At 35.5% G+C, this 288,358-nt stretch overlaps 1 protein-coding gene across 1 annotated transcript; it reads left to right on the plus strand.

The window, feature by feature from the left end:
* The first annotated feature begins 4,916 nt into the window (after positions 1–4,916).
* Positions 4,917–242,152, plus strand: LOC102113971 (protocadherin-9). Its single transcript, XM_088051287.1, has 3 exons — positions 4,917–5,138; positions 9,317–9,518; positions 241,449–242,152. The coding sequence occupies exons 1-3, from the start codon at positions 4,917–4,919 to the stop codon at positions 241,820–241,822; spliced, it is 798 nt and encodes a 265-aa protein (XP_087907413.1). The 3' UTR covers positions 241,823–242,152.
* The last annotated feature ends 46,206 nt before the right edge of the window (positions 242,153–288,358 follow it).

A 288,358-nucleotide genomic window follows, 5' to 3' on the forward strand; every position in this document is an offset into this window, starting at 1 on the left:
ATAAGTCCTTTCTCAGGCTTTTTTTCCCCAGATTTTCTGGTAAGAAATATACAAAAAGTACGTCAAGTTAACATGTTTTACTAACGTCTAGCCATTTGGGTGAATAATATTTCTGAACATGAGCTTAGTTTTCTGCTGGCAACACATATGGCTATATTCTTTCATGTTGTATTGCAAAAGTTTCCATTTTTCTTTCTATTTTCCTTTCCTGCGTGCATCTGAGATATTAATTTTCCTAATTTTAGGCTTAGAACTGATTTTCTGAGTCTCAGACAATTCAGGAGGATGGGGGCTAATATTTAAAATATTCAAAATTTATTAGTGTTTTACCAGTCTCCAAAGTTGAACAAGGTTGAATAATGCACTGATTTAGACTACATTAAACTATAACACTTAGCTTTCCTGTTATGTCAAATTTACATTGCAGTCAAGATGATTTTAGATAGGTAGCAATGCTCACTAAGAAAAGAACTATTTGCCTTTTAGATGGATATTAGGAAGGCAAAATTTAAATGTATGATAGTCCTATGTTTAGTATCTTTAGTTAAAGGTTGGTCAGTGTTTTGAATGTCCAATTAAAAACAAAACAAAACAAACAAAAACAAACCAGGAAGAATTTATGAAATAAAACTATAGTTTCATGAAATAAAATGAAGTCACATTACTACATAAATATGGGAAGAATGTGATATTGCCTCCAAAGATAATGGAAACTACAGGATTTGACTGCAGGGTTTTTTTCATTCATTGTCTCTGAAAAACTAACACAACTCTCCAGCCAGACAGGCTCTTTTTTCTCTGTTTAAATGTGCTTGGGACCATCATGCTGTCATTTCCAACCCAGTCATGCATCATTCTGTAATTAATAATTTTTTTCACCTTTATGAAAAGGCCAGTTCTTTGCAGCCTTGGTAGCAAGACAAATATAATAGGCAATTATATTTATGTTTCCTTTTAATACATTACTGTGTAATTTACAGATTTCTATGAAATTTTAGTACTGAGAAATTGAGCAGAAGAAATCTGGTGTCTATATTGTCTGGTATAGCAACAATTTACATTCTGAAATCAATACCAACATTGTTATCTTAAGGGGAAGAAAGAAGTATATACTGAGGCACTCTGGCTATTTAGATGGGTAGCATGGTATGAAGAAGTAGCATGAAGAGGCTGTATCAATTGCTTTTTCTTTTTTTCATTCTTAGTTTAGCTTGAAAGATTGGCCAAAACCCTATCTATCTCTATTATCTTGGTTCTGTGGCTAAGATTTCAAGATGAGCATGGAGAATGGATTATCCTATGAAGCAAACAGGATCCTTGAATAAGGACTGCCATGGGGACTGCACAAGGAAGTTTAGTTTAGAAGCAGACAAGAAAAAAATAACCCTAGTTCTCCTAGCAAATTGCAGGGATCTACTGCATGATTTGTACATAACACAGACTTGAGCCAAGTTTATCAGGGAAAACCAAGAGTGGCTTTTAGTAAGAAATTAGATTGATTTTATCTCAGATTTACATTTTTTTCATACAAATTTCAGTGAAACATGAAAGAAGAAGGTGTGTATCAGTGAGCTGAGTTATACAAAACCCTGTTTGAGGTGCTTTGTGGCCTTCTTATGAGATACACTACAACAGTCCTTGATTCATCTTTCCAAACTGGAAGAGAATGTAGACTGTATATTTTAGAGGCCTTTCACTAAGTCAATCAGAACTGCAAAACACAATAAATCATTGTTTATTTATAAAACAAAGTAATACAGCAACCATATGTTAATTCAAAGACCTTGCCAGTTCTTTCTGTGGAGCAAATACAAACATAGATATGTTTTGTTGAAACTGTTACTAATGTGTTTTTGTGACTTGGCCTTTACAGGCTTGATATCATAAAAAAAATAAATTCAAATCCATGTTATAGTACATGAACTAGGAATCTTTGTTTTGATCCTGGAAGGAACAAACTTTATGGAACAGACATCTTCCACAAAGACGTTACAAATTAAGCATAGATTTTTCTTGTGTCTTTACAACATCTTCATAAACTTGTGAACAAACAATATCTTCTCCATAATCATAATTTAATCATCAGTAGTCCACGGGCTTTTTAAAGTATTGTTTACACTTAATTTTACTTTAATATGATTCTCCTTTGACTTCTTTATTCATGAGTGAAGTTTCAGTAAGTTATGTCATATATAGATTATTCTTTTTCTTTTCCATAATAAAGGTCAATTGGTTTTTTCAAGTTTCCCTTTTAAGCCTTCATATCAACAATCCATAAGGAGAATATTCCCAGAATGTTTTGTTTTTCTTTGAAGTTGTTCTTTGTCATCTTAACACAAAGAATACCATAATAGTTCAGAAAAGGAAGGAAGTTTTTGTTGATGCAAAATCTCCATGTCTGAAATAAAATATTTCGATGGCAATTAAAAAAATCTCATGCTTGAGTACATATTCTGATATACAGACCTAAATCCCATTCTGTAAAGTTTAATTTGATTTGCTGTGAACTGGATTTTTTAGTGGCTTCTTCCTGTCTGGAAAATCAAGGAGAGAAATCAAGGCTTTTAATTCACAACTGTATTGAGTGAAGAAGTTTAAAGTACCTAATTTGTAAACTCGAAATGAGACTTGGCTGGTTAAAATTCAGCAGGTTCTTTTTCCAACTACCCAGTGTAGAAATGTTTTTTTAATTACAGCTTGGTTTATAACAATGGATAGGATCTGTAGCCAAATTTGTCCCTGTGAGACATTCAGCAATGGAACAATAGTATAATTATTTCTGGGATCCCTGATTAGCAAAAACAATACAATAGTTGTACAAAGCTTGAAGGTTTAGTTTTTGGAATGAAAAAGAAGCAAAATCTCCTCTTAATGCTGATTTCTGTAACTTGCTGTATGATTCAAGTACATAATTGGAAATAAAATGCATTTTAGAAACTAATGCACAATGGAATAAATAGAACAATTTTGAAACCTAGTGCTTATAATTCCTACATTAAAGTTCTGTTTCCAACACAGCTCATAACTCACCTGCCACAGGACATTTCAAGCACTCAATATCACATGGCATGATTTTTCCTGTACTTCAGGCTTTTAGCACTCAGGTCAACAAAGTACCTTACATTATTTGCAGCCCACTTTCTACCCATGTATGAGTGTGTCTGGGAAAATAGGGCAGCAGCAAAAAGGCTTAGGCTCATAAGTAGTGCCTTAAGCTCACTAATATTGGAGTACCTTTTCTAGAAATCTGTGCTGAGGTACAATTTCTACCAATTTATTTGGTTAAGTAAGGACTTCAGTACTGTAGATATATGCTCTATGCAACTTTTCCAAAGCCAGAGATTTTTGTGGAATGAAATTAGAAATTGTCATATCAGAGTACATTTTATACAGCTAAGATTGTCAAAAATTAAGTACTTCAGTACAAAATTATGTTTTCAGGGGAAATATGAATTTCTTCTAATACTTCCAGATTTTCTTTTATTTTCAGCTAGAGTTGACAGAATCACTGAATCACAGAATGGCTGAGGTTGGACAGGGCCTCTGGAGGGTGTCTAGTCAACCCCCTGATCAAGCAGGGATAATTACAGTGGCTTGTCCAGAGCTGTGTCCAGATGGCTTTTGAATTTCCCTAAGGAGGGAGACTACACAGCGTATCTACACCACTTGTGCCAGTGCTCAGTTACCTCCCAGTAAAAAAAAGTTTCTCGATGTTCAGAACCTCCAGTATTTCATGTAATCATGTGCCCATGATTACCTGCTCTGTCATTGGGCACCATTGAATTCCTCATATTAAGAAGCAATGAGAAAAATAGAACAGGAGAGTATGTGAAAGGAAAAATGACAAGCTGCAACACAAATATATTTTAAAGTGTTTTCAGTATCTCCAAACAAAGTATTGTAATGAAGAAAAATGCAATATGCTATGTCAAACACAAGTTCTACTTTTTTGCACTTGATCAGTAAGATTAGAATGTTCCCATCCTCTGTTATTCATTCCGCATCTCTACAGCAGAGTTTGTGTTGCTGTTTTTATTGGCATTTCCAAGCACCACAGCTATTATTTATATTCCTAATTTCACAAATTACAGTTGTTGGAAATTACTAGGCACCTATTTGCCTTTGTTGTAGCAAGAAAAAAGGAGCCAGACCAGTTCCATGTGTCTTTGATTTTATATAATTTGGTTGTTACTATGTTAAAAAAGTGTTGGCTGGCTGACCACCTGGTCCAAAAACAGGAAAAAATGTGTTGCTATTATGCTTGAAATGTCCTATTTTCAGCACAGGAGCTTGGTATCCATTATCACCATCTGAGATGGTGTTTCTCTTGTGGGTGTAAAGTCATGCTTCACCTAGATGAGCTTCATAGCATCTGCTGCAGTAGGTGATTAAAGGAGAATGATTCCTGATTGTTTTCCCGAATTTTAAACTCAGCCTGGGTTCAAAAACCCCTTTGAGTCAAATTGTTCTGAATTATATATTGAAATTACTTTGACACAGGTAAAATTGTATTGCTTTGACTGACTTCTCCTCTCAGTTTTGGGTTTCACATAACCATGAGGTGATATTTTCTGATTAAAAATAAGAATAATTTTTTTCAGGACCTGAAGAAGACCCCTATCCACCCCCCCCCCCCCCACCAAATGCTTGTTCATGATTGAATATGTCATGTATTTTAGATGTGAATTTTGGCCAGGCTTTGGGACCTGAACCATAACATTACCTCATGCTGTATATAATCCCACGTATGTTGTAGCATAATTAAAATTGTAATTACTTGTTATCGTTAGTCCTATTGTTGTACCAACTATAAACCTCATTACTCAAAATAACTTGATTCTGTCTTTAGGGAAAAAGAATTCAAAACTGGATTTTGTTACACAAGGGAGTAGATAAACACAAGCATAGTCTAAAACATGTTGGATTTTCTTCTGAAAGAAGAGTCCCTGTCTTTACTGTCGTGCAAGAAATTCACATTCAGTGAACAATCAGTGAGGGGCTCGGTGCTGGATCTGGACCATGTGTCACATCCTGCGATGCATGCTTCTGGGGGAGAGTCTGTGTACCTTGCCCAAGGCAGCTATGCATGGTGTGTTGGTGCAGAGTTATGGGCAAACTCCAAACTGGACCAGCCAGGAGTAGGAGATCCCAGGTCTGGGTGGGGGTATCTGACAGGCAGGGGGGCAGTGCTGGTATTTGGGGGGGACCCATGAGTGTGGCCTGCCAGTGGGACAAGTGTGTGAGTGCTGCATGTGGGCAGCAAGCACCCAGTGAAACCAGCCAGTGAACTGAGTACCTGTGGGGATGGTCAGGGGGGCTGGGATCTGGGCAGGGGTGCTGGGCAGGCAGAGGGGCTGTGCAGGAGCTAGGGAGGGCTGTAAAGGTATTTTTAAACCTGGAGAGTGCAGTGTGTGTGTGTGCGGCACTTGTGACTTTCTGCCTCTGACAGCCCAAGAGAAGGAGGGGACGTATCCCTGTGTGCCTGTGCCTGATGTGAGTCCTGAATGGAGGGGTTGAGGTGCTTGTCTGGGGCTGTCTGTGTAGCCACAGCTGAGGCCAAGCCAGTGTCTGTGTGTGTGTGTGTCTGTGTTACATGCTCAGTCTCAGTACTTGCAGCAGCGCTCCTCGTGTGGAGATTCCAGGCTGGACTCCTGCAGCCAGGCAGGAGCGTTCTGGACCAGGCAGTGGCCACATATCACATTATTTAAAACTTGTAAGCTCTCAGTACAGTGAAGACAGACTTTCTTCTCAATTACTGATATGCCTAAGCTTAAACATTTGCTTTGATTCTCTTTTTGCAGAAGGCTTGTTCCCCTCATTGTTTTGATGGCACAACATAATCTAAAGTTTCTTTATGGACTGCATGTCATCCATCCATCAGCTCTTGAGCTGGATCACTATTTACACAACCCTTCAATTTTTATAACCCTTTATAATGATTTCTGGATTCTTTAGTCAGTGGCTGTTGTGGGTAAGAATAGGAACATCAGAAAAAGTTTATTAGATAATCCCAGCTGTTGAGTCACAGGGTGCAGAAAGGCCCTCCTTGCTTTCTAAACTTCCCAGAGAAGAATTTACATGTCACTGGCCCCAGTCTAAACCCCAGACTTTGTCAATGGTTTAAGTAACTTTGTCTCAGAGGATTAATGATGGCAAATCAGATAAATTTATGTAAATATCAATTATTTAGATGACAAATGATTAGACAAAAGACCTCAATCAGATTTATTTACTACAGCATGTAAAAGCCAAAACTACTATCAGCATAAAGTATAGGTACAGTGCACTATATCAAAGCTATTACATAAAGCTAGCAAAAAAGAAGCCATTATTAAGCAGAGGTTGGTATAGCTCACCACACCAATGCTTATGGGCAGATCTCTTTCACTCAGCCTCAAAGAGTATCCTTGAAGGGGCTTCCCTACTTCAAGGGAGAAAAATTCATACACTCAAAGAAGGAATATGTGAGAGGAACCCAACTGTGTGGAAGTGGACTGGACTTCTACAGTATATAGTGATTGACTGCCAGTCTTCAAGTCTGTCTCCAAGTCACCTGAGCAGCTTATCTGTCAAATCTTTACCTCACTATCAGTATTTAATTTGGAGCTGGTGAGCCAGACTGCTTTTAGCATAATCCAGTGCCAAAATCAGCACATGACGACACCTCTCAGCCCACTACTGATAGCTTGCAAAATAGGACATATTTTGAGTTGATCACATTCCAAAGCAAATGACCCTGCTACAGTGGCTCAGAAGGGCAAGACAATCCATTTTTCTCTCATAATTTAAAGTATGGATTTAAAAATTAATAGTACTATCAGCTAAGAAGTTGCCAGTATAAGTGTTAGGCCTGTGTTATATTACTGGCCAACTGGTCCCTGTCACTGTCAGTATAGAGTCAGAGCAGATTTTGGCTAGTATGAGGAATTTTTGTTACTCAAGGTAAGTACTTTTATTATATAACTCACAAAACAGGTCATTTTTGTAATTATGAATTCTACTGTTTATTAAGGTGGTTAATTAGTTATAAGGGTTTTATTATTTTACAGATCCTAAAACTTAATTTGTCATCTCCTCCCCTAATTCAGGGCTTAATATTCTTATTCATTCATATCTTCTTATAGAATCTTTTAGGTTTAAAACTAATGAAAGCAATCTCCTTTCCTCAGATCATAGTGTGCCCTGGAGAGAGGGTGGGCGTAGGGGTAGGGGGATGCATCACCACAGTTTGCCACTTGCTGACTTTACTAGTGATGAAAATTCTTAGTTTGGAAAAACAGATCCCCAAATTTATCTTTCTGAAAGTAGTTGCAGAAAGATGATTTTGTCTAGTTAGCTACATTTCTATTGTGCTCATATTGAAGGGGAAGAATAGAATAGCAATTGAAAATTGTTCAGGGTGTACTTCGAGACCAAAAAAAGTTGTAAGAAAAAGTAACAAAGTGTGAGCTAAAGGTTTTCTTGCTGACATGTATAGAGTTAGGTTCTCTGTTGATGTAATGAATACATCCAATGACTCAGAGGATCTATTTGGTTTTCTACAGCTGGATTCTAATCCTAAAGCTAGAAAAGGAACTTAAAAGCAAAATACTAATTATAAAATTACAGCCAAGAGCAAATAGTATTACATTTATTTCTATATTGAATAACACAGTAATCTAAAGTTGACTTAATCAACTATATTCACCCAAGGGAGATGAATAAAAAGGAACCTGGTAGATTATATTGATCGCCATATAAAATGGTAGCAATTACCATTAACAAGTAGTCTTTAATAAGCAAACATACAGTTAGTACTATTAACTTGAGGTTTTTCTCATTAAAAGAAAAATTATAAAGGAGAGAGGGAAAAAAAGGAAAGTTGGGGCCTGATGTTTCAGGATGGATGCAGGACACCTGATGTTAACTATTTTAAAAAGTGTTAATACTTTTTAAGAATTTTAATAAAGTGAAAATACTTGTAGTATTTTCCTAATGTTTCTTTCTTTTCTGGCTCTGTAGAAATCTTGAATCATTAGTTTAGATATACCCCATAAATTTCAGGTGACTAATAATGAAAAGAAATAACTACAAAACTAAACAGTTACTATTAAGAGTTACTATAAACTAAGTTACTATTAGATTAAGGCAAACTTTGTGAATCTCTACTTTATCCTAAATTAATCTAGCACACCAGACTATTGAAGCTGCTGAAATATGTTTTTGGTGGGAAGATATGCTTAATTTGACCACTCTCTTGAGATACTCTTAAGTTAGTTGTTTCCAATCCTTCATAGAAGCAGTATTTTGATCCATGAAGACCTGTAATATTCCTTTTGTGAATCAACAGTCATGGTTGCTAAACAATTTGCAGCGGTGCTATCAGCTCTGAAACTCTTGGGGAATCACTGTATCATTCTGTGGCCACAATTCAAAAGTCAGATTATTTCTCCAGATGAGAGAGGTTCAAAATCAATAACAGTTAACTAATCTAAGATTACACTGAATGGTTTTTGTTTTGGTTTGTTTTTTTTTCCTTTTGAGATGGGTGCAGGTTTTTTTGTTAAAAAGTTCAGTAAGATGTGTAATTCTGCCTCTCAATCCCTGTGATTTTTTTTGTACAAACTCTGTGCTGTTTTATTTTTATTTCTCCTACCAAATTGATAATTATTTATTCTGTCATTGCATTTTGTGGTTCTTTGCTGACTACTGTGAATTTGCACATATATTATCAATCCTAATTATCCATTTAAGGTACATGACTGCTATCAGTTAAATATACTTGTAGATAGCTATTTATTCATGCTACATTTCCTGAAAGATAACAACCATTTTTATGGGTTTTTAGAGCTCGGGGGTTGTCTTTTTTTTTTTTTCCTTTCTTTTCAGTTTGAATAGTGATAATACAGATTTTAACCTCAGAAATATATAGTTATTAGATTTTCAGATATCACTTGCTTTTTATAATATAGTTTGCAATGGTTCCTGCTTCTCAGAGAGAGGTTTTTTAATAGATGATGTTTTGAAAATTTTGACAAATATATCTAATTTTCCACTGATCAATTTCTTATAAGAAGTTTACTTCACAGATGAGCACATATAGACTTTTGAAATTTGTCCCTCCCATCTGCCAATTTCCCATCCAAAAGCAAGCCAAAAAAAAGAAGACAAACCAAACCACAAACAACAGGCAAACATGGTAATAGCAATTGCTTCATAAGCATTGCCAGGGATCTATCTGTATGTCAAAAGTATAAAAAAACAAACAAACAAAAAAGTAGTCAAGAGAACTGAAAAGAAGAGCACTAATCAGTGTGTCCTGTGCTCTTCTTTGTAGTCCCAGCGCCGTGTTACATTTCACCTCCCCGATGGCTCCCAGGAAAGCTGCAGTGACAGTGGTCTGGGAGACCACGAGCCAGTGGGTGGTGGAACCCTGATCTCACACCCTCTTCCTCTGGTTCAGCCGCAGGACGAATTCTACGACCAGGCTTCACCGGACAAGAGGACTGAAGCTGACGGCAATTCTGACCCCAACTCGGGTGAGTCACCATCACTGCTCTGCTTATCTGAGTTGCTTTGCTAACTTGGTTACTTTCTTTTTCATCCCTTTGAGCTTTGCAGTGGTAGAGATGTTTTTAAGCATGTGCATGAATATTTGATCATATTAGCTCATAAGGATTTTTTGGAAATAATGAAGTTTGCCTGAAGTGCCTGATGTTGTAATAATTTGACTGTGGAAAGAAACGTATATCCAGTAGAATAAATGGCTTCATACTAATTGCACAGTAAGCAATAACAGCTGGGGAGAAGGATGTCCTACAAGATATCAAGTTTTTCTTGATGTTTTCAGTGCTGCAGCTATTTAGCTATAGACTTTGTTTTAGAAAAGTCATTCTAAATATCAGTTTAAAGTTCAAGGACATGGAGGCTGTACTGTCTTTTAGACTAACAAAGAAATCAGTAAATCAGTGAAGCACTGAAAAATGGAAAGAACCCAAATTTTTAAACACCCTTACAATTCCCCTTTCGAACATTAAGCATCACAAGGTTTCTTTGTTAGCTTGGAGTGGCATGATGTACTGGAAGTGTGAGATACAGGTTTTCAAACAAAATATTAAGGATGAACTATTTGATTCGGGAGTTTCTGCCTTTCTCTTCTTTCCTCCTCTATGATTCATTTACATTATTGTTGTGTTTTTGTGAGAGTACTAAAAATTGAAGCAAGATCTTCACTGATACTGTAACTAGTATTTTGGTGTTGGGGTTTGGAATGTGGAGGCTTAGACATCCTGAAAACAGGGAGGAAGAAGTAGCTCTTAAACTTCTTGTTTTTTTCGAGAATATGGAGACAAAGGTTAAAAGTCTTATTTGTGCTCTTGGAAGGTAATTGAACCTGAGTTCTCTTGCATCCCAGGAGTATAGAAATAAGAATTAGTTTCTGTCTTTGGCATTTCTCCCTTTTGTATAGATGATTAAGTTGTCACTGGGCCTGTACAAACCAGGAGAGAAGGTGGCTTTGGGATCTGATGAACAATGTTAAGGTCCATCTCCTCATTTGGACAGACTGGATCTGAATGATGACATTTACATCATGGCAGATGACAACATGAACTGTGGAATATTGACTTTGGAAATATTTTTCTCATATGTATATGGGAAGACCAAGAGGTTGTGTTGGATGAAACTCTACAAAGAAACAATATGAAATGTTTTACTGTCTGAGAGTTGCAGTCTGGTTTCTTTTCCTCTATTCAACTTTTTTTTTTTCCTGGATATGACACTTTCATTTTATTTTCTTTACCAAAACAGAAATATTTTTGGAACTATGGTGTTAAACCCTTAATCTGTAGAAATGCAAAGAATGATAAAAGAGTAGCAACTATGAATGGATTGATTCTGGAGCAAGAATGTATGTCTACTTAAGCAAGTGAGGAACTTAAGTGGAATTATCTGGTTAATTCTCTGACCACGTATGTGACTTGTGAAAGATTTAACAATATCAGAGAGGAGTTTTTAGTGCAGCATTGCAAGTTGGCATTGTTGCATTGGCTTCACAGACTCTGAATTGTACATCTTATTAAAATGCAGCATAGAAGTCCAGCAGGAAAGTTAGGAAAAAAGGTGTTAAATTAGATAGCAAGTTATTAAAGTGCAGTTTTGGAAATTTTGTGTTAAACACATTGTGAAAACATACTATTTAATCACGATCATCTATTCATGCCTACTATAGACACTAATAGAAGGTTAGTCAGAATAAGTTCTTAAAAGCTATATGAAAAGTTTTAATATGCTTGTGGTAGCACCTAATTTAGCCTTAGGGATGCTAAATTTGTGTCAAATTTATGAAAATCTAACCATCAAGCTGTACTAACAATTAGTGAATATTGAAGTACAGGTTTTTCTGCTTTTTACCAGACGTTGAAAAACACACTCCGTATCTCATCAAATCTCACAAACTAAGAAAGGAATTATAAGGTCAGTACTGTGACAGAAATTTTCCTAAAAAATCCAGGCCAGGATGGGAATCATGTCACTCATTAAATGGATTTAGCTTCTATATTGTATTCAATATCAAGCTATCGCCTAGGCACTGTATCAAAAATTATTTTGCTACTGTAGGCACAAGTTTTTTGAATGAGATGTGAAATAAGGTTTAAAACAGTTTATGGTTATTGCTTTTGCAATTTTCAGAAGAGAAAAATGCTGGTATTGAGCAGTTACTTTGTGGGTATTTACATGTGTTCATGGTTAAAATAACTGATGTAGTATCATTTGAACATTGTATTCCTTGACACTCCTAAGCTGAATTTCTAGTTCTATTGCAGTGAAATGTTCCCTAGTTGTATTTAACTGTAGAGGTAGTTTCATTTCAGCGGCTGTTTAAGGGGTTGCTGGTTATGAAAATACTTGGGACATGCTAAAGTAAAAGATACAACTATAAAGTAAGGAAGAAAGCCCTAGTGGAGAGTTGTAGTATTGCCATGTACATGTACTGCTACCAGTTTTGGATGATAATTGCATAACAATATTTTTATTCTAAATGCTTCAACTGAAGAGAAAGAACAGTAGTTTTGGGAATGTTTGCAAATGACCTCTACACCAAAAATACAGATTTGTTCCACTGTATTTTTATGAAAGTTCATTCTAAGTAAAAGTTTGCTTCAGCTCATGAGAATGTGATGTTAATCTTGATAGTAAAGTCCTTGCCTCATGCTGAGAGCAATTTTAGTTAATGACTTTAATGCTCAGTGAATTGTGTGGGTTATTACTGTACACTGTGAAGTTAAGTGAATAAAAATACAGCCATTGTTTCTCAATATAATGTTGCTATTTTAATTATATTTGAAGAGTGACCAAGGCTCAAGTCTTCAAAACCTGAAATGGGGGGTGGGGGGGAAATGTACTAGAAGTCTTGCTAACTTGTTACACAAAACTCTGAGAAACCTTACTGCCATATTTACTTGCAGTCATTAGCTTCTACAGAGACAGAAGAGCTACAATTACATGATTTAATGAAATAAACACACACAGTGAGAGTACATTCATCTAGCTAATCTGAAAACAGAAATCTCTCACACTGGGTGAAGCTGAAATGAAGAGAGAAGCCAAATATTAGCATTGTCAGCCACACGCTGTCACTGTGCCTATGAGAAAAAGGCAACAAGATAGAGATAGGAAGTCTTTTATGATGATATGTAAGTCCAAGTTTGGTTTGTATCACTGAAATCTGTCTTCTTTATTTAGGTCTTTTATTTTGAGGGTTGAATTCATTTTGCTAAGATATATTTTCCATTTCCCTATTGTTAATTGATCAATAATATTGATGGTCAGAGGAGCTTGATGCTAACCTATCAATTGCAACTTCTTTATAGTTCACTTTTGTCTCATTTGCAGCTTGATACACCTGATTCCTATAAAAAGGAATATATTCCAAAGATCAGTCATCTGATACAACTTCTTTAACTTTTAGCATATCAGATAAAAATGCAGAATACATTCCAGTTTGTTTACGATGTAAAAAAAAAAAAAAAGAAAAAAAGAAAAAAAGAAAAAAAAGGTCAATGTAAAATTGAATTTATATATCCTACTTTAAAACATCTTTCATCTCAAAAATTCCTGCTTTCTAATGGTTTTAAACGTGTATATCAGGAAGTGTACTTTTAACACAAAGATCTTTATCATCAGTTGCATTAAAACTGTACAACTCTGATGTATTTTATTGTGAATTATTTCTTCAGGTATTGCTCAAAAAACCCCATTCTTTTGTTCTCCAGCAGTCGGGTGCAGAGTGTTATTTTTCATTACTACAACTGTGGTTTTCATCAGTGTGAAAAAACAACCCACCTTATTAGTGAATTCTTTCACTGTGGTTTAGAAAAGGTTGTCAGGGACTTAAATTTAGACTGGAATTGTAAACGTATCTAAGAGTTGCATGCAGCAGAGCTGTGCAATAGAACTGTATGAAGTAAAAATGTGCCTCCTAGTGTAAAGAAGGGGAAAAGTGCATTTTCATGAAAATGCTTGATAAATCACATTTTGATAGCTGCAAGCAGTGGATGTGATTCATTTTTCTTCAAAGAGATAAAGAGGAATAGCATATATTTAGTGGAATGTTAGAACTGCTCTAGGGAGAAAGCCTACTACACACTGTGGATGAATCTATGCAATAATTCCAATGGTTTAAAAACAGAAATATAATATTTATGTCTTCTGATACGTGTTTACAAAGCTAAGTAAATGCTTGCCTAATTTCTACATCTCATTAATAAGTAGTATCAACAAAATAATAGCTTTATAAAAAAATGGAGCTGTACCAAAAATTGAAACACACCTACTGGTTTCAAGACCATATTTTATTTAGTAAAATTAAATAGAATACTCTTTTGTGTTCTGTGTTACTTCCAAAGCAATTCCATATTCTTGGAAGTAATATTATAATGCTGTTTTTCAATAATAATGTTTGTGGATAGCTTTTTATTTCCAGTACAATAAAAACTGTGTGGTTAAATTCGGATGATAAATACCTGAGTTCACACTTTTTAATAAACCTAAATACTGTGGTAGTTTATTCAAGTAATATCAGGGGTGTTAAATGGTTCTCTGATTCCAGTAATAACTAGGAATATCTCTGTGGCAGTGGCTTAATTATGATTAAAGTTCAGAGTAATGGCAAGACTGCCTTGTATTACACTTGGTCATATGATAGTGTCCCATGTGGAGAAGCTAAGCCTCTCCTGCAAAGAGCTTTGGTTTTACAGTGTCACTATCATTACACCCAGTGGGTGATGATGGTTTAACCTTGCAGGCATACCCTCTGCTTAATCCTGTCTTTCATTTTGCTGCCTCCAAAGTTTCTTATTTGGCAATACTGGAGCAGTCCATAGCTAAACAGCCTAACGTATAGAAAAAAATCCTACTGTATTAATACTTAAATTTACATAATTTGCTGTCCATAGTTATTCTTGTGTTTTCATAATATGAGACTATGAGGACTAAAATAGGAACATTTGCCTTTGAGTCATATCCTCCATTTCATTAAACACAAGTTCATACCTCACACAGAATCTAACACTGTCACATTTAGCTACAGGCAAGCAGGAGTAAGAAAAACTGGAGTCAGGTTGGTGAATTAGCCTACAGAAGAGCTGTAAAATAGACTGAATTCAATCTCAGCCCATGCACTTATTTCTTTAAAGAGATAAATAAAATCTGAAAGGCATAAGAAGATTGCTATCTTTTTACATCTCTTTGATGCCTCATTGCAGTGGAGATTTAAAAATGGTCTTGCTTTAGAAAAGTCACAGTGCTACATCTGTTCCTATTCTACTCTCTTTTTCTCAACACAGCAAAGCTAATTGGAGTGTAAATCAAGAGGCCATAACCATTGAAGGAGCGGTAGGAGGGGAACTTGTCCCATTGCTTCTCCAAGAGGAAAAGATAACTTACCAAAACTTCCTAGCTGCTGCTGCCTGAGAAGAGCACTTGCAGGTCCTCAGCAGTGAGATGAAAAGGCTGCATGGGATAAGGGGACTATGAAAAGGGTTAGAGGATTAAAGGAAGGGGAAGCTTGCACATGAGATGAAAGCTAGTGCCTTTGGCTGCTATCACTGATGATACCAAGGACAGTTTAAAACCACAAATGCTTTTGCCAGGTTAAAACAAATGACTTAAGGAATTAAGAGTTATTTTTCTCCTGTAAGTTTTTTCTGCTCACAAGGCCTTTCTTCATATCACAGCAAGCCCAGGTCTACTGCAGACATTCACAGACTTTTCTAAGTTTCAAAGTAATATCATTATCCAGTCAAACCTCTACCATGGCACAATGCTTAGTGCTTCACACAACTTAAATCAAACTGATGTTTTAAAATATTCCAGTGGTTTATTTCCACTGGTGTTTAATTTCATGTGTTATATGGGTTTACATGGCAAGGTAGTGGGGAGGGGGGCTGCAGAGGGTGCCTCTTTGAGAAGACACCAGAGGCTGCTCCCCATGTTTGACAGAGCCAATTCCCAGTAGCTCTAAAATAGATCCATTGCTGCCCAAAGCTGCACAGCAGGTGGGGGAAGGAGTGAGAAAAAAATGTGAGAGAAACAAACCTGCAGACACTAAGGTCCATGAAGAAGTAGGTAGAGAGCACTCTTCAGACACCAAATAGATTCTGTCTCAGCTTGTGGAGAAGGTGGTGCCCACAGCAGCCCATGGAGGACCCTGCCCTGAAACAGGTAGATATGCCCTGAAGGAATTTGCAGTCCATGAAGAGCACATGCGGGAGCAGTAACTGTGGCCCCTGGGGAGCCCACTCTGGAGCAGTCTGGACTTGAAGGCTCACATCCTGTGGAAGGGAGCCATGTATTGCTTGGAAAGGACCCTGTAGTGGCCAGGGTAAAAGGATGAGGAAGGAGCAGCAGATACAAAATTTTACTGACTGACTGCAAATCCCATTTCATATCCCTTACTGCCACTTCGTGGCAGGGGCAAGGTGGGGAGGAGTCAGAAGAGAAGGGTAAAATGAAATAAAAAAATTAATTTCAGCCTGGGAAGAAGGAAGGGCTGGATAATGGGAAAAGTGTTTTTAGTTTTGTTTTCCTGTTTCTCACAATCCTACTTGGGTTTTTATTGATGATAAATTAAACTAATTTCCCCAGGCTGAATCTGTTCTACCAGTGATAGTAACTGGTGAGTGATTTCCCTGTTCTTGTCTCAACCCATGATGAGCTTTTTCATCTCATTTTCTTCCCATCTTGCTGAGAAGGGGAAGTGATAGAGCAGCTTGGTGAGCACCTGGAAGCAGCCAAGGTTAACCCACCAGAATATTAAAGCTGGTGTTGTATTCTCAGTCTGAAAGCATTTATTTTCAGTTTATACCTCTTGTCTGTGTGACTCTACCACCCTTTGTCAAAGTAAAATCTGTGACTTCCAGAAGTGCAAGGATATTTTGAGGCCCAAGGGACTGTTTTGACTAGTATAGCATCCTGCATAATACAGATCAGAAGTCTTAGCCAATCACCTAAAAAAACATGTGTCTTCTGGTATCTACAGCATATGTTACAGAATGATTTTTTGATTTAATGATCTTCAGTGACAGAGGAAATAGTACTACATTGCTTACTGACTTCAACTGAATCAGCCTTTTATTTGATAAAAGAGGTGTTTGGTATCCTTAGTTTGGATTCAAGTCTTCTTGAATCTGTAATACACTGGTTAATTCATAAGACTATTTGGAATGTTGCTACATTTTTGTTCTTAAGCACTTTTTTCCTCTCTGTATTTTAATAATGGTCCACTGTCTGTCCTGTAAAAAGAAATCATATATATACATATATATATATATATATATTCATAATAAGAAAAATAAAACTTAAGTCTTCTAAATTGCAGAGGTTTTGAATCAGTTGTTCCCTTTATCAGTCATTGTTTTTAACTGAGTGTTTTTTGGTTTTTTTCATGCCTCGTGAACATGCTGTTTAACTGTACTTTTTAGCAATTGAACAGCAAAAGATTTTTCTATTATTTAAAGACTTTCTGTGGGAAATGAAAGTCAAAAGCACAACTGAACACATGTATCTTTAATCATCATGAAATATATTAGAAAAATTTTATTAGCATCCTAGGTGCTCTGTCACCTAACTGTATTTGACACAATTCACCTTTTAAAGATGTGATAATGTGATTACGACAAAAATATTTGTTTGATAATTTTGAGGTAGCTGTTTTTGAAATTCAGTGAAAGTTATTGTTGCCAGCTGTGACTTCTGGTTACCTTGATGCTACAACTAATTTCCCAATGTTGTATATTCTTTTACTAACGGAGTCTTAGCAGTGCAACTCCTATTTCCAATGGCAAATTGACAAAAAGAAAGATTATATTTGCGAGAATAAAGTGTTGAATTTAGCATGGAATTATTCATTTCAACATTTAGGGGGTTAAAAATTTTAAGTAGAATTAGAATTGTTGATGGCTGCAATGAGAGGAATAATTTAATGCAGTAAGAATAACCTCATTGCACCCACACAGACTTGGACCTGACAATGAGAAAACAGCTTTGCAGTGAAAGTACTGGTAATCCTGGTGGATAGCAAATTAGCTATGAGCCAGAAAGACACCCTTGAAGAAAAGATATCAGTCTCCTGAACTACAGTAGAAAGGGTGATGCCAATAAGCTGATGGGAAAGATCCTTTCTCTCTACTCAGCACTGGTGAGACACGTTTGAAGTGCCAAGTCCAGAGGTGGTTTTTCAAGTATGGAAAGGAAATGGAAATATGGACTGAGTCCAGAAAAGGTCCACAAAGATTATTATGTGTATTAGAGCATCTGTCACATGGGGAGATGCTGAGAGAGCTGTGACTGTTCATCTTGGAGAAGGGAAAGGCTTAGAAGAGATCTAATTAATGTGTACAAATACCTGATGTGGTGTGAAAAGGAGAGTAGAGAGAGAGCCAGACTTTTCTCAGTAGTATACCAAATTAAAGAAGGGACACTGGACACAAGCTTGCTTTAAAATTTTCTTTAAACATAAGAAAAAAAAAAAAAAACAAAAAAAAACCCAACCCATTTTCTTGCTATTGGAACAATAGAACTCCGCACAAAGTTTCCCAGAGAGATTGTGGAATCTTCATGGGTATTTTGGAAATCAAACAGGATGTGTCTCTGAGTCATGGTAATTCCCTGAGATGAGCAGGAGGGTACAACTAAGCCCTCTCTGGACTTCCCTTCCAAGCTCAACCATTCTATGATTCCAGAACCCTATAAAATAATTAGTCTTGAATAGGCTGTGCAATACAGATGTGAGGAAGAAAAGGAAAGAAAAATCTGTATTCTCTAAGGTAAATTAAGTATAAACTTGTAAATTTATGGTAGGATATCTGGTGTAGTGCTATACACAGTATAGAAATCAAAAACAAATAGGTACTATCCAGGTACTCATTTCTTCTTCAGTTCAGATATCTGAGGTAGATATCTGAAATGGGTCAAGTAAATCTTGTAAAGAAATGCCTTTATCCCACCATAGATTATGAATGAAGGCTGTAGAAAGGAATTAAGTAATACCCATGTTAGTTCCAGAAACTAATGATGAACTCAGCTTCATCATTGGATGCTTACATGTAGAAATTGAAAACTTCATCCTAAGTGTCTAAGCTCCCTTGTTAGTTTACTGAGCACAAAAGCTTTCATTTAAACTAGGCACCTAAACCAGGTTTGCTAAGTTTCACACTGGAGTTCATTCACAATATTTCTGATGAGTGTAATAGAAGCTCAAGCACCAAATTCACACAGACTTTTTGGATGAAATTTATCTCCAGAATTTTTATGTATAGGACACAGATAATTTGTTATACATCAGCACTTGGTTAAATGCCTACTTTTTGTTAATTGCACGCCCTTCTTTCCTGTTTGACATCCACATGCAACCATCTTGGAGCCCCAGAATATTTCTAAACTGGCACTGCTGATAGCTAGACAGAAGTGAAGTTTAGGTTGAGATTAATTCAAAAATGTATGAGTGCAGGTGCCATGTGTGTAACCTCCTGAGGTATCCATGACTCATTCAGATGTGAGTTTGAGTTAGATGTGAATTAGTCTGAGATCCAGGTGTAGTCAGTGGAGACCTCAATTATCACAATTGAGATTAGAGACCCAGTCAGTTTCTAAACTGAATGATGTGTAGTAGATATGTCTACTTTAATGTGAAAGACATTGTTTTCCAAACTATATTGACTGAATTGACACTGTGCATAGGGGAAGCTCAGACACCTAAATTTAGCTGATTCCCACAAATCCAACCTTTTGTGTGAGATGAATCTCAGCTGTTCTTGTTGCTAAGGGAATATTCATATCTTTTGGGAGATTTATTAGTTTTTCTTATCTATCTGCACATAAAATTTTTCAAAGGAGAAGAACATTTTTAAATTTCATGCCTCATTTTTTACAGTACTAATTAAATGAAAATAGTAATGCATACCTTCCTTTTCCTTTTTTTTTATTTTTTGTCTCCTTTATATAACTGAAATTAAAGCATACTACCTTTTTAAAGAATACTTCTAAGGAAGGATTTCTAAAAATAATTTTTGTTCTCTAATCAGTTTTTCTTTCTCCAAACAATCACCAGATATTGACTGTATTGACTATAAAACTCATGCCATTTTGAAAAGTAGGATGTCTTGAAGTGCAGATGATGCATTTTGACTGTTTCTTTAAGAATATCCATATGGTACTTTCGTGGCATCCAGGAGTTCCTTCCTTAAAGCAAATATCTTGGTAAACTTTGTTTTCTGGGGAGGAAATCTAGACTTTTGGAAGAAAAAGTGTGTTATCTTAAGAAAAACCTTCTGCATAAGTGTCTTCAGGTTTGACCTAGACTTGTCCAGAGACTAGGTATTCATTTTATTATGTTTATCTTTTGGCTTTATCTTTTGTTTTCTCAGATTTTATGTTTGCATTTTTTTTTTTCCTTAAGGAGAAATCCATGCATAAGATGTGAGGTTCTCTGAATAAAATCTGAAAATGATATAAGTAATGAATATTCTGTTTTCTTTCAAATATTTGCCTTCCCAAAGAATGTTTTATGTTTTTGTACATACACTTGCTCTGTTTGTCTTCAACAGGAGTAGAAGGGGGATGAAAGATGAATTAAGTAGATGAGAAAAAAAAAAAATAAGGAATTATGTTTGCAGTTTAAAACCTTTGGAAGTAAACCTTCTAGAAATAGGAATAAGAGTTAAATCATTTAGTGTAATGCTTTATCCCCTTTCATATTAATCCAGGTAAATACATGTTAAGTAGGGAGAAGGAAAATGATAGTAGAATACTTACCTTATTTCACTGTTCTTCACATGTTAAGAGTCTTTATTCTGTGGTTACAAGGTACCTGTGTGCTACAGAGAGTCCATCTAGACATGGTAGAAATATAAACAACTAAACTTAGGATGTGTTTACCTGTGGCAAGAAAAGGAAAATATATAAAAAATCTTTTCCAAAACATTCAAAAACTTTTTTCCCATCTTGAAACAGACAAATAGGTAAAGACTTAAATCAATCTTTAACTGTTCAGGACAGTTTGAAAATTTTGCTGCTTTGGCAAAAAGCTTTTCAGTATAAAGCCCATGCTACATCAGCACAAAACCCACACTCCAAAAAAGAAGAAAGCTAAAAAACCCAACAAAACAAACAAACAAACAAACAAACAGAAATCAACCAAAAAAACCCACAAAAACTGTTATATAGTAACATCTGGACACCTTTGTGAGAAAGTAGAAGAATATTTTCTTGGGTATACCTTTATATAATTTTTATACCTTTATCAGTGTTTTTAGCTCTACAATGAAGTATTACACAGCATAGTAGGAACAGATCTGGATGTGAAGAAACTGTTGCTGAGAACACAGAGTTTGCTGAGCATACTTCTGTGGCAGTTGCTCTCAGCTTTTGTTGTCCATGGGCTGAATGCCCATTAGTTACTGAAGAATAATTCTGTTTTCATTCCATTCCAAAGGAATCCCATCCTCCTGCTCCAAAAGATCTTCACAAGCATGTCAAGTGGAGGTGATTAGGAGATTCATGTCAGAAGTACACTCCTGCAAGTTAATGTAGCCTTGCAATGTAGTAAGATATATCTCTTTCTGCATGAAACAACTCACCTGTTATTTTAAACAAATCTGCATTACTGAACCTTCATTTAAGTACTTCATGCTCAAATATTCCCAGAATATTTATGATGATTTTTAAGTTCTTCACTCTGAAAACCACACAAAAAATGTCATTTTCAGTACAAATCTTAAAATTAAATTCTATATGCCTATCATTTAAGAGAAGGATTTTTTTGCTCACTTGGTGATATGCTCCATTACTCTTTTAAATTAGATCTGTGTTGTCTTCAAGATCTAAAGTGTTTAAGTTCATTGAATATTTTTCTTCAGCGGTAACACGTAACTACATTTGTTAAATAGTTTCATGGAGATAACTATTGAAGACATTGTTAAGTGAAAATATCAGTTACAAATGATTCATTCATCTAAAATAACTGTGAAAAAATAAAAACCTTCTTAACTTTATAATAACTGTGCATTTTATAATACAAAAGCCAAATGGTGAGATGTTTACCACTCTACACATCCTTAATTTTTTCTTATGTAAAAATATATATGAATGACAGGAGAGTGTGATAGAGTAATTGACCAGTCTTTATATTTTTTTAATGAATATTAAAAAAATCTGTTTTTGTTAAAGATCAGTGGTCAATTACTGAATTTAGGGAAAGCAATTTGTCAGCAAAAACACATTAAATTGTTTTTATTTAAAATGTACTTAAAATGTACAAGAACATATTTCAATATTGCTGAAGACTTACATTTGAACACAGCAAAGGCATGCAAAATTGATTTTCTTTTCAGTAGAGAAGCCAATACAATTTGAGTGTTTTGGGGTTTTCTTCTTTTTTAAATGTATTGGTTTTGCAAAAATGTAACAAAAATGGCTGGTATTAATTGGTGGTGTAATTCCAAGGCCCTTGAAACCCTGGCACTTAGAGTTGTTGTGAGTGTGAATGTGATCTGGCATGCACTGCATAGTCATTAACTAATGGATTGTAGCTACACTCCTTCAATAAAAACGTGTAGGTGGTTAGTAATACAGTAGTGTTACCAGCAATTTTAAAGTCATTTGTAGGTTAGTTTGTGAAATTAAAAGTGTAATCAAAAATTTCCCTGCACTGCTGCCTTTTTTCTGCTGATTTAAGTGCAGATTCCTTGGATCATTCAGAAGAGAAACTAAATGACTTAAAAATAATCACCCACACCACAATGGATTAGTTGTTTGAATTATAGTTTCACAGTTCATGTATTTCTTTTAATGAGAAATTAAAAGAATTGTATAAGGTAGTTGCTTTGTGCCATTACGCCACGTCTTAATATTTATTTATTTATTTTCCATATACTACACACACTTGTCCTTCATTATTTCTTCATTATGAATGGAAATCATATATTTCCAGTTGTAAATAGGCACTTAATAATATGAATCCCTCTTGCATGAGCAGCTATACTGTTTGGAGACATATTAATTATACATTTTGCAGAAGACTGAAAATATCTAACATATGTTATAGATGAATATAGGTCACCGTGACAGCTGTAATTGATAAATATATGCATATCTATGCATACAGACATGCATAGATATAACACTTTCCACTAGAGTACAGAGCTGTTCAGACAATCTAGATGTTAATGATACTGACCTTTGTCCACCCAACTTCCCTTCAGCATTTAAAGAGACAGCATGACTGATTTTAAAGCTGAACATCATTAAAAATAAGCTGATGCATCAGTGGTTATGTTCTGTTAATACCCTCTTCAGTCTTACCAGACCCTCATGGCCACATTCTCAAGAAATTCTAGCTATGCTCACATGTTCTATTCCTGCATATCTGGACTGCTGTTTTAGGCATAGGTTCCTTGACAAGTTCATCTTTGAGAAATCCAACTAAAATAGTCTCTTTAGGGACATGAAGATGGGGAAGTGTCTGCAGGGAAATTCCTCATATGAGGAGCGGTCTTTTCAGCCTGGAGAAGTGGAGGCTGAGGGGAGACCTCATTGCAGTTACCGCTTCATGAGCGGAAGCAGAGGGACAGGTACCAATCTTGTCACTCTCGTGACCAGTGACAGGACTCAAACAAATGGCATAAAGCTGGAAAAAGCTCCTCAGGGAAGTTTTCACAGCACCAAGCCTGTCTGAGTTCAAAAAACATCTGGACAATGATCTCAGCGACATGGTGTGACTCTTGAAGTTGTCATGTGCAAGGGCAGGAGTTGGATTTAAATGGTCCTTGTGGACCTTCCAACTCAGGATATTCTATTAGATGGTTCTATGAGTCTATGATTTTTTAACCTCAATGAACATTTAACATTGTGCACATTTCACTCCTTAGCCTATAATATGAGTTATGCCTTCCAATAAAACAAAATATTTTGCTGTTAATAAATGAATAAATAAATAAATAATACTTTCTATTCTGAATGTAAAACAGCATTTCTTAGCTACTCTGTGTAAGTGGCAGAAGATGTCATGGCAAAAGAGGGGGATGAGTTAATAAAAAAATAGTGAAGAGTACTGGAATTCAAACAGTAAGTTGCTTTACGTGCTTTATTCTCTTTTGGGCTGAACAGTGATCCACAAGAACATGCATGAATAAATTTTTAAAAAATCTTTATAAGAGCACAATACCATTTAAAGAACCATTTAAGAATAAGCAATTTAATCCTTTGGAAGACATTTTAGTACAAAAGAGACTTATAGTCCACAATCTTTAATTTTTGGAGGAGCATTTCCTGTGACCTTTTGTATATTTCTCTCTTGTTTGCTTGTTTGACAAACAGTATATTCTACTGTTTTGTCTAATCTAGTTCAACTGTTGTATGTATTTATTTGTTTATTTATTAACTTTGAAAGAATAAATCCTGGTAGCACTGTATGTTGATGTCTCTCCATAGATCATGTCCTCTGTTTAGAATGCCATATGTTTAAGTTGGTGACAAGATAAAATGCCTTTCTCAGTGGGTCACATCCAGAAGTGACTGCTGATATTGCCCACAAGTATAGAGAGAGAAAAGGAAAGAAATTAGACGAGTGTTATTGGGGCAGCAGAGAAAGGAATGACTTGGAATAAGTCAGTTAAAATGCCAGCAGGATAGATTATGCACGACAGCATAGGCATTGTGTGAAAAAATTGAGTGCTGTGGAACTGACATTGTTATAGGTAATGCTTCCATGTACATTGAAACATTTTAGAACAGCTCTGTACTGCTCAAAAGTTAGAAAGCTCTTTTATTTATGGCTCAAAAATGTCCATGAATCATTCTGTCAGCTGAACAAACTTGAACGAAAGAACGCCTGTCCTCAGAAGACTGTGAAGTTCCAGAACAATCTGGAAAACAACCCAAATTGAGAAAGAGAGTGCTTAACCGGGGGAAAAGATGAGTGCCATATTGCTTAATTCAGCCTCCTTCCTTTTTGCTCTTGTCAAATGTTTGCCTATTACAAGATGCCAGCCTACTCAGTGTTGTATTCTGCCACAAGATACATGGCATCTCACAAATCTGGCAGTACACTGACAGCAGTCTTCTACTTTTCTATCCTGGTTGCCCATTAAAATCTGTATAACTAGACTGAGACTATGAAATAGGTATAGCATGTCTAGACTAGCCAACGGTGTTAAACTGTTGTGGTGCCAGATGTAATGCTTGAGAGCACTTAACATTGATCTCCGAAAGGTATTGAGGAAGTATTTGCATATTGCACTTTTCTGCTAGCAACAGGGTTTTGGTGGGTTTTTTTAATTTTCTTTTTTATATCATATGCAGTATTACTTCCTCAAATGTGTATAAGTCCTATACAGTCTGTTCAGTGAATCTGAAATTAAAATATGTGATATGTAAATTAATCTCCTTAACACAACAGGCATAGAATAGTGTATTTAGTCTAAACAAGAAGATGACAAAATACTGTTTTGTTGTGTTTTTTATTTTTTCCAAGTAAATTTGGGAAATCTTGCACCTTAGCCAGATTAAGTGAGAAATTAGATCATTTCACAGAATCACAAAATCAATCAGGTTGGAAAAGATGTTCGAGGTTATTGAGTCCAACCTATGACTGAGCACCGCCTCATCAACTAAACCATGGCACTGAGTGCCATGTCCAGTCTTTTCTTAAATACCTCCAGGGATGGTGATTCCACCACTTCCCTGGCAGTCCATTCTGGTGCACAATCACTCTTTCTGTGAAGAACTCCTTCCTAATGTCCAGCCTAAACTCTCCACAAACCAAGATATAACCACCCCCCAAAAAAGTAATCGGAAATAAACTTTTTTCTGTAGTTGAGATTTTGCTGATAATCTGCCCTGTGAAAGGTTTGTCAAACTGGGCCATTCATCTGTGTATCAAAATTCCAAACTCCGAGCAATTTGAAAATAGCACTTTCTACTGTAATGGTTGTACCCCATCATAGATACTTTAGTATTTTTAAAGGAGGAAAAAAACCCAATGATTTTCATTGTTAGAGGTTTTTTTTGTTTGTTTATTTGTGTTCTTTTTAGACAAGACATTTGACAAAAGCTGTCCTTAATTATCATTGTAAGCACATTTGTTTGATGATCAGAAAACATAAAAAATTCCCAGAGAATAATTAGCACAGAGATCTGAACTTCCAGTCTGTGTGCACAGACATACACAGATTTTCCTCCTTAGCCAACAAAAGTGGGTTTAGGAAGAACCAGAATGATCGGCTACTTATGAAGCCCGTGGTTTTTTACATATTAGGTTCTTTGATAAACTGTACTAATCTAGTAATTTATATTCAGCCATTCAAACTGTAATACAGAGCAAGTACTTTATCTCTTGCTGTCTCTTGTTTGCTCAATCTTTTCATGTGCCTCTTACAAAACTTTGCCACTTGATGCCCTTTCAACTTTTCCCAAGTAACAATTTATAAGGGTAAAGAAGGCCCATCAGTTTTATCTTCATTAGCATGTTATGTGGTAAACAAATTTGGCATGCAAGAATTTCTCTGCATTAAGATTAATTCAATCATTAGACCAACATTTGCTGCTGTACAAATACCCATTTCAACCTATTGAATTTATTATTTAATATCTGTGGGCACTGATTAGCGGTCTTGCTCATTATCACTCTGAACCTGCTAAATAAATCATGGCCTTAAATTGTTTGTGTGATTGTTCCATGAACTTGTTTTAACCTTTCTGGCTCAAGTGTTTCAACTTGATTTTAAAAAGATAAATATTTCATTTTTCATATTTAATCTTGACAATTAGAACAATATATGAAAAATTCTCTTCAACTGTACAGAAAGAGGCTGCCCCGTTATGCAGACTGGCTCTATGCAAGTAAAGAAGAGTGCACACTTTCATTTTGCTAAACACTCATGCTTTTCAACCTTATTCACCTAATATTTTTTATTGCTCACCTTTTTTTCTTCATTTTATACCTATATATTGGATGTAGGTTTCCAGGATTATATAGGTAGGAATTGGGTGCAGGTGCCCTGGCACTGGCAGTGGGGGCTGCAGGGTGGCCTCTGTGAGGAGGAGTTGTTGCTGCCCTATGCTGGACACAGCTGGTTCTGTCTCACTCCAGCCCACCCACCTCAGCCACAGCTGAGCCCTGCCAACAAGGAGATAGCATCTTGCAGAAAATATGCTTAAGAAAGGGTGAAAAACAACACCTGCAGTAAAAAACACTGCCTGGCAGTAAGAAGTGAGGAAAAATAGGAGAAACATTGCTGCAAGCTCCCAGGTCAGTGAAGGAGGGAAACAAGATATTCCAGGAATTGGAGCTGAGATTACTCTGCAGCTCTGAAGAAGGAGTCACCAGAGCAGCTATATTCACAAGTCAGGAATGAGAAAGTGAAGTTGAACCTCAAAAGACAGAGGAGTGAGTGGAAGGTGTTCCTCTTGTTTCTTTTTTCTTTGTTTCTCACTACCCAGCTCTATTTTAATTGACAGCAAATTTAATTTTCTCAAAGTAACATCCATTTTGCCCATGGTGGTAATTGTTAATCAGTCTTCTCATCTCAATCTCAACCCAGAACTCTTTTATCTTACCTTCTCTCTAGTCCTGCTAAGGAGAAGCAGCAAGACAGGGCCTGGTTGGGCATTTAGTAGCCAGGCAAGGCCAACACACCAAAAGTGTTAGTTTAAACCAGTTGCCTAGGAAAATAGCCTTGGACTTTAGAGAAAAATATTATTCAATAGATACTCATTTTTACCAGTGAAGACCCCAGTTAAAATATTATGGCCAGGTTTTAATCAATCCTATTACTTTCTAGATTTCCAGTGTCTCAGCTTTTGTTTTATCTTCCTGAATCTTCTCTAATCTTATCTTCTCTAGTGTATTTAGGCCATCCTCTTACCTGTAAGAGAAATTTGTCAGATGCTAACTCTGTGACATTACCGTATAGATATATATGAGGAATTTTGGCAGAATATGTCATAACTCTTCTTGATTATACCTAATGAAGTTTTGAGAAACTAATGATGTTTTGAATGTATATATTTGCATTTCAGAGGATTCTGTCATGTCACTGAGGCAACTTTCATAAGTGTAAGATTTCAGAAGAGCACTTTTGCTGAAAGAAGTACTGTTCTCCCGTTGCTCTGTTCAACCCTTTACTTCTGAAGAAAATCTTCCTGAGCAGAACAGCAAGCTTTCTCCTAAAATAGCTGTACTGTTCTGAGTTTCCCACCCAGGAAGTCAAGCTTCCTTAGTGGCAAGATTATATTATTGTAGTCATAAAGCCAAAGATAATAAGCTGTGTCTCATCTATATTATGGTCAGCGGGGAGAGCAGCAAGAAACTAGAAACTATTACACATAGATTGTTTTCCTGTTTTCTTCCTTGAAAAAGCTGTAGAGTCTAAGTCAGTTTGCTATTTCAGCTCCTTACAGGGGTTGTAAACCTATTCAAACAAAAAACCTCCATAATATAAGGTTTTCCTTTCCATATAAGTAAAAGGGAGCCTTCAAAGAAAAAGCACAAAATTTGCCAGTCCACTTTGTGCAACAGAAGCTCTTACAGGTGGCAAATGGACCGTGCTGTGCTATCACTCACCTCATTTACACTGCTTCCCAGAGTTTTTCAAGACTGCTTTACACAATGATATAGCATAATAAGAATGTTTTGAAATATTAATATTATTTCTTTAAAGTATATTTTCCCTTTAGTTCTTACAAAACAGCAACTATAAATAAAGTCCTTCATTACTGTCATAAACCAATATTAAGAAGCCAAATGCTATCTGAAGCAGTACCACTCTTCAAATTGAATCTAGCTCTGTCTTAAACATAGTACTGTAAGAATTTAATTTCCTTGCTTTATCATAACAAAAAATGTTGGATTTTCATACTTTCAGATTTATTTATTTTTTTTTAAAGTGGAGCAGGAGACTTAGGTGCTTTGTATTATGTACTATTTCCCTCTATTCCTTCTCAATTATAATACATTGCCATTTTGAATGGCTTATCCAGAAACTATGAAAATGAATTCTGAGTTTTAAATAATGTATAACTAAACCTGAAAAATGCATTTTAGAAAATTCAGGGCTTAGAGTCTTTCAATTTGCAGTATACAAACCCTTTTTTTAGCCCAAAATTACCATTATCATTTATTTACAGGTGAATGTATTTTTACTGCATGCCTGTATCTGGAAAAGCATTCAGATCTCTATTTTTTTCCTAAAATTACTGCTCTGACATACAACTGTGAACAGCTTAAAAGGAAAACCTGTAAACAGCTGTCACAGAATACGCTGATGTTTCACAAGGCTTTGCTTGCAATCATTTTTTCAAAGTACTGTAACAATCTCTGCTTATGTTTCCATTATAGAAAGCCTCATTCTCTGCTAAATAGTGTGTGGATCTTTTGTCCCTGATGCTTTATTATTTCATCCTTTGGATCTATTTTTCACTTGGCTGAGTAGTCAACTATTTAACATGAGTACAGATAACCTTTGAAAATGGCTTTTCCTTGTGTTTGGTATGCAAGACCTGCTCCAAGTGGAAGCAACAACACTCTTGAGGTTTTTTGGTGTGCTTTATTTTAGTTTTCTTGGAGTATGTTTCACCTTTTTTTCTAATCTGACTACAAGGAATAAATAGGTGTCTAACCCCACAATTGCTTACATTGCTTCCACCTGCTTGTGCAATGGGAAACCCAGATACAGAGTACAGCAGTGAAAAAAACCCTAGTAGTGAGTAAGACATAAATGGAAGAAATTGGTCAACATGTCAGGTTCTGTAGTGTTAAAAGAGAGCCTTCACTGATTATAGTACATCCCATGGGTCAGTGTCTCAATGGTTGTGTGGAGTCTCTTGGGCCTGAGTTACACATTGATCATTGACAGTGTCCTTTTAGCATTCAGGTAGATAATACTGAACTCCAGTTGTTTTCATTACTACTGTAGTTTAGCTATACTGGAAGAAGCTTTCTCTTTCTTCAAAAAAATCTTCAGAGGTGGATTCCCAAATGTCCCACTTACATGAAGATTCTGCTCAATTTTTTTAGCTTTCTAGAAAAATTATGAACTCTAAAGATACCTCCCTTCCCATCAAATGAACCTGTTCTTGTTTTTGAATAATTGCTTACAATATTGATGTAACTAGAGGTAATATAACAGCAGTCACAAATGCAGATAAAATTTGAATAAGTATTATCAGGATTTGGAAAACATGTTGCCCGGTTCATATGGCAATTCTTATTTTGCAGGAAATGTTTCTGAAGCCTAGGAGAGTTCTGCCATAACAAGCTAACTTCTGATAGAAGATTAATTCCAGCTTTTGATTTTCATTGTGTTCCTCAAATGGGTTAAATTTTAAACCATAGATCAAAAATAACATCTGACTTCCAGCAAACAGTTAAAATGGGATTGTAGTTTATCTAGATTTGATACATGACCATAAACACATAATTCCCCAATTAGAATTGCTTAGTGTGTTGGGTTTTACATGAAGTTCAACAGTCATAACACCATTAAAATAAATCAGAATTTACAGTCAGTGATTTGAAAATAATGATTCTTGTAACTAAATTTTTTTTAACTATTCAGTTTATTGCTTCACCTGTTTGAAATTCAGCTCCAAATGAGTTGCACTGGACTTTTAGTTAGTTTAAGCAAGTAAAGCTTCTTCATGTGCTACTCCTTTACAGAATTTTCCAGGATACAGTGTTGTCATCATTGAGACCAAACACATGATAACTACTGTAGACAGATGATAGCATCAGTTAAATTGTGGTGCAAGAAAAGAAAAGTGTTTCTTGAACTGCTGAAAATTGTTACATAAAAACATATCTCATGACACTAAGAAACAGCATGCTCGCCTTTGTGGTGAGTGTTGATGATCAAAACAAGAGTCCTGAAAATGGAAGTTACTATATCTGTGGCTACAATTTTTTTCACATTTCTGTATACATAATGTGTTAAAGAGAAAGCCATATGTTTTATTTGGTTCTGATTGAGGTTTTTCCTCCTTTCCCCCTTATCCCAACATTGTGTGTGTATGTATGTATGCATTCCTGAGGCTCTCTCCTTTGAGTGTAAAATAAAATAAAATGTAATAACACTGAAAAGCCGATGGGCAAAAATTGATTCATAAATGAGAAGGTGGCATTCATCTTGGAGCTCTTATTGGAAACCTAAATCTCAGTAAATTTGTAGCCTAAGGATACAATGGGCTTAAAGGATTTCTGTCTCTGAAGAAAAATTAGAACGCCTTTGAGGTAAGGTAAATGGAAAAGGTTGTTTGGGCAAACGTGGAACTCTAGCACTATTAAATGTTAAGCACCATCAGGGGGTATCTCAGTCATTAACAAGAGTGGCATGTTGAAGATTGTTTCAAGCAGGAGAAGAATTATGGATGGTTGTGTGGAGGTGGCACAATGCCAGAGGGAAATTATGTCAAGCAAAAGAAAGAGTTTTTAAAATATATTGTGGGAAAAATCCTACTGAAATAACATCCTTTCTTACATACTTTGGAATCTTTTGCCCAAAATAACCCTAAGTTGTCATTTAAACAAAGCAAATCTGGGACACTAACTTTGAAGTCCAGTGTACAACCAGTCCCCCCTGATCTTTGGTGTATTTTGTCTACACTTGCAGTATAAACAGAAGTACCAACTTAATCAAAACACAAGCATGTTCACTTCAAATCCAAGTAGTTAGCAGTCTTGACTGACCTGGGAGTGTTTTATGGACCTTGTGTGTTAGTTTTGTATATAATTAAAAGGGCTCTCAGGGCTTCTGTAGGCAGCCAGCGAGTTAAGCTATCTGGTGTGAGAATAATGTGTTGCTATCTAGGGAAGGAAAGATTTAGGAGCCAAGCTGGGATCCCTGTTTTAAGCCAAGAGAGTTTGAAAAGTGAGCAGACATGAAGTGTTATATCTCTAGGCAGTAGTTACCAGATTTCTTATTATGTTAGCACATCCTCCTGGCTGTTCTGCAAAATGGCCCTGAGATTAGAAACTCTGCAGGAAGCTATCTGTGTTCTCACTGTTGGAAATATGTTGTTAGGATGACAGCAGCTACATGGAAAATGGGTATTAAGATAGTCTTCAGCATCAAGAAGTTGCTTTCCCAGTTTGCCTTAAGGTATTGCTTAGAGAGAATAGCAGGTAGTGTGGACTATGCTGTAATCCTATTTGAGAGTAAATAGTGAGAAATAGCATAAGTTCATCTTCTAATGTATAACATACAATAAATTGTACTACAAAGCAATGAATTGTACTGTGGGACAATAAATTGTGCTGTGGGAGGACCCTAATATTTTACTCAGAGTGATCTTTAGTACAGAAATATGCTTCCATATCTTCACCATTTCCTATATTATTTGTTATCATGTGATACCCTTGCAGCTACTTGCATTGGGTTTACGTGGAAAGGTTTGCTAGTGGAGGTGGCTTCTATGAGAAGATGCCAGAGGCTGCCCCATGTCAAGCAAAGCCAGTTTCACCTGGCTCCAAAAGAGATCTGCCGCTGGCTAAATCTGAGCCAGTCAGCAACATTAGGAGCGCCTCTATGAAAATATTTAAGAAAGGGTAACAAATGCAGAGAGAAGTGATGATATGTGAGAGAAGCACAGATCAGTGAATGAGGAGGGAGAGGAAGGACCTCAGGCACAAGAGCAGAGATTCCCGTCCAGCTTGTGGAAGTCCATGGTGAAGCAAGTATTCACACTGTAGTCCAGCCTGTGCCAGAGCAAGTGGAAGCTCTGTAAGAAGCTGCAGCCTGGGAAGAGCCCTTCCAGGAGCAAGTTCCAGGCAGGACCTGTGTCCTGTGGGGGACCCTTCAGTTAATTCCTGAAGGATTACACCACATGGTAAGGACTCGTAATGGAGCAGTTTTTGACGAACTGCAGCTTGAGGGAAGGATCCATGCTAGAGAAGTTCATATACTAGAGAAGCTTATGAAGGACTACATCCCATGGGAGGGACCCCACACTGGAGCAGGAAAAGAGTGTAAGTAGTTATTCTCCTGAGTAGAAAGGAGTGGCAGAGACAATGTGTGATAAACTGATCGCAGCCGCCATTCCCCATCCCCCATCCTACTGGAGGGAAGGAGCTAGAGAAAACAGAGAGTAAAGCTGAGCCTGAGAAGTAGAGAGGGGAGGAGGGAAGGCGATTTTAGATTTGTTCTTACTTGTAATTACCCTACTACAGTTAAATGTCAGTAAATTAAATTAATTTCCATAAGTTGAGTCTGCTTTGCCTGCGATGGTAATTGGTAAGTAATCTTCCTGTCCTTATCTTGACCAATGAGCTTTCCCTTGTACGCTTTGTCTCTGTTCTGTTGAGGAGAGGGAGTGATAGAGTGGCTTGGTGGGCACCTGGTGACCAGCCAAGGTCAACCCATTGCACTACTAAAATAAAAGGTTGATTATTTATAAGACAGTTGACAGCAAGGTGACCTTTTAGTTTCCTTTGAGCTGCCACTAACAGCTGTGCAGCCCGTATATTACAAGGTCTTATTTATCCTGCTGTTTCTGTACACTGGGATTTTATTTTATTTGGTTTTTGTTTTGTTTTGTTTTTAATATTTAACATCCTTACTTTGGACCCTATAAAAATGTCGTTTTGGTCCCCTTTATGGTGTTTTGGGGTATGTTTGATCCCTTTAAAATGATCCATGGGACAGAAGATTTCATCACCTAACTTTTTTCTCCCTTTCTCCATAATTTTTAATCTAAAGCAGAATATGAAGTTACACCAGTCTGGTTTTTTGTCTTTGTATGAATGACAGTGCTTTAGACCAGATTACAGACATAATTTTAGATACAGTTTCTGATATTGCTATTTACTTTGTGAAGTAAATGGGTGTACATATATATATGTACCAAGTATTGTGTCTCATTTTTTTCTCCAATGGTAACACCATTGACAAAAAGAGAGATATTAGTAGAAACAATATGACGCTGGTATGCCAGCTGAAGTATGAGCTATTGTGAAGCATTGATATAGTAGTTTCAGGTCTGTCAGATACTTGCTAATGTCAACAGGGAAAACATCAGGCCTGAAGAAGGTTTGAGTCAGGAAGGTAATGTGCTGGACTGTGACCCAGATTATCACAAATTGTCAGATTTCACAGATGAGGTGCAACTACACATACCTTGATACCTTCTCTGCTTAAATATTAACTACAATAAATAATAACAAACAATAACAAAAATAATAACTATTATTGATAACTGTGTTATTGTTATTATGTTATTGTATCGTTATTTATTGTTATTATAATTTTTGATGTTATTAAATAATATCAACTATTATTGATAGTTGTTTTTGAGAGGTTGAGTTCATACAATTTTGTTTGCCAACTAATGTAGTAGAAATGAATGTAAATTCATGTTGAGAAATGTGAATAGTTAAATTTTTTTAAAATTACTTAATTCATTCATATTAAATCTAACACTGTTCAGGAGAAATTCAGATTCAAGGAATGAGCACATCTTCAGAAACTGATAACATAGCAAATATATATAATCATTCATATAGAAAACATGGTACTATATAGAAAAATGTGGTACTTTACTGGCTTTACTAAGCTCTTTTTAGTGACAAAGTTGCTCTACAATTCTTAACCATCTTGTTCAGGGTATTTAACATCTTTAAAAATTAAAACTCATTAAAGCTATTTCATATTTAATACAAGCCTAAGACTCATGGACTAAAACACTGTGAAAGAAATCATCAGTTTCAGACTAAGATATTACTCCACTAATCTTGCAGAAACAGATTCAGGTGATGTGAACTTTTATACAGTTTGCAGTGAAACATACACTTGGAAAGAGGAATTAAAGATAAAGAAATGCATGTAAAGCCCTGAAGTGTTTGGTTCATTCCTTAACTAGAAGTTTTAGGCTACAGATTTAATGCATAGCTTCTGAAAATGTTAAATATACATATTAAGGCTACTTAATTCAGCTTTAACAGTAGGACTTTTGGAGGCCTGCCATGTACAAAGTAAAGAGAGAGAGGTAAGCACTCCCCTGGTATTAAGAGGAGCCATCACTCAAAATCATTTCTGCCTAATTTAAAACCATAGATCTGCATGCTGAAATCCTATGGAAGATTTGTGCTTCAGTAAAAGTTTACATTAAACCCAGAATGAATTGTTCTAATTGCAGTATTTATGTATCAAAACAAGAGATTTTCACCTTGTCTTTTCAGAGTTTGAATAAAAAGGCCTGCCAAAAACCAATTGAAGCTATTGGTTGATATGGGATTTTGTTAAACTGTGATGATTCAAGGTAAAGAATAGCAGCATCAACTCCTTGTTATTAATAATAACATAATATCTGTTTCTTCTGAGCAAGTGTGATATTGATTGACAAGGAGGAAGGAATATCTGTAGAGCAAACTTTAAATTACAGTATTTATTATGAATGTGAGTTAAAATGAATTATTTAAGGGATACATTTTATCCTCATTTACAGTATTGAAGTTCTCTGGAGATGGACATGCTCATTAACAGCAAAATTAAACTCTCAATTTAAAAGTTTCATAATTTATGTTTTGAATAAAGATGTTATACTTATAAATAGAGTTTAAAGCATAGAGTGCTTGTACTGAAATCAGACACTACATCTTTTTGAACAGTTACACTGAGATCAATTTCAGTTACTTGATTTATGAAGAAAGACAGAAAGACAGACAGCCAGCCAGGAAGGCAGGAAGGCAGGCAGGAAGGAAGGAAGGCAGGAAGGAAGGAAGGAAGGCAGGAATGAAGGCAGGAAGGCAGGAAGGCAGGAAGGCAGGAAGGCAGGAAGGCAGGAGGCAGGAAGGCAGGAAGGAAGGCAGGAAGGAAGGAAGGAAGGCAGGAAGGCAGGAAGGCAGGAAGGAAGGAAGGAAGGAAGGAAGGCAGGAATGAAGGAAGGCAGGAAGGAAGGCAGGAAGGCAGGAAGGCAGGAGGCAGGAAGGCAGGAAGGCAGGAAGGAAGGAAGGAAGGAAGGAAGGAAGGAAGGAATGTAGGCTGTATATTTGATGTGAGAATACATGATATTGCCATTTACAGTCCAGTTTTCCTAGGTTTTGATGTAGACACCCATTAGCGTTCCCCAGCTTTGTTACTGTCTCTTATCTTGTATATCATAATTTCCTTCATGTCCCTAACCATTAGCTGATACCCTGCTGAGGAATTAAGAGACAGGTGAGGCATGTACTTGATCCCAGGAAGCTCAAAGTTTACAAAATTAGTTTCTGCACTCTTTATGTAGTTTTCACTACAAAATAACAGCATTCAAGAAGCCATTATACTGAGGAAAAATTGTCAAAGATCAGGAGTTAGAAATGTTCAGAACAAAGATTTTGTGTGTCAGTAAACTTAATTGTTCATTTGTGATTCACATTACATTTTCTCATTGAGGCTGCAATTCACAATTAAAAATCCAGTTCTAAGACTTGATGTAAATAGCTTCTGTGGACCAGAATTTGTAGCTAAGGCATTAATAATCCTGGAGAAGGAAAATAAGACATGCTTGGTTTTACATAATAACCTATTAAATGGAGCATCACCCAAGAGTGTAGGAGATTGCACACAGGATTGCTTTGAGGAAGGAATGCAAAATTCATTGCAGAGGAATAGTGAAAGATTTCCCTGAAATATGTGGGATGCTAGAGTCTTGTCCTACCACAGAAAACTGCCTGTGCCTTTTTTGTTCTGACCACTGGACACATTATAGTCATAATGATATAATTATTAAGAAAAACTTTAGTAAAGAAGTGCCAGTCTATCCTATGCCTGCTTCTGGGGTATTTTCCTGGGTTACCATTTTTCACTATGTGTGGAAATCTGGAAAGCAAAGTAGAGAAGACGAATAATGGAGGAAACTGGCCATGTATAGTAGAGAACAAATGCTTTCAACAAAGTAATAAATGGGGACAACCAGTGCAATCTTTCCAGAGTACAGAAAAGATGCAGCAATACTGAAAGAAAAAGAAAAAAAAAATATTATAGCGCACCTTCATGGAACTTTGATGGGACAGCCCACTGGCAGCAGTCCCATAGTTTCATGACAGATGTATGGCAAGGCCTAGTTATTAGTCTTGGTCTAAAAACAACCTGTGGGCAGATTTTGTGCACCGGAGAGAGCCATAAAGGAATAAAGCTTTAAAGTATGCAGACAGAAGAGGAATGATTTTGAATCAAGAATAAGAACCAAGAACACAATAGGCTGAAAATTGCAAAGCACTCTTCAGCTTTCAAGATACGGCCATGTAGCACTTAGTTGGAGGCACCCAACTGCTTATGAGGCATAGCAGGCATGAGTGGATTAGAATTAGTGTCCTATGTTTATAGCATCTAGGGACTGCCTGGGGAATGACTGTCCCCTCTAGCCTTCCATCTGCAGGGAGGCAATGATTTTTTATGTAGTCACACATTAAATTGTTTGGGTAAACAGAATTGAAACATTTTTTTGGCTGTTTCAAGTATATCAGTTCTAAACACACCTAACTCCTCTGTGGGCTTCACTACAGTGAAAAGCAGCAGTGAAGATGAAAGAAACAGTGGATGTTCACAAATCCCTTTGTAAATATCTCTTTTAGGATAAAAGTGAGCTTTTCAGTGTAGAAACCTGTCAAGAAGGTCAGAAATAGAACTCAAAATCATCCAACACCCTGCTTTTGCTATTTACAGCTGGGGAGAGAAGAGGGTTTAGTCATCAAACTGCAGTCTAATTAAGGAATTATATAAAAATGCCATGTGGAAATTCTTAATGTTTTCATTGTTCCTCTTGATTTTGCATAGTTTCCCTTGGGAAAGGTCAGAATTATTATGCCATCACCTTATAGTTGTATAATTTTGTTTCTTTTTTGGTTGTTTTTCATTTTGAGGGAGTTTGTTTGGGGCTTTTGTTTTTTGATTGTTTCACTTTGTTTTTTTGTATGGTTTGGTACAGTTTGGTTTTTTGTTCCCCTTCTCTGATTTAGATTCATGCTCATTCTTCCAGTTTCACTTAAATTTAATCCCTAAAGCTTGTTAACTTAATATGTAATTATATGATCTTCTGATTATTGACTATGAATCAGATACCTGAGTGGGAATCAGCAAAGTTTGCTGAACTTCATAAATCCAAGTTTATAAAGAGGGAAAACTTTTGCTGTGTAAACATTTTTTATTTTTTTTCAAACCAGAAAGTCATCCACTACTACACAACTCAAGCGGAACACCCAATCTTAGTAAAATATGAAAGCAATCTCCTGTTGCTAGAACAGGTTGCTTCTATTTCGGTTGCTATGGAGCTCTACAAGCAATCAAAGTGCAGACATGAGCTATGACACACCGCACCTGACATGTTTCATTGATAGGTGCAGGGGGACCCAAGCCGGTGCAACATCTGTGCAGTAATGTTATATTCCCACACAGCCAAACCCCAACCTTCAAGCAAGAATTAAAGGTAACCTTAAAAAAGTGGTTGCATTGAATTTTCATACTACAGGCAATATACCTTTATGCTTGTAAAGTAAATTTAATAGGAGTTCAACAAAACCAATCCCAGCAGTGCTTGCAGTGTTTTCTCTTTAGTGAGATTTAGTTGCAGAAGATCAAATATTGCAGAAGAACAAATGATGCAAACATATGTAATAGTACACTTTTATGATTTTCCTATGATTAGATGCAAATTCACCAAGTTATTTCTCTACTTCAGCATGTCTTTATGTAACAGCAGGCTCCCACTGAAGTTTTCTCTTTTTCTCAGGAAATTAAATAGGTTTTTTGCATTTTGCCACTACTTAGCTATCTACATATTTTTTCTATTTTCTTTTCTTTTGATGAATCTGTTTTATTTGATAATTTTCTTTGGCTTTTTGCTTAGAAATTTAAGTAAAAATATTAAGAGCAGATTTTTTAAATCTTGTAGATAATATGTACAATATAGATGACATTTGTTTTTTATAGATATGTTCTTGAAATTAAACATAGATATGAGTAAAGAAGAAATGCAATATGAACACAGGGAGGATATGCATCATTTGAAATATAAAAAATAGCTCATAAAGGGTGGGTTCATAATGCCTCATGATGGAATAATTTAGTTATTCCTGAACATGTACACTTTATTTTTACCTCTAAAGAATACTTCAATTTTGTCATCTTATGAGCTCATTAAAAAAAAAAAACAAACAACAAAAAACAATTCTTCACTATATGTTATTCATAAACTCCATTTTATCAACTAGTGGGTAACTGGAAATGCTCTGACCAATAATTTTACAATGGCAATTGTTCAGTAAATAAGATCTTTCTCAAACGTTTTTGATAAGAATTTAGAAACAAAATCAAAGCTATTTAAGATGGGAAAAAAAAAACAAACTTAAACAAAGAAAAACAATTAGGAAGCAAAAGGAGATCTTTTGTAATAATAAAATGTTTTCCCTTGAACATTTTCCTTGTAAACCATAGCTTTTTTATTTTAATTGTATGTGGCAACTCTTTCTGACAACCATTTGCCTTGCATTTTTTATTTCAGTAGTTCCTTTTCACTGAGTATTTAATGCCACTCAGGATAGTAAAATTGAAAAGGAGTTAGGCTGTGGCAAAATAATTGATGTCCCTTAAGGTTTGCCCCATGAGAATGCTCACATAATAATCCAAATCCCCTTGATTTAGGTCTTGTAGTTTAACCTGTCAATATGTAATTATGGTTCCAAAACAAAACAGATTATTTCACAGTTTTAGTGTGGTTTCAACCATGCAGAATGGAGTGGAAATACCCAAGGCTGGTAAAAGGGATTGTCCCATTAATAGTTTTTTATATCATGACCTCAGGAGACTGGGACTGTACTTGTGTGTATCAGCTCAGCTATCTGAAAGAAGAATCCTTTTCTGTTCCCCCACTTAGTCTAAAAGGACTGGAACTTTAATTTTGATTGCCACTAATAATTTTTAAAAAGCAATGACACATTTTTTGCATGCTTATTGTTTATTTTTCTTTATCAATTGTCGGAAATATCTTCTCAGGCAGACTGGGTAAATAACTCTCTATAGATAATATTTTTTGTCACACCAATGCATTTTCTGTTACGGATTGTAATCGATTTTTTAAAAACAGTTTTATGATGGCTTAACATTAGTATGGATTAGCAGTGCAATTTCCCTCTAAAAAGAGAAGGGGATCAGTTAAGGTAACAGCTCTTCTATTAATATATTTTTAGCAACTCAGCAAACAATGTGGAAAATGTTCATGCTTTCTCAGTTCCTATATCTCTGTCAGCTGTTCATCCTCACCTTCAGTTTGGCAAGTGAAGCTCTTTAATCCCAGCAGAGAGGGATTGTTGAAATGTGTTATTAAAATAGTGAAGTTGTTAAGAGCTTGTGTTTACTGTAATTTGATAGATTACATGAGTCTGTGGGCCTTCTGTTAAATCAGTCTATTGTAAAAAAGGAGAATCACAACAGTGAAAGGCAATTACATATGCACTTTTTCCCTATGCAATATCTATCAATGCAATTACTATAGCTTCATTTTAATTCAGCTGGGAAGACTGGTGGCTCAATGCAACTGTATTCTCTCCTCCAGTCTCTCCCAACTGAACCACAGCTTTAAATCCTGAGGAGTTCATGAGCTTGTGATAGGAGGAAAATTCCTGCTATTATCCATTAACTTGAATACCAATGACAAGCGTCAGTCATACACTTCAGAAATCAAGAATGTATGTCATTAAAATTAAAATTATGTCATTGCCATTGCTGAGATTGACTTATGAGAGGTTGTCTTCAGGCATCTTGACAAGCAACAGATTCAGCTTACAAATGGCTGGTTAGAAGAATAAGCTCAAGGAGCATCTGTCAGAGCAGGAAGAGTGTAAGGGTGACTGTGCCAGGAATATCTACCCCTACTGTGACCAACTTTCATTAAAACCAACCAAACCATCATCTTCTAGGTCCAGAAATTCACATTAATAACTGCTCAAGTGCTTTTGGTTGTCATTTCCACATTCTGTTTTACCTGAAAGTTTTTACCTACCCTGCAAAGTTCTGTGATACTGAAATTGGTAGAGGACAATTTCAGACCTGCTGCCACTTATATTAAGCAGTAATAATGTATAATCAACAGAAGCATATATTAAATAAGAGAGATGGCAAGCATGTCCACTACTTTTTAATGGAACAAATCATCATGAAGGCCAAAAACATTATATGGTGAATACTATCTATTAAATAATTATTTTTATTTATGAACTAGATTGGCTTTATGTAAGAAAAAAACATTTGAATCAGGACCGAAGGGTTTTTTAGTGGCTTTCTACTAATTAAGAGAATTATGCAAGCAATTCAGTTTCACCAGATATTGCCATGTTCTTTATTTGAATGGAAAAGCTTTCTATTTATTGATATTCTGTAAGCACTTACTTTTTAAAAATCTCATACTGTGTTTAAGTTTTTGCATTTTTCCCTGAGCATACAACTCAATAGTTTTCATTTATGCAAACATAATTATATGTGCACTGAAGCCAGAATAATTTCAAGAGTCAAGGAAACAGGAAGGAAAATATCCTTTTAAAAATCCAAGTCTCATATTATGTTGGGAAATGTGATTTTTTTTTTTAAGCGAATGCTTAAGTTTACTAGGCAAAGTATAGCAAACACTGCATTGTGTTTTGTTGCCTTGGTAATAGGTTTATTCCTGCAGCATATCAAAACGTAGTTTGGTTACTTGGAAGCTATGAAACTTGCTAGGAAGTGCATAACAGTAAATCTCCAGATATAAATTATAAATTCACTTTTAATAAAATCTGCTCTACAGTTTTCTCAAAGTTTTTAAAAATATTGTGTTTCTATTTATTTCTTGTACATTTTCCCTATTTTTGCTACCTCCACTTTGCTGTGTTTTAGAAAGAGATGATGTGTACTAATATTTTTCTTTCTTTTATTAGGAAGAAAAAGCTACATTAGGGGGATTTGGAGAAAAATAGACATTTGGAATTAAGGTTTATTCCCTCAACTGTCATCAGCATTATTGTTTGTTTGTTATTATGGTCCTTAAGCAAACTGATTATGTCTTAACAATGACTTCAATGCAATGGTAATACTAATAAATTTTGAAATCTGATATTACAGTGAATAGAACCGTACTTGATGGAAATTAATATTATTTTTGGTAGAAGATACAAAGGAAATGTTCAGAATATGTGAAGAAAATATTACCTAAACAGGATTTTCATCTGCAATTATCAATCCTTTCAAAGAGGGAATAAGTATAGCTATTCAAATAACCATTTGATCCCAATATGGATATTTATTTTAAAAGTTATAGGACACTTTTTTTATGAAATAAACTCATAAAAAATTTATATTTTAATGGAATTCTATATATAAATATGTTTTCAGGAAATACACTTGAAAGCTTATGTTGCATTCCATTGGGTTAGGTTAGTTTAAAATTCTTAATTTTTTGACGAGAAGGCAATCCAATCTCTCTTGTATGACCACTGCTTTATAAACCATTTACTGCTTGTGCTTCCAGCCTCTGAGTACTTGCCATCTCAGGATTTTAATATTGGCTTGTTAGGCATCTCCATCGCTATAACTCCTTCAAAAATGATCGCTTTCTGGAATTTGTATCATACTTTGTGTTTTTATATCATTCTTCCTGCTGTCTTCTCTCTAAATTACAACACAAATACATTTTGATTAAGTCACTGGATTGTAAGTGTTCCATAATTGTCAGACTACTTGAATAGTAGTTTAGATCTTTGTGTCCTTGAGGTGTGGCAAACAATGCAAAAGATGTATGAATAGTTGATAAAATAAATCCTAATGGCCCCTGATTTGACCCCATCTTTTACTTTATTTTTTTTAACAGATTTTACTCTTCCTGTCTTGGGGCACCAGTAGATACTAAAAGCCTATTTTGTTTAAGAAATCTTGTAATGTGCACTGCAGTTAATTTATTAGGGAACAATTACTCACAGGGACTTAGAAGAGACCATTACTCCTCCTGTCCTATTGCTGGGGGACACACAAAAGGAATGTGAATGACAGGATGCTTAGTGGTGGTGAGAGGTTTCTTGGAAATGGTCCTCTTCAAAACTCAGAGGGTGCAGAACAGGCATAGAGATACAACTGCTAAGGAAGTGATTCTGTGAGTGTTTATATATTGGAAATGTCTTATGAGAGCTTCTTTGGTGAAGGTGATTTTATAATAATTCAAAAAGTATTATAAAATTAATATTGATTCCAAATGCTTCAGTTGACAAGGATACTTGGGGTTTTTGAGAAAAGACTTGTACTTTTGCAAACAAATGTCTGATCTTACGTAATTCTGTTTACCTGGAATTATCTTTTCTGTAAAATATCTAGAAGTTTGAAGTAGCCAGAGATTTGATGCCTCTCAGAGTATTAAAATCTAGTCTGTTTGCACAAAATATAAGTTTATTTTGCTTTCAATTTTATAATTTACATGGGAACATTTCCATTAGATACTTAGAGCTGCTATTCTACCGCCTTCAAGTGTTTTCTGTACCATTGTCTTATTGACAGATTTCTCTGTAATCCCTAACACAAAATTAAAATCAACCTGTAAACTGAAACAAGTGTTAAGTACTCAATTCACCCCTTACTATCAGCATTTTTTTTCTCCCTATCCTTTATTAGAATACAAATATGCCTTCCTAAATACTGTGGGGAAATTCTAAAATTCTTCAACGTTAGAAGTCAAAGACGGGTTATTTTATAACTGGATATCACCATAGGTAACCCCTATGCTAATACTGAACTCTGCAGTAGAGATTTGATCTGTTGATTTGCAGCACTACAATAAGCTTCTGTTCTATAATAGCTGCAATATATAAAATTCATAAATTGCAACAGCATCATCTCTGCTGCCAGATCATAACTTCTGTTAAGTACAGACTGAATTCTTTGGGAGATATTCTCCCCACATGAATATTGTAGCCCATGATCAAAGTGACATGTAATTTTCTCTGAGAACTTTTCTCATGTCTCCCATTTTACAAGCAGCTCTAAACTGATCCTTCCTTCCTTCCTCCCTCCCTCCCTCCCTCCCTCTTTCCTGCCTTCCTTCCTGCCTGCCTTCCTGCCTTCCTGCCTGCCTCCCTCCCTCCCATCCTCTTTTCATTTTGTCAGCACCACAGTGCTATATTCCATAGCTAGACGCATCTTTCCAGTACCACACTCATCGCTTATACATCTGATGGCCCTATTTAAGTTCTATATCCTTTCTGCTTCCCGATTAACCTCTCTATATCCATGCCTGTACTCTGTAAAAACCAAAGGAAGAGTGAGAGAATTATGCAAGGACTTAAAAAAAGTGTAATTCAATACTTGGTGCTGCTGTGCAAGCACTGAAAAATGAGACAAAACTAGGGTGCAGAGAGGCCCACAAATCTAAAATTGTGGCAGCAATTACTGTTTTGCAAAGAATACTCTCTCAAGAGAAGGTAAGTTTGTGGCATCCATTCTTCAGGAATTGGAAGGTGGTTGAGCAATTCAGTCATGACTGTCTTGCCATGTGGAGATGCTGACCTAACACAGAGGTCAGACATAGGTGTACAGATTATTTTAAATTATTTTATTTCTCTAAGAACTTTGATGTAATAGGATAATATTTTGGCTAACATTAAAAGATGCAATCCATTAATTTTTCTTTTAGTCTAAATTAAAAATAAAACAAAGTTAAAAGCTTCCTGCCTGTCACACTTTTAAATCAGATTAGAATTGTAATTTTAAAGTTCTAATGAATATTTGTGAAATTCAGTAATAATTATCATTTTAGGGACTTATTTTAGTTTATTTTTCTTAACTCCTTAAAAGAAAAAGGATTGTCTTTCATCACCCACCACATATTTTTTGGTGAGTGGATAACATATCCTATTTTTTATATACTCACTTACATTTTAGAGCATATTAGTTTTTAGGTCAATGGTTGGCTCAAACTATGGTGAAATTTCTGACAGATCCAAGGCAGAACACCATTGGAGAATAGCTTTTTCTTTTTTTTTTTTTTTTTTTTCTTGCTCAGAATATTAACTTAGGAAATATTAGCACATGCAACCAGAGAATATAATATATATATATATATATATATATAATCCCTGAGATTTTTCATTATGCAATAATATATCTAGTGACTTTCATGCCTTAAAATCATAGAGTAAATTATGAGAAAATGACTGTTTAATGAAATCCAGATGGAAGCTTTTTGTCTCATTGGAATTTTCTCCCATTCCCTCTGCTATGTTACCAAATGTTTCTAGCAATTTCAATTTGCAAACGATTTTGAGAATACATTGGGGACTTTAAATCAGTAAACTACCGAAAAAGAACTAATTTTTTCCAGAGGAAAAGATCTTTCAATATTTTATGCTTTGTCTTCAGAAAAAAAGGTTGAGCTTTTAAATCTCACATAAAATATTTTTATAACTTATCTACCAATTCCAAATATTCATGTTCCTAGTATAAAAACCTACCAGATTTTTATGTTTTGGTGTGGTTTCTATTTCCTCTCAGCATCTGGCTTGCTGATCCAGATAGATGTGTAATGATATGCTGAACAGAGAAAGGGCTTTCACTGAGTTGTCTGTAATTTGTATCCATTTATCCCTCACCCTCAAGTTTTCCTTGGAAAAGTTTGTTTCCTTTCCCCCCCCCTCTACTCAGCACTGCTCAATACCCTTTTAAATAAAATAAATAAATTATTCAGGTAAACAGAAAATTCCTCTTGTAAATATCCATGAGGATTTTGATATCAGTGGTGAAAAAAGGAAATATTGATACTTTAGTTAGGGGAAAGTAGTGCCGGCCTAAAAATTAAACTGCATGCCATGGTGGAAATAGTTGCAAGGATTAGTCCTCACATAAGCTTGAACACAGGAAAAATGTACAAAAAGGAAACCTCAGGTTCTGGCTGTCTTACCATTAGAGACAAGTAAGGATTTAAAGAGAATCTGGTTGTATTTGTTGATAGTTGCAAGTACTTTTGTATGCTCAAATATAGCAATGCATTTTTAAGTATGTAGAATCTTTTTTTCTTTTTTTTTTTTTTTTTTGGTATGGTGTCAGAATTGGTACGGTACTTTAGTACAGTGATGGACAATTATAGTGATGAAAGCAAAGACAAATGATGTGCAGTTTAGTTAGGCCTTTTTTGCTTTTTTTTCCTAAGGAATTATGTATTATGTTAAAATAGTCTGGTTGCAGTGGATTGAACAACTAATGAAAGGAAATTCCATCCTCCGTTAGCATTATTTTTTTCTGTATTTCAAAAGTCCATTAATATTCAAAAGCCTTTGTTCAATCTTCCTTCAAGTACAACCTGGAAAAAAACAGTGGATAAATTAAAGCATTAAGGAAGAAAAAAATCCTTAGCAAGTTTTATTAAAAACATCCAGCAAGATTCTCCTCATCTTGTCATCAGTCCCTAATTTTTTTTTTTGGCAAAGCATTTCTGTCAAGCAGGTACAGATTATATTCCTTCTACCATATAGAAAAATTGGTGCTCCTTAGGAAAACTTTCCTAGAATGCCTGGAACAAAGTTTCATAGGGTTTTGAAATATACATCTCTGTAACAGCTTATAGCCTTCAAGGAGTAAAAGGATATGACAAACAGTGGTAATAATGTGGGTATGTTTGTTGTGAAAGCCAACAAAGATTAATGAAGGAAGCAGTTTTTCAAACTTATGCAGAGAACAATGGCAGCTCCAGAGGGCAATGGCTTATTAGAACCTCTGTTCCTCTGCTTTTGGTTCAATTGGTTTGAAAAAAACATTTCAGATATGTCCACATGGTAGCTGAGAGTGATTGAATATTGTACTGTGTGCTGAAAAATTGAATAATTCTGCATGATTGTAGACAGCTTTGCTTTCTAAAATGACCATTTAAATGATGTATTAGCTTAGGTAGCTTAAACAAAGCAACATAAAGCCAATTATTTACCCTACTGATAGATCCATTGCAGGAGTGTATTGGCTATTTTTTCTCAAAGTCTTAGATCTATTAGAATTTTCCTCTTTGTGAACTGCTATGGGAGCAACTTCTTTGTCTTGAAGACTCACTGCTTTTTTCTTCAATCAAATTAGCTCTTTTGTCTTCTAATTTATTCCCATTTGATGGTGTATTTAGTGATTACATTCATGCAGGACTATCCACCTGTTTAAGAATTAAACACTTCATGCATACTTACAGAGAGATGGACAGACAAACATAAAACATAATTGGAATGTTAGCAGAAATTTGCATTTACTTTAGGAGAATCTAGATTTCCATTACCACAGGGATGCTGAGAATGCGTAGCACAATAAGGCTGCCAAATAACTGTTTCCCTAGTAATTTTATTTCCAATACTCTTATTTTTGTGTTGCCTTTATATGGAAATATCTTTAGCACTAATATTTAAGAGCTTTAATATATTTAAATAGTACACTAATTCTATTGTCTGCCTGCCTAACTGCAGGAAAAAAAAATCTTGACTGATCTACTTGGATGTTTGGTTAAAAAAATGGTATTAAGCTGAATAAAATACGCCAAAGAGGTATTTATTTACCTTGGCAGTTATTTGTCATAAAATATGTAGATGCATAAGGGAGTGCTGTACAAAGCATTGTTTTGGGATGTGAAGTTGGTTTTTTTTGTTATTTTGTTTTGGTGTTTTTTTGTTTGGGTTCTTTCCCCCCTGTTTTGGTGATGAAAAGTTTTTACAATGTAAATTCTCTTCTGACCTTCATGCAAAATTAGAATGTTTTTAATAACATAAATTAGCAGTAAAGTAGCTGTTCTTATACTGTTTTGACTCATGTTTCAGCTAAATGAAATTACAAAAAGTAATTATTAAAAAAAAGTAAACCACCAGATTTTTAAAATTAGTTTAATTAAGTTTTTTCCTCATTCAACAAAAATTTCATTGCAAAGGCACTTGTGGCTGAAACAGTGTTAGACACCAAATACTAGCAACCTTTTCCACTTTGCTCCTTGCAAGGATTGGTATGATAGCACAATACAATGTGGGGTTTATTTAATTAAGTTAATGCTTTGGGAATGTGGCCTTAAACTGATGGGCCAGAGTAATTTTTTGAATGACTGTATGTTCATCCAGCATTTGGATGCAGCAGCACTTTTGGTGCTGTAATAATTTCACTGCAGTGGATGTTTTCTTCGTCCATGTAAAAAATACATCCTCTGTTTATTTCAAGATAAGGCGCTCAAGGGGTTAAATAGGCCTCGTTTCTATGGTGAGAAAAATAATTGGTATCGATTAGCAGTTGGTGCAACATTGCTGGAAGGGCTATTAAAGCCCTAAAGTACAGTACAAAATGATACTGAAAGCATCATGTACTCCCTAGACTGTCCTACACTAGCCATTCCTGTGTTTGAGATGTCCTCCTGACTTTGCTTATATTTCTCAGGAGCTTTGTTATACTCAGTGATTTCAAATTCTAAAGAACATTTAATTAGTTAAATGGGGGCTAGGTGAAGGGGAATTACCCAGATGTAAAGGCGGCTGTCTTTCTCTTCAAACAAAATTTGAGGGCTATTTCATTAAGAGAAATAATTTTAAAATTGGATCTTATAGCTATATCTTTTATGCAGCTTCACTCTATGCAATACCAAAGTGACAGCAAGGGACTGGAAAGTGCATGTTTCTTTCCCTGTGCAGCTGTTTTATATTCTCAGTCCATGTATCCTCACAGAGAGCCAAGAATACAGTGGACTTTGCATAGGAGGTATTGCAGATGATCTACCCATATCTATCACTTATATTTTAAAAGCATTGCTCATCAAGAAATTACTTAAAAATTAAGCTAAATATAGAATAGCTCAAGGAAAACTTACGTTAAAATTAGAACAGAAGTTGCATACCATGAGCTTAAATCTCTTTTCACTTAGATTGATGTTAATCCAATTTTTTTGTGTATCAAACTGAAAATACTCATCCTGACATTTTCTGATTCTTTCAACAAAAAAAAATGTTGTTCAGTAAAAATGTTAAGCACAGTTAAGTGCTTTAGGGCATTATTTAGACACGAGGTAGTGTCTAAATGGTGTGTTTCGATTGTCTTTTGCCTGGGTCTGACTCAAGAGACCCTTCTGGGCTGCCAGGTGGTCAGGTGGTTGTGACAGGTCAAGAATCAATGAAGGAAGCAAGTGGCAGTAGTCTGAGGGTGACAGTGCATGGTCCATGCAGAGGTCCCAAAGCAAGGTTCTAATCCCTGTGGCTTCTACACTTGCATTACCTTTGTTTAGAATATTTGCAATTGCTAAGAAATAAACTGCATTTTCATTAAATGAAAGTTTATTTAATTCATTTAATTTCATTAAATTCAGATTTGACTTGATTTGGTTTTCATATTAATTCAAGTTCTGTGGTAGGAATGTATGATAATTCCCTAGAAATACATTTGGTCCAACCTCAATAAATTGTTTCCAGGACTTAATAGAGGCAACTGTTAAAATAGACTTTTCTAGCAGTAGTTAGGCAAGCAAAGAGATACTGTGTCAAAGCTCCACAATTTTCTTCTGCTATTTCTCTTTAACTTCAGTGTATTGTCACCCAGTCTGCATTGAGTAGTTGGGATTAGAAAAATATTGTCCAACACATAATTTTTTAAAAGTAGATAAAAATCTAAAAATAGAATGTGCACTCATACCTATTTATGTTCATATATGTACATTGTTGCCCTTAGTAAAAATAGTGTATTTTTTCTCATTAGGATGAAGCTGCGAATCTTACATTTGTTAGTAGTGCTAATATAAAAACTCTTAAATATCAATTTTGTTCAAAGAAATAAAGGAGCTTTATAATAACAGTATCTTTGCTTAACCTAAATAAACTTTCATTCAAATTAAAACCAGTATTATTTAGGAGATACAGGATAGAAAGCAAACTTATCTAGAGAAAGGAATGTTACCTCATAACACAGTAGCTCACAGAATAACTAAGTAATTTACTTCCTTCTTGCAAGATACCTTGAGAATCACCTGCTTGTGTATTTTAACACACTACCAATGTCGAAGATTAACTAGTTCACCTGCCCCAAAATTTTAATGAGATTAAATTTGAAAAAATCAATGTTCAATGAAAAGCTCTGTAATTTTGAATTAGCTTCTTCCAAGTTAGCCTTCCATAAATGAGAGGAAATGGAACATCAGCTGTCCATCGTGAAACAGACAGCACAGAAATCCAAGTGTATCTGTGGCTTTGGGGAGCTACCCTTGAGTTTTAAGTTGCTGTATAAGAGCAATAGTGATTTGCAAGAGCTTGTTCCAAAACTGTGCTGCCATTTCTGATTCAATTGGTGAAGCAATGCTTACTCTGTCTTTTGAAGCTATTACTACTGCCTGCTTGATGTCTGTTCTTGCAAACATACTTTTTGTAGTGACACACTGCGATATTTTCATTATCGCAATGGTATTGGCTTTCAGTTTTAGGATACAATACGACAAAACATATGCTATGGTTGCTGGGTGTTCATACTCCATTAGGACTAATTTATGAGTAATGCACATAGGGATCTTTTGAAAATATGGTGTGAGAGTTAATGGTTAATAGCTTAACCAAATGGCCATTTGCAGAAAAGGGAGAGCTTTACTGATGATGTGCAAGGTAACAGCCCAGGTGCAGAGGGTGTGAGCACCAGACGATGACCAGGAAAATTCAACCTTTGTTTAGCATGATCTGGGTTTTGAGCCAGGTGAGGAAAGGGACCAATAAACAGCTGATCCTGTGAGGTGGGATATTGCTTTTATATTGTGCAGTCTCCCTTTCAGAACTGGCTCAGTTGTAAAAATCCCCCCAGGGGAGGTATTGGGACATTCACTCACAGGCCTGAGGGTTTTCACCCGTTCTGATGGGGCATAACTGGCTTTATGTGAGAGGCTCAGGTGAGAGGCAGCTGTCATGTCTTAGAAGGTGTCTTAAACCACCAGAGACCCCTGAAGAGACTCACAATGTTGCATTAGACACTGTAAAAATTCTAGGGAAGTATCTGGGAATTCCCACCTGGATCTCAGTGTGTATTAACCCACTGAACTTTGTGTTTCACGGGCTTCCCCCACCTGTGGCAGATCAGGGTTGCAACCTTCACTTTAACTGATGGACATCAAAATTTCAACAATCAAGTCTTGTCACTGAATTCAGAGGTGGTGGTATTTTTCCTCTCCATTATTTACTCTTATGCTTTCTCTTTCTTTTTTCTTATATTGTTTCTTAAGTGATATTTTTACTTTTATATATTTTTGCAGAAAATAACCATACCTCCTTTCCATTGCAAACAAATTGTTCTAAAATAAACCCTACATATATACAAATATTTATAAACACCAATTATCCAGTGTCATTTCAGTCTAATCTTCCCAAGGTATCTAGTAACAAGAATCTGAGTTACCCTCTCCTTCAGAGACAGGTCATATCATACTGGTTTACTGCTATTTTCTCAGCCCCTTCTCTTCAACTCTATTACCTAATATTCATTTATTGCAACTTACTTTTCCAGATATTCCCAAAGTTCCCTCTATTTTAAAAATTGTACTTTACAGATGATTTAAACTTAAATTCAGTGATGAAATAAATTACTGGAAAATGTTGAAAGAACTTAGGAGTAACTTGAACAACAGAGTTTTACACTTCACATTATATGGTGACAAATCTCACTGAGTACTGAGGCAAAGTACTTCAAAAACATCTGCTAAACATAGACACAGGTAATGATAAACTAATCAAATGCTTTTGTGGATGACTGTCATCCAGCTTTACCTAAGAACAGACAAGCTGTCAAATCAAGGTAGTCATTGTTAGTATTCAGTCAAGAAAGACTCAAGAAAATAGTTCATTTGAATCTCTTTCACATAAATAATATCTTTTCTGCCAATTATTTGATCTGAATAACACATAAATAGAAATGCATCAATCCTAGATTCACTTCTTTCACTGCCATGCAAATTTTCCTGTTAAATTTCTCAAGAAAACTGAAGTCTCCCTTCCCAATGTTCAGCAATTTACACAGAAACTCTTATTGTTACTTCTGGAGAGAATACACTGCATTAGTGTATTTATAAAACTTCTTGCATGCCTTTTCCTTAGTGAATGATGATTTTCAGGTCTGTAGTTCCAGTAATCTGTTTGAAGTAGTGTGAAGAACAGTAGTTTGCTTTGCGCTACAGTAGGGAATTAAACAGAGTCTACAAATATATGCAAATAAATATCCCTGTTCTGGGCAAGATTTCAGGAAGTTATACTGCCTGAACTTACCTGATATCAAGGGTACACATAGTCTCTTTACAAAAGGATGTAAGGCACTGTTTTATCAGTGTGTATGTCCTGCAGGGAATGTCTTTGACTCTTTAAATGTGAGTGTGTAAGGCATATAATATAAAAGTAGGGGGGAAACACTAACACCAAGTTTACTGATTTGCATTCAATAGATGAATTTATTACATTTTCCTTTGGAGCTTTTATTACATTTTTTCTTCTTTTAAAGAGAAAGGTACAAATACAGCTCCTTAAAAGTAGTAAAAAATCCATATTGAAATGGAATTCCAATGAAATGTATTTATTGTAGCTGATCAGGTAATTTTACAAGACTTAATAAAATCAGGAGCCTTTTCTTACTTCATGGCCACCCAACACCTGATTTTACTAGAACCACAATGCTACAAATAGTTAAAATAATAAAAAATGCAAAAAAAATCTCATTGCAAATAGCTTTATCTTCTAGTCTCTAAGTTTGCTTTGGAAGAGAGATGATTATGCTTGTTGAAACACTACTTTTGCTCAGGAGCAATTTGGGTTACTGTGTGTGCCTTAGCTTGGTTGCTCAAATGACTAAGTCCACAACTATAATGGTGATATTCTTTATACGCAATGAAATTTCTCCATGGTGAATTCTTTTTCTTCTTTGTAACTTATGACTTCTGAAAGATGTGAAATGATTTAATCAAATAGATAGAAGGAAAGATAGGAGAAAAATCTGATAAGCATGAAATCTAATGTAAGATGTAATTTTCCACCAATTTAGTGTCCACCTTCAGAAGATATAGTTGGGTAGAGTTTGGGGTTGAAAATAATTAGTTTTTGTTTTCTGTTGTTTGCAGGGTGAATTGAGACACAGTCTGAACAAATGATGTTTCTTGTAAAACTGTATTAAAGCAATATCTAGAAGAAAATTGTGGAAAAAGCAAAACGTTTTGCCATTGGTACACAGGTCTCAGGAATTTACAGTTGAAAACATTAATGATTTTTGCATTAGTCTTAACTCCAGGAGATGAAGTCCTTCTTGACTGAGAAATGAAATGGAAAACTGTGACTTCTTAAATAATATATTAATAAGATTTTATAGCTTTCTTTTGAGAGAAACTTTTATTTGAGTTTGTTGTTTGTCTCCCTAAGATCTGATAGCCAGCTCTTGATCATTATAGGACATTTATGGAAAAAAATGTGCAAGTCATTTTCAGTTCTTTTTATTTTTCTGTTTAATGAAGAAACTGATCTTGTGTAGTCTTTGCCTAGTGTCACAGCAAACAGAATGAAATAAATAAGAACACAGTGGTATTTTCAGGACAGAGAAGAGGAAATTTATATCCTTTAAGTTATGCAAACAAAGTAAAAAAAATATATTTTTCTTTTCAGAAAAGAAAAGCATATTCCTCTCTGCTAATTTTCATAATTTCAGAAGCATATACAGAACCCTTTTCACCCTTGTCCTTTTTCTTCTATCTAAAAAGCAGTTTTAATTTTAAAGAGATGAGTCTTAAATTAAAGACAGCTTCAAAATATTGTTGGTCTGCCTCCTGCTGCTGACCAAGAAAGGTAGATGTGAGGCACCACATGTGGTAGAGAAAATTCGGCGTTATGGCTGGATTGGAGGAGCAGCAGTGACAGGGACAGTATCAGGACACTGAGTATTACTGTTGCTATTTTATTGCTTTGTGTTTGCCTCTTGATGTTTGTCCAGTGCTGAAAGAAGATAGGGACAATTGAAGTGACGTGACCTATCACCTCATATGTGCTGTGACAGTTCTCTCTGTGTGCTGTGGACCCAATCGCACCCTGGGTAGTATAACATCATTTCAATTGATTTTGGTGGGAGCTGAACTGCGGCAAGTAAGGGCAAAATTTTTTCTTTTGGCTGTCGTGATTCTGTGCTTGAACATTCCAAAGGCAAATAAGGGTCTGTGTGATTCCATTCCTTCTGAGTAAACTACTGTTTGAAAAAGATTAAAAAGCCAGAAACTTGCTGCAATGTCATTATCAGTTTGAAGCCCCAGCTTGTGTCACTGTAAAAAGAAGGGGAACATAAGCCAAGTTTTTGAAAATGTCAAGAATTATCTCTGCTTTGTCAGATTTGAGAGTGGCATCATGGGGCTTAATTAGACATCGTGTAATAGAAAATGCAGGGGTGTTAGTCAGTAGTGAGTGTCTTTCACAGAGATATAAACATTCATGCTGCTACATTATTCGACATCTTTCCAGTGAGCTTGTGAATGACCTAAAATATAAAGAAAGATTATTCTGCTATGAAATGTCAGGCTCATGCTCAGGTATAATTTCTTCCCTATTTGTTTCTAACAGCTCTCTCCAAATACACTTAAAAATCAACTACAATGATTAGGATTTTAAAATATTAAACCAGAAATTCTCTATTTTTTTTTTATTATGGGAAAACTTAAAAATACACTGTAATTTCAATTTTTTTTTTTTCTTTGTGAGGCTTTAAATTTGTAGGAGGTTGAAAGTATTGCATTCACAGAATTCAGCTGTGCTTTCCTAAAAGTGTAAGTGCATGAGATTCAAAAAAGTCCTGATACAATAAAATATAAAAGTTTTTCAGTCCCTTGAGTTTTGGGCATTTTTTGAAAAAACTTAGCTTTAGAGAAATGTTATCTCTGAAAATTGTATGAAATACTAGATTTTACAAAGTCAGTAAGTCCAAGATAAGCACTGGTACCAGTTTTTATGCATCATTTCTGATATTTTTTTCCTCATCATAACTATTAGAGCTTTGGATCATACCAGAAGACTGAAATTTAAACAGCTTCAAAGGAGACATGAATACCTAAACATATTGTATCATTTGGCAGTTAATTGAAGGTAACAAGAGATGTTTGCAAATTCCACCTATGATTTATGATTGTAATACACTTTCCTTCCTGTGATGCTTGAATGGATACTAAACTGTGATAGAATGGACAGATTACAATAAGATGCATAGTGAGTGAGCTGTTAATATTTTTGCAATTATCATAGAAATAATAATTAACAAGAGGTTTCCCCTCCAGAGGTGGGACTATATTGATGGAAAGCTATGATGAGAAATAAGCCTATCATATTACTTGAAAATCTCTATCCCTTTCACTTGCATTGGTTCACAGAATGATTTTTTTTCTTTTAGTGTGTATTAGCAGTTGCTATTTTCCCTCAGAAATTTCAAGTACTCTTTGTTCAGTTTATGAGATTTTTTTTTTCTTACTTATACTGCTCAAGTCTGATATCACACATTTTTATTTACCAGGTTGGTATAATAAAAATATCTTGTATCCTTACTGATACCAAGGGACTAGAACATTCTTAATAGAGTATTGTTGTCAGAGGAAAGGGTGGGTGGGTACCTTGACCCCTTTATGTTTGCTCAGTCTGCCAATGCCCCAGGAAAGCTGAGACCCTTGTGCCTCACCAGTCTGCTGTAATGGGGACTCCACCTGGCAGTCTGCTGGATCAGAAAGTTGTTTAAGGACATATAATAGCACATCAGAGTTGAACCCTTTCTTATAGTTTAGAAAGAGGGACCCCTGTCTTGGATCAAGTTTTCCTTCTGCTGGGTTATTATAGGGAGTATCTGCTCAGTGATTCTTTCTCTAATTGTTTACACCTTTTAAACATCTGGTGCATGTGGAGAAGCCCCTAGCTCTTATATTAGAGATAAACTATGCTTTGAAAAAAAAAAAATAAAGTTATCTTAGTGTTTTATTTTACTAGGGTTGAAAAAGACAAGAGCCAAACAAAACCAATGAAAAAAACACACAAAATAAAAGAAATGAAAACAAATTAAAAAACAAAACAAAAAAAAACCCTAAAAAAACAATGAAAGAAAGCCACCAGCCAAACCTGAATATTTTTAACAATGAATTTCATAACAACAGCCTTTTTTTCACCAATTTTCCAAGTAATGTGCTACATTGTAAGCTGTCACATTAAATTATATCCATTATATGTAGCACTATAGCACCTGACTTGGCATAAAGTGATGTGAAGGCAAGTGTTACACATGAAGAGAGGAAAAAGGTTTTATAAATGCGGAGGATGCATTTGTGTGTTTGTACACCCTTACTTATCTCATAAGTAACATGTATAAGCTACATCTTGCTCACATTATGTGTTTGACTTAAACCCCCTGTACCAAACACATTCTGAGTGCAGAAAAAGCTGTGTCCTTAGCTTACCTTGCCTCCCTAAAACACATTGCTGTGTCTGTTATGTAACATCAGTTATCCAAAGACTTGTCTGTTGACGTTTGAGTGATAGAAAGGTATTTTAATTCTGAAAGGAAAAAGAGGACTTTTTCCCCACTTTATATCGTCTAGACTTCTTGTGTGTGTGTACTTCAAAACTGGGTAGTTTTTCAGACACTTGTGGGTCTTAGAACTACTTTTAATTTATTTTCAGTCTCCATTATTTGTAATAATGCTATATGATTTGTAATAGTAGATTAGCAGAACAATTTGTAGCCAAAGGACTCAAAACTCTGAAAGTCATCTAGACTTTTAGCTTCAAAATGGTGCTAAATTCAGTATTAGATCTGGTAATATGACCTTGTACTTTCCTTTCATGTGTAAGCATTGTATTACCATAGTTGGCAACTGTCATGCAGATCATGTAACAATACTGAAATTTTTCACATTATAATGGGTCCTTTCTTTCTTTTCTAACATAGGAGCTTTTATTTTTGATTTGTGCAACATCAGCAAAAAAGTATGCTTAAGCAAATAATGTATTAATAACATGGAGTAATAAAAATTATTAAGAAAATTACCCACAAAAGGAATTAATTGTGCTGTCAAATGTAACAGTTTGGTCTATGTGTAGTAACTAAAAAGGTCATTTTTGTGTTAATGTCAACTTTGGATCAAATCAGAACTGATTGTTGTTTTGTTCCTAGGATTCTATTGTTTAGGATCTCTGGAGAACTGTTCCCAGTCATTGGTAAGGCAGAAGCAAAGTGCCTCAGAAAGCCAGCCAAAGGCTTTTTTACTTCAGCAGTTCATACAGACATAGAGTCCCTGCTTTACTTTAAGTGCAGCTTACATGGACAGATAGCATCAGTATCTATTTTAGTATTTATTCCTACTACTCCATAGGAAACATTTGTATTTTCATCTGTTTTCTGCATTACAGAACTATGGATTGGAAGAGTTCTCAGGAGGTTGTGTAGTTCAGCCTCTCCAATGAAGCCAAGGAGCAGGACTTTTGAATAGTGACCACCTGTTTTCTGTAACAGACTCTTGAAAATCTCCAGAGATGGAGATTTTGTAATTTCTCAGTGTGATATGATTCAGTGCTGTACAAAAGTTTTCCTAATGCTGATTAGACATCACAAGTCACAGCTTGTACCAGTTGCTTGGTGTTTTACAATTTGGCATTGCCAATAGTTTGACAGCTGTGGTTAGAGACATCCAAGTAGTTTTAGGGTTATTCTCCTCTTAGCCTACTTTTCAACAGACTGAAAAAGCCCAGTGCTCTCAATTTGCTCCGTCAGGCAGGTATCTCACTATCTTGCTTGTCTTCACTGAGTACTTCACAGTTTTCCAGCATCTCTCTTGAAATGAGACACAAAATTGAATACATATTTCAAATGCAACCTTACTGCCATTGAGCTGAAAATAATAATTTACCTCTACCAGCTGACTACAGCTTTTCTAATGCAGTCCTGTGTGGAATTGGTCTGCCACAGTTTGATCCTACTTGACCTGCTGTTCACTGTAACACCCAGGCTATTTTCAGGCTGGCTGGTACTGAACCAGCTGCTTCCCAGTCTGTATCAGCACATAGGCCTATTCTGTCCTAGGTGTATAGTTCTGCACTTTGCTGAACTTCGTGAGATTTCTTAGCCAAATCCTCAGCCTTGCAGTCAGTCACATCAGCAAGCTCTTTTAATATCCTCTGAATCCAATCAAGTCTCATCTATTAGGTCTATATTTGTGAGCTCTGGGATGTATATAAAAAACCTGAGGACAAATGTAAACACAAAGTAAGGGTTTCAGAGTGTGAGTAATACCTCTGCTTTTCTCATCAATAGGCAATAGCTTTTCACTTGCCTTGGCCTCACATATTCCTCCTGTGAGCTACCATCTCAGATTTTATGCTTTGATCCTCATCTGGTACTCATGAATAAAACAGGTCCAGGCAATACTAGTTTTGTATATGATCCACAAGGAAAGTTTCATTCTTCATGGATAATGCAAACCCCAAAACTGACTGAAGCATATACGTATTTGTTGCTGTGTACTTATTTTTTTCCTTTTTTTTCCTTTTCTTTTTACTTTTTTTCCACAAGTGCTATGGACTTTCTCTGTTGAAAATCAAAAGACAAAACTTTATCATTAAATAGTTTTGACTAGCCAAGAATTCCAAATTGTAGAAAGAGAAGACACAGACAATCTGAAGATGCTATCAGATTTATTTAATTTTTAATCATAGTATGAGAATTGAATATGTAAAAATACTGCTGCTTCAGAAAAAGAAAATAAGTATACATAGTTTTCTGTGAATAGAGGAAAGATTGCTGAAATCCTTTCTGATTTGTATTTGTGGTACATATAGCAATGACAGTCAAATCTATCAAATTCTAAAATAGTGTATTTTCTTAGTATAACAGGAAGAGTCAAAGTATTGCAAACAACTAGTAAAAAAATATATGAAAGAATCATTGAATAATGGTAATATTATACTCCCTTTCTGTTGATACCAGTTATGACACAGTATCCCTAAAAATACATATACAAACCTTATAATTAACAATACAGTACATAGAGTTAATTCATTATTAAACAAACAAATCTCTATTTTTGATGTGTCACAGAATATGCATTTATATAGATACATTTTCTTCCAAGGAACCAATTCCTTGTTCACTTGTTATCACTCTATTTCTATTTCATATAATACTAAATATTTCCTGTCTGTAACAGTTAAGTCCATCCTTTTGTGAGACTTTTTTGTTGTTGCTGTTGTTGTTGCTCCCTTATTAACCTCAAATAACCATTGAGAAATTCATGAGGAATTAAAGAATGACAGGACTAAGAAGACTTCTCTTCTCAGTGAAACCAGATTTTTACTAATGTTGCACTATTTTTATCCTTCCAGAAATTTGTCTTGGTAAAGTTCTGTTAGCAAGACAGATACAAAATTTTAATGCCAGAATTGTTGTGAGTTAATAACTTGTCATATAATATTTTGAAAAATTCTGATGTTATGTACAGTTTTCATTTACTGCTTGATACCTTAAGTGATCTAGAGGAATGTGTCAGTGTTTCTACAATTTGATGTACAACTGATTTTCCCATTCCACCATGCCATTCCCTTAGGAAAAGCATTATGCAAAATGAGAAAATAGAAAGGAGGAAAGGTTTTTTTTTTCCCTCAAAACTTGGTCATATAAATCGTTTTTAGCACTTCATAAATAAAAAGTTCTTGACATGTGAAATTGGCTCTTTCTATGGTATATATTCAGGAACGCATATTCAAGGCAAGCCACCAATACAATACACTGGGAAATGAGTGTTGAACAGCTAAATGCACCAAACAACAACCACTGACTTCTCTCCTATTTGTGTACTGCCAAAAATAGAGACCATTTCCAGTATCATCCTGTTATGACATTGTCCTTGAACTCTACATTTTGCTAATGAGAATTGTGATGGCCATTTCTGAATTGTTCTCCTTCTACATGTTTTTATCATACAGTGAAAAAACTGAAAAAGTAACCATGATTGTTTTGAGAAAAATGGAGCATTAACAAATATTTGAAAGATTCATTACTTGTCAAGTACTTTGACAGTTTGGGATTATAACTGAGGGATTATTCTGATAATTCAACAATAGTCCATTATCAATAAATTTGGTTCATTTTAATGCTCCTAATGTCCTTATAACACAGCAACTTTTATTTCTCTTATGGGTTGTTAAAAGTATTAATTATACATTGTGAAGTGAAATATTGTCACTGTTCAAATATTCAATAAAACATGATGCAAAGAAAAAATCATGTTTCATTTTTTTTATTTTGGGAAAACTGCAACGAGACTGAATTAAGGTTTTGTATTTAGTCTTTTCACCTTTATTTTAAATATCCATATTAATAGCCTGAAAATACAGAGAGTATACCTACAGAGGTAGGTATATTTGTAGATGACTTATTTAACTTCAAAGAGATGTTCGTTCAGAATCAGAGATATTGGGGGGAGGATATTAGGTATCCAAGGCAGCTGAAACAAATGCTAAATTAAACATATTACAACACATTAAAATTGTAGGAAAAAATAGCTTATAATTTTATTCAATAATATAATTTCTGTTCTGTTAAGTAGGATATGCCAACTTAAAAAATTCACAACTGAATTTATGTAATTTCTAGTGGTATAGAACTTAAGGAGCATTTCAGCTTAACATATCAATATATTAAAATAAAAAGGCAAGCTTTTAATAAACATAAGAAAGGGAATAGCAAAGAATAGAAAAGATATCATAATGCTTTAAATACCCCTTCTTGAATGCTATTCAATACTGTCTGTCCTGTATCTTAAAGGATATCACAGAAAAAGATATTGAACTGTGTGTAATCCAATAATGAAATATGTAAAAAGTTATGTTGAAAGAAACAAAAACTACTGCAAAATAGAAAAGGAATGAGGGACATTATAATAGTAGCTTTTCTGATTTATATTATATATCACTTATTTCCACATACCAAACTCTACATGACTCTGAACAAAAGGAAACAAGGACAGTAAATTGAAATTAAATGTTATGAAGTCCAGAAATGCTTTTAAGTTTACAGTTGGCTTTTTTTTATGCATGTGGAAATGGTTTATGAAGCTCATTAAGGCAGGACATGATTTAGATCATATATTAAGGAAGTTTTTTGAAAAAGAAGTTGTGACATTGACAATATATTTAACTTTTCTTAAATGGCAGGCCATTTTTTTGAAATTAGTATTTCAATCTAAATGTTAAAGTATGCTCTCTTTTAGATTGAATAACCTTATATCTGCCTGTTGTAGGTTTCTTACATTTTCATTCAATATCCTGTCAGAGACAGGATATTGAACTAAATAACTCCTGGACACATTCCAAAGTATCAGTTCTGTCTTTTGCTCAGTGCACCATGTGTTTATAGGAAGTTCTATGAATACCAAACTAAATGCAGGTTCCCTGTAGTGATGCACAGTCCCTATTTCCAAAATTAAGAAGGGAAAAAGATGGGAGTGAGGCCAAGGACATTACTGATGAAGGGAAATAGGTGATAGAATAATTATGTAGATATATAGAATTTATCAGCGTAAGCCTAGACAGAACAGTGTGGGAGGTTCAATTTTTATTTGCCTTGATCTGGTCTTCAGTTTATATATCTAATAACTAAAGTTGAACTAAAGTTAACTAAAGCTTTGTGTTATATTTGCTTCCTTCTATGTGGAAAAGGGAAGGCACTACGTTTAAGCCTCAGCTTGTGAAAACTTTAGGAAGAAAGCTCATTCCTGGCCCAAAATTCACTTAGTTGTACATGTCACAAGTATTTGCCATTGCGTGAAAAGTAGCTTGTTTGAACTTTTTTTTTATTCTAAGAAGTTTTTCTAAAGTCAGTCCCCAAAGTTGCATTGTTCAGTGGGTAGAATTTATCATCTTTAAATTGTTCTTCTGTCTGATACATCTGATAGACTTATGTGCATTTCACATATTTTCAGAACATACTGTGTTGGCAGCTTTACAGTTGAGACTGTTAAAGGCCTTTGTTTTTCAGAGTCTGGCACAAACTCAGAGGCTCAAATACATTCATACACATTTCTAATCAACTACTCTAATTGCGTTGCTAATGGCTGCCATTGAATTTGGTGTCCTCTGAATTTTAATTTTCATACTAACTCTGCTGTAAGCTTTCTGGTCACTATCAAGGTAAACAATTAGGAGATTATCTGCCTGTTACCCAGCCATCAGCATGTGCTGAAGAGACACTGTCTTCATAACAAGAGAATAGCTTCATCCTTCATGCACAGTTAAGAGCTTGCAGCTGACTTGGCTGCATTTGGGGCTCAGTGGATATAGAGTCCATTAAATCATTAACTTTTTTTCTGGGTATAAGGTTTTTTAAATGAAATGATTACAAGGATCAATGGCCAAGAATATCTGTCCTATTGTGGCTATCCCAATACTGAAACAAATCTACGCCAGAAGTTGCTGGATAGAGTCTTCCAATTTTACAGCGGGACTGAGAATAAGATATGCAGCCCCACTTTTTTTTCTAGGACCTTTTGTTCTTTTGAGCCGTCTCCAAATATTTAATTGTAAAGAATTTTTTATTTTTATAGGCAAATATTTGTTTTCTCCAAAGTGCTAAAACAAGCATCTTTGATAGAAAATATCTAGGTCTGAAAATAACAAAAATGTTACTGAAGTACAATTTGTTCCATTAAAAAAAAAAAAAAAAATAGTTACCTGAGCTTAGTACCAGCATCTTCTCCCTGTTCTTCATGTCCCTTAGCTTCATCCTTCAGCAAATCCTGAACGTAACTGGTAGATTAGTGCGGATTCCTTTTGTCCTTAAAAATTTCAAACTCCAGATAATGCACTAGGCTACCTAATGGTTTACCACCATACCTGGAAAATTTGTGAATTTGCAGATGTGCTGCAAATTATTCTAATGCAAATTCTGTGAATGTCATAAAGTCTGATTTAAACCTTAGATGTTTTCATTTTATTCTAGGTCACAATGATCCTAGTTCTCTTCTCTAGGATTTGATGTGTCTTAAAAGCAGTCAATTCACAGGAAACTTGATGTCATGGCTTTGCTAGTTTTTACCTTGTGAAAGTTGATGTTTTCTAGTGCACTGAGAAAGGGAACCCCCTTCTCTTATGTTTTTGGTGAAGTTCTGATTATTTTTTCAAGTCTTTTAAGGACAGAGTAATTTTCATCATGGTATGGAAGACAGAGGAAATAGAGAAGAAGATGAAAGACAATCTACAGTTCCCCTACCTTGTATCACAAGCTTTTTTTTCCTCAGTTCTTTCATTCTTACAGATGCTCTTTTTAATTATTATGTGTTTTATTAACTACCCTTCTAATTGAAACAGGGGGGAAAAAACACACTGAGATTCAGTCATCCATGTGATTTAATTCACTGCTAGACAAAGTTTAGGAAAAAGTGGTCTTTTTGTTTTTTAAAGGAAAGAAAAGATAAGCCTTTAATGCAAAATGCAAAGATTTAATAAAAAAAAAAATGCAAACGAAAATATTTTCTATTTTGAAAGTACTTGAAGGCCTTAGTTAGATCTCTAGTATGAAAAAAAACGAGTGTAAGTTTAGATTTAAAAAAAAAAGGTACTTAAATTAATTTTTGACATACTCAGTACTTTCATGTTTAAATGAATAATTTGTGTTAACAAACAGTGAGCAGAACACAAAAACTTGAAATACCCTGACATGGACAGTACAATACATAATACCTCTTGAGAACTATGATTTTTGACTTTCAGAGAATTTTATCAATGCAACTAATGTAATAGGCAGCACTGGAACACTATCACCAAATTATGAGCTCACACATCTCACCAATTCCAGGAGAACCTCTAATGCTGACTATGGTAAATAAAGTTGTAACATCATTCTTGTATATAGAACCCCTTCTGGTTTTGCTCAGAATCTTATTGATGGAACTGTGGAAGCTACCTGCTAAAAGAAAGTTATATAGCTGAGCCTTTAACTTAAGAAATGGTTCACAATAATCTAGGTTGCCAAACATCTAAAACCAAAGATTCATTAAGTCAATCTAATTAAATAAAAACAGTAAGCCAAATAATAAGGATGAGAGTCATGACCTGTAATGACCTCAAGTCCTGTCTATGACACAGAATTAATCTTTAATCATGCCTAATGGCTGCTTGCATATTTAATGCCTGCTACTGTTACTATCCTGCCCAAAGGGAATCTTCAGTTTCTTTCCTTCTTTCTTTAGCTCCTTTGAGAATGTGTGTTAATTACTCTTATAGAGAAACAATAGTGCAGATTTTCTGAGCTTATCCTTTCTTCTCTTTTTTTTTTCTTTTTTTTTTTTCTTCCTTTCATAACTCCCTGAAGTGTAAGTGCACATAAACTTTTAGTTTTGGTTTTGCTCTGTGTCCTCAGTGAGATCACATGTAGGAATAACCCCAAGAGTTCCAGCAGTATAAATTGCATTAAACTTGGGAGTATGAAAGTGACAATTCGATACATGTTTCAGGTCAAATTGAATTTCTTGCTGAAATGTCTAAGTTGGCAAAACTGGCACAGCATATCAAATGTGCTTTGATACTCTAACAGATGTTTTTTAATAATCTTAGGGGAAATTAAAAATTTTGTTGCCAATCTTGTTTTCTCCCGCTCCGAGCAGGAGGAGCTTAACCATCAGTTTTTATGTTCTTTTTGAAATTTATTCTGTTCTTTGATTCTGTTTAGCTCTAGGAAAGAGAAAGGTGTTTCTCTTAAAGCTGTAGAACGCTGTAAGGGAGAATATGCCCTGTCAGATTTTCATAGGCTTTCACACTGTCAATGAAATTTCTATTCTAAGCTCACAGAACACTTCTCCTCTTAACTGCTGCAGAGAAAGATAAGTATCATGAACATAGTTTAACTAGACTGCTGCCTTTCCGGGGTAATGTACATTTAAAGAAACTGTGATAAAGTTGTCCTTTACTGCAATCAGTAAAGGACATATCAGCCCTGTTTTGAAGGGCTGATATTTTCATGAAAAAGTCCTAGGGAGCTAGCAAAAAAAGTTTACTTATTTTTATTTTTTTATTTTTTTTTAAAGACAAACCTTTATTAGAGAAAAAGATTCTATTCTACTTTCAGTTATCAGAAAAAAACCCCAAAGAAACCAAAGTTCTGAATGAACATTGCCAAGCACCTGTGACCATTAACCTTCTACTGTGTCTTCCTGCTTATGGGATTTGCCACTCAGATATTTATCTGCAGCTCAGTCTCTACAGGAATCTTTGTCTATCTGTCTGAAATCAGCTTAGCATACTTCTTATGTGTGATTTTTTTTATTCCAAGTTTGACAGCAAGAAGGCATTTCAACAATAAATTCCATTATCATCTGATTCTGCAAATCATTGAAGTATGTGCTTAGTGTTCTGTGTCTTGTGGATTTCACATATCAGATATCCAGCCAATGTAAATTAGCATAATTTTACTCATAACTAAAGCCACTTTGATTTACACCATCTTTAGAACTGACTTAGCCTCAGTATCAAGACCTGCAGGTGGTTCCTGAAGGGACTTACATTTATTACTTATAAAGCATGAAAGTTCAGTACTCTTTGATCAAGTTCTTTTAGATACTGCATGTGTGAATGGCTAATGTTTATATCAAATTTACGAATTTGAAGACAATGTTACACAGGATTTCAGCTTTAGTGGAGTGATAGAAAATATGCTGAAAACACAACATGAAAGTAATTTATGCTTAGCAAAATATAGCAATTGCAATATATAATTCAATCACAATGCCAATGTGATTCTCATTATCAGCCTCCATAATATGCTCAATGAAGTGAGGTTTATATCTTGTGTAAACTCGTTCTTCATTTTTTCCTCTATATTCAAGTTTTCATGTATCTTCAGATATAGGAAGGTGAAGAACTTGCACTAGTTGAAACTTTGAATTCAGCAGCTTCCTAGATTTTATGTTTAGTTGTTTTCCTAAGTCATTATATTTACTATTATAACCTATTTATATAGGTTATATAAATCTAGAAAGAAAAGATAAGTCAATTTTCTTACTTTTAAAGGACAGAAACATGAGGTCAGCCATTTTAGCCTGGCTAAATTCAGCCCATTACAGAAAGACTGCATAAAGCACAACACCCGCAAAGAGTTAAATACAGATATGCATGATGAGGCTAAAACAGATCAAAAGATCTGCACGTCATTATGTATACAAAAACAAAAAATATGTTCAAAGAATCCGCTTTCATTTTTTTAGAGTACTTACTGATTTATCTGAGTGACTTTCAGGTCCCCATATTTTTAGGCAGTGGGCAGAAACTGCTGATTGTATAAGCAGGCACCTGATGTGTATGTGGAAAGTCAAAACATTCCAGGAGAGAACCAGGGATTACACTGTTACATTGGGTGAATATATAAATATTTTCCTGCTTCTGGACTGGAAGATACTCTTGCAAAAGATGAGAATCTTTTAGTGGCAGTGGTGAGTTATGGTGTGAGAAATGGTGTCAACACATATGGGATGTGGTCCAAGACCTTAGCGTGATCCTGTCATCCAGAGACTTAACCACACAGGTGGAAAATAAAATGAAATAAAGTTGTTCAAGGTTGAATTTCTCTAAATTCAGGTTCAAGCCAGTTGATCCTGGTTTTCAGACTGGAAGACTGAAACTTACTGCTACTGACTTCTCTCTCTCTTGGATGTCCAAGTGCTCACAAAGAGTGGCCAAGTCACACACTCAGTATTTGCGTAGATGAGCACTGACCATGTTCCTGTGTTTTCTTGCTGCTTACTGAAGTGTTCCTGCCTGGTTGAGCTTTTATCATTTCAACCAGCTTAAAATATCTTAAAGTTTAAAGCAAAGTTTAAAATATTTTAACTGCTTGTAGCACTGAGGGCAATTATTTGCATAATTTCTCAAAACCTTGTTGAGGTAAGAAATAGCTCCCTGGGCATGGAGCAGTTGGAGCTCCACAATGAGGTCCATCAGGGAAGAGTCTGGCAGCATTCATCCTATTGCCCCAGCCAGGGACAGGGCAGCCAGGGAGCACATCCATAGGGATGGGAACAGGTTGAGGCCAGGCTATGGGCCCACAGACTCAGCAGTGCCTGTGACAGGGTTGGACAGGATGACGGGGCACTGGAGACCAGCCCTGCTCTGGAGTTGATGGAGCAGGGTCTGATGGCTCCAGGGGACTTACATGTGGTCCTAGGCAGGGTACAGCGAGGGCCTTGGGGACCTGGGCAGGTACAGTGAATCCTGTGAATACCATCAGGGCCCTCAAAATCCTTTTTCTAAGCCACTGCTTTCCTAGGCACCTAGTTTTTAACTACAAATTTAACTGTTAATTCCCAGGAATGTTAACATTTACTTGCGCTATTAAAATACAACTTGTTCAATACAACATTTGATACCAATGATCCACACCATTCTGTAAAAGTATTGTGTTCTTAGTATTTATTATTCCATCAATCTTTGTGTATCTGCAAACCTCACTAATAAAAAAACTACTTAGTAAAATACTAGTAAAATGTATAGAAATTATGTTGGATTTACATACCCTCTCTGTAGGACCACAATATATGCTGAGTCAGTAGGCCAGCACTATCAGATAAAGAAACACAGGGAGAAAAGAAAACCTTTCTCTTTCTTTTTGTGTTTCCAGTAAGATATTGTGCTGTGTTCACAGGGAGTGGAGTTGTTTGGCCACAGATTCCTGTCAGCTTTTGGAGCATTTAAGGACATGTGTTAAATGGAGACTGAAAGCAAGCTTCTCAGTACTTGCAATTCTGGGTGGTCCCAATGCATGGCTGTGTTCTGAGGCAGTGCAGTGCTCATAAACCAGTGAGTTTGTGGGAGTGGTAAAGAGATGATGATGATGATGATGATGATGATGGTGATGATGAAACAGTGTCAAAGATATTGCTCTGCATATTTACAGTTCTGGACAACTCTACTTGCAAGGTCAAATTATGGCATGCTTTAGCCATTCTGTATAACGACGTCGGCTAATTTATTTTCTAAATCATTAGCTAGAAAGTTTTATTATATTCTGTTATTTTGTGAACTCCTCTGTCACCTGCCTAGCACCTGCTCACTGCATGTCACTCTTGTTTCCATCACTTTGCAAAACCTATAGGGGTTTTGAAGGATGATAGGATTTCATTTTTTCAGTTTTTTAAGCTATTAAAGCTGCTTTAAACTACTGGCCTTATTTGATAAGAAGTCCAGCTGTCACATGTTTTTGGCTTTTCTAAATCAAATAGAACATGCAGAGATGAGCTGTACTTGGGGACTGAAAGAACAAACAGTTCGTCTTGTGAACTGAAATGTCTGCTATGAAAATATGAGCATCTTCAAGACACAATAAAGTGCTAGCAGTAGAGTGGAGCATTAAAATGGATGTGACTTTATATAACTGCCTCTGTCTTTTCCTATTCTGTCTCTTTGAAGGTAGATAGGAAAGTAAGCACATAAAAGTGGGCTAAATTAATGAAAATCATGCAGAGTAGAATATCTGCATTTCTACTCACGTGTTGTTGGAATGGAAAGCTTTATTTAAGTACACCTTTGTCTCTTACCTAGACAAGTAGGATAAGTCTAATGAGTGTGAGCAGACATTGCTTGTATCTGTATAAACCCTATCAGTGCCTTTTGTCAGGCAGAAAAATAATGATAAAAAGGAAAGAAGATTAGCCTTTGACAGTGACAATTCTCTACAAAAGACTTAATAGTCATTGATGGTGTTTAATGTGTAACATACTGGATAACATTTACCTTTGTGATGAAACTTCATAAGGAAACAAAAGCATTGGCTTAGCAGGTTTTAGCTGTAGTTGGACATTATGTGCTACAGAAATCCCAGCAGAGTCTGCTGTTCGAAGAGTTCATTGTTATTCAGTTTGTTAACATGACAATGATCAAAGATATGCAGGATAAACCACTCATTTATTCTAATTAAAATAACTGTTTCAATCTGTTATAGGTTTTATCCTTATAGTGTGTATATCTAGCAAAAGAGTAATTGGTAATCTTAAAGTGTTACAGCAAATGGCATAGTGCATTCTGTCTCCAGGGGCACTGTGATTTGATGCAGAAGGACCAGCGTTTTTAAGAGCAGCCCATTTCTTGCTCCTCACTTATAATAAAAGTGCTGGTCATTTACTGAGGAGTGGGCTTCTGGCAGCCATCCAGGTAGCTTGATACTTTATTTTGTATTACAGTTGAAAATATGACAATAAGAAAAGGCACCAAGCAGAGTGATATATACCCACTGTAGGTTTTCTTTCATTTCAGAAAAACATGCGAAGACTGGCTTTATGTGCTAATCCTGTTGATTTATTCAAATCAAAAACAGCTCTGTGGTAGTTGGAGAAGTTGGTTGGTAGGTAGACTTACTGAATGCCTTCTTTGCTTCTGTCTTTACTGCTAAGACCAGTTTTCAGGAATCCTAGATACTGGAGGCAAGAGACAAAGTCTGGAGAAAGACAGACTTTCGTATGATTGAGGAGTATTGGGTTAGAGATCACAAAGGTAAACTTGACACCCACATATCCATGGGCCCTGATGAGATAAAGCCATGAGTGCTGAAGGAGGTGATAGATGTTACTGCTAAACCACTCTCAGCCATCTTTGAAAGGAAGGCCAGTGGTGTCTTGGGATGCATTAAGAAGAGTCTGGCCAGAACATCAGGGGAGGTGAACCTGTCCTTCTGTTCAGCCCTGGTAAGGCCACATCTGGAGTACTGTGTCGAGTTCTGGGCTCCCCAGTTCAAGAAAGACTAGGAACAGAGCAAGTCCAGAGGAGGGATAAGAAGAGTTAGGGGACTGGGACAGCTCTCTAATGAGGTAAACCTGAGAGAATTGGGACCATTTAGGCTGGACAAGACAAAACTTAGATGTATTGATGATCAATACATGCAAGTATTTTAAGGGGATGGGGCTAGACTCTTCTCAGTTCTTCCCAGCTACAGGACGAGGGCCAATGAGCACAAACTTAAACACGAGAAGCTCCATTCAAATATAAAGAAATTCTTTAGTATGAGTGTGACAGAGCACTGGGACAGCCTGGCCTGTGACATAGTGGAGTCTCCTTCCCTGGGGGTATTCACAACCCTCTTGGACACAATCCTCCATAACTTGATGTAGGTTAGCCTGCTTTAGCAGGAGATTGGACTAGCTATCCAATCCCACTAGGATCTCCAGATGTCCTTTCTAAGCCCAACCATTCTGAGATTCTGTGATTCTCCATGTTGGTTCTTGGTACATTTTATTTTCTGTGTGTCATGTACTGCAAATTAATTGTATTTAATTTAAATACAATTTAAATTACCTGGCCTTTTAGTATTGCAGAATAACTGTCTTCCTTACAGTGAGAGAGGTGCTGGCACTGAACTGATCAGTTTGCTCAGCAGCTTGAACATTATCAAAATATTCAACCAATTGCTCCAAAATAAAGAACAGATGAGTGCATATTCTTTTCCATTTTATATAATCTCTTACACTGCTTGCATCTCAGAATCAACCTCAGAAGCTGTAATTAGATTTGAGAATGATAAGTGATACAGTCTGCTTTCTTTAAGAACCTAAATTAAGTTGTATAATTAAAGTTTTGCACTGGTAAATGTTCTGATTTAAATCTTTACCTTTGGTTGGGCAGGACTACTGTTTTATCTTCTGTATCCAAAGGACAGTTATTGCACAGTGAAATGGATGAGGTATGGTGGTGATCCTTTCACTGGGAAAGTAGCAACTGAAACTACCACCACCATTGTGAAAGTTTTCTGGTTTTCTTCCTTTCACTACACAGGAACCAGACCAAGTGCCCTCAGAGAGTCCATGTGATTCTTTCCAACTTGGAGAGAAAGCAGAACTAGTGTAGTGTTTATGGTCAGATTGTAGTGCTGGTTCACACCTGAGCCTGCATCTCACCTGGGTGGGTGCATGCATTACCTAGGAAGTGCAGCTAGGTATCAGGCTCAGCTGGGAATTAATTCATACTTTTAGCTGCTATCTTCAATGCATGAAGCAAAGCAGGAATATTCATATACCTGGGCTATGGACTCAGCTCTGAAGTAGCAATCACTGCTGAGGTAGCTACAAGCAGATTTCTGAGTGCTGCTGCCTGTAACCTGAGAAACTGAGTCAATATCAAGACATTACATCTACAGTCCGGAATTAAAATGTTCATTTTAATGTGAATTAGGGTGCAGACTTAAGACAAATATTAAGCCATGGCCTATTTCCTGTCCTTGGCTGCATCTGGGAACCAGACATGGATAATAGCCATAATTGCAATAACTGTTGTGATAGCAGTCTAAAATAAAAGTGTCACAGTGACTGAATTGGAAGTATGAATTGCTTTATTGAACTTTATTAATGCACTTTCTCTTTTTTTAAATTTTTAATTTTTTTTTTTAAACAAAGATTTGATAACTCTTTCTCCTTTCATCAGGAAGAAAATACTAGTTGATATGTTACTGTTCTGCTGAGATTATGTCTTTTCTCAAAATAAATTGTCTAAATACCTGTCTAATGTGTAATACTAAATATAAACTACATTTACACATCTATAAAAGCAAGGTCAAACCATCTGCTTGCTGTGTTTTTAGCAATGAGATTTGTAGAAAAGAAAGTGTGTTAACAATATTAACAGTGTAAATTTCCTTTTATTTTTGAAATCACAATTATTTTTCATTTATCCCTTCCCTGCTTTTTCAGACCCCACATGGTTTTATAATCACCTTAAGTGAATACTTACTTTCCTTAAGAGCAAAGTCTAAATAATACTTGTATTATATATATGAAGTGTCACTGAGAACTGACTAATTATATAAAACTCAGAATGGCAGAGATTAGCTGAGTTCCTTATTTTAGCTAATACTGTGAAACAAGAAAGATTTTCTTTGTGACAGAGACCCTTGTTCCTCAAACATTATCGCTCTTCATATGTGCGGGAATATATCAGATTCCTGCATAGAACAGAGCTGTGAAATAGAATTTATATTTAATTTCCTCTTGCAGTGGCCTTCTCTTGTAGTGTTGTCATAACAGGTGGTGGGAAAAAAACTCCAACCAAATAAACATTGAAAGACAAAAAAAATCCTGAAGATCTGAAAATAAGCCAGAATAAAAATATAGCAATGTTATTTATTTTTACATTGTACCGTGATATAAATTAACAGTAAGAATGAATGATGGGAAGAGGAACAATATATTAAGTAAAGACAGGGACATTTCAAAAGTGCTGCTTCTTTCTCTGAGAAGCAAATCACTCTTACTTTTTCCTGACTTTTTAATCCTTTCCCTTTCTTCTCACCCTCCTTTGCCACACAAGCTTTCCACCCCATCAGTTAGGCCAGCAGCTGAATCAGCTATTGATTGAGATAAACATTAAGTGAGAGATTAAAACTTAGTAGTGAGCAGGAGCTCACTGGCTGGGCATTGAGAGATTAGTAGATAGAAATAGAATAGCAATCTCTTAAAATGATCATGAGAGAGAAAGTGTTTGTAAGTCATGAAATGATAATTGGAAGATGCTTATGATTTTATTGCTTCTGATGGCAGCTTAGAATATATTATGCCAGAGCACCTCAGAACCATCCAGCCTGAGGTCTTGCTTTAGCAGTTTCTCTGTATTGTTTTTCACTATTGAGATGTAATACTAGCCACGCAGGTGTCAAAGAGAAAGGAGTAATGTACTCACAGAAATTATCAGCTGGGTTTTCTTTATATCAGTGACTTGCCACTACTCGATCACCACCTTATCTCCCTTAAGCATATAAACAACTTAGGCTCATATTTTTATGTTCTAACTTATAGAGTGTGGGTCAATGCAAATAAATTCTTTAAGGGTACAGTGTTCATATTGTATGCATTTTATTCTGGACTGGTTTTATCTTCATTTTTTAGATTAAATGCCTGCTATGGGTTGCAGTGTGTAGAAAATATGTCGGTGGTAATAAGTGAAGTGGCCCTGTAGAAGTAGATGCATAGAGTGAAACAGGTGGTGTTGAGGACTCTGTGTCCTCACTGCACATGTTTTGGGGATGTGTGTGTGCTCTTGAGAGTATATCTGGTTTGATGATGTGGACTGAGTACTCATTACCGGTGTCTTAATTTAATCCAAGAAAAACTCTGTGTGCTCTAGTAATTCTCTGTGCTATGAGCTGAAGAGCAGTAAAAGGGAAATCTGAGAGATTCCCTTCAAAAATACACTTCATATCAAAAGTAAAATGCTAGTGTAGATGTTCCTTACATAAAATACCTAATTAAGACTACATGAATGCATACTTAATAGTTAATTATTGACTAATACTGAAAAACTACTAATTGACCTATTAAAACCAGTAATGAGACTGCTTCACAGTGAAGTGCTACACTGTATGAATAAGAACATTAAAATCTATCTTAAAGTAGTACATTTTAAACAGTGTTCATGATCCATAACCGATGGACTCATTTGCAGACCAGAATTAATATATGAGCTTTTGTCATACTGAGAAAAGAAAAAATTAAGCTGTTTCAGTGTGTTCTTTATAACATTTATTCATAGATTCATACTAGTTATCTGGACTGCAATTTTTTACTTACCTATTGTTTATGCAAACTTTAGGAAAAAAAAAGGCATCCCAACGTTAAACACTCATGGAAAAGGCTGGTTACTGATAGCCATTAATACAGTGGTGATTAAAGACCACTTTGAAGGTATATTCTCCAAAGCAGAATGTTTAGGACATTTAAGCTTAAAGGAAATGGCCAGTGGCAAAAAAGATTTGTCTTATAACAGTATTTTTAAGTCACTAGTCAATGCCAAGCAAGGTTGACAAGAATAATAATATAATAATTCCTTTTTAAAAAGTAACCCCAAAACTCAAGTGTTTAATTATTGATCCAAGTAATATTTTCCTTTCAAACTCATCCGGGGGCTAAGAGCTATTAGTTAAAGCATCTGACAGAAACTCTTCCTAAAGGATTAACAAAATGAACTCTTCAGCATTTTGTGAAAAAGGAATTTTACACTAGGAGATTAAAGAAAACAGACATTTAAAGCATACTGAGTCACTTAGAAAAAATAATAATTACACTAAGGTTTCTTCCATTCCTTCTTTCCCTGTACACTGCTTCCAAGTGATAAAAGGTACATCAGTCTAATCAAATAGTAATTGATGTTGCATGTTAAAACAAAATAATTTTCAGGCTAATTTTGCTACCTTTATTCATACTTAGTTACTTCACCACCCAACATATCTGTATATTATACATATACATATACATATATATATGTTGTATAAAAATTAATTAATTAATTAGGATTGATTAACGAGGTACTGCTCACTCTAAGGAAAAAAATATAATTATTGACCCATTTGGTATTACCTTTCTCTTCTTCTGACTGTTAAGGAGTTCATGAATTATTTGTACAGAAATATTTCACAATGTGTTTGTGGCATGTGTAAGATATTTAAGTTCTGTTATGGCTATTTCTGTTAGAAATCTCTACTTTTTCCCCTGTTCTGTAAAGTCAGCATAAAAGTTTAAAAAAGTTCGATACCCTAAGTGTTTTTTGAAAATCTATTCTCATGCCCATCTCTATTTCTTGAAGCCTAACACCTTTAAAAATTGAGTCCACAGTGACTTCACCAGCCATTACTGGGAGAGAAAGGACTTAAACAGAGATCCCAGCTTTATGCCTCACCCTTTAGAGCATTTCTTCACCCTTTCAGTCTTTCTTTGCTCACAATTCTTATAAATGTCAGTGGGAGCAAAATTACTAGTGTTGGAGTTACAAGCCAAGAATGAAAAAAGCTGACTTAGATAAATTTTATTTTGTACTCTTGCAAGCCAATTTTCAATAATCCACTTTATGGCCATCTACACCCTGTTGAATTGTGGGATAAAAAAGTGCAACTGAAATAATTCACCACATTGCATCTAAAGGCAGACTCTCATTTGGAGAGAGGTGAAGTAGAAAGTCAAAATTAAATTGGTTTGGTTTATTTCAAGCCTCAGGAGCTCTAATGACATATGCCATTTCACCTAAACAGGTATTTTTACCGTTTCATATAGAATCAAAAAGTATGCATTGGAGTTCCTATCTATTGTAGAATTAAATAGATATTTTCACTTGGGTATACTCCAGGAGTGAAATTATAGCCCCATTCAATCTGGTGGAACTTTTTGCAATTGACTTCAAGAGGGACTAGGACTTCACCCCAGGAGTGTACTTTCAGGCTAGCTAACATCTTTTTTTAATGTACCCCCTACACAGCCTATTAAATATTCTTGTCATTACAGAATACAGAAGAGCCCATTTTCCAATTTGTCTCGCTCTGACGAACACTGTTTCATAGGGCTCCTCTCAACCCCTGTTGTTTCCTACTTACTAGTTAGAGCATGAAAAAGCCAGTGGGTCAGAGGTTGCTTTCTCAGTCATCACGTATACCTTCTAGCAGCTAACGGAGCATGAAGGCTTCCTAACGGGCAACCTGAATTTAGTTACAGGCTTTTGACATACTTGGTCCATCTTCTATTTGAAGATTTTTATTATAGACATGGTTTGGTAAAAAAACCCCATGATTTGAAACAGCTGGCCTATGGAAGTCATAGAGAGAGAAGGCACTGTGGGAAAGGACACGGAAAAAGGGTTCTGAGTATCTCTTATGTAACCACAACAGAAAGAAAAATTATCCTCTCTTTTAATTACTATATCTTTTGTCACTCCTTACAATAAAAGCTGCTTAAAATTTGTAGTGCATTTCAGTAACCCTGTAAACAGATTACCTTGGTACATGCACAGAAGCACCGCAGAGTCTGTGTGTGTTGCCATCTCTGCAACAGCGCTCTGGCTGCTGCTGTTCCACAACACTGCCTACAGCTAACTGGAAGACAGAACTGAAAGAAAAACACATAAAACAGGTTATTTTCACCCAACAGTTTACTAAGGGATACAGCAGGGCTGGACTTCATCACAATTAAATTTGAGAGGATAAAATAAGACAGCTGAAAAAAACACTAAAGCTGAAAAAACACTGAAGCTGACTGCAAGTTTTTGTGTGAAGGATTTAATCTGCCAAGAGCTCAAAGAGATTTTCTTTGGATTTAATGGGAAAATTTAGGAGCCTCCTTGATGTAGTTAGTTTAGCGAACATTTATCTTCTACCTAGGTACTTTGTGTAAATAGAATGAAAATCAAACTCTTAATGTTCAGGGGTGCCCAAAATCTGAATTAATCGTAAGCAAGAAAATACATGGTTCTCTGTCCATGTAATATTCTGATCATATCAAGAACCACATAATTTTTTTAAAAAAACACCAACCTAACAGATGCAGTCTCATGAAGACAAAATCATTTGGTTGATTTTCATGAAGACATTCAGATATAGAATCCCATGTGATTAAATACCAGGAATTAGATTAAGTTCTATAGGTTACATTAAACATACACCTTTCCTTAAAATCACTCACAATTGTCTCCGATACAACTATGTGCAGGCCTGCACTCTATTTTACTGCTTGTGTAGATAAAATGCTCTGCTGAGCACTTACCTTCAAAGCATTTTACAAACAAAACATTCTCCTAACTTTATTCAAGTATGCAATCATTTCTTGAGCCTTAAGTGATTCTTGTTTAATTTGGGAAGGTTTAGGGACTTTTTTTATATAATAGAGATGGCTAATAGAAAGCACTGGTATGGTCCTGATCCAACGAGAGGATGAAAAAACCCTCTACGACCTTCATATCCAATGCACTGTACAGTTTTTAAACTGACTTAACATACTGTATTGTTGCTATGGTTACTCTACATTACACTGTCTCATACATGGCCTCTATATATATATGTATATATAAAGACCACTATAGCCTTACATCATAGGATTTCATACAGTTTATCTTTAGGGATGCTCTAATTCACTGTCTGAAAACTATTTAATGCATACGTACAGTAGCCATGATGAAAAGAAAAGCCTTTGCTTTCCTTAATTTGCATTCAAGAAACACCAGAAACCTCAAATGCTATTGCCAATTCACTCTGTGAGTGCCTATATAAATACATATAGTAAATGTATATTTCTTTTTAAACGCTTGCCCAAAGGTAAAAAAAAAAAAAAAAAAATTGTAGAAGAAAAATGAAAAATGTTTATGTGCCTCTTCTACATCCGGGTTGAAAAATTGGTTCATTCAATGAAGTAACATGTTAAAAATTTATTATCTCATTCTTGCTCACTTTTGTTTCCAAAAAGAGTTACCAGAAAAGTGGGCTGCTGAGCTGGGTGTGTGATTGGGCAGATTTGTGATTTTAAAAGTCTATTTTAATTTTAGACTCCTATCTAGTAGGTTCACTGCTACACTTAATTTTATAATACAAATCAACCATGTTTATGTTTTGCCCTTAAAAACCAAAATTAAAAGAAAAGCTTTCAAGATGTCTGGGAACAAGATCCTAAAAAAGTTCAGTCTGAGCACTTTTCAAGAACATAATTTTAGCAACTTCAATCTCTTTTGTTTTCATTATTTATCACATTTTAGACAAATGAAAAGGGTGAGATAAATTAAAGATAACATCACAGTGATTCTCCATCCAAAGGGCAGCAGTTGGATACTTGAACTGAAATACTTTATAGGCAATGATAACAGGTCAGGTTTTGGCTGTAGTGGTCTGTTTAGTGTCTATGTAGTTAATTAACTCTTTTTATCATAATTTAAAAGACATGAGATTAATTCAGTTGCTGTTGTTGAAGTGAAAGAAAACTGGCCATGTTGAATATATGGATGGGTGATTATCTCACAGTGCTGAAAGCCAGATGGGACCAGAAAGGCACAGGACAATATTTGTAAGCAATGCAAAGCTATCCTTTTGCACTAAGAGCTAAAGCAGGGATTTGCCTCTCCAGTAGGCAATCATCCATCACCTTTTATAGAGATTCTTTTTGTTTTTATCCACATTTTCAAGATTTAATGTGAGTGTACAGAATTGGGTAGGAAACAGAATATAATTAGACTGTTCTTTGAATATGCAAATTGTAGTCAGATTTAAAAGGGTTCTGAATAATTTCCAACTTGCACTTACCTTTCAGGATTACAGAAACATATTTGCAATCACAGCTTCGGCAGGTCTTAGCAGCACAACCTTCTATAGTAGTTATCGTTGGTTTAAATAAAATACAATTATTTTCGGTACAGTGAATGGGTCTTTGGTTTACCACTACATTTACTGTGAACTTTCCAGTATAGCTAACTTACTGTTAGAAGCATCAGTTAATGGGATAAAAAGAGTGAAGGAATCAGTTTAAAAATCAGCAGTCTCACAGGGATTTGGATATCATCCTACTTAAAAACATCTTCAGTATATATTCTTGAGAGATTTCTATTGGTGACTAAAACTGCAGCCAATCAATTTCTCATTCTCAAAGCATTTCCCATACACCTTGAGTGCACAAAGGGGAAGAGCAAGTATTTTCCATCCATCCCTATCTCTTTTCGAAGCTAGATTACCTCTGTTGTCCCTTAAAAACCTCTGCAATCATTACAATGAAGAAATGGCAAGTAATGAGGCATGTGAACCATGAAGAGTAGGATACTCAGCCTTTCCAGGGAGAAGTTCAATTCCCAGTTTGAGAAATTAGAATATGCTTGGAGGCCTAGAAATATTTTTAGTAGGTTGTGGAACAGTAACTGCAAAAGAATAATTGAATATTCTTATAAAGATTGTAGCCACTTTCTGCTTAATCAAAATGGTTCATCTAGTTTCTTTCCTGTATTGCATTGCATTGCCATCTGTCCCTATAATATGAACATTCAAAGAATGAAAAGGAAACAGGGTGACTAGATTTTGGGTCATGCCAAATGAGGTGTTTTTTACCATCCTGATTATGGGAAAAGATGTCATTCATCATTGTCTTTTTTTTCCAGGGTAAAATTGACTGTACTAACAAAACTGTAGACATTTACGAATGAAAGTATAAGAATCATTATTATTTAAAAAGTAAATTTTTGTAGTATCTTTGCTGCAAGTTGAAATATAAAGATATCCCTGTTTTAAGGACAGGGTGATAGCCTAATACATATGGCATTCAAAATATGCTTATAATTTTTATTATTTTAATGATGTTTCTGGAAAATATTTTGCATTGCATATGGACTAATTTGTATGGGTTAAATATAACTAATTCTAACATTATGATTACAATGTTCAAGTCTGCAGCCAAAAATCTAGCTCAGTTTCTCCTTTTGAGACTAGCAATCAAGAGAGAAATAATTTAACAAATATTTGGTTTTCCATATCCAGGTATATATGAATATGTTAAGGAAGACTGACCAATGTTTGCTGTTCTAAGATTGGAAGTTGTTTCAATTGCACAAATATGTTGACTTAATCCACCCCAAATATCATGTGTTACTCTATATGTCATTAAAACATCTTTTAGGATCTGAGCATTATCATTTACTTGTCATAAACCTCCCATCATCTACTCCTCTAAGATTAAGTCTCATCAACCCCATGCTAAGGTTAGATGTCTTTATACCTCTGACTATGCCAGTGTCTCTGGCCACGTATGTTACAGGGTGAAGGAAGGGCTTTATGTCACCAGCTTTACTCCGTAGTGGACATCCGCTATTTCTATTTCTGACAGTGTTTCCTATAACACAGCAGTGGCAAAGTCTGCAAGCACCTTTATAATACTTAGGAGTTGCTGTACAGCCTGAACTCTTCTGTGCTTGGCTGTGGTCATCCTTGGTCAGCAGCACTACAGAAACATGCTAATATGCTCAGTATTTTAAGGAACTTGGACTATGGGCATTTCTGAACATACCCTTGAGCATTTCTGATGTAGTGGGGAAATCCAGCCATAGAAGTTGGCATGTATGCTCATTAGACTATTGGCAGGCACCATGTATCTGTCTTAGTTCCCCTTCCACAATGCTGTATAACAAAAAAAAAGAAGGGTAATCAACACTCAGAAATGCAACAAAAATCACAGATGGGCCCTTTGCACTACTTTCACCTAAAATTGTGGGTAAAACACTTTCTGTCTCATTTTCTTTGTCTAAAAAGTGGTTTGGCTCAGGCTGAGCATCTTCAGCAGACAAGGACAACAGTGTGAGGAAGCAAAAATTATAACCAAGGACATTCTGTCTATTATTATATTATACTGAACTGCCAGGAAAAATTAAATCAAAAGGTTGTCTGCTCTCAGAGGAGAATCACACGGAACTTAGCTAACATATATGCTATTCTGACTTATTTTTTACTTTAATCAACTCTTTTTTTTCTTTACTCTCAATTTTCACTATTATGACTGACAAATGGGCAAGCATGACATATACAATTTAAAATGCTGAAAGGCAGGCTAAAATCTTTTAAAGATGCTATTAGGCGTCATATTTTGTTCAACATTGTTTTAACTGCCTCATGAAATTCAACAAGGACAAATACAAGGTACCACATGTGAGTCAGGGCAATCCCAAGCACAAACACAGGCTGGGCAGAGAAGGGATTGAGAGCAGTCCTGAGAAGAAAGACTTGAGTATGTTGAAGGATGAAAATCTTGACACCACCTGTCAGCGTGAGCTTGCATACCAGAAAGCCAACCATATTAAATCAAAAGAAGTGTGGCCAGCCTGTCAAAGGAGTTAATTCTGCCTCTCTAATCCACACTTGTGGAGTGCTGCATCCAGTTCTGGGACCTCAGCATAAGAAGAACCTTCATTTCTTGAAGTGAGTCTAGAGTATGGCCCAAAAGATGATCAGAGGGCTAAAACACCTTTCCTGTGAAGACAGCCTGAGAGAGTTGGGGTAGTTTACCCTGGAGAATAGAACACTCCAGGGAGACCTTATTGCAGCCTTCTGGTAGCTAACAGAGCCTACAAGAAAGCTGGAGAGGGAGTTATGGCAAGGGCATATGTTGATAGGACAAGGGGCAGTGTCCTTTAACTGAAAAAGGGTAGACTTAGGTTAGTTACAAGAAATTAATTCTTTACTGTGAAGGTGGTGAGATGACCTGGGCCAGTGAGACACTGGAACAGGTTGCACAGCAAAGCTGTGGATGCGCCATTCCTGGAAATCACGACCAGTTTGGATGGGGCATTGAGCAGCTTGGTCTAGTGAAAGGTGTCCCTACTCAAGACAGGGGGGACTGGAAATATAGGACCTTTAAGGTCCCCTCTTACCCAAACCATTCCATGGTTCCGTGATGATTCAATGCTATAACTGAACTATTGTCACAGTACGATTACTAGTGAGGGCATGTTCCTGTTCAAAATGCTAGTGTGAGTTTTTAAATGCTGCATTAATCCAAAAAAAGAAAATGCACCTTGGTTAGTCTTAGGCATTCAGATAGATTTTTTAATAAAATATACCTAATACATATAACTAAGTGCTATCAGTCATTGCTGTAGAACTTCAGAAAGTCAAAATTTAAAGAAGAGTAAGTACCTTTCTAGGAAGTGATATACAGTGAAGCTTTTTTAGGTTGAGTAGTGTTAGCAAAGGTGCCCTCTTCAAAGTCAGGAAATTTTGAATAGCTATTTCAGGATGGAAGAGAAGGCATTTAAAATGCATGTGGCAGCTTCCTGAATTTTATGCGACCCTTCTGTGTCTTAAATAACATTGCTGTATCTTCCAACCATCCTCATTCTGTATTCTCAGTTATGTTGCAGTATTATTATGTACTTTGCTGATGTCCGATTGCAAACAACCATTGCTAATCGGCTTACTCGAGCTTCCACATATAACTTTTAAAGAGCTTATGAAGGTAACCCATTGAGATTAAGAAGGCATAAGGCCTGTTGTTTTCAGGTGCCTGACAGGGAGATGGAAATGAACCCACCTTCCCATACAGTGCAGCAAAAGTAGAACAGCTTTCTATCAGTAATTCTCATTTATCTTTACTGTGTCAGATTCAGCACTTTATCATCAAACTCACTGTCTTATCACTGCATAGCATTGTAACAGGGATAACCCAAAAACTGACATGCAAGAAGTTCAGAGGTTTAATATTTGGTTCAATATGAAGCACTATGTTTTTTCCTGTAGTGATTTAAAGTTGCCCTTTACACAGCTTAAAAAAGACTATTGGTATAATAATAAATATTTAGGAAACAAATGTGACATTAAAAAGATAATCAGTGTTTCCTTTAGAAATGCAGTGTGGAAATACTGAAGGTGAGAGAGAAGAAAACAAAAACCTTTTCTGAAAATTAGTTTCCACAATGATTATCCAAATAGTGCAAAAGAAATAGTGATTATATTTCAAATATTTCAGTAAACATGTTTGACACTTTTCACCCAGTATAAACTCTTTTGGGTTACGGTACAAGAAAAGAGCACTGATATGATACAATTTTACTACACAAAGCATGTAACATCCTTTTTCGGGTTACTGTTGAGAAAAGACTGAAAATATTTGTAAATTATCAAAAAGGTAATGTAAAATATTATACTCAAATGACACTTGGTACAGTTTAGAGCACATACACTTTTCTGAAAGCAGACAATTTCTTAGTGTCTTTATCTTATTCTAAATTGTGCATTTTCTCTCCAAAGGGAAAGTATTTAAGAAGATAGTATATTTACTGCATTCATTTTAATTTCCTTGGTGGCAAGATATTTTCTTGGAAAACTTAATTTATTTATGTAGACATAAAAATATTTTTAGGACTTAGTACAACATTGCTGGGCTTTGATCGTGTAAATATGTGCAATTGTGTAGATGTCTGTTTGCAGTATAATTAAGAAGAAACACTTGTTCTCAAAATTTTTAAATTGGAGTATTTGGGGATAAAGAAGGGCTGTTTTGTACAGCATTGAAGTTTTTTTCAGCACAATTCAGGAATGTAAGCATTTCCCCCCAACACACACAGTCATTTGGTGACACTAATGTATTTCCACATTGACTCCCTGTATTTCTTCTGCGTTTCTGGCTCATATATATGTAGTCAGGCTAAGTGAAGTGCCAGCTATGTCAGCACAAAGCTCAGAGAAAACTCATTTACCTTCTTCTTTTAAGTGTCCTTCCTCTGTCTAACCAATTAACACCAGAGTAAAATATAATTTTTTCTCCTACCCATGAGGTATATGAATGCATCAGAGTAGGTTACTCCTGTCTTTCCTGTCATCTCAAGTTTGAGGTGCAGACAGTGACATTCAGGTGTTCTGAAATGATGCCAGAAATTTTGGTTTGAAATGCCAAATGAACTGAATTTGAGCTATGTTGAGAAAGTACTTGTCAAAAAGAGGTAAGAGGAAGGAGTAATCTCTTTTCTAGCACACACATATGTGGTATAGTGTCCACTGAATGTGTCCTGTTTATTCACCTTGTAGCACTGATTGGAGAAAGTTTTCCAAGTTTAACATCTTTGCTGCAACAACTGTAATAGTACCTGCATCAACCATTAAGTGTCAACATGTGACATGTGCCAACACGTGACGTGTCTTTCGCTGTGATAAAAGGAAAGGAAATTGCTTTACATAAGGAAGTACTTTATACTAACAAAGTTAAACTTTCTGAAGAGAACTTAATGAAACATAGATAGCATGACTGAAGTTTTAATTTCTATCTCCATCGCATCTGTGCATGCTGATTGAGCCTAAGGAGACAATAAAACATGGCTGCATGAAAGTAATGTTTGATGTCCGATTGTTTCTAAGATATCATGAAAGGAAGATTATTTTTTCTCTGTGGATTTTTTTTGTTGTTATGTAAATAATTGCCTTTCTCTTTATCTGATCAAATCCAATTACCTCAGATCTCCCAGTGCCCAAGAGCTTTTTGCTCTTTGTTTTTAAATATTTCTCTGTATTAAAACTTTTTAACTCTTGGGCAAATGTCTCCTGTTTCCTCTACTTTTAACAAATCTTGAAGTTCTGCTGCTGAATTAAAATCTTTAATACAAACCTTTTGAGTCTAAATGTGCTTTATTTCAGGTAGCTAAAGAAACTGTAGATAAGAGATTTCTGTTCTTTTTTTCTCTCATGGTACTGTCTCCCCTAATGTAACTGTGACCCCCACTGAGCAGTCTTACCAATAAAGAGAAAAGAAGCACAGGCATCCAAATTTAATTTCCAAGAGTCACTGTAATTTTTGTTAATGTTGTATTTTTAAAGAATTAACTGAAAAGTTTTTTATATTTAATGTTTTGGGGTTTTTTTCTTCTTTTTCCCCCATACTAAAAAGAACTCATCTGCTGATTAGCTTTATCCTGCTGACGGTGTCTTAAACTGTGAGCAAGACCCCAGCAAGGCCCTGTAGCTATGCAAGATGAGGTAACTGTTGTGGGAGCATCTAGGAAATAACACCTAGGGTTGGCAGGTTCTGTTACTATTTAGGCTGAAATTTTCCATTCTGGCTAGCTGTGTCAGGACCATGACTTGAGAAAAGTCCGCCAAAATGGTTCAGCTGTTTACGGCAGCTAGGCTGCAAAACAGTGTGTTGCTTTTCAAAGCTGAATTGTAAGTGACCTTGAAACTTGGCAGAGGAGTGGCATTTGTGTCATGAATGTTTCTTTTGCTATCCTGTGACAATCCAAGCAAATTTAGCCAAGTTGAAAAAGCACATATGTTCGGTAGATACTTACCAGAAGTTCACTACTGTTACCTCTAAAACAAGTCACTGAGCATGTTTTCATCTCTTACAGTTCCTATTGCTGTCCAGATGATGAGATGGTCTGCTTAAATGCATCAAAAAATGCTTCATTTAGGTCAGAGCTGCAAGGGTGAAACTGAGCACACCTGCTGTGATCTGCTTTGAGGAAAGACTGGCTAGGAACTCAAATGAGAGCAAGGGAATTTATCTTTCACCTGCTTGTCCCTGTCCCAGTCCCTTTTCTCCTCTTCCTCCCTAACATGGCTGAGAAAGCCAGCAAACTCAGGTACACGGCATTTAAGCAGCCAGATTGCTGCATTTGTAATAGGAGTTTGGGGAAGGTTTCCCTGGATAAGGAGCAATTGAGAGAGAAGCTGGGGAGAGGGAGCAAGTGAACTGAATTAAATTGAATGAGGAATTATGGGACTCAGAAGTACACAGTTGCAGAGTACGTGGAAAGAAAGGAGGATATTAAAAAAGAGAAGTTTACTTTAAATAACGTGTAATAGTGATATCTGACATAAGAAGCTGCAGCCCCATGACACTTTTCTTCAGAAGCTGGCTGCTTTTTGTAAAATGTTTCCTCTAAATCACTCCTGCTGTTGCTGTAATGTTTAACTATATAGCTAGAATTTTCCATTTCCCTTAAGCAGGGTATTGGTTTCTTTGAAGAAATGGCGCATTTCAATCCCTTTCAGTCAGTCAGTATCTGAGGAGTTATTAACTTAGTTTACTTTTTCTTTGCCTTTCGAAATCTGACACGGATTTGTCCCACATCTCCCAGAGGCTTCTGTGTGCAATTAGCCATTGGATTCACTGAGTAATTACTTCATTTTTCATGTAAAATGCGCTTGATTTATTGTATACTTGGGAGCGGAAGGCAGAGATAGGTCAACAACAGTTAGAGGAGATTAGCAGAGAGATTCTCTGCTGCTGTGGTAGGAGTCAATCCCTGGGGAAGCTGGCTGCACGGAAGCAGTGCCACTCAAGCCTTGGCAGTGGTGCACCATTTGACTTTGCCACTCCTCGGTGGAATTAATATGAGTGACTGCCAGGCAGATTTTAATCCCTACCTAGCTACAGAAGCCAGCAGATTGTGGAAATGGTGGAGGTCTTTAAAGAGTGTGCTGGTAAAAAAAGCAGACACCTTCTTCTCAGTGGGAGATGTGACCTGTCATAGAAGCTGTCTGCCAGGTAGAGTAGTTTCAGTGTACTGGGGAAAAATGTAGACTGCCATATCATTTCAGACAGGTGTTATGTGTACTCACTCTTCTGGGTTAATGGCTTTTTAAGTAGTGGTTTCAAAATAGTTATGCTGTAAAAAATTATATGGAATAATGTGGCTTTTCTTTTTTTTCTTTTTTCCCTGAAAAACAAAAAGCATGGAAGGGCTTCTTTATGAAGAAATATGAGCTGCTGAAGATATATATATATATATACATATGGTAGATTCTGATAAATAATATAACAAAAATAACTATGTAAAGACACTCAAAAAATTTCAGCTGTTATGGAACTCACCATATTTATTGTACTTTTATATAAAATGTATCAGTGTTGGTAATGATTATTCCTTTATTTTTGTCATTAGTTGTTTTATTTTTAAATATTTCTAAGAAGAAGAGAATTATAAGGAAAATTGAATACTTTTGAAGATGAAATTATTTAACCACAGGCACAATTTACCAAGAAGCAATAGCAACCAGTCCTTGTGAAATGTTATTGGAATTAATTTTATTTAAAGATAGTGAGTAGTTTAATGCACAGAAATATGAAAAAAATAGGTTGTTTGGTGAACTGCTACTGCTTTTGTATAGGAGATCAAATAAGTGACTAAATAGTACTGTTAACCTTTAAAATGAATGTATGTTGGATGATGCTTCTCTGCTAAGCCTGTGCTGTCAAGTCTGTCTCTCAGTATTCCTTTTTTTTGAGAAACCAGTCAGAAATACTAGGCTATGGTGGTAGATACGAGCTTTCCAAAGATAATGAAGATAATATCTAAAAGGATTTTTTTGTTTTGTTTTGTTGGTTTTTTTTTGTCTTTGGAACACACTTAATCTTTTTTGCTTTTCTTCTACCAACTTAATAATTTTAATCAATGTCATGATATAAAAAGGCCATTGAACTGAGAAGGCTTTTTGCAATCACGATATTCACAAAAAACATTTGATGTGCACATATAAACTCAATATTTCACAAAAGCTCAATTTAAGCATTAAGAAATGAGAAATTTATATGTACTGATTATAAAGATGCAGTACGATGATTTTAAAATAGGGAGCAGTTCAACACTGTGTATTCCAGTATTCAACTAGTTTATACTCCAGCTAGGAAGGGCCACTTCCTGTCCTAAGGACCATCCCCACCTCCTCTCCCTGAGAAGTAACCAGTAATTACAGTATTTTTATAAGAGGATGACCAACTAAATCTCTCACCAATACCTACTTACAGTACTCTGGGAGTTATTACAAACTGTACAGGATTCATAGAATTACATAACAAAACTTTAGATAATCACATATTTTCTGGAAATTAACCAGTTCTGTGAAGGAATTTTGTCAGGAAGGCTTTATTGAGCATTGGTGTGTGTCTGTGATGGCATGTAGACATGAAACAGTCCTGTCTTGGACTGAGTAAATCCAGTATTTATCTACAGTCAAGTAAATGTATCTGGCATTTTCAGTGCATAACTTTATTTTCTTGGTTTTGGTTATTTTTCTCTAGTAATATTTAACAGTATTTTTTCATTTAAGGCTTTTTTATAATTGTCTGTGTTTATGATTTTTTTTCCTCAACAAATAACAAAATTAAAGCTCTTTTTTTCTCTTCTTCTTCTTTTTATCCTAACTCCAAACTTTAAAAAGAAAAGGAAAAAATAGAGCCCTAAAATCAGTTTCTATAAATTTCTGTGACATAAAACACAAAATGTATAAGATTGTTAAGTTCTGTCAGTGAAAGTCTATGAGTATAATTTCTGGTATGCTGATGGGGTTTGACTGTCTGATTTATGTGCAGCAAATCCAGACAAGTGATTAAAGTGCAAATGTACCCTTTTCTTCTAATCTTATAACTTTTCAAATTTTCCTGTGCAGTAGAACAGAAAGACAAAAACTTAAAAACCAGCAAAAAGTTTTAAAACTCTGAATTGTGAATCATGTGTAGAACAACTTGCTTGGTTATTTTCATTGTAAGATTTGAAGTCCATCAGAGAAAACAAAAGTCGCTTAAAATAATTTCAAAAGTCAGCACTGTTCAATAGTTATGACTATGTGGTATCAAAGACTTTCCCATCTGATTATAGTGGGCATAATCCATGGTGTCATCCAAGAAATGTAATACCCTTTCTAAAATATAATTTTTTCCTCTTGTTTTTGCTTTCACTCGTGAAATGTAAGCTATTGATTACTGATATGGAGAGAAAAAAGAAAGAAATAAAAATCCAAAAATTCAAATATAGTGAATATTGTTGGCCTAATCTTTTTGTCAACTTTAAACTGGCTTTTCTGGAGGTACTCTGTCTTCAAATCTATTCTTAGCCTTATCCAGGATGTCTTAAAACTGATGCCAATTTTTTGGCTGATATTCTGAGTTTTCCCGGTTTGGTCCGATACAGAAATCATTTAGATACCTATATTCTCCTTATATATTATATAAAAAAGGTTTTTTTATATAAAAAGACTGGATAGCATACTAGCAGCTAATATAAAATCCTAGTAACAAATGTATCTACCAGAGACAGTACTGGGTGTTTGTAACTAATACACAGGTTTTGTATTAGGCCAGTTTCAGACTATAAGTTTCTAAGTTTCCTTATTCAGTAATTGGTAGATAAAGTTAGCTTTAGCTACTCAGTCTTTTCTTGTAACATTTTTCAGAAATAAGAAGTAAATCAAAAATATCCCATGTAAAAAAAGAAAAAAAATACAAGAAAAGAAAAAATTATCTATAAGGGAATTAAGAAACAAAGAAAAACAAAACCCAACAAAACAAACCCCACTTCTTTAGAGGTTAGTTTTCTTCCATATTTGCTATTTCCTCAGTTTGTTTGTTTTTATTTCTCCTTTACTTCACTGGAGTTCAGTGCAGTTTAGGGGGAAAGTGAGATGCAGAGTATATCTGTTTCTTCTCCTTTGTCATCTTTGGCCAGCTTTCTGAAGAGTAATTCTTATCCAGCATTAGTGCACATCTGAAAGGCACCAGATGCCAGTGATATTGATTGTGAGGGTGTAGTCATGTCAGAGGCCTAATCTTATTCACACTCTATTCCTTCATGACAAAACTGGCCGAGCTATATTATTACTACAGTACCTGCAAATGACATAGCCAGCCAAATATCTTCTAATTCACCTTTTTCCATCACTAATACAATATCTGCTGCAGGACAACTGAAGAGATGAATATAAGATTTTTCCTTTCCTTTGTATTTTCTCAGGTTGCTTTCTCTGTAGCTGTTGCTTGTTTCGATTATTATTAATCTTGAAATTTGTGTTTCCACTTTTCTTGAACTATTTATGATTATCTTGAGCTGGAAAGGACGCTATGACCTTCCTTTTACACAAAATTTCAGGGGCTAAACATTCAACAAGGAAGAGAGAGCAAGATCCATTCAGTGTCTTAGGAGTTTAAATTGGTTTTTTTTTTCATTTTTCAGTACAGTTTCCTAAATGTTAGAATCTAATGATTTTAGACTTGGATTTTATTCAGTACATCTTGCTGCAGACATTCAGCTCAATTGTAGGAAGTTATTCAAATACTTATAGGACCCAAGAGTGAAAATATTGCTATTGCCTGATGATTAGAGCATCTACCCATGAGATAAATATGCAGCTTTTTGTTTCTCTTTCCATTAATTTTTAATTGTTTATATGGAGTAAATTGACAGCACCTCCCAGAAATGTTTCTAACATATCCTTTTGTAAAGAAGAAGCAAAAAGAGCTACATCTGTTCAGGCAAACAAGAAACTGAACCTGGGTTGTATGTGTTGTTTCAAGACCTAGCAGTTTCTAACCTTTTTTCCTCCTTTTGTCAGTTTTAAAAATGCTGTGATTTATGACTTAATTTAATCTGTTTTTCTTAAAAGTTTCCCATATAAACACTTAATTTTACATGTTTTTAAGATTTTATAGCAAAGAATGTTAAATTTATTGCATGTGTCAGTAACAGACATACATTGATGTGCATTGCCCGATTTAGTTTTCTTTTCTTTTTTATTTTGTTTTCTACATATTCTGATTATTATAATCCTGTAAAATATCAGCATATCTACAATTACCAGGGTAACAACTGTTTCAAGGTAAGAAATTTTCCAGCTATTTTCAGGGTTGATTACTCATTTTCAGCATCTATTTAGAAGATTAATCTGTGTAATACTTTTTGTATAGATCACTTTTGATTTGCTAAATATAGCTTTTTGTACTTTTCCTCTAACTGATGTCAAATTGATTAGACACTAATGCCCTAGTATGTCACTAGACTGTTTTCATCTGAGAAACAGAGGTAAGAGAGTCACTTTACAGCCCTCAGAGATTTCCAGCTGAAATGAGTTAACATCTGAAAACAGTCCCTACTTTCTATCCACTCTGCTCAATCATAAGAACTATTAACCTTTGATTAACCTTTATGTTAACTATATATTTTCAAATTCCTTATAAGCTCCCATGAGAACCGAAGGCTAAATTTCAGCCAATGTGCACAGTGTTTGATTTTCAGGCAAATAATCTAATTTTCAACAATCAGACAGTAAACGTTAGAAAAAAACTTAAGTTCATGGGCCATAAACATTCAGGATAACTGTGTGTAAAAATATAACTAATTAAGCCTGTGGATATTAGGTAAATTCATTAAAATATGATTCTTGGTCTCTCTGTCAATGGTCTGTCTTTAAAAAGGAAAGTAAATGTAGGCTCTGAGCAAGCTTCTGAGCAGTGTAGGCAAATTGAACTTTGCCTCCTCTGAGTAAAGTGACGTATAATTTATTTGGTCTTTACTGCAAGTGACATTGCAATTACATTTTGAAGGTGATGTTCTAGTCTGTCAAGATAAAGTGTTCTTCAGCCAATGCATTTAACCAGTAATTTACATTGCTACATAAATTCCTCATTTAGTAGTTTATTACCAAGTCCTTCCTTCTTTATGCTTACCACTTATTTCATCCTTCCTTTTTTGGACAAGTTTCTTTTAGTTTTAATCTAGGGCTATTCTGATATACTTTGAAAAGATTTTCTCATTTTATGCACCGCTCCTTTCTCATCTCTTTTTTCTTTTTTTCCTTGTTGACTTGTCTCTCTAGTTGTTCTGTAAAAATTCCTACTATTACACCTTATGCTTCAGCTCCTCAAATTAATCTGTTCTGACACATTCTTCTCCTAATCTCTTCTTAGCTCACTTGTTTGCTCAGTCTTTTTTGTCTTTTCCTTTAACAGTGTCCCTGGTTCTTTTTTTTTTTAACCTTGTGTATCTCATCTGTGACTTCTCTGGAGACTTGTGGCTGATCTGCCCTTCAGAGCTGACCATTTGTAGACAGAGATGATGAATGGGACAGAGAGCTGGCAAGGAAGTGCCAATTAGAGAAGCACAGCACTTGCTGTTCTTGTGGCAACTACAGTGGGACAGCAAGGTATTTAGCGTAGTAAGTGAATAAATGCCTTGAGCTTTCAATCTTGGTATATGAGAGAAACAGACTATATTTCTGAAACCTCACTGTAATGCTGGGACCAGTCTTGAAAAATGGTATATTCTTGGCATGCTTGAATAACCAATCACCCAGAGTAAATAAGCTCCAACAAGTAATGAAGATCAATATACAAACTTTAATCTGTGTGTGAGACCATATTTGGTTCTAAAGGAAATTAATAAACATTGTACATTGTTGCTTATTAGTCTGAATCTCTAGCAAAGAAAATTCTCTTTTTTTCATTTCTATTCATTTATTTGAATATAAAACAGTAATTTCTCTACCACAATGGTGATAGAATAATGTGAACATGAGGTTTTTAAAAACAGTAACTTACTTTTATCTTTCTCCCTATTTATGACTCATATTTCTTGTTTATATAACTAAGTAGTGATGGATAAATAAATTGCTTCCATTAACTTTTGACGAGAAAACTTAAGCTATCAGTAATAAACATTTCATGTAGTGAGCTATATGAAAATACCTTTAGGAAAATTTGTAGTGGTCTTTCCAGTATGTGGTGTTTTCCAAGAAAACACTCAAAGATGATGTAATAGAGTTTTTTTCTTCCTTGTTTAGCATTTATGTACTGAAACCAGACATGTACAGAAAATTATTCATGAAACTAGATGTGCAGGAGATCCTGACATGTACAAAAATCAAGGTATCAAGATGCCACATACAGTGTCTTGGTTTATCTTTGGTGATGACTGCATGCAAGTCTTATCTCATCTTTTTTTTCTATTCACTCATAAACAAACAAACAAACAAACAAACAAATAAATAAATATAAGTAGGGGATTTTGGTTGGGAAACTCTTAAGGTGGTATATCTTTGATCTAGAATAATGGGACTATTTTTTTTGCACAACTCTATGCCTAACTGATAACTCCTGACAGAAGTTTGAACACAGACATAAAGTTGCTGCATCCCAAGAATGCTGTTAGGTTGAACACAGACATAGAGGCCCATTACCCAATTTGGATGAGTGACAAATGTCCTAGTCTCTAGTTGAGTATCTCAGGATTTTAGTATGCTCCTAGTAATGATGGACATTATAGCAGGGTTATTTAGCTTTCCTATCACACCCAGACTGTGATTAATTTCACTAAGATTTAATCTCTTTAGCTTGACTTTAATATTAATTGCTGTTTTATAGAAAATATATGCATGTTATAAATGTATGTATGCTTAAAAAAATCACTGTAAAGAACTTTTAGATGACTATAAGGAAATTATCAGAAGTTGGCCATAAATGTTTTTCCAGATAAGAAAAAAGCTAGACTTCTGAAGGCTCCTGTATTTTGTACAACAATTAGCACATTGTCAATACTAAGTAGGCTGAATCAGTTCATGCACTTTCCACTAACTCAGAAGTGCTTCCCCTTATCTATTTCACAAAGCTCAAGAGTATATTTTCAGATAACAGCTGAACTCCACATTATATAATTATATATCATATTTCATGTAACCCCTATCACCTGGTTGACCTGTGATAGCTGTATTGTAATACTGTTCTAGTATGTTGTAATTTTCACAGGTTTTTTTTTTTCAATTATTTTCATTTAATAGAAGGCCTTTTGTTGGAAGTTTCTTTAGATGTACTACTTTAATCCCCCCTACTAACTACTATCAAAATAACCACTGTGATTGGTAATTTTTAAAATGAATTTGCCAAACCCTATTACATTCTTAATACTATTTACTCTGATTCATTGTATCTTAATTAATCTCAATATGTTTAGAACCTTAGGAGATTTAAATCTAGCAAAATTATATTCTGTATTTTTGCTCTTTACCCAAAACAACTAACAGGTGAAAAACCCAATTTGATGGAATGTATGCTTGATTCCTGCATTCATACATGAATAATAAGCCATGAGTGGAAAAATGAGGCAAATTCACACAAGAAGGAAATTACCCATCAAATTAATGTGTTCTGAAAGTTTTCTTAGGGAGTAGCTTTTGCATGTCTGATCTCTTTGACAGTTTCTGGGGTGTGTTTGAATTCCTGTTTCATTCCTATTTTTTAGTCTGGAATTAAGGGAAGAGGAAGGAAAAAAGAGGTCAGGTAGAAAATTAGAAGAGAAATGTGTAAGAAATTGATTTCTGTTAGTTCTGCCATCTTTCCAAAAGTAGAGATGTTCTTATCCTAACACACCTTTACTTAGACTATTCTAAGAACTACCTTGGTACTTACAATATGTAACTACTGTTGCATGCTTGTACGCATGTGCAGCTAATACACAACCTAATCAATATTGTTCACTGTATCTGTGCTACACTTAGAAAATGAACTGGTAGAGAGGGAGAGGTGCTGAGTTACGGAGACTGCACAGACACAAAGAAGGTGCTATTTCCTGAGCTGCTGCAAAGCTCTCCAAATGACTCTCCTTCACATTGTTCACTATTGTATTTGTTTCACGCTACACCAAAGCCTCGTCAGTCATTAAAAACTGAGCTCAGTATGAAAATGGTGTTTCAGAAGTCATGAGCCTCACAGATCTAATACTTCTGTTCCAGTTCCAAAATAGGATTGTATAGTTTCTAGAAATGAGTGACAGGATACTTCTGTTTATAACCTGGTGCAGAAGCAGAAAACCTCACGTGGTCCATTTACTTTTGAATTGTTCAGGAAAGTAAAAGCTGAAAAATGTGAAGGAAAAGCTAAAGAAGCAATTTTTCACTCTGTTAATAATGTTCTACAGCACACAAAGCCAAATACTGCATTTTATCTCTGTGTGTGTAACTCAAATTTAAACTTGTAAAGGGTGTTAGTGAGAAAGATTTAAGCATAGGTCTTGGTTTAATTTAGAACTGATTGCTCATTAATCTTTGGAATAGTTATCCGAACTGTCTTCCAACTGCAGGGGAGGCAATTGGCTGCTATCATCAAACCCTGCTGTGCAGTATTCAGTTCTTCTCTGGCACAATATTTAGCCTTTTGTTCAATGTTTACATACAAAAAATTATAGAGAAAATATAGCTTAATGAGCTAGTATAGTTTGATCAAAGGAGTTAGGCATTCAGTGTCTGCAAGTCAGTAGCCTCTGTGAACCCACTTGAGTTGTTAGATGTAAAGCATAATTATTTCACACTTTTGATTTGGTGAGGCAGAAACCTCTGACACCATGGAAACTGAAGGACTGCTTGAGCTGCTGATTCAAAACCAGGAATAAGATGTTCAAAGTCTAGATTTAATTGTGAATTATTATTTTGTCCCTGTCTGAACCACAATTTGATTTTGCTTTTCAGTAAGATAAAGGAGTAACACTTGGTAGCTGTGGACTGAAAGACTCTGTGGGATGGTTAGGTCTTTTTTAGCTTTTGGCTCTTCCTGATTGGGAACTCTGATGTCTCCTTACCAATAAGCAGGCAATGAAGTGGCAAGAGTGATTTTCAATCAAGACCCATATTGTATGTTTTCTTGGGCAGGAATGAACCTTTCCTTTCCTTTTGGCTTATTTTAAAAAGACAGGCTATTTGGTGACCTGTATAATTCCTTCTGTGTTGACTGAGGTTCTTCTTTAGCTTGATTGACAAAGACTGAATCTTTTTGAAGGTCACAGAAGTATTAAGTGATGTAATGTTGATCACATTAGGAACTAGACTATGAACTGTCCATCTGAGAGCAGATTGAGCAGTTCCTCTGGTGACCTTGTTCAATATCACTCTTTCTAGAATAAAATTATCATGGCAGAGCCCAAGTTCATCAGCCTTTACTTTCTGACTAGGCAGAGAAATAAAATACAGCAGAAAAATAATAGCATATTGTGTTGAATAACAACTATTTTTAGATTTTATCTGTGGTTGAAAGAACAGCTCTGCACATGTGCAAAAATATCAATATAAAACTGTTAATGAATTATCAGTTGGGATGGTATTTATTTCTGAGAAATATATTCATTTACATGTTAGTATTATGACTGGAAAACAGCATACTAACAAAACCTAAATAAAGAATACATATGAATTTCAGGACTGCTGGCCTCCAAATAATGTCAAGGAGCCCAAGGACAAGGACTTTTCATGTTATGTAGTTTTTTATATCCCTGTTGTGGCAGCAAAGGACAAATTGAGTAATAGGAAACTCATGCCAGTCAAAAACATTTTATTTAGTGTAATCCCTTGTCAGGCTAATGTAAAAGCATATATCTTATTTTAATGGGACTGCCACTGATCTGTCAAATAAAGAAGAGTAAGTTGTGTAGCTTAAACATGTTAGTATTTCTGTCTTAAAAAGACACCCAAATGCAAACCATTGCTTCTGTCTATAGCTATCTCACCAAAATGTCTGACAGTGGCCAGAGAAATTAAAACAGGTGGTCTACCATGCAATCAAGTCAGAATTAAAATAATTTTATCTGTTGTGAGTTGTATTATTGCAGAAGAAATAATTAAAGAAAGGGATATTCTACAAGGATATAAAACAGTATAGCCATAACATATACTTTCAACATATTTATGGAATTTTAATTATTATTTCATTATCATTGAACTGAGAATTCTGTAAAGAGATATTATATTGCATTAGTTGTCTATCTGTCCTATTTGCAATATAAGACAATGTTTGTGAAATAAATAACACATTTGGGTTTCACTAGTGAAATATTTAATCAATTTTTTTTTCTGCTAATTCTGCAAATTCAAAATTTTCCCTCTGAAAGTAATCAAAGGTCATTCTCTGTTCTTTGGTGATAAAGAGTGATAGTAAAATTGCGTGTCTGTTTGAAGCATATATTCTGCACCACATGCAAATATTTTTATATTTATAGTATATAATCTAGTATGTACTATATAGTATAGTATGCTCTATATAGTGTATATACTATTGTATGTATCATCTCATATGGGATAAAACACATCTGTTGTCCATGGAAAAGTTGAAATTTCTGTAATGTTTATTTTAGTGAAAGCCAAGAGCTTCTGTGTGAAAACTCATTCCCATGATAACTGGAATAGGAAGTACGTAACCACGTTTAATCTGGTGAGCGGGTTTCATGTTGCAGTTTTATCCCTCAGATTTCTGGCTATGAAGGAAGATGTTGAGTTTAGGAGTGAGAGAAAAATCTGACTGCCTAGGCCTGTTTGTTCAGACCAAGTGGCTCAAAAACTGGCTGTTGAGCGCTTTATAGATCGTAGAAATAGACAAGCTCTTATCTCAGCTGTCTCACTTCAAATAGTCTCCTATTATTTTCAAGCCTATTATGTTCCTACCATGTTTACCTTCTTATCATTTTATTCTGGTAATCTGAGTAGCAAGTTCCAGTTCAGAAAAGAAAATACTGAGATATTTGGGTTTTGTTCTAAAGTTTGCCATCAGACCACATAGATTCTTTTCCACTCTGTACTATTCCCAAAACATTACTATTTTATAGTCTTATCCATGGCTGTCAGAGTAAATGCATGAAGCCATGTTTATGGGTGTTATCAAATATATGAAAATATGCTAAGCCCTCATTTTAAAGTATTGTAACTCTAATACCCCAGAGCTGTAATGGGAATAGTGGAATAGCCTTTAGAGTTCACATTTTTGAGAGCTTCTCCTGTACTGTGAACACTGGGAAGTGACAGCCAGTGGATTATTTCAGTCTGTAGATGAGACCACATGATCTGTATTAAACATGAGAATCCTTGTGAAAATACTCATTTTAAATTAAACATTAATTATTTTTAATTCTTTTTCATGGTTTCAGATATTCCTAAACTAGCAGAATGGACTTGTTTACTTCCTTCTTTTACTTTTTCGGTTTTTTTGGTTTTTTTTTTTTAATTCTTTCATCTTTTTACTGACTAGCCATAGAAAGGGGCTTCCCAGAAAGGACATGTGTCAAAATTATTTTTGAATATAAAATTAGAACAATTAACACAGAAAAGGTGGTGGGTTAAAGGCTTCAAAGTGGTAATTTAAGGCTATAAAATCTCCTTATGCTTAGGTAGAGACAAAATAATGACTTTAACCTATTAAGCAGTTAGGCATGTTTTAAAAAAATTTAATGAGTTATTGCTTATCAGAAGTGATTCTTTTGAGTCCTATACTTTTTTGCTATCTTGTGTCCCAAGCACTCATTCTGTAGAGCTGCTCTCATGAATTTTTCTCACTGTCAAACACCACAACTTGACAAACTCATTTCATACTTCAATTTATAATCAGAGCTTCAACTCATTGCTTGGCTTCTGACTGCATCTTCATGTGACTGACTGAGCCAGTGATCCCTGCTCTTCTAATGTGTTGCTGCTTAGATGGAATATTTCATTGTTAATCCCACTTGATAGGATAACTCTCAGTGTTAACAAAGGCATTGTTGAATGGAGATCAGTGTCAAGCATCATTTCAGAGTAATGATTACAGGGAAGACAGTTCTACTCCTCTGTGGGTAGCGTTTCTCTACAGCTCTCAACTTTTCACTGTTTCTACTAGCAATATATAATATATGGAAGCGATTTTAATCTAAACTACAAATTTTCCTCCTACTTGGATTAATACCCAAATATTGGCAAATAGAAATATGTGAAAATGTAGAACTTTTCACAAAAAATATATTTTTCAGGTATCACAAAAGACCTGGCACAGCAGTAATGCTATTATGTTCTCTTAATAGAAGAGTTAAGCCAAGGAACATTTTATAAAACATGAAATCATCAGTAGTAACGTAGACTAATCTCAATTCGAACATAGAATAATCTAAAGTAGAAATCACAAAAGAAATATGGCCTCCGGTATTAACTAAATAGCACAGACAGTGTTTCTGTTTTCTCATTAATATCTTAAGCAATATAATTTGGAACAGCAGCTGAACCTACCACTTTGGGAATTATCAATAGTTTTAATCATAGCGGATAAATAAGTCCCTCAGCTTTGCCTCAGGGTCCATTATTTTCCTAAGCAGTACAAAACTGCTGATGTAAATGCCTCTGTCTCAGGTCTTCCTACTTAATTGTAACCACTACATGCCATATGTATTCTACTGTCTCCAGCTAGGTGCTATTAATACAGAAGCTCTGCATTTGTTATCCACTGAATTGCACTTCTTTGGGGAAATATAAATTAAATTGAATTATTATATACTTCCTTAGGTTAGTAATAAATGAGAAAGAGAAATGTAGCCTTTTTTGATACATTAATTCCTTGTAAAACAGGGGGATTAAAATCACATTAGGATGACATATAAAAAATTCTCATAGTACTAGAAATATATGTTCTTAACCTTAGCTTAGATTGGTTAATTTCATTTAAAACCATCCTAATTTGCCATACATTATATTTATCTTAGCAACAATAGCCCCATAGGGTAGAGGAATAAAAAAATATTATTCTTAAAAAATTATTTAAAAAATTATAAATTATAGAATCCACTACATATGCCTGATTAACCAAGAAACCTTAAAAAAAACAAACAAAAAAACCCACAACAACAAAACTCCCAAACAACAAACAAACAAAAACCCAAAACAAACAAACAAAAAGTCCAACAAAATCCCACAGCCAACCAACCAACAAAAAAAAATCCAAACCAACAAACAAACAGAGATTGAGTACAACCCTATTGAGAAGGATTTGGGGTTGCTGGTGAATGAAAAGTGAGATATGAGCTGGAAATATGTATTTTTGGCCCAGAAAGCAAACAGATCCTGGGATGAATAGGGAAAAACAAAAATTACTGAAGCAAGTGGTAAAATAAACCTACTTGAAATATTGCATCTAAACATTTACTTTGATAGCTCAAGATGAGCAATGTCTTATGCACTGGGGACATGACCCCAAAGACTGTTCCGTGTGGAAGATGAATTCTTAATAAATAGTAGCTTCCTACCAGAACCTTTTTCCTTATGTTTTCCACCATTTACTAAGTGATAGAATGTTGAAAGTGAAACAATTTTTCTACTAAGTCATATGGTCTGCTCATATCTGAAGTGTTCACTTTGCAGTGTAGTATCCCAAACTCTTTTATAAAGTTAATAGCAATATCTGCCTGAGGCAACACACTCAGAAGACTTCTACATGGACTTTAGAAGAGGGATTACCACCAAGTAGCATTTCAGCAGTTCAAATTGTGGATTTCACATATGCTGGCAGCAAAGCTCTACTGAGTGATCTAAACATAAGAGAAAGGTGCTCTGGAGTTGACGTCACCAGGTCAGGGTGCGGTCTGATTAAGTCAGGTTTGCTATATACTTTTTAGCTGTTTTTAGGAGATACTGTCCTTTCTTGCCTGTGGACCACTTGTGCAGTTTACATTTTGAGCTAACTATTGCTTCAGTCAAAAGCAAGAATTCAGTTTGTTGAAAAAAATCTTTGTTCAATATAGCATTCACAACTTGGCATTTCTCATTGCAGTCGAGTGCTCTATCTCTTCCTTTGTAGAGGGTGGTACATAGCTCAGCCAATGAGATCCTGGTTCACATTCTTGTTATTTCAGAAAACATACTTTGATCAGAATGGATCTGTTCTTGCATTTTTTCCCTCTGTGCAATGTCTATTTTTGAAGACATATCTCAGCCAGCAGTGTAGATGCAACCAAAGCATTTATATCCTTCTGTAAGAGCAAAACTGGACAAATGATCATGATCCATCCCATATTAATGTAGAAACTTTTCTAATCTGAGCAAAAATCAAACCCAGAATTTGTTTACAAATTAGTATAGTTGCAATTAACTAAGGTAGGCATTATTGTGATCTTGCAGTGCTTCTTAAACTTGTGATATTTGTGCAATACTCTTTTAGTTCTACAGATAGAAACTGTTTTTCTTTCCCATAGGTCTTTGTGCCTTAGATATGTCTTAGCTTTTGTTTTTGCTTTTGTTTTGGGCTTTGACTTTGGTTTGGAGGTTTTGTTTGTTTGTTTATTTGTTTTGCAGGTTTGTTGTTTGTTTATTTTTTAACTGAGAGATAATTATTTTGTTAATGAGGGAGTACATCAGACACAAAAATCTTAATAGAATTTTGAATGTTGTCATGTCAGGCTGTGTGAGTGCAAAAAGTACAGAAGCACAGTGGGGCATCAGGTCTAGGAGGTGAAGGCTAAAAAATATGGTTTTTATTAACAGAGATTGAATGCCATACTTATTTTTTATTTTTTTTCCTTTGCATATATTAGTCTTGAAAGACAGAACAATGGGCTCATATTTTGCTAAGGTGTTTTTTTTTTTTCCCCAAACTACAGAAATGTCTAAATTATAAAATAATGCATTGAAACATGTTGATGGAATTAAAACTATGTTATTCCATTAATAGAGAGCTCTTAGTTTGCTTAAGGATGTACAGTAACAAAAGCCAAGCAGTTATAACCTCTTGTGTAGTGGATACAGGCAGTAGAGAAAGTATCCTGTATCACCAGCTTCTTCAAATTAAATCTACAGTTTATTAAATTAAGTCCACATAAGATTAGATACTTTTGTTTTATTATGGAGCTTTGAGATAAACTTTTTCTTTGAACTTTGTGGGAGGAGAGGTAAAAATCCTGACTTCCACAATTTCAAGGACAAAGCAAAGCATACTCTTTTCATTTTCAGGATCTTTTTAAGCTAAAGAGGGTCACATCATTTGTATGCTGACATCCTACCTATTGTTTTCATTAAAGAAAGAAGAGTGAGACTCTGAGAAATCTTGAGCTGTGCCTGATAAGAAATTTTTAAAAGATGACCCCAAACTGAGGAGGATGATTTATGAAATCATGGTTTTCATTATTAAAGTTAGTGCTGACTCTGTTGTTTTTGATTGATATGCCTAGGTTTCATTTTTTTCTCTTAAGCAAAGAGCAAGGGCATTGGAATTTTACTGGAGAACAAAGTTATGTAAAAGACATCCAGGTACCAAAACAGGTATTGCTCAAGACAAAAGGGCTGCAGAGAAAAAATATTCATGCTTTTTAAGTTGCTATGTAATATATATAAAGCTTAAGATTTTAACAAAACTTTAGGGACAATAATATTGAAAAAAAGAGAACAATTTACTTCTATACATAATCACTGATGAAGATATTCCAGATAAATTAATTCCCATTTTCATATCTGTCACTAAAATTAAATTAAAAAGATAATAAAAGTCCCCTTAAAATTCCCTCCCCCCGAAAGAAATCCCAAATGCAAAAACTGCAAGAAAGTGTAGGAATTATATGTACTATATTGGCATATGTGTGGTGCCTAAATTGACAATACAGTGCATATCTCCTCTATTGAGGTTACAGAAAGATATGACTGCTCTTGGAAACACTTAAGATGTCTAAACTGAGCTCACAGCAAAATATATGCTACATTAAGATGTAGTTTATATTTCATAAATAGTTCACCCATCCTGTTGTCAATGTCCAGGTAAATGAGAGTGTAATTTGCTTCTCATTTTTAAAAGTCCAAATTGTCAGAATAATATTTATCTATCAGAAACAAAGCAAAACAAAAAAAAAGTAATGAAATTTTGTCTTGTGTTAAATTCAAACTAGAGAGAGAGAGGATTACTTTGTTTGGAGATGTAAGGGACAAAATTATTAATGTATTTTTGTTAAATGAAATTTTTGACTGAGACTGCAGTATATTTGTGGAAAACAAAGTAAGAATATGTTCTACAGTAGTATTTCCTTTAGTTGTTATTATAAACTTGCTTTCTGGAATTTCTTGTACAAGTTAAGTTATGGAGGAACATAACACTCTAAGAGAAGAATGATATTGGAACTCACCTATCAGGGTCCAAAATCACAGAACCATAGGGTCATAGAACGGTTTGGGTTAGAAGGGACCTTAAAGATTACCTAGTTCCAACCTCCTTGTCTTAGGCACAGGCACCTTCCACTAGACCAGGTTACTCCTAGCAATGTATTATCTTGTCTTGTGATACTTATTTTCAGAAGTAATGATATATTATGGCACCTGTTGCTAAATGTCATGCAGCTGAGGCAAAGGACACTTCACACTGGAGTTTCCATTCTCATCTATCTGAACTAAAAAAAATCCATTTACTGCAGAAACCATTGGAAATTACCAGAAAGCACAGTGGAAACAAGATGTAGAATGAAACTACTACTACCACAGCCAGAACATGTTATCACAAATCAGTTTACTTGTATTTTCTGTGAGCTAAGAGCAAACAGCTGGTTACACACATGGGTTGACTTGCCCATGTGTGTAAAATCTCATTTGCCTGATCATATGGTTGAGCTTTAAGGAAGCTTTATTGCACCAGTAAGAGGTAAAGTGCATATAACCACCCAAAAACAAAAGAAGGAGATGAGGGAGATGTGGAGAGATGAAGAACAGAAAGGAGGTTCTTCTGGTGAGAGGTTTATTTATACCATTTACTGCATATGCATGAATACGTATGTATGAATATCATGTACATTACAGCTTTTAGACACCAATGCATTAATAATTATGTTGTTAATGTGTGTTGTGTAGTATTAGCTTCATGGTGTAAGTCAAAACCTAATAAGCCACAATCTGAGCTACTGATTTTGGGGAAAACACTTTATACATTAGTTGCACTCTGCACTGCACACAATGCAAAGTGTCATTTGCATTATTAGTAAAGTTCAATGCAAATGCAAGAATCATGGTGTAATTTTAGTATATGCAAACTTTTATACTTTTGTCAGATTGGTATGAGCAAATTGCTGCCATGAAATGTCACTGATAATAATTAGAGTATTGCAAAAATTGCTTTGTACAACTGTCTCTTTTTAGCAGAGATCCTAAATAGTGCCCATAATTGCAGTGCTAAGCATAGTACTAAACACTCATTATGCAGAAGTGTGTGAGGAATTGGTGAGCTTCAAGAAGCTGAGGATGTGTTCTTGACACCTCAATTAAACATCAGGAATTTTCTTAGATTATTAAAATACTGAAATGCACCGTTCTTTTAATGCCTAATTGTGTTTTATTGATTCATTTATTAAAAATAAAGATTTTGGTTTTTTGTTCAATTCTGTTTGCACGCATGAATTTTCTTTTGACAGAATAAGTACACAATTCAATCATGTTTTGTAAACTTTTCCAGTGTGACTTTTACTGAACCAAGCTATACTGAACTGTATTCAATATTGGGTAGTACAAATTTCAACTTTATTTTAACCTGCAGTCTTGAAAATGAGTTTTGGGGACCATGAAAGGTAGCTTGATTGATATTTAGCTGCTAATACAAAACTGTCTCTGGGCTGGAAGATCACAGAATCAGAGAATGGTTGGGTTGTCTGGAGATCATCTAGTCCATCTTCCCCCCAGGTTACACAGAATTGTGTCCAGGCAGGTTCTGAATATATTCAGAGAAAGAGATTCCACAACAGCTTCTGTCAGTGTTCTGTCACCCTCCCAGTACAGAAGTTTTTCCTCATATTTGGGTGGAATTTCCTGAGATAAAATTTGTGCTTTTTGTCCTTTTTCCTGTCACTGGGTACCACTGAGAGGAGTCTGTCCATGCTACATTTCTTTTAAAGTAATTGAGTAAGCAATTTTACTAATTTTTAAACAAAATATCTCAAACCACATTCCTTCTAACACCAGAGTCACAACCCACACATTTGTGATCTAGTAGCAATTTGTATGAAAGAATTTAGACAGAGCCACATGTAAAATAACTTATTTCTGCCACAGAACAATCTGTTTAGGCAGAAAATGTTTTATTACTGGGGTTTACGAAATCTGGATGCTTCATTAATCCCCATCTATTGCTTTTTTGCAAGAAGCTGACTCTTTGTGTTCTCATTAGGCATGTTCATTCCACTACTTTTCAAGAAAGGGAAAGCCTTTTTCTTCCAACTCAAATCACATCTCTGGATAGTCCTAGTAAAAAAATGTGAATTTAGAGATAAGTCAGGTACTTTTTTTTTTAATAGTCTTTTTGATTCATACATTATTTATTGTAGTGCTAAATAATTATTAAAAAAAACTATACATAATGCAAACACTTCCTTTTTCAGACAGTCAGTATGACTCTGAACTAAGGACAAGGATTCTGAACTAGTACAAGGCATCTGTGACTTCTCACAAAACTCATCTGTGTAGATGTGTTTTCAAACTGTTTAATAAAAAGTTTGTTTTGTACTTTTAGTCCTTTTTTAAAAAACATAATACTGGTTTCAATAGCTTAACTGATTTCAGTGGTGTTCTTTTTCTTAAGATAAAACAGTGACATTTTTGTACAAACAAAGGAGATTCCACTTTTTGCACCAGTAAGAGTTGCAATAATATAATTATCTATTATCTATATATTATAATAATAAATAGTTTTCTATTTGGTATTTCAGAAAATTGCATTACATATCAAGCTCTGTGTTTTATACACCCTGGGATATATTGATCTATATTAAGGTAGATTTCTTAAACACAAATGTCAACCATGGAAGAAGACATACTAAATCATATTTCTATGAAATAAAAGAAATTATGCACCATAACTCTACCAATCTGTTAGTTAAGTACTTAAAACACCTCTGTATAACACCTATGTTATTCCACATTGATTGTAAAGGACACTTTCATGACTATTTCACACTTACATGATTAACTTTTAAGAGTTCTAAAGTTAAGTGAGATTATTCTCTCTTTAAGTTGCAAATTTTCAAGTTTTGTAACACATCTGAGAAAGCAGAGAATTCATATGTTCATGAATTTCATTTTCAATTTACAGATTTGTAAAATAGCAGAAACATGTTATAATTTTCCCTTATAGAAGTATTTCCCAATTTATTCTAAGCATGAATTATACCAAGAGATAAGATAAAACCATTCTATTGACAAAAACCTCAGAGTAAAATGATCCCCTCTTTTTTTTCCCTATTTTTTGTAAAGGACTTTCAAAATCTTCAAAATTTAGTTTAGATTTGTTGTAGATATGATAAAGATATGCTTATTATGTAAAAGAGTGACAATTTTTTATAGCAAATAGTTAGGTACCATCTTCACCACTGTGTTTGAACATAGTGTTATTTCTGAGGCTTCTAAAGGATTGAAAATATGATTCCATGAATTGAAAAAAGTTTGTCTATTCAAAATGATTATTTATGGAATTCATAAACCCTGAATCATTTTATCTTTTATGAAATCCTTTTGTAACATTTTTTTCCCCTCTTCTTGCATGGTAAAGTACAATTCTGTGCTGAAACTCTGAATCAAGTGGAGGCAAATTATAAATAGTGGCATGGTAAACAAGTAACCATTTTTTCCAAATACCTATCTTTAGATACTTTAGGCTTAGCCCCAGAATGTGAGTATTAATTTTTTTGCCATGTGAAATGGACATATGATAGCTAGATGTTGCTGTTTTTATTATTTCACACTGTAGATGAAAACTCTGTTGGGATTTCAGGTACACGTACAGTTTAAGAGAATGTGCTAATGATTTAGGGACAATTCATGATTCCAAGGGATAAATAATTCAATCACATTACTGGTACTTATATCCTCTTCAAATAGTTTCCCTTTCTCTTAAGTAGAAATTTTGATCCTTGAGGAACAACAAGCTATTTCTTTGTTCCTGATATGCGTATAAATTAACTGGGGCTATGGAATGCGGGGGGGGAGACGGGGGGAATATCTCTAATGACAGATAAGTTTATGTATTGCATTCTCTGCCTTGACAGCATTGACTAAAATTTCTTCCCCAGAATTCATTCCTGGAATATTATAGCTTTTGTACGTACTTCTAGTAAACATAATTAAACAATAATTAAATATTTCTAGCTGTGCTGTTCATCAAAAAGAAGCAGAGATAAAACATGTTTTCTGCAATTAGTAATTTGAGTTGATCCTTTCATAATTTGGTTCTGGCACCTGCTTAGACAGAAACCAAATTTAATCCAGAAGTAATTTTCCAGCACAGTATTTTGTACTGGGAGAAAAAACATGAGGCCAGGACTGTCTTTCATGCAGATGAGAAGCCTCGGGAGAGACATGCATCATACAAAGAAGATTAGCATGGGTGTCATAGATTTAAACACAAAAGCCTGTCTGAAACTTTAAAGTCTTAGAAAAGCAGAAGTTGTGTGCACAACACGGATCAAAGACAAAGCAGAACATCAATTTAATAGGAGTTGGAAATTACTATAAAGATAGGAATGCAATCTAGAAGAAAAGTCTTGCTGACTGTGCTGTCTCATTGGGTTGAACTTCTACAAATTCCACAAATTAAAGTCCATGTAACCATACTGAGTCCATCATTAAAAAATAAAGTAAAATTCCATTATAAAGGAAATGTTGACCCAAAGACTCCTAAACTAGGTTTCAGTGCTTTTCTTAGTCTTTTTGACCAAACAGGATAAATCAAAAACTCATATGCTATTACTCAAACACATCTCCCATGACCAAAATCATAAGTTCTTAAACAAGGGTTAGAATTTTTGCTTGCATGTGGAAATTTGCTGGTGCATACTTGACCTTTATGGTTTGTTTTTTTTTAAATTGGAAGTTGGAGCTTTACTCCAGAGCTAAAGGGACCAGGACTAAGTAATGGCATCAGCTGTCCATTATATCCAGTGGTTCTCATTCCAGTACTGGCCTTATCCCTGAATACTTGTCCTGAATTTTGCTTATTTTTCCAAAAAATATTGTCTTCATAATGGCAATTGCCTTATACTCCACCCCAACCTTACTCATCATCTGTATTAAAGCAAGAAGGAACCCTGCAAAATATGTCCAGAAGTGTCTTTATCACAAAGTCATCTTGCACAAAGAGAAAGAAACACTGTACTAATGAATTTTAAAATGGAAAATCCTTACACACATAGAGAGCTGGGTATCTGAGATGATTATAAGTTTTAGAAAAATATATGAATATATAAGCATATATACTTGCTTTTAGTGTCACATGTTTGGGGTTTTTTTTGTGATTAATTTTGGGATTCTATAAAATTTGTATTTGCTTACTATTATATTATATTAACTAAATGATGGTAGTAGCTAAAGAAGGGAAAATATTAAATATTGTCATATGCTTCTCAGTGCCATTTGACAGTGGTCACAGGAGAGCAGACATGAACTAAATCTTTTCCCAAATCTTCTGGCTCTCCTCTGTTTTGCTGACTGGGTAGCATGAGCCTGTGTGGAACAAAGTCTCTTGATGGCTTTGCCTGTGTTGGTTCCTGCAGTATCTGGCTCACTCTTTATATATGGATTTGGGAACTGAAACGTAATGTATATCTGAGTAGAATTTATTAATATGGCATTTAAAATGACCAAATTCCATGCTATATTCCCAGTGTTAGAGCAAGAACAGTGAGAACAAAACAAGAAAATTCTAAAAAAAAGAGTGTTTTTTTCAACTGAGCTCTATAAAGGAACCAATTTTCAAGTCTGTGGGTGATTTTCAACTAATTTGTCTGTCCAAAAAGAAGAATTTCCTTTGTGAGGAAGAATCCTTTGCTTTTACGTTCTGGATGAGTGAATTTTATCACTTTTAGTATTCAGAGGAAATCTTGTCCAGGGGGGACTATAGTATTTTATCTTTGTTTGCTGAGACCATTTTGGTTCCAGGGTGGGTAAACCCTGAAGGGAATCTCTAAATTGGAAGCTAAGTCTAGAGACGTTACATCCATTTAAAGATTTAACTGGGCTTTTGTCATTACTGTAATTGTTTATCTTAATTTCAGACTGCTACCAATAGAAATGCTCACTGATGTAAAAAGTTCAGATGGCTCAAACTTAAGCTCTTTCACCACTTATTGTTATTTGATCTGAACAGCTACATATTGAAGAGTTCAGTCTGGATGTTCAATGTACTAAAATTAATCCATGTTAGGAAGTTGCTTACCTAGCCATAATAATTAAAAACATGCTGCAAAGCAGGGAAAAGAATATCTGTGTACAAAACTTCCAGATAAATGATTTTTTGACTGTCCAGCCCTGATAAATAGACTTTCTGAATTTTTAAAACTAAAGAAAAAAATCTTCTGTGACTTAAGTACATTCTGCCTTGAGGAATTTCAGTCAGTTTGAACCTGAAATGCAGTCTAAGGATGAATATTTAATTTCACTTTCCTTATAAGTGAAGTCGAATCACTTCTACGAGTCTGTGGGTGACAGTTTCAAATTTCAGCCCAGGCAAGCAACCATCAGAGAATAACATTACAGCAGAAAAAAAGCTGATGTCTCAGTAATGATATTTTAATATTACAGAGCAGTAGTAAAGAGATCTGCACTCCCTTGTGAATGTTTCTGTTGACTTAGTAATCAATATCACCATAACAAGCAGCATATGTAAAATCATACCAAGAGCCAGTGCCTAAGGATAATGGAGAAATGCATTCTTCATATTTTCCTGGGTTTGCAGTTTATGACTTCACTATAAATGATTCAGAGCAGTACTATTTCAACCTGCAAGCTGTACTGAGCACTGGACAGTCATGATCCACTCTTGGGACTTTCACATTTGTGGTCAGAATAACTCACATTTATCTCAGTCCCAAGGAAGTTTTCTTTGGGGTATCTCCTTGCCTCTTGTAGGACTAGGGTCAGAACATGTTTGAACAACTTCTGCAATTAGCATAGTGGAATTTACTAGGCAAGCAGTTGTTGTCACTTCTACCTTCTTTGGCAGAACCTTCATTAAGCATGTCTACATCCATGACTGAGAAAAAAGGCTGGTGCAAAGAAAAGGGACCTACCACTCTGACCAAAAAAACCAACCAAACAAACAAAAAAAAACAAACACAAAAGAAGCAATAAATTACATGGAATTGAAACAGCGAGAATATAATCATAGGATCATAGAATGATTTTGGTTTGGAAGGGACTTTAAATAGCAACTAGTACAACCCCCTGCAACGACAGATGAGCCCAGGACATCTTCATCATGATCAAGTTGCACAAAGCCCCTTCAATCCATCCTTGAATGTTTACAGCACGGGACATCTGCCACCATTCTGGGCAGTCTGCGTCAGTGTTTTACCGACCCCACTGTAAAAAATTTCTTCCTTACTGCCAGCCTGAATCAATATTCTTTTAGTTTAAGTACATTATCCCTTGTCCTGTTGCAATAGTCACCACAAAAAAAGTCTGTCCCCATCTTTCTTTCCCATAAGCCCCTTTCTAATACTGAAAGAACTCAATGAGGTCTCCCCAGAACTTTCTTCTCCCCAGGCTGAACTACCCCAGCTCTGTCAGCCTGTCTTCATAGGAGAGGTACTCCAGCTCTCTGATCATCTTCATCTGTGGCCTTCATCTAGACCTGATGCAACAGGTACACATCTTTTTTGTGCTGAGGACCCCAGAACTGAACACAGCACTCCAGGTGGGGTCTCACCAGAGTAGAGGGGCAGAATCCCCTCCCTTGCCCTTGCTGGCCACAGTGCTTTGGATGCAGCCCAGAATATATTGTGTTTTCTCAGCTGCAAATGAACATTGCAAATGTCCCGCTTTTCATCCATCAACATCCCCAAGTCTTTCTCTGCAGAGCTGCTCTCAAACCATTCAATACTGAGCCAGTCTTTCTACTTGCAATTGCCCCTACCAAAGTATCGCACCTTGCACTTGGCCTTGTTGAACCTCATGAAGTTCCCATGGGCCTGATTCTCAAGCTTGTCCAAGTCCTTCTGGAAGAAATCTTATCCCTCAGGCATGTCAACTGCACCACACAGCTTGGTGTCATTCTGCAAACTTGCTGAGGGTGCAATCAATCCTGATGTCTATGTCATTGATGAAGACATTAAACTCTACTTGTGCCAGTACAGACCCCTGAGGGACACAAGTCACAGGAATTTTCACACTGTGCTTGGTTTTGCAATGTTTCATTGTGATATAATGGAAATAAGAGACATAACTGAGTCCTGATAGTGCAATATCATGGCATAAATCTGACACTGACAAGTAGTTATGGTAAAATAATTATATAGTCTTTTAGTTATTCAGCTGCAATTTTACAGTGTGCTTTTGAAGAGTCACAAAAGTGCATAAATAATTATTATTTGTGTTTAATAAAATAGCAATGAGCTGTGAGTAGTTAAAAATAATATTTCTGTCTAAAACAATGAAAACTCAATAAATTATGTTTTTAAAATTGATTTAGAAATGCAACTGAATAGTTTCAGATTTTTGCTTACTGCCTGCTTAGCTTCATTTGGTTTCATAAATGCTACCTTGTCTGTACACAGTTATTTGCATCTGTGTCGGAGGGGTAAGCTTGTGTGCAATCTTTAATATTTTTCAGGGGATAGTTTGCTCACCGCTAATAAGACGAATGAAGAGAAATAAAATGTGCTAGTTTTTTCAGCTGGTTCTATTAGATTGACTCACGTAGCTTACTGAAATCAGTGGATATATTTTTATATTTCAAAACTGGATATTAAGTGCTTTGCTGGATATGGTCCTAATCACTTAGCAGCGTCTCAGTAGTCATAAACAGAGAACGTTGAATTCAGTAGTTGGGTGTCAGTGAGAAAAACCAGAAACCCAAGCCTCCCTCCCTTCCTCATCCCTTAATACTTGTTCTTGAGATTTTAAAACATTTTTTTAACAATTTTCAGTTTTAACATAAATTGTAAAATAATCATTTTGATAAGAATTCTAAATTGTGGAGTACAAGAATGTTGGCTCATCCACTGATCAGGTGGTTTCTTAATTAACATACCAAATGTAGATGACTGTCAATACAATAGATCTTGCGTGCTTCACAGTAAGGGAAAATGTAGGTAAGCCAAAAGGGAAATGGAGCAGAAATGAAATGTTAGTGTTAATTTTAATACATTTTAACAAACTTAGGAGACAGCAGTCTTCAGTCTATAATACTCTTCTTAGATTTCAAAAGAAGCTTTAACATAAAATTAGTTTAAACTCCAGCATAAAGGTGAATGCATAAGTAAATCTAGAGAGGCTTTTAAATATTATCATTGATGTGATTTATAATTCCTTTTTATATTTCTTACCAAATCCCGTTGGTCAATTTTGTACTTCAGAAAGTCAATTTTCCTCATAATAAATGTATTGAGATCATGGTCTGTCTCACCTCTTTGAAGGGTAAGTGCTTAAATAAAAAAAATACTGGTTTTGCCAAAAGGCTGAAGGAAGACAGAGACTTCTTGATGTGGTAATAATTAATCAATCACCAAAGGATAAATAATATTTGCACTGAATTGAATGTATTACAATATTGGTAATATATCCTTGAAACACATACCTTGGGGACATTGATAAAATATAAGTTCAGAATTAATTAAGAAAGAAGATAATTATTTAGACCTTTGATCTTCATTATGTTTCTACACATGTTCTTCTACTGAGATGTAACCAAGAAGACCTTCAAACAATATTCTGTACCTTCATAAAACTTCTTGCTCTCAGGAAATTTATATTAATTTGTCATTTACTGGGACTGTGCTGTTGCACCTGAAAATTCATAATCAAGTCTCCTTTGCCTGCAGGTGAAAAAGCTTTTGCTATTAGGCTTTTTCTTTTTAATTTCTGGCTTTTGTTTTACTATACCACTTTATTTCTTTTTTCTTTTCTAGTCAGATATCTTTTCCACACACTATTCAACAGCATAGAAATCTGTTGCCATTTCCTCCTTATATATTTTGTTGGATTGCAGGGAAATGGTTGCTTGAGCTTCTGTCATGAAGTATTTGGGAATCAAATCCAGGTTGTTTGTCAGATAAAACTCTAACATTTCAGAGGCTGTGAGTTTGTAGGTGACAGGTGAACAACTGCATGTGGTTTTGGTTTTTTTTAAATTAATGTTTGTGATAGTCTGTCTTCTTAAGAGTCTTTACTGATAGGATACTATTGTGCCCCAATATTGTAATACATTTATGTTGGCTTAGATATAGAAATTTCTGAGCATTTTTCAAAACCAAACTAGTAGTTCAAATATCATCCAATTATTGATCGTGAGCTCATCCCTTAAAACTATTAATGTAATTCTTACTGATTTCATTTGAAGAATACTGACCACAATTTTTGTTTTGATTCATGCCTTTGCACAAAAAAGGACAGACCAGTATGATACAGGCAAATCTTTTTAAAAAAAAAGAAAATTAAAAAAACACAGAATAATTTTTTGTAATGGGTGTATTTCCAGAAAACATAATTTTGTTTCTAACAAGTCTCTTTAGGTCAATTTTATTTTCCCACCCAGTAAATGGGATAGCTACATATTAGATGTTTGTATCATGTAAGTAGTAAGATTTTGGAAAATAAAATTTTATCTAAAAGTAAAGTTACTCTGTTTCTCATAGTGCAGAAGATTATATGGTATGACTGCCAGTACTCAGCATATGTCTTGAAACATGCTAAATTACAATTTTATTTTTCTTTAATCAAGGAATGTGTATTTCCTCATTAAATCTGGAAGCAATAAAAATCAGGACTACATTCTGCTAAATAGTGTTCTTAAGTTTGCATAAAAATTATTCAAACAAATAATGATATAAAAGCTTAGTTAATAATTCTGGAGACAATCTTCTAAAGAAGATTCTCTGCTCATGCTTTGCATTTATTTAGGAATTTTAGCTATAGTCTGATATCAGTAACAATATAGAACACAGGCAACATAAATATTCAGTAGATTTACATTTTTCATATGGAATGTCACTTATTTCTCGTTAGAATGAGAACGTTCTGCATCTGCCTTGCAAAACTGTAGATTATGACTGTAAAACATCTATAAACAAATTCAGAACAGCTTCAAGCCCAGTTTTGGTTTAATTAAAGACAGTTCAAAGTAACTGGTCTTGTAGTTGCCTTGAGGTTTTGCATTTCTCCAAGTTCCCAGACCTACAAAGAGCCCCACAAAGAGCATTGCTGTGTCTGTAGTAAGTGAGTTTTGCTTTATGGCTGCTGGTCAGTTATATTAGGAACAGCAAGGGAAATGAAAATCTGTCGTGCACCATGGGAGGCGGACAGCTCGTTTCCATAATCTCTTGACCTCCCAATCTGATATTGTGTTTTCAGTCTTTTCAGAGCAATTTGTGTTTTCAAGGCACTTGCATAGCTGCTCTCCTGCAGAGCCACTATCCCTGGTTTCTGATCTGGATGTGTTCTGCTACTTTGAGCACTAAACATTTTAAAATGTATGAATTCTGACAAGCAACTGGTGACACTATGATAGAAAGTATATTTTTAAAGCTATTAAGTACTTACTGCGTATATATTCTATATTTCACTTATCATTTGACAGCAGAGTAATTGGAAAGTGAACATTTAGATTGGATTGAGGACACCATAAGCTGCAACAGCTGTGGGTGTGAAGAAAGACTTTGTTGTACATGCTTTGCAGTATGTCAAAATAAATAAATAAATAAAGTTTTGCATGCCAACAGAATGCATAAGGTAGCATTTGTTCTTTCTTGATAAATCCTCATGACTGAACTTTCATAACACTTTCTATATGAGAGGTTAATTTCTGAATCTTGGGCGAGCGAAATTGCCGTTTGGAGCGCGAGTTAAAATATGTGCTATTCATTTACTATGGAGTAGGCTGCATAATATCTGTATCCCACCCTACATTTCTTAATTCAGTTTCTAAGATTAGTATTTGTTAGATAATTTACTTAAGCACAAGCCTCAATATTTTGCTGGACCAGCAGCACACCAATTTATCAGTTATATTTTATTATATAATAGGATTTTCACAAATATTTACAAATAATATTTACTCCATTTATTAGCTGTTCTGGATACATGATCGTTATATGGCCAGCTTTATTTTCAGAAACTTTGGTCAGGAATGTTGTTGGGACTGTGCCAAAAAAAGAAATTTGTGAACAGTCCTCTGAGTTTCCCAGAAAAGAAGACTCAAAAATTTCTATGAACAGTCAATCCCAAGCTTGTTTTCAGCTTGAATATTAGGTTTTGCACAAAATATTTTTAAATTTAAATGTATTGAAATTACTGTAACCAAAACATAGGTTTTGCAAAACATAGGTGTATCGTGTAAGTATTTCTTACTTTAATGTTAATTTTCTTGTGTTGTCACCTTTGGTGTCAAACACAAACTCAAAAATTATTTTTTTTCTAATTTTGGGGTCTGCCTAGTTAAGCTCCTTGTAATAACATGGGCTATTTGTCTCATTAAGGTAATTTCATTGTTATTCTCTCTTATTATGTTCAATACTAGGCTGTTTTCCAACAATTGCTATACAAGTCATACTAATTTGTATGGTCTCACTGCCCTAATATTCCACTGAGATACTACTTTAATTAAAACATGACCTTAATATTCATAACTGAATGTGCAGCATAACCTTTTATCCTCAAGGAGTGTCATCAAAGGTTGCATCTTAGTTCTGAATCAGATCAATGGCTGTCATGCAGGATGAAGCTCTTATCGTCTGTGAATGGCACCCGATGGTAATTTATAACAGTACCTGCCAACTCATCGATCTTTAGCGGCACACTGCAGTCATTCTCAACCTGCTTTAGATGCTTTCATTTAGCACTGCCTAGCCATCACTCCCCAATGATAGTCAGGAAGCAATTCATAAAATCAGAGTGAATTACCGTGTTTATATGTGCCTTAGCATGAAAGGCAGTAAGCAATTCTCTGAAGGCTGAAATAAGTTTGTATATGCTGTACCACCAATTTATTTTGTTATTGTACCTGGAGGGGAAAGACTTTTGTTTTAAAAGGTGAGCATTCTGCTTCAGAGTTAGGGGACTGTGAAGCAAAACTGAATAGTTGTACCTATCTTGGAGAAAGAGTGAATGGAACACCCTGCAATAAAAATAGCTAGCCTCAGGTCAGCATAAAAATTAATTACCGTGGCAATTGACTATACTGTGAGAAAAAACAGCTAACAAAACAACCAAATGAAGTGGGTGCTGAACTGTATGGTTAAGTAAGCATTTTTTTCTGTAATAAAGAGACCTTTGAAAGAGTTAAAGTCTCTTGATTGGAACCCCCTACATGGTCCATAAAGGATATTGGTATCTGTGTCACTGTTCACAGTCCACTCCACAGCTGGTTTGCTAAGACAAAGCCTCCTTATGCAAAGTGTCTTTATATTCGGATCTGCATTCAGTTCTTTGGTCTCCTGTTTTGCACTTAACCTTGGCATTGGATAGATGCTCTTGGGATGGAAGGGATAAGGGTGCTGGAAGAGGAAGGGCTACACAGGAAAATGCAGAAGCCATTGTAAAAGAGTTACTGGATTTAGATAACCATTGTGATTTTGTTCTTATTGAGTTGGACACTCTTAGAGAGAATTATTCTGGTTTTCTGTCACAACCAAACTAAAACTAAAAAATACCTTTCTTGAGCTAGCACTGTTTTAAAAAAGGTCATTTAATGAAATAATTTTGTTTGCTTGTTTTGCTCATTATTTAGTACCAATTGATTACTCTCATAACATTTAATAGGACTAGGTCTAATCAAAAGGTCAACTGACAATTACTGTTACTGTCTGGTTCTGTTTAACTCAGATGGTAGAACACATACAGCTATGGAGCCAAGCATTTCAGTAACCTTTTTCAGCTCTGAATGTATTCTAATATTTTTTTCCATTACTCCCTTTCTGTGAGGATTATCTACAATAAGACAGTATTTTGCTTTTTCTGTAGCATAATGAAATAATATTATGGAAACTTCAGATTACAAATAAACGTAATAAAGTTTTAATATTAAAGAAATCTTAGTATAGTTAGAAGGCTCAGCAAATTGCATGTTATAGAATACCTAAGGTGTCTTTAAATTGACTGAGATTGAAGAAAGAAACACACACCAAAAAAAAAAAATAAACTAATTAAAAAATCTTTTTATATTAAAAATATTTTTTTTTCCTAAGAATCCATGAATTTTGCAGTCAGGATTCAGAAATCAAAATGAAAAAAAATATTTCATTACAAATATTGAAAACAGTAATAAATAAAATCTATCCATCTCAGAAAAAGGAAAACAATCCAGTTCAAAACAGTAAGTTCCATTATATGTATTGTGTCAGCTATACAAGAAGCTATTTTCAAAATCTTTCAGAGTATCTTTTTCCCTTCTGCGTCTCTTTTTTTCCCAAATTCAGTCATTTCCATTTCATTTCTTATGTAGCCCCCCAGCATTGTAAAGCGTGGAATTCTTTAGTATAGGATCACTCCCTAATGAAAACAAAAACAAATTTAAACAAAAACAGAGCACTACATAGATAAATATAGATAAAAAAGACAAACTGTGTTTTTATTATTTTCATTTGACAGCTTAGTGATTCCTTGTGGAATTCCTTTTATAGGTCTTAAAAAACAAAAAAAGGTTAATTCTCCTCTGAGAATGATCCGTGGATTAGTGTTACACACTACAACACTAAACTTTTGTCCTTGCCTTTCCTTAGTTTAATTTTAATCTCCAAAACATAGCTCACCTGGAATGTTTCATGCCCTTTTTATTGAATCTGTTTCATACTAATCTTCCAGTTAAGAAGGAAACCATTTTTTCTTCCTTCAAGGCAGAAGGTTTTCTAAATCTTAGCAGTATGTCATTTTGACAATGTACTTCAGACCATAAAAGAAAAATTGTAATGAAGCATGTTCATGTCCTAAATACTGGCTTTTAAGCTTCTGTGCCAAGTTCCACTGATTTTATTTTTACTGAATTATGAAAATTACCTAATTTTTAAGTGAAATATATGTATATATTTCTTTACTTTGTGAATTTGAATGTCTGAGCTTTAATTTTGAAGGTGAAGATGCAATAGTCTAACATTAGCCTTGGGTTCTGTACTTGACTCAAGGCCTTGAGAGTGCTGCAATAAAATAGTCAAGTGCTTTAATAAATATCTACCAAAGTAAGCTTAGTCTCTAGTCCATCAGGATTTACACTCCTGCTCAGCAAAAGCGCTACCAAGCCAGTCTGTCTGTACCAGCACAGGGGGTTCTGCCGTTGCACATACGCATCTGTGACTTTGTTGTTTTTCAGTTCCCAGACACTCGTAGAATGAATGGACAATTTCATTCTTCCAGCCTGTAGAAATCCTTCCAAATGGTAGTCATGTTCTCCAACATATTGATTACTCCCCCCAGTTTGGTGTCCTCCACAAACTTGCTGAGAATACATGCCATACTTATTTGGACTTATTCTTGTTTACTTGCTTACCTGTTACAGATATAATTAAGCCATAGACTTATAGAATGGTTGGGGTTGTAGGCGACCTTAAAGATCATTTGGTTTCAATCTTGCCTGCCATGGGTGTGGTCACATTCCACCAGACCAGGCTGCATAAAGCCCCATCCAACATGGCCTTGAACACTTCCAGGAATGGGGCATCCACACCTTCTCTGGGAAACCTGTTCCAGTGCCTCATCTTCACTGTTGCAGTGAAGAGCTTTTCCTACTATCTCATCTAAACCAACCTTCTTTCTGTTCAAAGCCATTCCCCCTTGTCCTATCACTACATGCTCTTGCCAATTGTCCCTCTCCTGCTTACTTTGTAGGCCCCCTTTAGGTACCGGAAGGCTATTGTAAGGTCTCAAAAAAGCAACACCTAGAGTGCTATGTGTTGTGTTTTTAGAATTCCTTGGTTGTTTCAGGTTAACTGCAACAAGCATAGAACATTTAGGAAGAAAGATTAATTTTATTATATTCTTTTCTTCAATAATTTTTAGAAATCACAAGGACCGTGAGACTTCCAACTGTGCCTTTCAAGTTGAAGTCACACATTGTAATGCAGTTTCTCCATTTCTGCAGCAGAAATCAGTGAATATCTTCCTAGATTCAAGCTGTTGGTCAATTAAAGACATCTGCTAATGCCTTGTCTAAGCTTTTTGTTGATTTTTTTGAATATGAATTTGTTCATGTTGATCATTTGTTGACTTGTTTAGAACATGAATCTATGAACATGCAAAATATTTTTCTTCTGAGTTACCAGGGAACTCAGGTGCATCCTTTTGATAGAAAATGACTAAGGTTAGATTTTTTTCTTACTAGATCCTGCCTAAATCCAGTATATCCGTGATTTTAACATTTTATGCATGCAAATCTTCCCATCAGGTCTCAGTAATACTAGCTAGATCATAAAAGAGCAATTCCAATTCCAATTTCTCTTTTTTATTATCCAGTCTTCTACCATTCATATATAGGCAACTAAAGTATTTCTGTTCAAGCTTCTTGTTGCCTTGATTAATTTTATTCTTCACATCTTGATTTTGCACTAAATGACTGTTCATTTGTTTCTCCTTTACACCCTCCTTGGCAGTTTCTCGTTTATGTACTTTAACTGGCTGAGTCAGGTGATTCCCTACAAGTTCTATGAATTCAGATAGATAAATAGCACGTGTGCTAAAATGGACCATCACCAATAAATTCTTGCACAGTGACTAGAGAGGCATAAATAATCCTGCATTTATGTTGTGATTAATATTTATTTTAGTAATGTAAGTCAGGAATCTGGTCTAAGCTGCTCCATAGACTTTCTCTATAGTCCATGGAGATAGGTATGTCCATTCCCTAAACTTAAAAACAGTCTTGAAATGAGTAATCATCTGGACTACTCTGCTGATGCAAGAAACAGCCTAGATAAAGTTTTCCCAACTGGAATACCATTTCTCATGTCATCTGGAAATGGTTATTTCTTTTCTTTCACTACACATTCCATCACATTGTTGCCATTCCCAATTGAACATAATTAAATTTTACCCAATGGGCAAAAAAAGTCATCCTACTAGCTGTCTGCTAATGGATAGTACTCTTTCTATCCTCAGTAATGAGTCCTTAAAAATATTTTTTTCTCTTTTTTCCAGCTCATTAAGTTCTTTATGTTTTTGAGCAGCCATGGTTAACCTGCTAGACCAGCCAAATTACTGTTTTCACCAATTTTCTCTTCTTTTCACTGAAATAGGATTAATTCCCATTAAAAGGAAATTTTCCACATTTCCATATGGACCTCTAAGCATGTGTTTGTCTCGCCATGTACATTCTCATCGCTCTCCTAACATCTAGAATATTTCCGTATCTCCTAACCTGTAGGGATAAGTTGTCACTCTCTTCCTCTGGTTTCCAGTCTTTGTTTAGTATCAAGTAAATATAATTCTTAAATCAGCTTATCAAATTCTCCTCCTTTGTGATTCTCTTCCTTATTAGAAGATAGTTGCAAATCCTAATCTCTGCAAACGACTTCTTTTTTTTGGAACATAGCTCCTGTTTGTGCAAAGAAAGGCCCTTATGACTTCAGAAAAGATCTAAAATGGAGCACCAACTCCTCTTGTAGGGCATATCCTCCAGGGTTATTCTGATTTTACATTTAAATCACTTTTTTTTTTTTTTCTCTCTCTCTCTACTACTTTGTAACATTATTTTAGGATGTAGGAGGAAGGGAGAGAGGGCATGTACTGTGATTAAGTTAAAGCTTATTTTTGATTAAAGAAGTGGTTATTACAGTCTAGTTCATAGTCAGGAAACATACCTGGGACTCCATTTCAGTGCCTGTACTGTCTGACTTCATTTTACCTATGTTAAAAATTTTGGGGAAAATTTGGTCAGTTTTTAAATATACTAGAACACGATATTTAAAACAGATTCTCTTGTTCTGTACCAGTTCTTAATCAGCTGACAGCATACTGAGAAGAAACCACATTGAGTCAGCACCCACTACAGGCCTTTGTAACACTTTTTTTTCAATTAAACAGCTGGAGTCTCCTGCAATAAAGAATTTATGAAGGAGCAAAACTTAATAAATTGGTTTGCAAACACTGAAATACAGTCTTTATGTTCCTTCAATGCCTCAGTTTCTCCATCCATAAAACAAGAATAATTATCTCTCCATTTAAAATATACTGAATAATGTAGATAAGAGAATGCCATAGGACAACCAAGTATTATTAACATCACTATTATTGTTACATTTATAGAATGCAATCTGCAGAGTGACTCATGATACAAAGCAATTGCTTTACATATGGTCCTGTGACTGAAAGTACAATATGGTATTAAAGGCAAACTTACAATTACAGATTGTCAGCACACCAGAGGGAAAAAAAAAAAAAAGGAAAAAAAGGATTACTCACCAAAACCTAGAAAAATTCTTTCTTTGCGGATAATATATGACTCAAAGTCTTCTTTTCTCCTGATAGCTCAATTCTATGTCTTGTCTCCAGGGGAGATCAAGATCTGCATTTAAATAAAGATATTAATAACTAAAGCTAGGTTTATTTCCAAGGATGGTAAGTGTTATAAGGTACTTAGTGTAAGAGAGAATGTGAATTGAATAGTGAATGATATTCTAAATATCCTGATGAGTTCATCTTTTTTCATTTATCACATCTTATAGATAAAATTATAGGTTATATTGTAGGGAGTCTAATAAGTCCATTATTCAGGTGTTATTGGTGGGGTTCTGTTAAAGCAATTCAAGTTTAACTATAGTAGGAGTTCTCAAATACTAAGAGGCAGCATATGTTCATTAAGGCTTGTCGCTATTACATAAAAGAGAAACAAAAAAAGACTCCCCTAAAAAACCAAACCAAACCAAACCAAAAAAAAAAAGTCCCAAAACCAACAAGAAAAAACCCCACATAACAAAACAAAACAACAAAAAACACCAACAAAAAAAACCAAACCAACAACTAAATAAAATAAACACACAGCAAAAGAATTTTAGCAATGGAAGCAAGCAACTGTGTAATTTAATTCTGGAATAAATTTTTAATATGAAATGAGAGTAGCAGTGTTCTGAAGATTATGTAAGAGTTGGGTTAAGGAGACTTTTCGGTGTTATGCAAACAAAAATTTGTTTCCATAACTTTTAGTGTGAGGCACAAGAAGCAGTAATACAGGACTATAAGGTTCCGAACAGTGTCAGATGCCTGAACATATATCCATAATTAACTTGATTAGTAAGAAATCCTCCAGAACTATGACATCTTTCTGGATGTTAATAGGAAGCACTAATTTTTAATGGAATGCACTGGGAGAATTAAAAACTGCCCATTATAGGAGATCACATTTGAGACTGCCTCAGTAACCTGAAGGTCCATGGAATCTGATTAAATGTATCTGAGGGTCATAAGAGATGAGGTGGCAGATGAGGTGGCCAAGCCACTATCTCTGTCATATTATGAAGTTGTGGCAGTCTGGTGAAGTTCCTAGTGACTGGAAAAGGAGGAAACATAACTCCCATTTTTGAAAAGGGAAAAAAAATCTTCTGAAGACCCAGGGAACTGCAAGCTGATCAGTTTCATCTCCGTGCTCGGCAAGATCACAGAGTAGGTCCTCCTAAAAACTGTGCTAAGGCCCACAGAAAACAAGCAGATGGTTGGTCACAACCAACATGGCTTCACTAAGCTCATGTCAAGCTTGACAAACCTGGTGGCCTTTTATGATGAAGTTACAACCATGGTGGGCCAGGGAAGAGTGAATGCCATCTCTCTATCTTTCCTGCATACAAAGCATTTGATACCCATTGCATCTGTCTTGTATGACACCCTTGCCTCTAAAGTGGAGAGACATGGTTTTGACAGATGAACTGCTCAGGATTTGGATAAGGATTTGGCTGGATGATTGCATTCAAACAGTTGCAGTCAACAGCTCAGTGTCCAAATGGATACCAGTGACAAGTGGCATTTCTTAGGGGTCAATATTGGGACCAGCACTGTCCAACTGTGGATAGCAGGATCAAGTACATCTTTGGCAATTTTGCCAATGACACCAATTTATGTGGTACTTTTGAAATGCTGGAGGGAAGGGATGCCAAAGGGACCCTGACAGGCTAGAGAGGTGAGCATGTTCGCACCTCATAAAGGTCAACAAGGCCAAGTGCAGTGCGGACATTCTGCAGACAGAGAATGGATTGAGAGCAGCCCCGCAGTGAAAGACCTGGAGGTATTGGTGGACAATATGCTCAACATGACCTGGCAAGGTGCACTTGCAACTCAGGAAGCCGATCTGGGCTGCATCAAAAGAGGCATTACCAGCAGGTCAAGGGAAGTGATTCTCCTCTTCTCTGCTCTTGTGAGATTCCATCTGGCGTACCATGTCCAGCTCTGGAGGCCCCAATACAAGAGAGACTTGGAGTGAGTCCAGAGGAGGTCATGAAGATGATCAGAGGGCTGGAGCACCTCTCCTGTGAGGACAGGCTGAAGACCTGGGGTTGTTCAGTCTGGACAAGAGAAAGCTTTGAGGAGATCTTGTAGCATCCTTTCTGTACCTAAAAAGGGAGCCAGGAAGTGTGCTGGAGAGAGAAGTTTTTCAAAGACATGTAGTGATAGGGCAAGGGGGAATGGCTCTGAACTGAAAGAAGGTAGGTCTGGATTTGCCATTATGAAAAAATTATGAAGCTGGTGAGGCACTGGAACAGGTTACCCAGAGAAGCTGTGGATGATCCCTGGAAATGGTCAAGACCAAATTGGATGGAAGGTGACCCCACCTATGGCACAGGGGAATTGAAACTTAATGATCTTTAAGGTCCACTCCAAAGAAAGCCACTCTATGATTCTATGAAATAACAGTTTCTGTCTTTATATCTAATCTCTTTAGCTAATGGTGCAGAACACTGTGCTGTAATTGGGCCTTGTTACAAGGTAACGAAGTAAAGAATCAAAGTCCTCTTTTCTTTTCACTAAATCTTGTGTAATACTTCGTTGCTGAAATTCTGCCTTTTTACTGTTCTGGATCTGTAAGGTTTTTTTAGTTGTTTTTTTGTTTTTTTTGGTATTGGTTTTATTTTTTTTTGTTTCTTTATAGTACTTTGAAATCATCATTTTTAAAGGTGGCCATGAAAGACGTAATTTCTACTTTCAGACTGCATAACTCCTCTGTTCCAGCAAAAAGTACTCTTAGGGATTTAATTCTCAACAAGACACAGTCAGCATATTTCCTCCTAATGTTGCTTACAAATAGTATTTCCATCTGTGTAGACTGGGAAACTGAGAACTGGGAATGTTCCAAAATCAAATTGTTTATATTCTGTCAACTTACAATGTCTTTTGATTTTTCATTGTTCAAACTGTATAAATCTTTTCAAAGCTTTGCTGTTTAAGATTGATTTTTCAAGACAGTGTCCAGCAGTGCAATTATATTGAGATGATCATACTTCATGCTGGTTTTAATCTGTTTTAGGAAATACATTTAAAAAAAAAAAATAGCTGACTCAGCTGCTCACTAAATTTCCCTGGCTGTAGCTGGGCTGGCTTGGATATCAGCAAGGGTCCTTTTTAATGGTCCAAGATCCCCTCCTGGTGTTATCACCACCCCACAGTGGTTGCTGTGTATCAAGTGAAGGACTAAACAGATGATGATCTTTGCCTGTGAGTTTCCTCTTCCAGCTGAAGAGGTGGACAGAGAAGCAGGTGGCTCCCTACCTTCCCTTCTACTTGTTTCAGCTGTGGAACTTGGCCAAGAGAAATAAAATGGTGCAAATCTTACTGTATTTGAGCTTTAAATCCCATGAACAGTACCAGAAACATTTGGCAAATATCAGGAAAAAAAAATTAATATTGAAAGCTGGAAATGATATCATAATCTAGGGAATACATTATGGGATTTTTTTTTTTAACTAGAATAACAAAATTTCTCAGGATCATGCTTAATCTATTTGTTTTTGTTTTTGTTTTTTTTTCCCACAGAAGTTGAAATGGAGATATATAGGTAGATACTAATAGAGTTTAGTAGATAAATCTAGTTTCAGCTAAGTTTATCTTATCTACTGTTCAGTGATTCTCAACATGTATTAACTACAGCCATGATGAATTCCTGGGCTTGCATAAGATGTCATGTCAGTACATGAAGAAACAGGCCTTGCCTTTGGCCTGCCCTTGTTCTTATAGACTTGGCTCTGCTGGAAGGTAACTGCAGGTAGCAGGCTTTGGCTTTATTAATTCTCTATTATTTTACCACTAATAAAATTGTAGCAAAAATGAATTGAAGAATGCTACCATTTCAGTGGTTAAAATAATAGTTTAAAGTAGATTAATACTTATTCATTCACACATGAGTGGGAGGAACTGTTTAATGTATTTGAAACTTTGTGGTTTTTAATTTATGATCCTTCTCTTCTCTAGTGAATGTGTAAATAAAGAATACCATGCCCCTACAACCTCTGATGTGTAGGATTCATTAATAAAATGAATCCTACACATCAGTAAAAAAAAAAAAAAAGTAAAAATAACTTTGTCATATTTTCACTTTATATTATATTACTCTCAATAGTTGTTTCTGCAGCACTTCCATTGTGAGACAACATAATGGGCTTTTGTCAAAGCACAATGTTTCTTTGTGCTGAAAACAGGTATTTTGCTGTCCTCATTAAAACAAATTAGGTTGTCAACCATGACTATATATCCAATTATTTAATTTGCTAGCTTTCTCTAAGGAGGCATAGTGAATGGAAATGATATATAAATCTGAGTGAAATGCTTCTTTCCAGGTTTCCAGATTTGATATATACTGATGTATGTCCAGGTAAAGACAGTATTTTCTTTCTTGGCTTTTCTTTCTTGGCTTTATTGTTCTTGCTGTTACAGAAAAGACTTGAGGTCAGACCTTTTGTTTGCATAAATCGACAGAACTCAGCTTGCTCTAAGGCACTAGCTTAAATTCATTAGGCATTTTTTCAATAAATACTATAGGTTGAGATATGTTTCTAAATAATTTAAAGAACATTTGAATATTTTCACAAAAGAGTGAAGGTAGACTAACTTTTTACATTGAAAAACCAAACATTTCTCTTTCTTTCTTTTTTTTTTTTTTTTAAATAATTTTTAGCTAACAATGCTCAACAACCAGTGATTACAATACAAATTTAGGGATGGGTTTGGAGGAAAGTGACAAAATAGTCTAAAATTAGGAGGAAAATGTCAAGTGGCACAAAATATTATGGAATAAAAATACTGAATAGCTTGGAAACAAATAGGAAATAAAGATGTACCATTTCTCTAATTATAAGCTACACTGGGGCAAGAATTCATGTGCTAAGATCTGGCCCAGTGTGGTCTGCTGTCAAGGCTGATGTTGTTTTCTAGTATAGAACTGGGACAGTAACAATTGATTTTTCAAGAAAGAAAGTGTTGTTTTGGTTTTTTTTGTTAGAAAACTCAAATTCAGCAAAAAGTTCTGAAACCTGTCAGTTCCAGTGAAGATTGTCCCAGGAAATATTTCCCACATCCATCGATCTTTTTCAGAAAAGAGAGAGGAAAACGCCTACTCCACGATATTTGGTAACCGGTGTTCACTGGCATGTACAATTCATGCCCCTGCTTTGCCTCATTAGTGTAGGGAACTAGAACATAGTCCTCTTGAGTCATGCTTAGCTCCAGTTCCTGCCAACCTCTTCTCTGCCATTGTTTGTCATTACAGAATGGAGATAGATGTCTCTCTACTCCTGAGAAACTTTGCTTCTTCAATTGTAGAATAAGAAAGTTTGAGAAAACTTAAAAAGTAAATAAGGATGGGAAAATAATTTCCCAGGCAGACTATTTCTGATCAAGTCTGGTTTACTGCTATGGTATGTCCCTATCTCAGCTCAAAGCTTTCTCCCAGTAAGTGATTAGCCACAGGTTCTTTAGAGAAGAAGTTTAGAATTTCAGATACAATAGGAAAAATATTTATTTCTCTGTGTTATTGCTTTCTGCAATTTTGTGATGCTCTGCTAAATGCAAATTGCTCCTCATTACATTATTTGGGTGGCTTGTTTTCTTGTGTTCATCCACATGTTTATTTATAAAGAGATTGCTATATATGATGGCAATTACAGTGTCAGTAAGAATAATAATTCAGCAAAGCAAAGCCAATATTCATTGAAGAAACATGTGGAAAAGGCTAAATGATACCAGAAAAGTGTACTCACACTGCAGTGAAAAAATACTCACTTTGAATAATCTGCTTATGATGAAGCCTCTAAAACATTAGTAGCTACATGCCTACAACAAGAAAATTTTACATTTGAAGGAAAGAAGTACTAAATACCTATTATTACAGCAATGCATATTATTAATGATCATAATAAAATATGTAAGTTAATATACAAAGCAAAATAGTGTATGAGAAAACTCAATGCTAATAGTATTTTGGAGGAGAAGGAGGAGGTGGAAGCCCCATTGCTTGAGTTATTTAAAATGGGAGAAAATACAGCATTTTAAAGAAATAGACTGTTCTGCAGGATTTTGTGCCAGACCAAATGCTACACTGTACTTGCAAAATCTGACAGAATTGGATTTAGCAGATGAAAATGACAGTGTGAGTCAGCTGCTGAGTGCCTAGTATCACATAGGTAAACAGATCTTTTGAGAATATCATCAGTGAGTCCCAAAGGAACTGCCATCCAGAAGACCTTTTCTAGTTTATTTAATCAATGTTAATGAACAGACAGTGAAGAAAGACAAGCTTTCCCAGTGACTGTACCCATTTCTATTCTGAACTGCCCTTAAGGTTATTCTTTTAGTTCAATGGTTGTACAGAGAAGGCAAATTAACTTAAATGCATTTCTTTAAAATTATCTAAGTGCTTTATGTATCTAGTGTAATTTGGAGGTTGGAAATTACTTGGGGCCCTTATAAATCTTGGTTGCTTGACAAAGAGAGAAAGTGACAGTACCTGTGGAAGCAGATGTACTATCTTCCTGTTGCTATGTGGAAACAACACAAGAAAGAAAATACTCCATCAGGTTGTGTGGGTTTGCAACACACATTTTCTCTCCCTGCATTTGATACTATATTTGATAATATTTCCTAGGAAAAACTGGTATAGAATATTAATTTTTCAAAGGTTCTCAGGGAGTATAATGAATAGTATTAGATGGGGCTCGCATACTCAAATATACGCTTACTTTGTAATATAGTCAATTTGTATTAAATTACTAAATTTCAAAACAATTTTGTTTCAGCTTGAACTGACATTTTCAGAGTCAAGGCAATTTAAATTTAGCAACTTGACTGCACTTCTTAATTCAAGTGCATGTTTGAAAAGATTGAAAAAGCTGTTACAATACCTTAACCCAAGCTCAACAAGATGAAAGCCAAAAGTAATGGAGAGTTGAAATCATTCCTCTCTCAACACAGACTGATAAAATCATCTGAGGATTAAATCTAGTATTTTGGAGGTACACAAAAAAAATTAGAACTGATATTTTGCTGCCCATCTAATTCTTCAGAGAGACAACTGGGCTTCCAGGTTCTTCCAGGAAAAAAGTCTTTTACTTCACAGGTAGCTTTAAGATTGATGTTTTTACTTTCACTTGTTGTACAGCCTACATATGTTATTTTTTTCTTTTAAATTATTTTTTTTTTATGATTTAAAATATTAAGCTTTTTTTTCAAAATTTCCGACTGGTGATTTTAAAATTTCATTTCAACCCAAATAAAGGTGAGATATACAGATAAATGAGCTGAGAGTGACTTCATAGTGAATTATTCATCAGTATAATGAAGTAAGACATCCATATAGTTTTTAGGATTCTGGCTTTTGCATCAAGATCAAAGCAAATATAATTGAAATTATGCTAACAATGCCATAAAATATAGAAAACTGAGAGATGGAGAGCCCAGTCTCTTCAGGTTGTAGCGGAACAAATCTTGAAAAATAAGTGCTTTCACAGCTACCTAAAAATCAAATAGAGGAATCTCTATGGAATATTTTGACAGACTCTTTATCAGAAATTCACTGTGTCTGGGAGAAATTCAGTAAGACTTACAGTCCTGTTAACTTTAATACAGTGAAGTCTTGCAATATATAAACATCTGTGTGGTGGCAAAAAGCTCTGTAGTTTAATAGTGGCTCAATTTCTTTTACTCTACAATTATGTATTTTCTACACAGAATTAATTTGGAGTTATTATCTTCTGAAATGCCTGGTTTTGTGGACTTCTAGCCTTCTGCTTTGGAATCCAGAAGTATTAATGAATTTGCTTGTGAAATCTTCATGAGACATTGTTAGTGATTTTTCATCAGCTGTCACCCATGGCAGTGAATTATTTGAGTACATTTTTTTTTTAGTGTAAATTGCAAGAAAGTCAATGAAATCTACCCAAGGAAACATGGAAACTTACTGGAAACACAGACCCAAGTTTCCACTCCCTCACTGAGGAGAAATCTGTCTCAGGCTGTTTCAACATTGAGATGCAATGCAACATTGAATGCCATTTTGTGGGTTAGGTTACATGTTCCAGTCAAGTCCTGAGATTTTTCTAGAAGGAATCCTCAGCTATTTGCTCCAATTTCTTGATAAGTAGACCTGTGTCACTAAGTTAAAAGAAAGTGTGGTGTTCTCCTGCATGTTCCCTAAGAGGAAGGACTGGGAAATCAAGCGTTCACCAGTGTTGAAGAACACGTCATCTAGAATGTAACATCTATGTATGCTTCTTGACTTCTGTGATTAATATTTTTTCTTGTTCTCCTTAGAATGTAAGCATAAAAAACATATTGTCAAACTTGCTCTACGTAGGAAAAGGCTGAAGTGTTCCATGGTATCTTTCACTTAGATATTGTCACTGACTTAAGGTTAAGTGCATTTGTGTGCCATTTGGAGACAGAAATCTCTACAAATCTATCAAAAGACAGAAATTCCATTGGGAAATAAGCTAGGGTTGGAGCAAAACGAATGAGTTAGAGACTCTGGTAGTTCAAGTTTCTGGACATTAAATCATTCCTGAGATGCACATTGGAGGACAGAACTTCTGTTTCAGACACAAATCTGAACAAATATAGATGATGTGAGAATGTTCAGTTACTTTCTTCTCCAATTACGACTGTGCTTGTTTAAATTAAAAACAAGGTGAATAAAAATTCTATTCCTAAATATTTAGGTGTTATTTAAAGACTTCTTACTTAAAAGAAATCAAACCAACTAACAAAAAACCAAACAAAATCCAAAAAACAACCAAACAAACAGCCCAACAGCAAGCCTCCACATTTGGATTCAAGCTTCACCTATAACAGTGGTTTAAGTAAACACCAAATTTGTTTCTGGATCTTAAAACTTATGGCTCTATTTGAAATTTTCTGCATCATTCTTCTGTGATTTACTTCCACTGTTATACAGGAACCAACAAAGTTTCTTTGGTATTTAAAAAAGACAGAAATCTTATTTTGTTTGTACAGCAAAAAGGCAGCAAAAACTTGCAAACAGAAAAAGTTTTCCAGTTAGAAATTCACTTACTTGCTAAAACTTTTAAAATATTTACAGTATGTACTTTCCTAAAATACTTTCCCTTATGATTTAATTCTGTGTCTTCTGTTTCCTGTGGCTTAGATAATTCTTGGTTCTAACAAGGTAATATGAAACTATTTTTTGTCTTTTGCTTTACTCCTTTGCAGCTCTAACAGGAGCCCTAGCATATTCTCCATGTAAATTGGTGCCTGGCTTTACCCATCTGATTTAAGACATCTACCTGAAGCACTGAAGTTAATTTTGGTACTCTTAAAAGCACTGAAATAGGAGTCACAATTATTACGTTTTTCTCTGTGAAGAAACAGGCATTTCCAAAGGATGATTCATTCATCCGTGAGTCTATATTTTCACAGAGGTCTATATGAACCTACTGTGTGCTCAGTAATTACCTGAAGTTAAGCTGACTAAACTGAGCCTTCATCACTATGCAAAGTGACCATGGATGGGCAGATTTTGAGATTTATTTTGAAAAGGGAAATAGCAATGCAAGTTTCTCTGTAGTGCCTAGCCAGCGTGCAGCAATCCCAAGGCCACGGCTGCGCATGAGGCCATGCCTATGCATGGCTAAGCACTGAACGCTTGCTCATTCACTGCTTGACACTGCTGCTCAGACTGCCAGGAAGTGTCACAATTCTCATGGATGTTTTGTAAGGACAGGCTAAGCCACAAGGAAGTTAACTAAGACTACCCCATTTTAAGATGAGAGAACAAGGAAGCACCAAGGAATTAACTTCGGTCCAATGAATAGTGGAGTATTGCTGAGCCAATTAAAAGGCCAACTTCTGCACCAGAATTGTTTCATTTGGATGTGTGCATTCAGTTAGTTAACTGCTACTGTGTTTTGTAAAATGCCTAAGAAAAATCTTGTGGAAATGGATAGGAGAAGAAGGAATTTGGGAAGACATAATCAGACAGTGCTTTGGGAAACTGTACTGAGATTTTAAGGGGAAGGGAAGGTGCGGGAAGGGAAGGTGCGGGAAGGTGCGGGAAGGTGCGGGAAGGGAAGGTGCGGGAAGGTGCGGGAAGGTGCGGGAAGGGAAGGTGCGGGAAGGTGCGGGAAGGTGCGGGAAGGTGCGGGAAGGTGCGGGAAGGTGCGGGAAGGGAAGGGAAGGTGCGGGAAGGGAAGGGAAGGGAAGGTGCGGGAAGGGAAGGGAAGGGAAGGGAAGGGAAGGGAAGGGAAGGGAAGGGAAGGGAAGGGAAGGGAAGGGAAGGGAAGGGAAGGGAAGGGAAGGGAAGGGAAGGGAAGGGAAGGGAAGGGAAGGGAAGGGAAGGGAAGGGAAGGGAAGGGAAGGGAAGGGAAGGGAAGGGAAGGGAAGGGAAGAAGATTTTACTTCATCTGTCTTTAGTCACAATGACACTTCTAGCGGAAAGTTCTTTGGTCTGACTTGATTTTTAGATAGAGGAGCCAAGGCTTGTCTGTCTTTTAAGGAAAAACATTGAATATAAATTTTGTTTAAAATGTTCAAGAAGGAAGGAAGTATTCAGCTCAATTATTAACAGAAGTCTGGTTTTAGTTAATACCCTTTCTGAAAAACAATAATTAATAATAATTCTTAATTAAAAATGTGTATCTCTAAATGTTACCAATGCCAATACACATCATAAGTTTACATGTGCATTATAGCACCACACTGAAACATGCAAACATGCTGTTAGAAATATTAGTAGTTATAAAGCTAGGTCCATAAAGGGAGAATGGTTCACTTAATGGATTCTTATTCCCCAAGAATGTAAATATTCTTTGGATGTTTGGTGCATTACCTATGCCCCAGAAAGGAGTAGAATTTAAATAGTGTGATTCACAAGAACTTAAATATGTAGGGGATTTTATTTATTTAGTAGTTGATTTTCCACTTGGCACCTTCTACTGAGTAGTTCAAGTGCATGGATTTACTTGGGCAAAGAGGAGAGAGGAACAAAAAACCCAGATGCTTATTCAGACTGGGGTTGCATTGAACACTGGAGTGTCATGCCCTGCCTTCGCAAGACTATTCTGTTTCTCATTGGATTCATGGAAATGTTCTGAAAATTTGGGTTCAAGGTCAACCTCTTTTCACAAAATAGAGAATAACACAGTTCTGTTAATTTTTTGTAATATTCCACTGATTAAGAAAAGATTCAACATATGAGAAACTTTTGCCTACATCTTTTTAGTGTTTGATGAGACTTTACGTTACCTGGAAGATTGCATCTAGTACAGGGCTATAGGTATATTCTTAAAAAATACTTTCTCAATGTCTTTTTTTTTTTTTCCTGCTGTGCTTATATGATCAGTTGAAATATTTTTTTAATGGAAATAAGAAAGAAATATGAGTCAGTGTCTTATTTCATAATCTGAAAAGGCTGAAGATCCACAAAGATGGAATGCATAGTTTACAATAGTTATCTCTTTTTCTACTGAAAATGCATAGATAGAAATAGTTAGAAATGCAGAAGAGCTGGAAAGATGACAAAACATAAAAACATTATTCCAGTCCCAGCTCCCAGGACTGGATTTCTGAAGTCAATTATTTGTGGATAGAACACATAAACACTCCTGGAGGCTGTGAGAAAAATGTTAAACATTCTGAACAGACCAGAAAATTCTGTCAATCCATTTATCCTGCCTGTGATGACAGCCATTTGAAACCAGAATTTCATCTTCCCCTGCTGAACCATGACTACCTTCTTCTCTCCCTTTTGGGCCTTTCATTATTCCTTCAGGCCTAGTCACACAGCAATGTCATTTATAGCAGGCTTCAGCCCTGTTTTATAATGTCTTCCCTCTGCAATCCACAAAAAAAGTTATAACATTCTTTGTGGAAATGGGTTTATTTGTTGTTTGTGCTGAATGTGGTACCACTTCTAAATCTGATGAAAGAGAAGCTGAGCAAAAGGCCGCAAATACCATATGGTCTCTGATCTGCTTTCACATTTTTTCTGTGGTGGTGAATTAATGTGGTGCAATTGCCAGGCTTCTGAATATCTTGTGGGACCCCATTTGGCAATGCCAGGATTTATATTTGCAACTGAATGTTTTGATTGCTTTGGCATCAGCAGTAGCATTGGGGCACCCTACACAGTTCCTATTCCATTGCTGCCATTCCAGGACAGGCTTTGAGCACAGGCTTTCATCATTTCAAAGTGTAAGGGAGGGCTGAATCAACAGGAGATATTCCCTGGCCTCCTACTTCTGCAGCAGTTTGGGCAGCTACAGTGTCCAAGAGAAATATTGATGTAAGGTGGGTGCTTTCAGGATTGGTCAAAGACATTTCTAAGTCCTGTCTTCAGCACTAAAGAGTTTAGCATCTCTTCCCTGAGACATACTTTGAATATAGTTCTTTATTCTTTTATAGCTGATAGAATTATGCTCAGCTGTAGATTTGTATTATTTAGTTTGGACCACGGCATGCTTTCATAAAAAATGTTCACATAAGCATCATACCTCACTCTGACTCATGAAAAAATATGGATCCTGGCATTAATTGCTAGCTACTAAATGATTGTAGTAATAATTACACTAACTGTGAGTGTAATTGAGAGAAAATGACAGCTGTACCTCTCTAGCTACTGCATAATTTTGGGTTGAACTTGATCAGTAAAGCAGATCCTAATGCAAGAACAGTTCATTTACAGGTTGCTCCCACATGCCTTGAGGGTTACCACTCAAGCAAACAGAATATTGAGGTTTGTAACACTAGCAATAGAACAAGTTTTAAATGGGATAGAAATGATGACATGAGAATAGGAGTTTCCAGAAGGGGTATGTTTTGGTTGGAGTACAGAGGGAAAAATAGGGTTGAAGCAGGAGGGGATCCTGTCTTTCCTTTCGAAGCTGTCAACACTTCAGTTAACAAATTTACTTTGAGAATTTCTCATTCTGACCTCAGCTTAACTATCAGCACTGAACTTGTTGTTTTCCTGAGCTTGTTTTCCTAACTATACACAATATCATCTCTTCTGATCACTACTTCAGAATGGTAATCTATATTGGAAAACTATAGATTAGTCTTCTGAGATAGAATCACTTCAGGCAGGTAAAGCCTTTCAGGTGTTCCTATCAGTTAGAAATAAAAATGGGTCCTATAATTAATTCTTATTACCATGTAGCAATTCACCTTTCTCTGACTCTTTCTCCATACTATGGTCAGTTCCTTTTTGTAAGGACATATAGGAAACATTACAGACAGCACAGATTTTTATTGCTCATTATTATATCTAGTTTGGTTTGGGGATTTTTTATTTGCTTGCTTGTTTCTCTGCTTGGTGTAGAGATTTTTGATATATGAATCTCCATTACAAATATTTAAAAAATAATCTTTGAAATTTTTGTGTGAGGCTGACAGCATGTAGTTTACCAAGTCTCAAAAAATATAGAATTTGAGTGCAATAAAAAAAAGGCAACGAAAAACAATGAAGTAATTTAGAATGAAAAAACTAAAAAAATACCTAATTTACTGGGAAGATTATTTTTCAGACTAACTGACATGTTTGAAAACTGTAACATACATATTTTTGTAGCCAAAAGGCTTTCAGGGAAATTTAAAATCAAATTCAGCATGCCATTGCATTACATGTATATTAAAAAAAAAATAATATCAGATGTGAATCTCTACCTTCTTTATTCCTTTTTTATATCTTCTGTGGTTTTATGCAGATTTTTTATATCTGAAGATATCACAGGTTGGCACTCAATGTGTGTACTGAATTTCATTTGAAATGCAATAGGAAGATATTTACTATTGCTGCAATACTAAATACCAAACTATCAGAAAAAACCAGAAAGAGGTTTATGCTAGATAGTATTTGATGAAAAATAGAGAACATGATCTTGCACAGAAACTGATGGATAGTGAAACAGTAAATTAATTTCAATTGTTTAGATACCCATCTATGCACGCATGTACTAATTCTATTAATGTGAATGATAGTCTTTTCTTTAGTTTCACTGAGCTTACTCCAGACTTTTATACTGAGTAGAGCAGCTGTCAGAACTACAACTAGATTTTTCTTGGGTTTTTTTGTAAATATTGAGCTTTTGATCATGTCATATTTTATCACTATGAACACCTATGGAGGTCTCACGAAAAAGTCATGTATTTTGTCTTCAAGTCATGCAGAATACCATTAATTATTTTATTTGCCTTTTCATCCATTCCTCTCAGCTCTTATGTACTTGCTGACAGCTGTACTTAGTGGCGTGACTCACAACCTTCCCTGGAGCAGAGCCCTTTGAGCATGTGCATTATTGTGTTACTCAGCTGGATGGCATCTATTGCCCTAGGTTAGACCATCATGTAGGCAGCCACTTAAAGGAGACTGATTCACTTTTACACAGAATGTGTAGCAAAACCCTAAATTTGTGCTGGCAGCATTGTCTGTACAACTCAGAGAAAATTCTGCAGTTAAAAAAGATGTGATGATCAGGATGATCTCCTGTTCCTGCTTACTAAATATTAGCTATAGGAATTGAAGAAAAATGCTTTGGTTTCACAATCTGTTACTGTATTGGTCTAAATAAAATGTTGGGGTTTGGACAGTAGGTGTTAAAAGTTAATCAACTGAAATACAGACTGTTCAGATATTATTGGAAGTTCGGAGATTTCTTTGGCAATTATTGTCCTGGGCTGAGTGCTATTTACATAAGAGAGTATATTCTAGGTGAGTTCTTCACTAAGTTGATCTAATAAATGCTGTCCTAGTGCATATAAACCCTATCACTGTTAGGAGGAGGACTCATTAGCTGTTCATATGCTGCACTAATGGAGTTGAGCTTCTGGCAAGTCACAGTTTACTCAGTGCAAATGGTCTTCAATTAATGTTCCAGAGGGGAACAAAGTTTTTCCATATTTTTATATTGATGCAGTTTTATTTTGTTCAGTTGGCTTTTCAATTCAAACCAGATAAATATTTACTCATTTGTATAATACCTCCTCTTCAGCATGAGGGTAATCAAACTGCTGAAATTAAGAGTATGTTTTATGTCGCAATTTAAAAACAATAAAAATAGGAGTCTATCTAAAATTTATAACTGTATCTAAAATGAATAATCCTATTTTTATACTTACATCCTTTTTTCAGAGGCAGCAAAGCAGGCTAACAAGCAATGATTCTCTCTTTCTGTGATATTAAAGCCTTATTATCTTGTTGCTTCTTTGTAATGCCATGAATAACATTTTGAACAAGCCATCATTTAATCTGTTTCAGTTTCTATGTGTTAATCTACAGGAAGAGAGTTAGTGAAGTTTCAAGAACAAGTTAAACCTGATTACTTGTCTTCAACATCTGTCTTTTGTAAAGGCTTACTGGAATGTTAGGGAGATGACAGAGATGATGCATTCATTCTGTAGTGCCTGTTCATTGCCAGAACTGGGGAAAAAAAAATATTCTCCTTCATGTCAGTACTATTTAAAAGATGTTCTTCAGTTGCGAATGGTGGATATTCTGAGATTCCCCTGTCTTCCTCTGTGTCATAAAGAAACACAACACAATAGTTCTTAAGAAGCAAATATCACAACCTAGTTTGAAATTTATTAGAAAATGTATACTTTAACAATTGTATTAAATGAAGAAAAAATAGAAAATATCCAAGAAGTTTCTGTGGACTACTCTATTGACTTCCAACAAAACGGTATTTAAAAATGGATAAATGCCATAAAAGTGCATTTTCAGCTTTCTGTGACTCTGGCAGATGAGCACAAATTAATTTATGCCATAAGCATGCAAGCTTCTGAACCCTTCACTGAATTTCACCAAGGGCAAATAACTGCTATAAAAGTATTTTCATGCTTCTGTGGCTGTGCAACTAAACAGAGCCCTTTTACAATATTAGCCAATGTAAATCAAAATTGTCAATATTCTGTAAGTAGAAGAAAAAAGTATTATTGGTCTCTGTGTTTGAGTGAATCCATGTGTGAGGCGGTTTTGCAAAGGCATTTGATTTTCTGACTCAGGTTTGTGTTTCAGTAAATCAATGACTTCACCTATGCAATAATCAAAAAATTACAAATGATCTATTTCTTTCCATATGCATGGCTATTTACTTTGGGTTTATAACTTCTTTATCAACAGAAAAATGAAGTTTGCGAACACTTTAGTTTTCCTTAACAGTCAGTGCTTCCTCTTGATTCTGCAGTGCCTGCTGAAGCAAAACAGCCATTCTCAGTAAAATAAGGGCTACAGAGCCCTCTGTCCTTGTTAATGTTTTTTTTCCAGTGAGTAGGGCTGGTTGCGCAGTGCCAAGACTCTGAATTATGACTAAGAAATCTTGAGTTCTCTTCATAAATCTGCCACTCACTGTTACAGGACTTAGAACAATTAATTTGATCTCTGTTCTGATCTATCTTTGCATTTTTGCTGTTTTGTGTATGAAGGTAATTTTAGCCAGTGGCTTGTCTCCTCACAAGTCTGCAAAAAATTTTAGAACTGTGTTAGTTCCTAACTCAGTTAAGAACTCTGGAGGATATTACCATACAAAGAAATTATAAACCAAACCTACAGGAGGCTTGATAAATGACAAGCATTTGTATTGTTCGTGTGTGTGTGTGTAAATTAGACTTGCAATCCTCTTGGAGAAACCTTCATCAAACCAGGTGACATTTGCTTGTGAGCTCCTTGTCTTTAATTTCCACTCAACATATCAATCAATTAATTAATTAATTTTTATTTATTTTTGTTTATATGTTTTTCTGCTTAAGAAATATAGGGGTTTTACCTGCTCATTTCCACCTGCAGTTACACAGTGATTCAGGAAAAGTTGCTTAATGCTGCACTTAACTATCCTTCCCACAACACATATCCTTTAAGACCTGTGCTTACTGACAACACAGCAAGCAAATGCCGTGAAGGTTAAGCGCAGTAGTTAAACAAAAAGTAATCCTCCTACGTGTTCTTCCAAGGACATTGCCAGCAGATTATTAGGACAGGAGGATGGGAGTCTGACATTAAGTGTTCTCTGGTTCAGTCAAACTGAAAGATACACAAAAAACCATTTTTTTCTCTCTTCCCATGTATGCCCATGGGTTTTATGGCACTTTTGCATATGTTAATTATTTGTCTCTAACAAACAATTCTCATGGTTTGTTATTTCTATGGAAACCAACTATTGATTAAATTCTGTCTTAAGGAATAGTATATTTACTTCTGATGCTAATCAGAGGGGAAAAATATAATTCTTTTATATAAATTCATGATCATGAAAGACAAATCATAGGATTAATTAGCCAGACGGCCCATGCAGATCTCATTCACCAAATTCTTTAGCAGAATAAGACACTATTCTATAGTATTATCATGGTGTGAAGTTTCAGTTACAGAATCTCTTAATGTAATACAATAGGAGAGAGTACATACTGAGGAAAATTAGCAACTTGTGTTTGTAGTTTTGCCTTAACTAGTTAAAATATGTAGGTCAAAATTGCTTTTGTATAAATGAAGGACTCTATGCAAAAGACAGGAAGATTTATTAAAGAAGTAATGTATGTTGTTATCCATTTCATTACTAGTATTTCATTACTAGTATTTGGTGAATATTTACAGCAAGGTACCTTCTGCCTTGAGGACACTATTTCTGTAAAGTGCCCATGTTAAAATGACTTATTAGCACACTTAGTCCTTATTAGTATACCCCTGCTAAGGATTGCACTGCAAAATAATAGGACCTTCAGCTAAAGTTATTCATAATAGCCAACAATCAGGGACAGAATACTTTGTCTGTTTCTATGAAATTAGTAAACAGGCTGTTGTTAACCAAGGAAGAGGAAATTAATTCAGCAGCTAGGGAAATTGTACCACTCTGCCACTGAATCCCAAAGGAATGAATCCAGATGCATTAGTAAAATTTTGCATTTTTAAGTCAGCTGTAGCAACATATGAAAACTCATCAACAGAGGAGAAGGTAAAAGGGGACTGAATACCTTAATTTTATTTTGTTTGTAAATATTTTTTCTTATAAATGATTATTTACAAAGGATTCCATTGATGCCTTTTGAATCTCTTTTTATTACACTAATTGCTTGATCTTTAATTACTATCCAAGTCAGTCTAGTGCTTACATATTAAACTTAGGTTACATCAACACTTTTAGAAAAGTATAACATTCAAATATTTGCATTAATTTAAAAATAATATTAAATTATTACTTTTTTAAAGAAAAGGGTCTTCGTATTAACCTTGTGATGAATCTCTGTCTAAGTAGCAATTCAGATGCTATGTAGCGGTAAGAAAGCATTCACAGCTATTAGAATGAATTTATCTCTAATGCATCTGGGTTTCATCTTGGTGTAGATGTTCACCTTTCTTTAAACAAAACCTATGCAAGTGAACTGTGAGAGAGCAAGATATAAAAATAACATAATTATCATATATTAAAAAAAAAAACCAACAAAATACAAAAAAAACCCCTCTTGCCCTTGATTCAAGTAACTACAAGAGTGTTAATCAATAAACCTTTCCTCACTGGCAGTTCTATTATATTTAACGGGGTTTTCAGCTAGGTGACACCTTTTTCTGTAATACTATTTTGTACCATCACCATATCATCTCATGCAAGAGTGGGTAATGGAAATTAATGTTGTAGTGATACCAGTGACACTAATTGGACTAGCTTAATTCACTATTATTGAGGAAAGAGGATTGTCAAAAATGTGTTTAGAAGACTTGCAGGAGAAACAAATACAATGCATGGTGAATGCATTTGTCTAAGATACTAATAATTTCCTTGGTCTTGCAGAATGTTATTAAAGTATCTTAGTATATGGTGATAAAATTGAATTTTTTATAGAATTGATGAGAGGAAAAAAACCAAAAATGTAATAAGAAATGCAAAAAGTAGGGATATAGGAAGAAGTGTGTGTGATCACCATATGAAGGGAAAAAAATCATCAGCTTGAGTGTCATATAGTTAAAAGTAACTTTTTTCATTGTAGTTGCTGTCTTGAAAATGCTGGCCAATTTACAGAAGATTTGCCAGTTATATTTTTCTTTTCTATTTATCATAGTCAAGAATAAAATAATCTTTCCTGGATACAGATAAAGGGACGACCTAATAAGATACTAGACAGACCATTATATTTGCTACTGGTTTTATTGTCAGCTAAACCATGGCTGCAGACAATTCAGCTGAATTATGGTTTGTGCTAAGTAAACATGTCTTCAGCCACTGATATCCATATGGTCATTTAAATGGGCTTCTGGGACTTGAAATGGCACTTAACATAATATATTTCTTTAAAATATATATATATGTGCCTATTGTATAGTCACATTTAGTCTCAAACTACAAATAGGATCTTTTATTTGTTCATAGACTTTTCTGGAAAAAAGCTTTTATGCATTTGCTGCAAGACAGGTGTTGGAAATACTTGTATGTGTAATGGCATATAATATTATTTTTTCATAAGGTGTGAGTGAAATAGCTGCAGGCATTTTTACCCAGAGGTTTTTTTTTTTCTCAAAGTACAGTAGCTATTTTATTTCTCACTGAGATTATAACAGTGTTAATGGGGAGTGAGACATCCACCACCTCCCAACCTCCAAATTTGAGTTGGATTTTTAATTTGGTGCCTTTCAGCAAATATTTGGAAGAAAAGCTGAGGCTGGATGAAACCCAGCGGCTCAAAAGAGCCAAATTATGTTTATTTCCAAGTTATACAATGTTGTTGTTGTTGTTGTTGTTACTTTCTGGGTCCCCTGATTTTATTTTGTTTTAATGACATTGTGATTCTTCCAGCCTTTTCATGTAGTAACTGAGCTTTGGGAAAGCTAGTATTTTATTTTGTTCTGAGTTTATGCTTGAACTAAAGAAGATGAGAGACTGCTCATGTATCCACTCCATTGCACAGCCTCTAGGAAACTTGCATAAAAGTAAAGTTACTGGAACTTGGAGTAAATCAAAAATCAGAAAACCAGATTAACCTCCTGTGACTGCTAAGCCTCAAGGAACCAGGTCACAAAGAGGCAGAGCCATTATAATTGAAGTAATTCTGTTCCATACTATAAACATAGACCAGTGTGTCTGTAAGAATGGGTGTCCATTAGAAAGTCCATCCCTGTACTGCAGCTGTGAGGAGGTTAGACACAGTTTCCTTTTGGCATGACTGCATAAATATATATACAGCATGTTTGGAGTTGATCAAATTGAGGACAAAAGATGATTTGTAGTTCACTGTTCATGCATTTATAAGTTTTCATGTGTGAAAGAGAAGCTGCTGCTTTCTAAATGTTAAGTGTACAAGCAAGGGCTAAGTGCACTGGTACTCTATGCATTTTGGGAAGCAGTAGCTGGAAACACCTGCTCTGTTTCTCTTGGAATAAGAATGCCATGAGCCAGTCTTGCAATGCCAGTGCTGAAACTCTCACACTGTATAGAGCTAAAAGACCACATCATGGCAGGAAGGATGATAGACACAAAAAAACTTCACATGTGCATTATCTTTTGAACTTACTGATTTCTTGTCAATGAACTAACACCTCATGGATTTGGAACTGCTTTTAAAATGAGTTCACATACTTATCAGAGTTGACAAAGTGACAGGGGAAAGAAAAATAATTCCCTGCTGTTTCCTTGATTTGCTTTCCTATTCCTTGCATTAAGATTTCATGGGTTCTACTTGGAAATAGGGCTTTCTTTGAGACTTCAAACAAATCAACAGACACTGAAAGAACGAAAACTATTGCTTTCAGTCAAATATTTAATTTCTTTTAAAGAAATAATTAACTACCACTTTACTTTTAGTACCAGTTAGTTTTAACACTATTTATGCTCAATTATTCTGCAGAAAATATACTCTTAACCTGATAACCTGTCAAACATTTTTTGTATTGGATGATTGGCTATTACTTGCTGCATATATGCTTGAATGTTACATGAGTATTGCAAGCTCTTTATATCATGTGCTCAGCATCTGGGTGAGGCAGAGTCACTTCTAGTTCACCCTCAAATAGTTTCCCTACTGAACAATTATGTATATGTATATGTATATGTATATGTATATGTATATGTATATGTATATGTATATGTATATGTATTAATACAACTGTTTCTTAACTTAATCACTTGATACAGAAACCTTATAGATGCTCCAGATAAAGCCTTAAGAATATTTAAGAACAAAGAGCATTTAGAACATTAAGAATAAAGAACATTTAAGAATAGCATGACATTATATGAGTTTTTTCTTCTCAGGAATGAATGATTAGGTGGGAAAATAAAATATTTTGAAGTACCGACCCTAAGAATGACCTTCTAAAGATTGTAAAGCTTTACTGGAGTGTGGGTGTTTTTATCTTACAAAGTAAAAGGCGGATGAACTGTACCATTTTATTCTTTCAACATTTAGGTAAGTTGTGGGTCAGGGTCTTCTTACCACACAAGAAAAGTCTTGTCCACTCATGAAATTAGTGTTGAGTGAAAATCATAAAATCTGTTTTGGACAGAAATTAAAATTAAAGAATGGTCTCAAAATTAAAGAATTCTCCTCTGGAAATACCTATCTGAATATAGAGTGAGTCTGAGACAGTAGTTTATAGTAAATACACAACTTTTAGGTGGATAAAGCTAAGAGAGATGAATCTCACTCTTGGTTTCCTCACACAAAAACCCAAAAGCAACTGTGGTTTGAAAAAAAAAAAACTGAAACCAAAACCAAACTTGCCTCTTCTTTATGATATGCTGATAGTTCAAAATCATAAAATTAGTCAGTCTCAGGTGATGAGTGGTAAATCAAGCTGAAGTTATTCAGTTACATCTTGAGTTTTTCCTTCTGTTTCCTTTCCTTTGTTTCCCTCCCATCTTGGAAGAAAGGTTGCTGTGCTTCTCATTCCTGCTTGATAATTTCCCTATCAAAAAAACTCCAGCACAAAAGCAAAACTAAACAAACACAAAACGTTGATGAGAAGGTGCCTTTACACTGAACTCAGCTTTGTCCACCTTTCAGACTTGCCTGCCAGATAAGGTTCCTTATCAGGTGCAGGTCCATTTCTGACTTTCAGTGTGCTTCAAGTGTGAAATAGATACCAAAATACATAGATTAAGTGAAGTAATTCTCTTAGTATATACAACAGCAGAATTTGTGGCAAATGTAAGTTTTCTTGGCAAAACCTATCAGTACCTGGACATTACCCACACATCTTTGCTCTTCCTAATCAGATTTCCTGTGCTCATTTATGTTCTTTTATTTGTTTGGTCTGTCTTTGCCTAAATTCCTCATCTTTTGAAAGGCTTCCCTACAAAAACAGATGTTGCCAGGCTCAAATTTGTAAAAAGTCTAAAGCTATCTGGGTCTCTGGCGACAGAAGTCAGCTGTTTACTAGCTGGATACCTGTTTTAAAAAAGCATTTTTATTTTACTTGGGTGTGTGAGTTACATGAAAGGAAAACTCTTCGTGTGACCTCAGGTACTTTCTCTAGTGACCTAACTAAAAAATACTGACATGAAGGCTAGAGGTTTTTGCACAAACAGTTTCAAATACAACATTTTCATTTATTCAGTACTTTTTCCAATAATAAAAATGTTATTTATTGAAATTTTTTGAGTGTTGAAGTCCAATTCTTCACACACTGCTTTGCAATTTATGCTTCTGTTTCACTAAAGCTATGCCCTTGTTGATATTTGTGAGCTATTGGTTTCAGGAAAGACCAGAGTGATAAACTATGCACAAGTACTTTTTCACTGTACTTGTCTGTTGGGCATAGGAATGTTAGTTCCTATGAGCTTACATTTGGAACATAAAGAACCAGCCTTCAGTAAGTCTAAGAAAGAGAAATTATATTCAGAGTTAGCAAGCAGAATTGAAATATAATGAAATATATATTATATACATTATATACATTATTTACACTGTATTACTAGGAGCAATAGAGTAAAAATCAAAGCATTCTGGAGAAGCAGTTCTTGAAAGAAAGAGAAAGAAACAGAGAGAAGGAAAGAGAACAGGAAACAAGTTGTACTTGGCTAGTATAATTTTCGTCATAGCAGTTCATATGGTGCTGTGGTTTAAATTCATAACAAAAACAATGCTCAAATGATACTTCATAAGACACTTAAGTGCTAGCAACAAGGCCTTCTCTGATTCTCACTGTGACACACAATTGTGTGACACAATTTGTTGTGCAGTGGGTTGGGAGCTGACACAATCCTGCAGACAACCCGAACCAATCAGAGATACTTCATAGCATATAATATCATGATTAGCAATAAAAGGTAAAAGAGGAGGTGTCAAGAACATTATAGTTATCTTTGCACCACTTCTTTTGTTCTGTTTCTTTTCCTTCAGGTTGTTTGGGATGGTTTTTTGGGTTGTTTTTCGTTTGTTTATATATATATATATTTATTTTATGTAGAAACCCAAGCTTTCATGATTGTTTTCTCCCTTTCTTTTTTTTCTTCCCACTGAGGAATGGGAAGAAAGTGACTGAGCATCTGTGTGGTGCTTAGTTGCCCAGTGGGATTTGCCAACAACTGAAGGCAGAGGTAAAGGTAGGGAAAAAAAACATACTGATTTCTGATGCTCTTTATGTTAAGGTATATGGATTTTTCATTTGTAGCATATCAATTAAAATGTGAATGAGAAAAATTTAAAAGGGCAGTGAATTACACTGGTTGTTAGCAGATACTTCAAGATTACAGTTTCAGGGAAGAAAAGTCTTAGCATAGCTTTGTACTCAGAGTTATACAAATGTATAATAATCTTGGAACTGTTACTGTTCCATTGTGTAAAGGATTGAATTATGAAACTACTTTTACAAGCCTTACTATTTTGTGGTTCTTTTGAGTACTTAATAGCACCACAAAGCAGTTACTTTTGAAATTATTGAGCTCTACGGCTATCTGTATAGTTGTTAGAAAAGTAGATCATATTCCTATTCAAATGCCTAGTGTCCCTTTTTATGTGTAAACTAAACTCAGGAGGTTTCAGAGAGAGGAACAGATGCTCATGCAGCTTATCCCTAATATATGAACACACATTTCTTTCTGAACTGCATTAAAGAGATTGTCTTCACGGTTTAATTTCCTCTTATTAGGCTCCTGTCCTCTGACAGGAAGCTGGATAGATGACAGAAACTGAAAATAGTTCTCTACGGTAGACTAAACAACAAGTGTCACCTTCAGTGGCAGCCTGCAAGACAAGATTTTTGAGTATTTTTCTACAAGCAGTGTTACCTTACTGTACTTCTAGATGAAATCTGTTGGCTTATTTGCAATGGGCAACTACTTTAAAACAAAATCACACAGGAATTAATGCCTTCTAGTACATTGCCATCCCCACAAAGAGCTCTTGCTATGTATCTATCTGCTACTTCCACAAATAACTACCTTTTGTTCATAACCCTATTTCCTGACATTGATTTCCCTTTGGCTGCCATACTCCACTGGTTCCTTAAATCTTGATCAAGGCTCTTTAAGTGACTTCTTTGAAGTGCCCTTATCTGAACTAAATATGAATTTGTCGGCATTGGTGAGAGCCAGCATATATAATACATATTTTTCCTTTTCTTTTTCTTTATTTTTTCTTTTTATTTTAGATTTTTTAACTGTCTGCACAGCTCTTTCTCTGTAACCCAGGGACAGGCCTGACTAGGATTTCATCTTGCTCTTCTACTTCTGCCAGACATAGTAAACAGTGAAAGTCTTCATGGCTTTCTCTGTCTTCAGAAGTAAGAATACTTAACAGAGCAATATATATTCACAGGAAATTAAATCTTACTAGCTGGAAAGAATTGCTGGAGATCCTCTGATCCTCTGTTGCATCTTAAATGTCTCAATATCTGTGTGGAGACCTCACAATCCTTCTGGGTAATGTCTTCCAGTGTTTTTTCATTATCATGGTAAAAAAAAAATCCTCATGCCCATTAGAGAATTTCCCTTTCTGCAATTTGTGTCCACTGCCTCCAGACCAGCCACTATGTACCTCCAAAAGACTGGCTTCATCTTCTCTGTGCCCTGCCACAAGGTATGTGAGGTCTTCCCTAAGACTTCTCCTCTTAAGCCTGGAAAGACCTCACAGCCACTCGCAGTCTCTCCTTGTACACCATGAGTTCCATTCCCCTCATCTCACCAACTTGATGACCTTTTCTGGGCCCACTCAGTGTACCAGTGTCATTTCTGTGCTGGAGACCCCAAAACTGGAAACAGGACTTGAGATGTAGCCTCACAATTACAGAGAATAATTGCTTTCCTGGACCTGGTGAGTAGACTCCTGCTAATGCATCCAGCTTATCAGTTTTTGTCCGTGCTTCAAGGGTGGACATGATTCATGTCCAGTTTTTTTCATCAGAATGTTCAGATGCTTTTCTGTCAAGCTGCTTTCTCTCCAGCTAGGACCCAGACTATAGCATTGCATGGGGTTATTCACTCCCAGATGCAGGATTTTACACGTTGCTGAATTTCATGATGTTGCTGTCAGCCTGTTCCTCACACCTGTCCAGGTTCCTCCAAATAACAGTCCTGCCCTGAAGCACATCATCTGTTCCTCCCAATTTTGTATCTGAAAATATGTTGAAAGTGTCCTCTCTCTCATCCTCCAAGTTTTTAAGAGTCATTAGACAGCATTTTCCCCTGTAGTATTAAAAGTTGGCTTTTTGACTGCCAATCACTGCTCTTTAAGTCCAGCCTATTTTCCTCCCACTTAATTTTGCACTTATCCAGTTCACAGCTCATGAATCTGACTGTAAGAGTACAAGGTGAGACTGCCAGAGATGCCTTGCTAAAGTCAAAATATGTCACATCCACCATTCTCTTTCCACACATACAACCAGTTCTCTCATTGCAAGAGACAGGTTGGTCAGGTACAACTTGCCCATAAAGGGGCAAGTGGTGGATCTGAGGGTGCTCTCCAAGGGTAAATTGTGAGAAGGAATGTTCTTCTGCAAAAAGAGCACAGAGGTGAAAGAGTTCCCAATATTTTCTGTGTGAGTATAGAAGGATCACTTGTCAAATCCCAGTCCATGATAAACAGGTCATGACATGAGGCTTATAGTAATTAAAGTCTTCTATCCACTCAAAGATTTTCAGTAGGTATTAGCTAACCTAATGAAAGATTGGTGCTCCTACTCTAAATGGCCTGATGCAGTTTCCCTCTCCCACCATTTCCAGTTACTCATCTTGTGAGACTCATCTCACCTAACTTCACCTCATCTAGATTACCTCTTTAGTTACTGAAAAGAAGTGGGCTTTTCTAGGATATGAGTCAACTAATTTATTACTAAGAGCTACCTGGTAATAAAAGGAGATCATATTCTAAAAATAAGAGTTCTTTTTACGGTATATAAAAAACTCTGTCTTAGTTGTAGATTAAGCCAGATAAATCTCACATGGGAACATTTCTTTCAAATTTCCCCAGGATATTTCTATTACAATTCAGTTGTTATTAAGTGGGTAGGAAGAAAGTATAAATCTGGATTTACCTCACATCTAAAGTATTCCTATTTAGAGGTCCTTGAAGATTTTTGTATAGCTTATGGTACATTATATCTCACACTAATAAATATATGATTGAATTTCCTTCTGGTGCTATTAGTTGTGTTCTATGTGCGATGTATGAACAATCTATTTCCTTTTGCTGCTGCTAGAATGAGTTGTTTGGAAACATGTCAGTTTTTTAAGGGATTCAATCTCACCTGAGTCAAAAATAATGGAGTTTTTCTATTGCCTTCAGTACAGGCAGGATCAGGTCTTCAGTCTTTTCACTCTAATGTGATTCTAATTATGTTACACTTTTGTCCTTCTTCTGTGCTTTCCCTTGCAACATTAAACTTAATTTGCTAATTACCCAGCATTTGCAAATTACGAGGCAAATCTGGAACTCATTTCCTTTGCTGCTTGCTCTGTGTTCTCCCTCTTAAACAAATGGACAGATAAGCATATGACTATTTTTTTCTGAGCTTTATGTCCCTTATTAAAGTCTAGTACACAGTGGTCCCTGCTTACAGTCTTGTCAGTTTACCTTATACAAATTACTTTACTTTAGATTTTCCCTGATTCAACAAGATACTTAGGGTTTCAACTATCTGCAGTAGTGTTAGGAATAATAATGAATTTGATGAGACTACTCATGATGAAAGTTTGTCTGTAACTACTGTTTGGTAGTTGGGTTTGATTTCAGAATAGTTTATTACAAGGATAAAGACATTTATGAAATTCGGTAATACTGGAATAGCCCTTTATCTAATGTAAAAATGTCCAAAGAACTGAGTTTTGAATAATGAAAGTGATTAAATGCAGAGTACCATCTTTCACATGTATTTCTTGAAACACTGCTGAGCACCATATTTCTGCTGGGATAATCACTTATGTCAATCTGAGATTAGCTACAAAGAATATATTCTGAAAGATTATTCAATTATTTATATTGAAAAATCCATCCAAAGAAACTGATATTTGTAAGAAATCAAAATCTTTTTGAAAGGTTTTCTCCACTTCAACTCTATTCATATAGTTCTTGATACCATCAATAAGAATGTCAATTGTAATGCAGATGTCTGTCTAATAGGAAGTGTACTGAGATCATAGGCTCAGTTTTCATAAGCATATTCCATAAGTGAATAGCCGTCAGTAAGCAGTGATGTTTTGTTTGGACATTTTTAATGAACTGCATCATATACAAACTAATGATCTGCTAGAAGTTGAAAAGTTGTAGTCTCCTTATCAGTCTTTATACCCTTCAGTACTCCTAAATGTTCTATTTAATTTTTCTTCTGTTTTTTACTGACATTATTTTTTCAAAGTATTCCTTTTTAACTGTTTTCCACGTCTTGTCCTAAAGCCTTGTTTTCCACAAGATTTTGTCCTTTTATTCCATGTTTATATTTTATCAGGGACATTTAGGTCCTAAAATTTGTCTGTATCTCTTGGGCATTGAACTAATAACACTAATACTAAATAATAACTTCATCTTCAGGAAAAATTAGACCTGAAAAATGAAAGTAGCCATGTTTGGTTTCCCACAATCATCAGGATGGTTCTTTAACTGTTCATAGCTTTTGGAGGCACCACCCTGGAGGTCTCAGATGACATTTGGAAGATTTCCATGTTTGAAGAGTTGTCTCTGCAGCAGGAGCTTATGGATGCTCAAAGAATCCTTACTGCAAATGCAGCACTGAAGAGAATTTAAGCCGAGGATTTGGGGGTCCTTGTCCAAGAACAGAGAGCAGCCCTGCAATCTAAAATCTGGCAGCCCTGCAGCCACAAGTCTGGGACTTGAGGAATCCAGCTGCAGGGCCTTTCACATGCCAGCATCTGCCTGCAGCTCTGCATCTCAAACCTCTGCCCATCACCTGGTATCTCCTGGCTGGAGAGCGTGTTCACAGTGGGCATTCACTGAGCATTCATGCTCCATGAACTAGAATAATATTTAGTAGTATTTTTAGGAAGCTGACTTCTATGTTCTGGCATGCTCCATAATTTATTGCACAAATTTTAGTAGCCTTAAACTCTTTATAATATCAAACATGAAAAATTACACTTTTGCAATATTTTGATGTCTTCTATCCTTTCATGCAATGTCTACAATCATTAATAGAAGGAAGTGTTGCATTATCATTTCCTTTTGTAATTTCCTGTCATTGACTACACACCTTAGTGCAAGGGTCATAGTTTTAAAGATGGATGTCTGCTTTTGGCTATGTACAGCTGTAGTTGTTCATGTATAAAAATACTTGCAGTCAGGTGTGTACACAAGGGCCTACAGGCTGAAAATTCAAATTTGAGCCAAAGCTGCAAATTAGTCATCCTAGAGACTCATCAAAAATGCATTCTTTCCTTCCATTCAGCCTTATTCCGTGTCTTTCTCACTTGCAAAATAAACCCTGTGTGATGAGCTCTTGGTTATTCCTTTTTCCCCACTTCTTTCACTCCTAAGTCCATCTAGAGCTTCTTAGGAGTACTTACTGTAAATGTACCACCATCCTTTCAATTAAGCTGTGATGTGGTAAATGTAAGCATATATACTAATTTTTATCTGCATTTTTTCAAGTTTAATTCATATTCTAAACATGCATCAACCAACTCTTGGGTTCGCCACTAAAATAAGGATTAAATATTCATTTGGCATGCTTATCATACACTGGCTACTGCCATACCAGTGGAACCAGATGGAATAAAAAATGTCATACTGAATTTTTCCAAGGACTTTTTCTTTAAAGAAAAAAAGTGGAAGATAAGGAAGGAAATAATAGTAATAATAATAACAATAGAAATATTTACTGCATGGATTGGAAAATGTATTTGTCCTTGCTGCTGGAATTGCCTGTCCTCACATTTAAACCTACTGTTTTCAAAGGTGTATGATCTTTTCTGATATTAAATTTCTGAGACCTGCAGTGGTTTAGTTGCTCCCATTAGCACATGAAACAATGACTAAAAGTCTCAGTGTTATACAGTAGGTTCATCTTAATTGTTGTTCATCATATTTCCTTCATTTTGTAAAAACCCCTTAATTCACAACATTCTTACTAGAATACAAATAAACCTAAAAACCAACCAACCAAAAGAAAAAAAAAAAACTTTAACAAAACCCAAACCCATCACCTCAAAATATCCCCAAGAGCCCCAGCTATTAGAACAGGTCATGGAAATTTCTTTCCTTCTGGAAGCCTTCCAATAGTAAAAAGAATCTTCTTTTTATGCCTCTGAGCTACAGTATGCAAAAGTCAGTCCTACTAAGATATAATTAGAAGTGTAGGATAATTCTAATGCTGTTTTACAACTGATGAAATCTGCTTCAGCTCTGTCTACCACCTGATTACCATGGAAACCATTGCTGGCCAACAGAGTAATTCTGATCAAAGGAATTATTATTAATCTTCCCAGTCAAGGGTGGATGGAGGGATGGACAGCTTATGTTAAATTTTCTGGTACAGGCTGAAAGGTTCAGTAAGGGTAAATATTAATTCCTAGACTGTTAAAAAGCAAGAATATATAGTTATGAGACAAGTACAAACCACTGTCCAAAATTCAGGTACTAGCATATTGCAATATGAGCATCTAGGAATTGAACATAAATAAAGATAGTTTTCTGATGGTAAGGAGCTACAAGAAAAACTGACATGAGAAAATCAACTGTCTGTTTCAAGGATAGTCAAACAATGGTTTAAAACCTAATGCTGGAAAGAAAAAGTACTAAGAATGTTGTACACAGGTTAGTGTTTAGACAGACAAATAGCTATTCTTGCCAAAATATACTTGTTAGAAAAAATGCTTCTGTTTTTAATACAGAGGAAATATCCATGGTTTGTAATAAACATTGAAATCTACATATTTTACAGAGATTAGAGCAGAGATAATAGAATCTGAATTCAAACTTCTGCTATTTGAACAAACAGTATTTGTTTTTTATAGAAAGGCTGTGAAAGCAGAAGAGAAGCCAATATTCTCCAACAGTTCCCTGTCTCTTGAAACATGTGCAAATTGATCAGCACTTGATGTTTCTAGACTTGAGAAATTTTCCACTTCACAAATTTATGTTTACAGCAGACAACACTCACATAGTCATAGAATGTTTTGGTTTTGAAGGTGATAATAGAAGTGACCTAGTCCAGTCCACTGCAGTGAGCTGGGATATATTTAACTAGACCTTAAACATGAATGTTTCCAGAGATGGGACATCCACCACCTGTGTGGGCAATCTGTGTTAGTGTTTCAACACTCTCATTGTAAAAAGGCTTTCTTATATCTAATATAAGTTGACCAATGCCATGGAAAACATACTTGTACATCAAAATTGCAGAATTCCAATTTTCTCATGGCTCATATTCAAAAAGACTAGAAAGAGAGGATTTAAAAAGCAGAAAATGTCATAAACTTAGAGGGAGGAAAGAAAGAATGAGGAATCTTGTTGCTAAAGGACAGAAAATGATTCACACTTACATGATCTCAGTGGTATGACAGGAAAAGAAGTAACTTTATTTTCTGACTCCAGTATTTATAGATTCGTGACAATGACCAGGGATAATTAAGTTGCCACCTTCTCAATGACACTGGTCATGTGAAACGTCCATGAAAAGACATTTCTTAGGAGGAATGTATAAACACTTATTGTTTATAGTTACTTTCCTGGGAAAGTAAGTAAAACTATGAAAACAAGATCAGAAGGTTTAGTTTTCAGGGCAACAGAATCTATACTGAAAATAACTGTTGTTATAATCTTGTTTTGCTTTAGGTAATATAAAAAGGTATTTTCACTTTTTAATCAGTAAATAAGTGTTATATTACATTTTAGTGGAAGAACCAAAATTAGACAGTTCCCAGTGAACTCACAATTAAATGCATAGATAATTAGCAATCATTTCTCTAGTCAAGCTGTTCTTTCAGACTATTTCTGTGTGCAATGGGTTTAGGTACCTTCAGACAATGATTTAACTCCATCTTAAAATGCTGTTATTAACATAAATTTCAAAGTGGCCTTTTTATTTCCTTTAACTATAAAGGCAGCACAGACAGTATGTTCAATATGCTTTTTGAAGACTAACCTAGGTGAATGAATCTTGCACTTGAGGATCTTCCCAAGTGACTGGGTGATTTGGTGGTTAATCCTTTGTTCTCTTTGTCTAGTATTGCCCCAGTGACTTTTAAAAAACACACTGGCCACAATAGTATAAGTTTTCTCTGTAGAACAGATTGGAAGATTAATACAGTCTGGGGTAGAAAGCTGTTGGGAATGACAGGGAATGGATCATTTTTAGTAAAGCAACATACTAAGTATAGCCATACTAAGGTGACAGAAAGGGTTAGGTTTAGGTTTGCTTTCTGGTTTTACTCTGTGTGTGTGTGTGTGACTGGATTAATACTGACTGTCTAAACATACTTATTTTCCTAGACTTTGTATAAATAAAAAATGAAGGAAACATTTTGCTACTCTAGTGATTTGGAACATGAAAGTAGGTACTGCGGGATGTTGGAAGCCAAAAGCATGGAAGGACTCTGTACCTCATCATTGTACTTTATAATATCAGACTTTCAGTTTCCCAATGGGAAATAAAATAGGACTTCCTTCTTACAGTCTTCACCCTTGGTGGCCAATTAAAAGCTCTTTTGGTTCCAGCTGAAGACTTGGCAGGTCTACTGTTTTGGCCACAATGTGATGAGGAGTATAATGAAAGTTAAAGTTAAATTACAGTTCAACACCTGTGGCTGGCTTGGCTCTCTATTCACATTTGACACCAAGCCAAGGCAAAGCCAGAGTGAGAATATTCTAATGTTATTTCTTGGCAGTCAAAGTCACCTTAAATATCAGTTAATACATTTATCTTTTCTCATTTATATAGTTAGCTCCAATGCTTTGACTTCCCTCTTGCTCAAAGGGACAAACTAGGACCTTGGCAAGATTCCATTACTGCAGGTTTGGCTGAAGGAGTTATTAAAATTTAAGATAAATTTACTTTCTGAATGGAAAATATGAAGTACAGCAGTTATTGAACTTTATCATGAGCACACTGTTGTTTTCTCAAAATCTGATTTGAACTTCTGTTTGAATGGGTATTTTGGTTTTATCCTCACTAGTAACTGAGCCCCACAGAGCTACTTGCTCACTTTCCCCACAGTGGAGTGGAGGGGAGTTTTGGAAAAGTAAAAGTAATAAAAATTGTGAGTTCGGATGAAGACACCTTAATAAGTAAAGCAAAAGCCACATGCACAAGCAAAGAAAACAAGGAATTAATTTACCACTTCCCATGTTCAGAAAGGTATTCAGCCCTCTTCAGGAAAGAAAGGCTCCATCATCTGCAACAGCTAGCTGGAAAGAGAGAAGACATCAGTGCCCCTGCTTCCTTCTTCTTTCCCCAGGGTTATATGCTGAGCATGATGCCATATAATCTAGAATATCCCTTTGGTCAGCTGGGGTCAGCTGTCCTGGCTGTTACCCCTCACAACATCTTGTGCACCCCTGGCCTCCACACTGATGGAGTAAAAAAGGCCTTGCTTCAGTGTAAACAGTGCTCATTGATAGCACACTCCTTGAGTTATTGACCCCATTTTCAGCACAAATTCAAAACATAGTCCCATACCATCAACTGTGAAGAAAATTAACTCTGTCTGTGCCAAACTCAGCACAATGGGAAGTGATTTTTCTATTCTGTGAAGTCTTTCAAGATTTTTTCCATTTTGTAGTCTGCATTTAATAAAACTAAGACTTCTGAAACTCTTCAAGAGAAAAGAAAGAACCTATTTACCACATAATAGCCCTTTTTTGGAGGGCTACTTCTCTTTCAGAGAATAGGTAATAAATTGTTTTTCAAAATTGACATGAATGTGGCAAAGCAGGCGCTTAGAGCTGGCTCTTTGGAGTAAGTAAAACAAATCCATTTATTGACTCTTTCCAGTTGTTTCTCTCAGTCTTATTGTGGTTGTCCCTCTTTGAACTTTTTATTAAATAGGCACTTGAACAGGATCTTTGTTCTTTATCAGGAGAAAGTACTCTAAACTCTCCCTTTTATGTAAATCAATATGCCAAAAAATGGAGTAGGGGCAGAGAGAGGAAAAAAGAATGGTATTTATCTTACAGGCAGCATCCATGTATGAGTTGCCTGTCTAAACTCTGATTACACACTACAGAAGAGAAAGGAAGTTCTAGACATAATTCATATTATCCTAAAGCAGATATCTACTAGATCAAAAATAAATTCCATGCTAGCAGCATCTATTTCTCTCCATTCATTCTGAAGGAAACTAAACTGATTAGTTTGTTGCCGACATTGTGGTTTTGTGTCAAGTAGATAAGATTAATTGTACCCATGTTGTGACTATGGTCTAATGTTTTGACTGTTTGTCTGAAAGCAGATGGGGAGATTCTGCCCCTGTAGAAATATGGTAGTGAGACCACAAAATGTTGTTGGTACTTCACAGAGAGGTTAGATTAGCGATAGAAAAAGACTGGAGTAGGCACGTGTACTATACTTGAGCAAGGTATGGTACTGCAGGCAGGTGTTCAGAGAGCATGTTTATGAAAAGAGAGTACCTTTAATTTTTTTATCAGAGAAATACATGTAGTTCTTGAAAATGTTTCTAAATCTAAAACTATGCCATGTATTTAATTACTATCTTAACTATTGCTCTGAGTTTCTTAATGAATTTGTGTGTACATAGCCCTATTAAAAATAAAGTTAAATTTTTGTTCATTCTATACCTTTATTGTTTTCAACGTTAATGACGATTACATTACAGAAGTTGTATGTGAGCATTAACAGATTTATACTATACTGTTGATTGACTATATCAATAGAAACCCCAGGTATTAGTGAAATATATTCATAAAAGTATTTGTGAATGCATACATACAACTACAAAATACATAGGTAATTCTTATGTATCCTTATGTAGGAATACATATATGTTTTCATAGCTGTTATCTGTTCTTAGAAATGAAACTTCTAGTACTAATCAAGAAAAAGGTTCTCATATCACAGTAGAAAGATTAGGTCAGATGTTTATCTTTCATGATTAGATAATTTTAGTCTCCATCTCAATTATTATCTAAATGTATCTCAATAAATATATATATATATATGGAAATTACCTATTTCTATTTGGTTTCTTGGCATTGTTGGTTTTGGTTATCTGTTAGAAGTTTGGTAGGGGATTTTCTACTGGGTTTTTTTTGATCCATTGATTTCCAGGTTACTACTAAGAAATATTATATAGTGCCTCTTGCATTTCCTATTTCAAGGCATTTTTCTTAGAAAAATAGATGTCAAGACAAAAACTTAACAAACACAATCTTAATAGGAAGAAGCAAGAACATTTTATACTTAAGGTAAATAGAAAATCTGGGACATATAATGTAAGTCATGCCTTAAATATATGTTGAGGTATAGTTCTACTTTCATTCATTTGCAAATATTATGTATTTGAAAGGGAGGGATTCATAGGTGGTTTATTATGTATTAAGATTTATCTGTCCTATTATAGCTACAGTCCAGAGGGTGGAATGCTACAGAGAAGATCTATTAACAAAATTGACTAAAAAAAGAAAGAAATTTAGAACTGAAACCTTAGATAATGGGTCACTGCCACAGTTTTCAAGACTGTAGTTCAATCTTCAACACTGTACCTCTATTACAGCTTCTGATAAAGAAATGCTGCTGTAAAATTTTGCCTCTAGAGAAACAAAGTGCAATTCTTGCTGTTCAGAAGTTGAGAGCTGAGACCAGATTGTGCCTTAAAAAATCATAGCTGTCATTTTTTCTGCTCTTGTTCCTAAAGGAAAGTAAACTATGTCAGTTGTGGATATCTGACTCATTGCCTCTTTCTGCAGTATCTCATCCGTGCTAGCCATTTCAGGGTGACAGCTGAGTAAAAGCCCTGACTGTATCTCCATCTACATGTTCCTACCTCTCTCTTTTTTGAGAAAAAGTTGCATCCCACAGAGATAGCTGTTATAAATGCCTTTGGGTTAATTTTATCCTTTTCTGACTTGAATTTTAATACAGATAATAGGAGATAGTAGACATGTCTGAAAATTCAAAAGAGCTGCAGATAATACCATTAATACAGTCCCAGGTAAGGGGTACCTGTGCTGGGCTTATGTTTAGCTAAATAATTTTTTTGTACACACTAAATGCAATAAGTATTCTACTGATAATTTTTATGCGGACACATGCCATCCCCTGTGAAATTTGTGTTGACTAAGGAATGCACCTTATGAAGCACCACAGAACTTGCTGATTGTTTAATCAATATTTATACTGCCTAGTCAAAATAAAACTAAGTTATAGGCCTGAGTTCAAGAAGAGTTTGGAGAATGTTCTGATACATGCTGTGACACTTGGGTCAGTGGTCCTGCTAAGGGCCAGGAGCTGAAGTTGATCCTGGTGGGTTCCTCAGCATATTCTGTCACTTTGTGATACTGTGTTACTATTAGTCAAAATGCAGTGCTGATAACACTTATATATGGTTTTATTAAAATATTGTTAATACCCTGTAACAAAACAGTGACCACAGATACATACAAAGTCTCTCATAACCATCTGCTTTTGCTGATCTTATGGTAACCCTGCCAGTGCTCTGCTGGATCCCAAGGTAAATGAACTATTTGCATTACAGAATGACATAATACATCCTGCCTATTCAGTTACAAGAACTCCCTCTTTGGCAATTTCCCCTTAACTTTCTTAAAGTATAGAGATGTGTTTGTGTGAGGACATCTGGCAGATTCTTTTCAGAAATGTTGTTTTATGTTAACTTCGTGTCAATTCAACTTGGAATATTTTTCTTATCCAGATTAATATATGGCAGCTATAAAGCCATGTTTCTATCCTTTGTCAGTGCTTCCATCAGCTCCAGAACATTCCTTAATTTTGGTACCATTCTTGTATGGTGGTCAACTATCGAAAAGCAACTAGCTAGAAATACAGGGAAAGGACTGAGGACATTATCACCCCTTTATGCTATAGTCATACATATCAACAGAGGTATTCCACAAACTCAGGTTATTATTGTGGCTGCACTGTGAAGAGAAAATGCTAAGGTCACATAATCATCTATCATGTGAGGTGCATACTGCCAATAGAAATCCTTTCTGTGATCTCATGTAACAAAATATAAGCCTGTTATCTTAGGAAGATACCTAAACTTTTATATCATTGGCCTGCCTCTTGCCTTAATGATTTCATTTAAACTAATACATATGAAAGATACTTGACAGTGTATGATCTGAGTGCTTGTGAAGAAGGAAGAAGCTAATCTCATGAAAGTTGTTAATAAGTCTTAAAGTATTATAAATGTTTTAACATATTATTCATTTTGTATGATATTAGGGAGAGGGGGGTTGGCTAATGTGATAAGAAACCAATTAATATGATACAGAAGCAAGTGTATGATAAGACCTTTGTTCAGAATATTGTTGGCTTTGGTAAAACCTCCCACACAGTCGTTCAATAGATTCTTCATTGCAATTGCGACAGGTTTTTTAATGTCCACCATAGGAGAACATAGGGATTTGTTTGTTGCAATTTGTACAGCTTGGAGCATTATCAGCAATGAAGGAACAACTTCAGATTACCTCTTTTTTTGAAAAATGTCTCCATTACCAGCCCACAGCTAAAACTCATGAGTAACTGGCACTTTTTAATTTTATCTGAATATTCAGCTCAAATGTTATCCCTTCCATTTGAAATATTACAGTTATAATCCCACTAAAATACAGATTTTTTTACTTTAACCTGGAGTGAAAGAGCTTCTTTTATGAGCCTCAGGATAATATTGGGTTTGAGAGATGTGGAACTCAAGTTTAAACAATATGCATATTTATAGGCACTGAGTAGGCTTCAGTAAACACATGAGCTTGAACACATACTTTAAATACAACGCCTAAAAAGGTTATGTTTTCTACATATTCTAACATGCATGTTCAGCACTCTAGCTTTTCAATAAATAAGAAAAAAATTATTGAATATGTTTCATTTTTATTGATGTTGTTGTATGCAGTATGGTGTTTCAATGATTGCTAAGTGCATCATTATTGTTCCTATTAGAGTTTAACAGTGGTGAGATTTAAATTATTACATTGTTACATTTCCCTTTATTTTTTAGTCTCTTTCATGGGCTTCTGCTTAACATTTTGTTATATGTAATGGTTAATTTCCCCTTACTATTGATTTTGGTTTACTTGTAATTTTTCAGTCATAACAGAGTCCTGTGTCTTTGAACCATGCAATAAATCTTGAAGCAATACTGAAACTATTTTGACCGACATTTGTAATTTCGGATTGTGATTTGCCTGGGATCTCCAGAAGTTAGCTGTTCTGTGTCGCTGTAAAACTATAATATGAAAGACACTATGTATTTCCATTTCTGATTATTTTTTTCCCATTAATGCAAGTCTGTTAACAGCCGCAATAAAAAAGTGGATTTTTAAAAAGAGATAGCTAAAGATGAAACAAGCAGGGTAGAGCAGGTGAATAAGGAAGTTTAATTCTTTCTATCTCATAAAATGATAGGCAAGACATTAAAAATAAATGAACAGTGGAAAATCTAAAGTTGAAGAAAGAAAGTAAAAATTGTTCTTTCCTTACACAAAGTGCATTTTCTTTAATTTTTTCTGATCATAAGTTTGGCACTCTGTGCCAGAAAAGAGTAAGGCCAGCAGATGCTGCCTTCTAAGGCATGTCCAAATATGTTCTCAGCTTGAATTCAGAAGACACAACTGACTTCATTTCAAAACTGGGGTAAGAAGATGAATGTAAGATTTAAGATGTGGGTGACAGCAGTTAAAGAAAGCTAATCATATTTTTAGTTAACTATTTTCTGAATTTATTGCCAAAAGGAAGTTGTTAAACACTCATTTGCTTTTTCAAAATGGAGAATTAAATCCTTCACCAGTGTGTTTCTTTTTTTACTTCTCCTTTCCCAATAAATGAGGTGAAGTTGTCCTTTCTGAAATAGATGTTGAACTCAGTAGCTTTGAGATTAAAGCATTGCTATGTGTATTTTAATTCTATTTTCATTACATTACCTTAAATATTTTATTTAAAATTATTATTTTGCACTTTGTATTTTCAATAAACTGTGTTCTATGCTTAACATCACCAAGCTTGTAATTGTTTGAGGCACAAATAATAAAAGCTAATTTGTTGACATTGCCTGAAACACCAAGGAATCCAGCCGAGACTTAATGGATTTCTCTATCCCTTCCTTAAGAGGCAGCTTCTATTTTAATTCCTTCTCTGGCAAAGGATGTTTCATTGAAGCGTAAATTCAGGGATCTAAAGGTTATGAATATAGCTCTTTGCTGTCCTATTTATTCATCTGAGGTCACGAAAGCTCAGCCTGAGATACCAATCCCTTTCTAAGACAAAAATAGAGAATACAGTGAACAGAATGAATTATTTTCTCTATGTAAATAGCAAAAACATTAAGTAATGTTATTCACTGCTTTTAAAAATTTGATAGATACTATGAGTAGGGCCTTTCAAATAATCAAAATACCTAACTATTGTCATATTAAATCTGTGAAATGTGAAAAGCTTATCTGAGATTCTTCCTCTGGATCTTCCAAAAACCTGTATCTTTCTGAGGTTGTTGCTGTGGATATTCTTTATAAAGAAAGTTTCCTGGACAAATACTTACATTATTTAGCTCACAAGCTGCTTAATACTATTATCCAACAATATAATTGCTATTTTTTATTGTTATAAAGATATTTCACGCTGGATTGCCTCAAAGTACTTTATTTATTTTAGTTAATGCATTTCATAGTGCTCTAAATTTCTAAGCATGAAGAGGGTTTGAAAAAAAAAAAAAGTACTAGCTGGAACTGATATAATTGTAAAAGAAAACTGTAAGATGAAATAGTAATGTCTGTGTTACTTTAAATTCTTTCAGTCACTAACACTATAATTATCACTGTGATTTTTGTGATTCCTAGATAACACGTGAATTTTATATCACATTTAAAAATTGCTACTTTTAACTGTGGGTAATGTTCCTGTGTCATGTCTTCATGCAAAAGGTGACAGCCAAGAACATTCTGGAAATAAATTAGGAGTCTGATGTTTCTAAGGTAACAAGCTGAGAGGGTCATCATTCTTAAAAATTATGACCAAGAGAAGGAGTGCTGAAATCAGTCGTGGAGTGGGATGTTTCATACAATTCTTGATCCCATGTTGCTGCTGCCAGCAGAAGCCAGGATGAAGTTTTGAGGGATGAATTTAAAGAATACAAACAGAAATAGAAACACTTAAAGATATATATACATACAGAGAATATACTAAGTACTTCAAATTTGGAGCCTACATCTAAGAGAGGTGTGAAAGCTCCTGTTATAGTCAGTGACCACTTAGTCACAGTAACTAAGCTTTAAGTAACTGAATCTAAATTGACTTAAAAACTTAACTAATCTAAGGCTTTATTTAGCTGCTCACACAAAGGTGCATGATACTATGTATAATAAAAATCTGCTCCGGTCAAATGAGACAGATAGCTCTGCCAGCTTTGACAGTAAATTTGATGAGTTCCACTAAAATAAAAAGTTAAAAAAACATACTTTTTTTTAGTTTATTCATTGCTTAATACTCTTTTGCTTAGCAGTAATCAATTTCCACACTGACATAAAGCCCTTGGCTTTTACTCCTTAATTTATTCTCTTAGGAGCCACACAAGTGCCCTGCAAAGCTAAAAGTTCATTTCATCTTTCTTTAGTTGCACATTAATTTCATGTAACTTTTACAAGAACGTCATTGAAAAGCAAGATAATTTGACCTATTCTTTTATAATTGAAGAACTACAAATGCAGGGGAAAAAAAAGAGCTGCAGAAAGTCTTTTATTAATGAATTAGGCTTTTAATTGATTATACATTTAACTTTTCATTTAAAACTATGGTAATTATAGGTTAGCTTTTCAATTTAGTCAGTAATCTGTTAATTCTTATTTAATAAATGTATTAATTAAAATATATAGGCTTTATCTTTATTTCTATGTAACAGCTATCAACCTAACTTGATAATTTATGCAGTGCAGTATCAGAGAGCACTCATAATTATATCATTCCATGTATAGTTTAGAGCCATCAGAAAGGGAGGCTAGCAGGCATAATTGCTAAAAGTAAAATATTAAAATGCAGTTCTTTCAGTAATTTATTAATCTGCAAAAATTTAACCTGAAAACTTATTTTTGCTTGTTACAGATTGTCTGTGTCTCCAAAATTTTTCTTTGCCTCCTCACCTCCCAGCACATCACAAAAATGATAACCTCAGCTTGAATTTAGCTTCTTTTAAAATATGAAAGTAGATGGAAAGTTTGTAAAATACAGTCTTAATACCCTTGATTAAAATCATAGCAGTACTTATTTTGAAAGGAAATACCCAATAAAATCTTCTGCTTAAAATTAATTTACCTGTTAGTAACTTTTGATATTGTATATGTGCACTATAACTGGCTGGGATGGAGTTAATTTTCTCCATAGCAACTCACATGATGTTGCGTTAAAGATTTCTGATCAAAACAGTAATGATTAGACAATAATAATCTACCTTTTGCTAAGTATTGTTTGCAAGTCCATCTCTGCTTTTCACTCTGCTCCCTTTTCCCCACCTCCCTGCAGTGAATAGATTGGTCAGTGCTCAATAAGTTGGAAGTTGAAAAACCTGTGCAGATCACCTGAACTAACTAAAGAGATTCTCCATAGCATGCAATGTCATACTCAGCAATAAAAAGAGAGAGAAGTATTAGGAGGTTACCCATCTTTTTCCTCAGGCCTGGCTGAATATTTGTCTACCCTTGTGACATGGTGAGTGAATGCTGTTATGTAATTTTTGGTTTGTTTTTGTCTTCTCTCTTCTTCTACTTATAATTCCTTCTATATTCCTCTTTTTCTTAATAATTTATTTTTTTAAAATCTTGATACAAAGTTGTTTATTTTTCTTTTATTTTTTCCTTTCCTCTTCTTCTATCGCAGTGAAGCCTGGATAGGGTAAGTGAGTGAGCAGTTGTGTGGTGTTTAGCTGCCCACCAGGGTTAACCCTACAACAGTAGGACAATTTCATTTTTTTTTCCCCACGAAAAAATAACTCAAGGCTATACGTTCACATCTGCTTGGATCACCATTTAAAAGCATTGAAGAAATACAGTATGTGTTAATCTCTTTATAATTTTTACAGTAATGTGAAAAAAAATCTGTCCAACTCACCTTGTGACCAGTCTTCTGAAGAAGATTTGAGACACATCCTCACTTCCTTGATTAAATTATAGGAAACAGATTATAGACTACACAGAGTTCTGCAGATTTATTCTAATCTTGATAAGCATTTCTGAAGCCAAAATATGTAAGATGTTTGAGAAGGAAAAATCATGCTAGCTTAGTGATGGACTTCTAAGTAGACTCAAGAAGAATAGTAACTATGAAATACTTACAGTGACTTTCTTTACCCAGCTTGCAAATGAGATCACACATCTAGCTAAGACTTCAATGTCTTGGCAGTTCCAAGACTCCATAAGTTTCTGTCTTGTTCCTGGTTATTGGTTGTTCCCATATCTAATTCATGATTCCTCTTCTTCTAAGCTTCTTTATGCTTTTTTTCTACCCAAACTGTTTATTTCAGTTTGTAGCAGTGCCCTACCATTTTCCCATCACTGCAACAAAATATTTTTTGCAATTAATTAAAACACCTTTTTGAGATTTGAACCTTCTGTATGTTTAGCCATGACAACATGTCATTTGAACTATGAAGTTCATGTGAAAGCTGATGTACTACAGACTCCCTTGTCTGGTGTCCTTGTGTGCCATAATCTCTTTGCTGTACATCTATACAAGTTGCTGAGAACTGTGAATAACATTTTCAATACCGCTTTTCCCCAGTGTTAGGTAGAGCTGTGGACATGATAGAGTAAGTATCAGGCAACAGAGCATAGGTAAGAGAGGACAGAAGCCATTTTTTAGCCTGTTATATTGAAAGAAGAAAGCATGCTTTAAGAAGATCAACTGTATTCTGTAGTGTTTTTCTTCTGGAAGACATACCTGAAACAACAAAGCAGAAAAAACAACCAACCAGCAAAAACAAAACAGGAGCAAAACACCCCAACAAACAAACAAACTCAAAACATAAAAAGACACACCTACATTCTAAATTAATTGCTAACTAGAATCAACAATCCTAGTTCATCTTTTCAGCACACATTCTTTAAGGTAAGCCTCCCCCATGGAATGGAAACAAGAACATTTATTAACTTTGCTTTTTAATAGCATTTTTAATTTCAAAGAATTATTAGTTTTAAGTCACAAATTTACCATATGCAGGATACATTATTTATTTCCAGCATCTATGTTCCATATGCTTTTGTTAACATAAATTTTTATTAAATTTCTAAAATATATTTAGCAAAAGAGATTGCAACAAAATTATTCCTATGGCATCAAGTTAATGTTTTACACCTCTTGAAAATTATCTGGACCATTTAAAGACACAAATGTGCACGCTCCCACCTCCTTCAGCCCAGGGGAAAGGGAAGGAGAATCCAAACAAAACTTTTATGTTGAGATAAGAACAGTTTAATAATTAAAAATAATATAAAAAACAATCATAATGTTAAATAATAATAATGATAGCAAAAGGTAAACAAAGAAGTGATGAACAGTGAAATTTCTCACAACCTACTGACCAGAGCCACCCATCCCAAACCCACACTGGCTGACCCTTCTGGGCAACTCCCCCAAGTTCATACAGTGGACACAATGTTCTGTGGTGTGGAACATCCCTTTGTTCGGTCACATCACCTGTCCCAGCTGTGCTTGTTCCCAGTCTCTTTTACATTCCTCCTCACTGGCAGAGCATCAGACAGGAAAAAAAATCCCTAGTATTAATGCCTCTTAGCAAAAACCAAAACATCAGTGTGTTATTGACACTGTTCTCATTCTGAATCCAAAACACAGCACTGTAACAATGACTGAGAAGAAACTAAATCTACCTTTAACTGCAACTAGAACACAAACATTGAAACCTGATTAGAGAGTATGGTACTTGTTTGCAAGTGTATACAAAGAGTGTAACAAATTGAATTTTCTTTCAGTTAACACATTTGGGGTAATGAGTACTTCAGCATAAGTTTCCAGGACAATTATTTTCTGGGTCCTCCTACATGACCTTGTTGCTGAAAAGTGATCATAATGTATTATTACAAAGGTTAAAAAAAATCAATTCTTGTTATATTCTGGTAGTGCATCATGAGAGAAGTGGTGAAGAAAATATTGCTTTGAAGGCAGTGTAACCCCGCATGATTAGTAGAAAGAAAGCAAACCTCATCTTCCATCTTTCTGAAAAGTCCCCAAATATGGTCTTTGATGATCCCAGTTAGCCCCATGGCATTGTGCTGTTATTAGCTGCTGGCGCCAGGATTTTACAGGCTCTGGAGTCTGTAAATACACTTTGCTCTCATACTAGCACAGCCCAGTTACAGTCCAGGCAGCTGTGTTACCTTTGTGGTTGTGTGATAATGGCTTGGCATGTGGACACTTTCATTTGATCCCTATTCCATGTCATTTCGTATCACTATAGCAAAGAAAATGCATTTGAAACTACGCTTTCTGCAAAAGAATGCACACTTAAATGTCAGATTGATCTGTTTAATAGCCTATTCAACATAATAGATTTAGTTCTTAATAGGAGCATAAATTCATGGCATTACACAATCTGTTTTTTTGTTTATTTAATCCTATCATTTTAATCTGTAAACTCATGGGAGATGATGTTCATTAAAATTAATGAAATACTGATCTTGTTAGTGTCAAAGGAATTTTGTGATTGTCTTTTTTTAAATAAGAAATTCACATATGTTAATCAGGACTTCAGTGGATTCAGATTTCCCTTTTGTTTCATTCAAAAAATTGTTGCTGAAGTAATGGCTCTTCTACAAATTTTTACCCACAAATAAGGAAAATTGTTTCCCTCTTAATGGTTCTATAGTCAGTCTCTGCCACTTCTCAGAAGTATTAAAAAAAAAAAAAAGAACTTTTTCCAAAGATAGAAACCTCAAAAGAAATAGACATGCTTCAAAAAAGTTACTTTAAAACAATGAAATTTGTACTTATTACCTAGCTAGTGTTGATAAATAATTCAATTCTTGTGCTTAAGAAGATGGTGTAAAATTGGACTCTCGGCAATATTTCAATGAGATGCTAAAAATATAAGTTAATCCCTGAGATGTTAAAAACATAAGCAGCTGAACATGGAAATTAATAGTCTCTCCATTTCTGGTACTTTTTTAGACCTGCTTTACAAACAAATTATGAAACCTAGGGGCAAGTGAGCTATATCTATGATATTATTTGTGTGATAATAATGCTAAAAACCATCAGACTGGGAAACTCCTTGGTCCCTTGCAGAACCATGTCACATCATTCTAAGTAATGATTTATCTAACCTTTTCAATAGCATCTATAGTGATAGTGCCTTGACCAAATGCCCTTAAGGAGCTTATTCCTGCAACAAATTGATCTTTAAGATAATACCCTTTTCTTATTTACTTCTGCCACTTTTCTGTTCTTTGCTTTTGGCCAATGCCTCATCCTTACCATTTCCTAGACTAAATAAATCCCTTCTTTCTTTTATATAGTATTACCCTGGAGGTACTTGAAGAGACTGATCATGTCCCTAGCGTTTTCAGTTCGGCAGATGGCACTAGATCATTTAATGTTCCTTCATATGGTTTATTTTCTGGTTGTTGTGTTTCATTTTGTTATCGATCCTCGTAGTAGTGTAGTTTGTTCTGTCCGACTCATTATCTGTGAGAAATAACATTGCAGACACAAGGCAATGGACTCACAGTGAGGACATGCAGCTTCCCTGCCCAAAGTAGAGCAGTAAAAGTGCTTCTGTTAATGCTGAACCTGGTCACTGTCCTGGGGGTGCTGGTACCAAATGAGATGGGTCCTTGGGGTATGCCACATAGTGCAGTCCTTATTGGTGGGAGAGGTACAAAACCGAGTAGAACTTGAGGCTCCATTTTGACTTGGAGAATTGTTTTGTGATCTTTGCTATGGTCTACACTGAGATATGAAATGAAACTATCCCATAGATGGCAGAGACATGTTCAGCAACAGCAAGGAACTCAAGATGCTCATATTGCAAAATGCCAGGCAGTTTTTGTTTGCAGATTCAGATTTTTATCAGATACTTACACTCTGTAAGATTTTGTCTTTTTAATTCTGTTCTGATACTCTCCTTACAGCTAACTATGCATCCAATGTTGCTTATGGTAATGCTATGGTTGCTATGGTATGCTATGGCATCCAATATGCATATGGTAAGTCAGGGTAATAATTTCTATCTGGGCTGCTTATGAGGGTATAAATTTGTGTCTTGTCATGTTTTAGCATTCCTTTAGTGATGAGGCTTTCACTGCTCCTAAAAGTGAATGGGCCAAGAGAAAACAAGGCTGATTATATTCACATTCCCCTCCTCTGATAGCTTTATAGGCACCTTGAGGATCACATGGGTGAGTTTGCACCTTCTCTCTGTGTGTATGTATGTGCTTAAAAACATACTCTCCTCATGTATCATTCAAATGTAGAAAGTGGTGGAATTACTTCTTGGACATCTCAGCTGCAGAGCAATATAGTACTTAGTTTCTTTATGGGTTTTTTTTTGGTTTTTTTTTTTTTTTTTCTTTTTCTAAAGTGTGTGCAGCTGAGGTGTTGACTATAGTGATGTTGAGTGCAGGCATGAATATTTACATCTAAACAGAAAATCTCCAGAATTTCAAAGAGATGGAAGACTTTCATGGTAGCATTACAAATAGAGCAGGTAGCAGAAAATCTTGTTTCAGCTGCTACACTTTGTAGTGCTGTCTTCACCTTGGATTCATTTCTAGCTGTTGGCTGCACCTGCACTCCCCCCAAGGGGCTGATCCCATGCCAAGCAGTGCAGAATGGCTCATGTGCAGGGCATCACTCATGGCTACCTCCTCACAGACCAGACTTACTGGTGCTACAGTAAGTCTACTTACTTGCTACGTAGCACACAATTCTAGCTCTCTGTAATGCCTATGCCACCCTAAGACAAAGCAATCATTTTTTTGTGTGCTTTCTCAGGTCAGGGCATTGGAAATGCAGTGTACTGCAGTCCTCAGCATGAGAATTTTAAAGCACAACAGGACGTGTGAGGTTGGCCTCTCCTTAGAAGGGTCCTGAGGGCAGGCAGGAGTGTTTGCAGGCAGACTACCTGTGGAAAGTGTGTTAGAGGACTGTGCAGGGCAAAGAAAGCAAATCTGTTATAGTCATGTCTTTACAAATGAGCCCTGGATGAAGCTCAGCTTGGAACCATACAGAGGTTTTCTTTTGGAAACAATTAATTGGTATAGAGAGATTTGTGTAGCAAGGAAATTAGGGAATTGGGAGATGAGGAGTAAACTTGGAAACAAAGCTATTTAGCTTACATAAAGGTGTTTGTTGAGTAGGGTTTAAGGAGTTATTCTTCACTCCTTATCTCATAAAATTGTATTCTATGGTTTTCTCATTTGTAGATGGGTTGCAAAGCGTAGTTTCACATGTATCAAATTGTTTTACCATGCAGATAAGGCAACAATGTATTTTGTCCTGGCTATCTCTGAGTAGTGATATTTAATGATCTGACAGCCTTGTTCAAATGAAGAATCCATTACTTTAACAGCAGATACAAAATTCCAGAGAAAAATAATATTTTAAACAAAAAAGTGATCTATGTGTGGGTGTGCCTCACTCAGCATTTATTACCCTTTATGGCAACTCAAACAATTTAAGAGATACTTCTTCCTACTCCAGTGTGTCAGCTTGGTTCTTTTGAAGAATGTGCATTCTCTGCAGAAAAAGCAATCATTAATCCCACCATACTTCTTGCATTTTTATGTATTTTGCATACAACTCCTGCACAGATTTAAAATAAGTTTGTGAGGCTGGTATTAGGAAGAATTAGGCTGATAATTTCATCATTGTCCTGTGCAAATCTTTAGCTGCTCACTTTTGTTTTTGTATTTCTATTTGTATTTTGTATTTATATTTGTATTCATTTGCTTTCTACTTGTGATGTAATTTAATACAGCAGAACTTTAATGTGACAGCTTAAATGTTATAATGATATGTACATATGTATATATAAAAACTCATTGGTTTTTATTGCTTGCCAAAAGGAATTTATGCTGGGATTTTGGGGTTCTTGTTGAGATTGAGCTTGGGGACAGATACCTTAAATGTGTGTTTTCTATCTCATTATAAGAATCATACCAAGGGCAAAGTGAATCTTCTATTAGAATATTTCTGACCGTGTGTATTTGAGCAGTACATACTCATCTCTTCTGCCCGTTGTCTGGAGAAATTCTCTGTAACCAAAGTTGTCAGACATGATAAAAAAGATTAAAATAAAAGGTAAAAGATGGCAAAAGTCATTCCTAGGGGAACCAATTTTCCAAGCTCCATGGATTTTTCTGGTTCATCAGACATACCTGAGGTAAAGGGGCAATGTCCTGCATCAGTTTGTCTTTCCAGCGTCACTCCAGTGTTTCAGGTCAGAAGAAAACTTCGTAGTCTGAAATTGAATGTAAATTGGATATATATTTGGAATAATAGAGATGCACTCCTCAACAGAGAAATGTGAACTCAGTGATATCAGTTGAAGGCTTGCCTAGAAAACAAAGAAAGATTATGACCTGCAATTTATTCTAAAAATATTGAAATTTTGTAGACTAATAGAATCATTCTGTCTGGAAACGATCTCCAAAATTACAGAATCCAATGTTAGACCGAGCACCACTATGCCAACTAGTCCATGGCACTAAGTACCACATCCTGCAGTTTCCTGAATACTTCCATGGATGGTGATTCCACCACTTACTTCCCTGTATAGCCCACTCCAATGCTTAACCAAGCTCTCAATGAAGATATTCCTTGAAGGTCCAACTTCAACCTCCTCTGGTAAAGCCTATCTTCTCTTGTCCTATCTCAGGTTGCCTGGGAGAAGAGGCCAACCCCCACCTGGCTACACCCTCCTTTCAGGGAGTTGTAGAGAGCAATGAGGACTCCCCTGACTCTCCTCTTGTCCAGGTTTAACAGACCCAGCTCCTTCAGCTGCTCCTCATAGGACTCACTCTCTAAACCCTTTTCTGGACAAGCTCCAGCACCTCAAAGTCTTTTTTGAGTCGAGGGGCCCAGAACTGCACACATTACAATACCCAGGGTGTGACCAGTGCCGAGTGCAGAGGAACAACCACTACCCTGGTCCTGCTAGCCACACTATTTTTCACACAAGTCAGGGTTTCTTTGGCCTTCTTAGCAACCTGGTCACACTGCTGGCTCATATCCAGCCAGTTCTAATATGGTGTCTATTTTATTATCAATATTTAAATATTTACAATGAATTTGATTATTCATGAAAAATAACTGAAAACTTAGAAAAAATAAGACTACCAGACTACAGGAAAATATTGGAAAGGTTGGAAAGTACTGTTAATTTCAACCTTGCATGTAAAAATATTCTATCCTGAAAATAAAATAAGGAAAACCCTGGATTTTATTTTTCTTTTTCTAAACTCTTCCATTATTTTTCTTCTCACTGAGAGCCATCTTTTCTTCTTCTTCAGAGAAACTTCTTGGTCTTCCTGCTAGCTACAGAAGTCAAAAGTAATGACCACTTTAAAGTTTTATATATTGGTTTCAAGCTCAACAGATCCAATAAATTAATGAGTACTATGGATCTCCTCTCTTTGACATACTGCTTAGGGCCATCTTCAGACAAAAAAAAAGGTTTTGCTTCCTAACTGGAAAGATTCTTTTAAAACCAAAAAGAACAGAAAGATGATAAGTAATTCTGAACCTTTGAAGTAAATGACAAACTTTCCAATTGACATCAGCAAAGGCCAGGTTCACCATCCATTCTTTGTGAGATTTGAACAAAGCATGAAGAGAATAAGCTACAGGAAACAGGCCTGGGCTGCCTTCTTGGTTCTATATGTTGCCCATATGTTCCCACATCCCAGTTGGGAAATTGCAACTGTAACTGCTATGCTTTCTTATCCATAAAATATCTGTAGCGAAAATACTGATTCAGCAGTACTTTAACACTTATGAATGTCTCTCTCCCACTGACTTAAAATTTTTATAGGTTTTTCATTGTGACTTGGAATTTGAGCAGATGTGCAGAAAGAAAAATACATCATTACTGCATTCTGAAGGATTTTTCACATCACTGTATTCTAAGCTATTTAACTAGGTGGCTTTTTATTTTCCTTAAAATATAAAAAGAAGAAAAAAGAGACAATGAAATGTAAGCATAGATAATCTGTCATATCTGTACAGATATATCTGATATATCCTTTCTTCTTTCACCTGTAAAACTGGAGTGTTATATATATATATATTTCCTTTCAAGGTAATTGTAGAGATTCTACACCCAAGACATAAGATAAATAAAACAGGGTGAAACTCATCTTTGGACTAAGCATACAATGAACTCAGGAGAGTTTCATCTATCCTTATCACAAGGTTTAAGCACAAAAGGAAATTATAATTAAAGAACTGTAAATATACATAGTACTTTAGTCACAAATAGTAAGTCAAGGTTATCTTCTCTAGTCAACCTTTCATGTATCAGGAGACCTAATTACAAAAGTGACAGTTTCCCCTTCAGCTGACTAAAGGCAGCAAAAAACTATCCATTTCCACTCTTCATTCCTTGTCCTCCTTTACAATCAACTCTGCTTAGTGGAAAAAGGAATTCTTTAAAAGGTTTCAAACATTTCCAAGATAGAGAGATACACACTGCATTTGGGTATATAGAAATATGTCTAGTTTTACATGTTTCTGAGAAGTCCATCACTGCAACTGAATTGGGACTGAATGATGCCTGGAAAAAACTATAGATTTGCTATAGCAAGGTTATAAAAATAGAATAGGAAATCTATTTGTCTATAACATATTCAATAAAGCGGTAAAGTTAAAAGTTTGTTTTGAAGTGCTATAGACTGAAATACGAAAACAGCATGCCAGTTTAAGTATGTTCAGTAGAATATTAAGCTTATTAACATGCTTGCAGAGGTTTTCCATGATTAACAGTGACATTCACTTATCTCTTCTCATCTATTTCAGATGCATATTCTTTGTATACAGCTGTCTAAAATAGCCTATCCCTATTTTAATCTGTCTGAATATATAGTACTAAATGTCCAAATTTTCCATTAGACATACCTGAGCAGCACCCTTAAAGCTGATAAGAGTGAAGTGTGGAAGTGCTTGAGGGCTGATCAAGCCTAAAGGCTCTTCCTTGAAATTCTTATAGAAATTTAAGATTAAAATTTTTGAACTCAGTGAGACTCCTGTAGCATATCAAAATGGTCATGTGATGCTAGACTTGACAATTCTTTTTATTTCATCAGAATCCCTATAGTCAGTGTTTGGTAATATTTATGAGGGCTAAATAGAGTTTTAAGTAGTTTGTTTTCACCCCTCCTACTGCAAGAGTTAACCAGCTGTAAGTTTAAAAAGAAATGGCTTTGTGGGACTTAGTTGCTTCTTCTAGCTGCAAGAGGATAAACATGAAAATCTAATCCCATGTTTCCTGAATTATATGTCTTATGTATATAGTGACTATTGCAGAAGAGGAACTACTGTATGTTTTTTATTTTATATCATATCAAATCACTGTGATTGAGGGAAATGGTGGAATACAGCTATTTTTACTCTTGTTTTCCACTGAAGTACTTCAGTTGTCCTTCACTTACACCCCCTCATCACACCCACAACACACATTCATTGTATAATTCTTTACTGTTTAATCATTCATTTAACAAAGATTTTAAGTCAAGAAGTTGAATTTATCAGGAATAGAATCAGGATTCTATTCCTCCTCCTTTCTTCTTTAAAGTTGGATTTGATATTTCTTGTACATTGATGTGAAGGTAAAAACTGAAGTGTTGTTTTATGTACTTCCTTAGGCTACCCTTTTACACCAAGATTTTATTTATTTTTTAAAAATAATTCAAAACATAATCCTCTAAAAGGCTCTGTGGTGGAATGCTATTACTTCTTTTCCTGTGGAAGCTAGGCAAATTGTGGTACATAAGGATTAATTTCAGATTCATTGTTGAAGACGTATCTGAAGGGCTGTAATCATATTAATATGAAATAAAGAATGTGAAGTAGGTAAAAAATAGAAGGATAATAAATCTAAACATAATCTTAAAAGTCAAAATCTTGCATGTGTATATGCTCTGTACTTTTAAGGGATTTTAGTTGTGAGTTTTTTTTTACTTAGGTTGCAGAGAAAAGAAATAATATGGAAATATATGGGAAGGATGATAAAACATTCTGGTCTTGAAAGTTTCAAGCAAAAATAAAAAGAGTAAGTTCATTAAAAAACTGGATAGAACAAAAACTGCTTAAAATTTCCTAAAGTATTAAACAAACTTTGCTCTGGTGCTCTTGTATTCAATTTATCATCTAAACATTTTTTTTTTTCTCATATCCAGCTGTTGAGAGAACAAGATCACAGTAGTCCACTTAGCAGGTTTGTAAAGGTGTTTTTTCTTTCTGCAGGCCATCAACACCTCACTGTAATTTTCAGCATTTCAAACATAAATTTTTCTTCCTCTGCTGTTCTGTTACATTTCTCACACATTCTCACTGATTTGCTCTTTCAAGCTCTTAGTTCTCAAGAATTCTGAAGTATCCTGCCCAGAAATATGGGGCTGCACCAGGCTTTTTCCACTGCATAGGTTGAGTAACTGAAGGCTTCCTAATTTATTTGTCTAAAACTAAATAGTGATCAGGGTTCTGTTGCCTTAAATTTTGCATGTTCCTATGTTTATTTGTTTAGTTTTTTGGATTTTTTTTTCATTAGTACTTCTGAGTTGTGCAGTGAATGTAGTAAGTCATAAGCAGAGTAGAACATTTTTACTATTGCTTGTGAACAACTGTATCCTATATCATATATTCACACAGGAATAAATAAATTATTTACACACAAAAAGAAAGTCCTGCAGTATTGTTCATATATGTGTAATTCAGGACTGTGTCCCTGTGGAGCAGACTGGCTCTGTCCTCTCCATGCAGTGTTGACCTGTGGGTTTCCTTAGAGCCCCATCTGGAGCTCCTGTACAAGGCATTAGTAACAGCTCAGGACGCTGTGAACTCATCTGAGGTCTGTGCTGCAAACCATCAAGGAGGGGTTTTGTAGACTGAAACAAAGGATGCATGTTGAATTTCAGGCTGGACATACTTGATCCTCAAGAATGCTAAGGCTGTTTTAGGAAACTAGTGTAAGCCTGCTGAAGTGCTGATAGGGAGCAGCACAGGGCACCACTGCGGTGACATTCATGTTAATTTTAGAAAGGGATCCTGACTTGAACAGCCTTATATGCTTGCACATTCATGGTCCTTGCTTAGTGAGTTCCTTGCCCTGCACCCTGCAAACACACACTTGAATTTTTTTGAACCAATAATCTTTTTCTCCAGTCTCTCACAGAGTCCTGCTGAGAGCTGGTTAGAATGCTGCAGATGCTTCTGCAGTTGTGATGGCTAGTGCTCCAGATTGCTCCCAGTCTCATTTATTTAACAATACAGATATACTCTGTGTTTGTTTTTTCTTATCTGTGTATTCTTACAGCAATGCTGAACCGTTGCATCACTGTTATTAGGGCTGATACAATCTTTGGCATTTAACTGACTTCTTTCTACATTCTATATGAAGATATATCTGTAAATGCACACACATGCACGCATCCAGATAAAACTGTTTTCAGTATTTTCAGATATCTTTCTGGGATAATAGCCTCATTCTCAGCTTTTAGAACTGTACCAGCATTTCTTTGCACTAGTTACTTGTTTCTTTTTCCTTTCATAAACTATTTCTCCCATCAGCTCCAGAAACTTTTGAAGTACTTGCTTAACTCTGGAATATTTGTTTGAGCTGCTTCCTGACTTTGGTCATCAGGTTTTATAAACCATAAAGCAGAGACTTTATAAACCACAAAGCAAACTACAGTACTGGGTTTATCTTGGTGAAAAGAGCCTTAATGCTCTAACAATTTTTCCTTTATAAGCAATGTCCCTAATGCACTGCAGATGCCAAAAGCATCACATGCTTCTTTTTCTTAATCTCTTTAGTAGGCCTTAAATTTCAGTTGTGATTTATAGCCTTTCAGTAACTAGTTTCTAGTTTCATACTCAGCAATATCACGGTCCTCAAGTTGCTGACCTGCTCAGCAAGCTGTTTAGGTGAAAATTGTGGCACCTGGCAGGTTTCCAAGCATGCCTGGACCTCCATTATTCTGGAATCCCAGCACTCAGTTATTTCAAACCAAAGCAGCTTTTCCAAAAAACTTAAATATTAATTACAAAGAAAAATAAAGAAAGGAATGAGTTAACTTAGGAAAATTAAAAAGTCACAACCTAGTGAGCTCCTAAGTATATTGACCAGTGTTTGGGGCACTGGAAATCAAAGTGATATTTATGCCTTCTATCCTTGTATAGTTTCATCAAAGTCAAAGCTGGCTTGAAAAAAAACACATGTGAATAATTTGCTTTTTGAAAATCCAACTCTGCCATTCCTGGTTTTGACCTTTCTATTTTTGCTAGTAATGTAGATTAGAAATAAAGCAGTGATTTTCAACTAGTACCTTACAACTCCATTACAGGGAGAACACACACTAAAGAAAAATGCCTTCTCATTACTGCTTTTTGATATCCTTCACCTAATCAGGGCCTAAACTTAAAATCTAAAACTGGTTGCCTAGATGTACTGAGTTTAGTCTCCTTGAAAGAGATGGTGTATGTAAAAATGCTTCTTTTAATACTGAATATCTACTTTGTTGCTTCATTTTTTGAATGTGATGGTTTTAGGAAAACACTTCACCCAGGAGTTTTCTATTTCTCTGAAATGGCCATGAAGGACCCTAACTTTTTCCCAGATAGACACCTCTGTAGCATAGATAAGTGAAGCTAACTGACAGAAATTCTAACATTTCAGTTTGCTAAAGCCTTAAATTTATCAGTGTAAAGTGTTGTTTAATCTGTAAAAAAAAAAAAAACACTGGTATGGATTTTGCATTCACATGGAATTAAAAATCTCCATAGAGTAACTGAAAGTGCCAAAAATAATACAGAGTTTTACCTTACCTTAAAGATTTGTGCATGCAGTTTACTTAGTTGATAGCAACCAAGTTGTGATTAATATTTACTGGCAGCAGTTTCAGCAACCACAATGAAACTGCTTTTTTTACTACCAAATCTAGAAATCTTAGTGGCTTCTTACAACAACACATAAAATAGTTTTTCGATTGTGAGTCTCTACCTCCCAAAAGCCACAGCAGCAGGCATTGCCTGCCTCTTGTGCCCACTGTTCTTTACTGAAACAGCATCTTTCCCACAGGTGAACAAACTGGACCAGTAAGGGGAAAGCTCAGATTCTGGTTTCTTCTTGCCAGTCTCCCTCTTCTTGTGTTTTCTTTTTTTTGGGGGGGGGAATTCTGTATTTGGTTTTCTTCTTGGTTTTATTTTTTTCCTTAACTGTGCCCTTTTAATCAAGTAATTTCTCTCTATTGCACAAAGGAAAAGTAAATACATAAAAAAACTTTTCATGCCAAGACAGTGCATAATTTAGGGCTTTTTTTTGTGAACTTGCACCACATGAATCAGCAGTCACTAGAGATTATAGGATTTGTAAAAGTCAAAAGCATAAACTCAAGAATTGCATGAATGACCCTTTTATGTGCTATGGATGTTTGAAGGTTTTCTTGTGGGCCATTGTTTATTTTTCACAGGGAGTAAGGAAACATTCCTCACTGTCCTGAAAAATAATTGTTGCAAATGCTGGTATATAAACTGCAATATATGGTCAGGAGTTTCAGATAAGTAAAGTTCTGCTCTGACAGTCAATAAATTCAAGTATCGTAAGCTTCTGTTTTATTTCTAAATATCAGCATGAATCTTGCTTGAGATTCGACCCAAACTGTTTTCCTGAAATTAGTCAAGCTAAATCTTTCATGTAAAAATCAGCTATGGTAGGGAGTTTACTTTATTACTTTTGAATAAGGCACAGTGAAAATTGGTGTGTTTGTTTTGTTGGTTTTTTTCCTATGAAATCAGTAAGTTATAACGAAATGGTTAAGGCTGTGAGGTGTGGAAAATCCTGAGCTATGATTCTCTGAGTTTGGGATCACATGTAGGGTAGCAGGAGATTTTTCCATGGCCCTTTGCATTAGATGAATGCTGCTCGAGGGCATGGCAGTGGAATTGGCTTCCATCGCTTACACAGTTACATAATGCACTTGGAATGGAGGAAGGATGCTTCTCCATTAGAGAATCCAGAAAGCTGTGTCCCCCACTGAACCCACTGTTTAATATGCAGCAGAGAGCACCGAGAGGGGGAAGGCTGGGAGAGAGTGAGCTGTAACATAGGGCTCTTACACAGCTTCATAGCAGTTTGGGCGTTTGTTGTTTCATTGGATTTTGTTAGTTTGTTTGGTTTTTTTTCTCTTCCTATCTGTGCCTGAGCATACTAATTGCTTCTTTTGCTCTTCCTTGTTAGTTCTGCTACTTCTTCAAATGCTGTACTATAAAAGCATAATGCCTTACACTGCGGGGGAAAGTGTGAAGGTCGGCTGGTAGTACGACATCTCTTTAGCAAGAAGGTTTTACCCTCTGGTATTCTTTACACATAGTCTTTTCACTTATAGCAGCAGTTTGTATTTAATTTTTTACTTGAATTGATGGTCTGTTCCCGAGGAACATTATTTTTTTTTGTTGCTTTGTTAGGCGGTCTTTTTTTCTTTCTTCACTGTGTTTGTGTAGGTCATGTGAATTATGGCCAGAAGCTTTCCTTGGAAGCCTTGGCTTGAATTTATTTGAATGAGGGGCCCAGGTACTGTTCTGTAAGAATGCCTTTATGAAAGGCCCATTGTTGAAATTTTGGAACAGGGAAGAATATATTAGAGCAGCCCTGAATGTGACTGCAAAAATGATAGCATGGCACTATGTACTTGTATTTCCTTTACTCTTTCTCAGATGGGTTCAGTTACCAGCCAGGAAAAAAAAATCAGCAAAATCAACCTAGAATCAGACAGCCAAGTGAATGTGTGTTTTCTGGTGATACATACTTTGGGCTTGTAACCTAATGAAAATTTTTGTTGCTGCTTGAATTTGAAAATAAATCAAGCTCATTTGCTTGTATGTGAACAGTAACAGTGGAAAATGCACTTTTCCACAGTAAAAAATGAGTGTCAGAAATAATCATTAATAACATCCAAGTTTATCTTTGTCATTGGGCTGACCTTTTATCCACTTAGAGTTGATGTTCCTAGTGTGCCTTGTAAAAGAATTTTTAATTCACAAGACAGACATAAAACCTGATGACTGCTGGGTATTGAAGAAGATGAAGCATTTGCTCTAATTATTTTGATCTATTAGCTGTCAATGATATAGAAGTGTCTTGAATAGATATAGGTACATTTTATTATAGTAGTTATAGAGAATGCTTGTAAATGTTCTGCCTATAAATCACCTGGTGTACCACAGCTACATCAAGGCAGTATGATCTGGATGATACAATATCATGAATATTTTGAAAGTGAATGAAAATAATGTACTTTAGAAAGCAAATTTCTACTTCATTTCTTATAATTTATTTATTTTGTTGACATGGTATTAATGTTGTCAAGTTTGAGATACATTGTTTTCCCTTACTTTAACATTTGGTATTCTCATAGTTATTTTGTAAGATTAAATAAAGACATGATATTGATTTAAAGTTCTAGGAATGAAGAATTTTAGTGGAGGTGAATTTAGCATATTACATTTTTTGAAGCATATCAATATTAATAAGAGCTCTATAACTACATGAATAGGGACATCCATGAACTATCCATTAGAAATATTTCATAAGTCAAAAACCCAGGTCAAACAGCAAAATTACAAATAATTGTAACTTTCAAATACTAAAATTAGTGAAATTAATATTAATGATTAATTCAAATTCCAGTGCCATATGCAGCTTCTCAGTACAAAGTACAACAGAAGAGTCTACCTTCGTTAGTAAAGACTCAAAATACTGGAATTTTTTTAACCTCAAAAGTTTTGGTGTACTTAATATGAAGTAGCTAGAGTGCTGAGTAATTATTATAATTCTACTTGCTGTGAATTTGCAGTTCACAGTTTTGATCTTGGGAGCTAAAGTTTCTTCTCAGGTGATGCAGTTTTCACATCTGTAGTAAAAAAGAGTGTAATAAATTTGTTGTGTCTCTTGCTGAACAAATACTGACTGGGTATTAGAAATAGGCTCACAGACAGCATCTTTTATATGGTTTCTAGTTTTATATTATGTTAGTTACCCATTTTCCTTACCAACTATCCATCCAGGTTTACCTTTTTTCCACTCTGCCTGTAATATTTGGAATATAGTTTGTTTTTGCAATGGCCGGCCTATGTAACAAAATAATATGAACAGGTGTGTAGTCATAAATATTTATGCTTTTCTTTATGAAGAAATACTTGTGTATTAAAATTGTGCATGGGTTATTTACTGATTTTATATCAGGATATTAATAATTAAATTATTCATAAAACATATGCATATTTCTTAACACTGTAGTTTTATAGCAATATATATCCCTCTGTACAACCATCTGGCATTAATTAGTAATAGGTAAATTACTGTAAATTTAGTGCAAAAGAAATAAATATGTCAACTCTGGACTGCATAATATTAATGTATCCACTTACCTTTCACCACACACTTCGTACACAGAGCTATACTATACGTAATGAGCTTTATTTTTACTGGTGTTTTGTTTTCTTAGCACAGATCTAATAACTCTTCTGATTGTGCTATATATATATATATATAGCACAATGAATTCTTAGACACACATGTATAAATTGGCAAAACATTCCTTGTATAGATATATATAATGATATAGGTATGGGAATGGAGCTGTATTCACATGTGCACCTACACACACATATGCATAAAACAATGTATATGTATATATGCTGTAACTAAGAATAATCCTCATATCATCCCAGAAACGGGTGTTTTTTATGTTCTGAAAAGCCTCTATTGTTAAAACGCCACCATGAAAATGGCAAATGGGAAGGCTATATTAAACAAGCAAAGGAGTGAGAATTGGGACAGAGGGAGATGAAAAGGATTGCCTGTTATTACAGAAGTCTTTGTCAATTGGGAAACTGGACTTAGATCTTTACTGTTTCAGAAAAAAGTTTAACTCCACTATTTTGGTATAGTATTCAAATTTGTAAATATCCCTTGTTCAGGACAGGGAAACGTGCATCAGTAACAAAGACCAGCCCTGATGTCACACGTCACATCCATGGCAGCTCTTTGAGTTCACAGTGAGTCAGGAGATGATTAGCTTTTAAGCAGAGATGCAAACCCAAGACAATGACCATATTTGAAACAAGAAAGTGATGATTTGTCTAAATCAGACCTCTGTTTATCCAGCTGTTGACAGCTGGCACTGTCTGCAGTGAGATGGACTGACTGGATCATGCAGAAGCTCTGCTTTAGGCTACAGGGGAACGTGGACAAGCAACTTTAATTTGTTCCCTCTGTGTTCCTTAGGAAAGTATTCAAAAGTATTTAGTTGGTACCCATGGAACAAAAAAAAATTGGACTGCTGTTTTTTGAGGGGAAATATACATGGCATCCAAACTAAGAAGAGTCTCGCAATTGTTTTTGATCTAGCTTGTTTCTTTTCCTCATTTTTTATTGTAACTTTTTAATATCAGTAAAAGAATAAAGATCTTATCTGGTGTCAAATGCTTTTAAGTCCTCCTGGACATTTATCTGTATCTAGAATGTGATTTGTATAGATGGGCCCAAACCTTGATTAGGCAGGAAAGTCTTTCATATAATTCGAGCCTGATATAACAATGATCTTTACACTCCCTTAGCCTTTAATAGTTTGAATTCTGTGCTCTTTTTGACAGGTATCTTCTCTCACTTCAGTGCTATTCTTTTAGCATGTCTTTTGTGATATAGTTCTATTATCATTTTTCCAACTTATTTCAGCCTATCTATTTTTATAAACTTTCAAGTCCTGTTTGAGTTCTAACTTTAATTTGGAAATAAAACAGTATTTTATTTTGATATTTTTTTATTCTAGATTTTTTTTTTTTAGTATTCAATTTTTCATAAAACTGTCTCAGTTTGGATGAGGGCTATTTATTGCTTGTTTGTCAGGTTTTTTGTTGTTTTTTTTCAAGTAATGTAAAATAACACCCTTAAAAGTAAATAGCTTTAACACAATATAATGTGTTTCATGATAATTTATAAAGGGTTATTTGAAATGTATCTACAAACAGTTCTTTACCTCTGTATCATATACTCAATACATGAATAGATTTGTCATTTTTACCTGTGCAATGGGTGTACAAATGTGCTATTATTTTGTCACCATAAATTTTTGTACTGTATTCGCTAAACTGAATGAGCTTTTTCTAGAGTATAGCCTCATTGATGCAAGAACTTATTTCTTTGCTAATGTTTGTTTAAAAAACCATTTTAATTAGTTTTTATAAATGTTGTTATGAATTAATGAATTATTACTACTTTTTGTCAGATAAAACAACAAGATATGAAAGAACTTGATCAGTAAGTAAAAAAATTCTGTTCAGACATATAGATTTAATTACTTAAATAATAAATATGCATAGTTACTTAATAATAAATAATTTAAAAATATTCAATAAGCAATATATTACTATTACTTTTTCATTCTAGACACTAGCTTAGTCTTCATCACCACAATATGTAATCATCTAATTTATGTCTAATTAATTTCCCACATATATTTTCACCTGGGTAAAGCAAATTAATCTTGGTTATTTAATGTCATTTTGTAGTCTTAATTCCCTCCTACTGGGCCTGTATTATATATACATATATATATAAGGATAGTGAATTACTATGTTTCTGGGCTATTGTTTTACCTGCTTCTTCACCAGCTTCTGAGAGAAAGAGTAGAATTGTGTAATATTTAAAATCTAAAAAATAGCTTTATTTTTATTAGCAAAGTTTTGTACTCTGTCTGAATCTACAGATAAAAATTTCCATTTTTCTGTCATTCCTATTTCTGTTTGTCCATATGTCACATTGGCATTATCTTTAGGACATCTGTAAGCAACTATTTTATATGAATTCTTCATATTTTTACTTTAGTAGAATCTTTGTCCAAGTGACTACCACAGGCTATCCTTACAGAACTTTGTTTCACACTCATGCATAATCCTGAACAGTGAGCTCCTGGCAAAAAAATGGAAACCACATGAACCCAATGGAATCAAGTGCAGCAAAGCATACTTGTGTGTCCTCACATGCACAACCAGTATTCTCTGCTTTCCCGGAAGCCCCAAGTCAAAATAACTCAATGCGCTAAGGAAAAGAACAAAAGAGAGTTGGTTGAATATAAATATGGTTTGTATCTAGAAAGCCTGAGAGGCTCACTTGTTCCCAGCTAATATAACAAATATGTTTTCTGAATGTCCAGGCTAGCTGTGTGCTTCCCAAACAATTATGCACATACTGCGGGACTGGAAGCAAGAATATTTGTATGCATGCTGCTGTCTTGTTGGCAAGGCTGGACTCCTAAAATGTGTTTCTACCCAGTACATGATGAATTATTCTGCAGACTAATTCTGTGGTTTATAGGTTGCTGTAGGCCACTCATGAAGTCATGAGCATGGTCATTCAAATACAGAACACTTATAAATTCTGGCTTTAAAGAATCTATATAAAGTTCTTTCTATGCAACAGTAGCTTGAGTCACCCATCCTGAATAATAATGTCTGTGCCAGGTGTTGTGGGATAAGTCGGGATTTTTTTTTATGAAAGCAGTGGAACATTATTGTACCTGACTGTTCTTATGGCCACCGGTATTCTTGAAATACTAACAAAAGAGATGATGACAATTTCTGGATCCACGAAAATTCTTAAAATAAAACATAATTACAGTTTAAAGAAACCACACGTGGTGAAAATTCTGTTCTCTTGTGGAAGATGAAAAGGTTTTGAATTCCTCATATCTTCATAATTTAATGCAATTAGATTTTAAAAATTCTTGAAGAATTTTGCTTGTTATCTTAATTTTAAATGATATATATATATGATCTCCAGTTCAAAAATACTGAGTATTCTGTTTAGCCCTGCTGGTTTTTCAAGCAAGGCAAACGCCCTAGTCCAGGAGCCAGCCCATGGCCTCTCTCCCGGGCCACCCTGGCCAATCTACCCACAAGACATCAATATGATGGATGGCGAAGCAATGGCGTTTATTGCAGGGGAATTTGACAATTTATAACTTAGGGTCATTGTGTTACTCCCATCTGCTCACGTCACACCTAAGTGCTATTGGCTAATTACAGGAGGTTTTACTATCCTAAAGAGAGGGTTTTTTCTGACTTTCCGTTACATTCCGAAATCTTCCGCATTGCCGGGCCTTAAACTGCAACAAGCCCAGAGTGATTACTTACGAGTAATAATGCCCTGACAAGAATGGAAGTCCTGGCAAACCCTTGATCTAACTAGGATGAAGATCATGGCTATTAAACAGGGCTTTACTTAAAGTAGGAATCCCATTGCATGACTGTGATGCCTCTAAGAGCAGTGAGACACTGTGCTGTCTTGTGCCTCGGCAGGAGTGGGTGCTGTGAATTTAAAAAGGACCTGCTCCATGGAAGAAAAGCACTTTGAAGAGAAAATTTGAGGTATTTTTATCAAAGCCTCTATAAATAGGCTTGGATTTAGGCTTGGCCTTTAAATGAATTGTGAATTAAATTTTATTCTAATGTGGAGAAAATGTTTTTTTGTCTGATGTGGAGTCAGTTGTAATTTCAAGCCCAACTTTAACAAACCTTTTCAGCCAATTATTTCTAGCCACTTTTTGTATGGTTACGTATTTTGTAGAGAGCAAGGAACACTTACACAGCAAGAATACAGATGGAAGCAAATAAACAGGCCATCCAGAAAGTACCTATGCTGCTCTCCCAGCAGGATCTCAATAATGGTATTTGAATTCAGTGATTGAAGTAGTGAGTTCTCCTAGCAAGGAACTCATATGCACTTAGTGATTCACTTATAAAAATCCATTTGTAATAAATTATTTCATGGCATTCTTTTAATTATTTATGATACCAAATGGTCATTCAACATTCTGACTCATGGCTTGATACACTTACATAAACACAGCTATTCACTGCATGCCTTTCAAAGGTGCTAGGCATTTTTACTTTACTCAAGCCTGGTTTAAAATGTTATTCAAACTGCAAACAGATGCAAAAATTGATTAGCTGTTCTAAAATCTATGCCATAACTTGCAATTGTGGCATTGAAAGCCTTGCCTATATCATATATCTGTATATATATGAGTATGCTGTGTTTAGAATAAGCTTGTTTTAAACTAGAACATAAATATTTTACTACAGTTCTGAGGGTTTTTTGTTTGTTTTCTAATTTTCCTTAAACATACATACTTGATTTAAATTCTGTACCACGATTAAAATATAAAACAATACATCAGTAACTCTGTAGTGCTAGTCTAACTACTGAGGTTGCACCTCAGATATTTATCTCCTCTTGGGAATTAAGCTATGGAGAGCTATCAGGACAATCTTCTGCAGTAGGTAATAAACCCTCCAGTAAGTCGTCATCTCTTTGGAGGAGATTGTGTATTCAGAATGGAAATGAACCTGCTTGCAAAGCTTGAGTGCATACTGGGATAGGAAGCTTTGAGGTGAAGAAATCCTTTTTTTCTGTTATGTAGAAAGCTAGCTGGCATCATTAGAGTCTTCAAATATGACACTGACAATTGAGATGAGCATCTGGTAGCATTTGATAATGGTCTACCACTGGAAATAAGGTAATAAATTTCCCCATAATGGTTAGCTGCCAACTGTGCTCATTTATGAGTGAAACAAGATGACCATTTATTTTCCCAGTTGGGCAATGTTGCAGATTTGTGTTCTGCTCCTTTTGGTGAAGATCTGAAAGAACTATTAAAGATATATTATTGCATACTAAGTGCATTGCTTTCAAATGCTCTGTGTGACAATTCCTTGTTGTAATTATGTTTTAATGTCGAACACTTTGCAGATATATTCATGTAGGAATATATCTGAATGTGCAGAATCCAGCTCTTTCCTCCTTACTATAAATACATGCTTTCTGCACTCAAAGAGTAAAAGCATAAATTTTCTCTTGTAGGCTGGAGGAAATCTGTGAATTGTGCTATTTTAACAATGCAAAAATCAGCTTAAAGCTGATTCATATGAACTTAAAACAGCCTTTGTTTCTGCCACCTCTGAAATAGAAAGTGCTCTGGGGCCTGGATTCATAACCAAGCTTATCCAAGGGAATTTTTCATACTTGCTGAAATATGCACACTTAGGAAGTATTCTTAATTATGAACCCAGTGTTGGTTTTTTGTTTTGCTTTCATCAGCTGTGGTGTGTTTCTGGGTGTAGCAGAAATTCTGTGCTGTTTGGGCAAATGTCTAATGTTAGTCTAGGCTGGGATCTTGTGCCTTTAGACTTCTTGTATAACTGATGGAGAATACAGGCACACTTCTACACTGCAGAAGTAGCTGGGTTAGCACTCAGCCTCCTTGTGTTGTCATAAGATTATGACAGCTTTGTTAAAAGCTTTCTCCTCTTGCCTCATTGCTAGTGTGTTGAGAGGAGAAGCTAGGTAACTCCAGTTCTCTGTAAAAACATCTGTGCTGAAGTGCCAGCCAGGACTGAGACAGTGTGTCAGAAAAGACTAGCAAGTAGAGCCCGTTTGTCAGTGTAGTAGTCTGGATTTGATGATTTAGAAGATCACTTCTGCTGTGTTTTCTTGTTAAGATGCTGAGCAGACGTCTGGGGACGTTTTATGCTCGCTGAGAGTGTAACATACTTTGCTGAACAAAGTTACAGTGTATGCTGCTCCTGCTTTTTCAGTTAAAAGCATCTTTTTTTTTTAAGCCTTTGTACGTGGGGAGGGTGAAGGGTGAAGGACAGTAAGCTTGTTCATGATAAATGAGTTGCTGCAGCAAAAGGCATTGTATTGCTTACGATGTGTACTTGTCGTTAAGGAGAAATACAGTTGTAACAGCATTTCAGTTTCTGCATTACATGCATTTAAGTGCCTGTCCACTAAGGACGTCTTCTTCCACTGATTCAAGTAGGAAAGTTGGCATATTATTCCCCAGTGCACTAAACTCTATGTTGGCTTCTATTAAATGCTGCCAGACAGGCAGAACAATATTTGAAACAAGACTGTTTGAACTGAAATGTAATTGGACTCATTTAAAGTCTTATTACAATGAAATCTGACTTCCTCCTTGTAATTTGACTTGTAGAAACCTCTCAAAAAACATTACCTTTTGCCACAGGCTGTAAATTTAAATTCTGCACTAGGTAAGCATAATGAGAAAAGAAAGTTCTGACATGGCTGGAGATCATATCAGGTCTGGCTTGATTAATTATTTCCACACGATCAATCAGCACCTTATTTAGATAACTGGAGGCACTCGCTAGTTAATTTGTGAGAGTAGAACAATGAGGGCAAGCATTTATATGGTCAGTCAATACTCCAATTAGTGTTAGAAAGTCAAATGCAGGCTGGAAAATAGCTAGTACAAGAAAAGGGACTGAAATAACATAGCAACTTCTCTGGTTTTAGATAGACTTTCTCTGATTACACTGCAGTGACTCCACTCACCCTCTCCAAAAGTATTTGCCTAATCCTTCTAATCATCTGCTTCATTAAATATATATATATATTTATATATATATATAAATTTCTATAAACTTTTAAAACTAACTAAAATGAATACCAACAGTGCATTCATATAACAACCCTCAAATTTGCAGCTGTATATCTACTCATTCATCTTCTACCTTAACAAGACTTGCTTTCACTGCAAAACAGACACTAGTTCTAGGAAGTAAAAAACTGCAGAATATTGCAAGGCAGAAGTCATAGAAAGAATTAATTACTGTTCAATTACCAATGTACTGCCTGCTGCAGGGATTAATTTGCCTGAAATATGTGGTGGCCAAATCTGAAAACTAACTCCTGCATTCAGAATAAATTCTCAGGTCACAATTTCAAGGGATAACCTGGCAGAGGTTTATGACAAACATTCTCCAAAACTGCATTGCTGTTGTTCCCCCACAGCATCTAAACACTAGCAAATGCCTATATGTGAGAAAAAGAGAAATAATCATTTTAGATAACATTATATTTCTCCACCTTCTGCTTGCAAAAGGAAAGAAGCCAAATTCACAATCTGACATTTCAGTTAAACCATTTTTATCAATGTAAGACTGATTTTAACAGAATCTTCTGTGTGGAAAAAAAAAAGTTTAGAAAATTAGCAACATTTTTAAAAGAAAAAATTTGAAATTTTAAAATATTTAAACATGCATAGTATCAGTTAACCAGCTCATTACATCATAAAAGTATTTATGAAGTAACTTTATTATGGGGTGTTTTATGATATTAAGGAAGAAATTTTGGAAGGAGAATTTTGGCTTTATGTCTGATGAAAGAAAAAGGCAGCCTTTTTGCACACACATTTGGTGAAAATATCATTACTTTTCTTAGATTTTTTTTTGAAGTTAGAGGACTTACATATTCTATTACTTTTATATTTGGTATCTCTTTTTATCCTTAAAATCATAATTTCTCCATAACATCAATAGGTTAACTTAGATGAGAAGCCATCACAAAAATCACTAGCACAGCTGTAACTGTTAGGTTCTGCACAAATATAAGTACAAGGATCATATGGGGGAAAAAAAAAAGTGTTGTCTCAAAAGCCCTGTTATTCAATGAAAAGTGAATCTGAGGTACCTCATTGTTACATTATTGACTTCACTTCCACAGCAATGACTTTTGTTATTGTGTGATCCTGATTTTGCCAGCCTTTCAGGGAGAAAAAATATTTACCTTAAAGTATACATGTAAACATATAAACAAAAATATTTGCATACTTCAGTACTGTGGAAAATAAATTGGTTTATTACTTGCTCGGTACTGCTGTCCAGTAGAAGTTCTCTCAGTTTCTTGGAAGATTTTTGAAACCGTTTCTAAATAAAATCTTCTGCAAGCTGCATGTAGGTGATCAAAAATATGATCTAGTTTACAAATCCTTAATCTTGTATGGCCTTATTGGGCATAAGTTAAGTAGGTGATAGGTGGGAATTATTTTGATATTTTTATGTAATTATTGTAAATTCTAAGTGCAACAAATGTGGCAAGAAATAATTACTCTGCTCACTTAGGCTAAACCAAATCAGTGGTTTATTGATTTTTGAATTCTGTGTAATTAATAGGCCAGTTGGATAAACTACATATTTTGTTGCTGCTGGAGATGAATAGGTCACATGGACACAGCTTGAGGTGTGATGAAAGGAAGAGCAAGCTTTATTTCTTCTCTCAGAATTTATAGGTTTTTGACCACAGCCAGGGATTGGATGGTCAGGATAACACCTTCCCAACCGCACTGGCTGTGAGAGATGTCCATCAAGAGACGTGTAACAGAAGGGATGTATACATATCTGTGTTTATAGTTACTGTCTTGGGAAAGTTCTTTAGAAACTATGTCAACAAGCTCCGAAGCTGAGTTTTCAGGGTGACAATATTTGGCATCAATTCCAGCAATACAACAGATAAAGCATGATACTGTACACGTACAAAGTGTGAGTTTACCCCTACACATCTCTAAGTGCCCTCCAGGAGCCTCTAATGGCACACACACAACCATGTGCTTACGTGCACACGCAAAGCTGTGTCTCCTGGGGTTGCAAGTGCGCTGGCCTTGTGTGTGACCTGCATGTGTGCTTCTCTCTACACCGCATGGTGGTGAAAGGTCTACTGGGCTCACACAGGTGGCCCAAGGTGAGGCCCCCAGCACGTGGCCACCTTGTCGAGCCATACGCCAGCTGGAGTGCAGCTGCCTCTGCTGGCAAATGAGGCAGAGACCCCATTAGACCCAGAAGGAGGGCAGGACAGTGGTGAGGTGAGTTGAGGCAGTGTCCCGCTGGAGGTGGAGTGCTGCTCTGTTACTTCTCTGTTGCAAAATGTCTCCCACATCACAATATGTTGTGCCGCTTTATTCTTCCAGTCAAAATGATTTCTTTCTCATAAATCCTGTATAATTATCTGATCATTGTTTAATCTAAGTGATGGCAATTTCATGCAAAACTTGTCGTTGGTGATTTCTTCTTTAGGGGTCTCTGATTTGGGGCAATATTGTCCCAGAATAGTATATTCCATTTACACACACTGTTAAAACTCACTCTCCAATCCAATGCTATAATCTGTTGTTAGCCCGTGCATGTTAAAAAGAGGAATCTTTGCAGATTCCTCTACGGCAAATCATCTAACAAGGTTTAAAGGATAAGAGCTTCCAAAGAAAGTAAAGGAAACTTAAGGAAGGGAATGTGTTAATCAATGGATTTGGTCCTATACCCTAATACTGACTATCTTTGGATGGCTATACCTTGAGAAAGAAGCATACGAAAGAGAATTTAGTTAAGATTCCTCTGACAAAGTAAACAATTTTTTATAAGATAAAATATAGTTAAAGGAGTATGGCAAAATAAGAAAAGGTGATTTTGTTATTTACTGTGTATCATCTGTATCCTTTCCAGCCTGATTCTTTTCCAGCAACTCCTGCAAGAACTGTAGAAATGGTAATGTAATGCCCTTTACACATGGCTGTATGCCAAGCCATAGGATTTTGTTATAATTCTCCTTTCCTACACCTCTTACCATATTGAATTTGTCCTTGAAATGGACAACATCATCAAGAGTGAAGACTTAATTATAGCCACTTAGAGACAATTTAAGAACTGTTGTTTAATTTACTGCAATTTTAAAGTGGAAGCTCAATGGTAGTTTGGAACTTCAGCAGTTTTAAAACACTGACACATAAGACACTTAGTCAAAGGTTTGTGTAGCACAAATTCATTCTCAAGGAGAAGTGAAAGCAGTAAGGGCTTTCAGACTAAATTTTTTTTAAAGCACCAGTGTATATACTGAGGAATAATCTGACCATATCTTTTCAATTTAATGGTGTATTGTTTAGGAAAAATTTGGGAGAAAATCTCAGAATGGGGTCCCTCTAGAAAGTAGATTCAAGTGGCCCCTCCCCCTACTGGAAATGGCATATAAACCATAAAACATTTGCTTCTATTCAAAATGCATAGGCATGAGGGTTTTGATAGATTTGTTTTTTATATCTGGCAGTATCTAATTTAATCTTATTACTTTAGCGTCTGTAATTCTGGGCTCTCTTTTCTAGTCCCTATACATGTGAATTTGAAAATACATATCATCTGCCATACTCCAGAAAACATGGTAAACTCATAACTCTGTTTGCCTATGACAATTTTATATCCAGATTGAAGAGGATTATGTTAGTGTGGTTATTTTCAAAGACTGTTGTTTTTGTCATTATTTTTCTCTTTATAAGGAGATCCTGCTGGGAAGTCAGATATAAGGGATTTTGATTACTTGTTCAGTAACTCAAATATATTGCAAGTTCTCCATTTCCCTTTAAATACAAAGAATAGGATGGGAATGTACATGTTCTTTAAAACAGGGTAAAATTTCAAGACTGCAGTTGGGTGAGGATGTGTTTGTCCATTTGAAATTAGTGAATAATCTTTAGGAGTTTTAGGAACATTGTCCCTATTAATGGATGATTTCATTACAGTGTAATAAAATAAAATCAAATCCCTGTGGATTGGAAATGAAGAGCTGAATTTTAATTGACACACACTGTGCCTTCTGTAGGCAAGATTTGGCTGGTAATTGTGCTTAAATTTTTTTTGTCATATTTCATATTAATTTCTCATTCAGTCATTTATTCCTACAAAGAAAAAGAATACAATTCTATTTAGAAGAAACACATTTTTTTAACAGCTGACCTTGCATTAGATAGTTGGTTTCTATAAGCGAACGTTGCCTAGTAGCAGACCAGCACTGGAATGGCCTCCCCTGCCTTCCTGAAAGCTTCTGTGTGGGTATGCCGGATAGGAAAGTAGGTAAAATCAGATCCTGAGGCTCATGAAGGAAATGTTATAATGCAGATTACAGAATTTTTCCAGTTGGTTTATTTGTTTCAGTATATTTTTTATAACACTGCACTAGGACGCTGCACTATCTCTGGGTTAAAAGGCTAGATTCAGCCTGGAAATGAGAAATGTTGGGGAGTATGGACCTCTTTTCATGCTTTACCTCAGATTAGTGGTGAGCCTAGTACAGATCTGAAGGACAGAAAAGCATATTTCACGGCTTACATTGCATTTTAGCTTCTCTATAATTTTCTGCAATTGGCATACTGAGATCCTGAACAACACTACTTGTTGGAGTAATTCAGAGGTAGTAGAGTTCTGTAGTATGAACATACGCTACCTCTGTATCTGGGGAGATGGGTGTGAGTGGGGAACAAAATGTTGTTATCCTTCAGTTAAGTTGCTGCCCCTGCCCTGCTTAGCATAATGGTGACATATAATAAAGTTTAAATAAAGTTGCTGGCTGGTATTTTAAGTTTTTCATAATCTGCTTTATATTTGGCTGGTGAGAGTGTTCAGAGAACCTTTGCAAATGTTCCTTAATGGCACCTACAAGAAAGTAATAGCTATACTCATAATGTTGTTATGAAAACTAAAATAATCCTCAAACATACTACTTTCTCCCTTTTACTTGGAAACAGTCTTTCAGCAACAATATTAACTATAAAAAAATGTTTTATTTTAAAGGATGTTGAAGAAAATCACCATTTCCCTTACGAATGAGTGTATTTTTTCTCTTGTGTATAAATACACACAACTCATAATCCTCAATGCTCTTGATTATTTTTAGCTTTGACTTAATATTAATATATTAACTGGTGAATATTATCAGTTTCAATGTATTTCAATACATCTTTTCTTTCTGAATTTCAGTTCATAACAGTTTATGCATATAATTAAAATTAATTTTAATCTCTGCTTTAGTCCATATTTAATGGGCTTCTACAGTATACTCAGTCTGTTTACACAAGAAAAATATTTTTTCATTTCATGTAGAAAGGGATGAAAGTCAACAAATTCTAAAGAAGTTCAAAAATATGGGATTTTAAGATAAAATGTTAGATTATTTAAACTATTTCTTAGCAAGATTCTGAAGCATGCAAACACATAACCCAGTGTTAACTACATGACAGTTCTCAAATAGAAAATTTTCTTTTTTACCCCCAATCTTTTCCATTTCTGCAGAATCTACATACTTTTGATTTTTTTTTTCTTTTTCTTCCCCTGCCCCAAAAAGAAAATAACAGAATTGCAAATTTTATTCCTCAAAATAAGACCTGGAGTCAGTTAATTGCACATGATTGTGCCTTTACAATTATTTTTCATTTTTCTCTGCTTTGCCCTGGGGTGTTTTTACATAAAAGTTCTGTTTATGAACAAATTAGTTGTCATTCATTACTTCTTTGTTGCCAAGTTATCTTTCAATGCTGGAAACCTAAGCACCTACATGATCAAATTTCTCTAATTTAGAATCTGTATCATAAACAGTTTTAGTACACGCTAAAATATGTGGAAGTAGTACTTTGTTGTTGGCAAGGTCTTTTTGTCATCTATAAAGAACTTAAAAATTACAACTGAACAGTCAGCCTCTCTTTACAAGAGTAACTTTTCTTTTAATAGCTAAAAAATTGCAAATTTCCTTTCAAGTGTAAGTTATGAAGAAAACTGGGACCCTGCTGCATTATCCCTGTGTATGCACATCTGACAAAGTAAAATGTCTTCTCCCTTAAACTAATTTGGTATATGAGAATAAGCTGTTTGATATTTTCACTACATAATCCTGAAGAGGACATGATAGCTTGTATGTGGTCATGATTGCTGTGTTATATTAAGAGTTGACCATGTATGTGGAAGGAAATTTAATTTTTTTTCCCATTTGTGTATAGTTACAGTGGTATCTCCTGAAGGTAACAACAGTAAGAGTCACAGATAATATTATCTTGGATCACTTGGTGAAGTATGTTTATGGATTTTCAAATACTCTTAATTTTTGACAAAGGATTATTTTTTTCATACCTAGGATGTCAAGACATAAGCACCTGGAGCCTGGACAGTTAAAAGTCCAGCTACAAGTGATGTCACACCACTGGTGCATTTCACATGATAAATAATTTGTCTGCATGCATACTAGTATGATTATTTTACTAAGCAAACGGTTTAAGATTATCTCTGCATATTTGGCAGTGATTATTTATAGACAGGAGAAGCATTTTTATGCTGAAGATAGATGAGCACAGGAATAAAGCAAAGTCCCTGGAGGTCTCTGAAGTCTCCATCCCTAGAGGTTCTCCCGTCTGGAAAAAGCCCTGAGCAATCTTTGCTAATTTTAAGGGTGACACTACTTTGAACACACAGGGGACCAGAGACCTCTGGAGATTCTCTACCAACTTTAACTCTTTGACTTCTCCATCTTTTGAGCAGAAGCTGTGTTGTGCCCAGGACCTGTTTCCTACCATGACTTAAATGCCCAGAGTAGTTCTGGTTACTACAGGCAAAATAAATTTTATCTGCTAATATTAAAATATCCAATCAAAAGGGGATATTTGCCAGCTCAAGTACATTGTCAGCTGGGGGAACATCCAGGAGTGCCTCTCTAGCTCTGGAAGTCGTGTTCATCCTCATGACCTCATTTTACTGCTTTCCAGCTAGCAGCTGCAGATTTGAGGGGGAAGCCTCAGGTAATATAATCACTTTGGTTGAACATGTGCTGTCCCATTTATTTTCTGGAAGTTAAAAGAGGTCAAAACACAATTTTTGCATGTCCTATAGTACAGTTACAAGAGCACAACTTGGCCAAGGACTTGTTTCTATTCTTTATTCTATAAACAGAAAGAAAATTTGCTTGAAGAATTTTTTCTTTTTAATATTTGTATTTTTCTGCTTTGTAAAATACACAAAACATTTCTTTTTCAAGGAAAGGAATTAAATATTTATGTGGAAGCAGGTTTAGATTGCTTGGGGGTTTTTTTGTTGTTTTTTTGGGGAAAGCTAATGAGAGGAATGGGAATTTCCAGATTTGGACCGATTTGTCTGAAGATATATTTTTTTTTAAATTAAATATTCTGCTTATAATGCCATTCCACAAGTAATCAAGTTACTTTTCTTCTTTTTTAGCTTTGTGGCTTTATTATTTATATAGGGCCTTGTGATGGCATTTTACAATATTGAGTGTGTTGCTTTTATTAGATTTGTGTTCCTGACTTTTTCATCAACTTGGGTGTTTCCTTATAAATAAAATAGGGTTTCACAGTTGGTTGAAGCCTTAATAATGCTTTTTATTTGGTGCACAAATTCTCTCATAAATAGAAGTCTAAGAGGTTTCTTTTTTTAATAATTTGATAAAATTTGTACTTACATTTTACTTTGGACATGTCTGACAAGCCTATAGACTAGCCTGTAAACATGGATATGTTAGGATATTTGCTGTGTTTGGTAATATTGCTGTCAATGTGGCACTTTATACTTTAGAGTGATTGCCTTGGAAACTAGAGGGGGGTTGTTGTTGTCTAAAAACAGCTTAGGATATCTTGAATTCAGAAACTCTTGATTTAAAGGCACATTTCTAAATTAAAGTTGATTATTTTAATTATATAATCAATATAAAAATATGTAATATACTATCCAAAATATGCTGGTTTTTTCCTCTATGTAATTTAACTGACATTGAAAGGTCTTTTTTTTTTTTTTTGCATTTTGTCTTAAAGGCTTCAAGAATCTTTTCCTGATGGAATTCTCTAAAGAGCTATTGCTTCATAAGAAATGAAATCTGCTCAATGTTTCAGTCTTTCATATTAAGGTTTTATACTGTCATTCATAAACATGTCATTGAAATACTTTCCACATAACTTGACTATCAATAGCAAATCTCTAGTGACAACATACGATATATTTATCCTGAATAATACAGCTCCAAGGAACATTTCCAGCCACTGGAACCAAATTGTCTACGTTGTTAAATTGTTAGATTTGTCCCTTGTGTGGTTTTGGCCCAGACCAAGTAAGACTCTTCCAAGCAGCTCCTGGGCACAGTCCAGCAGCCAGAACAGACCAGAGACCATCCCCAGAAGGCAATTCAGAAATGCCTCATCCTGATCTGATTGTTTTGGAGAGCAAAAGAGTTAATAGCAGCAGCATAAGCTTTACATGCTGATGGTCTCAGTGCCAGAGAACAGTCCTAGGACATGTAAGTCATAGCCTTGGAGGCTTGTTCTCCCATCTTTCCTGTATAAAAATGCCCCAGTGAAGACATTTTATTCCTCTATTTTTGTTTGTAATATGCTTTGCTTATTCTTTTGGAAGTCTTTTGGCTACCATTTTCTTCACCATTGTATGGTCCATCTTTGTGGACCTTTTTGTTCTGGAGATATGACAGCCAAGGTGTTTCACATTAAAAGGATTTGAGCCAGTGATCACTATGCAAATTTAAGTCCTTAATGGAGTGTGGGAAGCCAGCACAAGTGAAACGTTGATGCTGTATATGGTAGTTGTAGAACCATGTGGTAAAACATGGGAGTAAAGCATAATACGTAGCATGGTTTATGTTTTAATGCCACACTATAAAGTGGGTAAATGCTAGGGAACATAGCTAATTTTTCATGTGCAAGTTAATTTTTCTTTTTCTGTCTTATTTATTTGAATGTATTTAGATTAATTGCAGCAGGACATGGATATTTGAGTTGTAGCAAAGTTACAACATAACGGAAAGACAGAGGTTGCACACTGTTCAGATCTTAAAGCTGGGTGTAATTATATTGCTTCTTGGTGCTAGAAACGAGAGGAAAGGAGCACAGTATACTTACATCTGAACTCTATGAGTTACCAGATGTTACATGAATCATAGACAAGTTATTCTTTTACTAGAGTATCAGAAAGAACTTTATAAAATATTATGTTGCCAAAGTGTTGAATTACAGCAATTTCAGTATTTCGTGTTTAAATCCGTTTTCATTTAAACAAGTAGTTTTGCACTCTACTGTCTCCTTCAGGCTTTCCACCAAAGGGATTTCCATAATCTTTCCTATAAAGAGGAGCTAAAAATGTAGCCCAGAAACACATTTTGAATGAGTATTTCTATTTCTATGTAATTCAGCTTTCTTGGGAAGCATATTTTTAATATCTGACCACTTTTGCTTATACAGAGAGAAAGAATGTAATATCATTTACAGTTTTGTTCCCAGGAAGGTCCATTTTCAGTCTCCCTCCAGCAGCAATTACTTATAGAACTATTAATATTGCTTTGAAACAACTTCTGAAGCACTTGCAAGTGTCTGGAGAAAGAGGGAGTTTCATGCAATTTAATTTTTCTGAAAAACTGTAAGATTCTTTTGCTACCAATTACTGTATTTTTTTGCTATAAATTTGCCATAAATTAGTCGTATGTGAAACTTTAGGAATGTAATATTAGATTAATGCAGACTATTTTCCAGATTTTTTTCCCCCTAGGTTTTGACAGAAATAGACAATCTGTTAGAAAGACTTATTAATAGATCCCTAATAATCTCCTAATTCCATGCATTTGCCTTAGGAGAACTCTCAGTACAGTTTTCATACACTGGTTTCTAAATCTTGTCCTGAAATGTGATTTATTTAGGTTTTTCTGTGTCATCTCATTTTATCTCATTGTCAGTACCAAGTAGCCCCTACTTCTCAGACCTCTGAAGGATCTACCATTTTTTTACCAAATGATTGGTTTTGGTAGCTGCTGTTTAAGTGTGTATAGTCTTTGATAGATATTTGCATATTGATTACACTGTACCTGTTGTCATTTATAAGACAGTACCTTAAAAGCGAACATGTTCAGATACATTTCCACATTTAGCCTAAAGCCCTTCAGAAGCCTTGCTGTGGTTACTGTATATTTCAGATATTTGCAGCCTCAAGTATATTCTGAGAGATGTTTATTTTTCAATCCATTCAATATGATGTGCATGCTGCTGTCTTTTGAATTTTTTTTAATTTTTTTTTTTTTAGCTGAATAACATTTAAATACATACTAGGGAGTGAAAAGCACATATGCTTATGCCTGACGTTTTAAAGAACTACTTCCATGAACATTAAAAAGACATAATTGGAAACAGAAGTGCTCAGTGGTGGTATTAAAATGAGCATTCATATACACATAGTCCAAAAGTAATGTCTAATCTAAGACCACATAAAACAACTGGTTGTGATGAATGAAGACATGGTAAAGGAAGGATCAGTGTGTGAAAGCAAACAACAGATGATGGATGCTACTTTCTATGCCTAGGACTTCACTGAAAGTGCTCAATTGTGACAGAGTAAAATGAAATATAAAAATAAACCCAGAATAGCCAGCAGCAGTAACTGATTTGGAAAGAAGTTAGGAGAACAATTCATTTGAGAATTCTTGAAAATATCTGCTACTAAATTCAGTGCTATACTCTCACTGATCTTATATAACACTACATTTTAAAATTTATCTATTGTCGCAGGTAGTTGTATATTGTGTGATATTGCCAGTAATATGTAGCAGATAGTTTTTTGTTTTGTTTACCTCTTTTTTCTTTGCAAAGTTCTGCAAAAGGTTATGATGAGTTTCCAACAGGTTTTATTACCACTTTATAGGCTACTGAATTTTAAGTTCTTGTGAATAAGCAAGTTTTGAGAAGTAATTTTACAAATACCCAAAACCCTAAGCAGTGGAAATCAGTGCATCCAGATTTTGTAAAAAAATACCTGCTGGACTCAAAGGTATGAATTATTTCTAGCTAAATGTTGATATGTCGTAAATGCTTTGTGCAGCTTCAGTTACATTCTCCAGCAGTGGAAAATGGAAGTTCCTTTGCATGCTTTTTAAATTGTGTTTTAAGCATCAGGCAAAAGATCTCTACCTTCAAGTGAAATTTCAATCCTAGAGCAAATTTACTACTGGGGAAAAGCTTCTTCATTAGGTCACATATTTTTAGTGTTCCATGTAAAATGCTATTCATTGCCAGAGGAGATTTTGTGAAGAGAAATGGGAAAAAGAGCAAAAGGGTGAAAATAATTAGGAGATGCAGATTAGGAAGTGGTACAGTTAGAATATATGTGATGATGAATGCATTATGGTATTTTAGGTGGGTTAATATCAGTGCTAACTTTGGAATGCAGTGAAATGAGTGAATGTTTGGTACCTCCTTAGGAATATTTAGAAGTGAAAGTATTTGTTGATAGACAAAATATTTTGTTTCTCTCTCTGTTACTCTTGCTGGATATTACTAATTTAAAATGGGCTCCTTCTCCATCTCACGGCTCAGTTTGTCTATAACCTTCTCAGTTTGGGTTTCTTCTTAATTTACTTCTGTGTCTGAGCATATGGGTGTCAGTAGGCATGATAGCAGCCTACTTTCTACTAGAAAGCTTAGCAGATAGTATATTTCAGTCTTTTACTGACCAGAATTTGCCAATCATATGTTGTAGAGAGAGATTACCTTGTTTGATATCTAAAAACTTGGTATTTAAACATCTTATTAGGCTGAAATCGAACAATTAACTGAATTCAAAACTAAACTAATTCGGACTACTTTAATCTAAGGGATGCTCTTGGCCATGTTTCAATTGTAGGCAGGAAGAATTTGAAAAAGCCTGAAAAACTTGCATTTCATCATGACAATTTTTTTCCTATGAAAAACAACAAACGGATGTTGATGATTCTTTCACTGTGTCATGGTTTCAAACCAGTAATTAAAAAAATTACTTATTTTTTGCTGTGAGATATGGATTAGAACAAGAGCAAAACAGGCTTAAAACTTAAAAGGAATAAAGACAGTTTATTAACAAACTACAAGAGTAAGAACACCAGAATAAACTTCCAGAAAACCCTTTTATCTCTCACTACTTGACCATTTCTTTGTACACATGATAACATAGAGACAAAAAAACTTAGAACTTTGGTGGTCAAAAACAGTCCCAATTCTTGCTAAAGTCTTTTCATCAGTCTTTGTAGAGAAACAGAAGTCTCCTTCTGCCAATCTATGGAGTTTCTCACAAGAAAACTATTTTTGTTATAGTTTTCTATTTCTCTAATGCCAGCTGCCCAGAAATCTGTCATCAGAGTTCACTCCTCCCATTTCACATCACTCTGAGGTGTGTATGGGCCATGAGTTTAGGGATGTCATTTTAAGGATGAGTTATTCAAAGGCAGAAGTCTTCTTCATCTGTCTCTGTGAGCCTTCCTGGAAAACAGTTTTCTCTTTGCCCCCCAAGGCTTCAAAATCTCCACTCTACCCATTTCCAGCAACTCACAGTATCACAATTACTCTCTCTTTTTCTCAAAAGTCCACACTTTGAACACTCTATTCCTCCCAATACTCTAGTCATGAATTAAAGGAGTCTTTTAAAACTACTATTGTCCATCTCCATAGCTTTAACAGAAAGATATTTCAGCTGTAAAGCATCTTCTTATTCTCTCTTCCCCATTTAAAACTTAACTCTTTTCCTCACTGTTTTTGGTAGTTTTATGATGTCTTCTTCATGTTGATTGTCTCTCTCATTCTCTGTCTTTCTGAGAAAAAGGAGTAATCTGTACATTTTATCCATGTAGTAAAAGAATTAAAAGCTTTAGAAAAGCTGCAAGAGTTCATGGTGTCAGGTTTCAGTCCAGCAGCAGAAACTGAAAACCAAACCAGGCTGCCGGCTCTACTTTCTTTTCCTCCCCACCCCTTCCCTCTCGTCCTCTGCGGCCTTCTCCGGCCGAGGGTGGGGGGGGGCAATGGAGGAGGCTACCACAGAGCCTTGTTACCTTCTCAGAAGCCGGAAACAAAAGAAGGCAAGAGACCTCTGACTGTACATCTTAAGGGGGTGTTTGCAAGTTGACTTAACTTTTTAATGGTCAAGCCTGCTGTCAATTTTAGAAATGACTGATAATTGGTCAGGAGGAAAAACTCCCCTCAGCCACCAGCAGCTTCAACTTCCTTAACTCTCAAAGCTGTCTTAAAGGTAAAGCTACCCCATGACACACTGTGAGGAAAAGATAATGTGAATAGTAGTAAACCACAACAGAGGTAATTGTGAATGCTGACAATAAATCGTGCTAGTTCCAAATTATGCCTTTGAGCAAACTGGAAATATCACAATACTTTCTTTAAATTTTTATGTTCATCTCACATATTTCATAATAAAAGCTTCTCTATATTTGAAGTTGGGAAGATCTATTTTTCATTAAATACTCCAGATGAACTCTTCTGGTTTAGCTGGTTTTCTTATCCTGTTTCTGCTTTAACAAAATTCTTCTGTTAAAAGAAGAAAATGTCTAATCTGAGGCCTTTGCTCATAATTCGTCCACAGAATTCTGGCAAACGAATGTGAAATAGATGATCTGGTTCAGTATTCTTTCCTAATTCAGTAAAGTTCTATTTCTGATTTTCACTGTAGATTATTTCAGGTTTAATTGATTTGCAGATAAGGCCTGAGGTGACAAAAAAAAAAATAGCTATAAGATTTAGACTTTGGGAGACATAGCAAGGAAAAACAACAGAAAAAAAAGAGTTCTGAACCAATTAATTTTGAAGGGCACCATAAGTCTTTTAGAGATTCTAATGAAAAATTGTAAGGAGCAAATTAATTACAAAACACATATATAGAAGGTAGGTTTTGAAGTAACAATTCTTGCAAGACATTACCGGGAAAGTATGTTCTCATTTAATCAGGGAATGAAGAACTAACATTTTTAGAGAAATAAAAATTAAGTTTGTGGTTAGCCTATTTCCAGGAAAGCTTCTTAGTGGATTAGAGGTTGTCTACAGATAGGATTGTCTACATAATTAGGCTTAGATTCATCCTATTACTTGATACCTTGTCAGGTGCCTCACTAGAACTTTATTAACTGCTAACACCCTGTTTTTAAGGGAAGAAAATATGTCCAGAGAGTGATTCAGGTATAAGGTATGCAGAGCTCCTGAAGATGTTCTCACCTATGACCATACTTGCTCTTGCATGTGTCTCTTGACTGGGATGTTGGTGCTATGAGCACAATCACCAGATTCTGGATGGTGAAATGATATGCATTTCTTCCATAACAATATCCATGATTGCAAGTAAATTAGATTTCCAAGCAATTTTGATATTTAAAAGCATTTCTACACAGCATAGGGCTTGCTGGGATGTTTTAATCTGCCTTCCTACAAAACTGTGTTATGTTTCTGATTGAGCCCTAGTTCTAATTTAGCTGCCTGTCTTGGAAAGTCATTTTGGAAAGGAAGGAGCTGCCATTTGAAGCTAACAGTTGCTCTGCAGTGATTATCCACTCCCTGGTGTTGCTGTTACATACATAAGGGTAGGTGAGATGAATCCCATTGATATCTAAAATTCTGAATAACTCCATGTTAGTCAGACCCTCATATTAATCTGCACAGAGCAGCTGACCAGAAAGTTCAAGTTTGGCAGTTTAATGCCACATACAATATTATTTCCAAACATTAATTTCCCTCATATATTTTTAGTTTTGATTTGAGGTTGTAAATATGTTTTCTGACACTCAGCCTAATCTTCTTCCAAATATATCAAAAATTATTTCTAGAAACTGTGCAAAGGATTTATCTTCAGAATTGTTCAGTTCAGTCAGCAAAGCCATTCCTTTGTAAAATCTAACTTTTAAGCAAGGGGTTTTTTTTATTTCTTTTTCTTACTTTTCCCATTACAGTTAATGCCTCCCATTCTTTGCATGTTTTTATTAAGTATTTTCTTTCTCTTGTCTTTGCTTTTGGTTTCTAGTATATGCATTTGGATACAGTGTTACTGATTTAATTTAATTTAACCATATTATGAAAAAAAGTCTATTTTTATTCTAAAAAAAATTATTTTTCTCTTTCTTATTTATATGAATCAATTTTTTTCCCTAAGTAAAATGGTTCAGTCTTTGCAGTTAACTTGAGATCATATTCGTGTATATTCATTTTCCTTCTTCACATGGATTTCCAGTGCCATGTTGGGCAAATAATTTGCATTTTGACAATTCATTTATTTTTGCTTGCCAGAGGATAAATCCATTAGCTTTCTGAAGATTTCATACAAAACTCCATTATGACAAAAATGCTAATCATGACTGGCTAGTCATGCCTTGCTAAAGCTTCATTCCTAACTTTGATGTTTTGAAAGCCACTGGACATTTTTCTCATAATCTTCACGACCCTTGTTTCCAACTGGAAACCTTTTTGCTTGGGAAATGGGAAGCTGGAAAACTTCAGTGTGTTTTTTTATACACGCACAGATAAAATATTTGCCAGGTTTGTTCTTTCCTGAGGCCCTTTAGGAAACCACAGTGTAGGCAGGGTCCTCCACATGACAACAAAAGTGGAAGAAAAATTTTATTTCTGCCTGAGCTAACTGATGAACCAAATCACATGGAATCAGGAAACAGAAAACACTAACTTAAGAACCTATGGGACTTGCACACAAAAATCAGAGAAACCTCTTCCTAACCATAACTATTTGAGAAATATGGTTGTTTAAGGTAAAATTTGCACACCTGAATATGCCATAAATTCTGCCCAAGTAGCTGCTGTTTTCCTTTCTATTCTGCTCTTTAAGTATTAATATTTCAATATTATTTCAATGCTACACTCTCATTTCTAGAATTCTCTCAATTTAAGCACTTGAAGGTACATGGCAAAGGTTCCCTTACATGGAATAATCTTTATTCAGTATAGACCTTTAATTACATGATCACATTTTTAAGCTTGTGTTTAAGTTTCAAAGAGGTCAATGGCTCCTAAAGCTCATGCTTGAAGATGAACATGTGCTAAAGTGCTTCTCTAAATGGAGATAAATTTAAACACATGCTTAAGCACTTTCCTGATTCTGGGACCAAATTACATCCAGGGCTAAACTTGGATAGCTTTAGTGAGTGTAATCTAGCATATGCAAATCTTAATTTTATTTCATTATTTTATATTTCTTTGTTCTTTTCTCTGATGTTTCCCATTTGATACTTTGTTATTTATGCTCTTTTAAAATTAAGACTGTATGAGTTTGCTTTTTTTTTTTTTAATTAATCACACTTTGCTGAAATTATGTATCTCAGCATGCTATCTCACTCTCTGGTTTCTCATAACACTGTCATGTAGAGCTGTCTTTCATTTCTGCCTCACACTATGTAAGCAAGACCGGCTAATGGCAACCACTCTAGAGCTTAACACCTTATTACAAAATAAATGAATTACATTTCTGGTATCTACTTCTCTTAAAGTGTGTTTGGTTGTAGAAATAGATGGAGAGAGGAATGGAGAGGGTGAAAAAGTTGAAACTTGTGTTGGATGCTTTCAAGAAATGGAAAGCAGGAAAGAAGGTTTGAGAGTCTACACATTAATAAATTATCTTTTATTCTGGAGGAAATATGAACTAATTTCACTTGTGTCTAGGGGAATACTACTTGAACACATGTACAGCTAAGACTAACAGCAGAGTCTAAGCATTTTGGAATGCCATATGGTTTGCCCTCACTAAAAATAATCTATCTCATTGCTTCCTTCTGTCCAAATCCTGTATGATTGACTTTGCTCCCACCAATCCAAGCCATTCACAAAACAGGGACTCTGTTAACAGCATATTTTTAAAAACCTGGTTGCTGGTCAGTATGTTTAAGTTTTTGCCAGGAATGTCTTGTATAAGAACTGCACTGTTGGAAAGAAAAACTTTTGGGGTTTTGTTTATTTTTGTGCTGTAAGTGAAGTTACTCATCTGTTTAGAAATCACCTTTGAAAATTCAAAGCTTATTACTTCACATGAGACTTTTCACTCATATTCAGTGCCTCTGGCTTACAAGCAAGTGTCATATGGTTGCAATTAAAAGGATGTCACAAAAACTTCATTGTAAGTAGGGTAACATATGCTCTAAAGGGGTTTGTTTCAATTTTCAGTGCTTTGAGTCTTGCTGGGGTTGGGAGTCACATCTTTCAAAGCTAGTCAGCCTTCCTGCCTCAGATATGTCAGCTGTTGGGGTGCCAGTTAAAACATCTTCTGGAAATGTTGACAAGTATCTGAAGGGAGAAGCCAACTCCTCCAAAATAAACAGAGATGACTGAGGAATAGGAGTGGCAAGTTTTGCTCCAGAGGTGGTACATCTATCAGTCAAGCAGACTATGTGTGGCATTTGAGAAATATTTCTTAAGTGACAGAGAAGGGTTTTCAGTATTTCTGCGTTCTGCTGTGGGAACAGACACAGACTTGCCTAACATAAGCCAGAAATAGGGAAAACAAGTAATTAAAAAACCCCAACCAAACAGCACTGAGAGCAGAGAAATGAGAGAAATATGTTTGACATTCATGCTTATCACAGAAGGCTAAAAGTCTAAAAGGCACACAGTCAGTCCTGTTGCAAGAGTGAGCTAAATTAATGAGACTCATCTTGCATGCCTGCACTCTTAAAATGCATAGCTGCAGAATTTTTTTGGATGTGTTTACAAAGAAATGCCTTGCAGAGCTATTTTCTCATTATGAATTTGTTAGAACATGGGCAGGCATTTGACTCAAGTTCTCAATTCACTTTGGCACACGTACAATCAAATTTTCCTAGATTTCAGCATAATCTTTGCATCTACTATGAAAGAAAGCAGGGAAATCAATCTGCAAATTGCACATTTGAATGCTATAACAACATATTGCTATTTGGTCTTCCTTCATGCAAATTTTTTATTTCCCTGACAGAGATTTCCCCCCCCACACTTTCATTTTAATCCTTTATTTGGCAATTACATTTCCCTTCCCATACGGCTCATGTCTCAGCGTACACTAGTAATTCAGCTCTGGCTGTCAAAAAAATTAGCAATTTAATGTTCTGGGTGGAAAGTAGCCATTATTAATTATTTTCCCATATAGCCCAAGTATATTCTTTCAGTTATGAACATAGGGGGAAAAAAGATCCTGCTTCAGACAAGATCTTATTTCAGTCTGTCGTATGACTGAACTCATCATTACTTCCATAAAATCCTTAAACATATTTCCTTTGCCATCTGTGTTAAACTTCTTACAAGAAGGGAGGTGCTAAACTTCCGGTTGATGTTTATATAAGCTAATATTTTCTCTTTGCTGCAAAATCTTTGTTTGGTTCCTTGGCCATTTACTAAAGCAGGTTTATGGCAATAATATCTCCACAACTTGAAGTAATTTAAATAAAAATCAAAGTCCTTCACAATTCATAGCAATGGAAAGAAAATATTTTTCTGACACTAACAATCTCTCTCAGCAGTGAATTCTGCTTTTATACAGGGGTGATTCTGTTTAGAATGGCACAGTTTAGCAAACTATCTGTGTTACTGTATATATTAAAGGTGACAGTATTGAAATGTTGAAAGTATTAACTGTGCAAGAAATACCAAGGGTATTTAAAAATTCTGGGTGATGTATCAGGTTGTTTTTTTTTCCTGAATCTAGCTGACACTTTTACAAATTTATTTTGTCCTGTTAATTGTTGTCATCTAAGCTGTTTGATTGCACTCTGTCTAAACCATATTTATTCTTTCTTTTTAGGATACCTTCACAATATCATATCCTGCTATAGTTAGCATAATTTAATTTCACAAAGAAAACAAATGCACAAAAAACCACTCCAAAATAGAAAAGCAAAATATCCCACACCACACCCAAAAATTACCTCCTCTCCCCTGTTGAGATTAGTGGAAAAACATATAACTGAGAAAGATTTAGAATGGGAAAGTTCAAAACCCGACCATATAGATATGATTTTAGAAACAGCATTGATATTCATTAGCAAAACTATTTTTTCCTCAATGGGTATATTTTTATAAGGTTAAGAGCAGAGTAATTTTGAATAGTCCAAGAGCAGTGTTAACGTTTGGCTTGTGATGGCCTTAGTCAGAAGAGGGGGCCCTCCTCACACTCTGTTTAGTGACTTGCTGTGCTTCGTGAGGGCTTGATCACATCATACTTTTAGGTCAGGAAAGGACAGTAGGGCTCACTGTGTGTAATGTATGAGGAGATGGGGAAAGGACCTGATCTGATTCAGGACATGATATTAAACCTGTGGTAATGTACTTTCTTTCTCAACAAAATTTAACACTGCATTACTACATTTGTATATCAGTAAATGCCATTAGCAAAGAGAAAAAAGTATAAGAATGGCCTGTCAAAAGTGTGTTTTGTGTTTACAATTAATTCTTGCAGAACTGTGTGGTAATTAGTGTTTTCCAGTTGTGTTCACTTCAAAATAAGTTTTATTTTTGAAGTCTTCTTGGGATGTTTTTGTACTTTCCTGACAGCAGTATCAATAGTCACAGCTGCTAGATGTCTATATTTCTATGTGTTATACTGACAGTACTATGAAATATGGAAAAAAAAAAAGGCATAATATATTGAATAAATAAAATTTTATTTTTTCTCTTGATAAGATGTCCTGATTTATCATGTCAGACTGAATAGTTGCTCAGAAGTAGCATTGAATTTTTAATACTGCCACACAGGACCAGAAGCTCAGAAGTGGCTTCCAATTACTGCTGTCAATGTTGTTATTCCTTTTTTATTTTTCTGTGTGTGAATGAAGAAAAAATATTAAAGTGATTATCTATTGGATACATCTGCCTTAGTATTTTGGTTTGTATCCGTTGTTCTGCCCAAAAATAATCCGGCTTTCTCTTTTTATTCCCCTCTGTTGTTTTGCTCTGCAGAGCAGTTTTGGTGTACGGATTCAGTTTTAAGGTAGATTATTTTCAGAGAGAGCTGAATTCTGGCAAGTGCACACCAAATGCTTTCTTGCCTTCTTTGGCATCTGAACCAAACACTGATTTCAAGTAAGTTCACACATGGTAGGGATCTTCAGTCCACAGGGCCAGATAAAATTCAAAGCAACAGTCCTCCCCCCAGCAGAGGGAAAGGTGGAGAGAGAGATTAGGTTTTTGGGTAAAATGATTTAATAAACTGCCCCAAACTACTTGCTATTATGCTCAGGACACATTATGCAGACAGGACTCTGGAAACTAAGTGACAAACTCCATCCATTATGACAAAATAAGCCAAGCTATGAAAGGATGAAAAGTTAAATTATATGTCAATGAAAATTCGGCATGAAAGGCATACAGTCATCTAGACTAAATTTACAAAAAGCTGTGGATGCCCTATCCCAGGAAGAGTTCAAGGCAAGGCTGGGTAGAGCTCTGAGCAACCTGTCCTAGTGAAAGGTGTCAGTGTATGTGGCAAGTGAGTTGGAACTAGAGGATCTTTATGCTCCTTTCCAACCTAAACCATTCTATGATTCTATGAATTCCAATGTTTTTGAGTCCTGTTTGAGCACCGAGACACATTTAGTAACACAGCCACAAAGTGTGTATAGGTACTATTTTCAAGTTCTAGGTGGATATCTTCTCAGATCTGGGACTGTGAAGTGGTATTCTTAATACCTCAAATGAAAAAGCATGTTTTCTGTTATGGAAAAATCATCTTCATAATTCTCATTCACCTCTTCAATTCAAACCATGGTATTCCTGTAAAGCAAATTTAAATTTAGATAGAAGAATGACTGGTTTGAATTATACACATTTACTGTTAAAATGCAGAACTTGAAACGGAGGACTCTAGGAGTGAATTGATGAGGTTAACACACAGCTCTTTACATCGATTGGGAAACTCTTTGTGAGAGTGCAGGTAGTATGTGCTTTATACATCCTGGTGGTGCTTTTGTGTAGTTTGAGAGTAGTATTGATTCTGTAGAAACACACAGTGGGGGTATGTTTTTATGTAGATTATCTCATTGGTTAGCCAGAATAGAGAATAGAGAATAGAGAAGATCTTAACTTGAATATTTGAGAAAACAGAGCGATACCCCATTTGAATGAATTACCTTCAGCTTGTTCTCACAGACTTTCTCTGATCAGAAATTCTATCAAAGAGTTGCCTTACCTTTTTTGTGTCTTACAAGTAAAGACCTTTCAGCTTCAAGGAAAAAAAACTTTTTTGTTTTTACCCAACCACTTTGATAGAGCTTTGATTGTTGTTTGATGTCTCTGGATCAAGCTGCCTGAGAATACAAATAAAATATATATGTTTGTATGGTAATGATTAGAGAAGATGATATCAGTTTCTAAAATCCATATTTATCACCTGTACCCTGGATTTTTCATATGTGATGTCGAGTACTGTTCAAGTACATGACTTCAGGCTGTTTTCAGTATATTTTCAAATCACCCAGGGTTGCTAGATTGAAATATATATTTTAAATTTTTGAAAGATTGGGTTTGTCCTCATTCCTTTGTGTTACAGATTTGTGAGCTGTCTGTGTAAACCACTACTTAAAAAATTGTGTCAGGAGCATGTCAAGTACAATGACAATGCACATTTTGTAATGAGCATTTCCTCAACACAAGAGATCTGTGAGATCTACTCTGTGGCAGTCATGAAGGTGATAACCACTTACAAACAGCAAATCTTGAGATTAATAAACACTACCTTGGTTTCAGCATCTGGAGTGCGAGTTCCATTTTGCATAAAGTGACCTTGGTGGAAGCACTGAAACAGAGATGTGTGTTTGTGTGTATGTGTGCAGGTGTGTTTGTGAAATTTATGACTTGCTGTTTGTACCAGCTACAAGGAAATAACATCCCTCGCTATTTCCTGCTTTCTTACTTTATCATTATTACTTTACAGCTTTATTTATCCAGGAGATATACAAAAGAACATCTTTACCTCTGTTGTTATCAATGCTGTTTCCTTTAAGATAATAAAAGAAAACATCTCTGAAACACGCCCTCATACATTTTTGTTTGAGAGACAAATTCAGTAGCTGCTGATGTCTGATGAAAGATTGATATTGAATTAATTGAGTGCCTAGCCTTTACTAACCTTTATACAATGTGAGATAAATTGTCACTGCAGGTAACCTGTTGCAATAGCTGGCAAAAGGTGGTGTACTTGTACCTTCTTATAACTGTAGGTGTCAGGTTTAGGAGTTTGTATCCTTCCACACTGGGTCTTTTGGCTGCTTCCTTTTCAATGCAATTCATCTTCATTGGCTCTCTACTGAGAGAACAGAACCTACTCATCAGTTTTACAGTCAGCAGTACTTTTCATTGTTGTTCAGAAACAGCTTCTAATGGCATAACTCTTTTATTTTTTTAAGGAAACACTGTATGTTTACATTATGCATTATGACTTTGCTATGTCAGTGGGAAAATTTTAACTCTTTTTTTTTATAGACTGACACAGTATTTTGATTTATTTTGTTACTGACTTTTAAAATGTCCTGAAGAGGATACCACAATATCCATTCCATGTGCACAGTGTTTCTTAGTGGCTGTTCATTTGGTTCTCCAAAACTGGCTGACCTACAGGCAGCAACATTAAGGAAATGCTGTTCACAGCAACATTTCTTCTACTTTTGAATTTCAGGTTTATTTTTCTGAAGCAATAAATAGCGTTAGAATGCCTAAGAAGAAACTTGTTACCAAGAGACAAAGGTGGGGGAGCTTTAGAATTTACAACCAGAGGTTATAAAAGTAATATTCTGAAGAGTCAAAATTAACCCTGGTTTAGATCACATGATGAACACACAAACACACACACACACACAAACACACTATTAATAATAAAAACATAATCAATTAAAAAAATGAGTAAAAGAAGCATCATGAGATGAATAGACATTTTCAGATATAGGGCCCAATTATTTCTCTGTGAAGTTTTTCTTCAGATAGTTGGTACCCAGAGAGTGCCTTCTGATTCATAACATACCTTAGAGAATTGAAGTATTCTACATGGTAAGTTTAATAAAATAGCTGAGTAGCACACTTTAGAACCTAGTCACATAAAAAAGGCACATAGTTCTGCATTTTGAGACCATCTGTATTGTGAATATAGCAACAAGTCATTCACATCATTTACCATACAATAATAGTCAGGGAGCTATTTTAGGAGCAATGGTCCTTACATTGCAGACATCTAGCAAGACACTACAAAATACAATTTATTTACTTCAGTGCTTCACAAAGATTAACTTTATCCTTGGGAGGCTAATAACCCTAGACTCCCTTAATAGTCCATGGAAAGAAATAAGCTCTTTCAGTTGATTCTGAGCAGACCCCTAACTTGAAGGATGCAGACCATTTGGCGAGAGTACAGAAAAGATCAAGAAGAGGTTTTGAAACAGTGATCTGCTTGTAAAGATTGTGGAAATTTGACTTGTCATAAAGGGGGGAATGCAGAGGGATATGATCGTTTTAAATACATAATAGACTGCTGCAAAATCTGTTGTCCATGAAGACAGTGAATAAGATAAAACAATAATTCAGTAAGGAAGATTTTTTGGAAGCAAAATCTTCCAACAGTATAGATATGGAAGCAGGCTGAAAGAATTTCTCAGTAGATTTCGGAGACACTGTCATTTGTGGGCTTTAAAAGCAGAAGGAATGCCATAAATATAACTGATTCCACCTGGAGAAATCAGTAAAATAGATGATCCATTGAGGCTTCTTAAAGCCCTGTGATTTTATGACTACCTCAAGAATAGTTCTATTTTATGGAATGGCTTAAGGAGATTTCTGTCTTTAAATGAACTTTAACTTTTGCCACCATTATCCTTAGTAGTGTGTTAGAATATCCACTGAAAGGTTATCAGATGCTGTGATCCTTCCAATAAGAGATAATTAGCTCATGGATTCTATAACTGATCTCCTGCCTATGGCCAGCGCTTCATACATCATTGACTTGACCCTGTGTGGTGCTCTTACAGTACACATGTGTTTTAAGGCATTTGATGTTAGTACCTTCAGTATTGTCTTAGGTCTACTGAGAGATTTGATTCCCCAGTGATCCTATTTTTCCTATAATAATTCAGTTTACTAATAAAGTGTTCTGAGCTGTGAGTCAAGATTTTTACCCAGTTTTCATTGCAGTACTTAAAGCTTTTTCAATATCTTTTCATTCACTGTTCCTACTGAAAAAGTTGATTTCACTGATATATTTACAATGCAACAAATTTATTTTTGCCGTTGATATACATATGTAACAGAAGACATATTTGGCTTATTCTCCTTAAATTTTTACAAATGAAGTAGCAAATTATTTTCATGAGCCAAGTTCATTTTTTACAGATTTGTAATTCAATACTTTTTGTCTCAGTATTTTTGTTATAAAAAAATTCAGTGGGTTTGGTCCTACAGGATATGTTAGTATGTGCACTTTAGGTGAAAACAATAATAAATGTAGCAAAAAAGTGAGAGACTTAAGGTTTCAATTAGGCTGTTTTCATATTTTAAATTTATGTAAATAGCAACATCTTCTTTAATCAGTCATTTATTGAAATGAATGTCCTTTAGTTTTGTCCTCAATTTGAAATTCTCAAGAAGTATTAAGGATTGAGAACTTATGTTGTCATTTCCTAATGTTTAAATTGAATCTATAATTTTTGCTAACACTCTGACTAATTGATAAAATTAAAAATTTATTTTGGTTTAATTAGACTTTTAATGGTGACAACAAGAAGTGTGTTGCTGGTTAACACTTTTTCAGTGGCTACAAACTCAGTAAATTTCTGTCCAACCTCACCTTTTGTCCTTTTCTTACATTTATTAAACTCTCCCAGGTATTCTATTTGAAGTATTTTACCCAAGTTTATCTGCTTAAAAAAAGAAGGAAATACAAGCACTATAAACATTGCCAAGTGAATTGAACTAGAGTATTAAATACAGAAATATTTAAATGATCACATACTTGTGGATCTGACCCTACAATCACATAGTCAAGTTAGTAACATTGGAATTAAAAAAAGATGATCATAAATTCACTAAAATCACACAAATGTGAATGCAGCTATAGGCAATTTAAATTATGTGACCTTCCTACAATAGTAGTTCAAGATCATCCCAATCTTAATTTTACTTTATTCTACTTTAAATTGTACTTGGCAAAACTATATAGAAGTTTTAAGCAGCATGATGTTCTATTTATTTTCATTTTATTTATTCTCTTTCTGTAAATTAAGTAGAGCAGTTAATCTTTTTTTCCTCTCCCCCCCTTCCCCGGTAGTGCAGTAGGTACAATTTAAAGAGCCTGCGCATCCCCCAGGTGAGCTGAGGTGCTATTTTGATATTGGAAGCACACAACATTTATACATTGTATACCAGCTAAATCAAATTATTAAAAAAAAAAAAAAAAAAAAAGGGATAATGATATGATAAAGCCATTTGCTAGAAAATCTTCTATATTTTCTCAGTAGTAGTAGGGAGGTCAACAAATGAGAATGGCAAATTATTTTCATGAAAAACATTATGAAGTTGTGTGATCTCTAGTAGCACAGAGGTCATAAATCAGCAGTAGAATGGGAAAGAGAATATAAAATACCATGAGATTGTGTGAAGGAAGTGCAAGCCATCTTCACTGTCATTCTTCTCAGTTTTTCTCTTTACTTAGAAAGGCTAGATGACCCGAATTCAGGCTACGGTCTGTAAATCAGTAAAATGTTGAAGAGATTTCTATTTTTAAAAATCTTTAGTCTGATGAAAATTTTCCTGCACACATTATTTCTGGGCATTTTCTATGAGGAGACCACTGCCAGTTCTTTAGGGTTACATGTTCATATCATCGGAAATATTTTTATTTTAGAAGTTCATAATTATGGAAATATGCATGAGCATGATTTTTTCACTAAAAAGGTAAATAAATGTCTATCACTTGTGATCCAAGGAAGAAACTTGGAAAAAAAATGTTATTTTAAGAACTGCAGGAAAGAAAAAGGCATATCTAAGCAATCAAATGTAATCTTTATTTTACTGTAAACTGCCTTGAATTTTGATCCTCGACTCAGAATTTTAAGTGTTTGAGATTGGCAGTGCTTCATGTGCGTAGTCTTCTTGGGAGAAATTTTCTTTCAGCTAATAGATGAACCATGAAATTGCTGAAATCAAATAGAGTTTCAGGATTGCACAGAGAGCACAGGCAGTTTTTCTTTGTTTACAGCAGTGGATAAAACAGTGTGTCTGATGAGCTAAGCCAAGGAGAAGCATTTCTGCAGAGATACATTGTGAGTTTTTTCTCTTGGATTGAATCAGTGAACCAAACTCTCTGCTGCTATAAATTGTTGCAGATTACAGTTTCGTTAAAGGATTGTGCTGTCCAGTCTGTGCATCTTCCATTTACGTTCCTGTGCTTACTGTTCTATAATTCCAGCCAGGGTTCTGGCAGAATCACTTTTACCACTTCTGTATCTGATTCCCTTGACAAAGTCAATTTTGCACCACTAAGGACTTCAGAACTGGCATAGCAAAGGAAGAAAATTTGCTTTGTGTGCATTCCTCTAAAGGGAGTAATTAAAGGGGCAAGAGAGTAGTGGTTTGAATTGCTTTGGTATAGAGTGAAGTATCTGATGGAAAAGCTAACTTTTTTAACTGGCAGAAAGATATGGACAGTCTTTCTGAAGAAGAAACTGATGTTAAAACTATGATATTAAAACTAGTAGGAATTATTGCATCTTGTAGATTCTTACCTTCTGAATCCCCATAAACAATAACAATCCACTGTAGGTGTCATAATGCTAATGATAATTGAGAAAAAAGAGTATTGAAATTTCAATTATTAGAACCTTTTCTTTAAAGCATCTTTAAGATGCTTTATCTGTTGTGGTAATTAAATTTAATGAAATTTTCACAGGTTAGAAGGTATTTTTTTAAACAACTTTGTTAAATGAATCTGGTACTTCAAGCAGTAATAACTATCAAGTTCATCCCTTTTTTTCCCTCAGCATATCCTGAAGAATAAGTTTCTTAAAGCCTCTAACTATTTAAAGGAGAAGTAATAGGCAATGTACTTAGGGCACATGATAAGAGGGTTTTTGTTGGGAAGAATTTGCAGAAGAAAAATGGTGCTTTTTTTCTTTCTTTTATTTTTTTGTAACAGATCAATTCATTAGAATTCACATAAAAATCAGACTGTTTTGATGAGTGTAAAGAGATGTCTTCTGAACAAAGTAAAATGATTCTGTTAGATCTGGAATCCTTATGCCACAGATTTAGAAGACCCAAAATGAAGCAGTCTTACAAACTAGAATGCATTCATTCAATAAGACAATAAATAATGATCAAGGACTTGCATGTACACTATCTATTTTTTTTTTTTTTTTACACATCATAAGTACTTTCACTAAGTTTAAAAAAAATCTATTTAATTTCACATGCAATTCTTTTCAGAGATGGCTTCTAACTGCAAGTGCTACAGTATAATGTTGGGTGTCCGCACAAGAATAAATGTCATGTGGTAAGGAAAAAGAACATGGGATTTTTGCAGTTGGCTTTCCTGTAAAGGAAAAAAACCCAAACAAACAGGTGTTTGACAGGTGGTCAGAGATTTGGAACATTCAAAGTGGTCTCAGTAGAACAGAATTTGTAGACCAAGCACAGGTGAGATGGTGCACGGTAAATGCAGTCCAATTTTACACTTGCAGAGTTTATTGCATGGTCTCATTACGTCAAATTTAGCTGTAGTACCTCCTCCTCTGACTTGCTACTCAGTACCCTGTTTCCTGCAGATCATCCTTCGTCATCATATTTAAGGCTGTCAACATGAACTGTCCCACTGCCTTGGTGCTGTAACCCAGAGTAGCACTTCAGCAGAACTCTTCACACATGATGCTCCTCAGTGTCGCATCCCCTAAAAACTCTAACATAAGACTACAGTTGTGGTGGCATGAATAATCTGTTGATTCTAATTTAATTTTCCTCATTCATATGCTTTTGTGTTAAGACAAGAGGGAGAAAAATGGTAAATAGTAAAAGTCAATCAAATTTTATACACGGAATCATGTTATTATGCTCAGAATAATTATACTCAGAATCACGTAAAAAGAGGTATTTGGAAGAATAAATGTGACCTTTTATTGGGTAAAAAAATCCAAACCAAATAATTTCTGGCCAAGAATCAAATATTTTAATTCAGAAATGTGTGCTTGTACACCAAAAGATCTTCAATGAAGATTCTTTATGCACCTTTCCATAGCTTGACCTTCCTGGATTTTCATTTGCAGTAACCTTTTAGAAATGGCAGACATTTACACCATGAAAAGTTTTATTTTCCACTGGAAAAAGTCCTACTTTTTTCCCCATAAAATTTCTTACTAAAATTTTTATGGGAAATTTTCAATTAAGTCTAACAAATCTGCTGCAAAATTTATGCTTTGTTTCTATTAGCTCAGGTAATTAGTTTCTCACTTCTGTTTCTGTTTGACCTATAGAGAAGTCTGTCACAAATACAGAGGCAGGTAGGATGTGTATGTCATAGGAACAGGTGACATCAAAGGACACCACTGGATTTGAGAAGCTCTGATAGCTTCTATTCCATACTGAGCTGAAAGTAAATTTTAAAAAGTATTGTGTAAAGGGATTATCTGTGTTGGTTTCAGTATTCCCATGAAAAATACAATGCCTTGTTTAATGAAAACTTTTCTTCTTCTTTTGCTGTGTGTTGGGAAAAAATCTCCAGCAAATGAACAAATGAACAAAGTAGAAAATCATCAGACAATTAATAACAGATTACATTACCGAGGCAAGCAAAAAATAGGGAAATTCTTAAACACTATCAAAGGCAAATATTTTGGTTCACTCTTAAGTGTGAAAGTCAGATGCATTGCTGGGTTCTAATAAGTGGATTTTCTATTTAGCCACTTGTTTCTCTACACAATATCCAGCCACCTAGTGACTGATTTGTGCCAGGTGGCATTTTTCCAAATGTGTGGTATTTCCATGTTTCTGTTCACAGCTTTCTGGAGTCAGACAGATAAAAATACACCAGAATATAAATTTACCTGTGGATGAATGAAAATGCATATGACACTGTGACTAATTTAATAGCAGACTAAAAAGGCAATACAAAACAGAAATTTATTAATAAGTTTAGGGTAAATGAAAACTTTATTAGAAAGCTAGAGGAAAGCTAAGAGAATATTCTGAATGTGTTGAAAAATGAAAACATAAATACCAGAAGGATGGGTCTATACCAAATATAATAAATCACTATATTTTAGAAGCTTAAAATAGTCACTGTTATCCCTTGATAATCAGTGTTTATAGCTGCCTATGATGAACTTTAAATAGCTATTGCATTAGTCAGGTGCTTGAAGTAAAAAAAGAAACCAGATGACTGTTAGATTGACAGAGCTCTCTGGCTTATTTGGAATCACAGTATGCAGAAATTTGCTGTAGTGTACATTTAGTCCCTACCAGTTTGGTACTTCAAAGGTAGGTCTCCCCTACAGAACTGCAGAATGGCAAAGAAATCATCATTTCCTTCTCTGTGCTGAAGACTCCCATTCAGGAACTTGATGTAGGGCATATCTGGCCAGTGTGAAACTTCATCAAAGGGACTTTGTTCTCAGAAAGAAAGAGTCTTAGAAGAAAAAAGCTTGGAGGTGGTCTCCTTACCAACTGGGAAGGAATATTTTCACTCCCTTCTTTTCGTGGGTCTAAAATAGGAACCACATGTTGGTGATATGAAAACATTTCTGGAAGGGAAGATGAAAGATATTAACTGCTTTGTGGACAAGATATCTCAGAAGAGCATACAAAAAAAGGGATTTATAAAAAATTACTTTTTTTTCTTTTTTTTGTGAGATTGGCCAAGGATAAAAGGGTGAGAAAAATGATTAACCATAAAAGGTTTTTCCTTATTGCAAAGTTTTGAGTCGGAGTAATTTTTTTAATACTTTATATTTCTTCTTTCCAAATTGTAAAATCTATATCTTCTCACTGAAGATTTTAAAGCAGCAAAAGAATAAAACAAGAGAACAAAAGAGCAATGCATTGTTTATATGACTTGTAGCAGGTATCTTGGACATTTGCATATTTTAGAAGAATATGACTAAGACTGTATCAGAGTATTACTGTGCTCAAGACACAGAAATATATTAAAAACACCTTATTCTTGGTCCTTATATCATTTCAGACTCCCTGTCCATTGTCCATGGAAGAAAAAGGAAATTAATTTTTGTTAGCATTCCTCAATTACTAAAATATAGTTACCTGGTAGTTTTTAGAAAAATTCATGGGACTGTCAAACCCTGCTGTTTAAAAGCTGTAGAAGTTTTGACTATTAGTGGATTTTTGAAAAATGTGTTTTCCTCTATTTCTCTGTCTCCGAGGTTTTTCAGCAGTATTGATCTTCAGGTCAATGCATCATTATGTTGTTCTGTGAAACCACTCATATCCTATTGTTATGTAAGTGCAGCTATTGGGGGAAAAAAATAAAAGTGTATTTTCAAGGAAATAATACTGGGATTACAAGCAAAATCAAGAAAAGGAAAAGCAACAAAAGGAATTTCACTTGAATCTACAATCAATAACATTTGACCTTATCTGGTGCTTAATTGGTTGGTTCTTCAAGTGTTCAGAATGGTGGATTACTTACCCTGGTTAGTGGAGCTGTTTTACAGCAGCTATGTACCTATGTATTGATCAGGGCTGTGTGCTTGGTCATGATTACGCTGTAATGGATCGCTCAATGGAAAGAATTTACGCGAGCACTGTTAGCTCTTAGTAAGTCACCACATGTTCACAGAAGAGTGTGATTATTCTGTTCTGTTCCAGAACTGAAAGATGCCGAAGCAATAATATTAGGAGACAATTTATAAAGCACAGTTATCAAACTGGAAAGATTAAAGTTGAAGTAGAAAGGATTTGTGAGCTGTGAAAAGCTGTCAATGCTTCTGCCTAGTTTTGGTTTTAACTTCAAATTTATTTGATTATTGCTGTATGGAAGTAGATATGTGTGGAAAGACATGCTTATCCATACACGTGCTTACACAAGGTTGGATGTGTCCTGTAAGTAGGATTATGATTAAGCAATTATATAAACACATCTTTGTGCTTTAGGTGGTCTTCAGGAAAGAAGGATTTTTTTCCCTTTCTTATTCTAATTCTTATCTAGTTTTAATTTTATCCTTGTTAAAATTTAACTTTAGTTAAATGTGGATGCTGTCCAGCTACTGAGAGCAGATATTCATCACTTAAAGATATTGTGCTCAAAAAGACTAGGAAATTTATTACCTGTAATTCTCTTCATTTTCTTTACTACATTAAATTTAAGTATATTTATTCCATTTCTATGAAATGTAATAGTTTTAATTAAATTTTTTTTAGATTTCTTTTAGGTCAGAGTTACATTCAGGCATGGGTTTTTAATTATTGTCATTAACAGGAATTCCTCTACTTACTAAACCTCCAGTTTCATATAGATTTCAGTAATGTGACAGCCAAGCATAGAAATCCTAAAAAGAACTCATTATCTAAATTGTGTGTCCCTATGTAATTATGCAAGTCATTCAGCAAAACATTTCTGTTATCATTAAACAGCCAGTTGGCTCCTATATGTTGATATGCAACCACAGTGACTTCAGCAGAGGAGATATTAGTGTTGCAGTGCATAAAATAAACACAGAACTGTTGACATGACATATTTAGGACAAAAGAAGCATACATACAGTAGTTAGAAAAAAAAAACCAGCATGCTGAATATTTTTCGTTTGGTAACACTGTACAATTTGTTCATATAAATCCTTTGCAGAGTTTCTTTTCAGTTATGAATTCAGAGCATACCCTACAGCACTTTCTCATGAAGCAGCAACTAATTGAGGGAATTCTCTCTATTATTTATGGACTTTACATTAGCTTAAAATTCCTCATATTTCACAAACAGTTTCTTTAGGATGGAAGAGCATAACCTTGATCTAGATTCTCCAGTTAGATTCCATTAAATTCATGAAACCTTATTGCTTCTCAGCTTATGTCCCAACACTGGTTTTATCTGAAGAAAATGTTCTTCTTGAGCTGAAAGAGCATGATGCATCTTTTAATAGAATTATTTTTCACTAGAAACATGGCAGGACAGCAATTGCAGCAAAGAATCTATATAATACAGGATGGAATGCAAAGCATCTGAGACAAGGGCAGAGAAAGCTTTAAAGATAGCTGGTTATTCAAGACTGCTTTGTAGATTGTAGATTTGTATACTAATCAGTGTTCACAGTCTGATTGAGTAGCTTAATCTGGAAAACTTCTGTTGTCTTAAGAAAAAAAAAATATTATTTACAACTAAGTCTGGTTATATGTGTGTGTGCATGTAAAGGAAGCAAATAAGACATTTATTTGTGTTTTTTTCTCCCATCAGAAAGGCAGCACCTTTAACAGTGAAATCTGTGTATTTGACCAGTAAAACACCTTATTTTATGAATGGAAATAATAAGAATAGCTTTTTTGGTTTTTTTTTTTTTTTCCCTACAGATGTCATTTTTTTTGCCAGACATAATGCTTTTGGTTTGGAGGACATTTTTCATCTGTGTGACCTTTCAAACAATCATCTGTACGCAGACAAGTGTAATGAATCTTCTTCTGTTTTCTCTTTTCAATTCCACTAGGTATTTGTGACAGGGTAGTTCATTACGGTTTCTTCTTCTGGAAGTTGCCTCAAACTTTTTTTCGAATGAAAGGCATTTTTTTCTCCTCTTTTAAAAAGAAGATAAAAATAAAAGCAAGTGTGTCTGGAAAAGTCTTGACAGAACAGTGAAATGCAAGCAGTTATTCCAAGGACTGGATAAAATGTGACAGACAAGGATATTATTTGTGGCAGTAACAATTAATGTAGGAAATATATTTACATGGGTTTTGAAAAGCAGACTGGAATCTCTGGAGGGAAAAAAACCAACACAGTAGTTCTTCCCCTTGCTCCAAGTTTATTTTTATAAAAGGAATATATCTATTGGTTTGCTCTCATACATAACTTCAGATAACCAAAATTCCATTTCTATTTTTATTAGCAGAAAACCACACAAATTACAAAATGTCTTTTATGTACTGTTATTGGTTTTGCTACAGAGTCTGCCTATACCATAAATATGCCTTGAAGTGTGTCAAGGCAATGAGGCCAGCTGGGTACTCTGTGCAGTCCCAGGAGTAGCGTGGCTGGATGCTGCCTGCCTGCTGAGAGCAACCTCTGCCCCATGCTCTCCTCCCCACACTGTTGCTGGGAGAGGTTGTTCCAGGAGGCAACCATTCTAGCTCCTATCTCACTTAGGCATTGGTGTTTTTTTCATTTAATGGCTGTGAGACACTGAAGTAATTGAGAGGTTACCCTTAGTGGTTTAGCCTTCCAGGTTCTTTGGCTGGTTTGCCTAAAATAAAAGTAAAAATAAAAAAATAAAAAAATAAAATAATCCAAACTCTAACATAGTCACTGTTAGAAACATGTCTAGGCATGAAATTACACCTCTTTCTAATCACACCCATTTCTCTCATACAAAAAATTATCATCAAGTGATTCAAAAAAGCTAATTAATTAAAGTTTCTCCATAACAAAGTGCATATGTCAGTGATGTGTAAAGCAAGCTACTGGTAGAAACTATTTTTCCACTATGTAACATTATGAATTAAACAACAAAAAAGCAAAGCTATACTTTCTTTATAGCTAGAATGTAAATTTGAAGGTGAAATATAGCAGAGGAAATTATATAGGAAAAATTTAGTAGGAAAATGTCTGAAAAACAGAATATATTCCAGTGATTAGTTTTAAAATTTGGTCTGAAATATCCTCAGTAGCAAACATTTAATTTGCTATATTTATTACTGGAGTTTGCATTCAAAAATATAATTGCATTAAGCAGGAAGAATTTTGGCAAAATATGCTAATGGGCAATTAAATGCAGGGATTCTGATATTATTTACTCCTCTAAACTTGAAATAATGTTAGCTCTTACCACTTTAAGTTCTATATCAGCTTTTGACTGGGAATAGGCAGTAACTCAGATAAGAATCTCAGAATATTTTTTCTAAATCAGTTTTTCATGAAAGCTTCAAGGGGGACAAGCAAAGAAGGGTGCCAGATGCAGCTTTTTTCAAATAGCAGAGAGTAGGTAAAGTGCCATTCTCATTCTTTGTTCATTATTTAACCCCTGTGATTTCTTCCTTGCTTCTTAAAAAGATCTGTATCATCAGTTACTTTGAAAAGCACAAGTATTTCAAACCTTTTGATTATAGATTGCCAGGAGTGTAGCCTTCCTTTTGTCTATTTTAAATATCTGAATGGGCCTTAGAGAATCTAAAGAAGCACCTCACTGATCTTTTTGGTTAGCATTCATAGTATTTGAAAGTGTTGAATTTTTTCTGCTCTTTGAACACCAAAAGCTCATCTGGATAAAACAGGAGTTCTGAACATTTATTTAGGGACAGTGGAAATTCTCCAAGGAAATCCTGTGGTTCAGTGAAAAATTTCATCCATATGAGAGCTGTGTAAACCTGACCCTCATGACTACACTACCAGTAATTCAAATAAAATCATATATAAACTGGCATTGGGTCATAGCGCAAGATACAGTGGTTATTGCTGTGCAGTGATGGATGGGTATATAATAATGTCAAAAACTGATACTGAATCATGAAGGGTCTTCTACTTTCAAAATAAGCAACCTTCACCTTGCCTTCAAAATCTTGCTGGGGGAGGGGAACCATTTCCCTTTCTTGGCCTAGATAGATATTTCAAAAGCTTATTCGCTGATACTTGTTATATTCACAAACTATATGTGCTAGCTGTTTGCATGATTTACAGCAGAAAGAATTCACTCTACACAAGAAATCATTGTCTGGAATAAATAGTACAGAGATGGTATGCACAGCATAGAAGACAACCTGAGGTGAATGGCAGCCAAGAGGGTGTGATGGGAGTTAAGTTATGTATGTTTTACTTACAACTGCTTTACACCCCTTTGTGATGTATAATGGTGGCATAATGCACGCTGTGAATCTTAAACATTTGTGTTTCTGTTTCAGCTTTGAGGAGGGAGAAATACTGTGCTCTGTATTAATTGGATAACTTTGGCTCAAGCTTTTAAGTGTGACAAATGGAGATGTGCCAAAGTGCCTGAAAGTAATTCTGGTTGTCAGTGAACCACAGTGGCTGCCAGTTTGCAGACAATTTCTAGTCTTCTTGAGTCTGTCACATCTCTTTCACACTACCTATTTACCATCTGAATAGAAAGCCAGCACTGTGAGACATAAATAAATGTATTTGTCTTTATAATGACAGTGTTTCTTTGAGGGACTTGTGCTACGCTGAGCTACACATCATGAACCAACCTGAACTTCTGCAATGACACAAATTGCAAACAGGTCTCCTCAAGAAAGCAACAATTAAAGTGCTGCAGGGAGCCAAAGAACATAATTAATAATGAGGTGACTTTGTGGTTACCATGTAATTTTCTTATGTTGGAATGATGTTTGGGTTAGGTTAGCTCATTCTCCCCAGGACACCTGAAAGGATATTTGCGATAGAACAAACAACCTACCCCTGCGGATGTGACAGCAGAAGGCTTTGTTGCTTTATGAGTCTGATCCAAAGATGCCTTATGTTCCTTAGTTTACAGGAAATCCAGGGTAAACCTTTTATTTACAGATAGGGAACACTTGCCAGAACAGAATAAAAAAGCAGCTGATTAATCAGCATGCAGCCTTCATCTTGTAGGGCCTAGCTGCCTGGACCTTTTTAACATTTGGAAGATTAGCCTTGGTGAGAGAAACGTTGTGTGGAAATGCCTTTGATAGCTCTGTGTTTTAGTCTATCATGCTTTGGAAAGGGGATTACTCAGGGTTTGAAAAAGTCTGCATGTTAGAACAGAGGATGTTCAAGGCTAGGGAAAAAATTACCTCGTTCTAGTTCTGTGCTGCTGCCGTTTGAAGCAAAATGAAAGGAAAGCTTGCTCTGCAACTTCAGTTGATAAAATCTGTTTTCTGGAACATTACCAAGTCTAAACATATATCATCTACAAGAAATAAGGCAGACAAAGGACTGTATTCCTAAATAGGCTTGGAATACCTAGGCAACTGCTAAGAAAACAAAAATAAAGAACAGTGCCCTTCTAGTTTGACCCTTAAATTATGCAGCTGTTCATTACCAGAATTATATATCTCATGCTGCCCTTTGGAAGGAAGGCATGGTGCACAGAACTGGAACAATTACTGAATTATAGTACAATAAGAAAGGCCTCCTGAAGTGTCACACGCATGTAGAGGAAGATAAGAAAGGCCAGCTTAAGTTCTTGGCATTTTAAAGAAGGCAATCAAGAAACCCTTTGAATTCTTTGGTGTTCTTTTCCTGCAGTTCATCTACATTTTTATGCAAGTCTGACAAAGCATCCCATTCATGTGTCAGCACTCTCGTCTCTGGATGCATTAGTGTTTATTACAGGCTGAATTTGCAGATGCTACCATTTGAAAACAGTAATAGAGCCAGTTGTGTGGCCTTAATATTTATATAATTAATAATGATTTCATGCTTCCCTCCCCAGTGCTTCTGAAATAAAAACAGCTACCATTAGCATGGTCAAGCATAACAGGGCTCAATGCAATCCTGTAAGCCTAAATTGTTTTGCCATAACAGGCTTTTAATTTTACTCTGAAGTAAAACGTGTTCTGTTAATCAGCTTACTGTTAATGAAATATTTGGGTGACACATTTGGCACATTTTTGCACATTTAGCTATGAGATTATATTTTTTATGTTGATCACATATAAAATGTATACTCTGAAGAGTATCTTGAATCTTTTGTATTTGAAAATAATAATGTGCATTTTTCATGTCCCAAAAGTTTATCTGTGACTATGGTCTGGAAATTAGCCAAATTAAACTTTTTTTATTATTATTATTTTATTCCTTGCACTTATATTTCCAAATAGTGTTTCTCTTCATGCATTTGGATTGTACTGAGAATACACATAATCACACCCAGACTTTGATAAAGCAAATTTATACAATATTTCTAGCTGATATTTTACTTATCCAGAAATAGAGATTGTTGGTAAAAAAAAACAAGAATTACATTCTTCTAGTCTATTTAATGCAAAAGTGTTTTGTGTGACTACATGTTAAATGTTTCCACATCCTGACAAAGAAAATCGTAAGTAAAAGTAATTTAATAATACATCAGGCTCTCTATTCTATTTCATTGGGAGTAGAAGATTACAGTTATTCCTACATTTTGAAATGAAAAAAAAAAAAAAAAAGTTGGCATGCTGGCAGACTGAGAGAGCATTTAAAGATGTATGGGATTTTTGTTCATATGTTTGGTTTTATTTTTTCTTTTATTGATTTGTCCAGAGTTAAACTACCACAAGTTTTGAAGGTGATTGATTCAGTAAATTATCTGTCAATCAGGATCAGATTCTAAGGAAATACTCTATAAAAACCAACAAAGGAATTATTAAGGACAGTAAAAATTATAGAGTCTGTGCTTCTGTTGCGTAAATATTATAAAACTTTAGAAAAAGTAAAAGCAAAGCAAACTCTTTTGATTACAAAGACTAAAAAAGGGAACGACTTGCCTCTTAGATGGTCCAGCTAACTGAGTTTATATGTCTGGAGCTTGGGACTGATGAGCAAATACAGAGAGAGCTCTGATAGGCTTACTGTGTGGCTATGCTTAAGAAACAAGATCCCTATTATCACAGCTGAAAGACACTTCTATTGCTTTTGTCTGAGATGCTCTTTAACATCGTTCAGGGTAGCTTTATCAGAACTTTTAAGGATTGCATTTGAGAGTTCTTGTGTCTTTTGTCTTATATTCTGTTTACTTTGCTTTGCTGTAAGCTAGTCACTAAAAGCTTGTATCAGTCCTAATTTCAATAATATCTGTACTGTGTAGATGAGTGACAAGTCACTTCTCCCCTTGCTGCTTTCTCACAATAGGATGCTTGAGAAGGAAAATAATTAAGTCATCAATGCTTTTTGCTGTCTCCTTGCAAGAGTACCTCAAGTAGGAAAGTACTTGCACTACCAGGGAAGTTGTAACTCTTTCATGCAGTAACAGTTCAGAAGTCTATCAGAGACAAAAACTTTTAGTCTTCAAGGCATCTGTTTGTCTTTTACACTTAAGTTTCCAAAACTTAAGCAGACCTCAAGCAGAAGCAATATGCAATATGTGAAACATAAAACCATATGGAAATCCACCATCAAGAGAGTAAGTTTCCTCTTTGCCCAAACCAGGCTGGTAGAGAACACTCTGATGAGAGATTGTGTGGAGGGTTCTCGTCTCAGGTCCACATGCTTACAGTGCAAATTACCATGTACCGCTCTTCTGAATGGTGTTGGGCTGTGAGTGGACTTCGTGTTTATTTCTTCATATTATTTTTTTGTGGTCTATAGATGAGGTCAGAAGGGGAACTTCAGGACAAGAAAGTGCATTTTACAATTGCTCTGTGTAATAGAGAGTTTCTAAGAGGAAGCACAATATGAAAGTTTATGGGGTTAATAGAGTAGAACAGAGGATCCTTAGCCCCATGTAAAGCTACAAATGGCATAGGCATTATTTTAAAACTAGAAATTGTATGTTATTAGGATCTTGACAATTTGGATTTGAATGATCTTTGCCATTGTAAATTAAAGCCATTACTAGAACACTTAGATTGCTCACTGAAAATTAAACTGTGAAAGCTTGCCTGCACTGTTTTGACAATATGTTTGCTCTCATGGAAGTTTTGTTTTTGGATAAGAGAATTACCAAACTGAAAGAAAATAATATCTTTTAATTCGTAATGTTACTAGCTTTTAAGATTAGGAGCTCTGGTTTTCATCTTTCAAGATATGGTTTGAATAATGTGCATTGAGTTATTTAGAGTTGCAATTTATTATGACAAGTAAAACACGTGCCAATCCTTTGAGAGAAAGAAAACTTTTCAATTAAAATGCAGTAGGGCAGTAAGATACAATTTTTTGTGTCTTGTCCTGATAGTAGTCTGGTTAGCAATAATGTTTGTTGCAAATTTATATTTACAAGTAAACTGACCTTATTTCATTGTTTTTTACATGGCTGATACTGAACAGTATTGGATTGTTCTAATGTCTCTCTTACACAAACAGATACTGAGGGTGACACCCTCTGACTTTAGTGCTGCTGTAACAGATGATCCAGCTGGGGATTTGGTTTATGATGTCTGTGAGCGGTTCTGCCTTGAGAGGAAATAAAAAGAGAAAAGAATTTACATTTGTTTTGTGATTCTTTGTTCCTATGGAAATTGAAGACACCTTTTTTTTCTATGAGATGAATTTCAACTTTTCATATCTCTTGAGAATGAATTTCAGGCACCAGGGAGAACAAAAAGAGAATATCTCTAAGTAGGATGAGAGCTTTCAGCCCGATACAAAAAACATGACACCCCCCCACCAGTCTGGCTTGCTAGAAGGGTTACTAGTCTGTCATCACTAGCACAGTTATCTCAGTACTTCTTTTGAGTGATATAAGAAGACTCAAATTTGGGCCTGTGAGCTGCAGATAGCTTTCCCTTAGATCAAACGGAGAAAAGAATGTCTATTTTGGCTTTAACTATTGGATTGTAAATACAGGCCTGTTGTTCTTATTGACAAGTACTTCGTTTTACCTCTTTCTCTGCACTCTCCAAATTCTTTCATCAGCCATTAGCTCCAAACAGCATAGCAGGAGGCATTTTTTCCTTTTAGTTTTTTATTTGCAGCAACCTTGAATGCTTGCCTTCTCTTTATGTCTTCTGCTGCTGCTGTTAAAATATTCATATCCTTGATTTTAAATAAATAAGGCCTCTATGTTTCTCTAAATCAATGTGGTTAAAAAAAACTTTTTTTCCCAGGGAATTCTGGGTGAATACCGATTTATCCTTACCAAAAAAAAAAAAAAAGACACCTTCCTGCTGGAGATTTGTAAGCTCTGGCTGAAAGATGAGGATAATTCTGACAGCAATCCTAGGGTAAAATAGGAGTAATTTAGCTGAAGTCAACTGGAATTGGTGTAAACAAGATTAAAATCAGCCTTTGCATATATGCGACACACATGTATCTTAGCATAGGACCAGTTGTTACTCTAGAAATGTGTTGGAAAGGATGCTTCATTAAAGATTTGAATGCTGGCAAACATTCCGATCTTAAAATAGGACATAGACATTTTAAAAGGATCTTTCATATGTCAGTGCACATTAAAATAGAAAAATAAGATTATTTTAAATAATCTTATTTAAAATAATAATCTATTTAATTTAAAATAGAAAATATTATTTTCTTTATGTTGATTGCTTACCTAAGTTGTGAGACAAATGGAACAGGTTGTGACAAAAAACATACCCCATCTGAATTGTCTTATTGAAGAGGGGGGGATTCTACCTCTTTCAAAATCATCACTCTTACTGCAATGATTAACAGGATGCTTTACAGGAATCCCATCTTTCAACAGTGCATTGCTTCAAGGAGGTATCAAATGCATGTCTCTGACAATAAATTAGTTTGCAAGTTTTACTCATTGTTCTTCTTGGCTTCCTCATTTAACAGTCCAGAATAGTCATAAGAATTTATAGGGCATCCATTATCATGGTATTAGAGAGCTATGTAATCCACAACCCTGTGTTAGCCTGTAAGGTATGGAAATTCTATTATCTTCATTTTATAGATGAGCATAAAGACATAAAGAGGAACCAAATGACACTGTTAAGGTCACACACATTGTCTTTGATTTAGGAGATGTCTTGAAAGATCTGTCTTCTGTTGCTTCAGCTGTAGAATCTGAGGATGCCATGTCTACACCTGATCTTGGTGCTTTGGTAGTTTAGTAGTCAGCAGGGAGAAGCAGGCACTTTCAGGTCACAATTCATCTCATAGTAAAGTAAAACCTAGAGGAGTTCAGATGAATCACATTGTGAAAGAGCCTATTTAAAGAATTTAGTTGATTAGCTGAAAGGTATTCTTCAGTTAGAAATGCCAGTATTTCATCAGACCATTCCTTTTTCTAGTACTGTCGTTTACTAGATGAGATTTTTTGGAAGCATTCATACCAAAAAATCCCACCTTCTTGATGAGAATTCTTATCCTTAATGCCACAAATTCCCTTTGTAAAGAGTTATAAATCCTTTTATCTATATTAGAAACAGTACATTGTGACTATAGTTTGCTAATATTTTATTGCTACACAAGCTTCTATTGTACGTCAGCTGACTTGACTGTCGTCAGATATTAAGCAATTAAATACAAGACTATAAATTTCCATTAATTTTCAAAGTAAACTTTGCTGGTTTTATTGTGGAATTTTTGCTAATATAAGAATCTAAATGTTGGGATGGAGTCCAGTAGTCTCTTATCATAGACGCTTTGTGGTCAGATTTATTCTCATGACAACACTTTCTTTTAATTTACAAAGTCATTTGATGTCTCTGTTTGTTTATCAATGGTTCTCACCTTTTCCTCTGTCTGGTTTTATTCTAAATTAAAAAAGCTAAAATCTCCTAGTCTTCTCTAACAAGAAAGACTCCTGTCTTTTTTTCTTTCTTTAATTCTTCTGATAACTTGGTTTTCACTGAAAGTACTTTCCAGATTTATGTCAGAAGCACATTGCATCTGCCCTTTCTCTATAGGTCTACATGAAAGTCATTACTGAAAATATTATTCAGGATTAGTTCTGATACTGAATTATGTGGGACCTCTCTCCAGCTCTGTCTCTTCCCTCATTGAATCAACCTACAGATTCTATTAGCCTATATTCTTACTAAACTAAATTAATTTACTATATGGAACTTCATCGCATGGTTTGCTGAAGTCAAGAGAGATGATATTTACCCAATTTCCTTTGCTCATAAAAATGAAGTAATTTACCATGGTAATCTCTCATATTATCTACCATTCTTAAGATATTTGTGTCTGACTTTTCAGTTTATCAGTTGTCATGGTGTTATACGTATATATGTTTCCCTTTTAGTTCTTTCTTATTCCTTCAGATCAATTCTTATAGATTTGTGGCAATTTGTGCCTGCTTTTCTCCTCTCCAAGTACATTTATGACACCCCAGTCAGGTAGCACTCATCTTGTACTTCATTTATTTATAAAATGAGTTTGTGTTGAATGTGTATTTTAACTCTGATTATTTTTTCCCATTTGTCTGTAGTAAATGCCTCCCCAGTGAACAACAAGTACCAGACAAAAGTACATAAAGCATGGATGAGGAACCTTAGGTGCAACAGTGTTAGCATGAGTGTAAGTAGTTGCTTCTAGGTGGTGCTGTGACTGCTGCAGCCCATGCCCATGAGGTGGGCATTTGTGTAAACAAGTGTTGCAGTCTTACTTAATCAGCCTTGTCAACAAGGAGATCTTACAAACTCCATCTTTTAGCTGCAAAACAGTAGGCCTCTGAAGGTTTACTTAGGAAATTAAGTAAAGAGACACAGAGAATACATTCTCAATGCATAACATTTAGAACAAAGAATGTTTTTAATGTTACTGCCTTCTAGGAAAAGGATGTGCAAGACAGCACTGGACAATTTACCAAGAGGTTTATATCATTCCCATGCTCTTTGACAGCACGGGTGTAGAAACTGACAAAACATAAAGTTCCTTTGAAAGTCAGACTACTGAGAAGTTGCAAAGTGATTACCTGAGACTGTGAAATAGATTAATTAACAAAGAAAAAAATGCAGTGCCTAAGAAAAAGTTCCATATTCAAGGTGTCTGCCAGGTGTTTGCTGCTTTCAGTGCTATTTTTCTCCCCACAGCAGGGAACAAAATTTTCCATTATAATCAGGCATACTGCTAGTACTTAATGCCTGAATGGGGGACCAAAGACAAATTACGATGTAATCAATCTTTTCAAACTTTTGTGAAGGGTTTGTCCTCTTACCTTGCACTCAAAAATGCTATTAGCATTATTGCAAGTTTCAGTTGTTTCTTTTTCAGTTTTGTTGGCCTGGCCCACTGTCCTACAGCTACAGCTTTGGCCCCTTAATACTTAAAAAATCCATACTTCTGTGGTGAGAGATAGCTGCAATACTCTGAAAGTGAAATTCAGAAACGAAATTCCATTCTATTTTTTGTGTCACAATGCAGGAAATAAAAGAAAGGACAGGACAGAGGAAAGGAAAGGAAAGGGAAAGGAAGGGGAAGGGGAAGGGGAAGGGGAAGGGGAAGGGGAAGGGGAAGGGTGGGGAGGGGGGCGGGAGGGGGAAGGGGACGGGAAGGGAAGGGAAGGGTAGGGAAGGGAAGGGAAGGGAAGGGAAGGGAAGGGAAGGAAGGGAAGGGAAGGGAAGGGAAGGGAAGGGAAGGGAAGGGAAGGAAGGGAAGGGAAGGGAAGGGAAGGGAAGGGAAGGGAAGGGAAGGGAAGGGAAGGGAAGGGAAGGGAAGGGAAGGGAAGGGAAGGGAAGGGAAGGGAAGGGAAGGGAAGGGAAGGGAAGGGAAGGGGTAAACACCTCCTTTGAGTAAATTCAAGGGTGAAAAACAGACAGTATCAAAAAGCTACAGCTGTTATACTCTAGAAAGCAGCTCATCTAAGGACAATATGAAAATGCATGTGTATGCTATGGTGTTTATAAAACACAGTGTTTATTAAGAAAAATAAGACTATTTTTTGCATAAAAGTATAAATTCATTCTGTAAATAGGTTAATTATAACTGTCTCAAAAGCATTTAATTTACATTGAAATATATATCTTTTAATGAATCCTTATTTCTAAAATATGTTTCTTGCCACTTGTGTGTTTTTCCATTTTCCTTCAGTACAAATCAGACCAAAATCAGATTTAGGTTAAACTGAATTTGTTGCAAATTTGTGGCAGATGCCTTATGCCTCCATGTTATTATGTAAATAAGTAGTTTAACTGATTTGAAAATACATTTGAAGTACATTTCTCTTAGCAGAATTTAGATCTAATCTAAATCTGGGTACTTGTTCTCCTGACTTAAGATGCATGACTCAGAATAATTGAAGAATGTAACAGGAAAAACTGCTTAAATTAGGTGCCTAGTAAGCTTGATTATATTGTTGATTTTGTCTTCTATTCTACACAAACATATATCCTTGATAAATATCACAGGACACAGATGTCAGAGACATCATTAAGCTAATCCAGAGACAAAAGAACCATTTCCTAATTCTGCTTGTATAACAGCATCTCATTTAGCTAATTTTGTAAAATTCAGATCAGTGCCGGTTGGGTTGTCAGAACTGCAGGCACATTACACAGAGAATACTAGAAAGTGCTTTCTTGCATTATGTCTGAGCTACACCCATGCTACAATTCCTTTTTCTTTGAAAACTGTGTTCATTAACATCATTTTTCAGAAGAGATATCCATAAGTCTCTTAATGAGCTTATATAGTTTATAGTAAAACTCCAATTAAACAAATGTTCCTAAGTCAAAACACTTACATTTTATTAAACCATGCTCAAAAATTAATCTGTGCTGCACTTAGTCATTACATTCAATGTACTGAAAATTAATATAGAAGCAACATCTGTGTGTACCACATATTTTTGGTTAGTCACACTGTCTTAGTCTGATACTTAGAAAGACCTATACTTCCAGGCTTTCAAATCTCACATGGAAGACTGGAAAAAATTATCTTTGTGGTTCTGAAGAGGAAATCAAATAATATTTCACATGAATAATAAATCCACATTTAATGGAGGAAACTTTACTTTTTGATGACCTTATTTTGTCTTCTTCCAATTTAATAAAATATCTCAGCAAATGAACCCTTCCAAACCTGTAACGCCTCATTTTAAAATATATATATTGTATTTATTCATGCAAGAATAGTGCTAAAGTAGGCCACTTGAAGTTGTATTCAAATCTAAGTACAAAGTAAAAGGACTGTCTGAAATTAGTGCACAAAATGTACATAGACTAGGTCTAAACTAACACATTTAGAAGAATATTCTGGATGTCATTTCCAGGTTCCTGGACCTTTTTTAAGCAAGATAATATTATCAGTTATTTTTTTAAATAGGTTAAAATGGATTAAGGAAGATGCTCAAAAAATAATTGTTACTATGAGCCCAGATCATGAACACTTACACACACAACAAGCTCTTTACATTCTGCTTGATGTCTGTACACAGTCTAGTTTCTCAATTAATAAAAATATCATGGGCAATTTGGTTGATATGTGAAGCAATTTTTGGGAAGGAACATGCCAAGCAAAACTATTGGTTTCATTTCCTCAAACCATTGGGTTTTTACAATACCCAAAGACAAAATGGAAGGTTTACTTACCTCCATGGAATTAATTTCATTGTTATAAAATGTGGCTAGAAACAGATATTTCTTGCTCAGTCCAACAATAAGAATCCGACAATTTCTAAAACATGAGAGTTGTGAACACTTGGCAATACACTCCATGTATTTTCTCAGTTCCAGTTTTAGATGTAAAGGTAAACTGGTTTTATTTTCCAGAGGGTAACAATAAATTAAGAAAAAAAAAAATTTAAAAATGCATGATATAATCTTGGGCTCATATTTAATGAAGTATAATATAGGTTTATCATTTTCAACCTTCTGAAAATGGGCAATATGAACATGTTTGTGTTTACTGAACTTGTAGAAATGAAAACTTATGAAGGAGATTAACAACCTGAGTTAAATATTATATTTTTCTTCTTGTATTATAAAAAAAGAACCAAAAAAACCAGATGATTTACCAATATAGGAAAAGCAGTCACTAGATTTAGCTCACTTAACATTTCCATTCACCTCCCTGACAGGAACAGCAGTGCAGATGTTAATTACCATTTATAGAATGTCTTGTCAAAACACCTAAGAATTATTGTTCTGTTAATGACTTTGTCCTGTGCTTGGGTTCAATGGCTGATTTCAGACCAAGAATGCTGCGAAGGATCACCGACACTTGGTTAGGACACCCTGTCTTTCCGTGCAAACACCTGCAAGCAATGCATGGCTTTGTGCCAACAATTTAGCTTTAGAAGAGAAACTATTTTAAAACTGTAGTTATGAGGGAATTAACAGTTAATTTTAAGATGATTATTTCCCTTTTATCAAGTGAGTTATTTAATGGCAACTTCAGAGGCAGCAAGTTATTTAAAAGCAATGCCAAATGCTTAAAATCATGATGATCTGAGATACCAGAATACTTTACTGATAGGCAAAAAGATGTATTTCAAGCCAATTTATTTGGTGGGACAGCAGAGACAGGCAGCTGTTTATCCACACATTCATTGGTCACATACCTCTTCCTATTTGAAATAGGTTGGAATTTTGCTACTGCCTTCCTTGGGTGTAAAACTTGGTCTTTTGCCACTACAGAACACAAAATGAATTTTACCTATAAGCCTGATTTAGGAACTTTATGCACTAAAGGAAACAGACCAATTCCCTTGTGACCTTCAAGTCATTCCTTTAGCATTTAGCTAATTCCCAAATACTATACCAATTCTTCCTACCAATTCTTACAAGTACTCTAGCTCAGGATTCTACTTTTTCCAAGCTGTTCCTATATAGTGGTGCTTACTGTCTTTTTTGACATATTTTCAACTCACTTCTCATCAGGATTCCTGTATTTTTCTCAAAAAAAAAAAAAATATTCCTCTCACCATCTTCTCAGCTGCCTGCATGACAAGCCCTTCGATAAATTTATATCACTGAATTTATTCAACAGATTTCATTTAAAATGAGTGATGTGCATCGTCTTGTAATCCATTTAGGTATAAAACTTAAGGTTATTAAAGACAGAATGCTAGGTAAGGTAAGATTCATTCCATCCTAGGGTTCATCTCTAGAGACAGTCACCTGGAAGTGTTCAAGAAACATCTGGATGTGACGCTTTGGATATGGTTTAGGGGGGTGATTATTGTGGTGCCAGACTGATGGCTGGACTAGATGATCTTGAAGATTTCTTCCAACCTTGATGGTCATGTGATCTGAACCTATTATGAGAAAATCTCTTGTATATTTGCTATGGGTGCTAAATGCAAGCAGCAAGCAGGGAGCACAGTGCCTGTGGAAAAGCAAGTCACATTACTTTCTCAGACTCACCTGAGAAAGTGGCCTGGGAAATCATAAGGAGGAATTAAAACAATCCTCAGATATAGAGGACAGCCTTGCAGGTGTTGTTTTTCTGTTCCTTGTTTTCTTGCAAGAGTCGAGGGGTGGTGTACCCCACTGACCAGTGATGGTGATGTGTTAGTTTACTAACCAATAAGAGTTTTACTTTTCTGTACTTTCACATATCTGTCTATAAAAGAAGATCTGGGGTGATAAACCTTATTGTCATGTCCAACTCACAAGAGAGTCCGTGTCGTACTGCCTTGCAGTTCCCAATAGTGCAACAATTTGCTGCTTAAAGGACCAAGGTGAAGTAGTGCTACAGGGAAGACAAGTATAGGACTGAAATAAAACTTTATATGTTTACAATGTATATACCTACATGAGAACCACAGATATATGTATTTTCTAATTTATCCTTTTGATTAATAGATATCCAGCCAATTTTGTCTAGTCTAATCCCATCAAAGTTGGTCTAGTCAATAAAAATAGTAAATCATCAAACCTAATGTAGAAAAATTAATCTGAACAGCTCTTTAGATTATACTGCTTTGACTACATCCCCCTTAAACACAATGAGAAGTTATAGCACCTATTATGTACATGCCTTCATTGTAACTAGCTAGATTTAACGTTTGAATTTGGAGCTATATCTTACCCTTGGCTTTGCCATAGCACTTCGTCACTTTGATCTTTTAATGTGTGTGCACAGATTAGGAGATGTTTCCTTACACAGTTATTTATTTCTTTAAAACTAATTACTGTATCAAAAACCTGACTTTTAACTTGCAAAATTAATACCTATGAGTTCTGTCACTTGTGAGTGAATTCAATCTGGACAGAGCCCCTAATCTACCAAGGCTTTCAGATCATTCTCAAAGGACATGATGAGGCATTTCAGGACAATTTTTCTAGAGAAAGTTTTTCCTTTTCCTTTTCCTTTGACACTTTCTGCTTTACACAGGTTAACTTAGGCTAGGAAAATAATACTTAGGAAATAAGTCCCATACACGGATTCCTTATTTGTCAATGAACAGAAATATGTATAAAAGAAAAAATAAAGAATATATATATATATATGTAGATCATTATGACCATGAATTTTGCCTTTATTCAGTTATTGCTTAATAAATTCAATATTCTTACTTCCACGCATTCCAAGTTACCATGCCTGTGATCCAGGGAGCCAGGATATGTATTTATAAGTCAGAAGATAAGGTTTTTGCTGTTGTTAGAAAATGATCAGGAAAACAAATTATTTTAGACTTTTTAACAAAAATCAAGTTAAATTCAACCTGAATTTTGTTTTTTTCTGCTGTAAATGAGTTAATGGTCAGGTGTATAATAACAGCACAAAAATTTTGCAACACTGTGTGTCGTTCTAATTAGGAACGGCGGGAAAGAACGACACAGACTCTCAAGGGAGTCACAACAGGAGAAATCCTCTAGTTTATTACTCTAGGTCTCTTTATAGACCAATACATGGAAAGTACAGAAAGGAAACTCTTATTGGTTAGTAAATCACCACATCACCATCATTGGTCAGTGGGGTTCACCACCCCCTGACTTTCTCCTGCAAGGAAAACAAGAGGACAGACAAACAGCTCCTGGCAGTTGTTTTCTGTTTCTGAGGATTGTTTTGAAATCCTCCTATGAATTTCCCAGGCCAGCTTCTCAGGCAGGACTGAGAGGCCATGGGGCCTGCAGCTTGCTCTAAAGCTAGCATCCACAACTGTGCAGAGTAGAAATTAATATTGTTCAGCTGAGTTTCACAACATTCTGCCATTTCTTCTTGTTTTGACTGCTTTTTTTCACATTAAATCCTACTTTTTCTCAAAGAGAATTTGTAGAAATTACTAACCAAAATTTGATTTTATTTTAAACAGTTGACTGAATCTTCCAAATTGAGACTTAAGTTGTTTTAGACTGACAACAGGTTCATGTTTGGGGCTTATTAACAGATCAGAAAATGTGACCATGTCAAAAGTGATTGTGTCTCAGCATGTTGCCTGTAAATCAATTCAAAAAAATATTTTGATCAAGTATCATAAATATTTAGGTGTGAGAGAAAAAAGATAGTAAATTAATATGACTATGGGATGCTTTATGAATATTTTATTACCACCATCCATCATCACCTTTTGGGAACAAAGACTTTTTTTAGGCAGCAAAATGAAGAGCCACATAATGAAAAGATTAATGCTGAAAATAATATTATTCCAAATATTTGAACACTGGTCTCATTAAGTGATACAATCAAATTAAAAAAGTTCATTTGAATTCTCTGAGGAGTTTTTATGCATTAGATTGTCCTGCTTAAATTAAATGTATGGCAGGAAAAAACTGCCAATTTTGAGGAAATAAAATTAGGTGAGATAGCATTCTTTAGAGGAGTAGCTTGAGCAGACAAAAAGATGGATGAGTTCCATGCCATGCTGAAGATGGTTGCAAATTTATAAAGATATGCTTTCTGCTCTTTGTATGCCATAAAGTCTGTCTAAATAACAATATCCTCTCAGGGGGAGAATCTGCTGTTCTGGCTGCCCATGTATTGTTGAATTTGGACTATCTCCATTTGCAAATGTTGACTTTTCATCTGTGCCCAAAGAATGAAATCCGTATGAAAGATGTGTAAAGCTTTTAATCTTTATTTATTTGTTAACAAATGGGGTCTTTTTGCCAAATCCTGTTTGCATTTCTTTTCTCCTGCTCTTCCTGCAAGGTGACTGTCTGAATCCACAATGTGACACTTCAGCTAAGAATACAAATTGCAGTCATTTGTGCATCTTTGTTTATTTACTTGTTTGTTTGTTTTTAATGACAGAATGTATTAAGTCAGAATAGAAATCCCAGATATTATTTTGTATCTTCTGTTTTTCTAAAGGGTATGCTAGAATTGGCTACATTTGTCAGTGAAAGTTTATACAAAATACAGCTTTATGTTAATGGTTTATGATACATAGATTTTTAAGACCAGAAAGAACCACTAGATTATCTAGTGAACCTTTTTTTCCCCCTTTTTTAAGTATAAACTGTAAAGTTTCACAAAATTAAGTTAAAAAATAAAAATAAGTAGTGACATAAAAATCCAAACATAGGCAGTATGCAATCCATAACAAGTAATGGAGCTGGATTTGTATGGCAAGAGAAGAGCACGGAATCATTCAGGTTTGAGCTGCTCAGTTGTCATTCAGCAGCACTCCAGACCATGGTGCTTTGTAACACTTCCTATGGCATCTTCCCACATCTTTGTTGCAAGGAACATGCCCTTGTGATTTCAGATTGCTGCAACTTGCCTGCGGAATGGTCACAATCTTCATGTTGGTTAATATGTCTATTTGTTCTTAAAGACTAGGCAGCACTAAGTAAACTTGACCCCTAGTAACCTTACAAGTTTAGCAGACACAGGAATCATATGTCTACTTCTGACTGTGCACACATGGAAATGCAGAAAGGTTAATAGACATGTATGTCAATGCAGAAAATGAATGTAGTTGGAAATAGGAACAGAAAATTAGGTCAGATAAAAAAACATCCTAACAGCAGAGCCATTACTGATGGAGGTGTAGCTTGTAAGTCATAATGGTATTGAATTTCTAGGTAATATACTAGGAAAAAAAAAGAAAATATGATAAACTAAGTAACATTCCCTTTCATTATAGCTTTTATAGTAGAGCAGCTGTAGGGGAAAGGAACTTGAGACAAGAAATGCAGAATACTTCCTTAACTTCTACTTTGTTTACTTTCTTAGCTTGGAAAAGACATAGATATGAAGAAACTTCAGACAACTGGGTAGAAACAAAATTTCAAGTACTTGAATATTGCTGCCTTCAAAATTTATCTGCCCATGGAATCAAAATAATGCAGAATTTTTGTACAGTCTTGTACATGATATGGAACCCATCTGGATCACTTAAATTCTTCACAGAATACTGTAGAAAATCTTACTGTGCGAGGTTTCCCCACCTTTTCAGAAAATACTTTTGGTCCTGCTTTTCTGTATCCCGGGAAGTCCCTCCCACACACCCTTACTTTCTCTGCTTCCTGACCTTCCTGTCATTGTATTAATTAAGGATCCTGACAGTTTATCTCTGCTAAGTAATGCAGATATAAGTTAACCTTACAGCATTATTTATTTCAGCCTTGATGGAAAAGAAGTCTGGGCCAAGACAGTTTGGGTTTCTTGATCTGTACCTAAGTACAGAGGATGGAACACCAGGAAAGTAAGAGAGAAGCAGCAGGGTAGAAGGTGGTAGTGATAAGTCTAGCAAAACTGGCAGCAGTGATAGCAGGAGTCCAGGGACCTTTGAACAAGGCAATTTGAGGACGGAATGTGAATTGACTGTGCCAGGTAGAATGTCCATGGAATAAGTCACTGAAAATATATATTTTTAATAGACACTGCATGTTCCTGTTAATTAATTATACCAAGGAAGCACATCTGACACAGCATGTGTGTGGCTTTGTAGTCTTGGATTTTTTTTACAGACTAGAAATAAAGAACAGTCTTCCCCATTTGTCTGATACTTAAGAGCAAAAAAAAGTGAAAATAATCTTCTTAATTATAAACTGTTTTCCAGCTATTATATTTAATATATGACTGGTTGTAAAACCTCTATGAAATGAAATAATATAATTTCAGTTCCAATATAAGTAAGGAGGCTGTAAAATCATGAGATCTCAGAGAAGGTAATTTAGTAAAGTAGCCCATGAAAGTTCAAAAGAAAAAAAAAAACAAAAAAAAAACCAGCTTTCTGTATTTGAGGATAAGTAGAGCTGAAAATGTTGCTTTTGTTTTGTTTTCGCTTTTAAGATGCAATATGAAAAGTTAAATAAATATGGTTGTCTGAAATACAACTGCAGCTATGTTCAAATCCACTGTACTCAATGTTAGCGCCCTGAGGCAAAGAGTACCTATTCATGTTGCTTGAGATCAAAAAGTCTCACTGAGTGGAAATTATCTTGTTTCCTCAACTCTTTTAGAACTGAAGAATGAATTTTCTGGCTGTAAGCAAGAGAGTTTTAAAGAAGCAGGTTGAAAAGCAGCTGGTCATCACACCAGAAGCTAGTTGCTAATTGCAGCAGTAAGTTAATCAATGAAATAGCTGTTTAGCTTCTGGGTATAATAAAAATAGATAAAAGACCACACAGAAATTCCAGCACAAGGGTATGACCAGCTCTTGAGTGGCATATATTATTTTCCTTCTTACACCTGTCTGCTTTTGAGTAGGCAAGACATGCATCTGCTTGACAGCTATTAACAGAATAAAATAACAACATAAAAGCATTTTTGGGTAAAATCTGATATAAATATTTACAAAGACAATTTAAGGGAGTGTTTGTTATGCACTTTTGTGTTTGCTTTCAAAACATTTAACTCCAGAGACAGATGGCTTGTACAGTTTTATCAGCACTTGTGTCATTATGTATTCAAGCAGCCAAGACTGATAACCAGTCGCACGGATTATGGATTGTTCAGAGAACAAATACTTTGGAAAAAAAATCCCCCACATATCAATAAAGTACTTCAGTATGGAAAAGCTTGATACAGAAATTGCAGTGACATTTTTGTGAAGAGAAAGGAAACAAATTAATGCAATTATAAAATTAAAGCAGCAGGAACAGGTTTTTAAGTGGTGTCATTGTATGCGGTAATGAAACAACTTTAGAAAATTGGGTGAAAACTATTGTTCAGCAGTGGTGGAGGAGAAAGATAATTACCATTAAGGCAACATTATGGCTTTCTCAATACATAGCAGCCAACTCTTCTGTCACGCCATCCCCAGAAGATCTCCCTCCTATCATATTGCTCATGATCATTATACTTTATGCTGCCAGATAGAAAACTGAATAGTAAAGAGTTTTAGAAAAGAATAAATTTTATGATTGAGAACATAATAAAATGAAACAGAAACCAGAAACTCAAGCATCTAATTGTTAAAACAGTCTTTTTTTCTTTTTTTTTTTTGGTAGGTGAGATCCCTTTTTTTTTCCTTTTCATCTTTTTCTCAGATCTCACATTAAGAAATTTGTAGAATCTTCTAAATAATGAGCATTCCCATTATTGAGTAAGCATGACCATTCCCTGAAGTAGCTCAAGAGTGAAATATATTATTCTAAAAATCTACTTTTCTAAAAAATTACTTCGTGGATTTTTTTTTTTCCCTTGAGATGGCTCAAACCAAAAGTAATTAAAATAGTAATTCTTAGTTATATATTAGATGAAGTCTTGTAGGGCATTTTGTAAACTTAAACCTCACAATAATTTAGTAAGGCAAGTAAATATTACCTGTATTTGACAGACTGGAAAGCATGAGACAGAGTACTGGAAAATATGCATACACGTTCGAGTAGGAGTCTGAACTTCTTCTCAGTTCTGGACATTCTTACATACAGGCATATGTAGAGGTGTGTGCAGTCTGTAACACTCCTCACAGCTATTTGAACAGTTATACAGCTAAAAGAAGTGTCTTTCAGGTGGTCCCTGAGAGTCCCAGTCCTCTCCTAAAAGGAGAGTGTCTCACTCTGTCTACAGCTATCAGCTGGTGTGACCAGTATCTGTATAAAAATTGTAATTGGCTGCTATAAGGACTGCATGGTCTCACCTTTGATCGATATCTCTGCATAGGGAAGGTTGGCTGGGGGAAGACTAGCACACAACAGTAAATTTTCCAGGTCCAAGTTGGACAGTGACATTTTGTTAAACTGGAAAAAACCCCAAAGAGCAGCTCTTGCACACGCTCTCAGCATTGTTACCCCATTCCTGTCTGAGGCTCACAGTAGTAGCAGTGCTCTCCAGAAAGTCTATCAGCTTAGACATAGCAAAAGCGAAGGATGCTTAAAATTCATTCCGAATTGGACAGCATTAACTGCCTAGCACTGTTACTAAAGAAAGCAAAACACATGAAGTAAATCTTCCAGAGAGTTTGACATGTATCTTGTAGGGCCACATGCACATTTATTCTGAAGTAAAACCAGCTTATTGCTCATTTAAATTTTAAATTGAAATGGTAGTCTTATCTCTTGAAATTTATTTAACTAAACAGAAAAAGTAACCTATCCCCTTCAGAACTATCATCCTGAAGGCTATCCTGTTACCCTTTTATTCCACTGTAGATGGGAAGCACAGAGTGCATGTAGTGTCCTTCTTGGAAAGTGTCATTCTGTGGAGAAACGTTTTCTTTCTATTTTGAATTTTAATGCTTGTAAAACCTTTTGTTCTTTCTTCATCACTAAAATAGTAGATTACTGGGAGAGTACGCAGGTTGAAAATAGTTCTGACACTTCTCACCATTTTTCCTCTGAAACGGGAAGAAGACTAATTAAAACTAAACTTTAGTTGACAGCCAAAAAATAAATTTAACAAGTCAGCTTTTACCTGTAGATTAACTTTTGGAAAAGGTAACAATGTACTGTGAGCCTGTTCCTTACTTCTAATTGTTTCGCTTTGGGTTTATTTCTCTCTAAGTACCTGCCTCAGTTTAGTTAGAACTCCATAATAGAGGATTCCAAAACACTTCTCTTTCAGGTCTAATTTTAGAATTATGGTTCATGGTTCTCATTGAAATCTCTGCTAAGATCCTACTTTACTTTTGCTTTTTGCTTTTTTCCTAATGGTTTTGGTTTAATTATTTCACCTTGTATTGACCTAAGTGGAAAGTAGCATTGATTCTATACATTTTTCATGTTTTAGTTTTCATCAATGGGACACTTTTGTATATGGGGAATTCAGTAACAACTTTTATTATAGCTTATTATATTTTATTATAGCTTATTATATTTTGTCAGATCAACAGAATAGCATATATTGTCTAGATACTCAAAAAGAGGTGTTGGTCAGAGATAAAAATATCAGCTAATTACTAATGCAACATGTAGAAAAATGCCTGATTTTTTTTTTTTTTTTTAATATCTTTGTTTAAAAGCAGTGGGAAATAAATAGGAGTCTCCATAAAATTAATTAAGTTAATTTCAGTGTTCAGAAAAAGATGTTAGTAAGGGTAATTTGTTGTATATGCATGGAGTACAAGAGAACAAAATATTCTTTGGCATTTTAACACAGAAATCTTTGTTAGAGTGTCTTCACTTATCATTTTGAGTCTCAGATTATTATTAAGATACACTTGTTTTTTCTGATACACTGCTGACGTTTTTCTTCTGATTAGTAACTTTGCTATTCATGCCTACTTGCTAATGTTCTTTCTGAAAAATCAATCTATAATTTCCTTCCTGTCAGTGGGCTGGTTAATCAAGGAAATATGTCTCCTTAATTCTTCAAATGTTTTCAGTACTAGCCTGTTGATTTACTCTAAAGTGAAGAAAAGACATCTCAAAATCCTTGCTCAAAATTACAACACAGCAATTACTCCTGGCAAAGCATATACCAGATATATCTAACAAAATCTCATTAAGTGATTTCTCCACCTTTTTCCTGGCTTGCCCTTCCTCATACATCCAGCATGAGCAGATGAGCAAATTAAGCCATTTAAAAATGCAGTAAGACTGAGAGGAGTTTTGTGCTGCTGAAGGCATGGGTGACCTGTCTGCTTGATTGTGAGAAGCCTGCAGCTGGCCAGCTGTGTCCTCAATAGTGTGTGAAAAAATATGTAGATATTTAATATGCATAGTACTTAAGGAATATAAATTTCTGTCCCCTGTGGTCTTATATTTCTAGTTTACAAAGAATTACGAGAACAGTTCTTTTTAAAGTGCCAGATTTACATAAGCCTTTTTTTCCTCTTTGCTTTAGTGGTTGTATAGCATCTGAGATGTGTTTAATGATCAGAAGAATTATAGATTTTATTCTCTTTCCTGATGCAATGTTTTGAACTGTTTCCTGCAATTTTTCTTAAATCAAGCAAAATTTAACTTTTCTGTTACTTGTTGAGAGTATGCACTCGAGTGTGCATCCAGTGCGTAGATACTTAGAACTATGCATCAAGCTATGTTTTTAAAACAGTAGACATTAGAATAATCCTGTGTATAGAACATTATTTTGGGAAATCCTGTTTTTGGATAGTACAGATGTTTCTCAATTTGCAGTAGCCTGGTAATTCACCAAGGTTCTTCAGCAGTAAAGTGAGTTGAAAGCAGAGCAGAATACATCCAAATAATAGGCCCTTATAAGCATTAATTCTCACTCAGAATCCGCAAGGGTGGGTTTACTTCCTTGGACATTTTCACTTACCTAGCTTTGTTTTCTTGGTATGACTTTAAAAAAGGAATTAAGTTTATTCATAATACAATCCAAGACCAATAGAATATGGATAATTGAACTGTTTTTCCACTCCTGGAAACCAGGTAGGTAACATATAAAGGCTGCTCTCTAACAGAATGAAAATGTATGTAGAATTTACCAGCACAATATTTGGCTGCAGGATCAGTGTTAATTTTCACCTGAGGTCTATGTATAAGCTTAATGACAAATATCACAATCTAATATTATATCTTTTTTTTTTCCCCTTTCTCTCCCTTTTTTCTTTCTCTGTTTTTCTTCTACAGATGGGCCTCTTGGTCCACGAGGATTAGCTGAAGCTACAGAGATGTGTACTCAAGAATGCCTGGTTTTGGGTCACTCAGACAACTGTTGGATGCCTCCTAGCTTGGGCCCATACCAGCAGCCAAAGTCTCCTCTCTCCACCTTTGCACCTCAGAAAGAATGGGTTAAGAAGGACAAACTGGTTAACGGACACACATTGACCAGGACCTGGAAAGAAGATAGCAACAGAAACCAGTTCAGTGATCGAAAGCAGTATGGTTCCAGTGAGGGCCATTTCAACACTGGCAACCACATGACTGACATTCCTCTGGCCAACTTGAAGTCTTATAAACAGGCCCCGGGATCTGTGGAGAGTCCAAAGGAGCACCAGCTATAAGAAATGGTTACTTTGGACCAATGACTTTAGCTTACTTAGACTTGCTAATACTATGTGTGTGTCAGAGCTTTATGTACTGGGTAGACCTCTAGAACTATGCTTCACCTAGCAGAGATATGCATATCTTAATGTTAGCACCGTGGAAGGTATGATGTCCTGCAACATGAAAGAGTGTTTCTACTAGTTGTGTGGTTTTCTTAAATAGACATGATTAAAATCTGCAGAGATCTCTCCAGTTTGAAAATATCCTTTTTTATTTCTTTGTTTTTTGACCCTGGACTGCTGCTATGAACAACAGAAGATGCATTTGGAGAGCGAGAGTGCGAAAGCTCAGTGGATTGAAAAGATGGAAAAGCATATCCAGTTAGAAAATTGTGCTTTTGTTGTCATTGATCTATGCTGGGACCGTTATACTTGAGATCACATTGCAAACAATTGAAGCTGTAAACATTAAACCTATTGTGCTATTAACAATGTTAGTGGACACTTGTAAGTCAATCAGCGTTCAAATACTTGTAAATAGCAACTGTTACTACTTACAATTTTTGTGTACTTATAATGTTCACTTGAAAAGATACTGTAGCATATTTCTGTGTTTCACAGTTGCTTTTTAATTTCTTTCATTTGCTTTCTTGTTGTTTTGCTTTTATTTTCAGTGATGGTGTTTCTGTGTTAGTAGTCTGTCTGACACACAATGTTCCAAGAAACTCAAGCCACTTGAATTAAAAGTGAAAAGAGTGATGAGGTGGGAAGAAAGGTTGCTTGTAGAAAAGGAATAAAACCTTTTTTCTATGTAGTAGCAAATGATGCCAGCATTCAGTTAGAATTTCTTCTTTTTTTCTTTTATTTAAATTTAATATTAAGAAATGAAAGGACTTGTGTAAGGGCTTAAAAACTTAGAAACTTTTTGTTTAATTTCCATTATGTTTCATAAAACAGGGAAATTGCAAAACAAAATAATAATTAAATGTATGGTGGTGGGTGAGGGAGAAAGATATTTATTTGGGATCGTTGATCTAATTAGCTATAGTCTGTCATTTATTGAGTAGTAGCGGATGTTGATCCCAGCTGAAATAAGTGGAGGATATTCTACAGGAGCAAAATACAATAAAAATGTTTTTTCAGTTGGGCAGGTGTGTGTCTATACCCAAGACAGTTTGTATTGCTGAAACAGCAGCATTTGTGTTGATCTTCATCTGCGTTAACGTTGTAGTAACACGAGTGTTTTTAGAACATAGCCACAGAATATTTAATGTGTTGTGCCTTCATGATGTAACAGAGCATTCTCCTGGTAGGCTAGTTGGGGGAACTAGAGGGTTAAATCTCTAATTATTGCTGTTTAACTGTTTGTTATCATAGTTGGTCAATGCCTGGCAGGTACCAGTATCATGTCACCTCAGTCAAATCAGCAGAGTGACTCCCAACGTTAGTAAGATCTAAGTTGCACGCAAAGCAAATCCAAATCCAAAACATTTTTAGGTGGTTTTTGTTAAGGCATGAGAGATGATTTACACAAATAAATAGCATGCAAAAAAAAAAAAAATAAAGTCCTTACAGAAAAAAGCAAGTTACTTATGCCACAGTAAAACATCAGTCTTAAAGTAACAAATTTAGCTAATCTGAAGGTGATTTTATTTTTACCAAAAAACAGAACCTTTTTGTTTCTCTCTTTATTATTTTGTATATAGCAGTTCACTTTTTTTTCCCCTCCACAGTATAAAAGGCTTAAAAATGGGTTAGGGGTGCATTGCTTATTGCAGTACTTACGTCAGTTTGTGAGGGGTGTTTGATGACTTTGACAGAATAAATATCTAACCAGTTATCCTTGTTACTGCTTTGCCAGTTCAACATTATTTAGTTATTCAGCTTTTGCAATAAATGTTCTGAATTTCTGATTGTGTTGTGTTAGTTCTTGGGCAGATGCCTAAGGGACTTAATTCCTGTTAATTTCTCTTTCTTTCTGTTATTGGTTGGTTTGTTTCTTTGCTTCATTCTGAATTTCCAGTTATTTTTCTAAGCATACCATGGTCCATTAATTTCATATCTATATGTGTAAGACTGGAGTATACAGCAAATTATAAATCCTGGGGACTATATTCTGCCAGTCCTATGTAAATAGGAACGTATTTAAAATTAGTTATTTGAATTGGCTGAAGTTTTGCTTAGCACAAGGATGACAGGATCTAGCCCACATTTGTTAGGCCTACATAGGCACATAGAATAAGCATCCTTGCATGAATCTTTGTAAAAGTACAGGGGTAGCATATAGGAAATACAGCACTTACCACACTTTGGTCTTTCTTTTGAGACTAGAATAAAGTCATATCAAAATACAGTAAATTATTTCCTGTGAGGGAAATTTGAGTGGTTACTTAATTTTTGTTGTGGCACAGGAAAAAAAAAAAAAAAAGACACCATGCTGAGCAACCTTGAAAAATACAAATCAATAAGAGTACCTATTTTTGAACATGCTGAGTTTTAAAGCAGAAATGTGCTGAGTTCTATATCAAAACCAGAAATACTACAATTGCCTTTTTAAACAGAATATATTTGAAAATATTTCTTTTCTATCGTGGACAGAAAATAAAAGATGTGACTCTTGCTGCAGAAAGAGAACTATAGTCTTTTCCAACCTTCAATACTTTGCCCTATTATTAACATATGCAGGAGAAACTAAAGCAAATTTGGTTTAAATTGCTAGCAGGTGAAAATTTTCTTATCTAATTTTCTCCAATTCCCTGTAATTTTAGAATCTTAAGACTCTATCCAGGTTTGAGACAATTATTAAAAGAAAAAGACTGGAGAAAAAGAAAGCCAAGAAAGAAAGAAAAAGAAAGCAAGAGAGACAGAGATGAAGGGAGGGAGGGAGGAGGAAGGCAGGAAGGAAGGAAGGCAGGAAGGAAGGCAGGAAGGAAGGCAGGAAGGCAGGCAGGCAGGCAGGAAGGCAGGAAGGCAGGAAGGAAGGAAAGCAGGAAGGCAGGAAGGAAGGCAGGAAGGAAGGCAGGAAGGCAGGAAGGAAGGAAGGCAGGAAGGCAGGAAGGGAGGAAGGGAGGAAGGGAGGAATCTGCAGCACTGAGAACTGCATCTTAATTCCATTTAATCTAAATTAATGTTTCCCAGATGTTTCCACAAAATTTGAATTTGGCCCTAAACATATATTTAGTTAGTGCTCATTTATTCACAACCATTTGGTTGGCTCAATCAGTAGTAGTACTACTGTTGTCTAAAACTCAGAAATAAAGAGAAAAAAAGAGAAAAGGAAAAACCCTTCAGGAATTCTATGATATCTCAGATGAGGAGTTTTAAAAAAAATTAAAATCCCACTGCACCCAATGAGATGACAGCTGAGTATTGGTGGTGATTCAATTTTATCATCTTTGAGACTAAATATTACTTAAAATTATTCATAACCAGTCATGATACAAATGCCTCTCTGATGTCAGTTCTGGCTTTTTGTTTTCCTTCAGACTGAGTGTCCTTCATTTATTTATTTCATAGTGCACACACTTGAAAGACTGCTAAAAAGGTCGGCCAAATATTTATTTCATAGTCCTCTATTTTTGCTGTCACTGACCAAAAGCCCTTATTCCAAGTAGAAAACTGAAAGTATGCACAGACATAGTAACTTAGTCCTACTTATTCCTATGCTGTGACAACTCTTACTAAAGATAGAGCAGTCAGGACCGCTTAAAAAAACACAGAAAGTTCAGACTTGAACTGTGAAACATTTTTTAGTGGTTTAAGTAGTGATGTACTAGAAGAGATTGCCTAGAAATGGGCTTGGTATTTTGAAGAATAGAAAGAAAAAATAGCTAACAATAATGCATGTTTTTTGTCAGAGGGAGCAGATGGGTTAGATGCTTTCTTGAGATCCTTTACAGATGATGTGACATACAGAAGAGAAGGTATGATGAGGGAATTTCTGAGCACCACAGTATGATGAGGTCATATGATAGAAAAATTTTGTACTGTATTTTCTTAGACAAATAGGTAAAGAAATTGTCTACTCAATGCCCCTTGATGGAGTTCACCTGGAACTCTGTGAAACACTGCATAAAGGCTAAAAAAAAGGTTAATGACAAAGAAATAAATGGAGCAGAATTAGGAATATGCAGTATACATCAATTTTAACAAATAGGAAGAAAATTATATTCACATTCCTTGTTTAATGTGATTATTATCTTTGCAAGTTATTATTAATATGATTTTAATCTTGAACAGAAGGAATCTTAAGGACTTTATCAGGAAGTAAATTAAAATAATGGACAAACTTAAGAAACTTTGGATACATAAATGGCATAAATGCAGGAGATGTATATCTGTGTTTAAGAGCAGGAGTGATAAAGAGTAATGTAGCTGACATGAGAGAACAAATAAATAGGGAAATTAAGATTGCAATATTGATCAGAAGTTGAATCCTGGGATGTTTTAAGCAAAGGGAGGCACTAGTTGCTTAAATGAGAGAAAAGATATAGTGAAAATCATGGAATGTAGCAGTAGGGGATGTCAGGGGATGTACAGGCCACATACTCATAACATGCCAAAACACACGGCAGTAGGGTCTAACAGCCTTAGGCAGTACCTCAAAATATATTAAAAGAGTATGCTACTGGCATGAGAGCACAGCAGTGGTGTCATATCCAATTCAGACAGAAGGACAAGTTTTGATTTCCTGTGTCCACAAACTATTTACCTGATTCAGATTATAAAACTTTTTATGGCATTTATCCTTGCCATAAGAATGAACAAAAAAGCAGTGAGAGTTCTCTGCAGGACGTGGCCTCACATGAGCCAGTTTAGACTGTAAAAGTGAGTAAGTACTCACAGCTCCATTTTTTCCCTTTTAATACACTTCTTCTGTAGAACTGTGTTCCAAAGTCTTGACTTTAATTAATTAATACGCCTGTAATAATTTCTGATGTGATGAAAAGCTTCAAAAAGGGGACCAGCTCTAGAGCACAGAAAGGCATTTTAATATACAGAAAACATGATACAACGTAACCCAGAGGTGGAAATCAGCTCAGTATATCATGGATAGTTGAGCTGTAACTCAATTAACATTAGTGTTATTAACTTGCACTGCTCACCATCTTAGTGGACACATCCATCAAATATAATTACCCCCTAATCTAAAACCACCTCTGACTTTTCCTCTTGTTCCAAAAAGAAACTCTCATTGGTAGATGCCTACTTGTAAAATTATGAGATACCCTTTTTTCACACATTATTTGAGTTCCAGTTTGAGTCCTCTGAAATATAATACTTTGTTTAGCACAGCTGCTTATGTTATAAAATGTTTTAATAATATATAAATAAATTATGAGACACCATTCTATACTTTGTTTTCAACCCGTTAAGTTGAAAGTAAGATCGTAGCATAGAGGGCCAGGTTCTGATCCTTCAGGCTTTATAGAACTTCTTACGAAGTAAAATGTCAGGACCTGTCCAATAATTAGTGAGAGAAATGGCAAGTCCTTTAGTATACAGTGCTCAATAGGGCAGTATATAATGTTTGAGAAGAGTAAATGTGTTGTTTCCAGGTCTTTAAAGCACAATGTAGTTTATTTATAAACTGAAATAATTGCCAATAAATGAAGAATTTCTAGTGGGGGGGGTGGGAGGGTGGTTGGTATTGGAGTTTTTTTGTTGTTGTTGTGTTGTTTTGTTCTGGTTTGGTTTTATTTGTTAGTTTGGTTTTTTTTTTTTTTTTTTACATTGATGCAGACCCATCACTTTATTGGGCAGTAATAGAATTTATATGCTGACATGTATCCACATGCCAAATAATCTGCAGCTCTTTTGAGATATTGAATGCACTTAATTTCTTTAGAACACAGCAGTAAGCTTCCTCTTGTATGAATAGTTCTGAATTTCACAGAACTGGGTCTGCAATGAGAAGAATATCAGACACATGCACATCATATGCTGTGTTTTGAAACAAGAATGCTTTCTCTAACTGCAGCATCTCATGGTTCTTATTACAGGTCTAAGTTTATACTGCTACCTAACTGTACAAAAGTTAAAATGAGGATGTTTTTAGCTATCAGAAAGTCTGAAATTCTCACTGTATATTATGAAAAGAAAGGACTTAAAGAAAGTAACGTCCCTCATTTTCAAAAATAAGTTATTGTTCTTTTGTTTTTTTCCACAGCCATTCTTAAATCCACCTGTTGTGCCTAGGTATTGCAACACATTCTAATATTGCATGGCATGTAAATAGATACCTTAATTATTCATAATTATATGATTATATACACATATATATATATAGATTATATATATATACATAAATATTATCAGTCACATAATTACTCAGTATTATTTAATGGAATTTTGGGACTATGGATTTTGTTGTTTGATGTACTTTAAACTATATGAAGCAGCATATTATTAAGACTATCCTCACCAATGTTTTTGATTATTTATTCATTAAATAAGGTGCTTTCCTTTGCTTGTTATAATCCTGTTTGTACAACCATGTGATAATGTTAAAATGGGTAAGTACTGTACGGGAATTATAACTGTTTCTTTTCTTGTCTAAATATATACCTATAACAATATTTATTAGTGAACTGAGTTTGAACAATGTGTCTTTTTATGTGTTTACTATCTTTTGCACATAATCAAAATTTAAAGGGAAGCTGGGATAACATTTCTTCATACAACTGAGAATGCCCCAATAGCTTTGAAATTATATTTTGCCTTTATCCACAAGTGATATTAGAATGAGATCTGTACTTCAGAATAAAATTAATAAAAAAAATTAATATAAATATAATAATAAATCAGAATAAAATTAATGCATAGTACAGTAGTGCTATCAGAAGTAAACATATATTCTTAATTTCTCAGGTAAAGACATATTAAGTCTTGGATCAGATAGGACAAAATTCTACACTCTGAGGATAATGTTTATAACAGCTGATTTAACAGAAGATTAGTCAGAAATCTGGAACACTAAACAGCTTTTTTTTCATGTTTCATAGCTTTCACCTTTGTATTGTAGCAAGGATCCACAAAACTGGGGTTTGTTACACCTTAGATATTAAATTCAATGGGAATTTTCTAGATTCTTTTAAAAAGCCAGTAGCCAGTATTTTACTGGCAATTAAACTTGTTGTTCAAAGGAAACACATCTTCTGCTGTCATTTCACTCACTGCAATATTCCATAGGATACTTCCCTTCCCTTCCCTTCCCTTCCCGCACCTTCCCGCACCTTCCCTTCCCTTCCCTTCCCTTCCCCTCCCTTCCCTTCCCTTCCCTTCCCTTCCCTTCCCTTCCCTTCCCTTCCCTTCCCTTCCCTTCCCTTCCCTTCCCTTCCCTTCCCTTCCCTTCCCTTCCCTTCCCTTCCCTTCCCTTCCCTTCCCTTCCCTTCCCTTCCCTTCCCTTCCCTTCCCTTCCCTTCCCTTCCCTTCCCTTCCCGCACCTTCCCGCACCTTCCCGCACCTTCCCCCACCTTCCCGCACCCTCCCCCACCTTCCCGCTCCCTCCCCCTCCTTCCCGCCCCTTCCCGCACCTTCCCTTCCCGCACCTTCCCTTCCCGCACCTTCCCTTCCCTTTCCGCACCTTCCCTTCCCTTCCCTTCCCTTCCCTTCCCTTCCCTTCCCTTCCCTTCCCTTCCCTTCCCTTCCCTTCCCTTCCCTTCCCTTCCCTTCCCTTCCCTTCCCTTCCCTTCCCTTCCCTTCCCTTCCCTTCCCTTCCTTCCTTCCCTTCCCTTCCCTTCCCTTCCCTTCCCTTCCTTCCTTCCCTTCCCTTCCCTTCCCTTCCCTTCCCTTCCCTTCCCTTCCCTTCCCTTCCCTTCCCTTCCCTTCCCTTCCCTTCCCTTCCCTTCCCTTCCCTTCCCCTCCCTTCCCTCCCCCCCCCTCCCCCTCCCCTCCCCTCCCCCCCCCTCCCCTCCCCTCCCATCCCCTCCCCTCCCCTTCCCCTCCCCTCCCCTCCTCCCTCCCTCCCTCCCCTCCCCTCCCCTCCCTCCCCTCCCCTCCCCTCCCCTCCCCTCCCCTCCCCTCCCCTCCCCTTTCTAGCACCATAACAAATTACCCTGCTATCTACATAGGTTTGTGTACATACAGCATTTAATACCATTGTCTTGTGGAAAAGGAGGATCCAGAATTGTGGCAAAGTTGTAACATATATATATATATATATATATATATATATTTTGGGGGGGAGGGTGTTGTTGTTTTTTGGTTTTTGTTTTGTTTTGGTTTTTGTTAGAAATTTCTCTTTTGCCTACAATATGAATATAGAGACCACAAACAATGCCACGTGATTTAAGTAACTGAATACTGAATTTGATTATTAAATTCTCAATATCTAATGCTTATAAAATCTTTATCTACAGATAATTTGTAAATAATCTGTAGGCCTAAATGATTAAGAAATTATGTATTACCATCTAGCAAAGGAAAAAGAAAAAAAAAAAAAAAGACAGTACAGAAATAATTACATTCTTCATAAACAATTCAGACTCTTCCAGAACTCACAAAAGGGCACAGATGGTAAAGATACAGGCTAGTGCCATAAAGTAATTGGTGAATTTATTTTCATGTGCAACATTCTACAGAAAGGTCTGGGTTATTAATATGTGTGATATTTAAATTAATTTAATGTGAGATTTAAAAAAATCTAGTTACATAAAATCAAATACCAATATCACATTAATAGAATTATTTTTCTTTTCTATTGCAAGTCACTATTTGTTATGTAACAAGCACTGCATATTTCTTAGTACTGTGTCAGGAAATTGTTAAACAAAACTTTCTTTAAGTTTATATATTACTTTATGGTTTTTAATTCAAGTTTAGAGTTTGGTGGTTTTTTTGGGAAGAGAAAGTTTGAATTCTGTTTACAGTATTTGTACTTTTAATTTTGGGGGTTTTTAGATTTTTTCTCCAGGAGTATTATTTACCACAGGGAATGACATAGTACTCTGCTTTTACTGCATGATCCTGTACTCTTAGGACACTTAAGCTATCTTCAATAGGAAGTTCTTCTACATTATTGATAAAGATCATGCATAATTACTGTCTACCATGTGGTGTTCAGCCCTCCAGAGGGAAAAAAAATTTGAAAGAAGGCAGTCACATAAAGACAATTGTTTTATTCACTGCAAAACAAAAACCAAAACTAACTAAGCAAACAAACAAAAAAAAACAAAAAAAAAAGAAAAAAAAATAACCAAAACTGTACTGCGTTATGAAAGCAAAATTTATGAGTCTATTCATTCAGCCAGAACTACGTGCCTGCTGACTCAACAAAACACTGTTTGCTTCCTTTGTTAGGAACAACAGTGAATGAAATTGTGGACAGTTGTGCCTAATGGTGAGTCTAAACCTCATCCTTAAAAACAATTTGAAAAATGGCTCTGAAGCCTCTAGATATATGGTTTTGAGGGAAATAAAATATTGGGTAGGTCTCTGGCTCTTTACATTTAGGTGCATAGTTGAGCAACCCTTTAAAATAATCTCAAGTTCCCTAACAGGTAAACAGCTATTTTTGAAGAGCTCCAGAAAGAATCCTTTTATTCCCAAGTTTAGCTACATTAGATCTCTGCTTTATGGAGAATCAGAGTGCAGAACCTATTCCAAACTTTGCAGCTGACAGCTGCAAAGTCTCTGGATACTCTACCATGTCAAATTACCCTTCACTAATATTGAAAACCTGAAAACCTGTAAGCAGAACAACAGTGAAAAAGAGAGATTGAAGCTCAAGTGATTCAAGCACCCTATGGTTCAAAAAGAAAACAAACATTGTGGAAGAATGACCAAAAGATGTATTTAAGATTTTTAGATTTTAATTTTCTTTGTGAAACATGTAGCTGCAGGAAAGCATATTTCTAATATTGCATTTTCTTTGGCTGCCCTACTGTGTATGGTTCAATTACCATTACCATGCTAAAGGCTAAACTCAATAAATTTACAAGCAATAATTCTATACAAATATGCATTCAGTCAATATATGGTTCTTGTATGAAAAGTACTAATAAACTGAGTTTTTCTGCACTTCTAGAATATCAAATGTACAATTACTATTTATAATAAGCTTGCAGTCACAGACTCTGTAATTCCTTAGTCCTGAACAATTGTATAATTACTAATTCAACTACATTAGCATTGGGAGTAGACATAGATGATTTCAAAAGGGATACTACTGATTTAATGAGGTCTCAGTCTGTACATTTCAAAAATTATACAAATTCTGTTTAACAGCCAGCCACTAATGCTTTTGGGTATTTGAACCAATAAATCAACCAACTGCCAACCAAAAGAATCATTAAAAATGAAAACAAACAGAAATGAGAATGAAATTGCATTTTTCACAATGTGAAGCTACCAAAACTCTATTTCCTGACTAGTTTCCAACAGTCTGTCTAACTTCACTAGAGAGTAGTTGCTGCTGAATCTACTGAATACCTAAAGCTGCCATTTGTGACAGTGCTTTTATATTTTGAATGTTTGTGGCATTGTGATTATGCTAGGATAAATATGACAATAGACCATGGGCACAGAAGGGCTATACTGAATTCATTGCCCTTCCCTTGCATTTTCCACCTCTTTTTTTCTGTGTGTGACAGACAGAAAATGATCAGATCCTGAGACTGTGGAGCTGGTATTTTGCCAAAAATAAATAGTTATCAGTTCTGTCTAGAAAGGAATTTGTAAAATTTTGTGATACTTGCATTTTTTTTTTCTTGAAGGTATCTTTATTCTACAAAGGTCCCTGCATTAAAAACTGACTTTGATTTCAGTGGGAGACCTATTAGCTCAAGCAGTAGTTCTCATGTTGGCGGTCATTACACCAAATAACAATGAAAAGATATGTCAGTCAGAGACATCACAAAATCCTTAAACTCATATGCCCCCAAGTAATCCTGCTGTGCAACCGACAATTACTGTACATAGAGGAGGAAAGGGGAAGAAAGATTTTAACATAAAAAGATTTAGGCTGGCTAAGTGTTGTGTTGTTCTAAAATGGTTTCTCCCTGTTGCTCCCCCACCTGGGTCTGTGGTGTGTTGGTTCCTTCCCCTTGCCCCACCCCTTCAGTTTCATCCCATTGGCTGTAATTCTACTGTCCCTGCCCCCTTCTCCCAGTATAATAGTTCCTGCCACTGCCTACTCACCCTTTTCTTCCCCTGGGTCATTCTGGAGTAAACTGGGACAGTGTTCTGATAGAAAAAATCTCCTCCATCTTTTACCTTTGTCCTTGCTGTACCCCTCCTACCCCCTGTGGATTGGAACTAGTCAGCGATTTCCCGGGCCTGGGAGCAAAGGGATTTCACCACCTAAGTTTTAGCATGGTAGTTGCAGATCTATCACACAGTTTCCTATGGTGTACCTCCATTGTTTTAATGGGGGTTTTTAGTGCTTATAGTATAGGATCTGCACATGTTCATAAATTTATCACACAAGTTGCTCATGAAATTAGGCAGATGTTGGCTTCATCAACAAATTCACTGGATAAAATAAATTCTTATCCTCAAAACAAGACATCTGAGCCTGAGCTACAGGTGACTGGGGTAATCTTTATCTCTTCCTAAGAAGTGAAGAATGATGAGAGCTAAATCACAAAATTTTCCTTCCAGCCAAGAGACCTTCTAAAGATCAGGCTGAGCACTATGAACTGAGTTAGTGTCCTCAGATTGCTGAGCCCTCCCTAGAGCAGGCAGAGGTAATGTGGGAACTACCTACTACTTTCTTTAGCATTCCAAAGAGGAGCTGTACTGTACTAATCCTCAAATGGTAAGCCTACAACAGGCTATTTCCTACATGAGCTCCTACTGAAGAGGTCTGTTGTGCAGGTGAAAGTGTCAAACTGGGGAGGACCTCTCCTAACTTCTCCTAGCCCATCCTCAGACATCAACACAGCTGTGCTGAGAGACCTCTCAGCACCTTCACAGCTACTACTGGTGACAACTGACCCCTACACACATCCACAGAGAGCCCTATAATGAAAAAAGTTCGGATGAACATCAGAGTGCAGACTGATGTGGCTTTTTCAAGCCAGAGCACTCTGCTTCCATGAGGTGTGCATATAAAGCCACTAGAGAATTTAAAAAAACCCATAAATTAGTGAGTTTCACCTGGGAGACTTTCTCAGATAGGAAATGTATTTCTTTACCAGGTTTAATCTCTGTTACTGTGTGAAACAGGCACATTTTCCTTCTTATATGATCTTCCTGCTTTTTCCCATTTTTATTCTAGTAGCATTTCAGCCTTCTGGCTGCAAGAAACAGATGCCAATGTTCTTGTGTAGTCTTTCCCTGTTCCTACCTGTCTTTGCTTTACTGCAAAATCTCCCAGGATGCCCAGGGTAAGTGACACATTTTAGAAAATCATAAGCCTTTTAATCCTACAGGACCTCTTTTTCTTCAGATTCAGACCTCGGAATCTTTTTAACTTTGGTGGAAAGACCACTCCTTTTCCTCCTTTAGACCCTCACACACTCAGATTGTTCGTGAATTCACTTTTGCTCAACAAAGTATGTCCCAAAGATGATGCGGACTTGCTTTAAAACTTGCTATGAATTGTCTTTGTTGACAGTAACCCCACGTTTTGAGGGAAAATCCTGCTTTTCAAGGGTATCAAAGGGTGTACACTTGTAAGTATTATGTACAGCAGCTACTTCCACAAAATGTGAGGTTTTGGAAAATTTAGATTTAGAAAGGGGAGGGGAGGGGAGGGGAGGGGAAGGGAGGGGAGGGGAGGGGAGGGGAGGGGAGGAGCTTGACTGTCTGTAGAGAAAGGAAGAAAAGTGTAAGAGAAAATAAAGAGAGAAAATACTTGATGTTTGTGCTTCTTGTAGCCAAGACAAGGATGCAAAGTCTCTCTGTGATGTCTGAGAATATAGAGCAAAAGTTGGAATGGAGTTATGGATCATGGAAATTTTGATGCAAAAAAGTGAGGATGAGTAGGGAAATAATTCCAAAGAAGAAGGACTATACAGTTCAGGTTTTAGGCTGCCAGACCCATATGCAGGTGGCTTGCTTTGAATATGCTGTAAGTGAAGCTTTTCCCCAGACCGCATTAATTACACTGGAGTCTGGGTAGGCCTGTGTGTCTTGGATGCAGCAATGCTCCAATACAACAATGATCTAGCAGGATTATAGACAACCTGATACACTTAGATCATCACTTTTTCAATCTCTAAGAACTGTAACTTGCCTCTTCACCCTTGTCAGAAGCAGCAGCTCCTCATTTCCTTGTTTGAACTTTGCCCTGTCTGGCTGTAGATTCCCACACAAATTCCTGTCTGACTGATCATATGAACGTCATGTTGCTAGACCGAACCCTGAATTTTCATTAAAGCCTGTCATCTTCATGCAGTCTTCTTCTAATCTATTCCTCTTTTCTGGCAGTCAGCTGCACTTCCCCCCAGCCTATGTTGTCTTTGTTAAGGTTTTTAAAGTACCACTATGATTCAGATATCAGGATAGGCATGCATGGTTGTAGACTGAGAACAGAATGTGGGTGTTTCTCAAAGACTGTTTTGGACAGTCTTAATTGGTACCCATGGTCCTGACAAAACTGAAGTAACGAATACGTAGCCAACAAGAGCATATTATCAACAAATCTAAGAAGTGGGATGTTATTTGCAATATATGTGAGAGGGCTGTATTGCAGATGTTGGTGTTTGCTAAATCTCAGTGTGCAGCTGAGATGCTTTCTGATAAATGTCTACAGACATTTATCTTTGTGCATGTGTGCATGTGAATGTGGGGAAGAAGCAGTTATTACAACTCTGATGAGTACTACAACATCTATAACCCTTTTAGTCAGGTGAGCTATTGTGACAGATATTTTGAAAGAAAAATAAGATAGGGTTGTTTTTATTTGTTTTGGTTGTTTTATTCATAGGGCTAATAATCTTCCTATATGTTTACCAATCTCTAATAATTAATTTAGCAATGAGAATTTCCAAGTCATAAAATAAATAAAAATAAATAACATATATGATATAAATAATAAATAAAATAAAAATAAGTAATTAGGCCAGCAAATAAACAAATAATATATAGTGAAAATAACATATATTCAATCCTGTACTGTATAATGTCAGTTAAATATTTTTAAAATGCCTGTGTTTTTAATTTTGTTTGTTACATTGAAGAGTTTTATTCTCAGTCCAGAGTGCAATTGAGGGTGTCCATAAACATGTAATTTAGTTAGAGGAATTCAGAGGTACTGAAAGCCTGATCTGAAATTTATTTAAGTTAATTAACTCTTTTCTATCGTCACTTAGAAACTAAAACAATTTTGTAAACTAAGTCATTAGTTTGACTATTTAAAAACAAAATTTGAAACCAGTGTTATTAATTAAAGTGAGGCTTTGAAATCAGTACAAAACATTTAACTCCAACTGCAATTAATGTAGCAACTTAGAGCAGGGTTTCTCATCAGCTTAAGTGTTCTCATCAGCTTAATGCTTATGAGCTTGTTTTCATAAAAGAATCCTTTCTCTATAATTTACCAATATTTTTTTTTGCTATATTGTTTTACGATGTGTGCTGCAACGAGATCCCAGGGGAGCGACCTGCATCTCTGAGCCTGGAGCACACCGTAGAAAATGCTGGCAATTTAAGACGAAGGAATGGGTTCTCATTTGGCAATCCAGCAACTGTTTTATTGAACACAGCCTCAAATAGGTGCAGGGAAGAGAACAGAATTGCGCTAAGGGCACAGGGTTAAATATGAGGCACAAGGGGCGGGTCTGAGGGTCGAGGTCCAATAGGGAAAGTAGTGAAGGAGAGTGGATAAAGAGCGAGAGAATCAAGAGGATAACAGGGGTGGAGCAATGTGGCAAAACAGAGCCAATGGGGTTAAGGGAAGGAAGAACATTCTAGGAAGGGTACATAAATGGTTAACAGGAGCGAACAAGAGTGATATCAATTTCACAAACGGCTAGAACACCATAACCCAAAAGGCACAAACGTGGTTTCAAAAGCCCGTGGGAGCAAGTTTTTCCTCACCCTAATGTAGAGGGGCATCCCTGTCTCCTGCCGCCCCCTCCAGGGTTGAGGCACCCTGGCAACAGGCCCCTGGGCCTTCACAATATTGTCCTTCAGAAGTGAAGAAAATATCACGGTATTGTCTTCAAATATCATAAAGGGTAGAAAAGAAAAAAATCAATCAATTGAAGAGAAACAACAAACGGAAGAAAAAAATCCAAACCATGGGGTCATCCCAAGTGTATTACTGGGATGTGTTTCCAGTTCCTTTAGGAGTAGTCATGGGTTGCTGAAGTCCTGAGGGTTGCTGTTGATATTTAATTATTTTTATTCTTTTGTTTGCTATGGATGCTATATTTTGCTCACATGTGCAGGGTCGTGGACATCAGAAGTGCCTCTGAATTGTCAAGATCAGATTTGTATACTGCTGCCATAGGGGAACCAGATCCAGCAATATTAGCATCCCTCACCCGCACTCTGTAGGAAAACAGAGTTGAAAGGGGCATTCTTTGCTGCTTTAAGAACTGGCTGGATGGACAGGCTCAGAGAGTAGTGGTTAATGGTCCTCCACCCATTTGGTGCCTGGTCACTAGTGGTGTTCCTCAGGGCTCAGTGTTGTAATCAGTCCTGCTCATTGTCTTTATAGATGATCTGGATGACGAGGGGATCAAATGCACTCTCAGTAAGTTTGCAGACAACACTAGTTTGTGTGGCTGTCAATCTGCTGGAAGGTAGGAAGGCTCTGCAGAGGGATCTGGAAAGGCTGAATCAAGGTGCCAAGACAAAAAATATGAGGTTCAATAGAACCAAAGACTGAGTTCTACACTTTGGACACTACAACCCCATGCAGCACTACAAGCTGGGGCAGAGTGGCTGGAAAGCTGCCCAGCAGAAAAGAACCTCAGGGTGCTGAACCTGATGAGCCATCAGTGTGCTCAGGTGGCCAAGAAGGCCAATGGCATCCTGGCCTGTATCAGAAATAGTGTGGCCAGCAGGACCAGGGCGATGATTATCTCCCTGCATGCACCACTGATGAAGCTGCACCTTGAATGCTGTGTCCAGTTTTGGGCCCCTTAATTCAGGAAGGACATTGAGGTGCTCAGGTGTGTCCAGAGCAGGGCAAAAGACATGGTGAAGGGTCTGGAGCACAGGTCCTATGAGGGGACCTGTTTAGAGGGGGAGAAAAGGACGTCTCCAGGGAAGACCTTACTGCTCTCTGCAAGCCCTGAGAGGTTGTAGCCAGGTGAGGGTCAGTCTCTTCTGCCAGGCAACAGCAACAGGACTAAAGGGCACAGACTCAAGGTGTGCCAAGAGAGATTTAGGATGGACATTAGAAGTGATTTCTTCACAGGAAAGGTGATTAAACATTGAAATAGGCTGCCCAGGGAGGTGGTGGAGCCACCATCCCTGGAGGTATTTAAAGAAAGACTATGTCATGATCTAGTTGACATGGTGTTCAGACAACAAGTTGGACTTGATGATTTCAGAGGTCTTTTTCAGACAAATTGATTCTGTGATCCTGTTAAAACCAAACACAGTGACCAGCAGAGACAAAAATTATCTCTTAACTGGAGATTTCTGTCCTTGACAACAGATTAGCAAGACCATGCATGCTTCTGCTAGTAAGGTTAGATTCAACTGACTCCCTTCAACCTGGACTGTGATGTACCAATCATACCTGGCTGAGCAATTTTTATTATTTTGAGCTGTATTTCAGTGTGTCCTTGAAGTGTTTAATTTGTCTGTCCTGGTAACATGTTACTTCTTTAAGTCCAATGCACAGCAGCTGCTGCAGGATGCCAGTTTCTTCTACCCTAGAAGTGTAACCAGCCTGGTGCAGCCTTTTTATAATGATCATGGCTACAGTCCCTGGAACATAACTGTGCTCTGAAACTTTTTTATTGAAAATTTTATCCTACCATCTGATGCACAATATGGTCCACAGATGGTGCAGATGACATTTGTCTAAGGAGTCATGTATGTCGTCACTAGCCCATGTCTTCAAACCATTCAGCAAATTGGATAACAGAGCTGCTTTATAGACTTCTAATGTGATCTACCAATTAATGTTGAGCTGCTGTTTGACCTCAGAGTAGTCTGCATTTATGGCCTCATGGTCCAGTACAAAAAATGGTATTTTATTTCTTGAAATTTTTAGAATAAAAACAGAATGGTAGAAGAACTGGTGGGGGGAGGGGGAAGGAAATATTACTGTTTTCTTCTAAAGTTTTTGGTTTTGTTTTAAAATCTGGTTTCCACTGTTTTAAACTGGAAGCATTCCAGTTGCTGACTTTGCATGTTGTTAAGAGTCAATACTTAGAAGCTATAGTTCACTTGTGTTTCTTATTTATTGCTATAAATGGCTAAGTGCCTCTTGGAAGGGCCAGACTTTGATCACAGCAGGCAGCAGGGAGTTAAATGTCTCATGAATCTGAGTGTACAGATAAACAAGTAGTCTGATGCTGACAGGACATCTGCTGATATATAACATACTATATGTGACTAAGGCTATAGAGTTTGTCTCTCAGGTTCCTTTTGTTCAGGACAATTAAAAATAAAAATGTAAATTTTAAAACAAAATTTAAAATTCCCACACCACATCTGCTAACTGGTCAGATTTTCCCTCTTTTCTTTATCTATGGAGAAAACTTAGAATGTAGGGGGAATGTTTCATCTCAACAGTGCCTTTTCTTTTGTTCCATAGAATCACAGAATGGGTATTAACCCACTGAGGGAATTATTCCTTTTTTTTTTTTTTTTTTTTTTTTAATGTAAAGACATGTAAAAGAGAGTTCAAATTACATTATACATTACTGTTATAGAGGGTACCTTTTCCCTCCAGATCTGTAAGTTATACAGTACTAGGCTTTTAACTTTCTCAAATGGAAAATTTCCTCTGAGTAGCTGTGTTGTCTTCTTCTGGACTATATATTTCCCTCTTTTTATGTTTTCTCTGTTTATAGTCTATTTGTTGATAATCAGAGCTGACTGCTATTTTAGATGATGACACTATTAAATCACATACTGCTTACATCATACTTTTCCTTTTACAATATTTTCTATTTTAGTATTCCTTTCCTTAAAAAAAAAATAATCTAAATTACAAACTGAACATATGTTTCCAATGAGCTTCCCAGGTGTTTAGCCTCAGTGACTACAGTTAAGTTGAAAACAGAAACAGAGATGAATAAGTCAACAGAAATTATTCCTTTTGAAGTGTTTTGCCCATAAAATAACTTGTCTTTTATTCAATGGATTTCCTCCTCATTTGTCTGCATTTATTACCTTACAGTGAAGTTCTTGGTTTTTGTTTTCTTCTCAGAGAATGTAGGAATACAATTCAAAGTATTTTATTATACTTTAATATTTTATTAACAAGTATATGGGGTCAATTAATTTTTTAATGTTTTTCATACTTGGTTGGTAACCTTGAAAGGTAGTATTTCACTTCCAGTTCTTTCCTCAGATATTACTGTGCAAGTCTTGACAGTCTTTATGTGTGTCTCAGATGTAGACATCAGGTTGCTTACTGTCTTGTCCCGACTTCGTAAATAATGCTAGTGCTAATAATGTCCAGTGTAAGCCTATTTCCAGTCTAACAATGGATCATTTTGCTCACTGTTGAAGTTTTATCTCCTAAAGAACATGTTATCCATGGCATTCCTCATCCTAATCATGTCTCTTTACATAGAGACTCTTTACATAGAGACATTTCTTTTCTACATAGGAAGTTCATAGTATGGTGTCTTGAAACCCCAGAGGAAATATGAGTACTAACTGTGTTTTTGGGTGGGTTTTTTTGTTGTTTCTTTATTTTTTTATTTTTTTTTTAATTGGGAGGATGGAGGTGGGGAGGGTGGAGCTTGGATAAAAATATTTGAGTCACTTCTCTGGAAAACTTCAAGTGAGTTTTCAGAAAAAAGAAGGAACAAGACACATCCTAAAAAGTAAGTTAAAGTGTTAACTGCTTACTACAGCAGAAATCACATCAGGTTCTTTCTCCTTCTGTGGCTATACAAACAACATTACAAACTATCTTCTGTATTCTTCTCTCTATTAAATGTTGCTGTTACACAGTGGTGAGCCTGTTTCTTATAAGTAATGAATAAAAGTGTTTGTAAATAACATTTCTCTTTCCTTTTCTTTCCTACACATTCTCTAAGGACCAAAATCAGCAGTGAGTGAAAGGACTTCCAAATACAAATATTTCAAATTAATTTAAACTCTTCCTCTAAGTATACAAGTCTGTTTTTCTCCCTAGTGATTTATTAATTTTAAATATCTCCATATATGCTTGTTTCCTTTTAATTTTAAAATATCCTCAGAGGCTGTGCCAGAAATTTACAGTACAAATAGAATATGTTAGAGGGGAGCTGTACTGTTAACTGTAAAGCATCACAGGTCATCTGTATGCGTTTAACAAATAAATTTCAGATGCTCGGTATGTGTCAAGAAAAAGCCAAAGCTTAATCACTTAATGGCATGTCTATGTAGACATAAGCAAAGGTCTAGCTGATCCTACTTTAGTGTATTATGACTGACTCACTGAGCCAAAATTCTTTAAATGCTATTTTCTAAGCTTTCCTTTCAGAGCAAGGATTAAGTTTTTTAAGCTAAAGTACAGCATAGCTGTTGGAAAGTCACAATCACTGTGTACTACTAACTCAGCTATGTCACAAATTTCTGTTACTTTGTTTCTATTTACCTTGTCAGTATTACATTAAGCAATATAGATGGATTGTGCCTGTGTTTCAAATAATACAGCTTCAGATCTCAAGTTCAATAGTTTATTTTTGCTCCAGAAACAAAGAAAAATTGCACCCTTGGTAAATGAAACTAGTTTCATAAGACAGGGAGATACTGAAACCTAATGCTTCACAGATTTGCATCTGTTTTTCTCTAAGCCATCTTCCTATATCCCATGTGACAGACCTATAGAACAAAAGAGAGCACATCTGGAATTAAACTTATGATGGTTGACTATGGAATAGACTTGATGTATAAGCCAGTTTTACATTAGTTTCCTGGCTTTGGAGAGGGGAGGAGCACCTTCAATTTAAATGAGTTCAAATTTTGTTTGCTTATCATTGAATATTTAGTATATTTTCTAGGTCTCAACAGATTTTTAAGTGGATTGGAGATGGTCTTTTTTTTCCCAGTCATAATATTTTTGACATTAAGATTTTCAGAGAAGGCTGATACTGTATACATTTATACAACTTCAAGGCTCAGGCAATTCAAATGAGGAAAATTTAAAATTTCTCATTGAGCCACTTTACCTATTCTTTCATTGCAAGAAGATGACTAAAATCCTGACTCATTTGAGTTTCATTTTTAAGGCAGTTTTTAAAAGTATGATGATAGTTCTTGTCATTGCACAAATATTTCTAGAGGTTTAGCGATTTGTCTCTTATTGGTTAAGAGTGCTGCATTCTTTTATTTATTGACAATTTGGGTGTATTATTATACTGGTGCTGGTGGTGGTTGTGGGTTTTTTCCTTCTGTTTGCAGATTCAGCACCTGAAGATTTCTCTAGAGCTTTTGCAAAAGTAGTTTTATGGGGCAGGGGGGTTGCCTTTCCATGTTAGTTGGGGTTTTGCTCTGATTTTTCTCTGCTTTTTTGGAAAGAAACAGATTCACATGAACAAAAATTATATAAATTAAAAGTTAAACACCAGTTTGTTTTTGCTATGATGAAAGTCCATTATATTTTATGATTTTTTGAGAGAAAGATCCCAGAAAGTTGCATTACTAGTAGAAATAAGAGGAACAGTTTTATTAGGATGACTCTTATTTGCACTGCCAAAAAATGCATAATGCCTATAGATTTGTTATGTTAAAAGGTTGCAGTTTAGGAAATGCTGCTGCTGAAATAAACTGTTCCCAGATCCAGGAAAGGCATGAAAATTTTATTTCCTGTAGATCACGTTACAGTGGTCAGTAAACGTTGGTGCCCTTACCTCTGATGAGTGTTTCAACAAGAAATAAAAAGGTTTTGTTGGGTCAGTTCTGACACCTGGTGCATTCCTGAAAATATCCCCTTAAATTAGTCAAGAAAACCCAACCACCCCTGAATGATGGAGGTACATAATGAAGAGTTCTCTTTCACTAGCGTGTTTCATCCTTTGTTCTGTCTTTTCATCAGGAACAGAGTTAAAACTAAAGCATTTGTTCAGTCTTACATTGCTGAAAGACATGGAGCCCCAGAAGAGTGCCTTTTTTAATGATTTTTTCTTTCTTTTTTGTTCATCTTGTGCACACACACAAACCAATGTGAGACATCCAAGCATGAAATGATCTACAGCTCTGAATTGTAACATTTAATGCACTGGCTTGGGTGGGAGTGAGACCTTGCTTCCAGATGAACAAACAGTGTGTTCATTTTACATTCTGTGGTGTGTCTTAAAATGTTGCAACAGTCCTAAAAGCCAAGATCTGAGCTGCACAATTTGTTGTTCACATGCAGTATACAGGTAATAGGTTTGATTCTTTTGTGAGTGGATTAGAACAAGGATTAAGACTTGATCAATTCAAACATATATCCTCCTGATTTTCAGTACAGCAAAAAACCCAAACTAAAATTCCAGGGAGAAAAATACTAGGAATGCTAATTTCTGTTCTGTTCTGTTAAGAACCATACAAATGCTGGGGCTCCAGAAGAGTTAGCAGACTAGTCCAATTCAAGGTGCTCAGATATTTAGGGAGGCCTGCCCAGGCCTCAGTCAGGTCAACTCCCTGTTCGCTGAGACCATCTTCTACAGAAGGTGTTGTGAGAACTGAAGTGTGAGCTGCAATGAAAGACATTTTTATCTCCTTCACAAGGATATAAATCCAGCTCCATGCTCTTGTTCCATGGTGCAGAGAAAGAAGCATTCTCATTTTGATGAGTGACAACAAAACTGCATATGCACATTTTTGTATGGTATCTGATAAAGATTTCCTATTACCATGTCTTGTCATTAAACTTTCTTCAGTATCTATAATTTGTCCTTAAAATATGATATAGCTCAGTTGCCTTAGTTTTGGGAATATATTTTTCCCAGTGATCTAGGGAAGATTAGAAAGTATTCTTGGTAAACCCTGGTTGTGACCTAAACTGACACTCACAGCAGGAAATATTTGGGACAGAATAACTGTCTCAGTGGGACACATGGTCTGGGGCACAAACAGCAGTGCTGAATCACACTGTAGTAACTTAATGAAACTGCAGGGAGAATCAGGAAATCGGAACACTTTTTCCCCCTTCTGAGATTCCTTGTAAAAATTCTGTAACAGAAACTTACGACCTAGCAGGGTAGAAAAGGGAGTTTAGAACAGCTCTTTTTAAAACAGGAAGTACTTTAATTTTGTAAGTGGCAGCACTATGGTTTTCATTGTTGAGGATGAAAGCAGTGTCAGCATTTCTACACTGCAGTAACCCTGACCATAACTTTGTTAGGAAAAGAAGCTGTAAGACTGCTTGCAATGGCAGTCATGCAGAGAGACTCTGCAGGAAAACTTCTGGACTTACTCCAGTCATTACACATTTGGAAAGAGCCTCACACAAAGGTATTTTGTGCATGAATAGTCCAGAGGAATAGGTTTCTGGACCAACTGGTGTGTAGCTAATTTTAAAAAGTCAGTTTACCATAACAATTATTTTATGGGCTGTAGAGCAGATCTCATTAAAGTAGGAAGAGAATAATAAATTAAAGGAGAACCAAACATTAATACATCTTATGCTGCCTCTACTTAATAGGAACATTACAAATGGTAATGAGAACACTGTTCATCTTTGTGGGGAATGGTGGTAAATATGGTAAAAATAGAGAAGTGTTATATTCTGAAGCACAATTTTCTGATGTAATTTCTTCTGTCCTTTTAAGCATACAACGTAGCAGCTTTTTTGTACTCGGACACCCTTTCATTACTATTCTGATTATTTTTTCAGGTTTTCTAATCATATTACTTTCTCCTATTTTTAAAAGCCTATATATAAGTTAACTATAGTTTTGCCTCTCCTGGAGTTCAGAATATTTCTTTCTTATATTATCCTTTTTCTCATCTACCTTGTATTGTTGGTTTTTTTTTTCCCTTTTCCTGTAAGTCTCAAAACTCATGGGCTCATCTACTTGTGTATATCACATATACATGCATGTGGTACATTGTCACCCTGCTTAAGACAATTGGATGAAAAGGCAATAAACCCCAAAAATTACATAAGGGTTTGTTTTTTTCTGTGAACCTGAATACACACTTCTCTCCAGTGAGGCTCATAAAGTGGACCCAGTGTTCACACATACTGTAATTATAGGTAAAAATTTAGGGTTCATTCTGATACATTGTAAATTGCTGTATGGAAGATTGAAGATCATGTGTATCGGTTTCCATGCAGCAAATAACTGAATAATTAGACATTATTTTTGCATCTTTATTCCCCTATGTAATGTATTTCTATAGATTTTTCTATATTCATAATGCTGATTAATTAAAATAATAAAAATTTACCATTTTTGCCCTTTGGTTTTATTTGGTAAATTAATTCAACTCATTCATTTTAAAAAAAATGTTATTTCACATACCAGTTGTATATAAAAGCAAAAGATCTTTTTGTGGTACTTTGTTATTCAACTTTTATTCTTCCAACTTCCACAGTAAGTGTCAAAGAACAACAATAGTAGTCAGCAGGAGTTTTCCCACTGACTTCAATGGTATCATACTTAGATCTGAGGTGAGTACATTTAAAAATCTCAATGGCTATTAAGCAATTTTGAAAAACACCACAGGGATGCCTAAAATTCAACATTTGCCATCCAAAAGGGAGAGAACTCTCATGGACTCTTTTTTTTAATAATAGTGATAGTAGCTATTTATTTCATATTGCTTTTATCAGTCAGTCTTGGATCTCACTGCAAAGGAGATTGATACCATACTTCCCACTTTATGGACAGCGAGATGGAGGCATAGTGAGAGGGGTGTCTTTTTCACTTCAGCATATGTGCAGACATTCAATGCTGATTGAAGGCCCAAGGTGATTTAGGAGAGTTGTGTTCAAACAAAATAGAAACACTGGGGAAACAATCACATGAATCATGAAACATACTTAAAGCATGGAAATGCTATCATGGATTTTTGTAAGTGAAAGGGGTTCTGCAATCATAATAAAACCACTTCCAGTGCTGTGCCTCGGAGCCCGGGCTCAGTAGCAAAGGCTCCCCCACCTGCACTGGCTGCTGCAGGACCTCACAGCAGTGACTGAAGTGAACGCTTCTGACTCTTCACAGACTGGTGATAAAAACAACAAAAGTGCTTAAGTCTTAAAGTTTGTCTAGTTTTCACTTGGGTTCATATGCATTTCATGCACTCCGAGTTTGCCCGTGCTTAAGTAGAAAAGCTCAAAAGCAAAAAATACGCTGTTTAAATCCAAATGAAACAACATCATAGTTTTCATAGTTAGGTTGAGAGCAGTGACAGATTAGTACTTTGCACTGACTCTGAACATGTGAAATAAAGACTGGACCTAAGTTCCAAGCAGCCACATTTGGGTTTGTTTTTACCTGTTGTCTGCAGACTTAGTGTTGAAGCTGTAAGAATACTTTATCTAGCATCTGTCTAATATTTCAGGGTGAAGTGAGATTCCTATAAGTCTTGTGTCGTATATACAAACCATGAAACCTTGTTGCCTAATTCTGTAGGTCTCAAATTAGTGTTCAAGGTCTATGATTAGGCAATTGAATTAAGTACATAATGTCTTGTCTGTGAGGGAAAATAATTAATATTGAAGTCTGAGTTTCTTGAGAAATGATGTTAGAAATAACAGAAAATAAAAGGTAACGTAACAATAAGCATAATCATACAGTTATCTAAACCTCTGTTAGGAAGTTTTAGAAAAACTATTAAAAACAAATAATGCACAGAGGGTGAAGATATTAACCAGGAAAAATGCGTCTGAGCAAAGGACAAAGTAAAAACTTCAAGGTGTCAATTACTTCTTGATCAGTAAGCATAATCTTATGTATGGCTTGTAATATATGCTGCAACATTTTTAAGAGAATAAACAAAAATATCCCTAAATCAACCCTTGGAATAAAAAGAATGCTTTGATGTAGAATTGTTTTAATCTCTTTATATTTCTATACCATAGACACTCAAGTCTGAGTAAACAGCTTCGATCATAATTTATTGTTGAGGCAGAGGAATAGACACTTTCAGAGTCAGTAAAACAGTCTCTTTTAGATATCTGTACTAAGATGAGATGAATCTTGCTTTAGAACTGTTTCTCTCCACTGAGTATGCTGACAACTTTCTTCTTCTAACTTTCATGAGAAAAGACAGGTCTCAGACAATGCTATAATTTGGTATCCTTCATGCAGTAGAGGTGTTATTTGTACAGTCCTGTAGAAATTCTCTCTGTTTTATCTATTTTGTATGTAGAAGAGAATTACTGAAAAACTTGACACTGTAAGCTTAAATTGGCATGAGCATTCCTGAGCATTTCAGACACATATTTTTATCCTCTTAGATGTGACTGCATCAATAAACATGTATGTAAGAATCTGAATGAGTGTCAGTCGAATGAACATCAAACTGAGCAAAGTATAAATGATAACAAAAGAGAAAAGAAGATGTTCATTTTGGCTTCTAGTAAAGAAAAGCTGCTGACTGGTGAAATGAAGTTTAGGAAAAGTGAGGTCTACTTCATATACTTGCAATTTTTCTCTATTATCATCTTTGACTATTGTAAAAAAAAATCATTGTAATTACTTGATAAAAACAAACGCAACATTTCTCTCTAACAAAACATGTATTTGACATTGTTCAGAAAAGCAGAGACCAGGGAAGGTTGTATTTGTATCTTCATTGGGGTATCAGTAATAAAATATTAGGCCTGTTTAGATGATAGATGGTAGGGAGGAATATAAATTGATGCTTTAGTGTCAGCTCACAGAGGTCAAGAAGGGAGGTCTGGATGCTGTTCCCAACTGCCTTACTGGCTATGTATGTTACATGAAGAATATAGTTTGATTAAGATAAATAGGCTCTTGAGAATTTGGCTCTTAGATTCATTATCCTTAAAAGTATACTCTGCTACTGACCTAACATACTTTGAAAGCCTAAAAAAAAATAAAGTATTATAAAAATTACAGCTATCATGAGATTTTGTTTTTTGAGAGTTTTTCATTTGCTTGTTTGAGATGATTTTGTCCTGTTTTGTTGGTTTTTTGATTCTTTTGTTATGTTTTGATTTTGTTTTTTTTGGTTTTTTTTGTTTGTTTGCTTGCTTGTTTTATTAGAGAACTGATGGTCAAAAGAAGAAACTTTAAAGAAGAAAAGGCTATGTAGTCTAAAACCTAAATGAAAAGACTGCAATTTCTGATGGTGGAAAAAAATCAACGATATCCATGATCAATCACATTGGCTTGAGTAGTTGGGCAAGATTTCTGGAAGTTAAAAAATTCATGTGTGTAGCTCAAAAATCTATAAGTGAAAAAAGGAAATAAAAAAAAGTGCAATGTCAACTGTCTCTGTTCTTCCAATCACATGTTATAAAATAGTCCTTTACTGACATTATTTAATTATTTTTCAAAAGTACGTGTCAGGCTCTGCTGGAGGAATAATTTATTTGGTACCATAAAAGAAAAATATGAGCTTAGTTACACAGATACAGTCAGAATATTAAATTTTCCTAATAAAATTATATACTTATGCACAGACATAGCCAATATTGTTGTTGTGCTGGATGCACAAAGTATAATTATCCTTTCAAAAGTACACACTTTTTTCCTTCAGCCCTAAGAAAATTTAGTCCGAATAAATGTTAACACATGTTCAGTATCAAAATGTGTCCAAATATTATCATATACTCTTTCCTATGAAGAAAAGAAAATCTTATAGTCCATATGGTAAAGGATGAACTGGTTACAGACCTTACTTTGGCATGCCTCTTGAGGATTCATTTATTTAAACTACAAGAAGCAAGTGAAGCTGAACTTCCTTCCTCTATGTTGATTGTGTTTGCTGACCTCTGCTAGGGCCAGAAGTACTGCTGTGAGATGCTGTCACTTCCTTCACAGTTGTAACTTGGCATTGAGGCTATTGTCCCTTCAGCAGGGATCCCTTGATTTGGTGCAAGATCAGAAGGCATCGCCTGTGCCTGGCATATTTATAAACTAACATATGTTGCTGCAATTCTGAATCTTCACTGTCCAAGGCAATAGAATAAAAAATAACAAGAGATTATACATTCCAACATATATACTTTTTTCTGTCAATAGCCTACTATTTTCAGTCTATTGCTTGATTCAATCATATCCCTTTTTTCAAAATCTTGCTCAAGCTTGACTTAATTACTGTGTTTAAATACTGCAATGTGTGGAATGAAGAAAGTATTTTTGCTAGTCCTAAACACTTAATATGTAATTAAATTGGCAATTTCTTTAGAAAAGTGATGTTTTAATGCACTGCAGTTTGCCTAGCTTACTTTCAAGAAGCATTTTGCTTTTGTTGCAAGATAAACTAATGATAAGGATCCAAGTATAATTCTGCTGTTGGCCAGGTTCCATGAAATGTGTCTGCATGCTATTTATAGGTATCTGTTTTAGGTAGTGATTATCAAGATAAAAGTGTACTTGTTTCTAATAGCAGATCTTTTTTTTTTTTTTTTTGCCTTTAGTATTAATCTGAAAGCACCATTCAAAATAAGATTTGAGGTGGTTACACCATGAAATGTTTGCATAACTTTGCAAGAATTTGATGTGTTCTCAGTGCTATGAATACTTCTCAGTATTATTTAAATTATTCTCAACTAAATAGATTCCTATGTAGAGAAATAAAGTTATGCTTTATATAGGTATTTTATAGGCCTCAGCAAGGTGAAGTCTTTAGCGTACATGATATCTCCATATTGAGGTTATCAGAAAAAAAATTAAAAAAAATAGGCATGATGAACATAAGAAAATGCAAGAGAAAGAAAGACTTGATTTGAATTACCCAGACCCAAAGTTATTCATTTGATATTCCAAGATTCTAAAACAGTCTTAAATGGAATAATTTTTTTTGCCACTACAGAAGCATTAAAACATTTCATTAGCTAAGTCTGGAGAATTCCCAGAGAGAATATTGACAGTCAAGAGCCTTTTTTATGTGGAACTGAAAAAGGCTTTTGTACTCCAAGAAGTTACCATTGCTTTCTTGGGGTCCAGTTATGATTTTAGATTTTGATCAGAGGAGTTTATACTTCAAGAGGACAAACTGCTGCAAGAATCCTCCGGAGGAAAAAAAAAGCAAACCAAAAATCAAACCAAGACAAAACAACTACAGATATGTTATCATAGTTTATATTCAAAGTAGAAAACCATGATGCTGAATATATCCAACAAAATTTCAGTGATTTGTTTAACTAGCAGCTGACTTAATTGAAGCCTCATCTTATTTCAAGTTAATGCATGACCAAACTTCCCTTCATTCCTGAAGATGATCCTTGAGTTAGTAGTCACACTTAGTAGTCAGCACCTGGATGACTTCATTGGTTTGTAGTGGAGTCTTGGCTATTATTTAACTGGCAATGCTCAAGACAGTTGTGAATTTTCATTTCTAATTTAAACACAGTGTGCTACATCAAAACCACTCTTGTGCTTATTTTTGTTGCCCTCCTATTTTAGTAATTCATACATTCACATTCATATATATAGAACATAATTTTTTATATACATAAGTGCATATACATATGTATATATATCTGTATATATGCATATACAAATACATATACATATATATATACATATACATATACATATACATATACATATACATATACACATACAAATACATATTTAATTCACATATTCATTTTAGTATTCATATATTCTTCACAGTACATATAATACAGTCTAAAAAAAAAGCATAAATGGCACAGCAAAAATACAGCCATAACATGTGAAGACAAATATGGCATGGCAAATCAGCCTAAAAAATAGGTTTGATACTACTGCATGGGATGTTTGAAGAGCTGCATTTAAATTATATTTCCTGTCTCAGTCTTGTTAGAATTTACAATTACTTTCTTGGAATAAATCTGCTGTCTACTGTGATTCTAGATGCTTAAAATAATGCTAATCAAAGCAAAATTTGACTGTTAAAGTATTTACCACTTTTTTTTTTTTTATTTACCACATTTATTTTAGTTTAGTCTAGTTCTATCATCGCTGTTTACTAAGACACAAAATACATAGGAAAGAAAAATGTACACTTTTCACTTTTACTTGTCTATCACATTTCATAATCCAACTTTTAAAAAGTACCAACAAATTAGACAGTTACAGTTAAATTCTGCACTAACATTTAGTAAGAGTACAGTAATCACAATTGTCATTCAGTTTCTTTTTGTTGCACCTCATTATATATTTGCCCCAAGAAATTAAAATACAGCTCTTACGACTCCCATTGTCTATCATAATATGAAATATCTTCTTCTAAAGTAAAAGTAGGATAAGCATTAATTTAATTAGCAATCACTGTTTTCACCTGTGGAAGTCAATAAACTGTAAAATTGAAAAATTACAGCTTCCATAGTATTTTTCTTCTTTTGTGTCAGAAATTGCAAGAAATTGCAATTGCTTGGTAGATGAAAGTATGGTAGTAGGGATCAATAGATCACTGTACTTTTCTCTTATTAGTATTTTCTTGATCAAAAGTTTGCTAATGAGTCCAGAAAAAGTAAATAAATTAATAAATATGTGTGAGCTTATTTGCTTTCAACTTTACAGCAAATCTCATTGCCTGAAATATTACAACAACCAGTCAGGTAACCACCTACCCATTTTCACTTTTGCTTTGGAAAAGGAAGTCTTATTAAAAGCATATACTACACTTTAAATTGTAGAATTGTTTTTCCCACAAAATTACTGTTTCTAAATCCAAATTGCCAAAGACTGCTCTATGATCCTCTTCCAGCTGTCTGACTTATTTTTTGTTCTTTTTTTTTCTCATTTGTAAATTGAAATGGATGTGGAAAAATGCATTCCTATTCAAATGAATACACTTCTACATAATAAAACAAATGCTGCAATGTGATCCCTTTCAGGCAAACAACTCAAGAAAGCAACTGCAAGCTTTTTCTTACTTCACTGCTATGCTTTATTGCTGAAGTAAAACACTTCAGGGAGATATTAAATATGCATGCTATTCTTTTTTCTAATTTTAGTGTGAGAATTACCCTCAGAACTGTGTTTATACAGTATGCAGAATATAGCAGATCTGTGGCAGAGTTAAGAAACCCATGAGGAGGTATCAAAGTATATGCATCTTGCTTCAAATTAAATCCCTGCATCAGCAGAGCATTTTCATCTTATCTTTAACAGAGGCAAGGAGATGGATTGAGAAATGCGTTAGGTGCCTTGTGCTTCATTGTCATTTTTATCTTTCCCTTTCTTAAACTAAAGAGATCCATTAAAACTATTCACGATAAGCTCTAAAATGTTATTTGCTATCATTTGTTTTATAATTCTCTGTGATATTTTTCTTTTTCTAGGAATTTTGAGTGGGAATTTTTTTAAGTGTACACATCAACTAAAAATGTTATGCCTTACAAAACCACTGACTTGAGTATTTAAGCTTTCATTTTGGAACTAAAATCTTCAATCGAAGTCAATTTATATTCCTCTAGGACTTGATATTTTGTGGGGTTAATTTAACTCTTAATTTAACTGTTGTCCAAATCCCTTTTCTAAATGATATGACTACTTATTTTTTATTTGAATTTGGGAGATAAAAGTAATATAATCTTAAAAAATTAATCTGAAAATGAGACAATTACTTAATTCAAGTAAGTATATAAGCACCTGCTTCAAACTGATTACTTAAGTACCATCAAATTCAGTGGGGGTTAAGGACCTCCTTAAAGTTAAATGTGTATTAATATGCCTGGGAACAATGTCTACAATTGCATATTTGGAGGAATACAACATTCATTTGATATTTTGATGACATGGTAGGCCTGTGATGAGATGGGAGCCAGTAAATTCATTGCAACACAGCTCCAAGAGCTTGCTAACAATATTTAACTAAGTCGTAGGATACTAATTATTAAGCTTTTGTTTCTAGTCATGGACAACTTTGAGAAGATAAATATTTCATCACTCAGTTAAGTGCTCTGAATTGTTAGTTATTCTTGTGATAATGCAACAAGAAATACCTCTACAGTAGTATATACCTTCTACAGAGTGAAACTGAATGTCTCATTTGGGCTAAAGTTTCTGCTTACATCTCTGTACATAAAAGCTAAGTGAAAATACCTAATAGTCATCTTCCTTGAAGGCCTGATCTAAATTCAATAAAAATAATTAGAAAAATTTCCACTGACTTCAATTACCATAGGAGCCTACTTTTTCAGTTTTTGCTCACACAATGTTCCCAGGAGACTCAGTATGAGATATACATGGCCAAAACCTAGATAATAAGGGAGTGGCTTGGACAACAGATTTATTAGAGTAATTGAATGTATTTTTAATTTTTTTTTCCCATTACCGTAGTCATTCAGTAGGTGATATTGTGCATAAATTGTTTTTATCCAAAATGAAAGCAAATATATTTGAAAAAACAATTCTCCTTAATTATGTCTCTTCATGATGTTGTTTACAACACAGGAAGTTGGAATATGTGAAATAGACTAAATGTGAAACAGCATAATCAAATACGGAAGCACCACATGACTGCATTAGTAAGAGAAATACAGCTTATTTTTAGCATTTATTACCAGAAAAATAAGATCTATATTCAAATACTTGTTAGGTGGAAGAGGAAATGTTTGCAAAATCTTGGATGAATGCTCTCTAATTATTTTGTAAATGGTTACCATGATGGAACATTAATTTAGGTTTAATTAATTTTGTATTTTGTATCTGCTCTTTCTGCTTGATTTGTGCTTCAGGTGAGTTCCACAAAGTATCTCTTCATTTGAACACTAGAACTGGTTGAAAAAAGCAATTGATTCAATTAAAAGTGTCACTAATGTTTCACAAACATAAACATTTTTTCTGAATGATTAAAAACACTTCTATTTGTCTAAAGAAATGGCAGTAAAATAATCTGGTTTTATAACCAGTAACTGGAAGACTGGAACTCTGACAATTTTGGACTGAGAGTGGTCTATAATTCTTCCCTTTTCCATGTGATTGAATTCAATCTGGCCTAGGGCTGTGTTAAGTCAAAGCTCTTACTGTGTAAGGACTATTCAGTTGTAGACACAGAAATAATCTGTGGTCTCAGCCAAAATGAAAATAAAATCCTGACAATAAACAAGATAAAATACACTAATTGTCATTGGTTTGCATTACTGATTAGCAGGCTTAAACAGAGAAAAAGGTCATAAAGAGTGGATTTTATTTTCAACACCTTTGAAAAATATATAAGCAAACAAAACACAGTCATCAGCATAGTTCATTTAGTACCAATTACATATTCATTATAGAAAAGGTGTTTACTATGCTAAAATGACTAATGCCTGGGTTTTATGGGAATAAATTAATTAGAAGACTGGTCACAGGTATGTCCCTGCATCACAACATTTTTAAAAGTTAAAAATGTCTCTTTTTATGCTATTTATTTAAATATGCATATAATTTGTGATATGCCTATAAAATATAGTTTGTATGCTAACATGAAAATATGTTGCAGATGTAGTTTATGTATATTTATATATGGCCTATATGTTTACATGGTTATGTGTATTTACATTACACACATTTGTGGGATCCAAATAGTGAAAACATTTACTAGGGTTCTAGGTTTAGCCTGATATTTGAAAAAAAAATGTATTGGTTTGCAAACAGAGTTCTTTGTGTGTAGGTATGAAAAAGCAATGTAAAAAAAATCCCTGATTTCTTCTCAAATATGTCAGTTATCGATAAGGTATAGAAAACTGAACACAGTAGCTATATATGAGCTCCACATTTACTCTGGAAGAATTTTTTTACACATTTAAATATTTTCATTTAGGAACTAAAGAAATTTAAACTATTATTTTTCCTTTCTAAATAGGACTAGAATTTCTGGAGGTGCGAGGTGTCCTTTTATGAAATTAAAAGCTGGGAAGTAGCTAACCTTCTCATATCTTTTGAATTATATGCAGTGGTGACAAGAGAGAGCTATCTAATTGGTCCATTTCATAAACTGATGAGGTTCAGAAACATCTCCAAAATTCTTCTATAGCAATGCTCATGTAATTTCTAGTGTTTCTCTCCCATTTTTGTGTTTTTTGATTGTTATCTAATGTATGGCTTAGATTTTTTTTTAAACTACTTGAAGTTTATAAATAAGATTCTGCCTCAAATTCTGTAGGTTTAGAAGACATCATGTCTGATTTATCTGCTTCTGTTCATGTATAATGTGGATTCTTCTCATTTTGTAGGAAAATGTAATTTTTTTTCAGTAGCTAAAGTAAAGTAAAATTTTTGCTGTAGCTAAAGTAAACTTCTTAGTATGTCATTTGACTGAAGTCTCCTTGTGAAGTCTTTGCTCATTGATTCAGAACCTATCTCACAAATCAACTTTAAATATATAGTGATAAGATTCAAGTCTGCATTCATATTTGGCCACTTCTTAACCAGGAGTACATTGACTTGAAAAGACTGAAGCAACTGAAGTAGCCAGGGAATTAAGATGATTTGATTTAAGATAAGCAGAGATTAAAGGAATGTTAGCATTCACAGATTTGCTAGGAGAGAGCAAAATAGCTGCATGATAATCCCCTGGCTATCACTCAAAGAGGTACATACCAGAGATAGAAATGGAAAGGATCATAGGAAAATTGTATAAGTAGGAGGATAACAACATGATACAATTAAAAGTCAAAGTTGATATTAAAATAAGAATTTTCCAAGCCTTCAGTCTGATGTATTAGACTGTAATTGTGTTGGGGAAATGTTGTATTAGTGGGAATATATAAGTCAAACAGGACAAAGCATAAATACATGGGACAACTCTGTGCAGATGTGAAAGACACAGAAAAAGGGCTATTTAAACCAAAGTACTTTTAATCTCTTAAATTCATGACATAGATACTAGAGATGGAGGAAGAATGAAGCCAAACCCAAGTATATGTAAAGGTTGAATCAAGTAAGAAATATGGAGTGCTTAAATTGTCTTGCATTTCCAAATAAGAGGACAAAATTGTTCATGTCATGGAGTTCAATCAAGAAAAATACCCAATAATTAGAATTCAGTCTCAATTTGGTGCCACACAGCATTTGAGTTTATCTCCTTTCCAGGGCTGCTTTACCCTGACATTCATTACTTACTCTTCTTAGCCTGGATGTTCACTTGCCAATGAAAGTTTAATTTATCATGCCTGCCTACAAGTGCCTGTTTTGGGGGAAAAGTTACTTCTCTTCACATTGGGACTCAAATATAACTCAGATGCATGATCCAAGACCACCAAGAAACCCAAAACCTACATGTACTTGAAACTGTAAAATTTGTGTGGAAACATGCTATCTCATTTCATAGGTGTGATGTAGCTTGAGAATGAAGAAGGAATTTGTGAGCTTGTATTTTTGACTGTGTCAGATAGAATGACTTTGAACTTTCGTCTCCTGGAACACTTCTAATGAGGATATCCCCTCAGAGTGGTTGTCACAGGAGATCTTATATTTTTTGAGGACAGGTCACTGTGCTGTTGTGGACTGGCTTGTAATGAAATTAAGAGGAATGCAAGCTGACCTTATACAACAGTTGGGGCTCACACAGAGGGAAGGAACTATTTGTAGAGAGATTACAATAAAAAATGGTAGGTTCAGGTGCTACTTTCAGCTTCTGTTTTGATCCATTTGGGGGTTTTGGGGATTTTTTTTCTATTAGAAAGAAAAATCTCTTTTGATTAAGTCTTATCCTCTGAAGATGATGAGAAAAACTGATTCAGGCAGGTGAACAGGATGTTTATACCTATCATATCTTATCAGTTCTTATTCAGAAATTATAATATAATTTTCACTACTTCTGCAGGGAAGTATTCTTACTTAAGAATAGAAGTATACTCCTATTCTTTCAGGTATCTGGATTTTTGCTACAAAGTGCATCCAAATTAGAAGGTCTATTTTCTACCTACATTATTTCATTAGCTGAAGGAACTGAGGTAAATGAACATGCACACATATTTAATTAATAAATTTGTAATCATTCCTGAGCTGAAAATGTATTAATACATGACGCATACATTGACATGTATTAATACTTAAAAATCACAAAAAACAGCCGCATTTCATATCACATATAAAATTTGGTCATATTCAGTCAAAAAGAAAATAAATTAATCTCTATGAAACAGGGAAGATGACTTTTGTCTGTTCTTAAATTACCTTACAAATTAAGTGAGTAAAAACTGCAGGACAACAGGTGTAATAGAGAAACAGAATATGAACGTATAAAATAAAAGCCTCTTAGTTATCTTCCATCTTTTTACTGAGTTTATACAAGAGCCTGTTTGAAAATTAATTATTCATTCTGGAAATCTGCAAAAATAAAGGTTTATCCTATTTTAGATCCTTTTGTTAATTCTGTTAATCTATTTGTAACCTCATTCTGATCCTTTTTAATCACTAAAGATTATGGTAACATACTGGTTTCATTGACTGTCTTCAATAGGTAAGGAAAAAAACCAGTACACTGTACATGTTTAAAGGGAACACAAAAGTTATCCACCACACTATGTAAAATTATATGTGCATGTATATACACAGAAATGTTTAGGTTTTGGGAATAAAACCAGTCATATTTCTTATGGCTAAGAGACACTAAAATCCTTTGGTCCATTTTAAAACTTGTTTAGTCGAAGAATTAGCTCATACTATTTAGCATCTGGCTTATATTATGTCTTCTCATGAAACTCAGGGACTGCAAGCCTGGAACCTATTGGAGTTCTTGGTACTGTATTGAGTGCCAACACTTTCCTACCACAGTTCTGTCTCCTCAAGTCTTTTGGATGCATGGGATATTCCCAGGAATGTCTTCTTGGATTTTCTGTAGCCTCTTGTAGCAATACTGACAGCTTCCTTATCAGTTCTACATTTACCTCCTTATTTTCAGGAACTTTTGGAGAAGTTCAAGCTGAAAAAGCAAATAAATAAAACCCTGATATGATTCTGGCCAATCTAACTGTGAGAAAAGTTTCTCTGTAGTTTACTGCTTATGGTATGACAATTCATTTGGCCTTGTTAACAGTGTCTACATGGGTTGCTGCTGATTGTGCAAGCCTTAGTTGTGTCTAATATCAGGAGTGACCTGTCTCATGAGTTCATTTGCTCATTGCAATCTGTGGATTTTTAACTTTCTGTATTTGTTTTTATGGTAAGGTTTTGGTAGCAGATGGATGGGCTACAAGGGTGGTTTCTGGTGAGAAGACACCAGATACTGCTCCCATGTTCCAGAGACAGTTCCAGCTGGCTCCAAGATGGACCTACAGCTGGCCAAATCTGATGTTACAGAACTTTTGCCATAACATATTTAAGAAATGGTGAAAAGCACTGTGTACCAGCAGCTGAGAGAGAGGAGTGAGAATATGTGAGAGCAAGGTCACTGAAGACAGAGGATGAGGAAGTGCTCCAGGTGCCAGAGCAGAGATCTCCCTGTCCTTATTTCAACAAGTTTTAATCTCATTTTCTCTCTGTCCTGTTGATGGAGTAGGATTGATAGATCTACTTTTTGGGCACCTGTCCTGACTCCATCTTCTCGAGTGTGGCCCGGCTAGCTCAGTGATGAGGTTTCTCTTCACTCGAGTTTCGAGCCAGCATATGTTTGTGGGGTTCACTGATTTTCTTCAAGAATCCAAGTCTATAGAGCGAGTAAAGAAATCAGGGGGGGACTCTCTCTCTGGTTTGCATTCCACAGTTTATTTCTGTGAAGGGGAATCCAAAGGACGAGAGACAAAGGATTTGGGGTCTGGGGGGGTCTCTTTTAACAGGGTTTCTCAGAGGGAGGGAACATCAGAGAGAGAACCAATTATTTTTCTGAGTTAGTACATCTTACAAACTTTCTACAAATCAAGGTTACACACACCAAGATAAGAAATAACAGACACCAACTTCTTCAAATGCCCACAAAGATGTAGGAGTATTCTGTACAGAGGGGCAGAGGGGGAGAGAGGGGGGGCTTGGTTTCCTGGCAACACAGGGGGGAAAGAAAGGGAAGGCAAGGTAAGCATGCCCTCTCAGCTTCCATAGCTCAGAGGCATTCTGGGACAGGAAAAAGTTACAAACTTCCGTGTTGGAAAGAAGGGTTCTCTTCTCCCAACCCCGTGCTTTCCTGGGCTAAAGAAACTTCAAGCAGCTGGAAATGCCAGCGGGGTCCTCTCTTTACTCTATCCGGCCTCTCGCCGTGGGGCTGAGGAGAGAAACTTCAGTAACCATGGGAACTTGACGCCAGGTAAACAGGAGAAAGAGAAGCTTGGGGGTGGGGGGAGAATCACAACTAAAAGATGGGAAAAGATACATTTCAGGCTATCAACTACAACACTGTCCCAGCCAAGGTTAGCCTATCACACTTTTCTTATAGAGCACCAGTTGGGAAAAAGTCAGTAACTACTTGGCTAGGGTCAGACTCACCCCCAAGAGTGTATCTTGGTCAAAGACGTCCATGAATACATTCTATTTAAAACAAAACAATGTCTTATTTCATAGAATCTGATCCCAAACTAGCTTTGTATATAGAAAATCTATAATGTATAGAGATTAAATCTTAGCTACATATAAATGTATAAATGGGTTTGTTGGTTCAGATAATGTACATTATGTGTACGTGTTTCCAGATCTTTATTTGTGCTCTCTGTGCAACCAACAGGAGCAGAAGATAAAGCCCAGAGTCAAAGACTTAGAGAAGCATAAATAAGTATACAGAGGGACAGGAATGAAAAGAAAAGGTGGAAATTTCTGTGTGTTTTTTCTATATGGTGACACTTGGTTGCAACAAGAACTATTTCAAATATCTCAGGTCCCTGGGAAGTAGGTTCCAGGTGATAACTCTGAAACATGAACTCCCAGAGACCACTCTGACCAGGAGTACTTTCTCTTGAAGAACTATTTTTTGTCAATTTAAGTGTTGTCACAGTGTAAAAAAGTATCGAATGTAGTACTAATCACAAATACTCCAAGTAGAAATTATTAAGGTGGCATGAATGTCAAAATAAAAATATGTCTTTCTGTTTATTCTTTGCTCTTTAAGGTATATAGTAGCCCTAAATCTTTAGTTCACAGAACATCACTCCACTGAATTAAAGTGTATTTCGTCCTTGAATTCTTCTTCATATATCTGTTATATTTAACAAAGTATCATAAGCTTCTCAGAAGGATGAATTATTTGTAAATATACCTAACATTTTGAAAAACAGATGTGAGGTTCTTGAGATGAAATAAATGAAATTATGTAGTATTATTGGTGAATATTGATTGATTACTTACAAAATAAAAAGCTGATCAGTATTTTGGAAAAGGTGTGTTTCATTTCAGCTTCCTATATCTATCTTTATACCCCATTAATCTAGAATTCAGCACCTGATTGCTACTACTTCATTAAAGGTTCTGTAAAATCTGGAAGGTCATGTCAGTGACAGAGTTTTGACTGCCCCCAAGCTGCTGATTATTTTTTAGGTTCTGTTTAATTATCTCTTATTTTCACAAAAGTCATGTGTGCCTGCAAATAATGTGTAATGTTTGTTATTTCTGGATGAATGCACTTAATTATCTCTAAAAATCATTTAATCAACAGATGTCTCCTCCTCCTTCCTTTATACTAAACGTTCTCTATCTTTGTGAAACTTTTTTTTTTTTTTCCCCTGAGTTCTTGTGTTCCCTCTTTTCTTAGCTCTAAAGGATTTATCCTTCAGGGCAAAGCTCTCTCTCAAAACCAAAAATTGTGTAGCTGCCTAAAGCACACCATAAAAGCTTTGCAAACATTCCCTGGTGGATGTTTGAATACATCCACAAGATCTGTCCAGACAGCTTAAAAAAAAAAAAAAAAAAAAAAGGAAAAAAAAGAATCACAAAATTTTAGTAATTGCTACAGTGGGTTGTAACAACTAATGCTTCAAAATGCCCTATGGTGCTAATAGCAATACACTGTGTGAAAGAAATAAAAATTTTTAAGGGTCCACAAATTAGGAGGCGTACAAAGGAGAAATTACCCTCATAAGGTTAATACCACAATTGATAGGGGCTCTGTTTTCTGGTAAATCTTAATGACAATAAAATATTTAGAAGCACCCTTCAAATTGGAATTATAAATAAAAAACATTACTTTTGCAAAATGACTCAATATTTATTTTATTGAAACATAACTTTTTAAGTGCTGATACTGCAATATTTTAATCTATTGCTATTATAGTACTTGTGAAATGAATATAAGTACTAATGATGAAAAATGGCTGTATGTTATTTGCATAGTATGCAGCCAAGCTAAGAAAATTCTGCTTTTGTGCTTCAAAGAAGCATAAGCAACTAACATGACCACTTAGGTCATAAGAAACTCCAGAAAATAGTTACTTAACGTTGCATAAAAGGATGCAATTCTCCAATTTGAAAGATTTATTTTCATTCTTTTGACCAAATATAAAGCTGAAATGGGGATCAGTCTGAAAGACAAAACAATGACACAGTTTTCAAAACTATATTTCTTTTTAGGGTCTGTTGATTCACAGGAATGCCCTGTAGGCTTGTTGACATAAAATTCAGTCTCTTGAAATACAGACTTAATGTTACAGAAATACAATTTTTTGACAGAACATCCTAACAAGTGTTTTCCAGCCCCATGATCAATAGGATTGCTCCACCATATATTTTTTTTTAACTCTAGTGTGCCATTTATCTGTTTCTATAAATCCATCAAACAACCTTATGCACTCCTATCAATGAGAACTTCAGACAACTTGTTATCTTAATATATGTAGGCTTTTTTTTCCTAGACCCTTCATTCTAGTATATATTGTGGGAGGGAATGTTTTTACACGCCTATTTATTCTAGTATTAGTGCTACTTATAACTACATAATTATTACCTATGTTGCCTAAAAATATTTTCTGCAACTCAAGACTTTACATGGCACATATTGAGACAATTGCCACTTTTCTACAGAGCTGGCATTGTAAAATATAGGATAGGTGCATGTAATGTTTGTTACAAGCTAGGCACTTCATATGATAAAAAAAATACAAGCATTTATACACCGTTTTAAATTACTCTATGGAGTTGTCTCCCATCATAGTCAATAAAGAGAAATAGGTACTCGTAGATTGCATACCTGATTTAGAGATCTGAACCAAATCAAACATAATGCAACATATACATGGCTATTTTCCTTCATTAAGTATGAGAGGATGGCAGGGATCCAGCTCTCACAGAGATTTCTACAGTGTACATATTGTAAGTTACATAAAATAAATCCAAGCCATGGAAGAATTGAGTTCTTCTTAAGGACATGGTGGATGTTTCTACAGCAAAAAATCTATTGAGGAAAAGGAAGAAAATAACATTATTTAGCATTACATGGCTTAAATACTTTCATATTTTATATCATGTTTTTAGTAAAAAATAATCTGTATCATAATGCATATAGTAAGTTCAGACCTTGACTACAATTTATAATTTTGCTAGTACAGGCATTTTAGAGCAAAATGTCTGAGCTATTAAAACCAGATGTCTTGTTGGTTAAACTCATATTACAAAGAGAAATTGTCAAAAATTGTTAATATAAAATAATTCTTTTTTGCCTTACCATTCTGTACACATGGGTTCTGCTCATGTAGCTGTGGTGGCTATGTATTGTTATTATGGTGATAGGCTGAAGAATATTTAAGCTTTTCAGGGAAACAATTACAGAAATCATAAAGGAAATATTATTTATATGGTCCCCAAGTTCCCTTGTTAAGGGTCAGTTTGAAAGATAGTCTAGTGATAGTCAACCTTAAATATAAATGTTATACCCTAAGGAATAATGGCTATTATCAAATAATGGATTCAATATATTCAATATTGCAATGTCTTTCTGACAGGGTAATCTTCAAGACAATAAGACCCCCAAGATTTCAATTATTAACTCTTTGTTACCTGAGGCAGCGTTTAATTAGTCTGTAGTAATAGGACTATTGTACCTTTACCTATTGAGACATTGGACAAATGGCATGGTTATCCAAGTGTTTTAGCCTTTTTTAATGGATCCTAGGGAACTATCACACCTAGAAAATTCTACTTACTGAAATGAAGAACAGCTGTCTTTGGATACTAGAGTGAGAACTTTAGAGCTATTGTCATCACTCATCAGATTTTCACCAGTTAAATATTCTGTGTACAGCAATCTCATCTATCCTTTTGCACAATCAACAGTGAAATAATAGAAATTTTACAGGCTGTAGATCATCAGCATAGGAAGAAATGTAGGATCAACAGAGAGGAGAAAATCTTGTAGTTAGTTTCCTAACTAAGTAGTACTTTTTGTAGCGATCTTAGCAGCTTCTCACAATGTAAGAAAAGCTTGGGGCCCACCTCAACAGCTTTACCTTGAAGCTGATTGCATATGTTGTTCCTCAGGTATTTGTACTGAATGCAAGTTCATAAGCACTCCTGAGAAAACATTTCTCTGTCTGTGCTCCTGAAGTTGAAGAACTGGCAAGAAGAAACTGGGGAGAAAAGTGAGCAAAGTGTAATTTTAATTTGCTGATGAAAACATGGTTACAAAGGTAAAGGACCCTTCCATCTGGCTGTATTAATCGTTGTCTAATTTAACATTTACAAACTCGTTCCATAGGATTTAATACAATTGCATCAGTGACCTAATTTCTGTTCTGGCCAAAATCCTAGTAAGTAGCTACTGGAATTTTTCAAAAGTCCAGTAAGGATGGTACCATTCCACTTGGCCTACAATTCAGGTAAGGAATCTTCCAAAGCTCTTGGTTGATTTCTCGTTCCCCTCCTTTTCAGGCAGCAGAAGTCTCTGGTATGGCAATTACAGCGCCACTTTTGGCATGTGAGAGTTCCTGGTACTTCCAAAGGGCACTTGACAGCCCAACTCATTGCACACAGACCAATAATTAACAGGAATTTCTGATATCATAAAATGGTCCAAAGAATGGGGCCAGAGTATGAACCACCACAGATATGCATACATGGAGACACAGACACACTCAACAGACAAGGACACAGCCACAGCTGTGGCTACACAGATGTCCACAGACAAGGCACTACCCCCAGCAGCCCACACATTCAGGAGTCACACAGATGGCCATGTCTCCTCCTCTTAGGCTGGCAGAGGTAGGAGTTCACTAGTGTGGCACACACACCACATTCCCCAGCTTCACAAACACACACATTTGTGGCTTCCCCAAGCGCTGGCACCATCCCTACCCCAGTGGCTGGAGATTAAAGATACTTCTGGCTCCTGTAGCTGATGCCAAGACTCCACTGGCTCCAGGAGCAGACATCAAAGGCCAGAGGTGCTCACAGCCCCAGTCTGAGTCCAGCGGCTGGCATCAATTCCCCTCATGCTGGTTCCCCCAGTAGCTGGCACTGAGTCCTTGAAGCACTGACACGTATGGGATGGAGAGTGAGATTATGCAGAGGTCATTAAGAAACGACGTAATAAAGCAGGGCAGACTGCAGAGATCAGGTGCATAGCTCAGCCAGACAGGCACACTGAAGGGCCCTGTTTTGCCCCTGACTGCTCCTTTTATAAGTTTTTCTGTCCCTGTTTTCTTCAGAGGACATTCTAGGATTTCAGAGACAGAAAGAAAAAAAGAAAACACATAGGTTGTTGCAGTGCATTGTTGTTCATTATATTTGATTCAATTACATTCTTTATTGTTAAGTTGTACCCTCCCCCCATGTTAATACTTTGGTCCCAATCGTGTCCTCCTACCCCAGTTGCCAATCCACCCTGATTCTGTCCCCTGTTCCTGAATGTTCCCTGTTCCCCCTCCCATTAAGTTGTCAGTCCTCCCTTGTGTCAGCCCCTGCCTGGACCGCCCCGTTTGGAATTCCCCTATTCCTCCGAGCCCCATTGGCCCATGTGCCCCACTCTCCTCCCCTGGTGTTCCCCATTGGTTTATGTAGTCTGCGACCCCACCTTGTGCTCCTCCCCTAAGTCTTCCCTATTGGGTTATTATTTGTACACTCTCCTTGCTCCTCCCCCACACATAAGTTGCTGTACCCCTGTATCTTTTGTCTTTCTTCCCTGGAACCTTCAAGAGAATAAATCCCTCTTGGAAACCACATGGAAGACCTCTCCCTCGTCCTTGCTCCTGCCCTCGACGCTGGACAGCCACTGCTGTAGAGCATAAGCCCTAAGCTGCCCTGCTTTCCAGGAGCAGCCCACTCTTGGCTCGGTGCCGGGAGCTGGCTGGGGAAAAATCCGGCTCCGCGTCAATAGGTGTTCATGGAAAAGAGATACTTTATGCTGTAGTGACGTGTAGTGACAGGACACGGTAATAATTTCAATGTGAAAGCAGGTAGCTTTAGATTGGATATAAGGAAGGAACGTTTTACGGTGAGAATGATGACAAACTAGAATAGGTTGAACAGGGAAGTCGTGCATACCCTGTCACTGGCCATATTAAAAGTCAGCTTGGGTGGCTTTGAGAAAACTGGTCCACTGAAAAGTGTCCCTGCTTATAGCAGAGGGCTAGGGCTAGATCTCTAAAGGGCCCTTCCTACTTAAAACATTGTGCGATTCTGTTAATCTAATATTCCAACTAGAACAGTAACATGTTTAGAACCAGAAAATGCATAATGAGAATTCACACAAGCAATTTTAAGCAGACTTTTGAAATAATTTATTTAATTTTATATAAAGAGATATGAGTGGTGCAAAATTAATTCTGAAGGTAAAAGCTAGTCTCAACTCTACTTCATGAAATCTTTTATTTGTATCTATACTGTTAGCATTTGTTACAGCGCTAGGAACATGTTTTTGTTCATCCTCATTTCCATCATCCACGAATTTTCCATACAACTACTGTTATTGCATTACAACTTTTGGTGAAATTTAAGTAATCTCTGAACAGAAGTTTTAGCCTTCCTTTTCTAGGCCGCTGAAGCTTTGATCCTCCTAGCACTGTGGTCTGTTCACATTATGTGAGGACAGTAATTGTGAAAATGTGTTTTTTATGTTAGTTCGCATTCACCTTGGACTTATTTCACAGAGGTACAAACTATTACACTTGTTGAAAACTGATGGAGAATTGAGCCCAACTGGTTTCATTTACACCTATGTGATGCAAGTGAACATACCACACAGAGTGCAAGGCAATTGAATTGAACAACAATTGCTTGTCCAGGTTTCATAGAATGCATAATAAAATATTTTATTGGCTGTTTTCCTTCCTTTCCTAGCTATGCATGTAAAGAGGAACGGAACAAGGAATTTTATGCTGTGTTTTCTGTATTACTAAAGCAAGGAGAAAAAAAAGAAATTTAATCTCCTGTGTCATTCATATGAAATATCAGTGAAAGAGGTGCAGGTTTAATTCTGATTCAAATTATATATTGCCTTGAAAAATTTTGGTCCCTATCCTGAATCTTTTGTGCTCATTTTTTGGAACTGAGAGCATTATTCTCAGTTGTGCAACAGAAACAATTTGTTCCAGGGTCCTTAGCCAGTAATGTTCCAGAAACAAGACGAACTACAAAGTAATTCTCCCAATACATTTATCAGAACAATGTGATACATGCCCAAGTGCAATAGTAGCAACAAAGCTCTGATATTTCTAAAGCATGGCTTAATTAAGTTGTTGTTCATGCAGTAAACACAGCATCAGATTCCCAGGCCTGTCCTACTGTGTTGGGGGACTTACGAGTTACACAGCAGACATTGGGAATAAGGACATGCTTCAGGCATAATGAAGAAATCTTGGGGGGAAAAAAATCCAAGGAAATGAGGAAATAAAGGAAACCCGTGACAGATAATTTAACACAAGATATTGGATCAAAAATATTTTTTTATTTCTTTTTATGCAAATGAAATTTCTAAGGAAAATTACTGAAATAAAATGAGGGGCATGAATATTCTATACCAAGAGAAAGACAGAAACAATAATGAGCAAATAGGAATTTGATTAAAAGTGAAATAAGTTAAGCTAAACCTTTAATTTACACTAAAATAAAATAAAAAAATCCTTTCACTGACAAGAAATATTCCTCAGGGGCTGATCCATATTGGGACCAGTTTTATTTAATATTTTTCACTAATAACATAGAGGGATCGAGTGCACCCTCAGAAAATTTTAAGGTGACACCCAGCTGAGTGGTTCTGTTGACACACCTGAAGGATAGGATAAAATCCAGGCTGGACTGGACAAGTTTGAGAAGTGGGCCCAAGGGGAAGGATCTCATGCAGTTTAATATGACCAAGCACAAGGAGCTGCACCTGGGTCAAGGCAACCCCTGGTATTAGCCCAGGCTGGGGAAAGAGAAGATGGAGAGCAGCCCTGTGAGAAGGCCTTGGGGGTGCTGGTAGATGAGAGGCTGGACATGACCCAGCCATGGGCACTCCCAGCCCAGAGAGCCAAACGTATCCTGGGCTGCATCCAGAGCAGCGTGGACAGCAGGGCCAGGGAGGGGATTCTGCCCCTCTGCTCTGTTCTGCTGAGACCCCACCTGCAGGGCTGCACCAGCTCTGGGGTGCTAGCACAGGAAGGATGTGGACCTGTGCGAGTGAGTCCAGAGAAGAGACACCAAGATGATGAGAGGGATGGAACAGCTCTCCTGTGAGGAAAGACTACGAGAATTGGGATTGTTCAGCCTGGAGAAGAGTAGGCTTCAAGCATGACCTAATTGTGGCCACCCAGTACCTGAGAGGATCCTACAAGAAAGATGGAGATGGAGTTTTTACAAGAGCAGGTAGCGATAGGATAAGAAAGGATGTTTTTGAACTGGAAGAAAAAAGGCTTAGATGAGATGTTAGGGAAAGATTCTTTAATCTGAGGGTAGCAAGACACTGGAACATGCTGGCCAAAGAAGTAGTGGCTGCCTGGGAGTGTTCAAGGCCAAGTTGGATGGTGCTCTGAACAACCTGGTCTAGTTGAAGATGTCCCTGATCACTGCAAGGGTTTGGACTAGAAGATCTTTAAAGACCCTTTCCAGCCCAAACTGTTAAATTTTTAATGTAAATACTAATGATAATTTTATTTATTGTGTTTATAAGGACTAAAAATGACACATTGGAAGAAAAAGTCCATGGTATTTGAAATACTTCTCAGCTTCCAGGATTACCTGTGTATAAAAATTGTAGTGGTTCCTTCTGCAACAGTTTCAGAAGGTACAGGTAAGACTTGCTGTCCCTCAAACGTGATGCTAAGGACTGACAAATTCTGGCTCATTTGATTTCAGTAGAAAACCAATCATAGGTATGACTGCCCATGCTTGATTTCATAACTAGGGATGCTGTGTATGAATGACCTTCTCCATTCATCTGAAGGAAAGAAGAATCAGAACATCTGGCTTTAGAAAGAAAAATTATTATTACTATTATTATTATTATTAACTCTCTTACAGCTAAAAGCATTTGATTGCATAGAAATATATCACTTAATAATTCTGTGGGTTGTATCCTTCATCTGATGCATTGATGGAACTGGTATGTGAT

The sequence above is a fragment of the Pseudopodoces humilis genome, chromosome 2, assembly GCF_049639895.1.
Source record: "Pseudopodoces humilis isolate 2021_Gansu_Grassland_sample_001 chromosome 2, ASM4963989v1, whole genome shotgun sequence".
Lineage (NCBI taxonomy): Eukaryota > Metazoa > Chordata > Aves > Passeriformes > Paridae > Pseudopodoces > Pseudopodoces humilis.

What these genes read in the sequence shown, in the direction of transcription:
- LOC102113971 (XM_088051287.1), top strand. Translation starts at nt 4,917, where the DNA reads ATGTTGGATTTTCTTCTGAAAGAAGAGTCCCTGTCTTTACTGTCGTGC. An exon ending in CCAAACTGGACCAGCCAGGA is followed by an intron (nt 5,139 to 9,316) that starts GTAGGAGATCCC and finishes TCTTCTTTGTAG; the next exon opens with TCCCAGCGCCGTGTTACATT. An exon ending in CAATTCTGACCCCAACTCGG is followed by an intron (nt 9,519 to 241,448) that starts GTGAGTCACCAT and finishes TTTCTTCTACAG; the next exon opens with ATGGGCCTCTTGGTCCACGA.